At 36.6% G+C, this 275588-nt stretch overlaps 1 protein-coding gene across 15 annotated transcripts; it reads right to left on the reverse strand.

Moving 5' to 3' along the window:
• Nucleotides 1-82733: 82733 nt before the first annotated feature.
• On the reverse strand, nt 82734-223060 carry ZBBX (zinc finger B-box domain containing). Of its 15 annotated transcripts, XM_055110640.3 has the most exons (22): nt 222902-222952; nt 222293-222447; nt 216358-216439; nt 215485-215601; nt 211118-211231; nt 208563-208650; nt 203348-203396; nt 202543-202652; nt 193121-193216; nt 176565-176723; nt 170606-170780; nt 164772-164892; nt 160145-160254; nt 159662-159762; nt 158416-158495; nt 156617-156759; nt 149566-149873; nt 142246-142399; nt 132838-132954; nt 126204-126461; nt 85988-86126; nt 82734-84402 (listed from the first exon to the last, which is right to left on the reverse strand). In XM_055110640.3, exons 4-22 carry the CDS (start codon nt 215550-215552, stop codon nt 84276-84278), a joined length of 2517 nt encoding a protein of 838 aa, XP_054966615.1. In that variant the 5' UTR covers nt 215553-215601; nt 216358-216439; nt 222293-222447; nt 222902-222952; the 3' UTR covers nt 82734-84275. The 15 variants fall into 15 exon arrangements, with proteins under 15 accessions (XP_054966615.1, XP_057157937.1, XP_054966618.1 ...); XM_057301954.2 differs by lacking the exon at nt 132838-132954 and having other exon boundaries at nt 222902-223060; XM_055110643.2 differs by lacking the exon at nt 222293-222447 and having other exon boundaries at nt 83378-84402; nt 149566-149870; nt 222902-223029.
• Between the last annotated feature and the right edge of the window lie 52528 nt (nt 223061-275588).

Raw genomic sequence — 275588 nt, forward strand, 5'->3', positions numbered from 1 at the left:
TGCAGTTAGCAATACCAAACAGAGATGTTCTGAGACAAATAAAATGCATCCTCTGAAAAATAAAACTGAGCTGCACTATGGCTATGAGGATCCCAGGAGCCTTTCCAAGAAATATATTCTTATTGAAAAGACAAGAAAAAAAATCATTATTGAGGACTGAATATTTATGCAGTAAATCTAACATTCATGTGTATTTCAGACTAGGTTTGCCACAAGAATTTAGGAGAACATAAGTCAAGGTAAATGATTCCTCCAAACAACTCCCCTCTCTCTAAGGAAAACAGAACTCTGGTTACAACTGGTGACATTATTTTTAATTTTAGTTTTAGTTTTAGTTTTAGGTGACAAGTAATAATTGTATATATCTGCTATGGTTTGAATGTCCCCTCCAAAACTCATTTTGCAATTTAATTGCCATTGTATAGAGAGGTGGGAACTTTAAGAAGTGATTAAGTCATGGGGACATTGCCCTCATAAATGGATTAAGGCCATTACTGTGGGAGTAAGTTAGGTATTCCAATTGATTTAGTTATGAACAGGATAAGTTTGGCGCAAATTTTGTCTGTGTTTCACACACTCTCACCCTCTGTCACCCTTCCACATCCTGTCATGTTTTCCACCATGTTATGATGCGGGAAATAAAGGCCCTCACCAGATGTAGCCCCTAGATCTTGAACTTCCCATCCTTCAGAATCATGTGCCAAATGAAACTCTTTGCTTTATAATTTAGCCAGTCTGTTGTGTTCACTTATGACAAAAAGTAAGACAATATTTCTGGGGTATAATGTTTTGAAGTGTGTATACATTGTTGAAAGACTAAAGCTAAGCATACCATCACCTACAAAATTATCATTTTTTTTGTAATGAGATTATTTTTGCTTTATGATATAAGGCAAAGATAGGAAGAAAGTCAGTGCCTCTGATCTCTGTAACAAAAGAAAACAATATCCCACTTGATCTAGAAAGGGAGGGGCGTATTTATTTGGCAAAAAAATACGCTTTTCATCGAGTAAAAATGTATCTTATATGTATTGCACAATGGCATGTCTGAATCGTCATTTGTGCTTTAGATGTAATCATAAAATCGGAAATACAATTTCAACAAGACAGAACACCAAACATGAAGCATTTTCTGTTTCAACTATATGACACACTCTAGAAAGAAGATGAAAATGGACTATAAAATTGTCATTACACCTACAAGAAGCACTTGAAGGGAGAGAAGGTGGATTTTTTTCTTTCTTAAAGCAGGTGATGTGCCCTAACACTGTAGATTTAACTGACAAGTAAACAATTTACTTTCCTTTTCTGTGCTAATTAACTACACGTCAACTGAAAACTAGCTATTTATTTATTTATTTGTTTGTTTGTTTATTTTGGAGATGGAGTCTCGGTCTGTAGCCCAGTCTGAAGTGCAGTGGTGTGATCTCGGCTCACTGCAACCTCCGCCTCCTGGGTCCCGGTTCAAGCAATTCTCCTGACTCAGCCTCCCAAGTAGCTGGGATTAAAGGCATGCACCACCATGCCCAGCTAATTTTTGTACTTTTAGTAGAGAAGGGATTTCACCATGTTGGCCAGGCTGGTCTTTAACTCCTGACCTTGTGATCCGCCAGCCTCAGCCTCCCAAAGTGCTGGGATTACAGGTGTGAGCCACTGCACCCAGCCAAAAACTAGTTATTTTAATGAAGTTCTTCTAAATCTCATGCTTACTGAATCACCTATATAATGACTATTCTATGATCCCATTTGCATTTTTTCAAACATACCATACTACACATACTTCATTCATTCATTCTTCAACCAATATATTAGAATAGCATTCAGTAGGCAGTAGAGACACAGTTCTCATAGAGCTTAGAATCTAGAGTAGAATTTCAAAGAGAATTCTATCTAGAGATATCAAATTAATTAAGTAATCATGCAAATACATGTCAAATTGCATCTATGGCAAGCATTTCTAAGCATTAAAATGAAAGATTTTGAGAAAAGAGATTGGCTTTCTCAATGAGGCAAGGAGAAATCTTCAGCTTGTACAAGGGCAGAGGATGAAACATTTCTGGCAGAAGAAAACATCCAGTACAGACACCCGAAGAAGGGAAAACTAAGGGAAATTATGAAAGATGGATAAGTCAGAAAGGTTGAAAAGAAACGAGGCAAGGTGAGTTTAGTCACAGATGAGAATGGAGAAGATAGTAGGAGACCAAACTGTTTTGTAAGCCATGTTAACAGAATGAATTTACCCTATGAGAAGCAAGGAAATGATCAGATTTTCACTTTCAAAACTTATCTCCATATACACTATAAATTATATGTAGAACAGAATAGATGCAAGATGAACAACTGTGGCTTGGAGTAGTATGGTTCTTCCCATGATGGAAGAATGGAAACTTTAATGAAATTGTATTCTGGTGACTTAAAAAATTTCTGTATCATATTACTCTCAACTAGTAAACTGTGAACTTCTAGGAATTCTTGAAATTTTTCTGAGCCACCACCAGCTTCCCATCTCCATATCTGCATACGTTGGAACTCTCAGCCCAAACAGCTGGCTGCTTTGAGCAGAAATTTTTATCCTGCTGTTCCCCTTAGATAATCTCAGCTAAAATCATGTAATTCAAACTGGGGATTCTATGACTGCTTTTGTCCACTTTGTAATTTTGCTGTCAGACCTTTTTCATTAAGTGTCCTTAATTCTTCAAGTGAACTGAAATTAAATCATTCTTACATGAAAAGGTGTGGAAATGTGCTTGAAATAATCACCAAATCTGCTTTTACTAATTTCCAAATACTTACTGCTATACATACTAATATACATTCATTTAAAAGTTCTAACCAGTCAAAAGAAAAATGAGAAAAATAAGCATAATAGATAATGTGATAAAAGTGAAGTGATAGGCCAGGCATGGTGGCTCATGCCTATAATCCCAGCACTTTGGGAGGCCGAGGTGGGTGGATCACGAGGTCAGGAGTTTGAGACCATCCTGGCTAACATGATGAAACCCCGTCTCTAATAAAAATACAAAAATTAGCTGGGCGTGGTGGGGTGTGCCTGTAATCTCAGCTGCTTGGGAGTCTGAGGCAGGAGAACCACTTGAACCTGGGAGGCGGAGGTTGCAGTGATCTGAGAATGTGCCACTGCACTCCAGCCTGGCGACAGAGCTAGATGCTGTCTAAAAAAAAAAAAAGTAAAGTGATAAAAGTAGCGGTTGGTTTGCTGTGGGACACTTTAAAATATTCTTTTATAGCAAAATAAAACATAGTCAACTCTTTGTCAGTCCCCTATTACAGGGATTTTAATGTTTTCCTCCTAAGTTTAAATGCCTAGAAATCAGTGTTTTAGCCCAACTAGTTGTCTCATAAAGTTAGTCGGTAACTTAGGAATACACAACTTTAAAAATGTTGCTTAACCCAAATTTTGTTCTTAAACTGTTACTGGAAAATATAAAAAAGAAAGAGAGGTTGAGTTTCATTATTTGTTAAAATTAGCAAAATTTTATTTGTAGAGCTTCTTGGCCCTGAAATAACTGCACATTTCCAAAGTTAGTCTTCACTCTGTATCCCTATCTGGTTCTGTGGCCTTAGACAGGCAGAGATCCATGGTGTCCCCATGGGAATGCTGGCCCTTCTATATCAAAGAAGCATCATACAGAATAAAAGGTCCCTCAATGTGCCTCTCGGAAAGTCTGCATGTTGGTTGACTCTTAGGCAAAAACCATCTTGTAATGCATGCGATTTGAATTTCCAGCGTCACCAATTATTTTTCTCTAGTTCCATTTACTTGGCATTTCAATGTTTCCAGTGTAGGTATGAAAAAAATAAGAACAATTAATTTTCACTGTCCCATACTGATCGTAGACTTTTCTACTGGGGAACTGTGTTTGTTCTTGTCATCTGTGTGATATGTAAGTGCAAAATTTTCTTAAAGTGGTACCATGGAAAATAATAGGTTACCCTTTTCTATGAGATTTATTTGCTTATTTTCCTTGTTTAAAAATGTATATTTTAATTTTAATAATTTTAATAATTTATAGCACATAATTTATTAAATATTTAAGTATCATTATGTATTTATGTATATATTTATATCTATATTAACACATGCCAAATATACCCACAAAGGCAGATTCTAGCAGCACAAAATTACCCCCACCTTCTCCCAGCAAAAAGTGAATGCTAAACAATGTTCCTGACACTAGAGTACAACAAAAAAATTTATTATATTTCTATGAGTTACAATTGTCATTAAGATCAAACCATTAGCATGTAGAATTTACAAGCTGTATATGTTTTTATGTGAGATAAACTATCTCACCAGAATATTTCAAATGCATACACTCTTGAACAATGTTTTGTAATTCATTTACTGAGGAAATCACAGCTCAGATGCAGCATCTGGTTTTCAGTGAGTTCTGGCGTTTTCCCCATTTTTCCATCTGGATTGACTGAGGTACAAGTCAATCAAGTGTGGAGCCATAGGTCTCACAGCAAGATAGAATCTGGTCCAGGAATAAAGTCCAAGAGTTCTCCTTGCAAGCACTGTAGACATAAGTCTCCTTTATATAGAAATATTATTTTATTAATTCTATTTTTAAGGCATAGATGACTGCAATCCTGCTACTGTTAAAGTTGTGCGTTTGACTAAAGATTGCAGTCATAATAGCCATCATTTTAGAGCATCTGTTACACCACGCGTCCAAGTTAGCAGTTTTAATATTCAGCAGCATGGCTTTATTTGGTAAGCATACGTACTGTTTGGAAGAACTTGCTATGTAATCTAACACTAAAAAAGAGTGACCAGCAAAATATATTCTTCACAAATCAAAAAGCACAGGATTTTGAGAAAGATCGCTTAAACTTAAGACCCAATTTTGCCACTACCTTGCTCTGTGACCTGAGTAGGATCTTGAACCCCTCCAGGCTTGTTCAACATTGATAAAATCGGTAAAAATAATACTACATAAATACTGCATAAATCAAGTAGTGTTATGGGAGAATAAAATTTAGATGGTAGTGTGTTAATATGAAAATATTTTAAATATCATATGCAGATAATGACATTCATTAGACTGGATTAACTTTATGATGTTGCTGAAAATAGATTAGATAAAAAAATCATTGGCCAGTGATTGTAACAAGTTGTTACCTGGATGGTTACATGTGGGGTTAGTATTAGGCCAAGAATATATGCATTAAAAATTCAGTGTATACGGTGCTTTTTTTATGCATCTGTGGCAGAGAAAGCATTGCACACCAGACAGTTTACAGGTTTTCCTGCATGTCCTAGTCTTCTTGCATTTAGATGGGCCTTTGAGATGAGTTCTGCAAAAAGGGCTTTCAGTAGACATAGCCTTTGACATTTCCAGATGGAAGCATTTAAGATCTGGAACTTCATGTTTCAGGAATGTTTTCCCTTTCTATACTGGTTACCTATTGTTACATTAAAAATTACCCCAAAATTTAGCAACTTAAAATAACACACATTATCTCCCAGTTTCTGTAGGTGATTAATCGCCCTGAAACTGGGTCCTCTACTTCAGAGTCTTTCAAAAGGCTGCAATAAAGGTGTCAGATGGGGCTGGCATCTCATCTAAAAGTTTAACTGGTAGTGGATTTACTTCTTATACACTTACATTGTTGTTGGCTAGGTTCAGTTTCTTCAGGGTTGTTGCATAGAGAGTCTCAGATCCTTGTTGGCCATTAGCTAGAGGCCACCCTCAGTTTCTTGTTGCATCAAACTTTCAACATAACGGCTTCCTTCATCAAAACCAATAAGGGAGGAAGTGGGCCAATAAGACTGAAGCCACAGCATTTTGCAACCCAAGAACAAACATGGCCTTCAATGTTGTAGTCTGTAGGTTAGAGGCAAGTTAATTGAGGGAAGGGAATTGCTAAGGCCATGAGTACCAGGCAATGAATTTTCTAGTGGACTACCTTAGAAGCTGCCTGCAACATCCACCAAAAAGTTTGTCTAAAAGATGAAATAATCACTGTCAGCTTGACTCCTGAATGACCATGTGGAGCAGAGCCTCCACTCACCTGTGCTGGATACATAGCACAGAGATGTTAGAGCTATGTTGTCATCATGACTAATATAACATGTATTCAATTTGAACCTTACAGCAAGGATCATTAAATTAGGCAGGAAACTATTCCAAAATACAGCTAAGAGACTAAATTCATAGAGATGAGGTAATTTATTCCAAGGTAATAAATTAAGTTATAGCAAAATGCATATTCAGGATGTGAGCTTAAAACTAGCATCATTTTCTTTTTTACTTTTCTCTAATAACGTGTGTGTTTGAATTCCTCTCTCCCCACTATACTGCCACTATGGTTATTTTAAATAGTTTTTAAAAGACATATAGCATTTTTGTTATCTTTCAGAAAATTCCTCTCTTGGCTGTGCTTGCCTAAATAATGAAATGCAAATTTACATTACAAAGTAATTGTTTTGTAATTCTTTTTCTGATTTGCCCAAGAAAAGTTAGTTGGTGTATCCTCTCCATAGTCCGGAAGTCCATGGCCTATGGGCTTCCAACTTATATCTCTTAACCTTATATACCTCTTAGCACCTAATATTACTGAGATAGATCTTTGTTTATATCTTCTTTTCATCTGGATACTAAACCCCTTGTAATCAGAGGACCTAACTCCTCTTTGTATTCCCAGAAAAAAAAACATAATTCATAAAATGCTGTTTAATCAATACAATATATGGAATACTATAACTTGGATATTTTGGAAATTACATATCAAGTTCAAACATCAGAATGCACCTTTAACTAAATTTGAAAATAACAACCTGTGTTGTTAGATCAATCCATGGGGAAAGTAAAAGCTACTTGAGAAACTAGGAAAGATCAAAATAAGTTTTGTTCACTGAAATTTCCTATTGAAGTGCCCCAGTATTTAGTGGATTTCATATAAAGTGTTCAGATTTCTTTTCCTGTCAGATGAACCCCCCAATAAAATTGTATTGCTCCTGTAGGATTTAAAAATTTTTACTTGCTGATAGTAATAATGATAATGGCACCACAACCTGACATTTATTCAGCACCTACCATGTGCTAGGCATTGTTCTAAGACTATAAAATGTGTTATTTCATTTAATCCCTACTAAATATATGAAGTAACATTGTTTACTCCCCTTTATCTCTGGCTTAGAAAAATGAAGAAAATTGCTCAAGGTCAGACTGCTGGTAAAGGCTGAGCAGCACCCTGAGCCGACGGTGTTTGACAGTAAAATCAATGTTCTTAATCCCATTCTGTATGGTCACCACTGCAACATGCAGACCCACCTCCACCCATGCATGTTCCTTCTTTCTGATCCAACCTCTGCATTGAATCAGCAATTCTACCTAACCTAAATAGATTTTTCACGCTTAAACTTAAGCTACATATTCTAAAACAATGTAGTAAAGTATATAAAATTATGATTCTCCAGAATATTCCAAGATTAAAATTTTCATCCCTGATCTTTCTCTCAAGCCACTATCCTAAGCAAGCCCATGTCTTAGTCTGTCTGTGCTACTGTAACTTCACATACCCACAAACTATGTAATTTATAAAGAGCAGGAATTTATTTCTCATAGTTCTGAAGGCTAAGAAGTCCAAGATCAAGGTGCTGGCAACTGCCGAGGACTGTTCTCTGCTTCCAGGATGCTGCTTTGAAATTCTTCGTCCTCACATGGCAGAAAGTAGAATCTGCCAGAGCCTTGATCTTGGAGTTCCTGTCCTCCAGACCTGTGAGAAATAAATTTCTGTTATTTATAAGCTACCCAGTTTTTGGTATTTTGTTATAGCAGCCCAAATGGACTAAGACAGCTGTGTTAATAAATACAAGCACATTTCCTTCCTAACCATATTTTTTTTTCTCATGTATTCCTGTTGTGGCTAGGCAGAGGGCTAAATGAGTAAAACTGACCTATTGTGGCACTTGAGGGTTATTATTCACCCTCAGTGAGAAAGTAAATTTGCCTCGTAGGGCTAATCTGGTATGTTAATCTGTTTTCAAGCAGAATCAGAGCAGTAAGAATATTCAATGGCCACCAGCTGGCAGGTAAGAGTTTATCCTGCCCTTAAAACTTCCAGCTAAAGAAATCATTTGTGTCCTTCAATATCCTTTAAGGTAAAAATGCTACTTACATAACTGGCTAAATTTTGAACCCATGACTTCCTTTTCAATGTTAAGCATTTTAGCAAAAGTGTAATTTTATGTTCACAATTCCAATGTAACATTCTTTCATAAATGATATAAAAATGTAATAATAAAAGCAACAAGCAATAATAATGGCTAATATGTAATGAGTGTTTATTGTTTGCCAGGAACCATACAAAGGACTTTACATGTATTATCTAATTTACTCTTCATAATGTATTCTTACGATAGGCAACCTTACTAGCCCAGTTTTTCAGACAGAGGAATCCAAGCTGAGGGAAGTTAGATAACTTGCCCAAAACAAAAAAATACAGCTCATGGACAAAATTACGATCCAATCACTGGCTCTCAGATTCCAGTCCCCAGTACTAAGTTGCTGTGCACTACCCCTTTTCAAATAAAATATACACTTAAATTTCATGACATTTCCAAAAATATTAGAGCCAGACTAATTTTGTGAACTCAGAGATCTCATGTTAGAAAGAGACTAGAGATCTCCTAATTGGCCTCCTGCCTTCTCTGTTGCACATCTATAGTTATTGGCAACCAGAAGCCAGAATTATGCCTTCACACATAAGCCTGATCATGTCAGTCCTTTGGTTCAAATACTCTCACTTCTTCTTCAGAGTAAAAGTCAAAGTCCTTACAATGTCATACAAAGCTTTGTGCAGGCTGCTGCCCACCTCCTACACTCTAATCTCATCTTCTACCTCCCCTCTCCTTCACTCCACAGAGAAATACTGGCCTCTTTGTTGTCTAGAGAACATTGTCCTTCCTCAGGTTGAATTTACTGTTCCCTCCTTGTGATCACCTGATTTGATATTTCAACTTTTTGAGGCTTTTGCTCAAATATGACTTTCTCAATGAGACCTTCTCTGACCCTCTGTTTAAATTATAACCCACCTATGACTTTTCTTGGCACTCACCGTACCCTTTATTGGATTTCACTTATTATCTATCTCTCTCCACAATAACTAAGATCTGTGAGAGAAAAGATTTTGTGTATTTTGTTTGCTGTTAAATCTGTAGTGCCTTGAAAAGTGGCACATAGTAGGTGTTACATAAATACTTGAAGACATAGAGGAGAAAAGGTGAGCGAATGGTGCTAATAAGGCTAAAATGCACATCATAATACCACTACTGACTATATCCTATTAGCAAACTGAGAAACCGATATAAATTTGAACTGCAAATTGGAAATTTAATCTACAGATCTATGCAAAAATGAACAGAGACTAAGCTCAAAGTAATTTTAAATAAAAAGGGCAGGAAGATCTCACAAACCCACATTTTAAATTATTAACAGGACAAATTGAAAGTTTACACAAGAATAAAGATACAAGATGAGCCACACAGATACCTCAAATATGAAGTGCTGCAAAAAGAGTAACTAATAAAGTTACTAACACAAAATGTCATATTCAGAAAAATCAAGATTACAGTGTCCTGGCTTCATTGTTCCTGTCAACTGAGAAGTGTAGGAAATGAAGTAAAATGTAACCAGTGACACCAATGAACAGAGTGACAAGAAGACAGAGGAATAATAATAGCTCCACAGTAATGACTCATGCACATTTTAATTCATCTTTGCTTTTTACCAGTTTCACATTAAAACCTGATGGAGAAAAATAAGGCAGTAAAGTGAAGCCACACAAGACCTTTAGGAGCTTTTAATATGAACATCAGAGAAATCAAGTCAGAAAGAAAAGAGTGACCCTTAAAGAATTTTGAACAGTCATTAATTCCTCACAGTGCCAGAACTGGCAAGGAAGGCAAACAAAAAAAGTGACCTGAGGTTGTGAAAAGATTTTTGAAGGAGCTTCATTTTCCCAAACACTCATAGATTTGCTTTTGAACTATCTTTCCTTGGCATCCAAACTAGCCAAACTTTGTGAACTCAGCTCTCTCACCAGATGGAGTGTTCTTAAGTTCCTCTCTAATACTATCTTCTCCAAGTGTAGTTTAAAAAGGCAAATAAATAAATAAATAAAGCAAAAGCTCAGCAGAGGGAACCATTCTTTTTATTTTGGCAGTGATACGCAGCTCCTTGGCAGGCAGCACTGTTAGTTAACATTGTTAGCACTTTGGAATTGTCTGACTTTTGTCATGTGTTTAAGCTGATTAGCCCCCTGGGTGACTTTGGCTTCCAAGGCAGCATTTCTTTTGACAGCTTGCTGAGGGTACAGATGTCTGGACAACAGATAAAGTTCTTAACCCTTATTTCTCATTTGGTTTCCCCTCAACTATTTTAATAGTGCCTGCAGACTTACAAACAGAAGGCGGTGGTTTATAAGGTTTTAAGATGTTCACTTAGGGGCTAACTCACTATCGTCTATGGCAAATTTACATCAGGAGCAGCACTTGTGACTCCTCCTTCACTCTCTAACTCCTTTCACATGTTGAACTTTGTAGATTGTATCTTTGCAATCTTAAATTAGCTAGAGCCATTTCATTTTCATTGCGACTATCCTTTCCCCAGTTCTATTATTAATGCCTAAGAATGAAACTAGCTTTCTACCTCATTCCTCATAATAGGATCTCATTTTCAGCTTTATATTACATTATTTCCTTCGATATGGCCAGTGTTCCATCCAAACTAAAATACTTTTTACTTCCTGGTTATGCACATGAATTCCAAGCTCTGTGCCTTTGTTCATGATCTATCCTCCTGATATATTTTTACCTAATCCATTATTCAAAATCAATGTTCTAGCCGCTATTTTTTGAGAGACCATAGATAATTTGGGGTTCTAGTACCAGAGCAGCTAGCAATCCAAAAACGAAGGGGAGCTAGACATGGATGTTTTTGGTGTGCCTTTCACTGGATAGATACTCCATTTACCTGGCAGATAGCCTAATGCCCGATTAGTTGTCTGGCCTGTGATCCAGAGCCCCTCATACAGAAAACTTGTTTATACTGTCAGATGCCCTTGTAGCTCCTATCTGACCCATGTCCAGTTTACACATGCCTGACCATTTCTCTGGCATTGCAAGCCCAACCTGCTGTTCTCTCTGGCATCCTGGGTGAAAATCTTGCCCTGGGATAGCCCCTAGTCCCTGAGATGGAAGGCACAAATGCCATACAGTACCACAATAGTAAACAAGTTCAAAGATTTTTACCTATAGATCTGGGCAGGAAGAGTGAAATGAGCGCAGTTCTTTATCTCTGGGTCACATGAGGTCAGAATGAATAGTCAGGCAGAGAAAGAGAGACGAGCACGTGGCAATTAGCAGTACATATAAGGAAATATGGTGTGGGTCACTTCTAGTTCACAGGCAAATTCCTGAATTGTCCATTTAAAGGAAGCAGTGAGAAGGCCAAAAGCCTAGTCTGCCAGGCAGGAGAGATGCCTCTGAGGTTTTACCTCTGACCACTTGCATTAGCCATTTGCATGTGGTATAGAACTAGAAGCTGTGTCAAGGGTGACTGAGCCCTAAATCTGGTATGAGAAAGGTAAACTCGTATTCAAAGTGGATACTGAGGTAACATAAAATTATGAGAATTCACTGAGTACTACTAGTCACTGTGTTATATCTGATTTATCTTAATGATTCTACCATTTTTAACAAATAACGCTTAGGTGTGTTTTTCAAACACCTTAAATTATTTCCAAAATATAGTCTCCATAAAATCAACCTTATACTCTGCTAACAAAATTCATCTTCCTGGAAAACAAATGCTGATTGTCTATAAAATCATTCAAATAGGCTATATTAAACTCCTTTTTTCCATAATTCTCGTGGTGGCTTTGTTTTCCTGATTGAGCGATGGTTGATACAATATGCAAATTTAAAAGCACATGTTCTTTGACCCTATTATTTTTCTTCTTGTATTCCTTGTATCTATTATAAACAATATTAACCCACATACATGAAGAAAATGAATAGCATTGATCAATGTTTCATTGTAATAGGACAAACAAGATAACATTGAAATATCCATCAATGAGGTAGTACTATACAACAATAAAAAATACGTCTAATCTATCAGTGATATTGAAAGTCTATGGGTCTACATCAGTCAATGACATTGAAAGTTTGTCAATATATGTTGTAAGTGAGAAATAGCAAATTTCCAAAAATACATACAGTGTGTGAAACAACACATAATAAAAACAAATGCATTGAAAAAAGTCTAGAAGAACTTTCTGTAAATTGTTACTCCTTGAGAAGGATGTGTGTTTGAGTGATGGGATGAAATAACTCTTTCTTTTTACTCACTTTACCAATGTATTGTTTAACTTTTTTCAGAGAGAATGCATTCACATGCTATACACTTATTTTAAACAATATATAGAATGGCAAATATTGATCTCATAGTGGATTGCATAATGGTGACCTGATGTGTTACTGTTTATGTTTGTTTATCTTTAGCTTCATAACCACATCACAGCAAACAGCTTGAGGAGTCTGTTAGAATGCTAATGTAATTTTTAAAAGCACTGTCAAAAATAGAAAGGTCTTCTCAAGCAGTGTTGGTCAGAGTCCTGAACAGGATATAATCTTCAATTTAGGGTATCATATTTCATGAGAGAAATTAATAATGACTGTGGCTCTGGAGTATAATCAGGGTATAGAATCCATGTGATATTAAGCACTTTAAACACTGAGGATATTCACAATGAACCAGAAAAGAATATGTCATTTAGGAAGATGTTAGCTTGAAAGCAGCAGACTGCTTGCTTAAAAAAAAAACGTCTAATATAACAAGATAGCCCGTGGTAAGCACTTTCAGGGTAACTCAGCCAGCTTTCTATGATTATCTTATATTTTCCTCTCATAATTGCAAAATGACCTCGAGAATCATATGCTTTCATGGAAATACCAAAGGCTGAGATGAAGGGTGGGAAAGATCATTTATCCTGCATCACTAGTTAGGTGTCATCAAGCATAACTTCCACCTGTCTACATGTCAGTCGCTGTGGAGAGAAAATGGCCACACGGCGACACCATATGAACTAATAACCTCTAAAAGCCATTCCAACTCTAAGAGTATCTCCACAAATGAGCCTAATCCACACAAGAAGCAACAATCGAGCACCGTTAGAGAAGTAGAGTACAACCAAATTAAAAACAAAAATTAAAGTCCAAAACTTAAAGTCAGGTTATCTAGCTGGTTAAAAAAAAAAAAAAAAAAAAAGCACGTTGCGTACAGGTTGTGTACAGTCATGGAATCAAAATATTATAACTATTTACTAAGCCACCTGTAATACCAGTGGTGTTTTATTCAAGGTAGAGAAAACATCAGTCATTTCATATGGTTGCAAATGTCACTTGGAAAAAGAAAATTGCTGAGGACTTTCCATGTAAGTTTTTTGATATGCCAATCTAAATGTACTGTTATTACAACCTGAGATATAAAATATGTCCTCATAGGAAAAAAAATTTCTATGTGTTTTGTAAGAACACTTACCCTAAAAAATGGTAAATGTATAATGCAGTATTGCTAACTATTGTTACAATGCTGTACGGCAGAATGCTGGAACAAATTCATCTTGCTATTATTTTAAATTATAATCTTTAACATTCAGTACCATATTCTCAGATTCTGTTGTTTCTCTATGTGCTCAGTCAACTCCTTTCTGTCATCATTATCTAAGTTGCCTAACTATATGGAGCACTTCACTATTTTCAATTCATATCCACTGAGAAGATGGATTTAGGAGCCAGGTAGTGATTATACCAGAGTAATTTATAAAGGTCTTCTTAGAATTTGTCCATCTTGCATGTGCTAGTGACCAGCCCACTGAGTTCTACATTACTCACTATTATTAAACCTGCAGGGATGTTTCACAAGGCTTCAGCCTTAATAACAATAAAAAGGCAAATGGAGGCACCTATTTATTACACCTCAACATCTAGTTTATTTACTAAGCAGTAAGTACTGGCCATTACATTGACTCACTATCCTTCACCTTACCAAACCCCCAAGACTATCTAATCATTTCTTCATTATTTGCTTATTAATTTTAAATGTAATCATTAGATTTGTGCTGCACTATTACCACTACTTAAATCTAAAATGTTGTGTTTATTTATTTTCATTCTTTCTATTGACGTATGCATTATCTATCACCTGTAAATTAACATGCACTTTCTAACACAATCTTTATTAAGTGACCAGCTTTCTGATTTAATTTAAAAAACCACATCTGTCCCTCAGACATTAACAGTAATCAACAGCTAGCCTATGACAATTAGTTTGACTTAAATGAAGTGTCTGAGTGATATATGGAGGAGAATATGTCGTGATGAAAACCATTTCTTCTATAACTAATTTAAAGCCTGCTAACAAAGTATGTTTCATATTATAATTTTAATTATATTTTTAAATTAAATGGATTTTATTCATTTTTACAGCCTTTATCCAAAATGCTATATTGTTGAATATATCTTTATTCTTGAGTTTTCATTATGAAGTGAAGATTGGGTTCGTGGCGTGCAATAATTTCTGATACCAACCACCCAGAAACAGGTCAAACTCTACAGGTTAAGAGAACAATCTTCCACGTTGCCCTTATTTCAGACACCAGATGCAAGTTTTGGGGTCCCCAAGCCATTTTCACTTGTAATCTGTCAGCTACAAATTCAGGGGTTCCCACTACCCCCTTAGTTTCAATAATTCACTAGAACAACACAGAGAACTCAATAAAACATAATACTTAACTATTAAGGTTATACTATTGCAAAAGGATAGAAATCAGAACAAAGTACAGGGAGACATGCATAGAGTGAGGTCTTAGATGGTTTTAAACACAAAGCTTTTATTGTCTCCAGAGATGCATTAACCATTTGGCACATGAAGTGTGACAATATGCAGAGTATTGCCATCCAAGGAAGTTCACCTGAGCTTGGTGTTCAGATTTTTATTGGGATTTTATTACATAAGCATAATTGATTGAATCATTGGTCACCTGGTTGAATCAACCCCCTACCGCCCTAACTCTCCCCAGATGTTAGGCTGGTAGCATGTGGCTCAAAGTCTCAACTTTCTAATCACGAGGTTGGGCTTTCTAGGATGGACAGTTCTTATCCGACTTCTTCTCAATCGCATAAACTATCTAGGAGTCCACCCTGAGTTATCTAATTGCCTAAACTATTAGGTATTGTTCAGAAAGCACACCAGGAATAATAAAGACATTCCTATCACTAAGCAAATTCTAAGAATCTAGAAATTACTGCTCAACTGGGAACAAAATCCAGCAAAATTTTTTATTACAAGGGTTTGGAGGTTACTTCTCAGAAACCAGAGACAAAGTCCAGCCAAATTCTTGACAAGAAAGGGCAAAGAATTAAATACATATGTAGAGATTTTGTTATGCACATATTTCTCTATTTTACATGAAATTCAAAATTTCTTAGACTCATAGAGGAAAGTGTCCTCATAGTACACTAAATGTAGTAAAATAGACTTGATGTTCAACACTCATCACTTTTTCTTATATCACCCATTTCCCAGTAGTCAATAGCTCAGTTTGAAGTCATCCTCACTGGGTTAACAAAAATTCTGGACAGAAATATAGTTATACTTAACCATCATCAGGCTGCATTTTAACTCACTTCCTTGTTGCTGAAACTCACATAGAACCAGATGCTGATCATTTACATTCCCATTGTTTCTATAGATAGAATTTCTGAGGTTAGGGTCATAAGAATTTTGTTTAAGAATTGATTTGCATCCCCATTGTTCCTACAGATATATAGTATGTAACATTAGAATATTAAGGCTTTTGTTTAAGAATTACTTAAGATGTTTTTCAGATCCCAAATTTCAGCAAAATAGTTGACACCAGAAGAACCAAATCAGCATGAGAATACAGTTTATTTCCCTGTCTCATGACTTCACCCTGTACTCTTTGGCCAATCAATAACTTTATACTTTGACCCACTCCAAAACCCTTAAAAACACTAGCCCCATACTCTTCAGGGAGATGGAGTTGAGATTTCCTCTTGTCTCTTTGTTCAGCAGCTCTATGATTAAACTTCTTTTTCTGCTGCAACTTGGTGTCTCAGTGTATTGACCTGCTGCACATATCAAGCAACATATCTATTATGTTTGCAAGTTGGAAGAGGAGGGTAAAAATAAAGGAGGTTTGTGTATAACATGCATTCATTAGCAGAAAAGCAGCAGAGCAGGGCAAAATATTAGCCCAGCATACATACACCTGCAAAGAGTTCCTTTCTACTGACTTAGTCAAACCTAACTCTTCTCAGGACTTATGTTTTGATAAGCTATGCAGGTTTTCCTTACTGTAACAATAGACTATGTTTTAATCCTGATTATGGAACACACCTCTACCTTCTTTTTTTACTTTTGATTTTTATTCAATGTATTTTCTTCTGGCTTTATGTAAACATTTGAAACATGCCTATCCTAGACATAATAGCCCCTTTCTCCTGACAAAATACTCCCCCCAAAACACCATTAAATAACTACAAAAAATTGATCAAATACAAAATATATAGTTTATATAAAGTATATTTGTCTTTATTTTTTCAGAAACATTATAGAGCTATGGTTTTTCATGCAATGTATTGTTCCCTAAAAGTACACCCTACAATTTGGAGAGAGCTATCAATAATTTTATGATCTATATAATGAAAGCCATGGAGATTAGCTTATTTAGACAAATGCTCTTAATAGCTTAGCTGGGTGAACTAACAAGAGTGTTATTCTCTATAATTACAGGGATAGGAAAAACAAAGAGGCATCAAATAATTTATTTGCTGTTTCATTGAATATTCATATTTTGAAATAAACCAAAATACTTTAAGGTTTACACAACTCTAATATTAGACAACCTATAAAAAGTATTAAGAGTGAAGTAAGGCATATTAAGCGGACTTTTCTATTGAAATACAGTCACTTTAAGAGAAGTAACTCACAAATCTGCATAATTTTTCTTGAAAACTGAAACCCAACTTTTGAAAAAGTCAGCAAGATAAAGACTCTTATCTGAGTGACTATGAGACACATGATTCACACACACAGACACACACGCACACCTTTGTCAGGCAAATGGAAATGCATTAATGTAGGTCTTTAAGTTATACTTTATATTTGCTAGTCATCACCAATTTAGATGCCTAAGGCCATTTCATTTATTGAATTCTTTAAATAAATCCATTTTAAATAGTCATTTATGTTTGGGTCAAATCCCAAGCTGAAGTGTTCCTCTACACTCTCCTTTGAAAATGATGACTTTCATCTACTACAAACAGACTTGTTGGTGGCGTATACTGAGAATAAGAATATATTAAATTCAGAAATGTTTTTACTTCATGAGCTCTCTATTTCACGTTTTTTTTTTTTTGCTTTCTCATTCCAAAGTGAATCTTATGGCAATTTGTACATACAAATTAATAGAATACTGTGGTTCCTTAATAAATTATAGAATTTTGCTAAAGGAAGAAAATTATGTAAATATGGTCAACATAACTGAAATTATAGAACAAATATATTTCAGGAAGGGAAAACTCATCATCCAAAATACACAGTGGCTAAAGGAAATTATGACTTTCCAAAGAGACACATTTCAGTTAGCATATGAAATTTAAGTTGGTGATTCTTATCTAACACAGGAGAATTTTAATCCATATTCAAAAGTGAATTTCACTTGCAAACACCATTGTATATTCAACTCTTGCAAACTGTAACTGTCTTTTAAATAGTCAAAAATGTACTTCTTGAGAATTACCTGATGTAATATGCAACAATTGCCTTTATATTAGGTTTTAATTAGTTTATAGCATTTTCTTCAAAATTATCAGTTGTAAAGAAAAGCCTTCAGCAAAGATTAAACCTAAAAATGGTTGCATTCACATTTACTCAGAAATATGGAAAAATAATTCATTTATGTTTTCATTCATCTATATCCAGATGGTTTTCTTGACCTCATTTCCTATGTTGTCTCTAAAGCAATATATCTGAATATTTCCTGATGTTTTACTAAATTTTTACAACACAAACCTTTCAGTGGTGAACAAAGATAGGTAATTATCTAAAAGATATCATTGAATTTGCTTGCCAAAGTCATTTTTCAGAGGTGCTCTGTTGTTACAAATGATAGCCCATTGGAATACTATTCTCTTTTAATTAAAGGGCAGTCTGATTTCTGTGAGACTTCATGATAAGCTTAAGTTAAATAAGACCAGATTTCAAAACTTCACAGCTAAACTGGCAGAAAATATCTAAAATTCTAGAAGATTAAAAATTGTGCCCAGGGTTAAGGGACCAGTTTTGTGGACCCTAAAATTTATACAATTTGTGAGAGGTGGAGTTCTAAGAAAACACAATATAACAAATACATAATTAGGCCAAGGAAGGGGTCAATGAGGGTCCTTAAAACTATATTCTTTAGCTTTATGGTAAACTTACTCTGACTGCCCATTAAAAACATACCTAATATGTTTGCTTTGAAACAGGTAAAATCACCGAATCTATTAATATATTAAATCTTCTATCATATTTCAACAGATAGAAAATTAAGAATTACAACCATTTCTAAGATGAAAAATATGCTAAGTGCTGACAGAGGCCATGTTGAAAAATAAAACTTTATTACGAACCAAAAATCTCCAACTATCATCTCCTCCTTTCAAATCCTTAGGTAAGGGAAGACCAAATAGCAATTTTTCATTTTTGTTGTTGTTTTGTTTTAAATCTAGCCAAGGAAATTAAAATCCACTGGTCCTTTCAAGTGTCAGTAAGTCTATAATTGTACAGTAAAATCTGAGGTAGGCCGGGTGTGGTGGCTCACACCTGTAATCCCAGCATTTTGGGAGGCTGAGGTGGGTGGATCACAAGGTCAAGAGTTTTAGACCAGCCTGGCCAATATGGTGAAAACCTGTCTGTACTAAAAAATACAAAAATTAGCCAGGCACGGTGGCATGCACCTGTAGCCCCAGCTACTCAGGAGGCTGAGGCAGGAGAATCACCTGACCCAGGAAGCAGAGGTTGCAGTAAGCCAAGATCGCACCACTGCACTCCAGCCTGTGCGACAAAGTGAGACTCTGTCAAAAAAAAAAAAAAAAAAAAATCTGAGGTTACACAAATTTTGAAGTTGTAAGGAAAAAAAGGACTTGTCCTGGAGCTAATTAAACTTAGAGTCAAATTATGATTCTGCTTTTTATTACCTCTATTACGTGGGATATAATTTAATCTTTTTTGAATTCAGTTGTCTCATCTGTAGAGGGTGGAACCATAACCCCTACTTGAAAGTAGTGTTGTAAAAATTATAGATAATGTATGTACAATTTTCGACATGAGATTACGTAAATAGTAGTTTCTAACATGATAACTGCCTGTTGTAGTATCCTTTAACACTAACTGCCTATAGATAGTTTTACTTCAACTCTATATTTATGCACAAATGATCAAAGCAACTTCAAACACTACCTATGACTTGCTCTTATGAGTGTTTTAAGAATTTGGATACATTGTGTGTGGCTATGATTTTGTCCATGATTCAGATCAGTTTGGCTAAATGGGTTAATCTAAAAATCACATTCAAGTGAAAGTTAAAATTGTCCTTACATTCTTACATTTTCTAGAAGAAACCAGAGAGACTCGTGACTTCTGCTTAAGATACAGAAGGCTTAAAAAACATTACTTCTATTGTTACAACAACAGTAAATTCACCACTTTTCTGGTACCCATTATAGAGTTCAGGTCAGCACAAAAAACTAATCTGAAAATCTAAGGAGATAAATCCAAAGAGAAGAATGATAAGAGCACTCGCTTACTATAGAGAGAATCTACCTGAAGCCAAAGATATGAAGAGAAGAATTCAAGTACAATTAGTAACCCATTCCTGAAGTCCAGATGTGAGCAGGCGTGAGAATATAGAATTTCTGGAAGCCACGGATACTAGGTGAATTCACACCAACACAAGTACTCTCCTCCAAAGACCTAAATGATGCTCACAAGAAACACTGGATAGGGATCACTCATAGTTTGAAAAAGCTTCCCCCATAGTGTAAGTGCTCAGAAGGAAAACAGCAAAGTAGAAAAGGCACAAAGTTCTGCCTGAACTCTTCTCACCCATCTCCCCAGTGGAAAACTTAGGGCAAGATAGTGTTTAGTAGCTGGGGTTAGGGTAGCAAAATCTTGTTGCCTTCAGGGTACTGATGAATAACCATTGCAGATGAGGAAAGGATATTAAAAAATTAATTCTCTATTTCTGAGGCTATGTCATTGGGCCATACATCAGACATCTCAACAGGCTGAGAGCCATGAACAGAGTTTTACCCATGTATTTATAGACAGCAAGCCAGTGATAAGCACTGTTGCTACAGATTATAAATTAACTAAAATGGGAAACAAAGGGATGGGCTCTGGCTAGTAATCTGCAGCAGGAACATGTGCTTAAGGCACAGATCGCTCATGCTATTGTTTGTGGTTCAGGAACACCTTAAGCAGTTTTCTGCCCTGGGTGGCCCAGGTGTTCCTTGCCCTCATTCTGGTAAACCAAAAACCTTCAGCATGGGCATCATAGCCATCACGAGCATGTCACAGTGCTGCAGAGATTTTGTTTATGGCCAGATTTGGGGGCCTGTTTATGGCCAGATGTGGGGGCCTGGTCCTAACATGTCCCCCTTTTTGTTTTTGCAAGACGATAAAAGCAAAGGCAGCTTTATCACTGTGAACTATTCACAGGAGTTGGGATCCGCATCTGCAAACTATACAAAGACAAACAACACAGATTAATAGCCAACCATCATAGAAATCATAGAGGCTCCAAGTGTTTTTATCCATTTTAATGGGTTGATAGCTGCTAATCCATCTGCAGCTCCTTCAAGCACTCCAGTTCCTGGCATTAAGGTCAGGTGTCCCTGGGATACTTTAAATATTTGTTCTTTTAATTTCACAATATCCAAAGACAACTTTGTAGAGTGTCCTTCTAGATACTTTTCTATTCTTTCCCAAATTTTGATCTTATAGTTTCCACAAATCCTTATGTTTAGCTCCTAGAGTGGGCCATATCATTTGAGGTGCCACTATACTGCCATGTTTCCAGATAATAGGAACTCTTGCCATACTTCTTACTGTTTCTACCATCTGACCATTTTGTTCAGACCAGCTGAACATAGTGTGGCCATGGCACACAGAAAGAGAGGTGCAATTCAAGCTAAACATCCCCTTAGAGGACCAATCAATAACGATTCCATAGGAATCATTGTGCAGCACCTTTGCCTGTTCTGCAATGCAATCTTCTCAAACAAGTATGTTCATTTATTCTGACCAGGTCCAATCCTGTTTACAAATAGGTTTTTGAGGGTGGTATGCCTCAATTATAGGAGGAGATTCATTATGGTAAATACTGAGACCAGAAAGCACATGCAACTGTGTCATAAAGTGATTACATCCAAGCATTATTGCCAGGCAAGACTGATAGCAAGGGGGTAGTCAACTAGAGCCCTTTCCCAAACAGATAGGCGGATGTTCATATCCTAAAGAAATATTCATAACAGTTCCTTCCTCATGTGGGTGAGATTGGCCTCTATCATCTGTAGGACCTAGCATCCAAGAGCTATCATTAGTGTATACCTCCACTGTGGTGTCCAGCCAAGTTACAAGCTGTAGAAGTGGTGTAAAAGGTAAATATGCCCAATAAGTATAATTATTCTCTATGTCAGCCCTTGCTAAGGGAATACTCATGGCAATGGTGATCGCCGCTATCATAGCTATTATTAAATTACTCACTGTGACTGGTTGTCCTGCTTTCCTCAGGTTTTCTTCCGCCATCTGTGACAGCTTCATGATCTGTCCACAGGTAGGTGGCTGTGTTCGACGGGTGTTGCTCGTGACAGTTGGGGTCCTCCTCAGCATCAGTCTTGACATGGCTGCAACCGGGGGGTCCTCGGGTTCCTCCCAGAATCTCTTCTTTGGCATCTGGCTCATGATAAGGTTTCAGATGTCTCAATGGCACCCAAATTGGCTGCTGATAAGGTCCTGGAGAAACACAAGCATAACCTCTACCCCAAGTTATTATTTTACCTGTTTCCCAACTTTTTGTTATCGGATCTCTCCACCAAACCAGTTGTTCTGCTTCTTTCTTTGCATCTGGTTTCTGTAGATGCTGTTCAGCTGCTGATAGCAACTGGCCTTTAGGCAGGCTCAAAAAATTTAAAGTCAATAATGCTAGAGTCAATCGCATATGTGGTGTGCCTTAGTCCCTGTTTCCCCCCTTTTGCTTTTGCAACTGCTGTTCCAGGGAGAGATTCATTCTTTCCACTATGGCTTGTCCTTGAGAATTATATGGGATATCAGTAATGTGTTTAATATTCCATATAGAGAAAAACATAGAGAGAGCTTGGCTAGTATAGCCTGGGGCATTGTCCATTTTAAGAGAAGCTGGAATGCCCATCACCACAAAACACTGCAAAAGGTGACACTTAACACAGGCAGAAGACTCTCATGATTGGCATGTAGCCCAGACAAAGTGAGAAAAGGTGTCCACACATACATGTACATAAACTAGTCTCCCAAATGAGGGAACATGGGTGACACCCATTTGCCAAAGAGAATTAGGTTCCAATCCTTGAGGATTAACTCCTCCTCTAAAAGATGAGGAATGCCCCATTTGGCAAGTTGAGCATTGCTGGATAATAGCTTCAGCTTCTTTTCAGGTAATGCTGTATTTGCGTTTGAGACCAGAGGCATTAACATGGGCTAAACTGTCAAAGTGTCTGGCATTAGATATTGCAGTAGCAACTAGGCGATCAGCCATTTGATTCCCTGCAGTCAAAGGTCCTGGAAGAGGGGTATGAGCCCTAATGTGAGTGATGTAAAAAGGGTGCATTCTATTCCTAACTGCTGTTTGCAATTGGGTAAATAAAGTCATCAGTTGTTCATCTGTATGAAATCATAACTGAGTATTTTCAATTAATTGTGTGAAATGAACCACATATGAAGAATCAGAAATCACATTAATAGGCATATCAAAAGCAGTCAACACCTCAATTATAGCTACAAGCTCCTCTTTTTGAACTGAAGTATAGGGCATCTGGAAAACTTTACCTTTTGAGCCAGAATAAGAAGCTTTACCATTACTAGACCCATCTGTGAAGACATTTTCAGCACCTTCAATTGGTTTAAATTTAGTTATTTTAGGGAGAGTCCAATTAGTTAATTTCAAAAATTGAAACAGTTTCATTTTAGGAAATGGTTATTGAGAATACCCACAAAGTCAAATAAATGGGTTTGCCAAGTAAGACTATTTATAAAGGCTTGCTGTATTTTTGCCTGCGTGAGAAGGACAATAGTTTTTCCAGGATCACATCCATGTAATTTAACAATCCAAGTTTTCCCATTTCCTATCATAGTAGCAATTTGATCCAAATAAGAAGTCAAAGTGTGAATTCGTATGTGGAAGAAAAAGCCACTCTACAAGATCTTGCTCTTTAACAACAATACCAGTAGGTGAATGCTGGGTTGAAAAAAAGAGCAAATCTAGAGTCTTCTCTGGATCTATTCTATTTATTTGAGCATTATGCACTTGTTTCTCAATTAGCTGTAACTCTGCCTCAGCCTCCTTTGTTAATTGCTGAGGGCTAGTGAGACTAGGATCTCCTCTAAGGATAGAAAATAGACTACTCATGGCATAAGTAGGAATGCCTAGAGCAGGTCGTATCCAATTGATGTCCCATAGTAATTTTTGAAAGTCATTTAATGTTTTCAACTGATCCCTACGTATGGTTACTTTCTGTGGCACCATTGTAGTGTCATTTACTAACATTCCTAAGTAGGAGTAAGGAGTAGTAGTCTGAATTTTGTCAGGAGCTATAATTAAACCAGTGTGAAAAATCAAATTTTGCAAGTGATAATAACATTGGAGTAATATTTCTTGAGTGGGGGCAACACAAAGTATATCCTCCATATAATGAATAACATAACACTGTGAAAATTTTTTACGGGTAGATTCAACTGCTTGCCCTATATAAGTCTGGCAAATTGTTGAACTGTTTAACTTGCCTTGTGGCAACACTTTCCAATGAAAATGCTTAGCAGGCTGCAGGTTGTTTACCGCAGGAATTGTAAACGCAAACTGTTCACAGTCTTGCTCACCTAAGGGGATAGTAAAGAAACAGTCTTTTAAATCTATGACTATTAAAGGTCAATTTTTTGGAATCATAGCAGGAGAAGCCAATCCTGGCTGTAATGCCCCCATGGGTTGTATAACTGAATTAATGGCTCTAAGATCTGTCAATATTCCCCATTTACCTGATTTTTTTCTTAATAACAAAGACTGGAGAATTCCAGGGGGAATATGTTGGAACTATGTGTCCTTTTTCTAATTGTTCAGTAAATAAGTCCTCTAAAGCCTCCAGTTTCTCTTAAGTTAGTGGCTATTGTTCTATCCAAATTGGCTTATCTGTTAACCATTTTAAAGGTATAGGTTCTGGAGACTTAACAACTGCCACCATCAAAAATGATACCCTAAACCTTGGCTGGAACTTTGTCTTTCCACTTGAAGCAGTTCCTTCAAACCTTGCAAATTTTTTCCTAGTCTCATACCAGGGACATACCCCATTTCATCAATCATATGTTGACTTTGAGGGCTGTATAATTGCTCTGGAATTAGAACTTGTGCTCTCCATTGTTGTAATAAATCTCTCCCCCATAAATTTATAGGTACAGAAGCTACAATTGGTTGAATAGTCCCGGGTTGTCCATCAGACCCTTCACAATACAAAATGTAACTACTTTAATATACTTCAGGGGCTTTACCAACTCCAACTATGTTAAATTGAGCAGGTTGAATTGACCATGTGGAAGGCCAATGATGTAGAGAAATGATTGAAATGTTCACTCCTGTATCTAACAAACTTTTACATTTCTTTCCCTGAATAGTTATTTCACAGGCAGGATGTTTTTCAATCATTTGATTCACCCAATAAGCTGCTTTGCCTTATTTGTGCTTCCAAATCCTCCTGTTCGTTTAATTTCACTTTTCCCCATTTCCACATACAGCACAATCAGGAGCTGTGCTATACGCTCTCCTGGCTCTGCTTTCCAGGGAACAGAAGTAGATATAACAACTTGAATTTCCCCATTGTAATCTGAATCAATAACTCCTGTATGTACTTGCACTCCTTTTAAATTTAAACTAGACCTACCTAGAAGTAATCCCACCGTCCCCGCTGGCAAGGGTCTATAGACTCCTGTTGGCACTTTTTGTAGGGGTTCCCCAGGCAGAAGGCTGACATCTTTTGTGCAGCATAAATCTACTGTGGCACTACCAGCTGTGGTGGGGGGCAGGCCTGGGACGGGCCCCTCATGGTGTTTCCCGAAATTGGGGTCCCATCTTTATCAAACTTAGAGTGACACTGATTAGCCCAATGTTTTCCTTTTTTGCATTTTGGACATACTCCAGACTCAGCAGTTTTCTTTTTCCCCCAACTGGCAGCCTGACTCGCTGATTTTTTTTACAGTATTTTTTAGTGTGACCATGCTTCCCACAGTTAAAACAAGCTCCAGGAAATGGAGTATATCCTCTACCCACTTTCAATCCTGCTATGGCTTGTGCCAACAAAGTAGCATTATGCAGATTACCTCCAATACCATCACAGGCCTTGATATAATCAACTAAATGCACTTTCCCCCTAATAGGTGGCAGAGCAACCTGGCACTTGGGATTAGCATTGTCAAAAGCTAGTAACCGCAACACTATATCCTGAGCAGCCAAATCTGCAATCACCTTTTTAAGAGACTCCTATATCTGAGCTGTAAAATCTGCATACAGTTCTTTTGGTCCCTCCTTTACAGCACTAACGGAAGGGTATTGCTCTCCTCCTGAAGTGATTTTTTCCTAAGCTCTAATGCACACTCCTGTAAGCTCTTCTATGGCATCATCCTGCATGACCACTTTTTCATCTAAACCAGCCCAGTCACCAACCCCCAAAAGTTGGTCTGCAGTTATATTAATTTGAGGTTGGGCCTGGGCATTGCAAGCAGCCTGAATGGAAGCTTCATCTGCCCACCAAGTTTTAAATTTTAAGAACTGAGCAGGAGTCAGGCAAGCTCAAGTAAGAGTGTCCCAGTCAATAGGAATCATCCGACTGCAAACAGCAATATTCTTTAACAGTCCCATTACAAAAGGAGAACCTGGTCCATATTGATTAATAGCTAGTTTAAATTCTTTGAGTAATTTAAAAGGAAAAGGCTCAAATGTAGCTATATTATTTCCCTGTTGATCTGGGGGGTGTATCCTAACAGGGAACTGCTATGCCTCTATATCACCCTCTCATCTAGCTTGCTGAATTCCTGCCTGAATAGAACTGAGAGTGGTCGCTCTAGGTGCTGCCCAGTCACTGGGGCCACTATTTTTCAGCCAGTGTTCTCTGGAAAAGAAAGATCTAGAGGGTCAGCCACTCTTTTTCTTCAAAATAATGACAGAGAGCAGAAGGGTAGGGACAAACCTCTCCCTCCTTTGCCGCTTTAGCTTTAGCTGGCAAACAAACCTGCTCTGTCACCTCTTCTGTTACTTCATTATACTCTCCTTCCTCCTCATGATCAGTGTGAAAAGGTTCCAAGGTGGAACCAACCAGAGCCCACACTTGTCCCACTGTTACCCTGATGTTTCCAAGCTCCCCTTCTTACTCACCACAGGGATTGCTTAAGAGTACTCGGGTGTCCACCAGCATAGTTGCATGTTCTCCAACCATTGCTCTGGCGACCCTTTGACCCGGGTTCAAGCCCCACATATGGGCACCACTTGCCAAGACCAGCTCGATCAGGGAGACCCTAACCCAGTAGTGCTAGAGGAATTAAAGACACACACACAGAAATACAGAGTGCGGAGTGGGAATCAGGGGGCTGACAGCCTTCAGAGATGAGAGCCACGAACAGAGTTTTACCCACATATTTATTGACAGGAAGCCACCAGTGATAAGCATTGTTCCTGTAGATTATAATTTAACTAAAATGGGAAACTAAGGGATGGGCTCTGGCTAGTAATCCGCAGCAGGAACATGTCCGTAAGGCACAGATCACTCATGCTATTGTTTGTGGTTCAGGAACACCTTAAGCGGTTTTCCGCCCAGGGTGGGCCAGGTGTTCCTTTCCCTCATTCTGGTAAACCAACAACCTTCAGGATGGGCATCATAGCCATCATGAGCATGTCACAGTGCTGCAGAGATTATCTTTTATGGCCAGATTTGGGGACCTGTTTATGGCCAGATTTAGGGGCCTGTTCCCAACAAAAAAGGAAAAGTCTGAGGAATCATGAGAACTGATTCTTAGACTTATTTTTAATCTACAGTAAAGACGATTCTGTGTTGTAAAAAGGATACATCTATAGACTAATGAAAATGAATGATGAGTTCAGAAATAGACCATTTTTCTTGCAATTCTATGTTTAATTGATTATCAATAAACACGTGAAGAAATTCAGCAAAAGGGATTGTCTTTTCAACAAATGGTACTAAAAACAAATTGAATACCCATAGGAGAAACATAAATAACTTTCATTTATGCATATGTAAAAATAAAATAAAATTTCAGAATTTTTCAAATTCATTATGCCAAGAGAAAAAGTTAAGCCTTGAAAACTGATTCACATAACATGGCTGTTTTCCTTTGGTGCATGCCTGTTGCTTCTTGACCTTTGTGTTGAGATGTTATGCACTATCCAGGCTCCCTATTCTTTATTCAAACCTAGGCCAAATGATAGAGATAGTTGGCCAGGCTGGTGTCGAACTCCTTCAAGTGATCGCCCAAGCCACCCCACTCGGCCTTGGCAATTCTTTATAATACTAAATATGCCCTCATCATATGACCCAGAAATCTTACTCCTTGGTATCTACCCAAGTGAAATGAAAACTTAATTTTACATAAAAACCTATATATAATGGATGGGCTCAAGGAATAGTCAACAGGAAACCAGTTACATTAAGCAGCCAGGTCCAGGAGTCCTCATAATTCCAACAGGCCTGAGATCCATCTCTGCTACCCAGAGACACCCAGTGTCCTAGCCTGGGAATGTTCTTCCACCTCCAAAAGCAGTACCAGCAGGAACCAGTGGGAGCCGCAGTGGCAACAGGTAAACCAAGCAGAACAAAGTAACCAGGCAATTTAAATTTGGTAATACAGCCCATAAAAGTAGGCCAGAATGTGCATGCTACACCTAAACAGGCTGAGTGCCTGCCAAAATAAAGAATTTATATAAGAACCCAAATTATTGTCAGTATCATCAACATTATTGTCAACAATACTGTTTGTGGTATTATACTGTAGCTTCATAAAATGTTACAATTAGGGGACACTAGGTAAATTGTACACATGATCTCTCTGTATTATTTCTTACAAATGCATGTGAATCTAAATTTATCTCAATTAAAATGGAAAACAAATACCCTATACATTAATGTATATATAGAAACTTGGTTTGTAATTGTTCCAAACTGGAGCAAATTTGTTTCTCCACTGTAGAATGGATTAAAATAATGTGGTACATCTATACAATGAAAAACCAATTAGCAATAAAAAGAAAAAAGACTAATACATGCAACAGCATTTTAAAATCTCAAATCTATTATGCTGAGTGAAAGAAGCCAGACCCAAGAAGCTATGTATATAATTCCAGTTATATAACATCCTTTCAGAAGTAAAACTATAGGTCAATAAAAACCAAAGCTGAGGATGGGGACAGTGGTTGATTATTAGAGGCACAGTAAAACTTGGTGGAATAGGAATGGAACTTTTGTGATATTTCATTCCATATTTTGATTGTGGTTCCAGTTACATACATTTATACTTTTTCAACACTTTTATAATTATAAAATAAAAATTGTGGATTTTTCTATATATAAATTTTACCTTAAATAAAATGAAAATAGAAAAGAGGTTATATTATTTTGCTTGCTGAATACTTAAGTCCTATTATTATCATAAAAAGTAGATTATCTTTCAGCTTTTTGATAGCACGTAAAAACATTGAAACTGCAGTTCTAGCATTCTTTAATATCATTCACAACCTTGCCATTCCAGAATGTTACATTTTTTCATTTTTCCATGTACGGCCTATATATGTTATAATTCTATGACTGAATTCAACACATACTGCTTTTCCACCTACAAGTAAGTATTTTTAATAGAAACATATTCATAATGACCATTTTCCATCTGTACATTAATCTAGGTAGTTAAGATATAATTGGCTTAACCTTTCCTCATTGGTGGACATTTGGGATATATTAATTTTATTAGCATTATAAAGAAGACTCCATTGAATATCTTTATACACAGCCAAATTTTCTTTTTTTCCTCTTGGGGTAAATTTCAATATGCAGCATTATAGCAAAGGAGATAAATACTTTATTTTCCTTCATAAATACTATTCATGTTTTTCCAGAAAGATTTTTGCTTATGTTTCTGCTCACAATTGAAGCTTTAACAATTTTATTATATCTTATACTTACTGGTAGATAAAAATGGTATATATAATATTTTTAACTAATATATGAGTAATAGAGTATTTTGTTTTAATTTCCATTTTTCTTGCATATTACTGATTACTTTATTTCAAAAGGGGGCTTCCAATTTTATATCCATTTGAAGCATGGTCTATCCATGCCCTTTGTACATAGACAACTAAATAAAATGAAACTAGGGACCAAGAGTTGTTCATAAGCAGCTAACATACTGGCTGCCATAGTGCTATGTACTCAAATATTTGTAGGAAGGAAGGAAGGAAGGAAGGAAAGGAAGAGAGGGAAGAAGGGATGGAAAAAGCTAATTTCTCATTGGAAAAGCAGTTATAAACAAGGAGTAATAATTTTAAGAGGCAGATCTGAAAGAAGGCTTTCTGAGATAATGCTTAACTTTTGCCCTTCTTATTTCATTTTGGATCCCCTTGGTTTTACTCCCAAGGTACCTGCAACTACATTGCTTAATTCCTTTGCTTCAGAAGGACGTTACAAAGAGAAGCACAGATTCAAAATAAATGACAGACCTCAGTAAATTTACATTATAACAGTCAAATATATACATAAAGGGTTTCTGCAACCAACAAAATCAATAAAACGAGCAGAGAAGTTTAAGCTGAAGATTTAAAAAGAAATACTCATGTTCAAATATATTGCTGATACAGATAGAGGAATGAAGTCACATTGAATAGGTCGCCATAGTCACAAAGCTTCCATAGCTTGTCATATTTTGCTGATTTTTGTTGCAGGTATTAAAATGTGTGTCATATTTTTCTCATTTTAAATTTTACCTATTCATCTTTAAAATGTACTTTTATTTCCAAGGTGAGGATGAAGCATCACCTGCAATAGGAATACTATATTTCTATACAGGAAAAAGTGACAATCCTGAAGTATTTGGCTTTGGGGGCTTTGACCATTTATTTTGCAGAGTAAAAAATTCTAAAATAGGGAAGGTTTGCTACTATAGACCCAAGCTGATGAGCTTTATTTTGTTCCGTTTTGTTTAAATTCCCCTCTCCTATCATTATAATATATAAGATACCAGCCTTATTAAAATGAAGAATTCTTGTTTGCCAAGTGAAACGGCAAAAGTAACAAGTACTTATCTAGCAGAATAGTGGTAATAGTGAGAAATCCATCTTTGACAAGGAGTAGCAAAATCACAGATTGGTGGTTCTACGTGAGAATTTTACTATGCAAAATCTTCTCCCTTCACCCTACCCCAGAAAGAGTAGCTCATGGGATATTGGTAGCCCATCTGGAGTGCTCAGAGCCAATTCTGCTAATGCCAGATAATAGTGTGTGCATCAGAGCAAAGCTGGAATAATCCTGGCAAGTAGAGAAGTGGTAATTTGTGACTGACATTGAAGGTTTTCAGAGGATCTGGAATCAAACAACATATTTCTTTTTACTAGGAGTGACAGCACCTTCCATTGTCACACTAAATTCCCTTGTGCTATAGCTTAGTAAAATGAAAGCAAACATTATTTGGAACATTAGCTGTAAGTCATGCAAAATTCGGCAGCTCCAATTAGCATTTGAATAATAAATTGAAATGAGCCCAACAAATATGTCTGAAGCAGACTACTCGTGGAAAACATATACTTAAGTATATTACTATCCAAGGTGGCAAGGGATACAAAATGAATGTTGGAGTTGGACATAAAACTGCCCACCTTTTCATTAATCAATATTTAGGAAAACTTACATATGGTTTACGATTTTCATTTCCTAAACTGAATCACACAACAGGAACTTACCAAATAAAACAGTTAATATTTGCAATGCATTCTATTGTTATAATAATTGGTAGAATGGCTTAAACTAGCAAACCCTGGAATCCTAGGAATTTCCAGAATTACGTATTTTCCAAAGTCTACATTAAAGACAAACAGGAAAATTTGGGATTGTAAGAAAAAAATCACAATAGAGAAAAAATCTTACTCAGATTAAAGGCAATGTAATTAAACTCCATGGGATCAGTGGAATTACCACAAAAACAATTATTTGGAAGGAAAACATGGGGAAAGAAACCAGGCAATTTTTTAGCATAGTATTGGTGTTCAGGGAAGATTTTGTTTATTCATTCATTCATACTTTCAATTATCAAAACATTCATTGAGTATCTACTGCTTCTGACCTTTTAGTAAAATCTTCAGATAAAAAAGATAGATATAAAATATGTATTTTTAAAGAATCTCACCAATCAGTGGGAGAAGATGACACTTAGATTGTGTAAAACGATGTGAAAATTCTGTAATGGAATTATGTACAAGGGAAACATTTATAACACTTTAAGATGGGCACTAAAATTTTCTGATAGGCTATGATGTCTAAAATAAATCTTAAAGGATAAATAAATATTATAAATTTGATCAGTTTGTGATCAGCATAAGAAAAAAATCTACAATGTAATTTAAAATATTTATCACCATGATACTGAGAGTGAGACACACATCTAATATTTATGATAAGAGGTGTTAAGACCGCAAACAAACTTATTTCCTTTTCCTTTTGCTGACTTCAAGACCTGATAACTTTTATTTGTTATTTATCTACATAATAACTTTCCTTTATTCATTTACTGCCAGTTGTTTTAGTTAAAACACCTGAATAAGCAAGTCTGATTCTTGACCTTGTCCTAGGTGAGAGTGTCCCAGGTAAACAAAGCTGTGGTGGAAAAGGTAAAGGGTGTAGGTTTCTTCTGATCTGGCATATTACAACAAAGCTGGGGCTTTTTGGCAAAAAGCCTTAAAAAGAAGTTATTGAGGAAACCCTGAGATTTTAAAAGACACAATAAGAATCTTCTGGACAAAAGCTACAGGTGATTTTCATACTTTACCTATCTTATGAAGGTGAATTGTTGCATTTTGGGATTGAGAGATGTATAGACATGGGAGTGAACTTGGAAAATTCCTACAATTTGGGAGTTCATAAAATATTTGAGAATGCCTCTTTCTCAGAATTAAGTTTGGTCTAGAGTATCATCTGAAATGCAAATTATGTTAAATTGCCAAAAATTTAACATAACAGGACAAAGTACCTGTCCGCTATATCCTCAGATTACATGACTCTAGAAGACTGAAAGTCATACAAAGCCTTCAGATATTGGAGGAGAAAATAGATCCCTGTTATCTGAACAAAATATACCCACTTTTAGAAAATTTCTCTTCATATCGGCATCTGAAGACTCTTTCTTACACTCACCCCAGTTAATATGAAAATATGTGCCTTCCAAGTTGTGACGGATGTCAGCAAGCCCAGAACAAGTGTGTGGTGCTTCTCAGAAGTTTCAAAAATAATTCTAAAGTATGCTTAAGTGAATGCTAGACATGCACACACTCATGTGTACACAAACACACACATACACACACATCCACACACACCAGATTCCCATAAATTCCACATCCCAGAGTAATAACTATCAATAGTTAAGTACAATTCTTTTTCAGAATATTGTCTACTTCATACAGACGTATACATTTTTTAAAATAGACTTTCATTTTAGAACAGATTTATGTTCACAGCAAAATTTAGAGGAACATACAGATTTCCCATATAACCCCATCCCAAGGGAATAGCCTATGCCACAATCAACATCCCACACCAGAGTGATACATTTATTATGAGCTGTGAAACTGCACTGATATATTATTATCACCCAAAATTCATAGTTTACATTATGTTCACTCTTAATGCTCTACATTCAATGGGTTTTTGGATAAATATATAATGACATTTCCACCATTGCAGCAGATAGACAATTTGAACAGATTTTTCATATTTTACTTAGTTATTTGAAACCTCCTTTTTCACTAAACATCTTTCTGTCAGGGTCCAGGTAGAGCTACCTTACTTTTTCATAATGTCATAGAATCACATGGACACATGTATTTTAGTTAGAAATATGTTATTGATAGACATTTAGTTTTCTATTTTCCTTTTTATCACAAACAAGGCTGAAATTACATCCTTTTTCATAAATATTGTCATGTCTTGTATATGCATATGTTTTGGACATTATATGCATAATGTCTAGATAGTACAGAGGAAAGATCATTGTCTTCAGAATCATAAAAAAAAGTTTTGTTCAACTACAGTTACATTATTTGCAATTTTAAAAACTTTGACAAAGTGAAACCATAATTTCATCATCAATAAAATAATCTCTATGGAATTGTGAAGATGAAATAATATAAAATACATAACATTTCTCTTAGGAACTAAAACTTACGTCCTTTTTTTTTTTTTTTTTTGAGACGGAGTCTCTCTCTGTCGCCCAGGCTGGAGTGCAGTGGCACAATCTCGGCTCACTGCAAGCTCCGCCTCCCGGGTTCAGGCCATTCTCCCGCCTCATTCTCCCGAGTAGCTGGGACTACAGGTCCCCGCCACCATGCCCGGCTAATTTTTTGTATTTTTAGTAGGGTCAGGGTTTCACTGTGTTAGCCAGGATGGTCTCGATCTCCCGACCTCGTGATCTGCCCACCTCGGCCTCCCAAAGTGCTGGGATTACAGGCGTGAGCCACCGCACCCGGCCCATGTTTTTATCACTAGAGATTTTGTGTGGTCATGAGATTATCAACTTGGTCAGCTGTTATCACTCCTCTGATGCAGGACCATTCACTGAAATTCACACCAAAATGAGTTTAGGTGGGGGCACAGAGTGTTGACAAGAGGATGCCAGTGAGCTGAACAGCCTTTGAGGTGAACTTTGGAACATCTTGGCGCAAAAAGGCTACTAGGGCTCCTAAGCCAGGTACAGGAATTAGGGTCTATGCTTATCTTCACTAAGGCATGGCTCAGTCCTGGCCTGAAAGCTTTAGGACAGCTCCCAGCATTGTCCTGGAGGCAGTGAACACCAAGGGGAATATAGACCCTGCTGGTTCCATCCTGAAAGGGCAAGAGACTTGCAGAGACCTACCAACCTTTCTCTGTTTCAACCAAGTTACTAAAGTAGAAACCCCATTCTAGAGATCTAGGAGCATCCACCGTAAAAGTAAGAATTGGGGAAATCCCAAACAGGTTTTGTCACATCCAGTCTCTAAAGAATCAAGAGAAACAATCTGTCTCTGCTGACCAGGGCACAGGCAATGTGTGTGGCTAACTGTGGAGGCAACAGCAAATTTATAAATTAAGAGCCTCCATGAGCTTTGCCATTCTGGATGGAATCATCTTTCTCCATTGCCACATTTCTGGATCTTCCACCATCTCAGGAATTGATATTCTTTTCTCTGATACGGTTTGGCTGTGTCCCCACCCAAATCTCATCTTGAATTGTAACTCCCACAATTCCCACATGTTGTGGGAGGAACCCGGTGGGAGGTGATTAAATTATGAGAATGTTTCTTTCTGGTTCTGTTCTCCTGTTCTCCTGAGAGTGAATGAATCTCACGAGATCTGATGGTTTTAAAAATGGGAGTTTCTCTGCACAAGCTCTGTCTTTGCCTGCCCCCATCCACGTAAGATGTGACTTGCTCTTCCTTGGCTTCCACCATGAGTGTGAAGCCTCCCCAGCCACCTGGAACTGTGAGTCCAATTAAACCTCTTTCTTCTGCCCAGTCTCTGGTATGTCTTTATCAGCAGTGTGAAAACAGACTAATACAGAAGTATTAGTAGGGGATCTTGTGATCTTGTTGTGAAGGCCCTCATTTTTCTCTCCTCAAGAGTGATTTTCTCTAGTAGTACGCTTTACTTGTTCCTTTTCATTTTAGTGAATGTTTTTGCAATGTGGTTATCATGAAGCTTACAAAAATCATATATATATATATATAGCAAGTTATTTTAATCAAATGTCAGCTTATCTTAGATAACAAAAAAAAAATCTCTTCATTTTATCTCAATCTCCCCATAGTTAGGTTTTATCTTTTATCAACTTACATATTTTTATATTGCTTGTCTCTTGACAGGTTACTGTAGGTATTATTGATAGTTTTATATTTTGGGCTTCATACTTTTAGTTATGAGTGGATTGCACATATTTATAGTACTAGAATGTTCTGAGTTTGTTTGTGTAACTTAATTTTCCCAGTGGGTTTTATACTTTCAAATGTTTTATTTTCACATTGTTTATTTGTTTTCACATTGTTATTTACTTCTTTCAGATTGAAGAGTCGCCTTTAGCATTTCTTGTAAGATATCTGGTGGTAGTAAATGCTCTCAACTTTTGTTTGTCTAGGAAAGACTTTATTTCTCTTTTTCATGTTTCAGTGAGAACTTTGCTGGGTATAGTATTCTTGAATAAAAAGAATTTTCCTCTTTCAGGACTTTGAAAACGTCATTCTAATCCCTCCTGGCCTGTATAGTTTCTGTTGAAAAGTCTGTATGAATTTGAGCTTCTTTATATGTTATTTGCTTGTTTGCTCTTGTTGCTTTTAGGATGTTCTCTTTAATCGTATCCCTTCCTCCTGCTCAGCTCCTTTTTGAACACCAATAATTCTTAGATTTGCATTTTTGAGGTCATTTTCTATATCTTATAGGTAATATTCACTCCTTTTCATTCTTTTTTCCTTTTTTCTCTGACTATGCATTTTCAAATAGCCTGTTTTCAAGTTCACTGATTCTTTTCTCTGCCTGATCTTTTCTGCTGTTAAGAGCCTCTATCAAATTTTTTAGTTCAGCAAATGTATTTATCAGCTTTAAGATTTTTCTTTGATTTTTAAAATTATTTTAATCCCTTCATTACATTTCTTTGGAAAATGTTTGAATTACTTTTCTGTGTTATCTCAGAGATCACAGAGTTTACTTTAAACTGCTATTTTAGATTCTTGGTCAGATAATTCACATGTCACCATTTTTTCAGAGTCACTCACTGGTTCTTTGCTCTGACCCTTTGAGGAGGTCATGGTTTCCTGCTTGCTGTTCGTTTTTGTGGGTGTACACCTATGTCTTTGCATTGAAGTATTTATTATTTATTCCAGTCTTCTCTGCCTGGCTTGTTTTGGCTTTTGTTGTCTAGGTTGGCTCAGAGATTCTCTGTAATTTACCTGTTGGTTGTCTTTCTTTTTTCCCCACTAGGTTATTGCCTACATTTTGGAATTAGATGGCACCTTAAACCCAGATTTGCCTCAGTTCTAGTAAACAATCAAAGTATCACATGTCCTGAATGGGGGTGGTTCCAAAGGGGCTAACCTGGTAGTGTTGGAAGGCTGTCTGGTAGTTTGTGCCCAGGAAATCTGTGAAAACAAACCTTTCACCACATTCTGTTGCTGAACAGCCATTCTGATTTTTCTTCTTTTTGACAGAGTTACAGAGCAGAGATTTCAGGGTTAGAGATGTTCATCCTGCCTCCCCTCTTTGTCTCTGGCTATCCTCAGTGGTATTTGTCCATCTACGTACTCTTACTGCTTCTATTGAGAATGAGACAGGAACAATTGTAGTTCCCTACAATCTTGGGTTCCCTGGCAATGCATGTTTGTTTTTGGTTTTCTGTGGTGAGTAATATAGTCAGCTTGCTTCTCCACCACCATTTTGGTGGTTCTCCCATGTTCTCCCATGGGAGAATTCCAAAGTTGTCTCATGTTTATTGCAGCACTATTCACAATAGCCAAAATATGGAATTAACCTAAGTGTTCATCAACAAATGAATGGATAAAGAAAATGTGACCTATATAATCAGTGGAAAACTATTCAGCCATAAAAATGAATAAAATCTGGTCATTTGCAGCAACATGGGTGAAACTGCTGGTTATTTATTATGTTAAATGAAATAAGCCAGACACAGAAACACAAATATTGCATTTTCTCACTCATATGTGAGAGCTAAAATGGTTGGTCTCATGGAAGTAGAGAATAGATTAATGGTTGCCAGAAGCTAGAAAGTTTGGGGGAAGAGGAAGAGAGGTTGGTAATGGGTACAAACATAAAGTTAGATAGAAAGAATAAGTTTTAGTGTTCAATAACTGGTAGGGTGACTAGATTTTGTAATAATTTACTGTATATTTCAAAATAGCTAGATGAGAAGATTCAAAATGTTCACAACACAAAGAAATGGTGAATGTTTGAGGTAATGGCTATCCCAAATACCCTGATTTAATTATTACTATGTTTCAAAATATCACATGTCCCATAAATATGTACTAAATATATATATATGTATATTCATTTTTAAAACTGATTCATAGAGCACAGAACTGTAAAAGCTCAGTTTACTTGCATCTCCCCTTGGAATTCAGTCCTCCACACTAGACATAGCCTATGCAAGGTTAGAAGGGAAGATCTGCATTATCTAGCATCCTGTGTATGACTGGGTGAATGAATGAATTCATGGCAAAGGAAGCAGGATGTATTTCAATTTCAAGTCCAAGGTTAACTCCCCAAACTATTTCACAGAATGAAAGTAGTGTTTTAATCTTGGACTCCTGTGTGTATTTCAGAATTTGGAAGTGAGAAGTATGTAAAACTGAGCAAATATAAAAAATATGGCAATGATCAGCCAGAGAGCTGTCAATGACAAAATTCTGGGGGCTAAAGCAGAAGATAAACAATGACATTTTCATTAGACTTGTTTGGTTTCCACTGTCACCACTAGTCCTCATTTTCCTCAAATGGACATTTTTGACTATCCCAACAGCTGGCTTGGGCTCCTTAGAGCCACCAGGATTTATCCTTACCTTAGGTAGAAAGAATTTAAGGAACTGTAGTTTGACCTACAAGACTAGAGGCTGGTTCACCAAGAAGCTAATGAAGCTCAAGCTTCAGGCCTTTCCCTTGTATAGGAACTTCCCAAGGCTCAGTGTATTCTCTTTCAGGAGCACCAGGAGGAAGCAATGACCCTTGACAAGGACCAGAAGCATTGAGTGCTCCTGCCTTCCTGGAAATTACCCTTTAAGGTTTCAGGCCACGAGAAAGGTAAGCAAGCTTCCAGCACTATCTTCTACACAGTCTCCAGAAAAAACCTGTGCCATCATATCTCTCTTAGCAACCAGATTCCATGTTTTACCCCAAGGAGAAAAATTTGTATTAGATGCAACTTCCTTCCTAAAGAATGGTCCAAGGTGGGGAGAAGGTAGTCTTGGGAGGATAATCAGTGACAGCAAAGACCTGGCTGGGATGGAGCAAATGTAGCATCAAAGGTCTTCCCAAGGAACACTAAAGGCCTACAATTCTCTGATGGCTTTTTTCTCAGAGTTAATTTATCACTAACTCAGCTTAACCATTCAAATTTACTCTGGCAATAAGAAATTGGTGTAACTTTTGAGTAATTATAAACAGGAAGGCTTTCTTACTATAGAATAAAATAATATAAAGTATCCCAAAAATCAATATGAAATATACTTTAAGAACTGGTAATTTTAAACAAAAGTATGTGTCTTTATTTGTATTGGAAAATACTGTCTTTAAATTGTTTCTTGTTGACACTCCCCACAATGGAAAAATTACCGAATTAAACCTGTTTTATGGATGGCAGCTTGGAGCATAGCAAGAAGTTGGAGGATTTGAATTCCATTCCCAGTTCTCATTGTGTTTTGTTTCTTAAAACTATAATAATCGGTTACTGTTATAAAGTTTAAAAGGTGGTTTTAATGTGAATAGCAAATTCTGGTATATCGTGACTAACGCTTAAGAATGCCTGTCTTTGAGAGGAAGGTGTTATAATATTAATGAACAGTGCCAAATACACTGTGCATATCTACAATTTAATCTTTGATTGTATGTTACTGGATTAGCTCCCTCCTCCTGTGTGATGGTACCATGCATAGAGTCAATCAAATCCTTGTGATGTTTTGTATGGACTTTGACAACATGTAAATAATGTGTAAAGCCAGTTTTTATGATTAAGGAATCAAATTTATTGAATTTTATTATTGAAAGTTGAAACTTAACATGTATGAACAAAAACCAATAAAAGAATATACTCTTTTCATTGACTATAAAAAAAAAAAACCTAGAAACAAAACATATGCCAAACTAACCCTTTTCCAAACAATCTTTTACATATAAATTCAAGATGTGTAGCTGTGTTGAACTTACATTTAATCAGCATCAGTCTTTATCAGACTGAAATTAAACGAAACCATTTTTCTTCCTGGTAGGCACAGTAATTCTTGTATTGCAGAGTCACACCATCTGCTCTAACTTTAACATTTTGGGGATTTCTTTGAGAACAAACATATTTATAAAATCATTGTATATGCTGTTAAAGTTGAAGCCAACGGTAGCCTTTAAATGCATCAAATCTGACGTTTATAACGGCCTAAAGAAAGCCCCAAGCCATCTCTACCTGCCAGAATCTATAGCAGTGTTTCCTAGCATAAACTAATCAAAAACTGTCACAAGAGTTTACACCGTCTGGCATCACAGAAACCCAAGTCTTCACTTAATGTTGAAGTTCAAGAGTTTTATCTTCTCTGTGTTAAATCACTTTGGGATTTCATAGTCAATTCAAAGTAAAACAACATATACACACAGCAATATTTGGGGTATATCTGAAATCAGTGAAGCCATTCCCAGGTATCTTCTCATCCCATTAATTGTTAAAATTATTATGGCCACTATACATTCTTCTGCATGACATATATCACATAGCGATATCACTGAATACTCTAATGATGAGTTTTGCCTCCCCACAACCCATTTCTTTAGCTATTACAAAGGCCCCTTTGATACTGATGTATCAGTGTCTGTGTTATGATCAAGAGAACAGCCCTTTAGAACCAACTGAGGACTAGTTCACGAAGAGTCTTGATAAGAATCTATATGCTATCATGTGAAACCAATTCTATTTCATCAAGATTCAAACATCACACTGGTTGTGAAAGAAATAAATGCAATTTATGGAGCAAGAGGAAAATTTAAAATAAGTCTAATCACCTTACAAAAAGTATTTTACTACTTAAATAGTAAAACATACCAATCATTTTATTGGCATTAGAAAAGCTGCTTAGACATGAGTCCATCCCGGCTATATTTAAAATCATCTATAAAACATTCAATAAAATCAATGTGTGGGATTTATATCCCATATGATTCTTATTTAAGCAGATGATTCTTAAGTAAATACATAACTTAAGTGGACCTTTATCTGTAGCCCAGACTTATCAACTGTTAATAATTACTAAGGTAGCAATATTGTGGATGGTAAAATGACTCTCGTTTATTCAGTAATACTTCAATTTTAGCATCATTCATTTGCTAATACTATTGACAATAGAAGCTTCTAGGGTATTAGGATTTCAGGCATTTGCTAAAATATTTTAATCACTGGCTTAATAAAGGACAAACTTATTTAAAACTTATTTAAAGCATAAAGAAGTTGTGTTTGGGTACCTAAGTTTAAAAAAAAATGTATCCTTTTCCTATGCTAACACATAGATATTATCGAATTCATTCAACAAAAAGAATCTCTGGTGAAATAGTACCAAAATAAGAGTAGCTACTCCAAGCATCCTAAAGGTTATACGATTTCTACCATAATTTCTTTCTTCAAGGACAATGACAGCAAAGGGAGAAAATGCCAAATCATCAAGCAGATATTGACATACAATATATGAGCAGAAACTGCTGGTATATGGAAATGATTGCAATGCACTATTTCTTACCAGTGATGCCTTCCATTTGGTGACAAAGAGGCATTCAACCAAAAGCTGTCTTGGGAGGCACCAGTTGCAAACCACTCAAAAAATGATAATATCCACAGAATAGAATTATACAAAAATCTACTAGAGCTCTTCTCATTAAGGAGTTAAGAATTTAAAATGTAGGCCTGGCACGGTGGCTCACGCCTGTAATCCCAGCACTTTGGGAGGCTGAGGCGGGCAGATCACGAGGTCAGGAGATCGAGACCATCCTGGCTAACACGGTGAAACCCCATCACTACTAAAAATACAAAAAATTAGCCGGGTGTGGTGGTGGGCGCCTGTAGTCCCAGCTACTCAGGAGGCTGAGTCAGGAGAATGGTGTGAACCCAGGAGGTGGAGCTTGCAGTGAGCCAAGACTGCACCACCGCACTCCAGTCTGGGCAACAGAGTGAGACTCCTTCTCAAAAAAATTAAAAAATAAAAATAAGAATTTAAAATGTAACTTGTCACTTCAGCATATTAAATTATATAGTTAGCTGCATGAAAATCTAGATTGATAGATATCTTTGAGAGCATATACACTAAGAAAAATTCCAAAAAATACTGTGCTATTGACATGCTGTCAGAATGAGTCATATTCCGAAAGTTGGTTATTTTATTTAAAAAATTAAGTTGTTATTAAAGATAATAGTCATCAAATCTTGCTATTCTTGCTATGCTATATAGAAAAGTATATTACTTTCTAATGTTGTTTGCACAAAAATTGTATGAAATAATATTGACATATAAGAACTATAGTATGTGTCCAGATATTTGATCCAACAAGTTATATAGTCCCTATCTTATCATAGGAAATAGATAAGAAGCCTTGGTCTGAGCTGTAAGTACCATATAAGTACCAATGTGCTTACAGGCTATTTTACAAAAATATACTGATCAACAATGAAGAAATTATTTCCAGGATTCATTCCTTAACAAAAATCAGTTCATTTGTAGGATCTCTTTTAGAAGATTGACATTGATTTTTTAAATTATCATGTGAGAATTAGCAAGTACCCAAAATAGATGAAACCATAATAACCTTTCTCCAAGCATCTCGGTTACTTGAAGAGGTATGTTCTGATAGTGTTATATCTAGTGTGACAGAAACAGCTTCTCAGAATCATACCTATGCTTTCCTTTTTGGTTTACAATATTTTTATAAGCTTAAGTGAATTTGAGTAGAGTTGTTATAAGGGCTTTATTAAACTTAAGGGGCCCTCCTTTTCCTTGACTGTTTTATTGTCACAGACACATGGATATCCTAATATGATAATGTAAAAATATTATTTGTAAAATTCTTGAAACATAGTATGGCAGAGACAAGAAAATCAACAGTACTTTCACCTGTTAAATTTCTGGATGGTACATTTCTTTTAAAAGTCAATTAAAAATATATTAATATAGATCCTGTGGCTATTTCAAACAGAAAAATAAATTAAGTTTAAGCCATATAATAGTGATTGTGAAAGAGTCTTGTCTAAATGTTCCCATTTAAAATTGTGACAAATTTCCAGTCAAATAAAAGAGAAGAAAATACTTATCAGATATGAATGGAAACACAAAGCTTTAAAACCACTGAGTAAATACATAGCTGTTTTTTGAGTTAGGCATTTTGAACAACTCATTACAAGTAAGGCCACTGGATTTGTTAATAACAAACGCACCTTCAAAAGTGCTTTGTAACTATCAGGTATCCAAGGATTATCTTTGTCACACAGGATTCAGAAGTTTGGGTAGGTCTTTAATTCAGTTTAAAAATGAAAGTAAAGGTCATTTGGTAAGAGTGCATGTGGATTTAGCCTTTCTGGAAAGCAATTCAATGATATTTATTTTAAAACATAAAGTTTTAAAAATGTACATTTACTTTGTTTTTGTTTGTGTTCTCCCAAAAGTAACAGGAGAGAAAGAAAAACAAATCACTGAAATGAAGTTTTAGACAAAAATTGTTGGGTAGGTGATTTCAGGAAACACATAAGAGAATGGGGAAGTGAGATAGAGAAGCAGGAGAAGCATTAAAGGGTGAGTTGATGAACAGGTCACCTTTGTGGGCAACTGGGACTCAATCCTGTTGGGGACATGTGAGAGATTGTGAAATATGCCTTGTAATTGAATTGTACCACTGAGAGCTGATGAATTCACCAGCTCTCATCTTTTGTTGGTTGAGGGTCACTGCAAAGGCATGAACTTTCCAGTTCATCTGGCCCTATTTTGTAAAGTATATCAGCTGCAGCATCTGGGGAATACTTTAGGCAGTGAGACTCTCAGGCAAGTAATCATCAAGCCATATGGGAATTGTGGGCAGGAGACCTCCCTCCTGGGAATTATATACAGGTCCATAGAAATTAACATACATACGTGGAATTGTATGCACATGACTCAGGAAATAACACTTGAAAGCTTATTATTCCATCATGATTCTTACATTAAGTAGAGGAATACTACCAGGGAAATTTTTAAAAGGTCTTGTTACATGCACATGGTAATGCAAGAGACCAGTGGATTTTTGTTTAATGTAGGAGTCTCTCAAAAAGCCATCTCCTCCCACAATCAATTCAAATGTCTACTGAGATTATGGTCACAATACATTCTACGGCCATTAGATGTCTAGTAATATGGCTAAATACATATTTTTAGGAGATTGAAGATATCCTCCATAGGGTTTACAGATTTGGCATACAGAACACCCAGCACATACATTTTCAAGAGTTACCATTAAAAACTACCACAAACGGAGTGCTTAAAATAACATGAATTCATTTTCTCACAGTTCTGGAGATTTAAAATTTGAAATCAATGCGTCAGGAGGGCTGTGGTCTCTCCAAAGTTTCTACAGAAGGATCCTTCCTTGATTTTTCTAGCTTCTAGTGGTTGCAAGCAATCCTTTTTGTACCTTGGTTTACAGATACATCAATTTAATCTCTGCCACTGTCTTCATATGGCCCTGTGTGTCTGTCTGTCTATGTCTCTTCTTCTCGGGACATCAGTTATGAAATTTAAGTCCTACTCTTACCCAGCATAACCTCATTTCAACTTGATTACATCTGCAAAGACCCATTTCCAAATAAGGGTCACATTCTCGGGGTCTAGGTGGCATGAATTTGGCAGAGGAGAGGGGAGCATGATTCAACCCAGTACACCTAGTTAAATTTGAATATCAGATAAACAATGAATATTGCCCCAAATGTTACATGAGACATAATTACACTAAATATTTTTATTTGAAATTAAAATTTAACTAGGTGTCAGGTATTTTTGTCTTTAAAGCTTTCTGCTAGAGGGCATTTAGTCTTCAGCATCATCTCATTTATACATGCTTTTTGAAGACTCTCAGGTTTTGAAACTGGAGCCTGAAATTAAAGTAAAGTGTCAAAGACTCTCAGAGTGTCCTGAGGCTTGAATTCTAATCTACTTTCTCTAAGTAACTGCATACGCATCTGGATCAACCTTCTTTCTTCTTTATCCCATTCCTCAAGGAGTCTGAAGTCAGTATTTGAATTCCACTTGATAAGTATTTATTCAGTTATTCACAATATATGAGAATATGTGTGAATAATGAGTACAGGCACTTATGTAATAAAGAAAGAGAAGTAAATACGCTCTGTTTCCTCAAAGAGTCTACAGATTAGTTCTAGTAATGAGGATGACATCTCCCAAATAATTACTGTGAGGTAGACAAAGTATGTGCCATCAAAGTGTGCCACAAAAGTGGAAGGAATCTCAACTAATTGACATCCCACCCATTTGGAAGGCTCAGGTCAGATTTCATGGAGAGGTAGCTTTGGAATTGGGCCTTACAAGGTGGATAAGATGGAAATATGAAATTGCTGATAAAGAATATCCTAAGTAGAGAGAATAACTTGACCAATGATAGGCATCATAAGCCTGGGTAAGGATGAATGAATCACCTAATTCAGTTGTTCTCAAACTTCTTTATGCTTCAAAATCCCCTGTATGTTGAATTCCTATAGTTCATCCCAAAGAGTGCTGATTTGATAGGCCCAAGATAGTTAATGATTTGAAAAGTTTCCCAGGTATTACAAAGTAAAATATAGATCCAAATGTACAGTAGCTGAAAGACAAAGTTTATATTTTATTCATAGAGCAGTCCAAGGTTAATGTGTTAGACTAGGGTTGGGTTAGGTAGGAGTAGATTGAGAACAGAAATCTATCTGGTATTTCTACAATATATGTTATTTTAAATCTATTCAGTGATCTGAAAATTTTATAGCCAAGAAGTTTTTTTATTAACACAGACCCTTCTATCCTTCTTTCCACAATACGAAAATGTTTTTCCTGTTACTTATTCCTCATTGAACAGTTAAAAAGTCAAAGACTAATTCCCAAACTAATATGTGAATGCCCCATTACTGATGGTTTCCATTAGTCACCTAAAATGAATAATACTGAACTAATCTCCACTAATTGGTTATTTGTTTTAGGTTATGCTGATGTAAACAAATCAGAAACTCATCATGTAAATTGCATTAAAATAGAACTGGCTAACTTTTCATATAAATCACCAATTTCTAGAAATAATAGTTCAAATAACTAAAAATAACAGGGTGCGTCAAACTCCAGGAAATGCAGATTACTGCTTGTTGTGCCTCTGCATTTTAAATAATCTTAAAGAAAAAGCTATTCCTCAAAACAGTCAAAACAGAAATGTGAACGTATACAGATACATTGCCTGATGGGATGGAAAATGCTTAAGTTCTTTAAGAAATTTCTTGTTCTCTTTATTTTAGAAAAACCTCACAACAGTTTCATGCCATACACCATCTTCATCGAAACCGACCACCAATGTATGCATTATCTGTTTTAAATGATCAACATAGTTCTCACCTACATGCTAAGTAACAATAATTTCTACCACTTGCAGTTTATAAAGTGCATGTTCCTGCTCTGTTTCATTTGGTCCCTATGAGTTGTGGATGGGTAGAGTAGGGGCTACAGGTGGCATTACATTTACCATGTCAGTAGACAATCTGAGGCATAATAATGTTATTGGAGATATCCAAGGTCACACAGACTCTTAGTGAGAGAAGGGCTTGAACCTGAGGCTCTTGATTAAATATCCAGTGGTCTTCATATAATGGCATAAAGTTCCATTGTTTCAGGAAAAGTTTAGTTTTATTAAATAATGTACAAGGGCAGAGTACTGAGCCACTGTTCTCTTTGCCTCATATTTGTGAGAAGCATTATCAGAATGTGTGTTAAATCGCTGAGAAACAGCTATTGGAGATATGCAAACTTCATTAGAGTTTAATATCTCTGTGATTTTGTTTTAAAATAATTTAGCAAACTAAACTAATCAATATGATCAAGTAATGGTCTATGAAATTCTATTTTAAAGCAAAGCTATTAGATTTAAAGAATCTAAAGACAATATCTGAAACTAGTAAGTTTCTGCTAGTAATCTCCTTTATTGCTTGAATGAAATGCAAACCCAGTCACAAGTTCAGAAATAAAAGCTTTAAAAAGGAAAACTTGAAAATTGATTCTGCAGTTTTGTTTCAAATCAAGTCTTAATAGCTATGTTTTAAAACCCTGAAAATGGAAGTTTATAATGGACATGCCGTCATAGCAGTTATGAGGTACCACTGCAATGAGCAGCATGTTTCAGTGGAAAAGGTAAAACCTGGTAGAAATAAACTGTCAGCATAATTACACCCCCAGATTATCAACCAAATAGCTTCCTATTCAGACCATCTGAGGGACCCATTATTTCATTAATTCTCAACTTCGAAGGTTCTTCTAGCAAACAGGTACTAAAGCCGAATATCTTACAATAGGGAATAGTTCATTAAAGTGTGATGCTTCCCCATAGTGTCATATTACTTCATGAAGAATTTTTATTGACATGGCAAAATGATCATGATCTAATATAAAATGTGGGAAAAGCATGATGCCAATTATATTAGTTTACTAGAACTATCATAACAAAATACCACAAACTAGGTGACCTAAAAAAAATGTCTCATAATTTTGGAGGCTAGAAGTTCAAGATTAAAGTGTTGGCAGGCCTTGTTTCTCCTGAGGCCTTTGTCTTTGGTTTGCACGTGGCCACCTTCTCAATGTGTCCTTACATGACCTCTCGTCTGTGTGCATTCACTCTTGATGTCTCTTCTTCTGTTTATAGTGACACCAGTCATATTAAGATAGGGCCCCACCCTAACATGCGCATTTTAATCTTATCACCCCTTTAAAGACCTTATCCTTAAATATGCTTACATTTCAAAGTACTAGAGGTTGGGATTTCAACATATGAATTTTGAGGGGACATAATGTAGCCCATAACACCAATTATATGCAGAAAAAAATTTCTCTGTGTGTATGTGTACGTATGCTAAGACAAAATTAAAGGATACATACAGAAAAGTTAACAAACAAATAAGTAGGTTAAGTGAAGTTTTTCTCTCCTTATATTCTTCTTAATTTTAAGACAATGTATGTTTATTTAAAAAGAAATGAATAAAATTACTAGCCATAAAATATCAGGGCTGCTTAAGGAAGCATATAACGGTGAGCCAAAGAAATTCTACAATAACCTATCTTTATAAGCAATTATCTTCCTGTTGTATTTATTTTGTTTCTTTTTATTTTATTTTGTTAAAATTAGAAACTATTTCTTTAATAAAAATCTTAGACCATAGCCGAAATGTAATATTGGTAAGACCAGAACTACTCTAGTTGATGCAAGGTTATTTTCCTTGTAACCCGTAAAGTATTCAGTTGCCCACAATAAATTTTTAAGTACTCTGAGAACACAGACTAAGTCTTATTCATCTTTGAAACTTTTAATCTCTAGCATAATGCTGTCAACTGAACACATAATAAATATGTCAAAAGATAAGACACTAAAATATCTCATAGCTGTTCCTTAAATAAGAAGACAACAGACAATGTACTGAATTTAGTTCAAGGAATTCAATCTAAGTCCTTGTTCTATTGAATATCACATGGAAAATTTCCAATCATCCACAGAATTTCTCTTAAGTGCCTTGGTTTACTTGTAAGTTTATAATGCAGAAGAAAAATCAATTTTCTTAACAGCTGATCCAGATTCAGGGAAAGAATGTCTTTGTTTAGAAAAGGTCTGTGATAAATACTTGAGATAGAAGATAAGATATAGAGGACAGGAACTCAGACCAAAAAAAAAAAAAGTAAGTCTCAGTTTTCTTGCAGGAGAAAAAGAGATAAATTTGGTTCTTACTATTGATGGAGAGGATGAGAAGAGAAGGAAAAAAATGATGAAGAAATAGGAGGAGGCAGAGAGAGAAGACATGGTGACAATATGGGGGCACAACATGAGATAACTCAGGCATTAGAAATTTCTGTGGCAGGGCAGGAGAAAGATCTAAAATACAATTCAATTTTAAGTTGTTTGTTATGTAGGGTGCAATTTGACCCCTCATCAAAACCGTGAACTTTTCCATAGAAGGTCTACTACACTGAAGAGCTTTATAATGATGGTTGATGGTAAATAGTGGGAGATGCAGAGGGAGAAGGGATGACACTATGAGGAGGAAGGAGGAATTACTCAATGGGAAACAGCAAGTTCTCAGGATTGGGGTGAAGTAACTGAGGCCAGCATGAGAATGTAAGCCATGAAGAATTTGAAAAGAAAAAAAATAAAACCGTTAAGAAGAGCTTTAGTCTTCCATTATCCATGATCAATCCTATAAAGATCTTAAGTGGTTTTGTGATCTCAAGTGATATCTGGGTCATGTGTTAAATGGGATAATTATGTACTACTGCTGACTTTATAGAATTACTGAATCAATCAAATGAGATAATAACAGCTAACATTTATGCAGGACTTACTATATGCCAAGCACTTTTGGAAGCACTTTAGATAGTTTTACTCTTTCAGCCCTCACAAGAATGTCATGACGTTCCTATTGCATATTTTGTCTGCATTTTACAGGAGAAGAAATGAAGGCACAGAGAAATAACTTGCCCTTTTTCACAAACCTAATAAGTAATTAATTGGTGGAACCAGGATTCAAAACCTGTAATAACTACCCTATTACATCTCAGAATAAAATAGTAATTTATGTTAATTAATCTGTATTGTAAGCAAATGTAAAGTATTACTTTCTGGCAGTTAGATTGGGCAGTTAGAGTTAGAAAAAAATATATAGTAATTCTTCCACCTCTCCCTCTCTCTCTGCTATATATATAGCAAAATGAATACTTAATGATCAATCATCTATATCTTTGTGTGCATGTGTTTAAGAACACCTAAAATCTGCTCTCTTAGGAAATTTCCAGCATATAGTACAATATTATTATTTCTAGTCCTTATTTGGTTTATCAGATTTTTAGATATATTTATCTTATTTACTTGCAAATTTGTTCCCTTTGACCTACCTCTCCTCATTTCTTACTCTTCCCTCCAGTGGCCACCATTCTATTATCCATTTCTATGTATTTGACTTTTTTAGATTTTATACATAAGTTAGATCATGTAGTATTTTTCTTTCTGTGTCTGGATTATATCAGTTAGCAAAATATCCTCCAGTTTCATCCATGTTATCACAAACGGCAGTATCTCCTTTTTAAAGGCAGAATAATATTAATATATACATGCGCACATACATACTATAATTTATGTATTCATTCATCTGTTGATAGATGCTGAATTTTTCATATTGTGGCTATTGTGAATAATGCTACAATGAACATAAATGAACAGATGTCTCTACAAAATGCTGATTTCATTTCCTAAGAAAATTGAAGAAGATAAAAATAAATGAAAAAAATGTCATAATTTGGACTGGAAGTAATAATACTGTTAAAATCCCCACATTATACAAAGCAATATACAGATTGAATGTAATCCTTATCAAAATTTTAATGGCATTTTTCACTGCCAAAAAAAAAATCTAAAATTTGCATTAAATTATAAAAGACCCCTAATAGCAAAAACAGTCCAGAGAAAAAAAAGTTGGAGGCATCACATTTTCTGATTTCATATTATATCACAATGCTATAGTAAAATATTATGGTACTGGCATAAAATTAAACACATAGACAAATGGAACAGAATAGAGAGCTCATAAATGAATCCAACCATATATAGTTAACTAATTTTCAACAAGATCACCAAGGAGACGCAATGGAGAAAGGACAGCCTCTTCAATAAACAGTTTTGAGAAAACCGGATATCCACATATAAAAGAATGAAATGGATCCATCCTATACCACATAGAAAATCAACATAAAATGGATTAAAGACCTAAACATAACACTTAAACCAATAATACTTAATAGAAGAAACATAGGAAAAAAGCTTCCTGATATTTGCATTGGCAATACTTTTTTGGATATCACACTAAAAGTTCATGCAACAAAAACAGACATAAAGTAGGACTATATCAAAGTATCTGCACAGCAAAGGAGACAATCACTGAAATGAAAAGGCAGCCTATTTGTGAATATTTGCAAATCACATGTCTGATAAGGTTCTAATATCCAAAATATGTAAGGAATTCACACAGCTCAATAGCAAAGAAACAACCTGATTTAAAAATGGTTCAAGGTCCTGAACAGACATTTTTCTACCTTTCTTAAATTAATAATAACTCACAGATGTAAGATAATGTGTTTTTTCCTAGTGTGGTCCCCTCCACTTGAAATATTCTTCAGCTTATTCTATCCCAGATAGTGATTCAGACTGAAATCCAGTGCTGCCTCTATTATCCAAGCCATAGATCTATGTGGCTATATACCCAAAGAAGGCACCTTTTAAAATATCACACTTTTTAAAAATGTGGTGTATACATACACAATGGAGTTCTGTTCATCCACAAAAATGAATGAAATTATGTCATTTACAGCAACATGGATGGAACTGGAAGTCATTGTTAAATGAAATAAGCCAGGCACAGAAAGACAATTATTACATGTTCTCACACATAAGTAGGAGCTAAAAAATTTAATCTCATAGATGAAGACAATAGAATAATAGGAACCAGGGGAGAGTTGGGGGAGCAAGGTAGCCAAATAGAGGTCTTCACCAGTCACCCTCCCCACAGAACCGCAAGTTGAACAACAATCCACACCAAAAAGCATGTTCATAAGAACCAAAAATCAGTTGAGCAATCACAGTACCTGGATTAAGCTTTACATCACTGAAAGAGGGACAGAAGTGGGTAGGAAAGACACTCTTGAATTGCCTACACCACCCCTCTACCATCGTCAAAAGTGGCCTCATGGCACTGAGAATCTGCATTTGGGGGAGGGAGAGTACAGTGATTGTGATACTTAGCATTGGAACTCAGTGCTTCCCTGTCACAGTGGAAAGCAACATCACACAGAACTCAGCCAGTGCCCATGAAGGAAGCATTTATACCAGCCCTAGGCATGGGGGAGTCACCCATCCCAGTGGTTGAAACTTAAGTTCTAGCAAGCCAAGCCACTGTGTGTTAAAGTGCTCTGGGGTACAAAAGAAACTTGAAAGGCAGTCTAGGCCACAAGGACTGCAAATCCTGGGCCAGTCCTGGTGCTGTGTTGGGCTCACAGCCAGTGGACTTGGGGACATGTGACCCAGCGAGAAACCAGCTGAGGTGGCTAAGGAAGTGCTTGTGCTCCTTCTCCTCCAACAAATGTCAGTGCAGCTCAAAGTTCCAGAAGAGACTCCTTCCCTCTGCTTGAGGAGAAGAGAGAGGAGAGTACAGAGGGCTTTGTTTTGCAACTAGGATACCAGCACAGCTACTGTAGGATTGAGTACTGGGCTGAGTCTGCAGGCCCTCATTCCAGGCCTTAGCTCCTGGATAACATTTCTAGACACATCCTGGGATAGAAGTGAATCCATAGACTTGAAATGAAGGAATGAGTCCTGGCAGCATCACCTGCTGATTAAAGAGCCCTTGGGCTCTCAGTGATCAGCAGTCATAGCCACGGATTACTTCCCATAGGCTTAGATGAGAATCAGAGATATATTGGCTTCATATGTGACCCAGTGCATACCCAGCTGTGATAGCTGTGAGGAGAGTCTCCTTCTGCCTGGTAAAAGGATAGGGAAGAGTAAATGGGACTTTGTCTTGTAGCTTAGGCACCAGTTGGGACACAGTGGGGTAACACCAAGCAGGTACTTGAGATCCCTGATTCCAGGCCTTGGCTCTTGGACAACGTTTCTGGACCTGCCCTGGACCAGAAGAGAGGCCACTGCATTAACGGGAGAGTCCCAGGCCTGATAGGATTCACCACAAGCTGGCTGAAGAGCACTTGGGTCTTGAGTTAACATAGGTAGTAACCAAGCAGTACTTGCCATGGGCCTGGGATGGTGGTAGCTATGGGGACAGAATCCTCTGCTTGTAGAAAGAGAAGGGAGGAGTGGGAAGGACTTTTTCTTTTGACTTGGGCCAGTTCAGCCTTAGAAGAATAGAGCACCAGATAGATTCCTAAGGTTTCTGACTTCAGGCCTTGGCTCTCAGACAGCATCTCTGGACTCAACTGGGGATAGGAGAACTCACCATTCTGAAGGGAAGGACAAAGCCTTGCTGACATTGCCACCTGGTGACTGTAGAGCCCTACAGGCTTGAGTAAACTGAGGTGTTAGCCAGGCATTAGTTCTCATGGGTCTTGGGTGAGATGCAGTGCTGTGCTGGCTTCTGGCCTGATCCAGCACAGTCCCAGTGGTGGTGGCCACAGGGGTACTTGTGTCACCCCCCTCCTCAATTCCAGAAAGCTCAGCACAGAGAGACTCCATTTCTTTGAGAGAAAGTTAGGGAAGAAAATGAGAGGCTCTGTCTGGTAATCCAGAAAATTCTTCTGGATCTTATCCAAGACCACCAAGCCAGTACCTCTATGAGTCTGCAAGAAATAGTGTTACTAATGCAGATATAGTTGCAATGACTAAAAACTTAGATTATAAGACCCAAGTCCCTTTGAATACCTAGAAAGCCTTCCCAAGAGGGATAGGTACAAACAAGCCCAGATAGCAAAGACTACCATAAATACTTAACTCTTTAATGTCCAGACACTGACGAACATCCACAAGCATCAAGACCATCCAGGAAATCATGACATCAACAAACAAACTAAATAAGGCACCAGAGAACAATCATGGAAAAATAGAGATGTATGACCTTCCAGACACAGAATTCAAAATAGCTGGCTGGGAGTGATGGCTCACACCTGTAATCCCAGCACTTTGGGAGGCCAAGGCGGGTGGATCACTTGAGCCCAGGAGTTCAAGACCAGACTGGCCAACATGGCGAAAACCCATCTCTACTAAAAATACAAAAATCAGCTAGGCATGGTGGCATGTGCCTGTAGTCCCAACTACTCAGGAGGCTGAGGCATGAGAATTGCTTGAACCTAGGAAGTGGAGGTTGCAGTGAGCTAATGTCATGCCACTGCACTCCAGCCTAGGTGACAGAGTGAGACTTGGTCTTAAAATAAAATAAAATAAAATAAATAAAATTAGCTGTTTTAAGAAAACGTAATGGAATTCAAGATAACACAGAGAAGGAATTCAGAATACTATCAGATAAATTTAACAAAGAGATTGAAATAATTTAAAAGAATCAAGCAGAAATTATGGAGTTGAAAAATGCAATTGACATGCTAAAGAATGCATCAGCATCCCTCACCAGCAGAATTGATCAAAAAGAAGAAAAAAATAGTGAACTTGAAAACAGACTATTCAAAAAGACACCATCAGAGTAGACATAAGAAAAAAGAATAAAAAAGAATAAAGCATTCCTGTAAGACCTAGAAAACACTCTTAAAATGGCAAATCTAAGAATTATTTGACTTACAGGGGAGCTAGAGAAAGGAATCGGGGTAGAAAGCTTATTCAAAGGGATAATAACGAAGAACGTTCCAAATCTGGAGAAAGATCAATGTTCAAGTATGAGAAAGCTATAGAACACCAAGCATATTTAATCCAAGGAAGGCTACGTCAAAACATTTAATAATCAAACCCCCAAAGGTCAAGATTAAAGAAAGGATGTTAAAAGCAGCAAGAGAAAAAAAATACAATGGAGCTCCAATACATCTGGCAGAAGACTTTTCAGTGTAAACCTTATAGGCCAGGAGAGAATGAAATGATATATTTAAAGTGCTGAAGGAAATAAAAACTAAACCTAGAAAAGGCTGAATACTAGAATACTATATTCAATAAAAATAACCTTCAAATATGAAGGAGAAATACTTTCCCACTCAAACAAAAGCTGACAGATTTCACCAATTCCAGCTCTGTCCTACAAGAAATGCTAAAGGGAGTCATCAGTATGAAAAAAAGGGGTTAATAAGCAATAATAAATCATCTGGGGGGAGTGGCCAAGATGGCCAATTAGAAGCAGCTAGTGTGTGTGATTCTCACAGAAAGGAACAGAAGGGGTGAGTAAATAGAACACCTTCAACAGAAATATCCAGGTATATGCATTGGAATTAACCGAGGAAACAACTTGACCCACAAGACAAGACAATGGCCCATCTGGAGACATAATTGAGCCAGGAGATCTTTCCCAGCCCAGGAAAGTGGTAAGAGAATGAGTTCCTCCAGGAAACCACACCTCTCTTGCAGATCATTGCAACTTTCAGGTTAGGAGATCTCCTTGTGAACCCACTCGCTAGGGCCTTCAGTCTTCATTCAGCCTGACAGACAGAGCTACGTGGAGTTTCGCAGAGCAGCCACTCAGGCTTGTGCGGAGATTCTGGAGACAGATAATTGGGCTTTCTGGCAAAAGTAGCTGCAGCTCTGGCAAAGTGGGAGGTTAGATTCCTGTACATACCACTAGGCAAAAGCTGAATCCAGGGGCCTGAGCAGCAATAGCCTACAGGCCCCACTTCCATAGCCCCTCACAAGATAAGACCCACTGGCTTGGAATTCCAGCCAGCTAGCAGTAGCGGCATTGCACCTGCCTAAGAAGGAGTTCCCAGGGGGAGGGAAAGGCTGCCATCTTTGCTGTTTGGGTACCTGAACCATTCCAGCCTTCAGGCTTTGGAGAGTCTGAACTGACCCAGGGCAGAAGGGATCCCCCAGCACAGCACAGTTGTCTACAAAAACATGGCCAGACTGCTGCTTTAAGCAGGTGCCTGATCTGTTCCTCCTCACTGGGCAGGACCTCCAAACCAGGACCTCCAGCCACCCTCACCCAAACTCTCCAGCCAACAGAGATCTGAATTGCCCCCGGGATGGCTCTCCCAGAGGGAGGAGTGGGCCACCATCTTTGTTGTATGGGTGAGTTAGCCATTCCAGCCTTTGGGCTTTGGAGAGTCTGAGCCAACCGGAGGTGGAAGGGATCCCCTAGCACAGCACAGCTGCACTACAAAAATGTAGTCAGACTGCTTTTTTAAGTGGGTTCTGATCCCATTCCTCCTCACTGGGTGGGATCTACAAACCAGGGTATCCAGCCACTTCCTACAGGTGACTTTGGGCCAACAACAGGTCTGTCCCTCCCTGGGACAAAGCTCCCAGGGGAAGAAACAGGCTGCCATCTTTGCTGTTTTGCAGCCTTCACTGGTTACACCTTCAAGTTCTGGAAAATCCGATGTGACTAAGGTCTGGAGGTGGTCCCAAGCATACCACAGCAGCTCTACAGAAAAGTTGCCAGACTGTTACCTGAGTGTCCATTCCCATATCTTCTCACCGAGCAGTTCTTCCAGGCCTGGGCCTCCAGCCACCTCCCACCAGAGCCGTTGAGCCAGTACCAACTCAGCACCTCCCTGGACAAAGACTGTAGGAACAACTGAAAGCCTCTCTGCCACTGCCTCTGCAGTGGAACTGCCCTTGCCGTCCTGGGACTAATGAAGGAACAAAGACCCTAAGCCTTATCCACAGCTCCAACAAGCTGCAGTTGACCCAAGGAGAGGAGGCCAGTCCATCTCCCATGGGACCCACATACCCCCACAGCTTGTTACCAGACAAGGAACCCCTGGTGTGGACCCACAGCACGAACCCTTCATCTTGGGCTAACTGCACTGATGACCCTTGGCTACAACCACTACTAAGATCTCTTCCTCTGCTGCCTCTAATCTGGGGCAGGAACATAAACACTGAGATTGTTCTAGAGCTGCAGTGGGCAATCCAGAAGTGCCAAGTCATGAACTACAGCCAGCACTCAAAGGGAAGAGGAACCCACAATTTCAGAGCACTGACAGGGACCATGGCTACAATTGTGAGGAAATACAGAGGAGTCACAGAACTGAGCAAGAGTCTACCACCTGACCAATAAGCCTAAGTGTCACCTGCTGGATCACACCCCAAAGCTTCAACACCAAAAGTATCTCACCAACATACCATCCCTCTGAAACCAGAGATAAGAAGTCAGTTTCAAATAAAGACCCTACACAAAGCCTCAGCCAGGTGAAAACATCAAGATTATATGTCTATTGACTGGGCTCAATCTACACTGCAGTTAAAGGAAAACCCACACACAGGGATGAGAAAGAACCAATGCAAGAACTCCAGTAACTCAAATGGCCAGAGTGTCATATATCCTACAAATGATCACACAAGTTTTTCAACAAGGGTTCTTAACCAGGCCAAAGAGGCTAGAATGACAGAAATAGAATTCAGAATATGGATAAGAACAAAGATCACTGAGATTCAGGAAGATGGCAAAACCCAATCTGAGGAAAATAAGAATCACAATAAAGTGATACCAGAGCTGAAGGAGGAAATAGCCTGTAGAAAAAGAACCTAATGGGGGTGTGATAGAGATGAATAACACAATACAAGAATTTCACAATGCAATCACAAGTACTAACAGCAGAATAAACCAAGCTGAGGAAAGAATCTCAGAATTTGATGACTCGTTCTCTGAAATAAGAAGTCAGACAAAAATAAAGAAAAAATAATAAAAAGCAAGGAACAAAACCTCCAACAATTATGGGGTTTCATAAAGAGACCATATCTATGAATCACTGGCAGCCCTGAAAGGGAGGGGGAGAAAACAAACAACTTGAAAAACATATTTCAGGATATCATCCATGAAAACTTCCCCAACTTTGCTAGAGAGGCTAACAGTCAAATTCAGGAAGTACAGTGAACTCCTGCAAGATTCTACATCATCCCAAGACACATAATGAGATTTTCCAAGGTCGAAATGAAAGAATGTTATAAAGGCAGCTAGAAAGAAAAAGCAGGTCACCTACAAAGGGCTCCCTATCAGGCTAATAGCAGACCTCTCAGCTGAAACCTTACAAGCCAGAAGAGACTGAGGGTCTATAATCAATATTCTTAAAGAAAAAAAAATATTCAACCAAGAATCTTATATCCAGTCAAACTAAGTTTCCTAAGTGAAGAAGAAATAAGATCCTTTTCAGATAAGCACATTTTGAGGGACTTCATTACCAGAAGACCTGTTTCACAAGAGATCTTGAAAGAAGCACTAAATGTAGAAAGAAAAGATGGTTACCAGCTAATACAAAACCACACTTCAACACACAGACTAGTGTCACTGTAAAGCAACCACGCAAGTAAGCCAACATAATAACCAGCTAAGGGCACAATGACATATTAACTTTGAATGTAAATGCACTAAATGCCCCACTTAAAAGACACAGAGTGGCAAGCTGAATAAAAAAAGCAGCACCCAGACCCATCTTACACATAATGACACCCATAGGCTAAAAATAAAGTGTTGGAGAAAAATCAACCAAGCAAATGGAAAACAGAAAAAAGCAGGGGTTGCTATCCTAATTTCAGACAAAACAGACTTCAATCCAGCAAAGATAAAAAAAGACAAAGGACATCACATATTGGTAAAGGTCTCAATTCAACAAGACCTAACTAATTTAAATACATATGCTCTCAACACAGGAGCACCCAGATTCATTAAGCAAGTTCTTAGAGACCTACAAAGAGAAATAGACTCCCACATAAATAATAGTGTGAGACTTCAATATTTCACTGACAGTATTAGACAGATTATCAAGGCAGAAAATTAACAAAGATGTTCAGGACCTGAACTCAACATTAGAACAAATGGATCTGATAGACCTCTGCAGAACTCTCCACATGAAATAACAGAATGCACATTCTTCTCATTATCACATGGCACATACTCTAAAATCAAACACGTGCTTGGACATAAAAAAAATCCTCAGCAAATGTAAAAGGACCAAAATCATAGCAAACACAATCTCAGACCAGCGCAATAAAAATAGAAGTCAAGACTAAGAAAATTGCTCAAAATCATGCAATTATGTGGAAAGTAAAACAACATTTTCCTGAATGACTTTTGAGTAAACGACAAAATTAAAGCAGAAATAAAAAAGTTTTTCAAAAATAATGAGAACAAAAATACATTTCAAAATTTCTGGGACACAGTTGAGACAGTGTTGAGGAAAATTCATACCATTAAATGCCCACATCAAAAACTTAGAAAGATCTCAATTTAACAACCTAACTTCGCAACGGAAAAAATTAGAGATGCAATACCAAACCAATCCCAAAGCTAGCAGAAGACAAGAAATAACAAAAATCAGAGAAGAACTGAAGGAAACTGAGACATGAAAAGTAATTCAAAAGATCATCAAATCCAGGAACTGTTTTTTTTAAAAGATTAGTAAAATAGGCCACTAGCTAGATTAATTAAAAATAAAAGAGAGAAGATCCAAATAAACACAATTAGAAATAACAAAGGGTGTGTTACTACTGACCCCATAGAAATAAAAACAATCATCAGAAACTACTATGAACACCTCTATGTACACAAACTAGAAAACATAGAAGTTATGGATATATTCCTGGACACATACACCCTCCCAAGACTGAGCCAGGAAGAAATTAATTTCCTGAACCCATCAATAATGAGCTCCAAAACTGAAATAGTAATAAATAGCCTAACAACCAAAAAAATCCCAGGACCTGATGGATTCACACTCAAATTCTACCACATGTACAAAGAAGAACTGGTGCCACTCCTACTGAAAGTATTCCAATAAATTGAATAGGAGAGACTTCTCCCCAACTCTTTCTGTGAGGCCAGCATCATCTTGATACCAAACCCTGGCAGAGACCCAAGATAAAAAGAAAACTTCAGGCCAATATTCTTCATGAACATCGATGCAAAAATCCTCAACAAAATACTTGCAAACTGAATCCAGCAGCGCATCACAAAGCTAATTTACCATGATCAAGTAGGCTTCATCCCTGGGATGCAATGTTGTTTCAACATACAAAGATCAATAAGTGTGATTCACCACATAAACAGAACTAAGGGAAAAAACCATGTGATTTATCAGTACATGCAGAAAAGGGTTTTGACAAAATTCAACATTGATTCATGTTAAAAACTCTCAATAAACTAGGTATTGAAGAAACATACCTCAAAATAATCTGTCATCTATGACAAGCCCACAGCCAACATTATACTGAGTGGGGAAAAGCTAGAAGCATTTCCCTTGAAAACTGGTACAAGACAAAAATGCCCTCTTTCATCACTTCTATTCAACATAATACTGGAAGTTCTAGCCAGAGCAATCAGGCAAGAGAAAGAAAGGGCATCCAAACAAAAACAGAGGAAGTCAAACTATCTCTGTTTGCATATGACATGATTCTATATCTAGAAAACCCCATAGTCTTCATCTAAAAGCTCCTTCACCTGATAAACAACTTCAGCTAAGTTGCAAAATACAAAATCAATGTAAAAAATTCACAAGCATTCCTATACACCACTGACAACCAAACTGAGAGATAATTAAATAGGCAATCCCATTCACAATTACCACAAAAATAATATATCTAGAATACAGCTAGCCAGGGAAGTGAGAGATCTTTACAATGAGAATTACAAAACACTACTCAAAGAAATCAAAGAAGACACACACAAATGGAAAAACAACCATGCTCATTGATAGGAAGAATCAATGGTACTAAAATGGCTATCCTGCCCAAAGCATTTTACAGATGCAATGCTATTCCTCTCAAGCTACCAACAATATTCTTCACAGAACTAGAAAAAATTCTTTTAAAATTTATATGGAACAAAAAAAGAGCCTGAATAGCCGGGGCAATCCTAAGCAAAACAAATAGTTAGAGAAGTCATGTTACCTGACTTCAAACTATACTACAAGGCTACAGTGACCAAAATAGCATGGTACTGGTACAGAAACAGGGATATAGACCAACGGAACAGAATAAAGCACCCAGAAATAAGGCTGCACATCTATGATCATCTGATCTTTGACAAAGCTAACAAAAACAAGCAATGGGAAAAAGATTCCCTATTCAATAAATGGTGCTGGGATAACTGGTTAGCCATATGCAGAACATTGAAGCTGGACCCCTTCTTTATATCATGTACAAAACTCAACTCAAAATTTATTAAAGACTTAAATGTAAAATCAAAACCTATAAAAATCCTAAAAGACAACCTTGGTAACACAATCCTGGACCTAAGAACGGGCAAAGGTTTCACGACGAAGATGCCAAAAGCAATTGCAACAAAAGCAAAAACTGACAAGTGGGATCTAATTAAACCTAAGAACTTCTCCACAGCAAAATAAGCTATCAACAGAGTAAACAGACAACCTATAGAATAGGAGAAAATTTCTGAAAACTATGCATCTGATAGAGGTCTAATATTCAGCATCTATAAGGAACTTAAATTTAAAAGAATAAAACAACCCCATTAAAAACTGGGTAAAGAACATGAACAGACACTTCTCAAAGGAAGACATACATGAAAGCCAACAAGCATATGAAAAAAAGTTCAATATCACTGATCATTAGAGAAATGCAAATCAAAACCACAATGAGATACCATCTCACATCAGTCAGAATGTCTACTGCTAAAAAGTTAAAAAATAACAGATGCTGGTAAGGTTACAGAGGAAAGAGAACACTTATACACAGTGGGAATGTAAATTAGTTCAATCTTTGTGAAAAGAAGTATGGTGATTCCTGTAAGAGCAAAAAGCAGAACTACCATTCAACCCAGCAATCCCATTACTGGACACATACCCAGAGGAATATAAAGCATTATACCATAAAGACACATGCATGTGAATGTTCATTGCAGCACTATTCACAATAGCAAAGACATAAAATCAACCTAAATGCCCATCGATGTCACAGTGGATTTAAAAAATGTGGTAGATATACACCATGGAATATTATGTAGCCATAAAAAGAACGAGATCATGTCTTTGGTGAGAACATGGATGGAGCTGGAGCCTAACATCTTTAACAAACTAATGCAGGAACAGAAAACCAAATGTCGCATGTTCTCACTATTTTTTTTTTTTTTTTTGAGATAGAGTCTTGCTCTGTCGCCCAGGCTGGAGTGCAGTTAGCCAGGATGGTCTCAATCTCTTGACCTTGTGATCTGCCCACCTTGGCCTCCCAAAGTGCTGGGATTACAGGCACGAGCCACCACGCCCGGCCCCTTTCTCACTTTCAAGTGGGAGCTAGATGATAAGAACTTATGAACACAAAGGTGTCTTTTTGAAGTGAGAGGGTGGGAGGAGAGAAAGGAGCAGAAAATATAACTATTGAGTGCTGAGCTTAATACCTGGGTGATGTAATAATATGTACAACAAACCCCCATGACATGTGTTTATCTATGTAACAAACCTTCACATGAACTCCCAAACATAAAATAATAATTTAAAAAATCATCTGAAAGTGAAAACTCACTGGTAAGAGTAAGTACACAGAAAAACATAGAATATTATAACACTGTAATTGGGTTGTATAAATTAATCATATCTTCAGTAGAACGATTAAAAAATCAACTAATCAAAAATAATAAATACAACCTTTCAAGACATAGTACCATAAAAAATATTAATAGAAACAACAACAAGTTAAAATGCCAGGGAATTGCGTTAAAGTGTAAAGTTTTTACTGGTTTTCTTTTTGCTTGTTTGTTTATGCAATCATTCTTAAGTCACCATCAGTTTAAAATAATGGGTTATAAGATATTATTTGCAAGCCTCTTGGTAACCTCAAATAAAAAATACAACAGATACACAAAAAAATAAAAAGCAAGAAAGTAAAGCATATCACCAGAGAAAATCATCTTCACTAAAAAAAAGAGAGTGAGAGAAAAGAATAAAAAGAAGACCACAAAACAACCAGAACACAAATAACTAAATGGCAAGATTAAGTTCTCAATTACCACTGATAAGATTGCATATAAATGGACTAAGCTCTCCAATCAAAAGACATGGAATAGCTGAATGAATATAACAACAAAACTGAACAATCTTTTGCCTACAAGAAACACACTTCCTCTGTAAAGACACACATAGACTGAAAAATCAATGTATGGAGAAAGATATTACATACAAACAGAAACCAAAAAGAAAAGGAGTAGCTATACTTGTATCAAAAAAGAAATAGATTTCAAAACAAAAACTGTAAAAGAGAGACAGAGACAGAGGTGGTCATTATATAATGATGAAGGGTTCAATACAGCAAGAGGATATAACAAGTTTAATATGTTCACAACACTGGAGCACCTGGATATATAAAACAAATATTAGAGCTAAACAGAGAAACAGACCCCAATACAATAATACCTGGAGACTTCAACACCCCACTTTCAGCATTACACAGATAATCCACACAGGAAACCCACAAAAAAATGGACTTAATCTGCATTATACACCAAATGGATCTAATAGATATTTACGGAACACTTTATCCAAAGGTTACATAGAGAATACAGATTCTACTACCACATAAATTATTTTCAAGGATAGATCATAAGGTAGGTCACAAAACAAGTCTTTAAAAGTTCAAAAAAACTGAAATTATATCAAGTATCTTCTCTAACCATGATGGAATAAAACTATAAATCAATAACAAGAGGAATTTTGGAAACTACACAAACACATGGAAATTAAACGATATGTTCCTTAATTACTAGTAGGTCAATGAAGAAATAAAGAAATTTTAAAATGTCTTGAAACAAATTAAAATAGAAAGAAAACATACAAAAACATATTAGATACAGCAAAGGCAGTACTAAGAGGAAAGTTTATAGCTATAAGTGCCTACATCATAAAAGTAAAAACAACGTAATGATGCAACTTGAAGAACTAGAATAGCAAGCACAAACTAAACCCACAATTAGTAGAAGAAAATAAATAATAATGATTAGAGAGGAAATAAATGAAACTGGATTTAAAAAACTACAAAAGATCAATGAATGAAAAATTGTTTATTAAAAGGTAAACAAAATCAATAAACCTTTATCCAGACTAACTAAAAGAAAGACCCAAATAAATGAAATCAGAAATGAAAAAGTAACATTACAGCCGATACTGCAGAAATTCAAAGAATTATTAGAGGCTACTATGAGGAACAATGTGCCAATAAATTGAAAAACACCAGAAGAATTGGATAAATTTCTAGACACATTCAACCTACCAAGATTGAGCCATGAAAAAATCCAAAACCGGAACAGACCAATAATAAGAAATGAGTTCGAAGTTGTAATAAAAAGAAGAGCCCAGGACACAATGGCTTCAGTGCTGAATTTTACCAAACATTTAAATAAGAATGAATACCAATTCTGCTCAAACAATTCTGTAAAATAGAGAAGGAAGGAACACTTTCACACTTACTCTAGGAGGCCAGTTTTACCATAACACCAAAATCAGACGAAGACACATCAAAAAAAGAAAACTACAGGCCAGTTTCTCTGATGAACATCGATGCAAAAATCCTCAACAAAATACTAACAAACTAAACTTAACAACACATTAAAAAGATCATTTTTCAAGACTAAGTGGGATGTATTGCAGAAATGCAACAATGGTTCAACGTACACAAATTCATCAATGGGATACATCACATAAACAGAATGAAGGACAAAAACCATACGATCACTTCAACTGATGCTGAAAAAGCATTGGATAAAACTCAACATCCCATTATTATAAAAACCCTCAAAAAGTTAGGTATAGAGGGAGCATATCTCAACACAATAAAAGCCATCTACGACAGACTCACAGCTGGTATCTATACTGAATGAGGAAAACCTTTCCTCTAAGATCTGGAACATAACAAAAATGCCCACTTTCACCACTCTTAATAAACATAGTACTAGAAGTCCTAGCTAGAGCAATTAGAAAAGAGAAAGAAATAAAGGGCATTCAAATTGCAAAGGAAGAAGTCAAATTGCCCTTGTTTTCATATAATATCATCTTAAATTTGGAAAAGTCTAAAGACCACCAAAAAACTGTTAGAACTGATAAACACATTTAGAATACAAAGTCAACATACAAAAATCAATAGCATTTCTGTATGCCAACAATGAACAATCTGAAAAAGAAATCAAGAAAGTAATGCTATTTACAATAGCTATGAATAAAATACCTAGGAATTAACTTAACCAAAGAAGTGAAAGGTTTCCACAATGAAAACTATAAAATACTGATGAAAGAAATGGAAAAGAACACAAAAAAAATAGAAAGATATTTCATGTTCATGGATTAAAAGAATCAATATTGTTACTATGTTCATACTATGTAAAGCAATCTACAGATTAAATATAATTCTTATCAAAATACCAAGACATTTTTCACAGAAACAGAAAAATGATCCTAAAATTGTTAAAAGAACAAAACTGGAGGAATCACATTACTTGATTTCAAGTTATACTACAGAGCTGTAGTAACAAAAACAGCATGGTACTGGCATAGAAACAGACACAAAGACCAATGGAATGGAAAAGAGGACTCAGAAACAAATCTCTACATCTAGAATGAACTCATTTTTTGACAAAGGCATCAAGAACATACATGGGGAAAAGGGCAGTCTCTTCAATAAATGGTGCTGGGCAAACTGAATATCCATATACAGAAGAATGAAATTAGACTCCTATCTCTTGTTGACTATGAAAATCAAATCAAAATGAAATAAAGACTTAAATCTAAGACCTCAAAACATGAAACTACTACAATTAGAGATTTTGAAAACTCTCTAGGACATTGTACTGGCAAAGATTTCTTGAGTAACACCCCACAAGCACCAGCAATGAAAGGAAAAATTGACAAATGGGATCACATCAATTTAAAAAGCTTCGCACAGAAGAGGAAACAATCAATAAAGTAAAAAGGCAACCTAAAATTAAAAATGGGCAAAAGATCCGAACAGACATTTTTCAAAAGAAGACATACATATGGCAAAAAGTTATGTAAAAAGATGTTCAAAATCACTGATTATCAGAGAAATACAAATCAAAACTACAATGAAATACCATCTCACCCCAATTAAAATGGTTTTTATCCAAAAGACAGGCAATAACAAAGGCTGGTGGGGATGTGGAGAAAATGGAACCTTCATATGTTGTTGGTGAGGATGTAAATTAGTACAACCACTATGGAGAACAGTTTGGAGGTTCCTCAAAAAACTAAAAATATGATCCAGCAATCCCACTGCTGGGTATATACCTAAAAGAAAGGAAATCAGTATATTCAAGAGATAGCTGCACTTCTATGTTAATTGAAGCACTATTCACAATAGACAAGATTTGAAAGCAATCTAAGTGTCCATCAACAGATGAATAGATAAAGAAAATGTGGCACATATACATAATGGAGTACTATTTGGCCAAAAAAAAAAAATGAGATTCTATCATTTACAACAACATGGATGGAACTGGAGGTCATCATGTTAACTGGAATAAGCCAGGCACAGAAAGGCAAACTTCTTATGTTCATACTTATTTATGAGATCTAAAAATCAAAACAATTGAAATTAAGGAGATAGAGAGTAGAACAATGGTTACCAGAAGCCAGGAAGGGTAGTGGAGGGTAGGAGGTGGGGTGGAGGAAGACGATTAATGTGGACAAAAAAAACAGTTAGGTACATTACAATGAATAAGATCTAGTATTTGATAGCACAGCAGGGTGACTATGTCAACAATTTATTGTACATTTTAAAATACTAAAGGCATATAATTATATTGTTTGTAACATCGAGGAAGAAGAAATGATTTAGGTGATGAATACATTTACCCTGATGTATTATTCATTGTATGCCTGTATCAAAATATCTCATGCACCTCATAAATATATACACCTACTACATACCCTCAGAAATTTAAAATTTTAAAAATAATAAAAATGAAACATAAAAAATTTTAGAAAAGGAATTATAGACACCAGAGGCTGACAAGGGTGTGTTTTTGGTGGGCTAGTGGGATAGAGAGAGATTGGTAATGGATACCAACATATAGTTAGAATAAAGTCCAATGTTTTATAGCACTGTAGGATGACTATATTTAACAACGTGTCGTATATTTCAAAATAGCTACAAGACTTAGAATGTTGCCAACACATAGAAATGATAAATAGTTGAGGTGATGGACACCCAAATACACTGATTTGATCATTACTCACTCTATGCATGTCACGTAATATCATATGTACCCCATAAATATGTACAAATATTCATATCAATTTTAAAAAGTCTCATAGCCCAGCAGTAGATCCTGATTTCTATCTTCCTGACCTGTCAGTCACCTACTTATCATTAGAGACTCTACTTGACTTCCCTGACCACCCACCAGTCAGGCCTTCCCCTCAGAGTCCTCACCCCATACCGATTTCTGGCCTTTTGCTTGAGTTAATCATTATATTACCCACCCATCTTTTATCTAAGCCCCTTGAAGTGAAGGTCTTATTTCTTCTTAAATCTAAAATTACTGCATAGTGCTGCAAACACAGTAGGTCTTCAAGAAAATGTTTTTGTTTCTTTCAATAAAGGAATAAAAAGCCAATTAGACTTTTGTTGGGATAGATATTCTGGAAAACTATAAGTCAAACATCCTGGGAGGGATTTTGTGTCAGAGTCTTAAAGGCTGAAATTTAGTTTTAGCTCTGCCTCTAGCTCTATGACTTTGGGCAAATCACTTAACCTTCCTGGACCTCAGGTTTCCTTTATAAAATCATTGAGTTGGGTTAAACTGATCTTTCATGTCAATTCTAGCTTTTAACTTTCCATTAACACTGTTTCTCTGCTGTCGGAAGTATGATTAATGAACAAGAACTCCTTATAAATGATTAGTCAACTTGGAAATTCAGGCAAAATTTTCGCCTTAAAATCATTATTTTATGTTTTTTTCTAGTCCAGGTTCAAATATTTTTAGTCCTTAAGAATTCATAGCTTTTATGTTGTACTCTTATTAAAGGTGTTCTTAGTGAGCCCCAAGATTCAATTTTTATGTCCTTATTGCTCCACATATAAACTGTGCAGCATTAAAACAGAATGATTTCTCTACGGTAGTTAATTGTTCCTACTTTCTTTTTTAAATGTTAAAAAGACATTAGCAGTAGATGAGAGTGAAATGACTGGAGATTTTAATGCCTGAAGCACTTTAACCTTACCCAACAGCTCAGGTCGATCTGCTTGGCAGACATGCCAACAGGAGGGGACATAGCGGGTGGGAAACAAGATATTAACAGGCTCAACTGCATGCCAATTAGCAGTCCATTATTCCCATATCAGGGCTAGATTGGTTTCCCAGTAAGCCTCTGAATTAACCAGCCATCACATTCTAATACATATCAGTTAAAGACATTTTACTGTATTATTTTCAGACTTCTCATAAATAAATTGATTTATATGTGCTTACTTCCATGTATTTTTTTATAAACTGGCATACTAAAGGCTTTATTTTTCTATAAACATGATATATATCATTACAGAGATGCTGATCAAGGGATACAAAATTACGGTTAGATAAGAGGAATAAGTTTAGGAAATCTCTTTTTCCTGTTGTCACTATACGGTGACTATAGTTAATAATGATATATTCTTGAAGAATGCTAAGAGAACGGATTGTTCTCAAAACAGTATGATAACTATGTGAGGTAATAAACAGGTTAATTAGCCAAATTTAGTCCATCTACAAGGTATATTCAATACATTTTATGGTAGATAATAAATATGTACAATTTTATCTGTTAATAAGTAAATACGTTTGGAAAAAATGCCATAGTTAATAGTAAAATAAGTTAAAATCATCATTAAAATGGTGAGAGTGGGTAGTTTTAACTCTGGCAAAAGTATATTTGGAAAATAGTATGACATAAATTAAATATACAATCATGTGTAATATTTGTTTTGAAGTTTGTCCATTGTTATAAAAAATCTTGCAAATGGCAGTACTATCTCCCAATTTAACTTAAAACTTGAGTGCCATTTTCCACTGTTCTCTCTCTCATCCACCATATTCCAGCTCTTCCCAGTCTAGCCTAATATCCCCTTCTTTTTACCACCAGAGATAATGATATCCTCCACAGAATTTACATTTTATCACCTCCCCACAAAAATAGCTTCAACAAAATGGCACCCCTCACAATGTTTCTTGTTGCAGGAGGACTCTTTTTGGTTCTTCCAAAATTGCAACTTAGCAGGAGGAACTGAAGCAGTGTGTGTTGATATGGAATAGACACAAGGAAAGGACAAAGGCAGTAAATTCCAACAAGTTAGAGAAACTGTGGAATCTCATAAAGGTGAGGTTGGAGTTCAAGCCAAGTTTAGCCAAATATCAGAAAGAAAGAAGGCCCCAGCTCAAAACTGAGTTTCCACTAGACACGTGTTTACTGCTGCTGCCGTGAGTTATTTTCCTCTGCATCGCTCCTACCCTTATTTCTTAACTTTTAAAATACTTGCTATGTATTGAGCACTTTGCAAAACACTTAAGAAAATAGTGTATCTTGTCTTCACCATCATCACGAATGGTAGGAATAACAACTAGGTTCCTAAATTATACATGGGATAAATAGTTTAACAGAGAATAAGATGGCTCCAACACATTGCCTACTTTCAGCTCATACCCAGACCCTAAAAGCCCCTTGCTGATGGGCTCTCACTTGTTTTGCGATCATTGAAAACACAGTGACTAAGCCTCATTATGTGCTAAATAGATAGAAGAGTAATCTGACTTGGATCATAACTATCCCACTAGTCACCAAGACTGATTTGACTATCGGGGGCTCGGATTGTCTTTCTTTTCTCTATATACTATGCATCTTCCTACTCAAACTACTGCCTCAGTCAGGACCAGTATTATCAGGGAACGGGGTGCTCTGCAAGTCTTAAACTCATGCAAATTGAGTAACTTTCGATGCTACCACAGTACTCCATCACCTGGGATCTTCCTCTGATGGTTGAGGACCCAGAGAGCACACTGGAGATTTCATGGAACAGTGCAGTTTTTCAGGTGGTTTATTACTAAGATCAGTTGCTTTTCTTGTTGCCTGAATTGAGGTGCACAGGGTTCTAGTTATCCACAGGGTTCCTTTCAGTTATAAAAGGCTATTCAGGTGGATATAGATCCCTCATGAGGGCATGTAGCTTGTCAGAGTACAGGCTGGATTTTAGCCCATACTTATTCCCTTGGTCCAGCACAAACTGCACAACTATAAATAGTAGCCCTGGCAGTGACTGTGATTAAAAAAGAAAAGGAAAAAAAAACCTCAGAGAAATCAAGCCTTGTTAGATAATAATGATAAAAATAATAACATCGACAACAATAATAAAAGAGTTAGAGCCAGATTTTCAGACTTCCTAAATTTCCAATGTGTGATTCCTTTCTGCAAGACCAGTATGACTGGGCATGTTTCAATTAGACATATAGTTAACATACATTTATAGGTCTTTTGTAACCCCCACATAAATACCATTTTATTATATGGGCATGTAAAATGCCATGATAGCATTTTTCTAGACTCTCGGAAACAAATGAGTGATGACATGTTGTCCCTCCCCTTATTATTAAGCAAGGAGTAGTTAATCTGTAGAGTTGTGAGAAAGTTCTTCTCCAGAGACCCATATAACCCAAGGAAACCTGGAATGGAACATTGTTACCACTTCCTGGTGAAGAATATTGTGGCAGAACTAGCATTTACCACACAAATTTTCTATATAGAAAATCTGTTGGAAACAGATTTTAGATGACATCAATCTTCTTACGTTCCTAGAAAATTCCAAGCTCAATCTTGGCCATGAATGTTATCTCTGAATAGATGCTTTTTTCCTCCTCATCTGATTATCTTTTTCATGTAGTCTTTTCTCATGCTTCAGATCTCAACTGAAATACAACATCTTTAAGGAAAACTTTCTTTACTCCCTAATGACTACTTTAGTATCTCCCCAACCATCATGTATCTTTACTTAACCAAAGAAATATGAATGGAAGTGGCATGCCACTTCTTGTCAGAAGTTTAGAGAGTATGTACTTGCCTTATTCTCGTTCCCTATGCGTAATAACTAATAATGTTACAGGTGGAAGAGATTTCATCAGCCTGTATCTCTGTGTGATGCCAATGTGGAAGCCCCAATCAGGCAACAATGGATATATGATATGAGTTGTATCTATCCACAAATTTCAGGAAGATGTTTACAATTTTAACATCACCCAGTGTGTCCTAACTAATACAATCTCAGAAGCCAGTTTATTTCTTTAGTATCTCTAACTACAATCTATAAATACTTATTATATTCTTTATAGTCAGAAAATTTTACTAGAATGTATGTTTCATAAGAGCTAGAAACTACCATATTCCTACGCAGAGTCTAGTACAATGTAGGTGCTAAATAAGCATTTGATGAACATAGGAATGAATCCAAGTCCTAGACTATTATAGATGGTGTTTAGTGGAAAAGAAGCATCCAGATACCCCATTAGTAAGTCTGGGTGTAAAACTTCTTACAAATTTACCTAATTCTGAATAAGAGAAGCCTTTAGGAAGGACAAAGCATTACATTTTACCTGATTTCCTCTACCTGTCCCCAAAGCAGGAGCCAGCTAACTCTACTGGTAGGCTGATTCCTGCATACATTCTGGGTCTCTCTTATCCTTCCTTGGGAAGCAGAATTGCTATTCAGATATCTCAGCATCAAGTCCATCTTGGTCTTACTCAAATCTAACCTTTAGTTTCATAAAAAAAATTTTGAAACATTTTCATAGGTGGTCACCTTTAAAACTCTGAAGAAAGGCATGGCCTCTTTCCACAGTACAAAATTATGCAAGTTTACAATTTTACAGGATTCACAAACCCCCTGAAAGTTCTTCAGGGACCACTTTTCCCAATATTCCAAAGACCTCAAGCTAAGAAATGGATTTCTACCCAGTTCTCAGACCAAGCCTACATGTATCCCATTATTTCTGAGCCCTGTTTTGATGACTACATACCCCTGATCTTATCTTGCTGTAGTCCTGCCTTGATCTTACTTTATTTGCTGTCCTGAATATTAGGAACATGGCACGGGCTCACCATCATTTTCAGTGTGTTGTCTGTAAGGCTAGAACAATTTCCTTGTGTATAGCTGGATAATGACTCCTTCCCTGAGCCCCAGTGCCAGTTCCACTCAAGGGAATATATCTTAGGTCTAGATTCTGGGCCCTCTTGATCTCTACAGTTTCACCTCAAAAATACCTTCAAACATGATCTCTAAAACTAGAAAGAATCCTCTGATACTGAGTATTTTTAAATGAAAAGACTTAAAAATTCTTTTATTTGTTCAGCTTCCTATGAGTGGATAAAAAGAGGTTGTAGAGTCACTTTATATATTAAAGTGTTTCCTCTTAAATTTCTTTTCAGCAGAGGCCAAAGAGTTAAAGTGTTTCTTAAATTGATAAAAGTGCATCATCAGAACAATGAGTCAGCTTCTGAGTCAAGCTGAGTTTTTCCACCACAAAGTGCTCTGCAGTCCATTTTCTGCATTTGTGCATTATGCTGCACTAAACATGTGCACGGTAGTATTCCACTCAATTAAAATAGCAGTCTCAAGAAAGACTCATTTCTCATTATAGTGGACTTAGAACAGTGCTATTTAAACATTTCAGATGAAATATCTTTGATGGACAAAATCTCACACAAAAGAATGACAGGGAAGACATAGAAGTAGTTTCTGTGACCAAAACTTGAATAGTTGTGGTCCCACAATGCGTTTGCATTCCCTGATGCCCTCCACTCCTAGGGGGCTTCTTGGAACCACTAATCCTTTGTGTAGTTTGAAAAGCATTGACATAAAGTATTTATCTGTGTTGAATTCTAAGCTGCATTTGACAATACAGTAGTTAAATATTTCTGAAACAGTTTAGATAATCCTTCCTATCTTCCAAAATATCAAAAAGAAAGACAGCCCATGACCCCATCATTCATTTTGCTGTGAGTTCCTCGTGATTGTTTTTCCAGGAATTTGAGAAGGTGAAGAAGTTCATCATTGTTTGAACAACATGGGGCTGGCTTCAGCTTGCTCCCACGAATGAGTGGAACTCTCGCTTGCTCTTTTTCCACCCTGTTACCACTATCTAATGTACAACTTGAAAAAATAGACTATGTTGCTTCCTGCTCCTATAGAACAGAATGGTAAATCCCTAGAGGTTAGAAGGATCTGCTAATCCCTGATGGCAAACCTTAAGATAAACTTAGCAAGTGGATTGTGCATGAATTCAGTATCTTTCGTCTTCAGTTTACAAATTGCCTAATCAGAAAACTAAATGATCATCAATGAACTTATTAATGAGAAGCCCCCAAAGACAATGGATGCCCTCTTCATTTGAGCTATTTCTGCTACATAAGTTTTGTCAGGAGTGATTTTCATTCCCCACCCATCTCTCCCAATTGAGAGGACAAAATTTAACTCATTCTTAAGACCCGAATTAAACGTCACTTCTTCTGTGAAGCTTTCCTTAATACAAATCTCACAGAGATGAGGTCAATCTGCATTCATTAGTGCAATTATTTTTGTCTCTATTGTCTCTATCAGACCATAAATTGCTTGAGGCAGAATTCATATTTTATTCATTTATGCCCCAAAGTCTGCCTCAGGGCCTAACACATAATGAATTGTCGAAAATGTTTATTAGGTGGATGACACTGACTATTGATATAAATAAAGTATCTCATAGAATTATTTTGTGAGTAGGCATACTTCGGAAATATGATGATCCAAGTGCTACCTGAGCCTACAGTCAAGGACAGAAAGGCCCCATGCTGGTTTTAGCTTTCTTACTGCCACCTCCCATCCATCAACAAAATTACATCTTCTACCTCTGGAAGAAAAATGACCACTGTAATAATAAGAGTATAAAAATTACCTCATGCTTAGGTTTTGCTTTTGATATTTTATTCAATCAAGACTTATTGAATATCTACTGGGTTGAGGACAATGCAGGAGATGTATTTAAACAATGTTTTTCAAGGAAACATATTTTAAAGAATTAAACCATAACTCACCTGTAATAAGGCCATATTCAGAAATTTTACGAAGAAAACCCTAAGTTCAGTTCAAGCACCTAAAGTTTATATCTTTTCTACAAATCAATAGTAATCTATCTTTTAAACATTCATTGAAGTGGAAATTATTGCTTATGTTGGCAAGTATGAAATCTGGAATTTGAATGCCTATATTTGTAATGCAGCATCTCCACTTACTGCTCACTAACCTTGGGCATATTATTTAAGCATTTGGTGCCTCAGTTTTCTCATATGTAAAATGGGGACTAATAAACAGTATCTACCATATGAAATTATTGTGAGGCACATGAGAAATGCTTACAACATATTGTAGGTGCTCAACATATGATATGGAAGTTACTATAGAAAACCTTGTCTAGCAGCTGCCCTCTCTAAATCTTTGCAAAGAAAAACAACATTTCTTTATTAAGTTGATATTCAATAAATACCTTCTCTGTGCCAAACACCCACTAGTGACATAGTTATTAATGAGACAACATATGCCATCAGGAAACATATTCCAATAATGGAAGGCACTAGTAAAAAGGTGAACAAATACTTTCTGTAGTAATATTGTAAAAAAAGATGCAAGAAGAGAGAGTGAAACAGTGAATGTCTCTTTTATATACAGTGGCCAGTAAGGACTTCTTTGAGAAATATTTAAGATGAGACAAGAATAATATAAAGGGACATTCATTCAAGAATCTAGGGGGAGAGTGCTAAAGAAGGGAGTCAAGGTAAAGGTCCTGAAGCTAGAACCACCTTGAGTCCGACCAACAGCAAGCAGGCAATGGTGCTCACAGCAGGGTGAGCTCAAGAAAGAGGAGCAAGTTATGAGGCCCTAGAGTTAGGCAGTGACCTGATCAAGTGAGCTTTGGAAGCGATTGGGAAAAAGTAGGCATTAGTTCTAATTGTAATGCAAGGCCAGTGGAGGAGTTTGCACCATGGTGGAATATGATCTTATCTTCATTTTTAAAAGATAACTCTGTTTTATGAAGTGGAGATTTTGGATTAGTGTGAGAAGAATGAATCAGGTCAGGTGGGAGTGGTGGAGGCAGTTAGAAGAGTCAATATTTCGCATGTATTTCAAAAGAGTTAACGAGACTCACTGCAAAATGTATATGGGCCTGCGAAGAAAAAGAGGATTCAAAGGAAACTCCTAGAGTCTTTGGCCTGAGCAATTAGGTAAATAGTGTTGTCAATTATAAAATGGAGAAGACCAAAGGAAAAGCCAGTTTGCCAATGAAAATTTACGATTCTGTTTTGGGTATGTCAGTACACTAATCTGGAGCTAAGCATTAAGTGGTGATGTTTAAGGTGAAATTATGCATTAGAGGTTTGACAGAATCAGCTAGAGAGATTGTCAGTCTCTAAGAGGACAAAGACTTCCCTGAGCATAGCAATAGTCAGAGGCTGTAAAAAAGGAGAAGAAATTTCAGATAACACTGAAAAGGAGCAGTCAGTGAAATAAAAGCAAAATCATGAGAGCGTGGTGTCCTTAAGAATATTTGAAGCACAATTTTAAGGACAACAGACTGGTCGACCACTTTAAATAATGCTGAGACCCTGACTAAGATGACCTCTGAGAAATATGAAGGTAATTGTTGACAAGATCATTGCAATCAAACAGTGGGAACAAGAGCCTAATTTGAATGGGTCAAATAGAACACAGCCAGTGAAAAAAATCAAAGTGTGTATAGACTTTCTTTTGAGAAATTTTACTAATGAGGGGAGCAAAAATATTTGTGAGAGGAAAAGCTAAAGATATTATTCAAAGAAATCTATTGTGCAGTGGAAGACATGACAGTATGCTGTCCCTTTACTAAGAGGGACTTTTTGGGTTAAGCAAGAGATTGGAATTCTGCCTCCTTTTTAAACAAGTTTTCCCAAATCTGTGGTGGGTATTTTAAAAGGTATTCATTCCAAGAAATTAGATGTATAACCTGAATTTAAACTTTGTACAGTTGGGATTCCATAAAGAAAATGGAAATACACTTTCATTCTTCTGAGGTAGCATTTATATTGACCGGTATAGAATGAAATAGAATAATTTCTCTAAATCTAATCAGAAAGTGAAGCATTTTTACTTCTACTTTCCAGAGAAGAAAATACTATACAATGAAAAATTGGCCATTTGATATGATTGTAGCCTATCATTCTTGTTTGTAGAGAAAGAAAATAAAATTCCATTTACTCAAAGAAGTCTCTGAATCAGATACTTTAATTCATGAAAAGATGGGACATACTTTTTAGAAATATGAAAAATTAAATTGAGACTGCTTTTTTATTAACTTTATGTCAAAACTGTCTTTTACATAACAGCACAATGAACTGTGTTTCACTAATACCAAGTAAATGTGTTTTTAATGATGTTATAATAAACCTAAAATCTTAAGAGGAGAGCGATGCTGTCAAAGAATAATTGTTTCCAACTTGGAAAATAAACCATTTACTCCTAGTGCAATGTTTATTTGCAGATAAATGGCTCGTTTTCACCTTGGCATCTATCTGATAGCAGGAAGAGGCACATCCTTGGTAAAAGTTCTATTATCATTATCACTTATTTTAATCACAACCATCTGTTGGATTTAGTTCCTCCTCCATAAAGAAGAAAATGGGTCCATTTCAAGAGCCAATAAAGGGGAATTTGTGTGAGACAGACTTGAGCTCCCATCAGAATCATCTGGCCCTGGATGTCAGACAAGTTGAGAAAAAGCACCTGCCACATCTGTAATGCCACTTCTGGAAGTCTCTTAGGACTCTCATAGAATGCTTTGCCTAGAGGGGAATTAGGTGTAAAACTTCACTTCAGAGCTTGTTAAATAGACCAGTCCTTGGAAATTAAGAAGTGTTTATGATGATAACTTAGAGAACAAAATCAGAATAAAGCTCCAGGCTATTCATGTCCACCAATGGCTCTTTGAGGAGAAAGTGAGAATTACACTCAAATTACATGTGAAAGAATGGCCTTGAAGAGGTCTGGTGAGAACACCTCCCTGTTGGGTTGATGCTGGTTTGGGACTAGAGGTATGACCTGAATGGTTACCATACAGCCAGAGTGGTCCTGAATTGTCACCTTTCCCCTTTTATAAAATAAAAGCCTTTAATAATCTTTTTCCTTAATGTCCCTTTCCTCACATCCACCTTAAGGCTTAGCACTCTGCCCTATAAACCTCCCTTTGAGTCCCTTCCCTGAGAATCTTTCAGAGAAGCCTATGGCATACCAGACCCACTGCAATATTAAAAACTGCCTTAAGTCATAACCCTGGGCCTGCTGAGGCCATGTTTCAATAACACAAATTACCCATCCTTCTCTCTTCCCCTTTCCCTCTCCATGACCTGGCAACAATTGTTTGGAACTGAACCAACTCTGGGCCCTCCTTAGGCTACCATGTTGCCTGGCTCAAAAACATGAACTAGAACAATCCAGCTTCTAGAGTTAAATATACAATTAAAAAACAAACTCAAGGGACTTAAATATCTGTCAGAGTAAAGCTGAGAGGAAGGCTCTGAGATAGAGTTAGAGACCTGAATGAATCCAGATGAATGGCCCAGGAGTGAATAAAAGGTAGAAATGAGCATAAGAAGCCAGCTAGTAGAAATGAGCATAAGAAGCCAGCTAGTAGAAAAAGAAATAGAGCCAGTGAGCCAAGAAAAGCACCCATGATCATCAACGGCCATCCTTAAAAGCTGCCCCAGGTCCCAGAAACTGTTATTTCCCCTTGAGGCCAGCTCTTCCATGGTTCCTCTTCTGAGATTTCTACACAATTTTACTTCTCACTACCATAACCCCCCTTTAAGTATCTTGAGTGGGTATCTCTACTTGAAGAAACAAATATCTAAATAGAAGTCAGTTAGAAATATAGACAGCTATCTAAATTTGGGTTATTTCTTGGAATAGTTTCAATGAATTGTGAAAAGGTTATCTTCTCTGTGTGGCTCTCTGGAGTCTGGTTTTATAGCAAAAGGATGTATATCCAATCACATATCTCAACAATCCTGTGACAACATAAATTCCAGGATATCAGCCTGAGAAGGGGGTCCAGAGACTTCCTAGGGCTTTAGGCCACAGATCTCAAACTGTTATGGTAGAATTCTTTCTTCTGTCTTATAAAGAATCCCTTTGTATAAAATATATCCAGACATTCATGCTTTTGTTCAGCAATTCAGTCTTTCTTCATACTCCTTTCCCTAATCAGGAAACCCTAAGTGTCCCTAGAATTCAGTTGGAAAGCAATTAATCTCTCATTTTACACACGGAGTTTAAAAGATTAAAATACTGCTTTACAGGAACAGAATAGTGAGGCTTTATCTCTGAGACCATCTGTAATTCCTAGCTCTACTGTACTAATATTTAACATTCCTATAAAATGTATTATTTTATATTTGTTCTCTATGTATTTTTGTGAAAATTTCCATCACAGGTTACAAAATACCCTAATATTGGAACACTCATTTGAAATAAATATGTTGTGTCATACCATTTTTTTACACAGTGCATTGAAAGTCTTTGCAAAAGCAGATTAGATTTGGGCCTTAGCCCAAAGACTGAATTTTAAAGAGATGTGGAATGTGTTTTGAGAAATCCTAAGGTGAAAACTTGAAGCTGAATAATGAGGATGTCTCTGTTTGTATAACTAAAAGATGCTTTTGTGAAGACATAAAAAGACTAAAAAAGAGGAATTGATTATATAAGAAACTGGGTGATTTAAGTATAATAGCATCCCTTAAATGTGACTTATTTAAATCTCAAAAGAATTGGTTTTACCACATAATTCAAACCACATTAATGGAAAATTCTTGTATACTGGAAACAAGTAGCTATTGATCAGTAATAAAGATAACAGTAGAGACTGTGACAAAGATGCCAGTTGCCTTCAGTATCCACTTTCCTCATCTTCTCTAGGAATAAAACCTCAATTTTATTCTAAGAACCAATGTGTCCAGTTAATCAACCACATTTTCAAATTCCCTTGCATTTAGACATAGCTAAATTATGCCAATAAGATGCAAGAAGTGTTGTTTAAAGAAAGCTACCTCAGCTAGGAGACGTCCATTTTACTCTTCCCACTTCTTCCTTCCTGATGCCTGGAACTCATTGTGATGGCTAAAAAATAACCAACAAAACAAATTTACAGTGAGGTAATCTTGAAGGTTGAAATAACATAGTAAGATGTAGCTGCTGTAGTAGTCCATGACTGTCTACTACCAGACTTAACTTCCTTACCAGAGAAATATACTTTTTAAATTTCACTGCTCTTTAGTGTTTCTTGGAATACACAATTAAAACAAAACAAATCCTAACTTATCCAGTAGCCTAACCTACAAGGTATTCTTATAGGGCTATGACATAGAAAGTCAGAGGAGAAAGTAAACATGATAAATATCTTTAAAATAAAATGTGCATCTGCTCATTTCCTGCTTGCACCTCCAGAAGCTGCTTAAGAATATTTATCACTGGAATGAATAACAACAAAATGTTATCCTATAAAAATTTGACTATGTAAAAAAATGTGAAATTATGTAACAGTTTACTCTAAAAGACTTATTTCACATTTAAGTATATAAGGTTTAATTAATTATAAAATATGGATGAAGTCTATTTTCCCCCTGGAAATCTTTAAAAGCATTTGTAACTAGAATGTGTAGATATATATAATTTTTCTAGATAAAAATGTGAAAAAAATATATATATATATATTCTTCTGGATAGAAAGCAATACACATATTGATTCCTTCTGGCAGAAGTAAGAGCATATAGATAGCCTTTCAGAACTATGTTTTCATAACTGTTACTATACATTTGAAGAAATAAACCCCATCAATCAATTAATTCTTTTCATTTTAAACATAACTGTCACCTTATGGAGAACATTAAAAGTATCATCTCCTTTTGCTTAACTATAGTAGACATTTGCATTAAAATAGGAGGATCTTTATTTCTTTAGAGTTCATCTATGCCTGCTGGTTATTCCCCAGCTAAACTCATAATCCTGTTTGCAACATCATAATCATTTACCCAACAAACAATCATGGTGTCACTAACAAAGAATTATGTCTTTAGGTAGGGGATAAACTACAGGCACAGATGAACTCTGAGGAAATAAACATTGTTTTCATGCAAATGTGGCTAGTAATAAATAACTGGGGGTGAAAATTATGATGAAACAGAATATCCTATAATAACGTATTTTAGGAGGCATAAATAGTATATACGTTTTTAAAAGTTCTCCTGTCTGAAAGAATGATGCACGAGGTGTTCATAAAATGCTGGTAAAATTTTAGTATTTAAAACAGCTTTGAATTTACACAGAATAGAAGAAAGCTATAAACAGATGGGACAATGTTTCAGAAATATTTTTTAAAAATTAATTTATATATCTAGCTTTTAACATAAACACCAGCTTTTTACATCATTCAATCTAATTATCCATCTCACTGCAAGCATTCTGTACTTTCGATATTGAATGATTTTTGTGGATCACTTATGTCAACTTGCACCTAAATTCATTTATTTATCCAACATTAGTTTGTCTGTATATTCAAAGATTATAGCATAAGCTCATAAAAAGTGATGATAATAAGCATAGCAAAGCACTTTCCAGTTGCAAAAGTGTTTTTGAATTCATTACTTCATTTGATTTTCAACAACGTTCCTTTGAGCTAAGGAAAGTCAGTATCTTTTTCTCCATTTTATAATTAAGAAATACATTCATATTAGTCACTTTCCAGTTAGTAAGTAGTGTAATCTGATAATGTGAATATATACCCTGTTTTTCTCACTACATATATCATCTTCCTTTGGGAAAATGTAGGGACTGACAGGGCTTCTAAATTGGATCCTGCATGTTCACTTATTTATTCATTCCCCTACTAATGACCTCCCATTCTGAGCGAGGCATCTGCTGGAGGCTGAGTTCTGTGACAATCAATGTGAACATGATCTATACTCTGTTGAAATGTATAGTCTAGTTAAGAGGCATACCTTCAAAAATCACATTTGTACATTAATAATTATAAGTTTTATGAAGCAAAAGGCAGGATGCAACGAGAAAGAATGAAGAAAAAAGGGACAAAAGGAATTAATTTGGATAGAGATTAGATAAATGCTCTTTGAGAAGATACATTTTGAGACTTAAGAGATGAGAAATAGCATGTGCCAAAACAAGGATAAGATGAGCATTGCTCAAGATCTTTTCAAAAACTGAATAAAGGGACAGAGAGAATTGCTTTTTTCTGAATCAAGATATTATTTAAAATAGCTGAGAAGCCATTTCATAACATTTATTTTTTTCAAGAAATATTTTCTATGCACCTCACATATAATGCCCAGCATTAAGTGATCTTAAAGGTAACAGATACCACTGGCCTGTGTTATGTGACATACTCAGCGTACACTAGATATGAATTACTTCAATTGATATAAAAAATACTGAAACTATTAAATAAAATTTAATGTTAATTTGTCTGCAGCATGTGCATGTCCAGAGGCTGTAAAATTGTAGAATTTCATATGACTATTACAGCACTAGACAAGTCTGGGTATAAACTACAAATTTCAACAAGCATGTAAAATCAGGTGGTCATTTATCCAATAGTGGTTAAAGGTACACTGTACTGACTCCACTATTAGTAATATGGCTGAAGTTCTTGTGGAATATCTGTAACTCTCTCAGTTCCATAGTTAGAACCAGGCCCGTAGCTGCAATTTTAAGCATGAGCTTTAAAATGAGAGAACACATTGAAGCTGCTTCAGGCAAAGGCTCTAATTTTACTTAGTTTTTATTTCCTCATTAGACTAATGGCAATGGAATTAAAGAACTTTCTATATGAGTGGTTATTGGAAGCAAATAAAGGCAGAAGGGGGTCTAGTCTACGCTGCCACAGAGGAACCTCATGTTTAATTTCAATGTCATATTGGAAATCAAATGACAATTTTTTATCTCAGATTTGGCCAGAGATGTACTGATAACAATTAATTATCAGCTTAATATTTATTTCAAAATTCTTATATTGTAAAAGGTAGCAGCATCATATAAAATGATCTTCTGAGCTAGTTCACAAAAGACTCAAGCTATGGCTGAATACACAAGAGAAAACAGTAGTGGTCCAATCCTTCCCTAACAAGAATAGGACAACACCACATTCCTTTAATCTGAGAGAAGCACTGGTATAAATCAAACCCAGAGGAACAATTTGTTTCTTCATCACAAGGGAAAAGGAAGATGTCTTAGAGCAAAGGAGGGTAGAAAGAGTCATGAAACCTTAAACCTAAGCAGATATGCTAAAATATGTACATATATTTTTCTATGTTAAAAGACGAACAGTAATGCTCATTTTAACTATAGATACTAAAATTCAGAAAGCCAGTAGTGTCAGGACAAGATGCCAAAAGGGCTTTGGACACAAATGATGAAGATTCATTGGTGACTCACTGTTTTCTGTCTATGGGATTGTGACAGAGGACGTGTTAAGAGGGCAGTAAAAATTGTGGAGGAGTCATGCTCTTTTAAAAATTATATCTTTTGCAACATTTTATTCTGATAATATTACTTGCTTTCTTGATTGCTTATTGTCCACGTTTGTTAATCAGTTTCAATAGGATGCATTTTTATATTAAAAGACATGGAAATAGCTATAGGTCTCTTCTTCATAATTTTCTATTCTGTCAGTAGACGATGTGTGTGAATTTAGTACAGTTTATTAATGCCACAGAAAAAGTATCAAAGATAAATTTACACTAAACAACCATCAGTCTTGTATAAGACTCATAGAGAAGACAAAAGAGTTTGAGTCTGGAGTCATGGCTACATTGTTGTCAGAGCGTGGCCAACTTTCAGGGATATTTTTCTGTTAAGTCAACAAACTCCATAAGGGGAAACTGTCCTAAAATGTCACAAAGTGATGACCACAAAATTATCATCCCATGTTTTCTCCTCTTTCTTAAGCCTCGAGTTATAAGATTATAAATAACCATGGACTCCCACCAATATCAAAATCTACAACTACTCAACACCAGCAAAATACTTCCCTTTGTCTTCTTTCTTTTGACTATCACAACAGTCCTTCAAACTGGCTGTATTGGGTTCTCCAGAGAAATAGAACAAATAAGATATGTGTGTCTATACACATCTATATCTATATATCTATATCTATCTATATATCTATCTACCTATCTATCAATTGATCTATCTATAGAAAAACAGAGATTTTCAAGAATTGCCTCATGCAATTGTGGGATTAGCAAGTCCAAAATCCACAGGGCTGGCCTGCAGGCTAGAGACCCAGGGAAGATATGATACTGCAGCTCAAGCCTGAAGTCAGTCTGAAGAAAGAATTCCCTCTACCTTGGAGGACCTCAGCTATTTTATTTTCTTAAGGCCTTTAAACTGATTTCACGAGTCCCACCCACGTTATGTAAACTAATTTGCTTTACTCAATGTCTAGTTATTTAAATGTTAATCTAACCTAAAAAAATACTCTCACAGAAACATCTAGAATATAACTGACCCTTGAAAAACATAGGTTTGAACTGTGAGGGTCCACTTATACATGGATTTTCTTCTGCCTCTGTCACTCCTGAGACACAAAACTCATATCCTTTTTTTCTCGCCCTTCTCAGCCTGCTCAATATGAAGACAATGGTGAAGATTTTATAATAATCCATTTCTACATAATGAATATTAAATATATTTTCTCCTCCTTATGATTTTCTTAGTAACATTTTCTTTTCTCTGACTTACTTTACTGTAAGAATACAGTATATAATACATATAACATACAAAATATGTGTTGACTATTTATATTATAGGTAAGTCTTCCAGTCAACCATAGGCTATTAGTTACATTTGAGGGGAGTAAAAAGTAATACACAGATTTTTGGCTGTGCAAAGGGATGGTGCCCCAAGTCCCTGTATTATTTATGAATCAATTATAAGGTCTGACAAAGTATATGGTGTATTAGTCTGTTCTCACATTGCTAATAAAGACATATTCAAGACTGAGTAATTTATAAAGGAAAGAGGTTTAATTGACTCACAGTTCAGCATGGTCGGGGAGGCCTCAGGAAATCATGGTGAAAGGGGAAGCAAACACATTCTTCTTCAAGTGGAGCAGCAAAGAGAAGTCCTGAGCAAAAGGGGGGACAGCCCCTTATAAAACCATCAGATCACATGAGAACTCACTATCACGAGACCAGCAGCATAGGGGTAACTGCCCCCATGATTCAATTACTTCCCACCAGGTCCCTCCCAGGACACCTGGAGATTATAGAAACTACAATTCAAGATGAGATCTGGGTGGGGACACAGCCAACCCATATCATTTGGGTATTGTAGACCAGTCACATTTTCACATAAAGCTAATCACTACATTGACCTTCTTAAAAAAAGATGCTTAGAGATCTTTACTGTGTTTTGCTAGAGCAGAGTATGAAAAGTTTCACATCCATTTTATTTTTGGTCCTCTTTTTTTCTTTTATTGCAAATTTTTGAAGATACCAGAACTTCTATAAATGTCAAAAACCAGAAAATAAACAGTGTAATTATAGGTTCAATTGATGATACTAACTAGTGTGACTTGGCTGTCAAATGCACACTCTTGTTGATGACATAATTATTTAAAATATAATTGGACGATGAAATATTTCTTTAAGTAGAATCATGTTCTGCCCTGTAGTAGGTTTTATAGACACAGTTGTAACAGTTATTTCTTCAAATTCACCATATTTTACTAACATAATCTGCAATATAGATTAGTGGTTGACATATAATATATCATTGGAAGAATAAGCCCTTGAACTTATAATTTTACTTTTATTAGTTTGTAGCCTTGAAACATCAAAGACATTAATAATCAAAATCTCCAGCACTTGGATAGGTAATCACTTGGTTACTTTTCTCAGTTGTTTGCTTTACTCTGGGTACAAAATGGAAACAGTAATGAACAAATAATCTTTAAGTACTCTTTGACCACGGTAGTGTGATGACATGTTGCTTGTTGAGAAAATCTTCCTCCTCCTCATCTGTACTGCTCTCAGAAAGTGACAGCAAAGACTGAATTTTGGTATCTCTTCCAGAACAGCTGAAAATACATAGCAAGATCAATACACAATATACAGAACCAGGTTTCAACTCTTCATTTATCTTCTGATCAATACTACATACGTTGGAGTTGCTGGAGGCAAGCAGATGTGAGGGGGCTGTATCAGACTGGGGCCATAATTTTCAATGTGCCCAATATACCAAGCCTCCTTTTAATGAGAAATTCTCATCATTCTCCCTCTCCCAAGAAATACAGCCACAGTGGAATCAAGGAGAGACTTTATGGTCTCTGATTGTGTCTTTTGTTGATGATTCAGAGGCACTTTAGAAACCTGCAGAGCCTCAGGGTCATCATTAAGAACATTCATCATCACATTGGCTGTTTAATAGAATCCCAGTGAATAGACTGCCAGATAAATCACCTCTTTTGTGTACTGTAAATTAGGACTATGTAGATAGCCAGTCAAGATATGCTGAAGCAAAAATTAATGACGGCATTTGTTTGTTATTTTATTTTGTTGCATTTTATTGGTGGCAGCAGGGGGCACCTTATTCTGTTAGTAAGGTCCCCTTATATTTTTAGTATTGAATGTCATTTGTTTTATGAATGATGAGAATACTTGTAGGTGTAGTTTGTTTTTAATGATTTATCTAAGGGAAGAAAATATCAATCTTATATTGATCCTTTAAACAAATATAAATGATAATAGAAATGCAAAAATCCAGGCTGAGTGCAGTGGCCTGAGTAGTCCCAGCTGTTTAAGTGGCTGAAGCAGGATAGCCTGAGCCCAGGAGTTTCAGACCTACCTAGGCAACATGTTGATACCCTGTCTTAAAAAATTTTTTTAAAAGAGAAAGAAATGCAAAAACCAAGAACAACAACTCAATGATTTCCTCTTCCAGAAAGAATAAGAAACTCTTGATTCCCTTTTTACTGCAGTATCAGATTTCAATTAAATTTCAATCAAAGAAATTTACAATACAAATAACTTATTTTATACTTATTTTAGTCTCTCTAGAAGAAATCCTGCTCCTTCTTCAAGGAATTGCAGTGTGTCAATAATAGACTGAAACAATAGACTACTTTTCTGAAACATTTACTAGTATAACCTACATTCCTTGTAAGCTGATCTGACCATCGCTAAATGTATTTTATGTGAGGAAAGAATGATATCATACAAATTAAAATATGTTATTGTTAGTTTTCTAGACTTGATTTCAAGAAAGAAACTTACTATTTGATTCTAAAAACCTTATTCACATTGGGTAGGATTCTATTAATACAAAGTATTGACATTTATTAGGTTAATTAATTCAAGTAAGGCCATTGTTTTTCAATATAATAAGAAATGCTGAAGGATTATTATATTCCAAATATCTTTTCATTTTTATGATACATATTGTACAGTAGAGAATGATCTCTTCACATTAAAGTAACAACTTTATAAGCCTTTTACTAAATCTCGATAATAGATCAGCAAAGGACCCAAACATTCTATAAAGAATGATCATATAAAGTATACACATGAGGACAATCTTTCTATATATAATAAAGATAACTAGTTGGAGCTTGTCAAAATTTTACTACATACTATATTAATATATAAACTGCAGGCTTAACTTACCTCAATTCCTCAACTCCACAGGGACCCCTCACATGTGAGGTCTTAAGGAAATCTGTGGAAATCTGACTTATATTCAGTGATTGGCTGCTGAAATCTGGGAACTCTTCTGAGGTTAAGCTGTAAAGTTTTTCTGAAGTATCTGAAATATTTTATTTCATGCATTGTCAAAACATAAATTCAAGAAACAAATATACAGCATATGGTGCTGAATGTTTACCCAGAGTAAATTACAGGCAATACAAAGAAGGTCAGCATAGATTTTTAATTATTCCTCAATTTTCTAATGTTTGTGAGGTAAGTTTGATTTGAGATTCCAAATTGGGGCATGGGTAGCAAGTCATTTTTATCATATTGATTTGTAAATATACATTACATTTACAACATGTGTCAAATGTCCTGAGACCTCATAAAATTTCAAAAAAAAAATCAAATGACCCCCTTTAAAGCTAGAATATTTTGCAGCCACTCAACCTGTTGGACATTTTATCTTTTTTCTTATAAGAAATAAAAGCTTTACTCCCACACAGTCTAAGGGAAAGATTAGCCTTGGCAAAGTTGCTCTTTCTTTTTTGACTTCCTTGCTTTGTTTGAGTAGATAATAACTGTTCATATTTGAAAGCAGAGAAGCCTTAAATTTTTCTTTTCATGAAGCTGGCTTATGATTTAGCCTAGCTAAGGACAAATACTGCAAGTTAAACAAACAAAATCTTTAGGCAAATGTATCTTCATATAAACTACCAAAAATTCAAGTATGTAACTAAATATCATTGTATATTAGAAAGGCTACAATGCCTTCTTTTTTCACTGCTGAAATTATAATGAGCCATCTAATTTATACATAAAGTTATACTATGATGACTGTTAAAACTGTCAAAATTACTGGTTGCTATTCTTCCCTTTTTATTTATTTATTTATTTATTTATTTATTTATTTATTTATTTATTTTAATTATACTTTAAGTTTTAGGGTACACGTGCACATTGTGCAGGTTAGTTACATATGTATACATGTGCCATGCTGGTGCGCTGCACCCACTAACTCGTCATCTAGCATTAGGTATATCTCCCAATGCTATCCCTCCCCCCTCCCCCCTCCCCACCACGGTCCCCAGAGTGTGATATTCCCCTTCCTGCGTCCATGTGATCTCATTGTTCAATTCCCACCTATGAGTGAGAATATGCGGTGTTTGGTTTTTTGTTCTTGCGATAGTTTACTGAGAATGATGGTTTCCAATTTCATCCATGTCCCTACAAAGGACATGAACTCATCATTTTTTATGGCTGCATAGTATTCCATTCGGTCTTGTTGCCTGGGCTGGAGTGCAATGGTGTGATCTTGGCTCACCGCAACCTCCGCCTCCTGGGTTCAAATGATTCTCTTGCCTCAGCCTCCCAAGTAGCTGGGATTACAGGCATGTGCCACCACACCCGGCTAATTTTGTATTTTTAGTAGAGACGGGGTTTCTCCATGTTGGTCAGGCTGCTCTCGAACTCCTGACCTCATGATCTGCCCACCTCGGCCTTCCAAAGCCCTTTACTTTTATGAGAGGACCAAATAAACCTCCTCCTGGTCACAGGACCCAAACATCAACATACATGTATTCTACAGTGGACTTGACTTTTTTTTTTTCTTTTTTCTTTTTGGTGGTTAGTATCAACTTGACATTTTTGAGCAAATAGAGATTTCCCTACTGAAAGTAAATCAGATTATTCCCACTGAAAAATAGACCTCAATAAATTTACACATGGAAGTGTCCCTAAAATTGTTTAGCCCAGTGACTTTGAAATCGTGATGCATGGGTACATTCAATAAGCTTAGGATTTGGTTCCTGCTCCCACCATATCCTCAGCAATCAGGACTTTACCTGATCTAAATTTAGGGGCTCTATATAAGATTAATTTTGAAAAAGACAAAAGATTTTTTAGTTAAAATTTTTTAAAGCTCCTAATTACTTCCATCTTCACTTAGAGATCAGGGAATTATGGGCCCATGAAGAACTAATAACTTGCTGAAAGTCACACGGCCATATAGTGGAAGAACTGAAACTAGAACTAATCTCTGGTAGCTCACCAATATTGTAAATCACTCTGTTCCAGAATCTAATTCTTTAGCTTTAAGTTATTATCTTCTCTCCTATTTTTCTGTATGGTAAAAGAAGACCCAAGGCACCTTTACATGTCCTAATGAAAGGGAATGCTCCCACAAGAAAGTAGTACATTCAGGATTTGGAACTGGTAGAATTACAGTACTGAAACCCAACAGCAATGCTTTGATCTAAAGAATACCAGCAGGTGAGATATCCAAACTCTATTACGCATTTGAGCTAATTGAATGAGCATAAAGCTGTTCCGAGTTGTGTAAATAGAATGAGTCTATTTTTCTAGAACTATTTATTTTCAAAATTATATTTCAGAATACCTGTAAAGTTAACAGGAACAAAGGTAATACCACTTGATTTTAGGTAACAGAAAAATCAAGGCAGAGAAAAATAAAACTGCTCATAACAACCCTATTGTAGGTTAGTGTTAAACTCAAAAGGTCAATTGTACAAAAATCTGTCTGCTGATTTTTCTAATTCAGCACCAGGTAAGACAGGATTAACATTTATATTAGAAAATTTACAACTGGCAAGTCAGTTGATTGTTGAGAAATAAATTATAGTTAAACCTTTTCTATCCCTGGAGTAAGAGTACCTTCTCTGATCATTGAGGAATCTCTTTAAAAATAATAGCAATTAGACTAAAGAGAAAAAAATAGATAAAATATAGAGTTCTAAGGTGTATTTCTAAAACTGAAGTCATTTAAAACACATACATAAAACTATATTCGATAGATAAATAAGCACTTAAATGAAATAAAACACTAAAGAAAGAAATATAAAAACTTCAAAGAATGAGAACCAATCAGAGAGGCTATTTCCCAATAAGGAACAACAACAACAACTCTAAAGGACTATCTAGAATAGCTACATATCTACATCCTAATATTAAAGACGGTGTGGGCCGAGCGTGGTGGCTCACACCTGTAATCCCAGTACTTTGGGAGGCCGAGGCGGGCGGATCACGAGGTCAGGAGATCAAGACCATCCTGGCCCACACAGTGAAACCCCGTCTCTACTAAAAATACAAAAAATTAGCCGGGCATGGTAGCGGACCCGGGAGGCGGAGTTGCAGTGAGCCGAGATCGCACCACTGCACTCCAGCCTGGGCGACAAAGCCCTATTTCTAACCTATTTCTAACACTTTAGCCTTCTTTAATTTTTATTCTTTCCATCTGCTCTCCCCTCTGCACTATGTCTTGTTTATTTCTCCTTTTCCTATTCTCACCATGCTTGCATCCCTTTACCTTCACTCTGCCCACACCCTCCCCTTCTTAAGTGGTGATATGGTTTGGATTTGTGTCCCCACCCAAATCTCATGTCAAATTATCATCCCCAATGTTGGAGGAGGGGTCTAATGAATGGTGACATGATCGTGGGAGAAGATTTCCTCCTTGCTGTTCTCGTGATAGAGAGTTCTCATGAGATCTGGTTGTTTAAAAGTGTGTAGCACCTCTCATCCACCCCTTCCTCCTGCTCTGGCCATGTGAAGATGTGCCTGCTTCCCCTTCTGCCATGATTATAAGTTTCCTGAGGCCTCCACAGCCATGCTTCCCGTGCACTCTGCAAAACTGAGCCAATTAAACTTCTTTTTTTTTATAAGTTGTAAGTTTTTTTATAAGTTATTTCTTATAGCAGTGTGAGAATTAACTAATACAAGTGATTACAAAATTGATTTGAAGTAAAGGTTTCAAATTATTTATGTGGCATTGTTATACAGTGGCAAGACAAAGAAATGTGGGAGTAGCTTTGCCTGGGGTTGTGCCTTGCCTCTGCTATATATTTGGGGGAGACCATGGGCAATTACTGCATTGCCCAGAGCCTCAGTTATTGAATATGAAGAAAGGAAATTAAGAGTAGCATCTGCCCCATCTACTTCACCAAATAGCTGGTAAGATCAAATGGAGCAATATCACATATAAAAGCAACCAGTAATTATTATTACTGATTAAATGGTGTCATATTCCTTTTATTAACTTTTAAATATGTTTTCACTTCTATGTGCACCCAATTTGTTTTCTGCAATTCAAAGACACACTAAAGCAAAAAGACTGTCATTCTATCTCTTTGTAATTTGGCTGCCTTTTCAAGGGTTATCTAGTTAATTTGTGAACTATAAATCCTGATTAGATTAGCACTTTTACAGTTTAATACATTACTTAATGGTCAGCCTATGAACAGAGACTCCAGTTACTCAGAAAGCCACTGCCTCACTGTTTTATTTCACTGACAGTATGGCCTATTGTCTAGTATCTGGTGCATTTTTATTATTTCTTATGTAAGAAAAAGTGCTTTCATCTCTTTTACTTGGCTCAGTTAACTACCTGTGAAGTCATACAAACACAAGATTGTTGTGGGAACTTAAAGACCATGAAGATTCTTAAACCACAAATCAGATTGAGTTTGAAACAAATAAATCATTTTTAACTATTGAAGAAGTAAATGCTTTAAAGTGCATTATTACTAATACTTTTTCACAATGTGTATTTCCTAAATTTCTTCAGGCTACAGCAACATCCAAAAACTGACAAAGTGTCTTTATAAGTAAGTTATACCAATATGTTAAGCTCATTAAGGAAGTAGTTATAATGTTATTTATATAAAGCTATTTGTGGAAGGAATAGTAAGTGGCATGAACTACAGCTAACTATAATCCTCAAAGCAATACAGATGATAACTAGTTCTAGAATGGAAACAGCTTTTAGAGTTTATTAAAAATTGGGTTTACCAAGAACATCTTACTGTATGTAGGAAGTGATACAGAAGTACGGCAGGGAAGTGCTGGATAGAGAAAGGCAGGTCCCTGGCTAAGGCTCCACATCACAGACCGAGGTGAGGACAGGCACTCCTCCTTTTGTGCACAAATGTTGCATTTTCCAAGACCACCCTGGCCCACCACATCCCCATCCCGGGCCTATAAAAACCTGAGACACTAGCAGGCAGACACACAGGTGGCCAGATGTTGAGAGCAGCACATCAGCTGAAGAAGACACAAGTGGTTGGACGGCAAGAGGACGTCAAGCGATCATGCTGGCAAAAGAGCACACTGACAGACTCTGGCACACTGGCAGCCCATCAACCAGTGGGTTGAGGTGGAGTTTGGCTAGGGCAGTCAGAGGAGAGCTGGGGCCACCGAGCAGCCTAACTCTAGGGGAAAACCATCTCCCTTCTCGCTTCCCCATCAGCGGAGAGCTACTTCCACTCAATAAAACTTTGCACTCATTCTCAAAGACCATGTGTGATCCAATTCTTCTGGTACACCAAGGCAAGAACCCAGGATACAGAAAGTCCTCTGTCCTTGTGACAAGCTAGAGGGTCTAATTGAGCTGGTTAACACAAGCCACCTACAGAGGGCAAACTAAAAGATCACCCTGTAACACATGCCCACTGGGGTTTCAAGAGCTGTAAACATTCACCCCTAGACACTGTCGTAAGTTTAGAGCCCCACAGCCTGCCTATCTGTATGATCCCCGAGAGGTTAGAGCAGTGGGGCACTGAAGAAGCAAGCCACACCCTCATCACATGCCCTGCAAGGGGGACTAGGGAACCTTTCCCATTTCAAATGGGAGCTCTGCCAGGATCCCGGAAGATGAGTGTAAATGAATGTGAAACTGTCAGGTCTGCCTCTCTTCCAAAACCTCCCACTTCTCTCTTTCCTGCGGGTAAGAAGCTCTGTTTCCCTTCAAAACTCTGCCCTTACCAGCCAGTCAAAATCCCCAGACTTCGTATCTTTTCTCTCTCATATGGTTTGAAATGGCTTTTATCTCTTTCTTTATAATGTTAAGAGTTTTGCTACAGGCTATGGCAATGTTACTAAGTAAAACGAGCATTAGGTTCAGCCGTCAAAGGTGCAAATCAGACCAATTTTTCCTAGAGGTGCCATGTATGCCTCCACCTTAACAGCCACAGGCACACACGGCTCAGGGCACCTCTTCTTACCCTTTCCCCTCCCAGCTTGGGTGCCTAGGCATGCCAGCAGCAGGCAAAGGCCAAGCCCAACAGCCACGAGTGGGTATGGGACAAAGCTGCGATGGTAACCATGACCCCACAGGGTCAACGAATGGGTGCTTCTCACCCACCACGCTAATGGAACCTTTCTTTCCCTGGCCAAGGAATTCAGCCTAGTCTGAAATCGGGTAAAAATATAAGGATTAGAGGGGTCCAGTTGTACTAAGCAAGGGGTTCTTCCCCCAGAATCTTCCCCTTTTTCCTCTTAAACTGTTTTTCTTTTTTTTTTTTTTTTTTTTTCCTTTCCTAAGTGAGAGGTGTCCCCCACCACCAACTCTGTTTCTAATAGGGAAGTTAACAGAGTAATGTCCCCTGCTGACTGATAACTGCAAATTCGACAGGGCACATTTGAGACACTCTAAACAGATATAAACAGCCTCTAAAATACCTTTTCAGTCCCAAACTGGACTCCAAGCTTCAGGCTGAGGCCCTAGAAAGAAAAACAAGGTTTGAAGGATTCAAAGCCAGGCAACAGGTATAATGTAAACGGGCAGAACCAATTCCTACCAACTAAACCCCCCACCTCATGGAAGGAGGCCATGCTTCATGGCATAAACAGGCTCAGGAAACTCAAGGTTTGCTGAAAGCAGGGAGAAATGGGGGCAAAGGTGAGGGTGGTTAATTCCTATTCTCCAGGTTTTCCCTGCTTCGTGGGTACATACTGCATCAGTATCCATGGCCGGCACCTGCCAAGGTCATCGGGGCTCAGGGATAAGCAGTGGAGAGTGAAAGGAGGACATTCACTTTCTGAGTCTTTGTTGAAAGAAGAAAGGGAATGAGGGACACCTCTATTCACTGTCTTTCAGAATGGGCAACCAGTTATTTTCACCACCCTCAGCTTATACTCCTCTGGAGTGTATTCTGAACCACTGGGACTGCCTTGAGCCTCAGAATCTGGAGGAAAAGTGCCTCTTAGCCCTCTGCAAAAAGGTTTGGCCAAATTATGATTTACAGGAAAGAGTGGCTTGGCCTCAGGAAGGAACCATTCATTTCTATACCATCTGGCATTTGGAACTTTTCTATAGACGTGAGGACAGATGGTCTGAGGCCCCATAAGTGTAGGCTTTCTATAGCTTGCAAGGCAATCCAGACCTTTGCTGACAGAGTAGGATTGCCCTCCTGTTTGGCATCTCAGGGAAGGTTGCAAGGGGCAAGCTCAAGCAACTAAAAATATGAGTCCCAGGGGCAACCCCAGCAGAGGATCCAGCTACCTCTGACCCTGTTACTCGGGGTCCACCCAGACCACCCTATACAGCTTCAGCTTCCCACCTGCCTCCTCCTAAAAATCTTTGCTCTAGACAAACTCCAGTCTCACTCTTAACCCTCCAACAAATGCCCAGTAAATTTGGGCCTAGTAAGGTCCAGGTCCCCTTCTCCCTATAGGACTTAAAGCAAATTAAGGGGGATCTTGGCAAGTTTTCAGATGACCCTGATAGATAAATAGAGGCTTTCCAGAATTACACCCAAATATTTGAACTCTCCTGGAGAGACGTTATGTTACTTTTGAATCAAACCCCAATGGACACTCAGAAGCAGGCTGCTCTGTCAGCAGCGGAGAGATTTGGGGATAAGCTTTCTTTCATATATAGCGTCAGAGAAGGGGGTGAATATTATCCAACTGGAAGAGAAGCAATACCAGTAAATAATCCTAAATGGGTTCCCAGTGACGAGATGGAAGACTGGAAAAGGAGACACTTTCAGGTGTGCATAATGGAGGGCTTATGTAGGACTAAGACTAAGCCTCTCAATTATATTAAGTTGTCCATGATCGACTAAGGATTTGATGAAAATCCCACTGCCTTCCTGGAAAGGCTAAGAGCGGCCTTGACAAAGCACACCTCTATCTCCTGATTCAGTCAAGAACAGCTAATCCTAAAAGATAAATGTATTACCCAGGTAGCTCCTGACATCAGGAGGAAGTTGCAAAAATGGGCCCTGGGACCAGATAGTACATTAGAGGACCTCCTGAAAGTGGCCACCTTGGTCTTTTATAATAGAGACAGGAGGCCTAAAAAAGCGAGAGGAGATGCAGGAAACAGACAAAAGCTTTGATGACCACCATGTAAGTCCACAAACCCCAAAATTCCCAGGATGTGCCTGCTAACTGCTAAAAGATACGGCAAGAACAGTTATTTCTCTTCTAAAGTTTAACCGCTCCCATAAAACGTTTAATTTCTTTCACCAGGGTGAAACAGCTCAGGGTAGAATGTTGCTGTTAGTATATTTCACTTCTTATCTCTGTAATCTCTGGCACTAAATTCTTTCCTTGTATAATACACATATTTAACCCATGCATACTTAACCTTATAAAACTTTTTTTTTTTTTTTTTTTACTCTCAAGCCTAGAAGCCATCAAAATCCAAATGGTCAACCGGAGCCTCGAAAGATGGCTCCCCTTGTCTAGGAACCCTTAGACCTCTAGGAGTCTGACTGCCATTTTCCCCAGAACAATGCCCCCTGTCAGCAGGAAGCAGCTAAGACCGGTCATTGTCCATATTCTAAAGGTAGTTAGATGTACATCTTCAGAGGGGAGAATGATACCGGAGGGGTCGAGGAAGTGCTGAGTAGAGAAAGGCAGGTCCCTGGCTAGGGCTCCACTCCCTTGCACCTAGGTGACGACAGGCACTCCTGCTTTCATGCCCAAATGTTGCATTTTCCAAGACCACTCTGGCCCACCATGCTCTCATTCTGGGCCTATAAAAACCCGAGACCCGAGTGGAAAGACACACAGGCAGCCAGATGTCAAGAGGAGTACATCAGTGGAAAAAGACACAAGTAGCTGGATAGCGAGAGGACGTTGAGGCAGCACACTGGCAGAAGAGCACACTGACAGAAACCAGCACACCAGCAGACCACTGACCAGCAGGCCACTGACCAGCAGGATGGGGTGGAGTTTGGCCAGAGCAGTTGGAGGAGAGGTGGGGCTGCTGAGTGGCCCAACTCCAGGGGAATACCATCTCCCTTCTGGCTCCCCCAGTGGTGGTGAGCTACTTCTACTCAATAAAACTTTGCACTCATTCTCCAAGACCACGTGTGATCCGATTCTTCTGGTACCCCAAGGCAAGAACCTGGGATACAGAAAGCCCTCCATCCTTGTGACAAGGTAGAAGGTCTAATTGAGCTGGTTAACACAAGCCACCTATAGATGGCAAACTAAAATGGCATCCTGTAACACACACCCACTGGGGCCTTAGCATCTGTAAACATTCACCCCTAGACACTCTCGTGGAGTCGGAGCCCCACAGTCGGCCTGTCTGTATGCTCCCTAGAGGTTTGAGCAGTGGGGTACTGAAGAAGTGAGCCACACCCCCATCGCATGCCCTATGAGGGGGACGGGGGATCCTTTCCGGTATCAAAAGCACTACCTATTGGTTTCTTATATAACTTAACAGTTTTTTGAGGCCTTACTATGTGCTAGGCACTGTTACTTGTGTGTGTGGAGAGAGAGATAAGTTTTCATAAATATAATATCTCATATATATAATTTTAATTAATGATCAAATAATTTTATTAGATAGGTTCTATTATTATGCTCATCTTTCAATATGGAATCTGATGCAATGACAGATTAAGGAAGTAATTTGCCCAATATTATGAAGCTAGTAAGTGGTGGTTTCGTTTCAAACCACACGCCCTGACAGGGGAACCTGGTTATCAACCAATCTGCTTTCTGTCTCTTGTCTCTCGATTCATCATGATGTTGTGCCTGCAACACACACACACACACACGCACACCTCTGTCCATGCTAGGTACTTCTAGAATGGCACTCTGATATCAGCCACAGCAATCAGAATCCAAGGAGAAACTGTTTCCTTAAACACCTCTGCCCTTCTCAGGTACTTCTAGAATGGCAGTCTGATATCAGCCACAGCAATTTGAATCAAAGGAGAAACTGTTTACCTAATGTAGTTATTTTCTGTCTTATTCTCCCAGCTCCTTAACATGGTTGTTTTTCATAGAACTTAGAAAGAAGAAGTGGATGCATCCTAGAAATAGCAGAAAACAAGTCAGAGAGGTTGCTGTACACAATAATGCAGCTTTCACAGAGATTTGAACATATTTACATTTGTATAAGCATCCAGTGGTGTGGAGGTGTATGTCTGAGAGCAAACCTCATGAAGTTTTTCCAGACTGCACCATGAGTAGTGAAAGGTGAATGGAATTGTTCTGCTCATTGACGCAAAACAGGGTAAAAAGGCCTTGTGCAGAGTCAGTGACTTTTCTACAATGAAGCCTTATGTCACTGTAGCACTTGTCACCTCACTGACTGTTGGGTTGATTAGCCTGATATGTCATCTTCTTCCTTTCTCAGAGTGACCGTATTCACGAACAGTGCACTCATACAAAGCCAATCTTCCCAACAGAAAAAAAAAAAAAAATCCATGTCTGGGTTAAGTGTGAAAGTGGTTGCCTTCTGCTGTTGGACATCAGCAAAGCCCTGGCAGTTCACAGGCTACCAAGTGTGTGCTTGCTTTTGTATATAAAAAGTTATGTGTTCTAGTGAAAATACTGATGTTAGTGTATGAGAAAATAAGTGACATAGGAAAAAACTGAAGCACATAGGAACAAAGATAATTTTTAAAAATGGAAAAGCTGGAATGGCTGAAAAAAAGACTAGCGTTTGTACACTATTGCATTCCATTTGTAAATAATAAAATGTATCAATTTTTAAAATTACAAAGCTCTTTTTAAAATTAAAAACTGTATGGTTGTCCTTTTAGATCCAGTTCAGACTTCACATACTTTATTTCAGAATTGGCCTGTAATGTAATAATTATCTCTAGGAAGATTTATGTTTGATTTTTAATAATTCAAGCAAGGTAAATGAATGATGGGTAAATATGGATTATTGACTTTTTCCTCTAACCCCTATTAAATAAATAGAAAAAGCAGAATAATAAAAATAAAATCATAAAAGGAGCTAAACAAAGGGATACAATTGACATAATAACTTTGAGAAGAGTCAACCAAATAAAATTTATTGAGGTGTGGCTGGGTGTTATTCCAATACACAGTGTGTGCCCAACACACAGACACCAAATGAAGGATAGGAAAGAGACAGTCATAAAAAGAACAGGCTAGTCTCACCAATACCATGTCAATAGGGAGAAAAGTAGGTGAAAAGAAGTAAGGAGGAGACATCTGAAATCCTTATTAAAGCTAGCTAATCATCTATCTGAAAAATCTTAGCAGAGACAAGAAAATTGCAAATCTGAAGGTTTCCCCACAGAGACAGCACACAGGAAACCAGGTCGATAGAAATTTGGCATTTAATAAAATCCAGAAAAAGACAAGAAAGCCCAGATCTTTCAACAGAGAAAGCTGAGCTCCCCAGTCCTATCCTCCTCCCCATGCCTTGGAGCTAGCAGGATACAGAAGAGTACAATACAGAACCCGCAAACAGTAGCTCCCCAGAAAAGACTGAGAGAGCTCAGTAAGAGTGAAGAGAATTTCAGGAAGAATTTAGTTTCACTATATCAGAAAAGATGGAAGATAGGAACAAAGCCACTCACAATAAGCATAGGCAAGTGAAATCCAAAGAAATGACACAACTAGATATATAAACAAACTAGTATCTTTAGCATGTAACGGGTGAAAAAAATAAAAAACATAAAATTTGGTAGAAAACATAGATCAGGACCATAAGATTTTCCACAAGTCCTTTGGCTACAAAAGAAGTAATGAAAGCAAACTTTTTGAAAAGAGCAAAATTAACCTCAAAGATGGAGCAACAACATGACAGGCATCAAAGGAAAACTAATTAAATGGTCACCTGCTCCTGGATTGGATCCTATACCAGAAAAAAACAAGCTGTAACAAACATCAATGGGGTAGTTTTAAAAAATTAAATATGCCATGTGGATTAGAAAATCACATTGTATCTTGTAATGTGAGCTTCCTGATTTTGATCATTGTGCTATGGTTATATAAGAGAAAGCAGTTTTTCTGGGACACACACACTGACATATTTTTTTGTAAAGTGTTACAATGTTTTTAACTTCCTCTCACTGTTCAGAACAAAAGGAGGTACAAAAGGAGGGTGTGTATGTGCATGTGCGTGCACACGTGTGTGTATGCAAATAGGACAAAACATAGCTAGTGAACCGGGTACAGTGTATTTGGGGGAAGAGTTCTTTGTACTATACTTGTATTTTGCAAATTTTCTGTTTTAACTTATATCAAAATAGAAGACTACCAAAAAATGTCAAAGAAAAAGTTACAACATCTTTAGAGAATGACTTTTTAAAAAGTCAAGTGATAAAGAGTGCACTATAACTAGGTAAAAATTAAAATCCTGACATATAGACAAGCTTGAGATAATGATAGCAAATACAAAGGGAAATTAAAAACTAGCTAAAACAATTGAAGAAATATAAGTAATACTTTTTTAAAGAGACGCCAACATAAAGAAAATAGGTTTCTCAGCAGGAGAAAGCCTAATGGAACAGAAAAGCAATTCAAAGATATAAAAACAGAAAATTTCTTTGAAAATAACGGGTAATGTACTCTACAGACAGAGAGAGAACCCTGTGTTTAAAAAAAATGCTGAATTATTGACACTAAAACAAAATCCTGGACCAGTTACTGACTTTCAAGGATTAAGAAAAATTTCTCCAAGCATTCAGTCAGGAAAGAAGCCTGTCACGTGTGTGTGTGTGTGTGTGTGAGAGAGAGAGAGAAAGAGAGAGAGAGAGAGAAAGAGAGAGAGAGAGAGAGACAGAGAATCTAGGAGGCTTCAGATTACTTCACAGCATTCGGAGCCAGAAAATGGCAAATCATTATATACAAGGTTGAAGACAAAGGTGACCAAATGATATTATCCTCGGCCAATTTGCCATCTAAATAGAAATGTAGCAGGTATTCTCAAATATAAAGAAAACTCAGGTAATAAAACTTCTATAAATTCTACCTGCAGGGAAAAATTATTTGATAATTAAACTGAACCAAACAAAAGTTTAATGAAAAAAACTGTGATAAAGGGCTAACTAGCACCATATTCAGGGTCAGACGACAACAGGAAAATGTCTACTACATGCAGAGGAAAGGAAACTGTAACCTACTAAATACATCTAATGTGCCATTCGGCAATAAGACAAAAAACAGACATTATCATGAATGCTATAATAAAACCATCAAGAGATGAAATCAAGATAAAAGGCTCAGGATTGGGAAGTCACAGAAGAAAATGCTGGTACTAAACATTTAATCCATATTGATTTTCACTAAGAAAAAAATAAAAGGAAAACTTTACAAAACAAGAAACTGTAACTACAACAAGGGATATATTCAGTATGATCTAGATTAGCATGTGGTTTTAAAAAATAAACAAATGAGCCCTCATCTTTTATTATAGGGAATTATTACTATCTGAAACTAAAGCATATAGTTAGAAATGGCCTCCATTACTCTTTATTTTTACCTTTTCTCTCAATTTTTAAATTTATTTTTAATTTTTGTGAGTACAAAGTAGGTATATATATTTATGGGGTACATGAGATATTTTGGTACAGGCATGCAATGTGTGATAACTAAATCATGAAAAATTTGGAACACATCTCCCCAGGCATTACGCTTTTGTGTTTCAAACAATCCAATTATATTCTCTAGTTATTTTTAAATGTACAATTAAATTATAATTGACTATAGTCTCTGGGTTGTTCTATCTGACACTAAGTCTTATTCATTCTTTCTATTTTCAGTACCCATTAACCATTCCCACCACTCCACCCACACTCCCCACTATACTTCCTAGCCTCTGGTAACCATTCTTCTATTTTCTATCTCCATGAGTTTAATTGTTTTGATGTTTAGATCCCACAAATAAGTGATAACATGCAAAGTTCGTCTTGCTGTGCCTGGCTTATTTCACTTGACAAAACAATCTCCAGTGCCATCCATGTTGTTGCAAATGACAGAATCTTATCCTCTTTTATGATTGAATAGTACTTCATTATGTATATGTACCACATTTTCTTTATCCATTCATCTGTTAATGAATACTTAGGTTACATCCAAATCTTGGCCATTGTGAACAGTGCTGTAACAAACATAAGAGGGCAGATATCTCTTGGATATATAGGTTTCTTTTTTTACTTTTTAAATTTTTGTGGGCACACAGTAGGTGTATATATTTATGGGGTACATGAAATGTTTTGATATAGACATGCAATGTGAAATAAGCACATCATGGAGAATGGAGTATCCATCCCTTCAAACACTTATTATTTGAGTTACAAATAATCCAATAACATTCTTTAAGTTATTTTAAAATGTACAATTAAAGTTATTATTGACTATAGTAACCCTGTTGTGCTATCAAATAGCAGGTCTTATTTATTATTTCTAACTATTTTTTGGACCCATTAACCATCCCACCTCCACCCCACCCCACCCCACCCCACCCCACTACCCTTTCAAGCCTCTGGTAATTATCCTTCTATTTTCTATCTCAATGAGTTCAAGTGTTTTGATTTTTAGATCCCACAAATAAGCAAGAACGTGCTATAATTGTCTTTCTGTGCCTAGCATATTTAACTTAATGTAATGATCTCCAGCTCCATCCAAGTTGCTGCAAATGACTGGATCTCATTCTCTTTTATGGCTGAATGGTACTCCATTGTGTATATGTATCACATTTTATTTTCCATTCATCTGTTGATGGACCCTTAGGTTGCTTCTGAATCTTAGCTATTGTAAACAGTACTGCAACAAACATAAGAATGCAGATATCTCTTCAATATACTGATTTCCTTTCTTTTGGGTATACACCCAGCAGTGGGATTAATGGGTTGTATTGTAGCTCTATTTTTAATTTTTTAAGGAACCTCCAAACTGTTCTCCATAGTGTTTGAACTAACTTATATTCCCACCAACAGTGTACAAGGGTTCCCTTTTCTCCACATGCTTGCCAGCAGGCTTTATTGCCTGTCTTTTGTATAAAAATTTTATTTGTGGCTATTACAAATGGAATTAGTTTTTTATTTCTTTTTCAGATTGTTCACTGTTGGCATATAGTAATGCTAGTGATTTTTGTATGTTGATTTTGTATCCTGCAACTTACTGAATATGTTTATCAGTTCTAATAGTATTTTGGTGGTCTTCAGGTTTTTCTAAATTTAACATCATTTATCCACAAACAAGGATTATTTAATTTCTTCCTTTCCGATTTGGATGCCCTTTACTTCTTTATCTTTTTGAATTGCTCTAAAACATACAGTACTATGTTGATTAACAGTGGTGGAAGTGGGCATCCTTGTCATGTTCCAGGTTTAAGAGGGCAAGCTTTTAGGTTCTCCCTATTCAATTTAATACTAGCTGTGGGTCTGTCACAGATGGCTTTTATTATGTTAAGACCTTCTATACCCAGTTTTTTAAAGGTTTTCATCATGTAGGGATGTTAACTTTATCAAATGGTTTTTCAGCATCAATTGAAATGATCATATGGTTATTGTCCTTTATTCTGTTGATATGATGTATCACATTGATTATGGCCATTCTTTCAGGAGGTGGTATCACATTGTGGTTTTGATTTGCATTTACCTGATCATTAGTGATATTGAGCATTTTTTCATATGTTTGTTGGCCATTTGTGTATCTTCTTTTGAGCATTGTCTATTCATGTCCTTAGCACACTTTTTGAAGGGATTTTTTTTTTTTTTACTGATTTGTTTGAGTTCATTGTAGATTCTGGATATTAGTCCTTTGTCACATGTATAGATTGTGAAGATTTTCTCCCACTCTGTGGGATACCTGTTTGCTCTTCTGACTGTTCCTTCTGCTGTGCAAAAACTCTTTAGTTTAATTAGGTCTCAGCTATTTATCTTTGTTTTTATTGCATTTGCTTTTGGGTTCTTGGTCATGAAATGCTTGCCTAAGCCAATGTCTAGAAGGGTTTTTCCAATATCCCCAGTGGGTTTTGATTATGGCTATAATCATAAAACAGTAGATGTTGGCATGGATGCGTTGAACAGGGAACACTTCTACACTGCTGGTGGGAATGTAAACTAGTACAGCCACTATGGAAAACAGTGTGAAGATTCCTTTAAGAACCAAAAGTAGAACTACCATTTGATCCAGAAATCCCACTACTGGGTATCAATCTTCTAGGGTTTTTATAGTTTCCCATCCTAGATTTAAGTTCTTAATCCATTTTGATTTGATTTTTGTATAAGGTGAGAAATGAGGATCCAGTTTTATTCTCCAACATGTGGCTAGCCAATTATCCCAGCACCATTTGTTGAAAAGGGTGACAGTGATAGTTTGCCTTCGTCTTTACTGATTTGGATGCCCTTTGTTTCTTTCTGTTGTCTTATTACTCTGTCTAGGACTTCAGTACTATGTTGAAGAAGAGTGGTAAGAGTAGACATCCTTGTCTTGTTCCACTTCTCAGAGGAAATGCTTTCAACTTTTCCCCAGATGGCTTTTATTACATTAAGGTATGTCCCTTGTTTGCTGATTTTGCCGAGAGTTTTAATCATAAAGGGATGCTGGATTTTGTTGAATGCTTTTTCTGCATCTATTGAAATGATCATGTGATTTTTGTTTTAATTCTGTGTATGTGGTGCATCACATTTATTGACTTGATTATGGCAAACCATTCCTCCATCCCTGGTATAAAATCTATTTGATCAAGGTGGATTATCTTTCTGATATATTGTTGGATTTGATTAGCTAGTATTTTGTTAAGGATTTTAGCATCTATGTTCATCAAGGATATCAGTCTGTAGTTTTCTTTTTTGGTTATGTCCTTTCCTGGTTTTGGTATTAGGGTGATGCTGGCTTCATAGAATGAACTAGAGAGGGTTGCTTCTTTCTCTATCTTGTGGAAGAGTGGCAAAAGGATTGGTACCAATTCTTCAAATGTCTGGTAGAATTCTGCTGTGAATCCGTCTGGTCATGGACCCTTTTTTTGGATAATTTTTTAATTACCATTTCAATCTCACTGCTTGTTATTGATCTGTTCAGGGTATCTAATTCTTCCTGATTTAAGCTAAGAGGGTTATATTTTTCCAGGAATTTATCCATGTATTCTAGGTTTTCTAGTTTACGCGGGTAAAGCTGTTCTTAGTAGCCTTGAATGATCTTTTGTATTTCAGTGGTGTCAGTTGTAATATCTCCTGTTTCATTTCTTAGTGAGGTTATTTGGATTTTCTCTCTTCTTTTCTTGGTTAATGTTGTTAATGGTCTATCAATTTTATTTATCTTTTCGAAGAACCAGCTGTTTGTTTCATTTACCTTTTGTATTTTGTTCATTTGTATCAATTTCATTTAGTTCTGCTCTGATCTTGGTTATTTCCTTTCTTCTGCTGGGTTTGGGTTTGGTTTTCTCCTGTTTCCTTAGTTCCTTGAGGTGTGACCTTAGAATGTCAGTTTGTGCTCTTTCAGTCTTTTTGATATAGGCGTTCAGGGCTATGAACTTTCCTCTTAGCACCACCTTTGCCTTACCCCAGAGGTTTTGATACGTTGTGTCATTATTGTCATTCAGTTTGAAGAATTTTTAAATTTCTACCTTGATTTCATTTTTAACCAAGTGCTCACTCAGGAGCAGTTATTTAATTTCCATGTATTTGTATGGTTTTGAAGATTGCTTTTGGAGTTGATTTCCAGTTTTATTCCACTGTGGTCAGAGAGTGCTTGATATAATTTCAATTTTTAAAAAATTTATTGAGGCTCATTTTATGGCCTATTTTGCTTTTTAACTTGTATTTTTGTTTTATAAGTCCTGTGTGAATTAAGCTTTAAACAGGTTCTGTTTTGATGTGTTTCTAGGATTTGTTTCAAGATTTAGAGCTCTTTTTAGCAGTTCTTATAGTGGTGGCTTGGTAATGGTGAATTCTCTCAGCATTTGTTTGTCTGAAAAAGACTGTATCTTTCCTTCATATATGATGCTTAGTTTCACTGGATACAAAATTCTTGTCTGGTAATTGTTTTGTTTGAGAAGGCTGAAGATAGGGCCCCAATCCCTTCTAGCTTATAGGGTTTCTGCTGAGAAATCTGCTGTTAATCTGATAGGTGTTCCTTTATAGGTTACCTGGTGCTTCTGTCTTATAGCTCTTAAGATTCTTCCCTTTGTCTCAACTTTGGATAACCTCATGACAATGTACCTAGGTGAAGATCTTTTTGCAGTGAATTTCCCAGGTGTTCTTTCTGCTTCTTGTATTTGGATGTCTAGGTCTCTAGGAAGGCCAGGAAGTTTTCCTCGATTATTTCCCAAACACATTTTTCAAGCTCTTAGAATTCTCTTCTTCCTCAGGAACACCAATTATTCTTAGGTTTAGTTGTTTAACATAATCTCAGACTTCTTGGAGGCTTTGTTCATATTTTCTTATTCTTTTTGCTTTGTCTTTGTTGGATTGGGTTAATTTAAAGACCTTGTCTTTGAGCTTCAAATTTCTTCTACTTGTTCAACTCTATTGCTGAGATTTTCCAGAGGATTTTGCATTTCTAAAAGTGTGTCCAAAGTTTTCTGAGTTTTTTATTGTTTTGTCTTTAAGCTATCTATGTCCTTGAATATTTCTCCCTTCACTTCTTGTATCATATTTTGAATTTCCTTGCATTAGGCTTCGCATTTCTCTGGTTCCTCCCTGATTAGCTTAATAACTGATCCCCTGAATTCTTTTTCAGGTAAATCAGGGATTTCTTGGCTTGGATCAATTGCTGGTGAGCATGTGTGTTTTCTGGGGGGTGTTGAAGAGCCTTGTTTTCTCATATTACCAGGGAAGGTTTTCTGGTTCCTTCTCATTTGGGTAGGCTCTGTCAGAGGGAAGGTCTAGGGCTAAAGCCTGTTGTTCAGACTCTTTTGTCCCACAGGGTGTTCCCTTGATGTAGTACTCTCCCCCTATTCCTATGGATGTGGATTCCTCTGAGCTGAAATGCAGTGATTGTTGTCTCTCTTCCGGGTCTAGCCACCCAGCGAGTCTACCTGGCTCTGGACTGGTACTGGGTGTTGTCTGCCCAGCATCCTGTGATGTGAACCATCTATGGGTCTCTCAGCCATGGATACCAGCACCTGTTCCAGTGGAGGTGGTGGAGGGGTGCAATGGACTCTGTGAGGTTCTTAGCTTTGGTGGTTTAATGCTCTATTTTTGTACTGGTTGGCCTCCTGCCAGGAGGTGGTGCTTTCCAGAGATCATCAGGTGTGGTAGTATGGGGGAGGAATGGCGGTGGTCGGGGCCCTAGAACACCCAAGATTATATGCCATTTGTCTTCCACTACTAGGGTGGGTAGGAAAGGACCATCAGGTGGGGGTGGGGCTAGGCGTGTCTGAGCTCAGACTGTCCTTGGGCAGGTCTTGCTGCAAGCTGCTGTGGGGAATGGGAGTGAGGGTCTCAGTTCACTGGAGTTGTGTACCTAGAAGGATTATGGCTGCCTCTGCTGAGTCATGCAGGTTGTCAGGGAAGTGGGAGAAAGCCAGCAGTCACAAACCTCATCCAGCTCCCACACAAACTGAAGGGCCTGTCTCACTCCCACCATGGCCCACCACCCAACAGCCCTCACACCCAGATTATTTCCAGGTGTGGAGCTATATGGGCTTGAAAACTTGTCCCAGGCTACCCGCCTCCCAACTGCAAAAAAAAAAAAAAAAAAAGAAAAAGAAAAAAAAATGGGGGCGGGGGCTTGGTTCTTCCCCTACCTGTGGAGTCTGCACACCGGATTTGCACCCTCCCTCAAGTTCTGGACAGAAGGCTTCTCACCCCAATCAAATGGTTACAAAGTTCAGCTAGAGATTTGCTTATCCCTGTGTAGTTTTACCCCTTGCTCTTATGGATCCCTGTGGTACAGGCAGGAATGGTCTGGTAGGTGACCCAACAAGCTCCCAGAGCCTTTCTGCTTCTTCCTCCACCCCTGTATTTTGCTCGGCTCTCCAAATTAACTCAGCTCCAGGTAAAGTCGGAAACTTCTCGCGCAAACAGAACTTCAGCTTTCAGCTTCTCCAGTGGGGATGTATGTTTGGAAGAGGGGGTCTCTCTTTCCCACTTCCACAGTTGGGGCACTCAGTTTTTTTTTGGGGGGGGGGCATCTCCCAGGTCCTGCAGGAGCAGTCTGTTTTCTTCAGAGGGTCTGTGGGTCCTCTCAGGATTTCTGGTTTGCTCTTGCAGTCCATCTGGAACTAAAATTCACAATGTGAGCCAGCCACTGCCTGTTGCTGTTTCTGGAGCTGCAATCTAGTCCTGCCTCCAGTCTGCCATAATCTCCCGCATTCTCTAACCGTTTTTGTTGGAACACTTTGAATAGGATTGGTATAAGTTCTTCTTTAAATGTTTAGTAGAATTCATCAGTGAAACCATCAGGTTCTGGGCTTCTTTACATTGGGAGACATTTTTGGTTTGTTTGTTTGTTTTGAGATGGAGTTTCACTCTTGTTGCCCAGGCTGAAGTGGAAAGACACAGTTTCAGCTCACTGCAACCTCTCCCTAGGTGACATTTTTATTATGGCTTCAATCTCATTGTTATTGGTATGTTCAGGTTTTGGACTTCTTCGTGGTTCAATCTTGGCAGGTTGTATATGCCTAGGCATTTATCCATTTCTTCTAGATTTTCCAATTTATTGGCATATAATTGCCATAGTAGCCACTAATGATCCTCTGAATTTCTGAAGTATCAGTTGTAATGTCTTCTTTTTCATCACTGATTTTATCTATTTGGCTCTTCTCTCATTTTTCCTTAATCTGGTTAAAGGTTTGTCAATTTTCTTTATCTTTTCAAGAAACCAACTTTTTGTTTCATTGATCTTTTGTGTTGTTTTCTTCCATTCCAATTCATTTATTTCTGTTCTGATCATTAGTATTTCTTTTCTTCCACTAATTTGAGATTTGGTTTGTGCTTGCTTTTCTAGTTTTTTTTTTTTTTTTTTTTTTTTTTTTTGAGATGGAGTCTCGTTCTGTTGCCCAGGCTTGAGTGCAGTGATGTAATCTCAGCTCACTGCAACCTTCACCTCCTGGCTCAAGCAATTCTCCTGCCTCAGCCTCCCAAGTACCTGGGATTACAGGCACGCACCACTGCACCCAACTAATTTTTGTACTTTTAGTAGAGACAGGGTTTCACCCGCCTCAGCCTCCCAAAGTGCTGGGATTACAGGCATGAGCTATGGTGCCTGGCCTCTGGTTCTTTAAGATACAGGTTGTATTTATTTGAAGTTATTTTGTTTTTGTTTTTGTTTTTGTTTTATTTCATGTAGGCACATATTGCTACAATTTCTCTCCTACTGCTTTCATTGTATCCTATAGGTTTTGGTATATGGTATTTACATTATCATTTGTTTCAAGAAATTTTTCCATTTCCTTCTTAATTTATACATTGATACACTGGTCATTTGGGAGCATACTGTTTAATTTACATGTGTTTTCCAAAATTTCTCTTGTTACTGATTTATAGTTTTATTTCACTGTGGTCAGAGAATATTCTTGATATTATTTCCAATTTTTGGATATTTTATGACTTGTTTTGTTACCTAACACATTGTCTATCTTTGAGAATAATCCATGTGCAAAGGAGAAGAATATGTATTCTGCAGCTGTTGGATGAAATGTTCTGTAAATATCTATTAGGTCCATTTGTTCTATAGTGCCGATTAAGTCTGGTGTTTCTTCATTGATTTTCTGTCTTCAAGATCTGCCCAATGCAGAAAGTGGAGTGTTGAAGTCTCCAGCTATTATTGTATTGAGGTCTATCTCTCCCTTTAGTTCTAATAATATTTGCGTTATATATCTGGGTCCTCCAGTGTTGGTAAGTATATATTTATCACCATTATACCCTCTTGCTGAATTGACCCCTTTATCATTATATAATGACCTTCTTCTTACAGTTTTTGTTTTGAAATCTATTGTGTCTGATAAAGTATAGCTACTCCTGCTCTTTTTCGGTTTCCATTGTCATAGAATATCTTTTTTCCATTCCTTTATTTTCAGTTCATGTGTATCTTTCAGGTAAAGTAAGTGTCTCATAGGCAACACATCATTGGGCTTTATTTTTCCATCCATTCAGCCATTCTGTCTTTTGATTGGAGAGTTTAGTCCATTTACATTCAATGTTGTTATTGATAAGGACTTACTCCTGCCATTTCATTATTTGTTTTCTGGTTGTTTTGTAGTCTTCTCTTCTGTCTTTCCTTCCTTCCTCTCTTCCTTTTAGTGAAGGTGATTTTCTCTGCTGGTATGCTTTAATTTATGCTTTTTATTTTTTTATATCTTTTGTATGTTTTTCAATTTGATGTTCCCATGAGACTTGCAAGTAATATGTTATAACCCATCTTTTTAAACTGATGGCAACTTAACACTGATTACATAAACAAAGAAATGCACAACATGAAAACTAATAAAAACTACACTTTAAACTATGAACCTGCTTTTTAACTTTTTGTTGTTTCTCTTTATGTCTTACTGTACTGTCTGTGTCTTGAAAAGTTGTTATAGTTACTATTTTTGGTTGATTCATCATTTAGTCTTTCTACTTAAGTCAGGAAAAGTTTACACACCACCATTACAGTGTTATACTATTCTGTGCTTTTTTCTGTGTTTATACCAGTGAGCTTTATACTTTCACAGTCAACAATCTCAGCAGTTTACCTGAGGTTCTATTCTACTGCAGCTAAGTTGGCACTCAGACCACAAGACAAAGTCCTTCCCACTCTTCTCTTCCCTTTCTATAGGCAGAGGTCTCTGTGGCCTTGACCACCCCTAGTCCATGGGGATTTCTACTCGGCCACCACGAATGTTTGCTTAAAGCCCAAGGGTTCTTCCATCGGCTTATGATGAATGCTGTCAGGCCTGGGACTCACCCTTCAGGATACTGGGCTCCCATCTGGCCCATGCCAGGCCAAGTCTAGAAATACTGTTCAAGAATCTAGGTCTGGACTTGAGGTCCCCACGAACCTGCTTGTTACTCTATTCCACTGTGGCCAAGCTGGTAGCCAGTGTACAAGACAAAGTCCCCTTTACTTTTCCCTCTGCTTTGCAAAATGCAATTTTTCATTATTTTCACTGTAGTTGCCACAGCTGAGAATGTGCTGGATCTCCCCTGAAGCCAGCACATCTTAGAGCCCAAGGCCTGTGGTGTACTCCCTTGGTATCACTGGAGATTATTCAGGGTCTGAGGGCTCTTCAGTTAGCAGGTGATGAATCCTTCCAGGACTGGGTTCTCGTCCCTTCAAGGCAGCAGATTCACTTTTGGCTCAGGCTGTGTCAAGAAATATCATCTAGGAGCTAGGACCTGAAATGGGGGGCTCACAACTCTGTTCAGTGCCCTCTCCTACTGTGGCTGAGCTGGTAGCCAAGAAGCAACACAAAGCCCTCCTTACTCTTCACTGTCTTTCATTATGCAGAAGGAAAGAGTCACTTTTGTTGCTATGAGCTGCATAGCCTGGGGTTGGGGGAGGGATGGTGCAAGCTCTCCCTTAGCTGTGCCAGGTGGTGTCTCTCTAGGTCATGTGCCATGCTTGTTCACTGACTCTAAGCCCAGCCTAGCACTAGCTGCTGCCTACAAATTGTAGTCCTTGTGTCCTAGATTGCCTTTCAAGTTTACCTATGACCCCCAGGCACTTCAGCTCAATGTGGCATGGCCTCCCAAGGAAGTCAAGTTCTGACCCCTGGAATGGATGATTCCCCTCTGGAATGTGGCTGGTCCAAATGCTTCCTCCATGCATGGGCATTGGCTGAGCCCAGCACAGCTTTATTCTCTGCTGTGACCAGGTAGCACTGAGTTGAATGTGAAGTCCTCTAGTTGATGTGCTCTCCCTCCCCAGAGAGCACAGATTCTCTCTCCACACTCCAGGGTTGCTGCCAGGAGGTGGGGGAAGGGTGGCATTGGTAATTCAGTATGTCTCTCTTGCCCTTTTCAATACCTCTTTCCACAACATGAAGTTAAAACCAGGTCCTGTGATTACTCACCTGAGTTTTGGTTCCTGCCACGGTGCTTTCCTATGTGTAGACAGTTGTTAAAATTTGGTGTTCCAGTGTCGGGGAGGATGGGGAAATGAATGATGTAGGCTTCTGTTTTGCCATGTTTCTCCTCCCCTTTTTCTCAACTTTTGAAGGTATATTTGTAAAAAGAATGGATTAAACCATATAAAGTTGCCAATATTCTACTGTTTTTGGTCTACAAAAGGGTAATTTCGTACAGTTTGTAAGACACAATGAATCTTTGTGAGTCTCTCTTCAAAAGGTTTAGCCTGTTAACTTCCTTACCCTTTGTTCTCCAACTTAACTTTCTTGTTTCTCCTTGCCAATAGTTACTATAAACAGCTTACCCCCTTCCCGTCAGTTCTAATCAATAACTCACATCTGTTCCCTTGGTTACCTGTACCCATTTTTCCCTTGAAACTGCACGTCTCACAAGCTCCACCACTGTACCTCACATCCCCCTCCCTTCCATATTTAGAAAAATATTTACAAGTAGCCAATTGGATCAGCTCAGATTTTGCGGTCCAACCCCAGCCCATGGGGGAAGAACACAGAAATAGGGATCACGTTAAGGGTATAAAAAACTCCCGGTCCCCTTTGTTCAGTGTGCACTTGCAATCTTGATTGACGTGAGTGGCACCCTTTTGCAAAAGTAAATTGCCTTGATGAGGAAACTAAATTTATATTCGAGTGCTGTTTCTTTTGAGGCATCGGAAATTCATTTATAACAATTTGGTGGCTCGCATGGGGAGCCCATGCTTCTCTGGGGAGGGATTTCCGGTCCTTTCCCGTGAGAAGGCGCGCCCCGCCACCTCATTGCAGTGGCTTCAGGTTGAGGAATCGAGACCCACCCAGTGTGATGAATAAACCCGGCCTCTCAGCAACCCGGGAAAGGAACAAGCCGGCAGCTTGGGAAAACGGGGCTCACATACTGCAGCGACCAGGTAAACTCTGTGCACAAACCAAGGTAAGAAAAGTCACAGGGGCGACAAAGTATTTCCTTGGAAGTTGAAAGTGTGTGAATGGTAACAATTACTACTGCTGTGCGGAGTGAGTAAGTCCAATCTGCGGTTCCACGGTCACCTCATATGGCTTAGGGTGGCCCTTTGGGGGTCCCGTCAGGGGTTTATACTGGCCCACCATCCATGCTAAGAGGGACTTGAAATATTCCTGCAAGGGAAGCATCCATAGTGGACGAAGCTAAAGAAGGGTACAAGGAACCTTCAGCAGGTGGGGCTAAAGGATAGGCAAGAGATTCGTCATACAAGGGAATTGAGCCTTAATAAGCTGCCAGGGAAGGATAGGCAAGAGATTCCTCATACAAGGGAATTGAGCGTTAATAAGCCTCCAGGGAAGGATAGGCAAGAAATTTCTATTATGAGAAATTGAGCCTAACTAGGACCCAACATGGGAAATACCCCAAGTATTATGAGAAGTGAAAAGGATAAAGATAGCAATAAATATATTCCCCCAGATAGTCCCCTAGGTCTCATGTTAAAATATTGGAAAGGTATTGAGAGAACTAAACATAAGAAAAAGCAACAAATGATAAAATATTGCTGTTTTGTTTGGACCCAGAGTTCACTCCTCAAGCCCTCAATCTTCTGGCCACTTTGGGTCAAATGAGGATGTAATGTATCAACTCCTAATTCAACATGTAAATGATAAAAGTTCAGTGTTCTCAAGAGAAACTGGACTTTGTTAGAGACAGGGACCTGTTCTCCTCTATCCTTAAAAACAACTAGGGAAAAGCCTGATCTAGCATCTGACAATGAAGACTCAAAAAAGCTGGTTTCCATGGCTAAGGACTCCAGTGCATGGGATCCCCTAGACCACCTTCCCCAACTCATTGCCCCCAATCCTTCCTCTCAGGCAGCTGCTGCTGCCCTGGATCCTGCCCCAGATCCTTCTTCTCCTTACGTTATTCCTCCTCCTTATAATGCTGATTCTTGGGAATCATCACGCCACAAACCTGTTCCCTCTCAGCCTAAGTGCCCCTCCCTGAAGGAACTCCAACATGAAGTAGAACAATGTAAAAGAGATATCGAAAATTTCTCATTTCCCTCCACATCTGTGGAGTCAGCTCTGACTCTCTTCCGCTTGAGAGAGGTACCACAAGGAGGAGGTGCTATTGGCTTTGTAAGTGCTCCCTTAACTAGTTCACAAGTCTGGAATTTAAAGAAGGAACTTAAGCCATTATTAGATGACCCTTATGGGTTAGCAGATCAAGTTGATCAATCCCTGGGACCTCAGTTATACACCTGGGTTGAGTTAATGTCCATTTTAGGCATTCTCTTCTCGGGGGAAGAAAGAGGGATGATCAGTAGGGCTGCTATGGTAATTTGGGAGCGTGAACACCCTCCCAGTCAAGACGTTCCTACCGCAGATCAAAAGCTTCCTGGCCAAGACCCCTGGTAGGACAATAATAACCCAGCTCACCGGGAAAATATACACGACCTAAGGGAGATGATAATAAAGAGAACTAGGGAATCAGTACCCTGAACCCACAACCTCTCTAAAGCACTTGATATACAACAGGAAAAAGATGAGGGGGCTATGAAATTTCTAAACAGATTGAAGGACCAAACAAGACAATATTCAGGCCTAAACTTAGAAGACCCCCTTGGACAAGGAATGTTAAAACTCCACTTTGTCACTAAGAGTTGGCCAGATATTTCAAAGAAGATACAAAAATTAGAAAATTGGGAAGACCGACCTCTGAGTGAACTTCTCAGAGAAGATCAATAAGTATATGTTAGAAGAGATGAAGAGAAACAAAAACAAAGGGCAAAACTTGGTGGAACCAAATCCACATACTTCTAAACAAAGCTTCCAGGGGGCCGGAAACTATACAGGGTCCAGACCCCCGTTGAAAAGACCCCAGCCTCCATCTAGAGGACCCAGACCCTCGTCTACCAGACTCTCTAAAGAGTATGGGGGAACAACGTTGCAAAGTCCTGGAGCTGGGAGAGAAGAAGGACAAGAGAGGTGTTACAGATGTGGAAAGGCAGGCCACTTCAAAAGAGAATGTCCCAAATTACAAAGGGAGAGACAAGCCCTTTCCCTCATTACCTCTGAGGAGGAGTAGGGGGCTCAGGGGCTCTGTCTCTTTTACTTCAAGTCCCACCAGAAGCCCTTGATACATTTAGAAGTGGGACCCAATCATGAGCTTATCACCTTTCTAGTCGATTCAGGGGCCGCTCGCTCCTCTGTTTCCCTCTATCTGACATTGCCTGCTCTTCAGAAGACCTTTGAGTCTCTGGGATAAAAGTGGAAGGGTTTAAAGCAAAAGTCTTAGAAAGTACAGAAGTTAAATTCTAAGATTGATTGACTCATATCCAATTTTTATTGATCCCTGAGGCAGGAACTAACTTATTAGGAAGAGAATTAATGTTGAAGTTAGGCATAGTCTTATAAGTTAGTCCAAAAGGATTCCTTGCCTCATTAAATTTACTCACCACCACAGATGAGAAATGTATTCACTCGATGTGAAGGAAACCAAGGAAAACTTCAGATTCCCACAATCCACATCAAGCTAAAAACCCCGGAGGAAGTGGTGAGGAGGAAGTAATTCTCTATCCCTTTAGAAGGACAGATAGGGTTAAAGCCCATAATTGAAAGTGTCATGAAAGATGGGCTTCTTGAGCCTTGTATGTCTCTTTATAACACCCCAATACTGCCCGTCAAGAAATCAGATGGGTCATACCGGTTAGTACAAAATCTTAGAGCTATCAACCAAATAGTACCAACTATTCACTCTGTTGTCCCTAACCCTTACACTATTCTCAGTAAAATTCCATATAATCATCAATGGTTTACTGTAACAGACTCAAAGGATGCTTTCTGGGCATGTCCCCTAGCTGAAGATAGCTGAGGCACATTCACTTTTAAGTGGGAAGACACCCAGTCAGGGTAAAAACAACAGTATCGGTGGAGAGTTTTGTCCCAAGGGTTTGCAGACTTACCCAACCTCTTTAGTCAGATTTTAGAACAAGTGCTAGGAAAGGTTTCTGTTCCAAAGCACACATGCATGCTCCAATATGTTGATGAGATCCTCATATCAGGAGAGGATGTGGAAAAAGTAACCAGTTTTTCCATACATATCCTTGATCATCTACATTCTGAGGGGTTAGAAGTCTCAAAGAAAAAGCTTCAGTATGCAGAACCTGAGGTCAAATATTTAGGCCATTTTGTAAGTGCAGGCAAGTGGAGAATAGGGCCAGAGCAAGTTGAAGGCATCGTGTATTTACCCTTGCCTCAAACTAAGCATGAGCTCAGAAAATTTCTAGGATTAGTTGGATACTGCCGCTTATGGATTGACTCATATGCCTTACACAGTAAGCTGCTAACCAGAAAAACCTGAGCATCTCCTGTGGACTTCTGAGGAACTCAACCAAATTGAGGAATTAAAAGAAAGACTTATGACTGCCCTAGTTTTAGCTTCGCCTTCTCTAGAAAAGCCCTTTCACCTTTTTGTCAATGTAAATAATGGAGTGGCTATAGGAGTGCTTACCCAGGAGCACGGTGGCTGCCGGCAGCCTGTAGCCTTCTTATCAAAGGTTTTAGACCCAGTCACTTGTGGATGGCCTCAATGCATCCAATCTGTTGCTGCTATGGCAATATTAGTTGAAGAAAGCAGAAAGTTAACTTTTGGGGGAAAGTTGACTGCAAGCACACCCCACAAAGTTAGAGTAATACTAAATCAAAAAGCTGGGAGGTGGCTTACTGACTCCAGAATCCTGAAATATGAAGGTATTTTGCTAGAAAAAGATGATTTAACCTTAACTACTGACAATTCACTCAACCCAGCAGGTTTCTTAACAGGAGATCCAACTCTAAACAGGGAGCACCTATGTCTCAATTTAATTGACTACCAAAGGTCAGACCAGACCTAGGGGATACCACCTTCAAAACAAGATGACACTTATTCATAGATGGTTCCTCCTGGGTGATTGAGGGAAAAAGACACAATGGGTATTCAGTAATTGATGGGGAAACTCTTGAAGAAATAGAGTCAGGCAAATTGCCTAATAATTGGTCTGCCCAAACTTGTGAGTTGTTTGCACTCATCCAAGCTTTAAAGTAATTGCAGCAAGGAACCATCCATATTGATTCTAAATATGCCTTTGGGGTGGCCCATACATTTGGAAAAATTTGGACTAAACAAGGTCTTATTAATAGCAAAAGCCAAGACCTTGTTCACAAGGAGTTAATCACCCAAGTATTAGATAATCTTCAGTTTCCTGAAGAAATAGCTATTGTTCATGTTTCCAGACAACAGAAAAGCCTTTCTTTTGAAAGCCAGGGAAACAACTTAGCAGATCAGATAGCCAAGAAGGCTGCTGTTTCATCTGGAACACCTGTCTTTCACTTAACCCTTTGTCTTCCTCTACTGCAGTCCCTGTCTTCTCAGCCGTGGAAAAAGAAAAATTAATAAAAATAGGGGCCAAAGAAAACTCAGAAGGAAAATGGGTATTAACAGACCAAAGGGAAATGCTATCCAAACCTCTCCTGAGAGAAATCCTGTCTCACTTGCATCAAGGGACCCACTGGGGACCCAATGCCATGTGTGACGTAGTTCTCAGAGTTCATGGGTGTATAGGAATTTATACCTTGGCCAAACAAGTCACGGACAGTTGCTTAATATGTAAAAAAAAAACCAACAGACAAGTTATAAAGAAATCTCCCTTGGTGGGGAGGAATCCAGGGCTAAGACCATTCCAAAGTATTCAGAGTGACTACACTGAAATGCCCCCAGTTGCTCATCTAAAGTATTTGTTATTAATAGTAGATCACCTCACTCACTGGATTGAAGCTATTCCCTTTTCAAATGCAACGACCAATAATGTAGTAAAAGCACTAATTGAAAATATAGTGCCTAGATTGGGACTAACAGAGAACATTGACTCAGACAATGGAACCCATTTCACAGCACACATCATTAAAAAGTTGTCCCAAGACCTAGACATTAAATGGGAATATCATACACCTTGGCATCCATCTTCATCAGGGAGAGTAGAAAGGATGAATCAAACTTTAAAAAATCACTTAACCAAATTAGTTCTAGAGACTCAGTTACCACGGACCAAATGTCTTCCTATTTATTGCCCTGTTAAGAATCCAAACTGCACCTCAGAAGGATATAGGCCTTTCTCCTTATGAAATGCCCTATGGATTGCCCTATTTACACTCCACTACCTATATCCCTACATTTGAGACAAAAGATCAATTCCTCAGGAATTACATATTTGGTCTCTCCTTTACCTTCTCTTCTCTTAAAGCCAAAGGTCTCATGGTACAGGCACCACTCCTAGAGTTCCTGGTCCATTACCATCAGCCCAGGGATCATATCCTCATCAAAAGCTGGAAAGAATGAAAACTTGAACCAGCCTGGGAAGGACCCTATCTAGTGCTCCTGACCACTGAACTGCAGTCTGGACAGCAGAGAAAGGATGGACCCATCACACTCGAGTCAAGAAAGCACCGTCCACCCCGAAGTCATGGGCCATTATTCCAGGGGAAAACCCCCTCAAACTAAAGCTAAGAAAAATTTAACTCTCTTCCATTCTTCTTTTCACCTTCCAATGCTGACCACCTGTTATTAATTAACTAAATCAAACACACCCCAAGTTGTTACATTTGACGCTTGTCTAGTCATACCCTGTAGAGATCTCCAAAGTCAGAGGCAACTCTCAGCCTCAGAAAAGTATCTCTGCCCCTTTAAAGTGAAAGGCGCCCCCTACCAAGATTCTTGTTCCTTAACAAATATAGGAAAACGAGTCTGTCATAGCTGGAATGATGTCCTGTGGACAACCAAATATCAAGGCTGGACCTCATCAGCGAGTGGTTATATATCCTTAAAACCATATATTCGTTTCACTAAGGAGAGCACCTCCCCCAATTGCCAGTATAACCAATGTAATCCTATATAAATTTCTATTCTCATGCCCACCTCTACTGATCCTAAACCTACTTTAAGTCGCTTCTATAACATAGGAGCCAACTTGGCTGCACAGACCTCATAGGGTCTTTTGAAATGTGTTTTATTAATCCTTCATTCTCTTCACCCCCTTCCTTCTCTTCTCCTTCTGAGCTTTCTTCTAATCAGACTGCCATCTCTTCTATACCTAATGATAATACTAAAGTAGATATTGTAGCAGTAGATGATCTAAGGCAAACTTTAGCAATTGAAACAGGATATCAAGATGTAAACGCCTGGTTGGAATGGATCAAATATTCTGTCTCACATTAAATAAAAGCAATTGTTATGCTTGTGCACATGGCTGGCCAGAGGCCCAGATCATCCCCTTTCCACTCAGATGGTCTCCCAGTCAACTGGGCATGGGCTGCATGGTAGCTGTTTTCTAAGATTCCATGGCTTGGGGCAACAAATTGTGGCAAGCTCTCTCTCTGCTATATCCCAAAGTCCAACACCCTGCGGGTCAGCCCCCAAGGGCCATTCAGCTTTGGTCTTCTGCTCATTTCACCTTGTGTCTCTCATGACAGGGGGAGAACTTAGTGTTCCTTGGCAGCTTAGCAGGATGCAGTGAGCTTAAGCCTTTCCAGGAGCTTACCCATCAGTCTCCCCTTAGTCATCCTCAAGCAGATGTATGGTGGTGTTATGGTGGACCCTTACTGGACACTCTGCCAGGTAACTGGAGCGGTACTTGTGCTCTTGTCCAATTGGCTATCCCTTTCACCCTGGCAGTTCATCAACCAGAAAAAGAAAAAACACAACGCCGCAAAATAAAAGAAGCCCCTTATGGGTCTTTTGACTCTGAAGTTTATTTAGATGCAATTGGAGTCCCACAGGGGGTACCTGATAGATTCAAAGCCTGAGATCAAATAGCTGCAGGATTTGAATCATTATTTCCATGGGTAACTATTAATAAAAATGTAGATTGGATAAATTATATCTACTATAATCAGCAATGATTTATTAATTACACTAGAAATGCTGTCAAAGGAATAGTTGAGCAATTAGGACCTACTAGCCAAATGGCTTGGGAAAACAGAATGGCCCTAGACATGATGTTAGCTGAAAAAGGTGGAGCTTGTATTATGATCAAAACCCAATGTTGTACCTTTATCCCAAACAATACTGCCCCGACAGAAGCATAACAAAGGCCTTACAGAGACTGACTGCTTTGTCCAATGAACTAGCTAAAAATTCTGGAATTGATAGCCCTCTTTCAGGATGGCTACAAAGATGATTTGGTAAATGGAAAGGAGTCATGGCCCCAATCTTCACTTCTCTTGCAGTCATGATAGGTGTGCTTATTCTTGTTGGGCGTTGCATCATACCATGCATCCGTGGGCTAGTACAAAGGCTTATAAAGACAACACTCACTAAAACCTCCTTTAGTTCTCCTCCACCCTATTCAGATAAGCTTTTCCTTTTAGAAGACCAAGTTGAACAGCAAAGCCAGAACATGTTAAAAAGGTCTGAAGAGAAGAGATTATAAAAATTTAAAAGGGAGGAATTGTAAGATACAATGAATCTTTCTGAGTTTCTTTTCAAAAGGTTTAGCCTGTTAACTTCCTTACCCTTTGTTCTCCAACTTAACTTTCTTGTTTCTCCTTGCCAACAGTTACTGTAAACAGCCTACCCCCTTCCCGTCAGTTCTAATCAATAACTCACATCTGTTCCCTTGGTTACCTGTACCCATCGTTCCCTTGAAACTGCACGTCTCACAAGCTCCACCACTGTACCTCACGTCCCCCTCCTTTCCATATTTAGAAAAATATTTACAAGTAGCCAATCAGATGAGCTCAGATTTTGCAGTCTGACCCCAGCCCATGGGGGAAGGACACAGAGATAGGGATCGCATTAAGGATATAAAAACCCCCAGTGTCCTTTGTTCAGTGTGCACTTGTGACCTTGATTGACACAAGTGGCACCCTTTTGCAAAAGAAAATTGCCTTGATGAGGAAACTAAATTTATATTCGAGTGCTGTTTCTTTTGCGGCATCGGAAATTCATTTATAAGAAGTTCAACTTAATATTTTTGTGGTGGAAAAACATTTATCTGAAATGTACAATTAATTTTAATTTGATTTTGATTTTCCTTTTATTAAGTTGGCTAAATATATACTTAAAATATATATTATGGATTGCATAAACCTATTTTTGTACAATTTTTATCATGTTCCTTCAATCTGTTCATTCTACTAAATATATATTCTTCTATGCATACTTATGATATAAACAGTGATGCTTAAAATGATTCTCACTTGGGAGGAGCCAAGATGGCCGAATAGGAACAGCTCCGGTCTACAGCTCCCAGTGTGAGCGACGCAGAAGACGGGTGATTTCTGCATTTCCATCTGAGGTACCGGGTTCATCTCACTAGGGAGTGCCAGACAGTGGGCGCAGGTCAGTGGGTGCGCGCACCATGCGCGAGCCGAAGCAGGGCGAGGCATTGCCTCACTCGGGAAGCACAAGGGGTCGGGGAGTTCCCTTTCCTAGTCAAAGAAAGGGGTGACAGACAGCACCTGGAAAATGGGTCACTCCCACCCGAATACTGCGCTTTTCCGACGGGCTTAAAAAACGGTGCACCAGGAGATTATATCCCGCACATGGCTTGGAGGGTCCTACACCCACGGAGTCTCACTGATTGCTAGCACAGCAGTCTGAGATCAAACTGCAAGGCGGCAGCGAGGCTGGGGGAGGGGCGCCCGCCATTGCCCAGGCTTGCTTAGGTAAACAAAGCAGCCGGGAAGCTCGAACTGGGTGGAGCCCACCACGGCTCAAGAAGGCCTGCCTGCCTCTGTAGGCTCCACCTCTGGGGGCAGGGCACAGACAAACAAAAAGACAGCAGTAACCTCTGCAGACTTAAATGTCCCTGTGTGACAGCTTTGAAGAGAGCAGTGGTTCTCCCAGCACGCAGCTGGAGATCTGAGAACGGGCAGACTGCCTCCTCAAGTGGGTCCCTGACCCCTGACCCCCAAGCAGCCTAACTGGGAGGCACCCCCCAGCAGGGGCAGACTGACACCTCACACGGCCGGGTACTCCAACAGACCTGCAGCTGAGGGTCCTGTCTGTTAGAAGGAAAACTAACAAAACAGAAAGGACATCCACACCAAAAACCCATCTGTACATCACCATCATCAAACAAAGCAGAAAAATTGGAAACTCTAAAAAGCAGAGTGCCTCTCCTCCTCCAAAGGAATGCAGTTCCTCACCAGCAACGGAACAAAGCTGGATGGAGAATGACTTTGACGAGCTGAGAGAAGAAGGCTTCAGACAATCAAATTACTCCGAGCTACGGGAGAACATTCAAACCAAAGGCAAACAAGTTGAAAACTTTGAAAAAAATTTAGAAGAATGTATAACTAGAATAACCAATACAGAGAAGTGCTTAAAGGAGCTGATGGAGCTGAAAACCAAGGCTCGAGAACTACGTGAAGAATGCAGAAGCCTCAGGAGCCGATGCAATCAACTGGAAGAAAGGGTATCAGTGATGGAACATGAAATGAATGAAATGAAGTGAGAAGGGAAGTTTAGAGAAAAAAGAATAAAAAGAAACGAGCAAAGCCTCCAAGAAATATGGGACTATGTGAAAAGACCAAATCTACGTCTGACTGGTGTACCTGAAAGTGACGGGGAGAATGGAACCAAGTTGGAAAACACCCTGCAGGATATTATCCAGGAGAACTTCCCCAACCTAGCAAGGCAGGACAACATTCAGATTCAGGAAATATACAGAACGCCACAAAGATACTCCTCGAGAAGAGCAACTCCAAGACACATAATTGTCAGATTCACCAAAGTTGAAATGAAGGAAAAAATGTTAAGGGCAGCCAGAGAGAAAGGTCAGGTTACCCTCAAAGGGAAGCCCATCAGACTAACAGCGGATCTCTCGGTAGAAACTCTACAAGCCAGAAGAGAGTGTGGGCCAATATTCAACATTCTTAAAGAAAAGAATTTTCAACCCAGAATTTCATATCCAGCCAAACTAAGCTTCATAAGTGAAGGAGAAATAAAATACTTTACAGACAAGCAAATGCTGAGAAATTTTATCACCACCAGGCCTGCCCTAAAAGAGCTCCTGAAGGAAGAGCTAAACATGGAAAGGAACAACCGGTACCAGCTGCTGCACAATCATGCCAAAATGTAAAGACCATCGAGACTAGGAAGAAACTGCATCAACTAACGAGCAAAATAACCAGCCAACATCATAATGACAGGAACAAATTCACACATAACAATATTAACTTTAAATGTAAATGGACTAAATGCTCCAATTAAAAGACACACACAGACTGGCAAATTGGATCAAGAGTCAAGACCCATCAGTGTGCTGTATTCAGGAAACCCATCTCACGTGCAGAGACACACATAGGCTCAAAATAAAAGGATAGAGGAAGATCTACCAAGCAAATGGAAAACAAAAAAAGGCAGGGATTGCAATCCTAGTCTCTGATAAAACAGACTTTAAAACAACAAAGATCAAAAGAGACAAAGAAGGCCATTACATAATGGTAAAGGGATCAATTCAACAAGAAGAGCTAACTATCCTAAATATATATGCACCCAATACAGGAGCACCAAGATTCATAAAGCAAATCCTGAGTGACCTACAAAGAGACTTAGACTCCCACACATTAATAATGGGAGACTTTAACACCCCACTGTCAACATTAGACAGATCAACGAGACAGAAAGTCAACAAGGATACCCAGGAGTTGAACTCAGCTCTGCACTAAGCGGACCTAATAGACATCTACAGAACTCTCCACCCCAAATCAACAGAATATACATTTTTTTCAGCACCACACCACACCTATTCCGAAATTGACCACATACTTGGAAGTAAAGCTCTCTTCAGCAAATGTAAAAGAACAGAAATTATAACTAACTATCTCTCAGAATACAGTGCAATGAAACTAGAACTCAGGATTAAGAACCTCACTCAAAACCACTCAACTACATGGAAACTGAACAACCTGCTCCTGAATGACTACTGGGTACATAACGAAATGAAGGCAGAAATAAAGATGTTCTTTGAAACCAATGAGAACAAAGACACAATGTACCAGAATCTCTGGGACACATTCAAAGCAGTGTGTAGAGGGAAATTTATAGCACTAAATGCCCACAAGAGAAAGCAGGAAAGATCCAAAATTGACACCCTAACATCACAATTAAAATAACTAAAAAAGCAAGAGCAAACACATTCAAAAGCTAGCAGAAGGCAAGAAATAACTAAAATCAGAGCAGAACTGAAGGAAATAGAGACACAAAAAACCCTTCAAAAAATTAATGAATCCAGGAGCTGGTTTTTTGGAAGGATCAAAAAAATTGATAAACCACTAGCAAGACTAATAAAGAAAAAAAGAGAGAAGAATCAAATAGACACAATAAAAAATGATAAAGGGGATATCACCACCGATCCCACAGAAATACAAACTACCATCAGAGAATACTACAAACACCTCTACGCAAATAAACTAGAAAATCTAGAAGAAATGGATAAATTCTTGGACACATACACTCTCCCAAGACTAAACCAGGAAGAAGTTGAATCTCTGAATAGACCAATAACAGGATCTGAAATTGTGGCAATAATCAATAGCTTATCAACCAAAAAGAGTCCAGGACCAGATGGATTCAAAGCCGAATTCTACCAGAGATACAAGGAGGAACTGGTACCATTCCTTCTGAAACTACTCCAATCAATAGAAAAAGAGGGAATCCTCCCTAACTCATTTTATGAGGCCAGCATCATCCTGATACCAAAGCCGGGCAGAGACACAACCAAAAAAGAGAATTTTAGACCAATATCCTTGATGAACATTGATGCAAAAATCCTCAATAAAATACTGGCAAACCGAATCCAGCAGCACATCAAAAAGCTTATCCACCATGATCAAGTGGGCTTCATCCCTGGGATGCAAGGCTGGTTCAATATATGCAAATCAATAAATGTAATCCAGCATATAAACAGAACCAAAGAAAAAAACCACATGATTATCTCAATAGATGCAGAAAAAGCCTTTGACAAAATTCAAAAACCCTTCATGCTAAAAACTCTCAATAAATTAGGTATTGATGGGACATATTTCAAAATAATAAGAGCTATCTATGACAAACCCACAGCCAATATCATACTGAATGGGCAAAAACTGGAAGCATTCCCTTTGAAAACTGGCATAAGACAGGGATTCTGTCACCACTCCTGTTCAACATAGTGTTGGAAATCCTGGCCATGGCAATTAGGCAGGAGAAGGAAATAAAGGGTATTCAATTAGGAAAAGAGGAAGTCAAATTGTCCCTGTTTGCAGACGACATGATTGTTTATCTAGAAAACCCCATTGTCTCAGCCCAAAATCTCCTTAAGCTGATAAGCAACTTCAGCAAAGTCTCAGGATACAAAATCAATGTACAAAAATCACAAGCATTCTTATACACCAATAACAGACAAACAGAGAACCAAATCATGAGTGAACTCCCATTCACAATTGCTTCAAAGAGAATAAAATACCTAGGAATCCAACTTAGAAGGGATGTGAAGGACCTCTTCAAGGAGAACTACAAACCACTGCTCAATGAAATAAAAGAGGATACAAACAAATGGAAGAACATTCCATGCTCATGGGTAGGAAGAATCAATATCATGAAAATGGCCATACTGCCCAAGGTAATTTATAGATTCAATGCCATCCCCATCAAGCTACCAATGACTTTCTTCACAGAATTGGAAAAAACTACTTTAAAGTTCATATGGAACCAGAAAAGAGCCCGCATCGCCAAGTCAATCCTAAGCCAAAAGAACAAAGCTGGAGGCATCATACTACCTGACTTCATACTATACTACAAGGCTACAGTAACCAAAACAGCATGGTACTGGTACCAAAACAGAGATATATATCAATGGAACAGAACAGAACCCTCCCTCAGAAATAACGCCACATATCTACAACTATCTGATCTTTGACAAACCTGAGAAAAACAAGCAATGGTGAAAGGATTCCCTATTTAATAAATGGTGCTGGGAAAACTGGCTAGCCATATGTAGAAAGCTGAAACTGGATCCCTTCCTTACACCTTATACAAAAATCAATTCAAGATGGATTAAAGACTTAAACTTTAGACCTAAAACCATAAAAACCCTAGAAGAAAACCTAGGCATTACCATTGAGGACATAGGCATGGGCAAGGACTTCATGTCTAAAACACCAAAAGCAATGGCAACAGAAGCCAAAATTGACAAACGGGATCTAATTAAAGTAAACAGCTTCTGCACAGCAAAAAAAAAAAAAAAAACTACCATCAGAGTGAACAGGCAACCTATAAAATGGGAGAAAATTTTTGCAACCTACTCATCTGACAAAGGGCTAATATCCAGAATCTACAATGAACTCAAACAAATTTACAAGAAAAAAACAAACAACCCCATCAAAAAGTGGGTGAAGGACATGAACAGACACTTCTCAAAAGAAGACATTTATGCAGCCAAAAAACACATGAAAAAATGCTCACCATCACTGGCCATCAGAGAAATGCAAATCAAAACCACAATGAGATACCATCTAACACCAATTAGAATGGCAATCATTAAAAAGTCAGGAAACAACAGGTGCTGGAGAGGATGTGGAGAAATAGGAACACTTTTACACTGTTGGTGGGACTGTAAACTAGTTCAACCATTGTGGAAGTCAGTGTGGCGATTCCTCAGTGATCTAGAACTAGAAATACCATTTGACCCAGCCATCCCATTACTGGGTATATACCCAAAGGACTATAAATCATGCTGCTATAAAGACACATGCACACGTATGTTTATTGCGGCATTATTCACAATAGCAAAGACTTGGAACCAACCCAAATGTCCAACAATGATAGACTGGATTAAGAAAATGTGGCACATATACACCATGGAATACTATGCAGCCATAAAAAATGATGAGTTCATGTCCTTTGTAGGGACATGGATGAAATTGGAAATCATCATTCTCAGTAAACTATTGCAAGAACAAAAAACCAAACACCGCATATTCTCACTCATAGGTGGGAATTGAACAATGAGAACACATGGACACAGGAAGGGGAACATCACACTCTGCGGACTGTTGTGGGGTGGGGGTAGGGGTGGGATAGCATTGGGAGATATACCTAATGCTAGATGATGAGTTAGTGGGTGCAGCGCACCAGCATGGCACATGTATGCACAGGTACCAGCATGGCACATTGTGCACAGGTACCCTAAAACTTAAAGTATAATAATAAATAAATAAATAAATAAATAAAAAATGATTCTCACTAAATGTAAATAATGGTTATTTTAAGAGTAGTTAGAATTTGTGGTGGGTTTTTATTTCTTTTTTTGTAATTTTGTATTGCTTTAATTTTTCAAAACAAAGATGTATAATTTATAGAACAATAGCAAAGTCGTTACTCCAAGATCAATAAAGGAAGAGACCACTAACAGGAAAAACAACGGAAAAGCAAGTGTGGAATATATGGGACCAAAGAATTTTCTAGCCTGTCTCCTGTATCTGCAGCTGGCTTCTTTCAAACTGTGTGAGTGCCTTTATGATGCAAATAAAAGGATTAATTCCCCTGATGTTTTGCTACTGAGCCAAACCTTTACATGTTCAAGAATATGGTCACTATATTGCTGACTATGTCCACTGAAGTTGGAAATAAAATGCGCAAGTATAATTTTTCAAGATGTGGTTTGCCAACTAGCAGCACTGGCATCACCTGGGTATTTGTTAGATATGCAGAATCTTACCTTACCTGACATACTCAATCAGAATTTGCATGTGACAAGATCCCCTGAATGATCTGTATAAACATTTAAGCTTGAAAAGCACTGCTTTAAAAGATCTAATGGCTCAATTTTCCAATAAGGATATTGAACAGCGGCTTACATAAAGCTACAGAGATTAATCCTATAGTGGGTTTGCAGAAAGGAGAAAAAAAGATTTTTTCCGTGCACATGAAATTATTCATTCCACAATTTAGCTGTGTTTTATAGGCTATGGGGTCCATCTTTGGTGTGGCTGGGCATCCACACATTTTTAAACATATTCAGAGTGATATCAGGGGATTTCCAGGAAAACAGACACAACGGTTGATGGTTAAAGAAGAAAAAGGAAAGCTTTCTTGTTTGCTGGCTTGTTTTGTTAGCGCAAGATATGAAGAATCAGGCTGAGGGCAGAGTTAATTAGCATTATCTAAAGTGAAAAAAAAAATAGGATTACCTGCAAGAGATCTCAGCACTTGTAATTCTTTTTCCAAATTGTCTAAGGTATGTTGATCAGTAGTGTCATCTAAGGAAAGCTCATTCTGGTCAGTAATATCAACATATTCAATTTCTGAAATTTCAGAAGCAGCTCTAGATGATGATTGAGCAGCTGCACTTCTTGATCGAGGATGAGAGGATGAAAGGCAACTGGAGCTTTCTTTAACAGAGTTGGAAAGTGGAAAATTTGCTGTTGAAGGTCTCTGTGATTTCTGACCTAAAATTAAAAGTAAAAAGTTTTTAAATCAACTTTTAAAAATTTGAATGAGTACTTAAAGATACAAAATACCAGGTCCCTGCACACAGAGAAGTTAAGTTCATGTAACAGAGTTTATGAAAAGTTAACTTTAACTATCACCCTTTCTAGCTAACCACATTTTCTTAATCTCTAATTACTTTTCCAATGTCATAAAGAACACTTCTGTGTATTTTTTTCCTAATTTTCCTACATTCAGAGGAAAACAAACTAATTTTAATATTCACAAAGGAAAATATCTATAAACTAAGTCAACTTTATAGAGAAACAACACACAATTTTATAACGTATTCCAAAGCCAAGCACCACGACATGTGTCTTAAATTCCAGGACAATACCAAACTTAATACCTTGTAAGAAGAAAACCCTTAGAAAAAGCATCGTGCCACTTCCTAGTGAACCAATTTTACTTGATGATATGTAATTTATTCTTACATTTAAAAATATGGCAACAAAAGAGACTAATTTACAAAATCTATATGAATATTTGGAAAAACACAGGCTTTAAAGAAATTGAGATCACGTCTCTAATTTTCCTAAGGATGAGCTCACTCTCTTCTGGAAAAGTTCCAGAAGCACCGATCTAAATTAGGTTATTACATTGTTCCTCTAGGACAGTCGCTACTTTGTCTTCACCTGTTTTGAAAGTTGACTTAGTTGGTTTCTTCAACATGTTTGCTCCTTTAACAGTAGGAAAAAAAAAATCTCTTCAAATCTTATACTAACACAACATAACTAATTTCTAATTTGGTATTTCTCACAAAATATTACTTAATAAGGCCAAGACAGTTTCCAAGGTACATATTTAAAAATTCATAGGGCAGGTAAATGCTTTAATGTAATAAATTATTGTTCTGATTTAGGTAAATATATTTATAGTAAACATAATTATATTATAAGATAACTTTGCACTCCCTTAACACAAACTGGCTTTGTAAAACTATTAGGTGGGTGAAATTGTCATTATCATAAAAACCCTAATTTGATGGAACCTATGCCATATAACATTGTTCTCACTCTAGTGACTCAACAAAAAATATAAAATTCAAAAAAGTGATTACAGGCGGTAATCATGTATTAAATATTTAATGACTATTGAGTTGTTTTTGGGGGGTTTTGGGAGTTTTTTTGGAGAAGGAGTCTTGCTCTGTCACTAGGCTGGAGTGCAGTGGCACGATCTCGGCTCACTGCAACCTTTGCCTCCCAGGTTCAAGCGATTCTCCTGCCTCAGGCTCCCAAGCTGGGATTACAGGCGCGTGCCACCACACCCAGCTAATTTTTGTATTTTTAGTAGAGATGGGGTTTCACCATGTTGGCCAGGATGGTCTTGATCTCCAGACTTCATGATCCGCCTGCCTCAGCCTACCAAAGTGGAGTTTGTCTTTTTTTAACTTAAAAAAAATCTACTTCGAATGTGTCTAATACCTCAAGAAGACTCTCAATACAGTATGTAATTATTTAAGCAATTAAAATTGGCCAAGGTAAGTCTCAACGGGTACCAACTTTAGTGAAAATTTCAGAAATCAATTTTTAAAATAATTTTAATTGAAATAAAATTATGAGTCAGTTAAAATAAGACTGATCTTTTGTGTCTATTTGTGCTCAGATAAAAATAACGGGCTAAAATATGCCTAAGTGTTAAAAACATATATCTATCTATATATATATAATTATCCCTGAGAATTATTTTTTATTTTTATGACTATAAGTTAGAAATGATTTCCTCTTTTATCTATAATATGTAAAGAACCATATTTATAGCAATCAAGAACCAAACTCTCCAAGTCTACATAAGGAAGCAATAGTACAGGCAATAACAGTAGCTGCACAAGTCAGAGAGTGTAACAATAATTCGCAATATAAATCAAAAGTTCTACTCTATGGGTAAACCACACTTTAGTATCTGTACTATGATATGTCTCAATCAAGGTAAAATTTAAAGGAATTCACAACTCTTACTTTAAAAAAACAAACCAAAGGAAAATGCTGTGAGTAAGGACTGGACTTCTGCCAATTCACAGAAATGAAGAAAGAAAAATTTAATATAATGTAGATGCCCTTCAGAAAATCTAGAAGAATACGAACACTAATAAGAACATTTGATTGCCACAGTATTTAAAGGTAATTGATCCCCATTGAGAAAAAGTACACAAAGGACAGGTCAGACTTATGCTTAGCACACAGCAAAGAAACAGACCATCTTTCTTACTGGAAATATGCTCAAAGTGTAATTTAAAGTAACTAAAACACAGAAAGAGACAGAAGAGGCCCCAGTTTGATTCTCGATTTTGTTTATTGTTCTTTTAAGCCAATATATCATTCTTTCTAATGTTTAATATATAAGGGTACTAATGTTATGGTTAAGTTTAAGATATAACACAACATTAACACTGGCACTAGTTAAAAATGCCATTATTGAGGGGATCATTCCATATTTTTTTTTAAAAAATCTCAATTTGTAGATTAAAAGCATAAGAAGTTACTTTTGGAGTAACATGCGCCATCACTGTCAATGTAATCATAAGAAATTATTGGTTAACACTGATCAGTTATATTCTAAATGTAACAAAATAAATTTTCCTTGGTGTTAACTGAAGAATATATGCTCTATGATTACTAATAAAACTAAGCCAACTATTGGGAAGATAAAATTCAATAGTGCCTTTAAATCATATTAATGGATACAATACTACTGGTAAGGATATAAAAAATAGGAATAATTCACTGAATGATAATTGTTATTGCTATTCTAAATATAACAATAGAATTAGATGAAATGTAACTATAGCAACATGATTTTAGGTAGCGTTTTAATAACAAATAACATTCTTATCAAAGGACCCAGTATTTTGATCTTAAATAAAGTTTGCAAAACACTGTTGTCTATTGACATTCATGTTTCACTGTATCAACTGCTGAGAATTTATACATAAAAAGAATTCTTAGAAATGTATTTTCTAAGAATTCTTAAATTTATATACAAATTTTATTTAGCAGCATGGTTAAGTGGAAAGAATACTAAACTAGGTAACTAAGAATGTTATTGTGTTATCTTATAGAATTAGAAATCAGCTTATGACCTGTGAAATACAAAATTCAGGAACTGGATAGTAGAATGTCTTAAATTCCTTCCAACTCTGAGAGCTTGTGAATTAATACTCAATCAAATTCAATTATAAAATTATGTATCACCCTCTAAAACTGCCAGGCACTGTGTCAGGATTGGGGTATTCAAAAGGGAATAAGACATCGCCTCTACCCTCAAGTTGCACTCCAAACTAACACACAGTTCTACTAGCCTACTCTACTAATTGGAAAACACTTACTGAGCACTTACAATAGGCCAGGCCCTGTTCCATTACTGAAGATACCCCAATGAACAGGACAGACTAGTCCTTGATTTCTTTCCAACCAAGGGTAAGAGAAAGCAGGAAAAAAGCTAATAAGATGATGTTAAATAGTGATAGCTTTTACAAGAAAAATAAAAGAAGGTAAATGTGATAGAGAACTCAAGAGACCAGCACTAGATAGGGTGGTGCCAGAAGGTCTCTCTATGGAGGTAGCATCTGGACTGAGGCTGAATAATGGAAAAGAATCAGTCATATGAAGAGTGTGAGAATGGAGAGGGAAATTTCAGAGCATCCTGGAGAAGAGGTAAGATCTAATTCTAAGGCTAAGAAGTGAGTAAGAGAGTGGCTTAAGAACAGAAAGAAAGCAAATATGGCTACAGTGTAGGAGAAGATGCAGTTAGGAGAGACGGGTAGCCAACCAAGGTGTTGCTGTGTGATACATGGTAAGGCATACTTTTTTCTACTTTCTATAGGGATCCATAGAATGCTTTAGACAATAGAATGGCATGATACAATATATGGTTTACATTTATGGAAAGTATGATTCACTTCCTATAAACTATAAATATCAATACTGTTATGAGTAAAAACAATTCACTCACTGACTATAAATAGTAGAATATAATGGAAATGAATTATAGCAACATGATTTTGGGAGAAGTAAAAGTGAAAATGGGAGACAAATGAGAGATGAAGACAAATGGCTTGGACTAATCTTGAATAGTGAAGGTAAAAGTGTTTAGTGTTGGGCTTGATTTTAGAGCTGAAATCAGCAGAATCTAAAGATAAATAGGATACACTGAGTGAGAGGCAAGATGACTCCCAAATTTCAGACTTAATCAATGTTTGGATAGAGTTGCCATTTCCAGAGGCAGGAAGATGGGCTAGGGGAGGATTAAGTTGTGGCAGGGATGAGAAGAATGAATAAACTTGCTGCTAAACACACATAGCTACGATGTTTTTACATTCATGACTTTTTAATTTTTATGGAAATGGGAATTCCTCTATATACTGGCATCAGTGCAGAATACAAGATTTCTATAACTTGTGACAGAGCCAGGCAATTTTTAGTTTATTTTAGACCATTGTCTCTGTTGAGAAAGCCATTTCCTACCTTCTCTAACTGATAAATATTATAACTTTTTAAAGACTCAACTGAATGTTACCTAGTCTCTAATATCTTGCCAATCTACACTTTTCAATAGCAAAGTCATTATGTTATCATCCCTATTTCTAAAAAAAAACCTTGCTTATATATCTAACTATTATAGCTGATAGGACATATTATCATTAATTACCTATTAAGGTCCAAAAGTAAATTACTCATAGGTCTTTTTATAAAACTTATATGTGGTATAATTTACATATTCACACACACATTTTATATATATCAAAAAATTTATAGCACTTTTCTCAAAATATGGTATTCAGACTGTTTATATTAGCATAACATGGAGTTGTTGTTGTTCAAAAAATAAATGCAATTTCTTAGGCATTACCTCAGCCTTAATTAATCAGAATCCCTAAGAGTCAGATCCAGAAATCTGCATTGCAAGAGGTTTCCCAGGCGATTATGCCCACAGCGACTTTTGAGAAAATTTTATACTGGACTCTAAGCTCTTAAGCAATAGAGATAAGAGTTTGTTTTGTATAAACAGTGTCTGGCAGTAGTGCTTGAACAAATGTTTTTTATAGCAAATTATTGATTTTGACTGATCTGTCCAAATTGATACTTAAAAGCATTTGACTACGGATTTGTAGATTTGTCTTTGTAATAAATTTCTCATAGCACGTATATGAATTTGTTTTCATCAATATACAGTGACTTAAAGCAGTTCTTTCTGATTGCCTCAGAGGGAAGCAACCAGAATTTTTAAAGTTGCTGTCGACTTTGATGTAAAAATAGGCATCTAAGTATAGAGCCAAAAAAATCATAAATACATTGTTTTCTCCCTAAAAATTTTATATCTGACAGATTCTCAACATAAATGCACATGGAAAGGATCTAAGATAGCCAGAGAGTTTTAATCATAGATTTTAGGGCAAGAGAGACATATATATCTTATATACAGAGGCAAATCATATGCAATTAAATTTCTGCCTTGAAGATAGCCTTTAAACCAAGGCAAATAGCCCCCTTTCTCAGGTATTCCTCCTAAACTGTGAGCTCAATAAGATCAGGGAATATTACTTACATATCTCTTTTACCCTCGGGGCCAATCCAAGTGCTAATATCCTCAAAATATATGCTGAATTACCTGAATTCATTAGTTATCTACTACAACTTCCTACTTTGGCATAGAGCAAACCCACTATAGCTGGTATAATGGGATAACAGTAATGTCCTAATAATAGTAGTGATTTTAATGATGTTATATGCTCTGTATACACTCATTAGGAAAGTATTAAAATAGACATTCAGTATGTCAAAAGAATTATTCTATGGAAAATCTTATAATTACTTTGTTTAGAGAATAGAGGTAATGAACTGAAATGAAGATTCCAGGGTCAATGCATACAGAATTATATTTAGAACTAAGCTTTCTCAATCCCAGCAAGAAACAGCATCTTAACCTAAGTCAATCATTTCACATATGGCTCTGTCTGATCATAATATATATCAAGTGAAAGAGTATGCAAAATCTGGTATAAACATACTGCTTCCTGAGTGAGTAATGAAACTATGTATTTTATAAGGATTGTTCAAAATATGCCATATCCTTAACTACATTTTGCAAATATTATTTCCTAATACATTGTTATAGAAAATAACTAAGATGATAATTCATGCCTTTGGAAAAATGAGCTCACTTGTTTTTATGCTTTGGTTTTGGAAGAAAAGTCGAGGACATTTAGTTAAAATGAATGAATTTAAATTACAGAACTTCAAAAACTAAATTGCAGGTGCCTACTAAACTGCTAAAAAAGCAAACTACTAAAGGAAGTAAGCTGCCAACATGGCACTGCTGCCTTTGAGTCAATGTTACCCATCTTTTGCTGTTTTCTACTTGATGATGGACTCTGAGCACCCTGCAGAACACCCAAGACAATTGCATTATCAGCATATTCACTTAAGCTATGGTCTGGAATCCATTCTCTGTCTTCTGAAATTGAAAAACAGTAAGATAATATAAAGTTTGAAAAGAAGAAAATCCATTTTATTAGTTTTATATTTATGTCTTACTGGACAATATTTAACTGAATAAAGAATATTTACAACAGTGATATATATTATGAAATACAAAATCTTATTACAAAATAAAAATCATTAAATTATTTTAATTTTAAAAATTTAAAAAGTATAACAATGCAACATAAAGTATAATTGTTTCTACATGAATAAACACATTTGAATACATAAGATGCCTAAGGATATAGATGACACCAAGATCTAGCTTTCAAAATGGAAACCAAAAAATCATGAAGAGAAGATGGCCGAATAGGAACAGCTCCAGTCTGCAGCTCCCAGTGATATCGATGTAGAAGGCAGATGATTTCTGCATTTCCAACTGAGGTACATCTCATTGGGACTGGTTCATCTCATTGGGACTGGTTGTACAGTGGGTGCAGCCCAAGGAGGGCAAGCCAAAGCAGGGTGTGGTGTCACCTTACCCAGGAAGGAAAGGAACTCCCTCTCCTAGCCAAGGGAAGCCATTAGGGACTGTACCTTGCACTCTGGCTCGGATATTGTGCTTTTCCCATGGTCTTCGCAACCCTCAGACCAGGAGATCCCCTCTGGTGCCTACACCACCAGGGACCTTGGTTTCCAGCACGAAACTGGGTGGCCACTTGAGCAGACACCGAGCTAGCCACAGGAGTTTATTTCTCATACCCAAGTGGCACCTGGAACATGAGTGAGACAGAAGCCAGGGGGGTGAAGCCAGGGAGCCAAGTGGTCTGGCTCATCGGTTCCCACCCTCATGGAGTCCAGCAAGCTAAGATCCACTGGCTGGAAAGTCTCACTGCCAGCACAGCAGTCTGAGCTCAACCTGGGATGCTCGAGCTTGGTGAGGGGAGAGGTGTCTGCCATTACTGAGGCTTGAGAGGGTGGTTTTATCCTCACAGTGTAAACAAAGCCGCTGGGAAGTTCAAACTGGGCAGAGCCCACTACAGCTCAGCAAAGCCACCATGGCCAGATTGACTTCTCAAGAGTCCCTCCCTGAAAAAAAGGCAGAAGCCCCAGCCACAGACTTATAGATAAAACCCCTCCTCCCCGGGACAGAGCACCTGGGGGAAGGGGCGGTTGTAGGTGCAGCTTCAGCAGACTTCAACATCCCTGCCTGGCAGCTCTGAAGAGAACAGCAGATCTCCCAGCACAGCGTCTGAGCTCTGATAAGGATCAGACTGCCTCCTCAAGTGTATCCTGACTGGGAGACAACTCCCAGCAGAGGCCGACAGACACCTATTACAGGAGAGCTCTGGCTGGCATCTGGTGGGTGCCTCACTGGGACAAAGCTTCCAGAGGAAGGAACAGGCAGCAATCTTTGCTGTTCTGCAGCCTCCGCTGGTGATACCCAGGCAAACAGGGTCTAGAGTGGACCTCCAGCAAACACCAGCAGACATGCAGCAGAGAAGCTGGACTGTTAGAAGGAAAACTAACAAACAGAAAGGAATAGTAACAACATCAACAAAAAGAACATCCACTCAGAGACCCCATCTGAAGGTCATCGACTTCAAAGACCAAAGGTAGATAAATTCATGAAGATGGGGAGAAACCAGTGCAGAAGGGCTGAAAATTCCAAAAACCTGAATGCCTCCTCTCCTCCAAAGGATCACAACTCCTCACCACCAAGGGAACAAAACTGGACGGAGAATGAGTTTGACGAATTGACAGAAGTAGGCTTCAGAAGGTGGGTAATAACAAACTCCTCTGAGCTAAAGGACCAAGTTCTAACCCAACGCAAGGAAGCTAAGAACCTTGAGAAAAGGTTAGTCAAATTGCTAACTGGAATAAATAGTTTAGAGAAGAACATAAATGACCTGCTGGAGCAGAAAAACACAGCACAAGAACTTCATGAAGCATACACAAGTGTCAATAGCTGAATAGATCAAGCGGAAGAAAGTATATCAGAGATTAAAGATCAACTCAATGAAATAAAGCGGAAAGACAAGGTTAGAGAAAAAAGAGTGAAAGAAACGAACAAAGCCTCCAAGAAATATGGGACTATGTGAAAAGACCAAATCTACGTTTTATTGGTATACCTCAAAGTGACGGGGAGAATGGAAACAAGTTGGGAAACACTCTTCAGGATATTATCCAAGAGAACTTCCCCAACCTACCAAGACAGGCCAATATTCAAATTCAGGAAACACAGAGAACACCAAAAAGATATTCCTTTAGAAGAGCAACCCCATGACACATAATCATCAGATTCACCAAGGTTTAAATGAAGGAAAAAATGTTAAGGGCAGCCAGAGAAAAAGGTTGGGTTACCGACAAAGGGAGGCCCATCAGACTAACAGCAGATCTCTCAGCAGATACCCTACAAGCAGAAGAGAGTGGGGATCAATATTCACATACTTAAAGAAAAGAATTTTCAACCCAGAATTTTACATCCAGCCAAACTAAGCTTCATAAGCAAAAGAGAAATAAAATCATTTACAGACAAGCAAATGCCGAGAGATCTTGTCACCACCAGGCCTGCCTTACAAGAGCTTCTGAAGGAAGCACTAAACATGGAAAGGAACAAATGGTACCAGACACTGCAAAAACCTACCAAATTGTAAAGACCATTGACACTATGAAGAAACTGCATCCACTAACGGGCAAAATAAACAGCTAGCATCATAATGGCAGGATCACATTCACACATAACAATATTAACCTTAAATGTAAATGGGCTAAATGCCCCAATTAAAAGACACAGACTCACAAATTGGATAAAGATTCAAGACCCATCAGTGTGCTGTATTCAGGAGACCCATCTCACGTGCAAAGACACACATAGGCTCAAAATAAAAGAAAGCAGGAAATTTTACCAACCAAATGGAAAGCAGAAAAAAAGCAGGGGTTGCAATCCTAGTCTGTAATAAAACACACTTTAAACCAACAAAGATTAAAAGAGACGAAGAAGGCCATTACATAATGGTAAAGGGATCAATGCAACAAGAAGAGTTAACTATCCTAAATATGTATGCACCCAACACAGGAGCACCCAGATTCATAAAGCAAGTTCTTGGAGACTACAAAGAGATGTAGACTCCTATACAATAACAGTGGGAGACTTTAACACCCCACTATCAATATTAGACAGATCAATGAGACAGAAAATTAACAAGGATATCCAGGACTTGAACTCAGCTCTGGACCAAGTGGACTTAATAGACATCTACAGAACTCTCCACCCCAAATCAACAGGATATACATTCTTCTCAGCATCACATCACACTTATTCTAAAATTGACCACATAATTGGAAGTAAAACACTCCTCAGCAAATGCAAAAGAATGAAAAGCATAACAGTCTCTCAGACCACAGTGCAATCAAATTAGGAATCAGGATTAAGAAACTCACTCAAAACTGCACGACTACATGAAAACTGAACAACCTGCTCCTGAATGACTCTGGGTAAACAACAAAATGAAGGCAGTAATGAAGATTTCTTTGAAACCAATGAGAACAAAGACACAATGTACCAGAATCTCTGGGACACATTTAATGCAGTGTGTAGAGGGAAATATATAGTACTAAATGTCCTGAAGAGAAAGCTGGAAAGATCTAAAATTGACAAGCTAACATCACAATTAAAAGAATTAGAAAAGCAAGAGCAAACAAATGCAAAAGCTAGCAGAAGACAAGAAATAACTAAGATCAGAGCAGAACTGAAGGAAATAGAGACACAAAAAACCCTTCAAAAAACCAATGAATCCAGGAGCTGTTTATTTGAAAAGACCAACAAAGTAGATAGACCACTAGCCAGACTAATAAAGAAGAAAAGAGAGAAGAATCAAATAGATGCAATAAAAATGGCAAAGGGGATATCACCACCGATCCCACAGAAATACAAACTACCATCAGAGAATACTATAAACACCTCTCTGCAAATAAAGTAGAAAATCTAGAAGAAATGGATAAATTCCTGGACACATACACCCTCCCAAGATTAAACCAGGAAGAAATTGAATCCCTGAATAGACCAAAAACAAGTTCTGAAATTGAGGCAGCAATTAATAGCCTACCAACCAAAAAAAGTCCAGGACCAGATGTATTCATAACCGAATTCTACCAGAGGTACAAAGAGGAGCTGGTACCATTCCTTCTGAAACTATTCCAAACAATAGAAAAAGAGGGACACCTCCCTAACCTATTGTATGAGGCCAGCATCATCCTGATACCAAAACCTGGCAGAGACAAAACAAAAAAAGAAAATTTCAGGCCAATATCCCTGATGAATATCTATGCGAAAATCCTCAATAATACTGGCAAACCAAATCAAGTAGCACATCAAAAAGTTTATCCACAATCAAGTCGGCTTCATCCCTGGATGCAAGGCTGGTTCAACAAACGCAAATCAATAAATGTAATCCATCACATAAACAGAACAAATGACAAAAAACATATGATTATCTTAATAGATGCAGAAAAGGCCTTCAACAAAATTCAACAGCACTTCATGCTAAAATCTCTCAATAAAACTAGCTATTGATGAAACATATCTCAAAATAATAAGAGATATTTATGACAAACCCACAGCCAATATCATATGGAATGGGCAAAACCTGGAAACATTCCCTTTGAAAACCAGCAAAAGACAAGGATGCCCTCTGTCATCACTCCTATTCAACATAGTATTGGAAGTTCTGGCCAGGGCAATCAGGCAAGAGAAAGAAATTAAGAGTATTCAATTAGGAAAAGAGGAAGTCAAATTGTCTCTGTTTGCAGATGACATGATTGTATAATTAGAAAACCCCATTGTCTCAGCCCAAACCTCCTTAAGCTGATAAGCAACTTCAGCAAAGTCTCAGGATACAAAATCAATGTGCAAAAATCACAAGCATTCCTATACACCTATAACAGACAAACAGAGAGCCAAATAAAGAGTGAGCGCCCATTCACAATTACTACAAAGAGAATAAAATACCTAGGAATACAAGTCACAAGGGATGTGAAGAACCTCTTCAAGGAGAACTACAAACCACTGCTCAAGGAAATAAGAGAGGACACAAACAAATGGAAAAACATTTCATGCTCATGGATAGGAAGAATCAATATCATGAAAATTGTCATACTGCTGAAAGTAATTTATAGATTCAATCCTATCCCCATCAAGTTAACATTAACTTCTTCACAGGATTGGAAAAAAATTACTTTAAATTTCATATGGAAACAAAAAAGAGCCCGCATGGCCAAGACAACCCTAAGCAAAAAGAACAAAGCTGGAGGCATCACACTACCTCACTTTAAAGTATACTACAAGGCTACAGTAACCCAAAACAGCATTGTACTGGTACCAAAACAGATATATAGACCAATGGAACAGAACAGAGCCCTCAGAAATTATGCCACACATCTACAGCCATCTGATCTTTGACAGACATGGCAAAAACAACTAAAAGAAAAGGATTCCCTATTTAATAAATGGTGTTGGGAAAACTGGCTAGCCATAGGCATAAAACTGAAACTGGATCCCTTCCTTACACCTTATACAAAAATTAACTCAAGATAGGTTAAAGACTTAAATGTAAGAACGAAAACCATAAAAACCCTAGAAGAAAACCTGGCAATACCATTCAGGACATAGGCATGGGCAAAGGCTTCATGACTAAAACACGAAAAGCAATGGCAACAAAAGCCAAAATAGACAAATGGGATCTAATTAAACTAAAGGGCTTCTGCACAGCAAAAGAAACTATCATCAGAGTGAACAGACAACCTACAGAATGGAAGAAAATTTTGGCAAACCATCCATTGGACAAAGGGCTAATATTCAGAATCTAAAAGGAACTTAAATTTACAAGAAAAAAACAAACAACCCCATCCAAAAGTAGAAAAAGGATATGACAGACACTTCTCAAAAGCAGACATTTATGCAGCCAACAAACAAACAAACAAAAAGCTCATCATCACTGGTCATTAGAGAAATGCAAATCAAAACCACAATGAGATACCATCTTACGCCAGTTAGAATGGTGATCATTAAAAATTCAGGAAACAACAGATGCTGGAGAGGATGTGGAGAAAGAGGAATCCTTTTACACTGTTGGTGGGAGTGTAAATTAGTTCAACCATTGTGGAAAACAGTGTGGTAATTCCTCAAGGATCTAGAACTAGAAATACCATTTGACCCAGCAATCCCATTACTGGGTATATACCTAAAGGATTATAAATCATTATATTATAAAGACACATGCACACATATGTTTATTGCAGCACTGTTCACAATAGCAGACTTGGAAGCAACCCAAATGCCCATCAATGATAGACTGGATAAAGAAAGTGCGGTACATATACACCATGGAATATTATATAGCCATAAAAAAGGATGAGTTCATGTCCTTTGCAGAGACATGGATGACACTGGAAACCATCATTCTCAGCAAACTATCACAAGAACAGAAAGCCAAACACCACATGTTCCCACTCATAAGTGGGAGTTGAACAATGAGAACACATGGACACATCAAACACTGGGGCCTGTTGGGGGGTGGTGGGATAAGGGAGGGATAGCATTAGGGGAAATCCCTAATGTAGTGATGGGTTGATGGATGCAGCAAACCACCATGGCATGTGTATACCTATGTAACAAACCTGCATGTTCTGCATATGTACCCAGAACTTAAAGTGAAATTAAAAAAAAATCATGAAGAAACAAAAAATTGGAATATATATATATATATATATATATATATATATATATATAACTAGTAAGGAGATTAAATCTGTTAGCAAAAATTTGCCAATAATGAAAAGTCCTGGACCTAATTGCATTACTGGTGAGTTCTATCACACATTTGAAGAAATAACACCAGTCCTCAAACTTTTCCAAAAGATTGAAGAGGAGGGACATCAACTCGTTGATACTAAGGCCAAACAAAGACACTACAAGTAAAGAAAACATCAGAACAATATCATTTATAATCAGTGATGTAAAAATCTTCAAAGTACAAGCAAACCAAATTCGGCAGCATATTAAAAACGGTTATACATCATGATCAAATAAAATTTATTTCTGAAATGTAAGGATGGTTCGGCATATGAAAATCCATCAGTGTAATACACTACATTTATAGAATGAAAGAAAAAAACACATAATCATCTAAATTTATGCAGAAAAAGTATTTGACAAAATCCAACACACTTTTATGATAAGAACAACCAACAAACTAGGAATAAAAGGGAAATGCCTCTACATAATAAAAGTAATATGCCAATAACCCACAGCAAACATCAAACTCAATGGTGAAAAATAGAACAATTTCTAAGATCTAGAGCAAGGCAAGGATGCCTGCTTTTGCTACTTCTATTCAATATAAGTAGCCAGAACAGACAAGAAAAAGAAATAAAAGACATTTGAATTAGAAAGGAAGAAGTAAAATTATCTTTGTTCACAGATGGTGTGATCTTATATGTAGAAAACACTAAAGATTCCACAAAAATATGTTAGAATAAATGAAATCAGCAAAGTAGTAGGATACAAAGTCAATAGGCAAATACCAGTTGTATTTCTATATGCTAACAATGAAAAATCTGAAAAGGAAATTAAAGAAACAATTCCATTCACAATAGCATAAAAAAGAAACAAACTTAGAAATCAACATAACCAAGGAGGTGGAAGACTTATGCAATGAAAACTATAAAACATTGCTGAAAGAAATTAAAGAAGCCACACATAAAAAGAAACATATCTCATGTTCATGAACTGGAAGAGTTAATAGTGGTAAGGTGCCAATGTTACCCAAAGTGATCTACACATTCAATATAATCCCTATCAAAAGCTCAATGACATTTTTCGTAGAAATAAAAAAACCCATCATAAAATTCACATGCAATCACCAGGGACCCTGAATAGCCAAAACAATATTAAAAACAAGAACAAAGCTGGAAGACTCACACTTTCTGATTTCAAAACTTATTACAAAAATACTGTAATCAAAACAGTGTGATACCAGTACAAAGACAGACATACAGACCAATGAAATGGGATAAACAACCCAGAAATATATCCTCACATATACAATCAAATTATAATGATTTTTAAAAAGTATCCTTATGGTATAAAACTTATTTTGAAATATGTATATATTGTGGAATTGCTAAATCAAGTTAATTAACATATGTATTATCTCACCAATCATTTTTTTGTGTGTGTGGTGAGAACACTTAAAATTCACTCTCTTAGCCAAATAATTTTTGACAAGGGTGCCTAGACCATTCAATGGGGGAAAGAAAGGTCTTTTCAACAAATGGTGCTGGAAAACTTGATATCCATAGGCAAAATAATGAATCTGGACCTTTGATACCATGTACAAAAATAAACTCAAATCGATCAAAGACCTATATGTAAAACCTAAAACTACAAATACCTTAGAAGAAAGTATAGGCCCAGGACATTGGCTTTGGAAATGAATTCTTAAATATGACACTGAAGGAACAGGCAAGAGCAACCACAAAAGTAGACAAATTGGACTTAATAAAAACTGGAAAAAAACTGCATCCAAAGACACTATCAACAGAGTAAAAGGGCAATCCACAGAATGGGAGGAAATAGTTGCAAATAATATATCTTAAGAAGAAGCAGTATCCAGAATATAATAAGGAACTCCTATAACTCAACAATGAAAAAACAAATAACCCAATTAAAATAAGAGCTAAGGAATTGAATAGACATTTCTCCAAAGAGTATATACAAATTACTTATTAAGCACATGAAAAGATGCTTAACATTATTAATCATTAGGAAAATGCAAATCTAAGCTACAATATTGTACCACCTCAGACCCATGAGGATGACTATTCTCCCCCCGACCCCACCAAAAAAATAAAAGAACAAGTATTGTCAAGAATATGTAATAATCGGAACATTTGTGCCCTGTTGGCAGTAATGTAAAACACCAACCAGATGCTGGCACCATACTACTTATACAGCTTGCAGAACTCTAAGCCAAATAAACTTCTTTTATTTATAAATTATGTAGCCTTGGTTATTCCTTTACAGCAACACTAAAAGGTCTAAAATAACCACACTTCTAAATGCTAAAAAATCTTTCCTAGTTTCATTGTAAGTCATAGTTTCTCACATTCTGATAGTAACCTTAAATGTAAATATATGGCAACTAATACAAGGTTAATAATTTTAGGCTGGCAAGAAGAAAATGATTTTATCCATTGAACAGAATTGCTCAGTATTTCCTAAGATGAGAACAGACTGTTTTAGAAAAATGAGCTAGAAATTTACCTGCAAGTGTAATCCTAGTACTGGAATTGTTGCATTCTAAACGATGAGAAGGAAGTAAGTTGAGTCTTTCATTTGTATCAAAAATAAAGAATCTCTCAAGTCCTTGATATTGTTTTGTTATAGGCTTACTTCTGCAGGCTATTTCTTGTAACAACTAAGAAACAAAATATTTAACAATATTATTTTCTAACTCATTAACACAAACAAGCATATTCATTTATCAGATACCTACTTGGTATCTGATATACTTGGCACAAATTCTTCCCTCATCAAGTTTAGTTTCTAACAGTGGAGACAAATAATAAAACAACATTTATATATAGGAAGTTCTAACTACAGTTACAGTAATTCTCTGAAAGTTGATACTAATCCAAAGAGGACAGAAGTTCATGAAATAAAATAAACTTTTTTCTCTTTCTTCCTTTATTTTCATCCCTCAGTGTCTTTGCACATAAATTATCCTGGAATACAGAGTTACTTTCACACGCAGTGGCTTTGAACTAGTGTCTTTGTCTATATATAAAATAATTTCAAAACTGAAGGTGAAATACCAATGGGAAATATCTCCCCTGACAATGGTCATGGGAAAAAAAAATGTAAGTTAACAAAACACTCATCATGAAGCAAATATAAAGTAGGAAACTGTGGCAAGAGGAAGATAAGTAATTTATGAAGTTTATATAGCTAGAAACTAGCAGACCTAGGCTTTGAATATAGGTCTGCCTGATTTGAAACCTAGACTTATCCTGCCACCCTATTAATTCATTTTTACATGTTCTTATTCTAGGATTGAATATAACTGGGATTTTAAAAAATGTGAATCTAGTAGAAACAGATTAGGAATTCATTAGTAAGAGCTCTAGATGAGGTTATAGTATAATCAGAGTAGCTATCAGTTTTTAATAATTCCGTAATGAATCTAACTAATGCCCAAATATAGTCTGTTCCCATAAATCAATGTAAAGCAACTTGCTTTAATTTTTTATAAATTTATAAATTATATAAATGAGATCATATTAAAGAACAAAGCTAGTGACCAATAAAGCATGTCATTCAAAGACAAATCGAAATCCAAAATTCTCAGCACATATCCCCTGGCCCTCCCAGACACCAATAAACAATTACAGAATTCTTTCCACTCTACTGAAGCTTATATTTGAATTATGCAATCGCAAATCTGGAAGAGTTTTGAATGTCTTGGTTTACAGATAAAAATCCTAAAATAGTTATGTTTTGTTTACTTTTAGCACAAACTTACAAAGTTAACTATTGATAGTTTTAGAGCCAGAACAAAGGACCCCTAACTAGTCCATTGCTTTCCTAACTACTGCCCTACAAATTAGTACTTAATTCCGTAGGAAGTACCACCTTACACAGAAATCATTTTCTGAAAACTGAAGTACAAAATGAACAATTTTATACTCAATTTGGATGGAGCACAATAGATTTCTAAGTCATTTCTTCTGATGGAATGGCTTCTACTAGGACAGAAAAAGAGGGAAATAGGTTCAGGTATAGTTCTTAGGAATGAAAAGAAAGTAGATTCAACCACTTTATTCAGAAGCAGGAACTCAGTCTGCAAACTGTGAAGTACCAATTATGATGGCCACTTTAGAAAGCTCTATTTTACAGCTCCCCTCCACCTGCTTTTCACCTTTTGTTTTGCAACTCTTCAAATTCTCTTGTGATCCAACAACTTAATTCTTTATAGAGATTGGCCATCTCCTATAATAAGATGCTCAGGGAGAACCTTTGGCACTCAGCTTAAGTCCTGTCTTACCAGTGGTGGAAAATTTCTGTGAAACTATTTACACTTTTTTATTCCTCAGATATAATTACCTAGGAATGGATTAAAACATTATTTTATTTATAAAAGGGGCAATCCTGGAGTCAGAAACCCATTAGTTTGTTGAGAATTCTTTTAAAATCCATGACAGATTATTCCTGAAATAACTTCAAATCTCTCAATCCAATATCCCCCATGAGGAAAAGGCAAGCTTTACATAACACTATTTTATTACTGTCCAGGACTACCTTTAGTCTCACCTAATTGAAAAAAAACAATAACCATGTAAGCCATTTTACAACAGTCACTGGTTTTTGATTATGTCAGCAGCTTTGAGCTGCTGAGAACTTTATGGATCCTATGCACTTAAACACTCATTCAGATTGTTTCCTGAACTAGCTCTGTCAGAACATATTTTATACTGAGCAATATTTTATACTGAGCAATGGATAGTCTTAAATTGAATAAAACAAGAATGTATACCAGCCACACACACATTCCCATCTCCCCCCCAACCCTTTTCTTTTTTTTATGAGATAGAGTCTCACCCTGTCACCCAGGCTGGAGTGCAATGGCGCGATCTCAGCTCACTACAACCTCCGCCTCCCGGGTTCAATCGATTCTCCTGCCTCAGCCTCCTGAGTAGTTGGGTAGTTGGGATTACAGGCACCTGCCACCACGCCCAGCTAATTTTTGTATTTTTAATAGAGACAGGGTTTCACCATGTTGGCCAGGCTGGTCTTGAACTCCTGACCTTGTGATCCACCCACCTCAGCCTCCCAAAGTGCTGGGATTACAGGCGTGAGCCACTGTGCCTGGCCTTTTTTTTTTTTTTTTTTAACTTTTAAGTTCAGGAGTACTTGTGCAGGTCTGTTACATAGGTAAATTTGTGTCATGGAGATTTGTTGTACAGATTATTTCATCACCTAGGCATTAAGCCTAGTACCTACTAGTTATTTTTTCTAATTCTCTCTCTCCTCCCACTCATCACCCTCTGATAAGCCCCAGTGTATGCTGTTCCCCTCTATATGTTCATGTCACACACCTTCCTTTTAAGAAACATCTAAACTTAGTGACACACCTGTTACATTAATTGAATAGAGTAGTATGCATTAACATATAAAAGAAGGAAAGGAACCCTGCTGTAAATTATTGGTGCTATGTAAGTCACAGCTATCCTGACAGACTCTGATCAGTTGAGAGTAGACCAGGAATTCAATGGGATGCAAATCATCAGACTATCTAACTAAATGAAAGGTTCCCTGAGAAAGTGGATTGGATAAATAGGCAGGGCCTGAGGGCAATACATGTTTCCTTATCCTCTCCTATTGAATTGAAGAGAACGGCAGGAAAGAGTTTTCCCAGTGAATTCCTTTGAGTTTATTACTGCTTTATTACTTTTGAGTCAGATTCATAGTTCATTAATTTTTACTTTTTTCTTGCATTTGGGATTATAAATTTCCCAGTAAGTAGTATTTGAGTTTCATCCTATACATTATTTATCTGTGATGTTTTTGCTTACATTCAGTTCTAAATATTTCTACCTTCTATTTTAATTTTTTCATTAACCTGGACATATTTGGATGGGCGCAGTGGCTCATGCCTGTGATCCCAGCACTTTGGGAGGCCGAGGCGGGTGGATCACGAGGTCAGGAGATCGAGACCATCCTGGCTAACACGATGAAACCCCATCTCTACTAAAAATACAAAACGTTAGCCAGGCGTACTGGTGGGCGCCTGTAGTCCCAGCTACACGGGAGGCTGAGGCAGGAGAATGGCGGGAACCCGGGAGGCGGAGCTTGCTGTGAGCCACGACGGCACCACTGCACCCCAGCCTGGGCAACAGAGCAAGACTCCGTTTAAAAAAAAAAAAAAAAAAACCTAGACATATTTGAATTGTATTAATTTTGTTAGCATTTTGCTATCAATTTATAATTTATTGTATTATGGTTGGAAAACACTGTGTGTAATATGATTTCTTTAGCATTTGTTGAAACTTCCTTTGTGGATTTATTTTTGTAATGTGTTGTAACATGTATTTTGTAAATGTTCCATGTGTTCTTGCAAAGAACACACATTCTCTAATTATTGAGTATGTGGTTCAAAATATGTTCTTTAAACTTATTTGTATTGATCAAATCTTCTCTATCTTTACTAATAGAAATCTTATTGGATTGATGGATTTGTCAATAATACCATGTGGTTTTGTCCATTTTTGCTACAATATATCTGAGGCTATATTGATAGGTACATACAAATTCAGATTTCCTTTAATCTTTCTATTAAATAGTTGATTTTATCATGTACATAATGGTCCCCTTTACCTTGATAATGTTTTATTACCTTAAATTTTTTTTTTAAATTAGTGCTTGCCTTTACTCTGAAATTCCTCCCCTGACCCCATGTTTTAAGCAGGTTTCTGGTAAAATAACTAGACACACACACACACTATCCACATTTATTCTAATTACTTATATGATTGGGTTTATTCCCGTCAGCTTTACTCTTTCTACTTGCTGTCAAGAATTGTGAAGGTCTGAGATTTTATCCTATGTGCAAGCCTGTTATAGTTTCATGGATGCTGGACGAAGACACAAGACTCCTTGGTCAGAGACAAATGACTTTATCACTCACAACAATAGCAGTTGCCAGAGTATCATCATTTGCACCAATTCCCAGAATTGTCCCAGTTTTCACAGGACATCATGAAGAGAGCCACGTGACATCTGCACATACCCTGAGCTGTGTTACAGGAGAGAAATCCTGATCTTAGGAAATCCAATTATTTTATACTGGGCAGTAAGCCTGCCTGACCTTTGCCAGAGGAAAACATTATTTTTATTACACCAGACAGTAAACAAACCTAGTCTTTGCTCTGAAGAGGGACATAATCTCTATATTTCAAGGCTGTTATCTATACAAGCACCCTTGAAAATATACTTTGGAACAAATAGAGTCAGTGGTTTTGCTCAAAAGATGTGCAAAAAAACATGAGAGACCCAAGAGGAATTGTACACCCAGCACTTAACCATACTATTTTTCCTTTGATGCATTTATTTCCTGACTGTTTTAATTAATTGGATTTTCTATAGTCCCCTTTTCCTTTAGTATTTTGGATGACATACATTATGTCTGTAACATTTTAATTGTTACTCAAAGTATTTAACATGTATAACTAAAACACTAAGTCAACAATCCCTACAATGATCTCTACCTTCCTTTATAATACAGAATCTTAGTACTTTTAACTCTAATCATACATATCTAACAGTCTTACAAGTTATGGTACATATTATTCTCATTCAAATTTCTTCTTTTATAATTCTCAAATTGGGCATTCTAATAATTATTTTGTAATACGTCTAATATATTTGCCATTTTCCCCTCACACCATTATTTCTTGCATCCTACTTCTTCCTTCCAGGTTTAATTTCTTCCTTTTTGAAGTATATCATTCAGATGTTCATTTAAGAGGGGAAATAACTAAATTACCTGAACTTTTGTCTAAACTTGCCATTATTTTATTCTTGGTCTTGAATGAAAGTTTTGCAAGCCTTAGAATTCTAGATTGTTAGTCAGTTCTATTAGAAGTTTGAAGATAATGTTCCACTGTGTTACACTGTTGAGGCTATCTGTTGCTGTGCATGAGAATTTAATGTCAATCTGGTAATTGCTCTTTGGAGATAATTTTCTGTTGTCTTTTATTGCTTTTAAGATTTTCTATGAGGTATCTCAAAAATAAGTCATAGTGCGAATTTGTTTTTATTTATATTGTTCAGGAATTGTACTTTGTTATTTCACAATCTGTCGTATTACTAACTCTTCATATGTCTTTGCTGCAATACAAGCAATTTTTAAAACTTATCTTCCAGGGTAATATGTCTCTCCTTATTTGTATTTAATATGCTGTTTATATCCATTTTATTATAATTTGAATAAATATATTTTGAATGTTAGAAATTTTTATTGGCCTTCATAAATGGAGCAGTCCATACTGTCTTATTCTTAAGTTCTTTTTATTTCTTCCTTTCTATTTTTAAACATTTTAAATATAGTCTCACAGGATAGAGATTGAGTCTCTCTCTCTAGAGCAAACAGCAGGTTTGTTTACTGTCTAGTGTAATGAAGATAGTCTTCCTCTAGGACAAAGGCCTGGCAGGCTCACTGCCCAGTGTAAAAGATCGGGTTTCTTAAGGTCAGGATTCCTCACTTATTACACAGCTCACTGTATATATAGATGTCACCTGGTACTCTTCATGTTGCCCTGTGGAAATCTGGAAATTGAAGTTCTTGTTTTCTCTGCTGAAATGCATGCTTTGATCAATTGTTTTCTTCACTGGGGGGACGAGAAGATAAGCCCATCTGAAGTGGAGCTTTATTTTGTGGAATCTATTGTGGGATAAGGTGTAAGCATGTCCTTTTATAAAGTATTAGTACTTACTTCTGTCAGATACATCAGGATATTAATAGGCATGGATTAACAATAATGTTAATGTCTTGGCTTCAAGTTTCCAAGCAAGAAATACATATGCAAATGTATATTTGGGTATGTATATCCAAACCTATGCTAAATGAAAGCCCAAGATATCTATTTTCCAGGTGAAATGTTTTATTGGCCTAGCCCGGATCACTTGCAGAGATCAGTTTCCTTTCATCTTGTTGCACCTATGGGTATGTTCCTAGTGCACTCCTTTAATGACTGATCAGACATTTAGGGGTCTAAGTTTTTGCAGAGGACTCAGTTCCAATTTCTTATCTCACAAAGGTACAATATCTGCCACAAAGTGGGCACAGAAAGCCAATCCTCCAAGCAGAAGTAGCAGCAACTCAAGTATTCATCCTTCTGCTTTTTTGCTTCCCTCTTCAGGAACCATAGGAATTCATTTTAAATGACTTTTAAGCGTTGTTAAAAATGTTTGCCTCACTTAAATTTCCAAAGAATGTATTATTAATAATTACAATTAGTAAAGATTTGTAGTATATAGAATGAAATTCAAATATAGTTTTAAAACATGGTAACAATGCAATAATGAGCTACTTTACCTTTCCTATGAGAAGAAACAAAAACTACACCTCTATTTCTTTATTAGCCATCTTCCTGAAAGAATTACCTTCTTCATCTTATACTTATATTATACCACAGTAACTGGTTCTGTCTAGATATCTGCATTTATTTCATTTTGACCATTGACTATACTATCATAAAAAACTAGAAAGGATTTATTATACTGTATTATTCATAATGAATTTCATTTGGAAAAGTAACAGTGCTCTTACTATGCTGCATAAGGTGGGCCTTAAAGTATTATTTATCACAGAAAGCCACTTATTAAAATGGCATTCCTCATATTAGAATTTGTCCTAGAAGCCATTAATGTTCTCTCCCATATGAGTCACTCTTCAACTATCAATAATATAAGGCAGCACATTTTAACTTTAATAGGAAGTAACTTGAGAATGTATTGTGTCACTAAGACATTTTCTTATGAGGTTTCTTATAAAATTTTAATATAATAAACATAATAGAGATTTACCAGTGATGACTTTGTAGTTTTTGAGTCTTCAAAGCTTGGCCTCTTATGCAGATTGCTGAATTCCAAGGATTCTTTGATGTCTTGAGATAATTTCTCCTCAATGGGAGCTTTTTCTAAATCTATACCTAGCAAAGTGTCCTTGCTTTCAAGTGATACACAGGAATCATCAGACTTTTCATTACTTTCTAAACCTATATTTTTCTCCTTTAAATTTCTTTCAAAGGAAGCGCTTTCCTCAATTTTTTCAATGTCAGAAGAATACACATCAGGATCCACGATGTTGTCAAAATCTGTGTTTGACGTTTCTGCTGTTAAAAACACAGTTACAAAAGGTACATAAATAAATTTAAACAAATAATTAAACTGTTAATAAACCAAAAGTTCTGTGTTAAAAAACTTTATCAATAAACACTATTTCACAAATTCCTTTACTGATGTTTTAGTGTTAAAATATTTTTACTATGCTTATATTCATAAGTGGTAATCATAATTCACTTATAGAGCCAAACATTAATGAGCTAGACTAGTAAAAGAAGGTAATATTTTATTTTGCAATGAAATCTTAAAATTGATGCAAATTTTTATTTCAGCCTGTGGTTCAATTCTCACTTTCCCACCTCCTCCTCTCACTCAAATTTTACAACAGTAATTCATGAGAAGTAACACAGAGGGAACATTTTTTCATTTTGCCATTTTTCCTTAGCATGCCTAGCAATAAAGAGAGGGCACAGGGAAATGTGCCAGATGAAAGAAGAGCAGCAGTTGGGGGCACAGAAAATGTGTAGCAGGGACACCTGCTTCTAGAAAGCTACAAAGTGAACAAGATTGTATTAGTCATCTACCTCATTATGTCTGCTTTAAATAAATCATTTGGTTTACATCACCGGTTTTTAACCTGGTTGCACAGTAGAATCATCTGAAGGCACTCTTTAAAATTGTCAGTGTATGGGCCTGACCCCAAACCAATTAAATCAGATCCTGAGAGTGGAACTCAGGCATTGGTCTTTTGAACTTCCCCTTGCTAAGTTGTCCAAGTGATTATAGTGGGTAACACAGTAGTGAAACACTGGTCTAGATTTTCTGAAAAATAAAAATTCTTTGAATGTTTATACCATACTACTTTCATTTTAAATAAATGTACACCATTATCCAGACTGAATATAGCTTCTTGTGGTTATCCCTTACTCTGTTCCAAAGACAAATATCTCTATAAGTAGACTATGTAAAATAGTAGAAACTCTGAATAAAACTGTCTCCTGTGATGTAAATGCTTTACAGCTTTACAAAGGACTTGCTTGTTGCAATCAAATGTTTATATAACTCGACAATTTCAGATAGTATTTAGAACTTCTTTCAAATTCTGCTACCTCTTCGATAGTATATATATTGGGAAAAATAAAATAATCTCTGTTTCAGAGAAACATCTTTAGAAGAAAACCTTTATAAAGGCTATTCAATACAATAAAACTCCCACAATAATGTACTTCCCTCTTAAACCTGAATGGAAATTATCCAATTTGGGGGGGAGAAAAAAATGCCATTTCCTATATTAAAATGTCTACAACTGAAGTAGAAGGCAGGATTTGACTCTAGAGGCAGGGCCTGGGCTCCAGACCAGATTGAAGACTAGCACAGACAGGGAATCAACCCAAATGCTCATTAATGACAGACTGGATAAAGAAAATGTGGTACATATACACCATGGAATACTATGAAGAAAAACAAGATCATGTACTCTGCATGGACATGGATGGAGCTGGAGGCCATTATCCTTAGCAAACTAACAAAAGAACAGAAAACTAAGCACTAGTTTATAATTTATAAGAGGAAGCTAAATGTTGAGAACACATGGACACTTTAGAGGGGAACAACACACACTGGGGCCTATTGAAGCATGAGGGTGGTAGGAGGGAGAGGAGCAGGAAAAATCACTAATGGGTGCAAGGCTTAATAAATGGATGATGAAATAATATGTACAACAAACCCCCATGACATAAGTTTACCTATGTAACAAACCTACACGTGTGTCTCTGAACTTAAAAGTTAAAAAAAGGCATGCCTACCAGTGACATGTCAGTTTACCACTGCTATGGCAGCATCTGGAAGTTATCACCTGTTTCCCCAGCAACAACCTGATGACCCAGAAGTTGCCACCCCTTTTCCAGAAATTTCTGAGTAACTCATCTTTTAATTTGCATGTAATTAAAATTGGCTAAAAATATTACTGCAGAGCCACCTCTGAGATGCTACTCTGGGTACAGTGCTTATGGGGTAAACCTGTTCCAAAAGGAACACTGCCTTTGCCGCTGCTGTACACTGCTACCTTAATAAAACTTGCTGTCTAACACCACTGGCCTGCATGGTGCAAGCTGTCAGTGGATCTACCATTCTGTGGTCTGGAGGATGGTGGCTCTCTTTTCACAGCTGCACTAGGCAGTGCCCCAGTGGTTACTCTGTGTGGGGGCTCCTACCACATATTTCCCCTTTGCATCACTCTAGTAGAGGTTGTCCATGAGTGCTCTGCCTCTGCAACAGACTTCTACCTGGACATTTAGGCATTTCTGTACATCCTCTGATATCTAGACAGAGGTTTCCAAACCTCAAGTCTTATCTTCTGTGACTCGCAGGCCCAACACCACGTGGAAGCCACCAAGGCTTGGGGCTTGCACCCTCTGAATCCAAGGTTCAAGCTGTATCTTGGCCCCTTTTAACCCTGACTGCACTTGGAGCCACTGGGACAGAGTACCATGTCTTGAGGGTGAACAGAGCAGTGAGGCCCTGAGCCTGGCCCATGAAACCATTTTTTCCTTCTAGGCCTACAGGCCAGTAATGGGAGGGGATGCTGTGAGGATCTCAGGAATGCCCTAGAGACATTTTCCCCATTGTCTTGGCAATCAATAGTTGGTTCCTCTTTATTTATGCAAATTTCTGCAGCATGTGGCTCAAATTTCTCCCCAAAGAATGGGTGTTTCTTTTCTACCACATGGTCAGGCTGAAAATTTTCCAAACTTTTATGCTCTGCTTCCCTTTTAAACATAATTTCCAGTTTCATACCATTTCTTTGTGAATACATATGACTATATGCTTTTTGAAACAGCCAGGTCACATCCTGAACGCTTTGTTTTGCTGCTTAGAAATTCCTTCTGCCAGATGCTGTAAATCATCTCTCTGAAGTTCAAATTCCACAGATGTCTAGGTTGAGGAGGGGGCCAAAATGCTGCCAGTCTCTTTGCTAAAGCATAGCAAAAGTGACCGTTACTTCAGTTCCCAATAAGTTCCTCATTTCCATCTGAAACCATCTCAGCCTAGACTTCATTGTCCATTATCACTATCAGCATTTTGGTCAAAACCATTCAACAAGTCTCTAGGAAGTCCTAAGCTTTCCCACATCTTCTTTTCTTCTTCTGAGCCCTCCAAACTGTTCCAACCTCTGCCTGTTACCGAGTTCTAAAGTCACTTCCACATTTTCAGGTATCTTTACAGCAGTATTTCACTTTTCTGGTACCAATTTTCTCTATTAGTCCATTTTTAAACTGCTATAAAGAACTACCTAAGACTGGGTACTTTATTAAGGAAAGAGGCTTAACTGACTCACAGTTCCACATGGCTGGGAGGTCTCAGGAGTCTTATAATCATGGCAGAAGGTGAAGGGGAAGTAAGGCAGGTATTACATGTTGGCGAGGGCTAGGGATCTGCCACACACTTTTAAATCATCAGAGCTCATGAGGACTCACTCACTATCATGAGAACAACATGGGGGAAACCACTCCTATGATCCAATCACCTTCCCCTCCCTTGACACATGGGGATTACAATTTGAGATGAGATTTAGTTAGGAACACAGAGCCAAGCCATATTGTAGATAGAAATCTAAAAATTATATACAAGATCTATATGAGGAATTCTATAAATTCTGATTAAAGAAATCAAAATTCTAAATAAATAGAGAAATATTCTATGTTCATGGATGGGAAGATTTAATATTGTTAAGATATTTTTTCCCAACTTGATCTATAGATTCACTACAATCCCAGTCAAAATCCCTGCCTTTTTATAGAGAAACAAATGACCCAGGATAGTGAACACAATATCGAAGAAGAGCAAAGTCAGAAGACTTGATACTACCTTACATCAAGATTACTATAAATCTATAACAATCAAGAGATTGTGTGGTATTGGAATAAATGTAGACAAATAGATAAATGAAACAGAATAGAGAATCCTGAGTAGACCTATATAAATATAGTCAACTGATCTTTGACAGAGGAGCAAAGGCAATACAACAAAGAAAATATAATCTGTTAAGCAAATGATTCTGGAACAACTGGATATCCAGATGTGAAACAATACATATAGACACAGACCTTACACCTTCACAAAAATTAACTCAAAATAGATTACACACCTGAATATAAAATGCAAAGCTATGAATCTCTCAAAAGATAACATAGGATAAAACATAGATGACACTGGGTATGACAATAACTTTCTAGATACAACATCAAAGAAAAAATTGATAAGCTAAACTTTATTAAAATAAAAGCTTATACACTATGAAAAATAGTCCAGAGAATAAACAGGCAATCCATACACTGAAAGAAAATATTTGGAAAAGATATTTGATAAAAGAGTGTTATGCAAAACATACAAAAAACTCTTAAACCTCAACAATAACAAAATAAACAACCCAATCAAAACATTAGCTAAAAACCTGAACAGATATTTTAACAAAGATACACAGTTGGCAAATAAGCATATTAAAAGATTCTCGATATCATATGTCAACAGAGAATTGCAAATTTAAAAAAAATGAAATATCACTACACGATTGCTAGAATGGAAAAATTCTGAAACACTGACACCAGATGATGGTGAGGATATGGAGCAACAGGAACTTTCATTAATTGCTGGTGGGAATGTAAAATAGTACAGCTACTTTGGTAAGACAGTTTGGCAATTATTAAAACAAAACTAAACATACCTGTACCATATGATCCAATAGTTATGCTCCTTGGTATTTACCCAAATAAGTTGAAAACTTAAGTCCCAATAAAAACCCATACATGAATATTTATAGTAGTTTTGTTCATAATTGCTAAAGCTTGGAACAACCAAAATGTTCTTCAATAGGTGAATTGATAAATAAACTATTGTACATCCTACAATTGAATATTATTTAGCACTAAAAGAAATGAGAAATCAAGCCACAAAAAGACATGGAGAAACCTCAAATGCATATTACTAAGTTAAAGAATCCAATTATTAAAGGCTATGTACTGTATGATTCTAACTATATGACATTCTGGAAAGGCAAAACTATGAGGACAGTAAAAAAAATCAGTGGTTGCCAGGAGTTGGTCAGAGAGAGGGATAAACAGGTGGGGCATAGAGAATTTTTAGGACGAGAAGGTATTCTGTATGATACTATAAGTGGTGAATATGTATCACATTATACTTTTGTCAAAACTCATAGCATGTACAATATCAAGAGTGAACTCTAGTATAAACTATGGACACTGAGTTACAATAATGTATCAAAGTAGATTCATCCATTGTAGCAAATGTACCAGTCTGGTTGCAGAAGCTGATAATGGGGGAGGCTATATATGTGTATAGAGCAAAGGGTATATAGGAACTCTCTGTACTTTCTGCTCAGTTTTGCTGTGAACCTAAAACTGCTCTAAAAAGTAAACATTTCAAAAATGTGTCTTTAAAGTAACAATTACATGGGCATTTATTTGCATCATTTTCTTAGAGGCAACAGGAACATCATGCACTAGCTTGATCAAACTATACTCATCTTCAGGACAAGACTGGAATACTGTCCCTAAATTCCCATGTGGCTGTACTTTATATTTGGCCATAATAATTTAGTGGTTTAGTATTTAAAAATGTCAAGACCAGCAGGATTTACACAAATCTACCACTGCTTTCTATCTTCTGCTGCCCAATCAGAATGTAATCATCAGTTTTACAACTATTTATTTCAAATATGCCCTCCGATATCTCTCAAAAATCTAATCTTCACATAAGATATATTTATTAATTTTTCTTAAAATTCTAGGTAGATCAAATCTAATAGTTAAAAGGAGGCTTGAAAATTATCTAATTCCTACATTTTTGCTTAGGAAAATGAAGTCTAAGGAAGTAAGTGAGATGTTCAAGGTCAGACAGTGATTTAAACAAATGGAAACAAAATCTGACTCCTAGGCCAGGATACTTTGCTGTGACTGTCTTTAAATGATCTCACAATCTGGAAATTGAAACCACACATATGAACACAGCATTCTAATCTACAGGTACCTAGGGAACTACTAGTAATAGCAACATAGATATATAAGCAAGATGATTTGTTTTGTTTTGTTTTTTTGAGACAGAGTTTTGCTCTTGTCGCCTAGGCTGGAGTGCAATGGCGTGATCTCGGCTCACCGCAACCTCTGCTTCCTGGGCTCAAGCGATTCTCCTGCCTCAGCCTTCTGAGTAGCTGGGATTATAGGCACCTGCCACCATGCCAGGCTATTTTTTTTATTTTTATTTTTAGTAGAGATAGGGTTTTGCTATGTTGGCCAGGCTGGTCTCAAACTCCTGACTTCAGGTGATCCACCCACCTCGGCCTCCCAAAATGCTGGGATTACAAGCTTGAGCCACCAAGCCCGGCCAGTGATTTGTTTTATTTTGGTTCATCTCTCATGTGAAACTTTATATCAGATTTGAATATTTTTGAAAAATATTTAGTGCAAGTGAGAGCAAGAGGGTGCCAGTCCGACTTTTGTCACTGAAAGGCCTTCCATGTAATCTTTTAAATGCTAGCTGAGTCTATAATAACTTTTAGAGTGTCCTATATTGGCTGATTTTTCTTACACATACAAACACTGTTGTCCATTGACTAAATTGCATATTTACTAGAAAATTATATTTTCAACTAATTTTCATTTTAGTACCGAGGTTTTTTTGGTTTTAAAATGAACAGCATAACAAAGCTTTTATAGACTGCAATAGTAAATTACCAACATGCACTGTTAATAATATCCAGCAACAAGAAAAATGTTACCTTTTGAATTATCTTTATAATAAGTAGAGCTGTTTCTCAGACAAAGATTTAAGAAGTCTCTCTTTCCCTTATTGAAAACATGATGTTGATGGATGCCATTTTCATATGGAAAGCTATTCTTCTGATAATCATGAAAAGCACAACTTTCACATGTAGGAACAAACAAAATAATAGAGTTGAAAAAATGATTTTAAAAAGAAAATTTTAAAAGTCCCAAGTCATTAAAACAAATATAGTAAAACTTTAATAGGGTTATTTACATTAATTTAATATTTATTTTAACCTTACTGTGAACACATTCTCAACTATAAGTAACTAATAACACTGTGGATTTAAGATGAATAGGTAACTGGACCAAATCTAATTTAACTGCAAAATTTCAGTTGAAAGTTTGTTTCCAAAATACATTGAAATAAGTTTGATTTCTTACAGTTTCTTCTAAAAAGGAAGTGTTCTCTTTCAAGCTCATTAAAATCTGATGAAATCAAGGCTTTACTACTAGATAAACATATTGTTTGTTCATCAATAAGATATGAGTTTAAAAGCAGTATGTGATATTTAGGTTTCAAATTTTAATAATGATTACTATCTATATGCATAGTTACAATTTAAATAACATTCTTTATGAACTGAATAATATATTTAGTAATACCTGATATTTATATAAGCTCTACAGAGTACCATTATAAAACTTATGGATTATATTCAACCAAAAAGGCCCTCTTGTGTCACTCATGATCCCCAGGAGAGAGAGAAAATTAATGTAGTTCTATGGGCACCTCCAAACCAAAGCTGTAAAACTACTGCCAAATCATGATCAGTAACTTTCTCTGCCTTCTCTAACACCTTACATAGGAGTCAAAGCAAAGACATGTGATAAGATATATAAAAGAATCCGATTAGAGAACAGAAATGCTATTCATTTCCTTAGAGTGGTGCATATAAACCTCTTATCTGCTGAACAGAAAGCTGTCTCCTGCCAAAACCCCACTTCCAAAAGCACATTTGCTGCTAGAGAGCTGGTTCTGTGTGTCTAAACATGGGATTTTTTGGTCAGGGGAATCACTCAGGCCCATAGCTATTGAAAATGTGGACAGGGGCCTAAACTGATCTGAATCAAGAATTGGTAGAAGGGATACTTGACAGGAATTTCATTCCACTGTTTACAAATCCTAAAGTTTCAACAGCAAAAAGGACTGAATCCTAAAGTTTCAACAGCAGAAAGTAACTGTTTTAACATTACTAACAGATACAGTTAGATATTATTTTTCATTTGGAAATAAAAAAATTCTGCAACACAATTACAAAGTGAACCATTATACTTCATTTGTTTACTTTATTATACATTAAAATCTACCTAGGAAGTAATCTATAGTACAGGAGCTCTTTTAGTCTCTCAGCCTAATCATTTATAAAACTTTTTATTTAGGGTTCATAGAAAACTGAAGAAAATCCAGAGTATCTTTAGAGAGAAGAAGAAAGCTCATATGAAACATATCAAAGTTGATCAACCATTTCAGAGGATAACAACCTCTAAGTTCAGAAGAATTTATTAAATAATCCAAATATTAGGTAAGAGTACAAACCTATCACTATAGACAGTTTTCTAATTGCTGCATGTTATTAAATATTAGCAATATTGTATACAAATTTAAGCATGGGTTAAGTAAAATATACTCTAACATTAATGTCACATGTTTTTTCACACCACATATTTCACATTTAAAAAGACAGTTGATTTTGTGTGTGTGTCAGGAGGGGGCTCAATATGCACACAAAGTTAATTAGAAAGATTTTACCTTTGTTGACTGTCTGCATCAGCTAATTCAACTTTGTAAGGCACAATATTTTCTGCTTCTTCAAATTCCTCTTCATAAGTCTTATTAAATTAATGTTATATAATATTAGTAAGTTCATAAAAATTTATTACACATTAACCAACTTACTTATGGGTGATATTTGGAGTACATTTTTCCTACAAATGATGTTATGAGAGCTCTAATTATATTTTATAACACATAAGTTCTAGGAGAACTAAACAAATTCAACTGACATTGGTTGATATGTCAATTACTTTATCACTATTATAATACCCCAATCCAACAATAATAACTTATATTTAAGTATGTAACTACTACCTGCCAAGCAGATTAGTGACTAGGAAGTTGTCAGTTCTCTGACTGGCTCATCATAAACTTACTCTGTGTATCAACAATGTAATGAATGGCATGCCCACATGTATGTAGTGTGTGTGTTTTTGTCCAGTCTCTCAAATTTATCCAGAGGAGAAATAAAAATGTTAGCCAAAAAACACAAATAACAAAAATAGCAGAAGCTTTCAACCTAAAGAAGAAAGGAAGAAAGCAGTATTTAAAAGAGGTAAGTTCTCCATTCTAGTCATTTTCTTAACAACCACAGTAAGAGAAATATCTAGGACAAGTGGCACATTCAGCTACTATATTACTAGAAAGTCAGAAATGCACTGAGTGTATCACACCCTAAACCTTCAGTCCAGAGCTCTAGCTCTGACTGGGTCTGGCTCTAGTTGATGCTATTGGTGTCTTCTACATATGTTCAAGTTATGTTCAAGTTATTTGAGTGAACTTCTTAAGTCTTAAACACTATTTCTACCTTTAAACGGAAAATAATATTAAATGACATTCAAGAAACTAAATTTACACTTAAATTTTAATAGGTACCATGTAACGAGACTGATATTTGTTTAAAAACTTGATAACATAGAGAACTAAACTAATAAAATATCAAACTACATATCTATAAAATAGTGAAATGTCTTCTTATCTCCCATAATACATTCATCCAAAAAATTGACAATACCAGTTTAGCTCACAAATTTACTCTTTACCTTCAGAATAATATTGTTTTATTCTTACAAGCATATTTAAACCCAAACACTTGTAAATTTCCTATTAAACTATGTTAGTTATTTGAGAAATCTTATTGAAAATAATATGCAGATGTAAGTATACATTATGAATTCCCTGTTAAAAAGCATGAATGGTCATTATGCACTTATGCACTTACATCATCCAGTTCGACTATCTTTAGAGATGGTTCAGGTCTCTCTATGTTTAATGTTTCTACTGGCAATAAAAGAGCTGTGTGTTGTACTTTGGTCTCCTCACCTAGGAAATAAGATTCACAAATAATATCATCAAAGAATATATCTTACTTTATAATTTCTTCAAATAAGATAGCCACCAAAAAAGAAGAGTGTTCTCATGTGTATTTACACAAAAATACAAATACTGTCAATTTTCCCAGTTCAAGTGAAATACACATTTATCAGCATTCAATTTTTAAATGAAACTATCTAAATCAAGGCAAAGTATATCTAGGGAAAGGGAAAGAAGTGAGTGTACATGATTTTCATCTAAAGAGAAAAGATTACATGGTACAACTGAGAATAATATATTAAAGAAAACCAAAAGCAGATTCTGATTAATGCTTAGTGTATATAACTTGAGACAATACATTTTAAAAATATCTAATCAAGTATGAACTAACCATCACTATCTTCATCGTTTTCATTTTGAGAACACTGTGCATCACCAGTGGTTTCACGTGCATGTGGGAACGTATCTGGTAGCATTTTAAAAAGTTGCTCTTGTGGAGTTCTACAAAATAAGAAAGAAGCAATTAAGAGACTGAAATATATTACCTGAAACTTTCCCAGACAAGCTCTTGATTTATTTATTAAATGAGTGAGTATACAAAATTAATGATGAAACCATAACTGTACCTCTAATTCAAAGATAAGTACAATTGTGTAACAGAATCTTAATGTACTAAAAAAAACTGTGTAAATCAACTTGACATCACAGAAGATTTTTAAATTGCATATCCTACTGAGTTTTGTTTAAGCTAAAAATCAAAGTTATGCTACAAGTCAGTGTTCTCTCAAAAGCCACATGGAGTCCATTAAAAACACCATGCTACTTAAAAAGCTAATTTATGAATGTGAGTTTTAGTTCACAGTCTTGGCATTGTGTTGATGAGTTCTAAGGGAACCTGAGGGCATTTGTCTAAATTTCCATCATACCAGCAGGGTGGTAACATAGGCTCCTACAATAAAAATGTAAGGTGTTCAGGCTGTGGTATCTATTACTTAATTAACAATGAAGACTGCTGCAGCCCATTTCATATGGAAGGCAGTGAAGCCCAGGAATTCACAGAGGTCAAGAGTGTATATTTGGTTTCATAGTATATAACCAAACTATTGGAGAGAAGGGTCACTTTTTAGCCAAGAATATGAGTAGCTGCACAGCCTTTCCATACAATGCAAGCTCATAAAGTCCCCATGTAAAAGGCAGAGCCTTCTCAATGATATTTGTAGTTAATATGGATACAAAACCTAAAATATACCAGGCTCCATTCTAACTAATTTTGGTACATTAAATTTTATTAGATATTAAATAGGCACTAGTATGATCTTAACTTTACAGAGGATGAGACTGAGACACAAAGTGGTGTACCGACTTGTTGAGTCATTCAGGTAGTGAATGCAGAAGAGGAATTTGAACTCAAGCAGTCTGCCTCCCAAAAACCATGTTCTTAACCACGTACTTCCTTTATAATGCCGCTTCTGCGACTTTCAAAGGCATTAAAATTTTGATAAAATTGACAAGTGACTTTGGAATTACATTTATATGCCAATTGTTAATTAGAAAAAGGCAATTAACAGATACACACTACTGTTACACATATCCTCATTCACTTTTAAAATTTGACTAAATTTGTGGTGTACAGTTTTGTGGGTTTTTACCAACGCATAAAGTCATATGTACCACAGTACCCCCCCCCAAAAAATAGCCTGAAGAGCTATTATGGGCATCATACTTTAAAAAATATATACAGCCTGGACATTAGTTATAAATGAATTAGCTTAAACCTCTGCCATATAAGCTACTACAATGAGATACAACTACACACCTTATTAAAATGTCAAACAAAAGAAAAAAAAACTGAATACCAAGTGTTGGCAGGGATTTGGAGCAACCAGAACTCTCGTACCTTGCTGGAGCAAATGCAAAATGGTACAGTCAATTTAGAAAAGAGTTTGGCAGTTTCTTATAAAAATAAGCATGCACTTACCATATAGCCCACCTATCACAGTCCCAGGTATTTACCCAGGGAATTAAAAACCTATATTCAAGAAAAACCTGTTATGAAAATATTTTTAAAGGACCTAGTGATAATTGCCAAAAACTGGAAACCAGCCAGAACAAATATTGATTCATACAAGAACGTGGATGAATCTTAAATGCATTCTGCTAAATGAAGGACATGAAAGGACAGATACTGTATGATTTCATTTATATGACCCTCAAAAAAAGGCACATTTGTAAGGGTGGACAACAGATGAATAGTTGTTATGGACTAAGAAAGGGAAGAGGAGAAAGAGGAAGCTCAAGGGAATGTGGTTGTAAGACTGTTTTTTGTGGGGGCAGGGGTACTGTGGTAGACACATGACTTTATGCATTGGTAAAAACCCATAGAACTGTACACCACAAGTTTATTCAAATTTTAAAAATCAGTGAGGATTTGGGCTAAACCCAATGAAAGTCATACCAACCTTAAAGGAGGTAAGAAAGAAATGAGCACTATGGCCAAAGTAATGTTGGAAAACATGGTTTGGCCTAGATACCGTAGGCTACAGATAAAAGCATGACACACAAAGACTGTACTCTAGGTGGAAAATTTGTTTCCTTCAGTGATATTATTAACAGTAATTTTGAAATTAATTGTCCCTTGTTTCTCTCAGTGATATTTGTGATTCTGAAACTACTGTATGTATACATACATATATATTTTAGGGCTAATTAATAAATATATTATAGATAATGAAAGCCAAGTTTCTCACTGTAAGTGAAAGAAATTTGTCAAATAAGCAAAGGGAGAATGGAAATGAATCATGTGATGCTGGTCTGGATTCGGAATGCCTGAGTGTGAATGCATGTTACTTTAATAGATATCCAGATGGATAGATACAGAAAAAAATTTATATGTGTGTATGTGGATTTGTGTGTGTGTGTGTGCATGCACATGTGTGTGTGTGTACTTCCCAGTTTCTTCCTCTGAGAAGGCCTAGAATTGTGGCACCAGAATAGTAATGACCACACCTAGAGTCCAGATCTTTGTTTCTGAGCACCATTCTCCAATAAAGGGAATCAGTAATTTTTAGAAAAACAATTCCTTGGCTTGGGCAGGGAAAATGCATCTTGAGTTCCAGAAAAAAAAGAGATGTTCAATGCAAACTAACCAAAAAAAAAAAAAAATTGATGACAACAAATCAAAAGGATGGAAGAGTCAACCCAACAGAGTCCACAATGGCCAAGGCAGAAATAATTTGAGTTGCAAAATAAATAACAATAATATTAGATATCAATCCCCAAAATAAAATAAATATTCATGAGTTGACATAAAGAAAAAATAATAAAAGTGGGTGAAGGAACACTTCTTTTAAGAGGAATTCCAACTAATAAATTTAGAAGGAACAAAGGAAATAGAATATCTGCAATAGAGCAGAAGAGTACTAACTGCTGCAGGCAAAATTCACTCACAAATTCTAAAATTAGGAGGTGAAAGTTTAAGGGAAAACAGAGTTGATGTATCATCTCACTGTGTCTCCTCTAAAATATTTATCAATTATAAAGGGAAAGTAGTGATTTTACAGTGGAGAAACTTAGCACCACCTTAACTATGTGATCAAGGTTAACATCATCTGTAATAAGATATATTGACATCACGATCCCAGAATGTCACGCAGTGAGAAGGACATATACTCTCTGTGGTATTTTTCCTCACAGTGTATAACCTCAATCTAATTATGAAAAAACATCAGACAAGCCCAAATTGAGTACATTCTATGAAACACCTGGCAAGTACTCTTCAAAAGCGTTAAGGTCATGAAAGGCAGGGAAAGACTGAAGAACTGTAATGGATAAGGAAATATGACAAAAAATACAATGTGTAATCCTGGACTGGATCCTGGAATGGGGTAAGGATAATAGTGAAAACGCTGATGATAAAATTAAAGTAAAATGTACAGTTGTCAATAATATTGTCCCTATGTAAGTTTCCTGGTTTTGATATGCACTATGTTTATGTAAGATGTTACCATTAGAGAAAGCTGAGTGAATGTTATTTGGGAATTCTTTGTGTTATTTTGAAACCCATCTGTATATCTTCTTTTCAAAATAATCCAAAAGAAAAAAAATCTAGCACATTACAAACAGTTGAAGGTGAGTGGTGGTGCAGGTATTAACCTATCTAGCAGAGGCTTCACGGGAAACATGAGGGCTGATTTCAAAAATCTGAAGAGATACCATGGAGAAGAAAAATTAGATTTTATCTGTATGGGCTTAATAGGTAGAATTAGAACCAAGTTTAGAAATTAGCTGGAAACAGATTACAGTTCAATGAATATCTCTTCCACAGATGGAATGGGCCACCTCGGGAGATGGTTTTGCGTAACTGAAGGTGAAGCAAGGGTGTGATGACCACTTCTCAGGCAAATTCTAGAGAGCTCCTCCAACAATTTGCACCTCAAAAAAAGACCAGAGACCAGCCTCATCCAACCATTATCACCTGGGAGCTATTAGAAATTCAGAAATACAGAATCTCAGGCCTCACTTCAGATCTACGAAAAAATAACCCATATTTTGCCACAGTTTCTAGCTGATTGTATCTGGTGATATCTCTTTGAATAAAATACATTTAATTACTATTAATAAAATTAGAAAAATGTTTAATTAATTTAAAACTAGATTCTGAAAATTATAGTCTCAAATGTTAATGCTAACATAAAAAACTGGTGTCTTCTTAAAGTAATATTTCATTTATCACATTATTTTTATTATTATTCTTAAATTCGTTTCTGCATTTGTGCCTTTTCCTTATATACACATTTCCATTTCTCAAGGAAAACTCTAAATTAATGATGCATCATATACATAAATAGAATTAAAATTCTTATTGGAACAGCAACTTCACAGGGATTTAATCTTGCTTTAAAATTATGTATGCAAATATGAAATATACATATAAAATTGCTATAGGAAGGCATGTCATACAAGAAAGAAACATAAATAACTTTCATATTTCCTAATAGTATTATAATTTCAGAAAATACCTCCTGTGTTTTTTAAGCCATAATTTTTCCATATAGGATAGAATGTCTTCTTTAAGTTCAATATTAAGTGGTTCTCTCCAAATTTTCAGATTAGTCTGTACTTCGCATTCTTCCAATGAGTCTGTAAAAATAAACACAATGTGCATAATTAATATAAGCAAGTTTACAAATTACTATATCTCCTCTTAAGATGTAGAACTCATCATTTTTGGGGCATATATGCTTTAATATTTACTTATACAATCAATAGGTTAAGGTTTAAATAATGCAAAAGTATTAAATATTGGTAATTTATTAAGTGACTGGATAGACAGTTTTCTTCAACAATCTCTTGAAATGAAGGGATCTTATGATTCAGAAGGTTTGTTAAAGCAACTCATTCTTTTAAATAAAAATTATAAATACAAACATTCATTGTACATTGTATAAACACATACATAAAGGTATAATACACAGATGTATAAAGTGTTATAGCCACTGACAATAATATTTACACATTATGAGAAACAGGAAATAAATAATTCATAATGACATCTGGAGGAGACAATTTTCTTCACAAATTTATATCTACATGGTAATTTACTTCCAGATGTTTAAGATATTTCTGAAGCACTACTAAATTAAAATCACTATTCAGAGATATTTAAAACTGATGAAGATATCTAGGAAAGAAAGCAGTGTAAATCCAGGATTACTAGTCTCTCCACCCTCCCACGTATCGTTCCTGTCTCCAAACTGAACATCACAGGGGAAAAAACATGTACGAGAATCAAGGGAAATAGTAAAGATGGGAAAAACATTTTTTTATAAACTAAGGCTAGAGGGTGTCCCAGCCTCATATTGTAGACTTCAATGATTAACTGCCAGAAACAGCCACGGGCCAGCAATGGAAACAAATTAAAGTAAAAATAAAGTAAGGAATCCCACTTCTATTTTTCCCAAAGAGTAGAGCAGTGTTGAAGAAAGCAATTGGAAAAAGTTTAGGAAAACACTGATCAGAATCCCTCGAACTGAAAGAGCAGAGTTAAGGACATGAGCAAGTCATGAGAGAAAAGAAATGCCTCCACTATGAGTCCCCCTTTTCATTTTGAAACAAGATTTCTTGACAGGAGAGCTAAAAGGGGGGGGGGGAAAAGAACTCTTTTCTTTTTGCTGTCTAGATGTTAGAGAAGAGCCACTGTGCTTGAGATATAAACTCTAAACACAGAAGGGTGATGGAAGAGGAAGAAGATAAAGCAGCTGGCCCGTGATTCGCTTTTCTCCCTTACCAATGGCACATTCCCAAGAAATAAAGATGGGAGGTGACCTGGATTAATTTGTTTGTGAATATGTTGATAACTGGACCTACAGGCAAATGAATTAATAATATTTGCTGGGAGGAGACTCTTTAGCTATATGGTGTATTTAAAATGCTAGCTCTTGTTTAGAATTGCTTGTCATAAACAAACTTACGGATTTATGAGGCATGGCTCCCTGGGAAATGCCAAATAAGGTATGTAACTTATGTTTTCATTTGCTCCCTTCTTTCATGGTTCACTGGCTACATTGTATAAGAATGTGCATAAGATTCTCCATCCTCAAATTGATGGGATCATGGGTGTTTTCCTTAATAGATAGTGCAAAAGTCCTGATGGGAAAGTATGCCTAAAGTGTGTGAAGAACGGCTAGAAGTCAAGAGTGGCTGAAACTAAACCAGCCATGCCTGCAGGAGAGTAACAGGAGATGAGATGTCTGAGATAATGGACTTCAGATCACACACAACTTTCTAGGCCATTGAAAGTACCTGCCTTTCACGTAGAAGGAAATGAGATTTTAGAATACTAAAATAAAACCAAGTTAAAAATCAATAACAGAAATAACTAGAAAACTAGAAATTTAAAGCATACTACTAAGCTGAATGGTCAAGAAATATGTGAAAAGATGTTTCATGTCATTTCTAATAAGAGGTACACAAAATCATCTCTATTAGACAAGCAAAAATTTTTAAATCTCACAATATTAAATGTTAGTGATAATGGAAAGCAAACAAAATTCTTTTTTTTTCTTTGTGATAGGCTCTCACATTGTCACCCAGGGTGGAGTGCAGTGGTGTGATCATAGCTCACTGTAACTTTGAAATTCTGAGCTCAGGTAATTGTTGACCCTCAGCCTCCCACGTAGCTAGGACTATAGGTTCACATTATCATGTATGACTTTTCTGTAAATTTTGTGTAGAGATGAGGTCTCACTACATTGCCCAGGTTGGTCTTAACCTCCTGGCCTCCTAAAGTGCTGAAATTACAGACATAAGCCAGCAGACCCAGTCTCTTTCTTAATTAAGGGATTCCAGAGCTGTGACCTGGCTTAGGTCTGAGGACTTCATAAAAAACTGAATCCCCAATATGGTGGCCGAAGCCGGCTCTCTGCCCATTAAACAGAAATTTTCTTCTACTATAGGTAAAACAGTAGGCTGCATGACTTTTTCATTCCTAGGTACACCAATTATCATCAGAAATCTCTGTGAATTGAAACACTGATCACTACTCTTCCTTGACCCTTACTTCGGTAATTTTTTCACCATAATTTTGAAGATTGTGTGCCAACACCTGGCCTCTATCATTTCCATTCTTTGAAATCAAGATGCTTGGTCCCATTGAAGCATTCCCCTCCAGTCATCTTCAGCCTATAGAGGAAGGCCACAACAAACCTTTTTAAGTATTACGGTGCTTAATGCCTTGGTAATGACAGCTAAATAGGTTGCACATTATCGGTTCCAAAATTCCTATCTCCCAAAGCCTTCCAACTTCTTCTTCTACAAAATGGCAGGGAAATTACAGCATCTCAATCTCATAAACTTTCAAATCAAGTCCAGTTTTCAATTAACCAACCCGCCCAATTGTTACTGCCATTCCTGAAGTGCTTGAGACAAAATACTAAGATCCAAATCCTGTGCGAGTACATCTACATTGATAAAAACAATCTCATCTAATCTGATTTGTTTTTTATTTCTTAATCTAACACTGTTAAATGTCTTCTTCTACTTGCTTTCCAAACTCGTGTGATACAGTTGAAAAGAGGCAGTGCCTGCTTTTTTCACTTGGCATATTAATCTGTTCTCACGCTGCTAATGAAGACATACCCGAGACTGGGTCATTTATAAAGGAAAGAGGTTTAATTGATTCATAGTTCCACATGGCTGGGGAGGCCTCATAATCATGACAGAAGACAAAGGAAGAGCAAAGAGACTTCTTACATGGTGATGGGCAAGAGAGAGCTTGTGCAGGGAACTCCCATTTATAAAACCATCATATCTTGTAAGACGTATTCACTATCACGAGAACAGCACAGGAAAGACCCACTCCCATGATTCAATTACCTCTCACCAGGTCCCTCCCACAACACGTGGAAATTATGGGAGCTACAATTCAAGATAAGATTTTGATGGGGACACAGCCAAACCATAACACCTGGTATGGACGTGGGCATTGCACTTCTTCATCCAAATTATACTAATCATTTGATTTTTTTGACCTCCACTTAGGCTGTAAGTTCCAGACAAAGTTGCTACTGCTTTTGCACATCATTTGACCCCACCACATAGCGTGTACTCAATATTCGCTGATAGAATTATTATTGAGAGTAATGTTGTATACCTCTAATATGTAAAACATTACTTGTGCCCAAATATTAGCAAATAATAAAAACAAAAGGTAATGACAAAAATAGCCAATATTGTCTACTTCACAAATAACAGTAAAATGCCAGTTATAATGATAATAATTTATTGTCAACCAAACTGGCTAAAGTTAAAGAACCAGAAAATGCAGGAAAATAGTCATGTCACACTCTACCAGTGAGAGTACAACCAACACAGTAATCTTTTTGGAGGCCAGTTTGACAATATTCATTAAAATTTTATAAAACAAGTCACCACTGAGGCAACATTTCTATATTTAGAAATTTATTTTAAGGTAAATATGTAAGTGCACAAATAGCTAAGATGCCCATCATAATATCTTTTAAATACTGGGAATTAGAAATAAAATATCCATCGATAAATGTCTGATTAAATCATGCCATATAGAATACTCTACCAGAGTTACAAATGATTGTGTGTATCTCTATTTAGATGGCCAGTTGCCCATTACAGAATCTCAGTGAAAATGCAAGTTAACTAATAGTATTTAGTGTTACCTCATTTTTTTGTGTATGTGTGTGTACATAATAACTATGGTTATTGAAAAACATGTACCAAAATGTTAACATGGATTTTCTCTATATGATGAGGCTGAGGTATTTTCATTTTCTTCTTGGTAACTTTTTGTTATAACCAAGTCTTTCAAAATAAGCATTCATTATTTTATCATACGGTTATTTCCATTATGAAGAACAAATTTTAAAAGAGTTATACTTCTGATCTGGTGACTTTTCAACTCGGTACAGTATTATTTTAAATACTATGGCTTTCAAAGCAGACAAAGAAGCATTTCTATAGAATAATTAGTACTTTTCAGAGTTGACAAGTCAAAAAAAAAAATTGCATGAAGTAGCAAGCATAAAGCACATAAAATAACACAGCCAATGAGAAATGAGGTGTATACTGAGATATAAACTACTAAGAAGACAGCATCCAAATAATGTCTTGAAAATGTCAATGAAATTGATGTGTAATAAAGAAATGTAGAAAAATACTTGAAGAAAAGGTATTTAAAAGTTTAATTATAATTAGAAGACATTGTGTGATACTTTGAGATTAGAAATTACACTGTGTAATAAAAGTGTAATAATCAGAAGAGTTTCTCCAATGGAAAAAAAATGAAATAAAAATAGTAAAATTGGCAAGTAAGATACATGATTGAAATTTATTATCTAACATTTTATATTAAATGAAAAGCAATTGGAAGACACTACAAGATTCTGAGTAATAAAATTAATAAATTGAATACTTTTAAAACTTATGGTTTTCCTCAAGACATACTGGGAAACTTCAACATACTGTTCAGTCATCTGGATCATCAATGTCTAGAATGTAGGAGCGAAATTATTAAAAAGAAAAAGAACAAAAAGTAGTTCAAAAAGAAACAAAAACAATGAGAACGCAAATCAATTCTCCTCCTGAAGTTCATAGTGGTCCTTAAAATTGTATTTTTAAGTCAAATATTCTAAAAAAAAAAAATTCCTCTTTATCTCACAGACTCTCCCATTTTATGTGTTACAATTACTGCTCAAAAAAGCAATAGTTGTCCTGGCAAAAATTTCTACTAGAAGAAGAACTGAAAGAATCCAATTATCCATTCATTTGACAGTCTGAATTTACATAGAAAACAAATGCAAATCCCCCTAGTGCCCAATTCAGGGCCTATAAATATTAAACCACTCACCAATGATCACACAGTGCATACTCCTTTGAGGAGTTATAGCAAACTGCTGTCCCAGTGTTTATAGATTTTGAATATCACATTTATATTCACAGAGAATGGAGGTAAATAAACTAAAGTCAGCTTCATTTTAAAACATTCATGGTATAAAAATAGCCATACGGGCTGGGCACGGTGGCTCATGTCTGTAATCCCAGCACTTTAGGAGGGGAGGCAGGCGGGTCAGGAGGCCAGGAGTTTGAGACCAGCCTGCCCAACATGGCAAAACCCCGTCTCTACTAAAAATACAAAAATTAGCCAGGCATGGTGGCACGCACTTATAATCCCAGCTACTCAGAAGGCTGAGGCAGGAGAATTACTTCAACCTGGAAGGTGGAGGTTGCAGTAAGCCAAGATCACACCGCTGCACTCCAGCCTGGACAACAAAGTGAGACTCTGTCTCAAAAAAAAAAAAAAAAAAAAAAAAAAAGGCCATACCTTTTACTGCTGCATGTAAATTCTGTTTCTTGTTGTCATCATGATTTCCGGTTCTCCATTGACTTAACACTTCCTGAAAGGACTGTGCAGAAGCTTCTTCATCGAATGACCCTTCACACAACAGACTCTCTCTTGGTTTTGTACATTGTGCTCTTTTCATCATTGTAATTTCTACCTAATTAAAAGGATACATAGGCATGCTTTATTAAATTTTCTGTATTTACCCACAAAAATTGTTTTAATAAAAAAATTTCTGTGTTTGAAAATACAGGTAGAACTAATTATTAGTCATCACAAATCAGACTTTTTAAACTTAGAATATTTTTAAGTTGTGCTTATTTATATGCTTTACTCTGTTATTTAAAACTCTATTGGCAATTATAAATGGTCTCTTCAGAAATCATGAAGATGACAGCCTACAGAACTAATAACTTATCATTATGCTGTTCACCAGTGTTCTCTCTGTAAAGGTGCAATTGCCTTGTATCCATTCTCCCTATGCCTCCAATCTCCTACTCCCCGCAACCTTCTCATATCAAAAAAACAGGGTTTTTTTTAAATGTAAATCTGATCAGACATTCCCCTGCTCAAAACTCTCTGTTGACTGTCTGTGAAACCCCAAGTTCCTACCAGGACCTACACCGCCCTACACAACCTTGTATTTCCTTGCCTTTTACTTTACCTCCTTCCATTCTCCTTTCATTCACCCTGTACCAGCTAGTCTCACATTCTTGCAGTTCTGAGAACCCATCAAGCACATTGCCTCTTCAGGGCCTTGTATTAGCTATACCCAATGCCTGGAATGAGCCTTCTCCATATCTTTACATAGCCATTCCCTCATTTTGTTGACTCAATGAAATGCTCAAATATCACCTACTCAGAGAGTTCCTCACTACCAATTCTAAAACTAATAGGCCCCCTTTCCCCCATTTAATAATTCCTTAACTGTTTTATTCTTCTTCCCATTACTTACTCCCATGTGACTTTATTCTATATGTTTATTTATTGCCTGTCCTTCCCCATTAGTATATAATGAAGTTGTGGATTTTGTCTTTTTTCTTAGTGCCAAGAGCTGTGCCTGGCACAAAGTAGGTGTTCATTAAAAGTCAGTGGAATGAATAAGTTCATCGATGCATGTAATACAATGCATGCTCCTCAGATTAATGATGGTTGTGGAGAGATGAATTCAGTACAAAATATAAATCCAGTCCAAGCACACAAGAAAATGAAGGAAGTATTTGGAAGCTATGCAGTGAATCAGAGAGAACAGCCACATTAGGAAACCCAAGCAAAGTAAAACCCACACCAATGGCTGAATTATCAAATGTGGATTACCTACACTGGTCAAATTGCTAAATATCCATGTGCATCTTTTAAGACATGAGAGTATAAATCTCTATGTTCAGCCCACAATTGAAAAATAAACAGGCAGCTTGTTAGAGTACAATTCAGGGTATATTGTTAAAGATGTATATAAGAAATTTTAAATATGAGCAAAAAGTATCTGAGGACCTGTAAGACACTAGACACTATGCTAACCGTTGGCCACAGAAACACAGGTTAATAAGTCCACAACAGAAAAAGGTGCAAGAAGCAGGTAAAACTCAGGGGAAATGATGTCTGAATTGGATTTTGAAAGATAAAACAAGAATTCCATAAGCAAAAAGTGCCAAAGGCAGCATTCCAGAGAAAGGAAATGATATGTATGCTAGGACATGGGAGTCAAACAGCATTGGTGGCATGGAACTATAAGCAGTTTGCATTGATGTAGCAAAAAGTAAAGAATGAGAAAATATAAAGGGTAGAAAGGAAGCAGGGGAAGAATATAAAGGGCTCTGCCTGCTGCACAGAGGAGCTTAAACCCATTGGACATGTAAAACCATTGTAAAGTCCCATATACCAGTGTGGCAAAGAGAGGGAAATTATAAAATAGTGTGTTTGGCTGCAAGGAAACCAATTAAAATGTTACAGACATTTGCCCACATTGACCAACATTACAAATGCATAATTTTTTATCTAGGAGTTTCAGGATTTTATCATACTGATATACTTACATTTGTGCAAAACCACATTATTCAAAATTATACTTTATATTTTAGCATCTACTGGCAAAAGACTGAAATGGCATAAATGCTGATCAGTGGAAGATAGATTTTTAAAAGTCTTTTCACATCCAATAAATGGAGTATTTTACAGCCACTACATAGAATGAGAAGGTTGTAGGATGTACTTATATGAATATAAAAACTACAAAGTTAAGTGAAAAAAATGCAGAGCAAACATGTTTGTAGAGAAAACATATTAACATTTGTGTAAAAAATACATACAAAACCAGAAGGGTTGCCTGACTCCTAGAAGAGAATGAAATGCACTTTCCATTTATAAACCTTTTTTTTAAAGAAGAAATTTCAGTATCTAAAAGAGCAATAAGGATAGAATAAATGACCAAACATTCAAGAGTTTTTAGCTGGGAGCCTATATGGGACATGATAACTATTGTGGACTGAATTGCATCTCCCTGCACAAATTCATATGTTGAAGCCCTAACCCCCAATGTGACTACATTTTGAGATAGGGCCTATAAGGAGGTAATTGAGGTTAAATGAGATTATGAAGTTGAGGCCTTAATCTAATAGGACTGGTATCCTGTTAAGAAGAGGGAGATAGTTGGACGTGGTGGTATGCACTTGTGGTCCCAGTTACATAGGAGGCTGTGGTGGAAGGAATGTTTGAGCATGGGAGGAGGTTGCAGTGAGCTGAGTTCACACCACTGCACTCTAGTCTGGGCAACAGAGCAAGACACTGTCTCACATGAAGAAGAAGAAAAGAAGAAAAGGAGAAGAAGAAAGAAGAAGAAGAAGGAGCAGGAGGAGGAGAAGCAGAAGCAGAAGCAGAAGAGGAGGAAGAGGAGGAGGAGGAGGAGGAGGAGGAGGAGGAGAAGAAGAAGAAGAAGAAGAAGAAGAAGAAGAAGAAGAAGAAGAAGAAGAAGAAGAAGAAGAAGAAGAAGAAGAAGAAGAAAAGAAGAAGAGGAAGAAGAAGAGGCATCATATATCTCTTCTCTCTCCTCTCTTTCTTTCTCTCTCTCTCTCTCTCCCCCCCCTTCTGTATGCATGTGCATACAGAAGAAAGGCCATATAAGAACACAGCAAGAAGGCAGCCATCTAAAAGCCAGGAAGTAAAGCCTCACCAGAAACCAATACTGCCAGCACCTTTATCTGGGACTTCTAGACTACAGAACAGTAGAAAATAAATTTCTCTTGTTTAAATTGCTCAGTTGGAGGTATTTTGTTATGGCAGCCTGAGAAGACTAATACAGTAACCAACTGAATGTGCAGAGGAGGAAGTGAAAATACTACAGAAAATAACTGCCTTTGTTGGCTTGGAAAGCTAGGTAGGGCGCCTCCAACAATAACATTTATAGGTTTTGGAAAAGACAGGATAAATTTAGTTTAAAGATAGAGTCTTAGGAGTATTTGTGAGAAGGTACTTATTGGTATCCAGTAAGCAATATGTCAGTGTATGTATGTATACATGCTACACTAATGAACAAGCATTGAAAACTCAGTGGCTTAATACAAAATGATTTCAACATGCAGCAATTTCAGCAGCCCTCCAGGGAAGCTTCCTTCCAAGCAATGAATCAGAGATGTCAGACATTTGCATATTGGAGTTATGCCATTGGAATACCTGGCTTCCACATAGCTGTGGCAGGGTAGAAAAAGCTGGAGGGTTGTACATTAGCTCTTAAACGTTTCAGCTCAAAACTGTCATATATCACGTCCACTCAGAGTCCAATATGACCTTGCCCAATTCTAAAAGAAATTTGAAGACGCACATAGAAATTCAATGCTGTACATTCATTACCCTGTAAGCACATGATATCCCTGTAAGATGATGTGTTTTAATATCCCCACTTTCCAAAGGAGAAAACAGAAGAGCAAAAAAGCTAAGTAACTTGCCCAATATTACAATGCTATAAGAAAAACAGCATCATTATTTCAAACCCAGGTTTCGGCTTATAAGATGTAAGCTCTTTCGTGAACTGTACCTCTTTCCAAGGATGTGCCATTGGCTTTGATCCATTAAAAAGGCCATAAGAGAAGCATCAGGCATTGGTACCATTTGGCTCTTCTAGCCATTAAATTAAAAATAAGACTCTTGAGCCCTAACCCAGATGTAAATATTTTTAAAAATCCAAATTTGGTGGCAGACCCAGGAATGCAAGTTTTTAACAATCTCCAATTCTTATGATGCTTATTATGGTTTGAGGAGCACTGCTCTTTGGCACAGAGGAACACTAAGCCTATGAAGGGGTTATCTCTTCATTGTGTACTCTGTCATATATAGCAGTGACTCCCAACAAGAACACTCACCAGAATCACTGAGGAGTTAAACACACACCCACACACAAACACACACACACACACACACACACACACACGTCTGAACCCCACCCACGGAGATGCTGAACTCAATCATATGTATTTCTTTAATGTTTCTCTAGTTGATTTTAATATACACTCCTGGATGAAATCATTGAATTAATGGTTTTTAAGTTAAGACAATGAGGCAGACAATGTATACAGCATGCATAGTTACCTATGAAGACAAGAAGAAACATCTAGTGTAAAAATTAATAAATAACACAGAGGAGCCTACTCTATCACTTTCTAGTAAGGCTAGTTACTGAATCTCTCATCTTTCTCATCTGTTAAATTGGGGTAATAAAAGCACAAACCTTACATGGTTATTGTGATTATTGGATAAGGCAAGTAAAGCATTAAGCACAATGCCTAGAATAAGGTGTTCAATAAAAGTTAGCTGCTGATTTATTTTTGATAGGATAAATTAGATGAAAAGGGAGGCATGAAGAAGAAACTTTTAAAACCACAGTCTCTGCAGAATGGTTAAATGCAGGAAATTTGGAGTCAGAAGGTCTGAGCTGAAATCTAAGTTCCATTATCAATTCTACCTTTGGCAATTTATAAAAACTATTCCCTGCCACTATTCTCTCATTTGAAAAAGAGGAATAATTAAGAAAAGACAAAAGGAGATAATGTGTAAAATATTTAGGGCAGTGTCTGGTCTTCAATACATTATTATTATAATTAGGAGGCAGTGATTCTTCACAAAACATCCTTGACAGGTCTGTTAGAAAGCGAAATCCACACAAATATGCTGACACTCCTGAAAAATTCAAGCACACTCCCTCTGCTGAAAATAGGTCCTACTAGCATAGAACACATTTTCTTTTATGTCTATGAGCATGGGTTTGGAACACAACAGATTTAACTTCAACCCAGACTTGGTCAACATATAACAAGCAGAATGACTTCAGCTAAGTTAGTTTTTGAACTGCAGAGAAAAGGTGACAGGCATCTAAAAGAATGAGGATTATAACATAGATCAAAATTTGAAGTTCATTTCTTGCTAAAGAATCAATATGTCTATTATAAATATATAGACATGAGTTGATAAAAGCTTATCTAGCATGTTGTCAGATCAGCAGTCAATCTAAATAACTGCCAGAATTTGGTATAAATCTGGTTTTATATAACTGTGCAATTGCCTGTCACTTAAAACTCTGGGCAAGGTTTTGTATTTTTAGCTTCTCTGAATGAAGTCCTGACTAATATAAAATTGTTATATTGCATTGTGGTTTTTAAAAAAATGTTTTCCCCAAATACTCATCCAATTCCTGACATGGATGAAAATGTCCAGAAAGACATATGGTCAAAAGATCATTCACCAAAAAGAGTAGTGTTCAGTGGAATCAAAGCAGGCTTCTTGAAAATATTTTTATATTTAAGATGTATTTGGTTAATGAAGAACAAATCCATATGAAATAAAAATGTGATGAAATTATTGGTGAAATTCTATAGCTCAAGTTAAGTATATGAATGGCACCTGCCATAGTTACATATGTCAGAAAATGTCTACTATATTTTCCTCAGTTTACCTCAGAGCTGCTCTTCTGGAGAAGTACAGATTTGGGTTTATGTTGAATTTTACTGGTTTCCTTTGTAGAATTATTCTCCTCTTTGGGTTCATCTGGATTAACATCCTTTATAAACTGATGGGCAACATCCAATACATTGAATAATATTTGAGATTTTGCCTATTAAAAAAGTAACAATATAATTAAAGAGCCTCATATGTTAACCTAAATAATTTATATACACTAACTCATATTTGTGTTATTCTATGACTCCCAGAATTAAATAAATTCAATTTAATATTTAAAAAGATAAATTGGCATTTGTAACAACAAGTATAATAGTGACAGTTGCCATCTACTGAGGGAACTAGTTTGGGCTCATACAATTCAAACCATCTTAAAAACAATATATCACTTAATCATCAAGGCAATTCTAAAACACAACTATTTTTATCTGTTTTAGGAATTAAGAAAACTAAAGCTTCGGCCGGGCGTGGTGGCTCGCTCCTGTAATCTCAGCACCTTGGGAGGCTGAGGCTGGCAGATCATTTGGAGGTCAGGAGTTCCAGGACAGCCTGGCCAACATGGTGAAACCACATCTCTACTAAAAACACAGTAATTAGCCAGGCATGGTGGTGTGTGCCTGTAGTCTCCGCTACTCGGGAGGCTGAGACAGGAGGATCGCTTGAACCCAGGAGGCGGAGGTTGCAGCAAGCTGAGATCAAGCCACTGCACTCCAGCCTTGGTGACAGAGCGACATTCCATCTCGAAAAAAAGAAGAAAGAAAAGAAACTAAAGCTCAGAGAGTTTAAATAACTTGCCCTTGGTCACAGTGGTGAGTGGGTGCCAGAGGTAGGAAGTGACCTCAGGTGTGTATAAGTCTAATGACTCATAAACTTTCCACTATGCATACCCGCAAATAGATAGATGCGATATTTTGTGCACATCATAAATAAAGAACTAAATATAGCTAATCTAGTAGGAGACTGAATAAGCAGTAATGACTACTCCATGGTGATAAAACGTCTTTAGAAAGCATTCACTATTCAAAGGGGTACATCAGGAAGCACTTCTCTCTGTAGTTCCTTAATAAACTCCAAGTCATTTCTCATTTTGTGCCTTGCTCATGAGGCTCACTTACTAGGGAGGCTTTCTCTCCTCTACCATCATCTTTACCTGGCAGGCTTTTGCTTCTCCTTCTGCATTCACGCCATTACTCCTACAAGTCTAGGAACCCTTCCTTGTACACTGCACTCCCCCAACTGTACACGTTATTTACCCTCTTTACCCTCTTAATATCCTGCGTAGATCTCTACCAGCCCTAACTATATTGATTTCACATTTCCTCATATCACATAAGCTCACAAAAGGAAAAAACATATATATTTTAATGATTTTATGGCTACTACAGTTTCTGGAAAAATAGCATATGGTAAAAATAAGGTGTCAGGGAGGGAAAAGAGCTACAGAATTAAAATAAGTAATTTAGAAAAGGGATTTAAAGAAAAACTTTCCACATGCTGTCAGAGTGACTGACAAAGAACTGGCAAATTTGGGGAAGGCCCCATTCTCTGAAGGGTTTTCTATCAGAAACTACCAGAGTCTGCCTAGGGACTGCAGGATTTAGGATCCTATCTGAGTTTGAATTAAACTCCAGGGGTAAGATTCAGAATCGTCAGATGCTCTGTGAGAGCTTGGCATGAGGAAGACAGGAAGTAGCTCTTATTTCTTAGCAAATATCCTCCAAACAAGAAAAATTTAGCAGGGATCAGATATAATTATTTTGTACTCTGCCATGAAAATGCTCCTATTTTTAAATTTTCATCTAGTTGCCAATTTAGATAGCTAACATTACATTGAAACTTTTTCAGTTATGACATTTGTAAATCTATTAAGATTCATTGCAGTCTGATTCTGGAATATATCAATGAACATCAAATTAACTAGCGTTATTTCATACTGAATTAATAAAATACATATGAAAAATGACGAACGTGACCTATGCATATATATTGCTGTCTGTATGCAAATCTGTGGAATCTGCTCCAAATTTTCCCAATGATTCTCAGAAAACCTATATAGGCCTGTATAGTCCTTTTATTTTTAAAAGAAATTCAAGCCAATGGTAATGCTTCACTCTTTCAGAAACATCTGTAGTTTTACCAACATTTTTAAAACAGAATAATCCAACCTAAGCCTCATTTAAAATGTCCTAGAATAAAGGTCTGTAGATTTCAGAGGCAGTTAGTTCCATGTTTGGTTTTCATTTTATTTTTTTTTAAATATCAAAAGCTATAGGATTAATTTTATATAAAATTATCATTCAAATATGTTTATTTAAGTAACACAAAACAAAGATTATTTCTGTCCTAAAATGAATCCTGCTATGAATGTTACAATAATTGTTATAACATTTTTAGGTAGCATATTAAGAGAATCAGAAATAGTGAAAAACCCACATTTTTTATGCTAAAAAATAAGATAAACATCATAGGTAACTGATAAAATAGAATTCCATATTTGACTATCTTAAAGCTCTGCTAATTTAGTACATAAATGAAATCAATACAATGCAAATAAATGGAAATGTTCTTTTCTAGAACATCATACACTTAAACATTACTTTTCTCCATTGTAAGGCTGTATATGTATACCTTACTTTTCTTAATCTTAGAACAATCATACAAAGAAAGAGAGCAGATATTATGATTCCCATTACATAGACAAGGAATTTCAAGTTCAGAAAGCTTAGGCCAAAGTCAAATGGCTACAAAATGTCGTGACTTGAAATAGAGTCAAATTATCTATTCTAGCTTAATTAACCTTTTTCCCTACTAGATTTATGTTAGTCTTTGTGATACAGAAAATGTGTTTTACCTTTGATTTCCTGAAACTGAAAATACTAAATTTTGTCTCTAACAGATTTGAACATTGTTCTTTGCTTTAAAAACACACAAAACTTTAATTATGTATTCAATTGCATATGCAAGGATTAAGGGGTTTAGTTTTGTTTGTTTCTTTGCCTTTAACTTATTTTTGCCTGTTTATTTTTATATTTGACCAAGTATATAGAAATAAATCATAGTTATACCATATAAAAAATTTAAGAAATGGAGGTTCCTCCTATTTTCAAGCATACTTTCTCTGCTGAAAATAGGTCCTACTAGCACAGAGTATGTTTTATTCTATATCTATGAGTATGGGTTTGGAACTCAACAGACTTAATTTCAACCCAGACTTGGTCACCACATAACAAGCTGTGTGACTTCGGCTAACTTACAGTTTTTGAACTGCAGGGAAAAGGTGAGTGGTATCTAAAAGAATGAGGATTATAACATAGATTAAAATTCGAAGTTCATTTATTGCTAAAGAATCAATATAACTATAGTTTAATTATATTAACATGAGCTGATAAAAGCTTATTTAGGCTGGGCACGGTGGCTCATGCCTGTAATTCCAACTCTTTGTGAGGCCGAGGTGGGAGGATCACTTGAGGTTAGGAGTTCAAGACCAACCTGGCTAAAATTGTGAAACCCCATCCCTACTAAAAATACAAAAAATTAGCTGAACATGGTGTTGCATGCCTGTAGTCTCAGCTATTCGGGAGGATGAGGCAGGAGAGTTGCTTGAACTGGGGTGGCAGAGGTTGCAGTGAGCCGAGATTGTGCCACCGCACTCCATCCTGGGTGACAGAGTGAGACTCCATCTCAGAAAAAAAAAAAGTTTATCTAGGACATTGTCACACTCAGATCAGTAGTCAATCTAAATAACTGCCCGTATTTGGTACAAATCTGGTTTATAGCAAAATAGTACTCCCCAGAGTAACCACTGTTAACAGTTTTTATCCTATAACCTTTGTCTTTTCTTAAATGGGCATATCCTATAATCTTTGTCTTTTCTTAAAAGAGCATATCTAGATTTACAAAAGAAAACACACTGCCTTTCACTTAATAATATAACAATAATCATTTTGAGTAACAACAATGAATAAGAATATGAAGGTTATTTTTAGAAAATATTTAAAATAGATAACTATACATATTAAGTATCATAACACTGTACCATATATTAATAAAATATTTTCAAATGTTAAAACTCAACCTAAAGATAGTTTTATTTCCATTTTCTAAGTATAAAAATTTAAATGTGAAGTACTAATAGGTAACAATGGGAGCAGGAGGAGACTGAAAATGTATAAAATTACCTGTGCAACTGCTCTACATGCTAAAAATGTTTTAAAATCAAACCAAAACAGCCTTCAGGGCACATAGTAAATCATATATCTCACTGTAGGATAGAAACTAAACTAGAGCCAAAAGATGAGATTTACTGCCAGCATTTCCAGATTCCCCCACATCCTTCACTACACTGTATGATGGTAGGATTTCATCTGGTAACTGTTCTAAATTCTCACCTAAACTTTTTTTCTGCCTAGAATGATATTATCTTTCAAATTACACTCTAGAAGAATTCATCACTCTGACAATGTATCATTAATCAAAGTAAAGAGGGTTGATATTTTATAGCATTTTGGAATGGATGGCACCTTGTAGAAGTTAAAGCCCAAGAATAAAAGTTTTAGTTTAGTTAGAAAAATGATATACTTTATGGTATAGTCAGTGCTTCAAAACTCTAACTACCATCATCATCCAAAACTCTGGCTATCCAGCAATAAATATTAATAATCATGTTGACATAGCCATATCTCCTTAAGTGATCCAGAAGTTCCAGATCAAAAAAAAAAAAGTTCACACATAGTTTAGACCTATATTACTTTGCAAGTTTGAGGGGGAAAGGAATGAGAATGTCTCCTTTCCTAGTGTTAATTTGCATTGATTTTTTCAGTCACAAAATTTTAGAAGAGATTTATTGTAACCACAGCCTTGAATTAAAAACTGAAAACTCTAAACTCTGCAGAAGAGTTCTGTTATTTTATTTGAGTTTGTTAGACAAAGTGATATAGAGGGAGAGAGAGAGAGATACACACATATACACACAGAGAGAAAAAATTGTGTTATAGCAGAACTCAAGTAACATAAACTTATTGGTTTCAGTGATTGTTCGATATGATTGGAACTTGGAAGGCTTTATTTACAAAATCATTTCAGGATGATCAAGTTATGGACTAATGGGAATTTTAAAATTGTTATATATATTCTATAAATCTTTTTTTGGCCTGGCTTTTGAGAAAACACTTCCTTCTCATATCAAGAATATTTCAAAGTACAATCTGTTCTTATTTCTTTGATGTGAATTACCTCATATGCAGTTGGTAAATAGGGCAATGATGTCTGTATTAACTCCAGAGTGTTATTGATTCCTAAGGTTTTTTTTCCCAACATGTTATTGTTTTGAAGCAATCAGGGGCAAGCTTTCTTACAACTAAAGCCAAAATCTTAACAACATATGAAAACCATATGAAAAAAACCTGAAAAATATATAAAAATGCCTCCCCTTAGCTTAAGTTCTGACTGTTTTAGGGACTTCAACAACCCTGCATTTCACTAAGTTAAGCCATCTAGAAAAACTATGAGCACAAAGAAGCTGTAAAGACACCTCCTCTGACTTTAAAGCAACAGATAAATAAAGGAGGCTATATCTTGATTTAGATTTTTCATTTTGTAAAAATAATCTCTCTTAGAAGTGAGTTACTACTGGGAACTACATCACCAAGAAGTAAGAACAAGTCCTCAAGAAGTATGCATTAGTGTTTTAACTAGGATTTGTTAACTGTTTTTGTTTGGGTTTTGGTTACAAAGCACCATAGGATTTGAGTGGCCTTCTCCTAGCCCTAATCTTCCCTCAAGCCCTGTTAATTAGGTGGGCAATTTTCCAAATGAGAAATGGTTTGTTTGTTTTGTTTTTAATTTTAAGTTCCAGGATACATGTGCAGAATGTGCAGGTTTGTTACATAGGTGTACGTGTGCCATGGTGGTTTGCTGCACCTCTCAACCCATCATCTAGGTTTTAAGCCCTGCATGCATTAGGTATTTGTCCTAATGTTCTCCCTCTCCTTGCCTCTCACGTGTCGAAAGGCTCCGGTGTGTGTTGTTTCCCTCCCTGTGTCCATGTGTTCTCATTGTTCAACTCCCACTTATGAGTGAGAGTTGATTGGTTTTCTGTTCCTGTGTTAGTTTGCTGAGAATGATGGTTTCCGGCTTCTTCCATCAAGAATCATATACCGTGTTGTGGCAGCAACACATGTATACTGAAGAATTATGCTTTAATTTATGGTAAAACAAACTCTTTTATTAGAAGTCATCAAAACATTTGCTAAAGTTTATTTATCCAAAGAAACCTGTACAGATTAATTTGCCAGGATATTTCTATTTACACATTACATAGAATACATTGCACTATGAGTATGAGGATCCTATTATCTAAAATCGATAATAACAAATTAGACAAAATCTCTCTAAGTTTGGAGCTATAAGGAAATTACTACACCAAGTAGATAAATTATTCATATTATCATAGACCTAACTACATCAAGCAGGTACTAGTTACACCAAGCAAATAAATTCCTCAAAGTATCATGGACCTATGGCAGGATGCAATAAACCCATCAAATTTCCACTTAGTAAAACTATCTTTGCAAAATAAAAGTAATTTTCTTATAAAAAATACATAATTTTGAACATCTTAATCCATTAAACAAGAATGAAAAAGGTGAGCATTATCTCTCAATTTTTTTACATTATTGAAATACGTTTTCTATTCTTAAAGCAAACTATTATTTTACCTTTCTTATGGGTCCTTCTTTATAGATAGTCTTAGACCAAATTTATTCCCTAAAAATAGGCTTTATCATAGTCAAGTCTGAATTCTCGCTGAAAATTAAAGGAAGCTATCCATAAATGATTGGATGAAAGTTTTCATCTACTGTTAGAATCAAAAGAAAGGGTTGGGGGGTGCAGGGGAGTAAACTTTGGGCCAACTGGAAAAGGTAGAGAAGCAAAGGGAAGAAATTTCTATATAGAAGACAACTGGAAAAGAAAAAATAAAATTTGAGGAAAAGCCCCCATCTAAATACATAGAGAAACAAGAAGAAAATAAATATTTATTAGATGAAATAAAATTGCAATGGAAGAACTAACAGCAGAATCATGTTCTTAAATCCAGTTCTGCTCATCATATTTCTAAAAACAGATATGGTATTTGCAAGAGTAGTGGTACAGAAATATCAAGGGTATAAAAAACTACTTATTGCAAGCTAGATAGAAATCAAATCCTGCAAATGTGAAATTCATGTGGCTGAAATTTATTGCTTATTCCAACATCATGTAAGTATTACTTTAAGCAGTTCTTAAAAGACTCTTAGATTAACCTTTCCTCTAAAGGTCTGATTTCTATCTGGTTTTATTAATTAAAGATTTATGTATTATTATTCCTCCTTGACCCATAGAGTGGCAAAAAAAAGCAAAGACCTGGACACATGCTCCTGCTTATGAATGCACCTTATTATTTAATAGATAGATTAAATAAAACTGGACTCAATATATAGTACTTTATAAAATAACATGAAATCTGGACTCAATTTGGACTCAATATTTAGTACTTTATAAAATAACACGAAAATAATGAAACAAAACATATCAAATCCAGTTAAAATATTTTAAAATAAGACAACATATAAATGCAATAGCTGAAAAAGTAACATATTGTCAAAAAAGTTTAAAGCACCTGGTCTCAGGAAATATAACAACATTGGATTTTGGTTAAATAACTGTGCCTTTCAATTTTCATTACATTACAAAATTCTACTTAGAAAGCAATCTCAAAAGTGAGACAGAATAGCAAAAACAAAATAACATAAGAAACTCACACCTGTAATTTTGCTTTCTATTTGCAGTTTTGATGCCATATAATTATGCACTATATTAATTATCTTAGCAAGTACTTGCAATTGTTTTCAACTAATATTACAAGTATATTGCATCCAGATGAGTTAACTGCTTTCAGCAATTATTCATATTTGAGCTACAGAAGGAAGAAATTGTATATGCAATGAAATGAATAACATTTTTAGGCATAACAGAATAAACTTACTAACAAATAGCAACAAAATTTGTCATATTTGGTTTTTAAATATAGTATTGCTGTTACATCACAATTAGATAATTGGTATCCCATAAAGACCAATGAACATAACGTATATTATAGCAAGCAAAACTACTGTAAAATTTGTCAGATTCCGTGAAAAAAATCATGAGCTTTTTTGAGCTACATAAGGAAGACATTTTATATGAAATGAAATGAATAACATCTTTAGGTATAGAAGAATAAACTTACTAACAAGTAGCAATCAATAATTTGTTATATTTGGTTTTTAAATATAGTATTGCTGTTATATGACAATTAGATAATTGGTATCCCATAAAGACCAATGAACATAACGTATAGCAAACAAACTACTGTAAAAATTTGTCAGGTTCCATGAAAGAAATCATGAGATAACATAGGGAGCACCTGCAAATTACAAAAGTCCCTCAAATATTCTGTATCAACATGATTGACTAAAGGTTCAGACAGTGGGTTAGACTAATGATCTTTATGGTCCCCTCCAAAATTGAGATTCTATTATCCTCTAGGTGTGAATAAATTGGAAGACTATATTTTTATATATACTCTGATAAATTGAGCTCTAAAACTTTTACTGTATGGGTTTTTAAAATAAAAAACCATTCCAAAATATGTGTAACTATAATGCTTTTAAAAAAAACACCCCTACATGCATCCATCTGTATTATTAACTGTAGGTACCATGTTGTACAACAGGTACCTAGAACTCATTTATATTGCTAACTTTAACTTTGTACCCATTGAACAATATCTATTTTCCCTATCCACTAACTACCACTATTCTAATTTCTGCTTCTATAAATTTGACTGTTTAAAATATCCCATATAAGCAGAGTTATGTAGTATTTGTCCTTCTGTAACTTACTTATTTCAATTATCGTAATATCTTTCTGGTCCATGGTAAGTGTTATTACCACAAAAAACAACAACAACAAGGGACACAGGAAACTTTTGGAGGTGATGGATGGATGTATTACCATTATTCTGGTGATGATATAATGGGTATATGTACATGTCCAAATCCATCAAATTGTGTACATTAAAGATGTGTAGTTTTTGTCTATCAATTATACCTCAATAGAGCTGTAATAAAAAAGAAAACAGCCCTCAACACAAAATTAATCTTTTTGTTAATCCTTTGGACTCATCATTAATATTACATTGTTTTCTGGGCTTTAAATGTAGATAATATAGGAATGGGGTTGAATTTCTACTAATACTGTATCCTGACTGATAAAACCTAATGGATGGAGCACCTTCTATGAGCAGAATATTCTTATAATTGTTGGCATTTAATGTGATTTTCACAATAGCCCTGCAAGCTTCTGAGCTTGCATATATAAATATGATCTTTCAAAATTTCCTCAGCATAAACATCACAGAAATACTCACCTCTCCCTTTAAGGTTGATTCATGCCATCTCTGGGTTAAGCCCCTGTACTGCCACTACCCTCTCTACTGTGTCAGTTGCTCTGTCATTTGCTGCTGTAATATACTCACTAAGCCACTTACATTCTCCCCACTCTTCATTAACTCTACTTTCCATTCTCCCTACCCCTTTCAATTGTCTTTACTTCCCCTTCCCTAGCTTTTCTTAGAACTGGCATCTAAAAGTAATTAGCACAGATATAACTTCACTAAAGTGCAGGCTACTGAACTGTCCCACATCCAGGTCTTCCAAAAATTCTTGTCAAAATTTATCCCAGGAAGATATACAAATGGCCACCAAGTACATGAAAAGATGTTTGACATCATTAGTCATCAAAATGCAAACCAAACCACGATGTGCTACTGCTTCATATTACTAGGATGCTAGACCAAAAAGTCAGATAATAACAAGTGGTGGCTAGGAGGTAGAGAAATCAGAACTCTTGTACATGGCTGATTGGAATGCAATATACTGCAGCCACTTTGAAAAACAGTCTTGCAGTTCCTCAAACAATTAAAAATGGAGTTACCATATGACCCAGCAATTCCACCAGTAGGTGTCTAGCCAAGATAACTAAAAACATATGGCCACAAAAAAACTTGTATACAAATGTTCATGGCAGCATTATTTATAATAGCCAAAAGGTGGAAACAACCCAAATATCCATCAAATGATGAATGAATAAACAAAATGTGCTATATCAAACAATGGAATGTTATTCAACCATAAAAATAAATGAAATGCTGATAGATGGCACAACATGGATGAACATTGAAAACATTATGCAAGTAAAAGAAGCCACTCATAAATGGCCACATATGACATGATTCTATTTATATGAAATGTCCAGAATAGGCTAATCTACAGAGAGAGAAAGTAGTATTGGTCCCCAGAATATAGGGAGATAGGAGGAGGATGGAGCAAAAGGGTATGGGGTTTCTTTTTGAGGTGACAAAAATGTTCTAAAATCAATTATGCTAATAGTTGCACTTAGCTGTAACTATACTAAAATTCATTGAATTGTGCACTTCAAATGAATGAATTGTGTGGTATATGAATTATATCACAATAATGCTGTTCTTAAAAACTTTTTGTCAATGATTCCTGGACAAGTGTTTTTCATTTGTCTTTTGGCTATCCCAACATTCTACGTTTCAAATTCTGACTCATCAAGGACTTAAATGCCATGCTCACCAGAGTCTGCCTGTGTTAACTAAACCTTTAAAATCTCAAGACTGCTATCAAATCCTCTCGGCATCAGTCTATTCAGAAGGATGAGGACAGGAATAACAGTTTGCCAGCAGGACAGCATCAGCTGTTCCTTTTTGGTGGTATTCTTGCAAGAGTTCAAGCAGAAGTACAGTTCAGGTAGATAAGGAATACACCTGATTTAGAAACCTTACTTTCCACCAGAGCCAATCCCCACCTCATAGCTCCAGAGCTAGTTCCATAGTGGATGTTTCAGTTACAAAGCCCACTGCACTCAGGGAGCTATATCTTCCTTCAAGTATGTATAGTTCTCCTTGTTTAGATGTAATTTGCCAAGTAGAGGTTACACTTACCGTAAGTATGTTGCCTAGGAAGGTAGTTGACATGACTACCTTTATCTGTTTCCCAGGGAAAGGGCAAGAAAGTTAATTAAAGGTCAAATGCTCACATTTAGGAGGAAAAGCTTTTGTTAACCCTTCAATGATATAACAACTTAACATACCATAAATCCTTTTAATTATCCAATCCTTGGTTAAAAATTCCCTTGCTTTCAAAATTCAGAGAAAAATAAATTTTGCCCTAAAATACAGTTTTAAGCTATTTCAGGAGCTTAATCAAACCACTAAGGACTCATTCACATTTCTATTTGTTAAAAAATTGATTTATACAGGACAGGTACAATGTTAAGCACTGAGGATACAGTGATGAACAAGACAAAAAAAGAGTCCTTCTCACAAGGTCCTAAAATTTATCAGAAGATATGATAGTAGATAGCAACATAGTTTTTAAAATCTTTTGATAGAAGAAATGCCAGGTGATAACAATCATTGAAGGGAATGAACACGCACTTGTAGTATAAGGAATATATGCATTATTCATATTTAAGAGATAAGTTAAAAATATGACAATACTCAATTGTTCACATACATTTAAAATATTTTATTTTTCTTAAGTATAACATTAATACTTATAAATAGAAAATTCATATATTTTTTCAAAATATTTACATACCTGGACTCTAAAATCATGTGACTTTATGATAATTCCTTTTTGGGAGAACATTTACTTGTCATCCACATATTTCAATCTTATGGGTAACTCTGAGAGAAGGAACTGCGTTTCTCAACTCTGCCCCTTCTGTGGTCTCCCATCAAGCTACCATTGACTTTCTTCACAGAACTAGAAAAAACTACTTTAAATTTCATATGGAACCAAGAAAGAGCCCATATAACCAAGACAATCCTAAGCAAAAAGAACAAAGCTGGAGGCATCATGCTACCTGACTTCAAGCTACACTACAAGGCTACAGTAACCAAAACTGCATGGAAATTCTACCTCAATTATCTTTTCTTTCATTAATACCCCCCACCTTCCCAAGGTTTCTCCTTTTCAGTTAAGAAAATTTCCATTCCAATTAAGAAAACGTATTTACCATAATCTATTAATAATTTACTTAATCTAACCCCCCTTGTGCATGTCATACTTCACAAATAGATGCTTTTTGTTTGTTTTCCCTCATCTTCTATTCTTTGTAATTAACATTGTCTCTTCTGTCTGATCTTACGTTGCTAAAAGGAAATAGGAATGCCTGATATATTAAGACCTCATTTCTCATCTGAAAATAACTTTTGTTTCAACCCTTAGTGTTGACAATCTTTCTACATGTAGAAGTAAAATTTTAATCCTTAATAATTGCCTCTCATGCATTTATGCTTCATTTTTCAGTTAATTAAATATTTAACAGAGGTTGGAAAAGGCAAAGAAACGTGAAGTGTTTTGAATCACTGCCAAGTACAAATCAATCATAAATCAAAGGAAAGGCCCTTTGAAATTACAATACTAGTCAACATGTAAATATTTGCCTTCAATTTTTCAGAGATCTTAAGTAAAACAAGGTATGCTGATACAAAATGATCCCTACTGACTAAACTCACAGGACCTACTGGGCTGTTGGATAAAGGCTGAAACAGTTTACAACTATCAAATTTGGCTACACTTTATATTAACCACAAATGACAGCACAGGTTAAAGAATATAAAGTGTAATCACCGTCGCCTAGAATACTTGCTTTTTATATAGCAATGCTTAATATTCATCTGTTGGATGTCTTTCCTAACTTCTCAAATTAGGAATGGATTCAGCAGTCAACAAAGCCTTATGACTTTAATGGTTAACAAAACAATAAAAAACTAAAACCACTACAAGATTGGTTAGTGAGAGCTAAGAAAAAGAGATGTCTGACCAAATGGCCATCAAAGCCAAAGCACGACAACAACAACAACAAAAACTTTATGCACAGGAAAATGATAAAAACAATAAGACAAAAAAGCAAGTTGACTGAAAAAAGAAGTGAAAGGTTAAACAGAGACTAGAGATAGAAAGAAAATGGCAGAGAGCTACAAGACAATTGATTAAAATCAAGAAATGATGACAGAGAATGGGCAAGACCAGAATAAAGGAGAAAAATTAAGTACTAATCAGAATAGTGAATTTCTGAGGGGGAATATATCATCATAAACACTATATCAGCTATTTGAGGCCTCTTTCTTATCCTATTTCTTATAATAAAGGTGGTTATTATAACAGGCATGAGTCACTCACACATAGTGAAACTGTTCACTGTGCTCTATTTATAGGAGGGAGTACGTAGTACAATTTGAAATAGTTTCTTTCAAAAAACATCTATCTAATTTATTTATTATTGTATATATTTAAAGTATACAAACATGTACATGATGTTTTGGTATGCATGTACATGCACATGACATACATATACATGTAAAATGATAACTACCATTGAGCATATTAACATATCCATCACCTCACACAGTTGCTTTTTTTTAGTACTAAAAGCACCTATGTATAAAAAATGGAATATTATTCAGCCTTTAAAAAGAAGATATGTTTAACTATGACAGCATAGATAAACCTGGAGGACATTACAGTAAATGAAATAAGCCAGACACAGAAAGAAAAATACTACATGAAACCACATAAATGCAGAATCTAAATTTTTTTAAAAAACTTTTAATTTAAAATTTTTGTTTTATGAATAAAGGGACAAATTCACTTTAAGAATTAGCTGAACAAAAAGCTGTCTCCTTCAAAGTATTTTATTCCTTAGTAATTCCGTTAGGTGAAATAATGTTATAAAAAAGAGAATAACATCATTATAGGTTTAGCTCCCAGCACAGGAAGTCTGTGTATGCTCTTTGCTAAGTGCCAACCTCACAATTCCACTTCCCTAGTAGACAATACACTTCCTAGGACTCTCCCCAACAACAGCACCAAGTAGCAACTTTGGTCTCCACAGACGGTGTGGAAACATAAAGGAGTAACATGAACAAGGAAGAGACATAATTCTTTATTGTATTTAACTTTAAATTTATATACATAAAAGAATCCCAATATTTGAAGAAGCCTTTAAAAGAATCATGGTTCCTTGCCAAGCTCTTTGATTTGTGTACATATTATGCAATCCATGTATGCTAACTTTTAGAGATAAATGTATATTCTACAATGAGATTTATTAGGAACTTAAATACCATTTTACTATTTGTGGCTTACCAACCTTCCCTCCTCTGCAATTAAAACCAAAGAATGTGATGCTGGCAGTATCTTAAATGTTCTTGCCATGAAAGAAGGAAAGAGAGAAAGAGAGAAAAAGAAGGAAAGATGAAGGAAGGAAGGAAGGAAGGAAGGAAGCAAGGGAGGGAGGGAGGGAGGGAGGAAGGAAGGAAGGAAGGGAGAAAGAGAAAGAAAGAAAGAGAAAGAAAGAAAGAAAGAAAGAAAGAAAGAAAGAAAGAAAGAAAGAAAGAAAGAAAAGGAGGGAGGGAGAGGAGAGAGAAAGAGAAAGAAAAAGGAGAGAAAGAGAAGAGGGAGAGAGAAAGAGAGAGAAGGAGAGAAAGAGAGGAAAGAAAGAAAGAGAAGGAAAGAAAGAAAGAGGAAATTGTGATGTAATGTGAAGTGATAGAAACATTCATTATGATGAATTTGGAGATTATTTCAAAATGTGTATCTATATATATGTCAAAACATCAAATTATGCACCTTAATTGTACACATTTTTTATTTGTCAATTATGGCTCAATAAAGATAGAAAGGGAGTAGAGAGAGTCTGTAGATTGCCATAAATGTTCTGTGCAAAAGAACTATGTAACCCGAAGGAAGTTATACAAAAGAAACAGTGAACATACTATATATATATGAAGTGTATATTCGGTAGATATTTTATCACTAATTTAATCCAATCTACATTTGGAATTTTACAAATTTCCAACCTACAATGATCACTTTCTTCTGTTAAGATACAGGATACATACACTTTAATAATATTAACATAAAACAAAATAATGCTCAATGTTTAGAAAGCATACTGTATGTCATGTTGCTTTCAGTAATTATTATCTGCATCTGGATCACAATAAGCCATATCACAGCAAAGTCTATCTTTTGAAATTATGTGGGAGGGAGAGGAAAAGACAGGGAGGGAGAGAGAGCAAGAAGAAGAAAATCAAATTTGGATAAATCTTGAAGCTCAGATACTGAAGGAATGGAGCCATGTCTCATTGTTCTTTGTATCTCCTATATCAGCTAGCACAGGGCTTAACGTCACTGAGTGATAACTCAGAAAATGCGCTCAATAAATCATTGAATGAAAAATTCCTAATATGAACTCATCTGTGATAATTTTGTTACAGTATTTATCTACAAAGTAGAATGCCTTTTGTTAAATTCTATATTATTCATATATTAACAATTAGACTCATTTTGTATCAATTAATTTTCATTTCTTATGACTATCTGATTGTAATACCATGAGAGAGAGAAGTAGCAGGTTGGTTTTTGTTTTTTTCTCCCTGCGTCCTTTCTGCCCAGAAGCGCTAAACATTGAGTGGTCACTCAAAAGTCACTGACTTTGGTGAATATTAGTTAGGTATATTTTACATTTTGTGGTTATCATTATTTGGGTCATCAGCACCCTTGATGGCTACTGATATTTATTAGCATGTTCAGGTAAATGTAAAGATTGAAATCTACCAGTAATCTTTCTAAACACAGATCTGATTATCTCTATTCCTTTGCCTACAGATAATATTAAAGCCCTTAACTAATTAGGAGTAGGATCCTACCATTATTCATCTCTATAAGGTCACAGCCTAGCACATGCCCTGCCTTCTAGAAAGTACTCAATAAATATTTGTTGAATAAATTACTATAAAATGAATAAAATCTATGACAAAGCAATGCATCATTAACTGTAACTAGTGTAATGCCATGTCTATATCTAATTCTATTTATAGTTTAAGTATTAGAATCTTAAAGCCACTTGACAGGGTTTGAGTTTAGGCTTTTCCAAAATCAATGATTATATAAGGATAAACAAAAGGTCCTTATATGTACAGAAGGAAAAATAGAAACCTGAGAGATAAGCGTTCCTAAATAATAATGGGCAAAGATAAATAAGAACTAATTTTTAAATAAACTTGAAAACATAAGAGATTTATATCTAAAAACTATAGAAATAATATTTAAAATAACCTGTGTTCATTTGAAATCACAATAGATAAAATATTTTCTAATTTTTAAGTGTCAAGTTCACAGTCAGAATACATAATCTGAAGACTCTAAGCTGTTTCTGCAACTACGTTAAAACAGTTTAAATAGTAAAATAGAGTCTAGATTAGTATTCAATAAAATAATTTTAAAATATCCATCAGGATTGTCTGTATATAATAGAATTTTAGAAATTAGCGTAAATCATCCTGAGTTCTAGATAACTAAAGACATTTTAAATGTCTTTATGTGGAAACATTTTATAAACACACTACAAGTAAATCATTTTAGAAAGCCATACCTGCAAAAGAGTTGTTCTGTGGAGCTTTAGTGCCCCTTTCTGGTGAATTTTAGCAAAGCATCCTGAACAATAATCTTCTCCACATTCAAGGCATACCTAAAAAGATATTTTTTAAAAAATTATACAATCTTATGAAATAGTATGATTTTTAGAAAGTGTTTGCATAAAGATGTCTTGTTTTTTAATATTTATTTCTCTAATTAAATACCTATATCATCAGAATTGAGAAGCCTGTCCCAGGCTTCTCAACTAGTCCCTTAACTGGGACTAGTTGTCCCAGTTAAGACTTAAATCTTTGAAGAAAACTAATTCGAAAACACTAATTATTCTCATATCAAAATAAATGTAGTTTTAATGTAGGTTTAGGGTGTATATTTTAGATGCATGGATGTATGCATAGTTTCTGAATAAACTATAAAACAACCAGTAGCCTCAGGTCAAACTTCTTGACCTGGTAAAAACTAAACAGCATTATCTCTGGGTGAATACTCCTTCATTTGTATGAGTTATTTTATCTTTCTGTATGGATTTACATGACATAATTAGTTTCAAGTGATATGCATACTCTTTGCCCTCCAAAATCCCTATACACTTCCCTGGAAGGTACTCCTTTACTGGTGGTTCGCAAAGTATGGCTTTAAAATTTTTCTTACAAGCATCTCTAAAGGAAAAAAAAAAGTATAAGAAAAAAATACTAGATGGAACTACATTACCATGTCTGTGATGTTAATAACTGATAAAATGATTATGGGCAAGTTTATACTTAACTTCCAAATTATGATGTTTAAAAATGTAATTTTAAAATTGTTGGACAAGTTAAATAATGTAAAATACTTGTACCTATGATGGTGCCAAGCAAAACTGAAACTAAAGAGAAAAGGAAATGGAAATTGGATGTCAGGTTCAAGATGGATGATTAAATGCAGCTTGGGTGTGCCTTTCTATAGACAGGAGCCAAAGTATCAATTAGATATTCACATTTCAAATAGATTGCCTGAGAGAGAACACTGGAATTCAGAAGAGAGATGATGGGAGACACCAAGGGTGAAGAAAGAGAAACAGGGCTTCCTGCTTGGGGTCACTGGGACCTGGACCCAGGGAAGGAGTAAGTGAAGGATTTCCAATGCTCCTCATTCCTACCATGGACCTCTGCAATCCTAACTATGGAGAGATCTGGGAGCCCCATAGGCCTCCACACTGGCCTAGAGAGGTGCCTGGATATCACACAGAGGAATGGCTAGAATTCATGTGAAGTCCCATAGGCTTCCAAGTGCTGAGCAGCTGCACTAAGGTGCCATTCCTGGAGCCCATACCCCAAGGGTCTGAGTCCTGCCCAGAGACCACTGGTGCCCTTCCTGTCTGCAGGGCTGGGGAGCAAGAGGGGAGGCTGGGTGTTCTCATGCTCTGCCACTACTGATGCATGACCTGGTGCATTCAGATCAGGCACCCCATTCCTGTCAGTCTCTCCCAAAACTGTCTGCTGGCCCTTCCATTAGAGAATGTTCTGCCCTTCCTGGTGGCTGGCCCACAACATAGCCATCGCTGACCCACCAGTGTTCAGCTGGTGACCCGGGATCAGTCCACCCCTCCTTATCACAGCCAGCTAAGGGGAAGGTATATAGCGTCAAATGCCTACATCAAAAAGATAGAAAGATCTCAAGGAACATAAAAAAAGAGAACAAACCAAACCCAAAGCTAGCAGAAAAAGAGAAATAACAAAGATCAGAGAAGAAATAAATAAAATTGAGCTAAAAAATGTAAAAAATCAACAAAATGAAAAATTGGGTCTTTGAAAAAATTAATGAAATTGATTGACCGCTAGCTAGATTAAGAAAAATGAGAGAGGATTCAAATACGCACAATATGATAAAGGTGACATTAAAACTGATATCATAGAAATAAAAAAGATCATCAGAGACTACTATGAGCATCTCCACACACAAACTAGAAAACATATAGAAAATGGATAAATTCCTGGAAACGCATAGCCTCTCAAGATTGAAACAGGAAAAAATAGAAATCCCAAACAGACCAATATGAGTAGTGACGTTGTATCAGTAATAAAAATTTTCCCAACAACAAAAAGCCAAGATCAGACAGATTCACAGCAAATTCTACCAGTCATAAAAAGAAAAATTGATACCAATACCACTGAAACTATTTCAAAAAAATCAAGGAGGAAATACTCCCTACTCATTCTAAGAAGCCAGGGTAACCCTGCTACCAAAGCCAGGCAAGGACACAATAAAACTTAGAGTCCAATACCATTAATAAACATAGATACAAAAATTCTCAAAAAAAAAAAACTAGCAAATTGAATCCAACAACACATCAAAAAGATACTACTCCATAATCAAGTGGGTTTTATCCAGGGGATGGGGGATGTTTCAACATATGCAAACCAATAAATGTGATTTACCACATAAACAGAATAAAAACAAAACTATATGATATCTCATTAGATGCAGAAAAAGCATTTGATAACATTCAGCATCACTCCATGATAAAAACCCTCAACTACCTAGGCGCAAAAGAAACATTCACAAAATAATAAAAGTCATAAGACAACAAACCCCAGCCAACATCTTACTGAACTGGGAAGTGTCTAAAATGCTGCCCCTAACAACTAGAAAAAGACAAGGATGCCTACTTTTACCACTTCTATTCAACATAGTACTGGAATTCCTAGCCAGAACAATCAGGCAAAAGAAAGAAATAAAAGGCATCCAAATTGGAAAAGAGGAAGTCAAATTATTTATGTTTGCTAATGATGTTATCTTATGCCTAGAAAACCCTAATGGCTTCTCTGACACACTCATCAATTGATTGGATAAAGAAAATATTGTAAGATATATACCATGGAATACTACTCCACTATGAAAAAGAATGATTTTACATCTTTTACAGCAACATGAAAGGAACTAGATGGAGGCCATTATCCTAAGTGAAATAACTCATAAACAAGAAGTCAAATACTGCATGTATTACTTGTAAGTGGGAGAGCTAAACAATGGGTGTTAACTAAACACATGGACATACAGAGTAGAAAAATAGACATTGGACACTCCATACATTGGAAGGGTGGGAAAGGGGTAAAGACTGAAAAATTACATAGTGGCTATGATGTTCCCATTCAGATGGTGGGTACTAAAAGCCCAGACTTCATCACTACACAATATATCCAGATAACACAACTTCACTTGTACCAACTAAATCTATAAAAATAAAAATAATAATAAATTATAACAGAGCAGTGATATTATATGTTTTATCTCATTTAATCCTCACAACAACTCTATAAATTTACAATCACCATTGTATCTCCATAATGAAGAAGAGATAACAAAAGAACATAATGATGAAGAATTTGTCCAGAGTCATACAAGCTAATAGTGGTGGGGACAGAAATTCAATCCTACCATGTGGCTCAAAGCTTAAGCTCTTAACCACAACAAACATTACTAATCTTTAAATTAATCATTTACAATAAATTAAAATAGTAATCAGTTACAGACACTCTTCAACTTACAATGTGGCTACTGCCCAATAAACCCATCATAAATTGGAAACATTGTAAGTTGAAAATATATTTAGTACAAATAACCTACTAAGCATCATAGCTTAGCCTAGCTAACCTTAAATGTGCTCAAAACACTTACATTAGCCTACATTTGAGCAAAATCATCTAACACAAACCTATTTTATAATAAATTGTTGAATATCTTGTGTTTTTTTTAACCTTCACGATCACATGGCTGACTATGAGCTTCCTAGAATCGTATTACACCACATATCACTAGCCTGGGAAAATATCAGAATTCGAACTTTGAAGTATAGTTTCTACTGAATACACACTGTTTTTACACATCATAAAGTCAAAAAATTTTAAGTCAAAAATGGTAAGTCAGGGACCATTTATATTGAAAAACCTTGATAAAATCCACGATAAAATAAAATTCAGTATTTAAAAAGAATGCATGGTCTGGTATGTATCAAAATCCAAATATATGTTTTTCAAGTGTGATTAGCTACAAGATGATGGAATTTTTACTTCATCTGAAGAAAAACAAACACTATCCCTAGCATAGAAACTAGTCCCCTCTTCGCATTCTTGTTTCATGAGCTTCATTCTTCTAGAGAAATGATAAAAACATTATCTAAAATCCATAATTTTAAGTGTAAAATAAACTTTAAAACTATAATTTTATATAAATACATGGTTATATCATTATATTAATATGGATTTCAAAATATATTCTGCATAATTTTTATTTAATATAACTTGCTAATTTTAAGTGAATTTCTCCTAAACATTTGGCACTGTTTTTACACTATAATGCAGAAAACTGAAAATGAGTTTCAGCATATAATTCTAAGCCAAGTATCTGTTAACAACATACTTTTAGTAAAAGTAGCCAAACGAATATTTGTAGACTGGAAGATCAATGCTGGACTTGCAGAGTAAGCTTACATATTTTGTTATACAAGGATATTTGGATTAAAATTGAGTTAAAATTACCTCCAATTGGAAAATCCTTTTAGGCAGTTTGTACAACTGGCAGAAACATGCTAAAAATGTAAATAAGGACTCCTTTCCACCACAGATGCTTCCTCAGTGATGGAATATCCAACTGCAGTTTTAACAAATATCTTGTTAATTTGATGAATGCCAGATCAGTTGTGCTAAGCTTCAGAATCCATTGAGTTTAATTAAATTATTCACATTTGCCAAATTAATATATAAGAAAAGTGGAACTTTTGGGCTTCGTCTTTGCCATCAATATATGTAAATGGATAGGTCATTAAAAAATTTGCCAACAACAAAACACACTGTTTATTGTCTTCCGTCTGTGTGCTGGACACAATGCTAAATATTTTACATGTATTAACTCATTACGTGTGATAACTTTGAGGTACAGATTACTGTTATCCGTAGTAACCTATTTCACAAATGAGGAAACAGAGATAAAGAGGGATTAAGTCATTTGCTGAAGGTCACATAGCTAATAACAGGTAAAGTTGAGTTTCAAACTCCCAAAACACAAGCCCTTAACTCCTATCTCCCATACACAATTTTCCCTGGTGAAGGCCAAGGAAATATATATATATCTATATCTATATACATAGATATAGATATCCTTTATATATATATTCATATATACACATATGTGGCTTTCAAATATATATATTCACTCATTATCCAGTCAGCATAACCATATGCAATAACAGATGCTAAGAACACAAGATAACATCAGAGTTTAACAATACCATGGTCTACTTCACTAAATCTGCCTAATTTGAATTTTTAAATAGCTTATTATTATGTTTTGACAACTAACATGGGATATTCTTTTTATTCAAATAAAATAACACTCTTTCTCAAAATCATTTTAAAGAATGTTTAAATTCTTTATTCTAAATTCTGGCTTGTCTACACAGTGTTTTTCAGGTAAATCAGCTGTTTAATCACTGCATACAATGTCACTCTCCTGTGCTTTCCAGCCAAGGCACCTGCTGCTTATCTTGTCTGGGACATCCTTCTTCTTACTTTTCCTTCTTTCTTGAAAAACAGATCCTTTATTTTCGGGTCAAGCCCTATCTACTTGTGTCATACTGTTCAAGTTCCATGGCTCAAGCGCTTACCACAGAGTAGGAGTCACAAAAAATATTGACTCATAGCTCCTTTATAATTCCTTTTCAGATCATTAGAAGCAGATCCCAACAATTTAATTCAACCTGTAAGCGCCTTTTAGCTTTCATACTTTTAACTTAAGAAATATTAGCATTTGTTTATAATTCTTACAAATTTCTGGACAGCAATTTTTTTAAGATTCCTTAAATTATTGCCGAACATCATATCAAATAAGAAAATAATATAATGTAATAAGAAGAGTATTCTACTACCAAGAGCAGGGGTTTTACATTTAATATTGTTATTAGCTCTTTATTAGATGTGCAGCATTCGAACTCAGAGTCCAGTTAAAATTGCCATTAAATAAACCTAACAATATAGATTTAAGTCAGAAATGATTATGGCTAAGTTCTCTAAAACTGTAACATAATATACAAATATTAGTATACACAATCATTAAATTCTTTGAAGAGGAAACTGCTTTTTACCTATGTGTTATATTTAAAATTGCAAATGATGCTGCAGTACCTTCAATGATAACTGAAAGGAAAATATGTGTAAATTAAGAGAATGTCTATATTATGAAATAGTTTCAAAGAAATAATTCATTCGTTAAATATTTGTTGAGTGCCTACCACACTGCAGGCATAATTCTAGGTGGTAGGCACACAGCAGTGAACAAAACTATACTCCTACCCTCATGAAGTTTACATTGCAGATAAGTAGAAAATAAATAAACATATAATCAATGATGATCAATATTACATAGACAAATGAAGTAGCTTCACAAAACTGGAGAGTGCAACTCAGCTTTTACTATTTTACAAAGGGCTATCAATGTAAGTAACATTTGAATTGATATTTATTGATATGAGGAAACTGTGAGGGAAGACTATTTATTGGAAAAAGATTAAGGGCTTAATTTTGAACACATTAAAATAGTGATGCCTATTAGACATCCAATAAAGGTGTTGAGTAGGTAGATTGAGCCAAAACTTCAGGGGAGAGGTATAAGGTGGATGTGTAAATTAGGGGATGATCAATATAGATAGGGTCTTTAAAGCCAACAGAGGGGTTGAGATTGCTAAAGAGTAGGTATAGATGGACAAGATTAGAGCCCTGTGGCATTCCAACATTAAGAGGTCAATACAGAAAACCGGCAAAGAACAGAGAAGAAACAGATATCAATGTCAAATGAAATCAAGAAATCATAGTGTCCCAGAGGAAGCCAGCTGAAGAAAGTCATAGATAAGGAGAGGGATACTGTACCATAAAATATTCCTAATACATTAAGAACTGAGAATTGACCATTGTATATGAGAATGTGGAAGTCACTGGTTGACCTTGACAGAAACAGTTCCTGGATAGTAGTGGAGACCCAAGACTGAATGGAGAGAATTCAAGAGAGAATGGGAATCCAGTGATTCCAGTTCTAGGTATACACCCAAAAGAACTGAAAGCAGGGTCTTAAAGAGGTATTTGTACACTCATGTTCATAGCAGCATTACTCACAATAGCCAAAAGGGGGAAGCAACCCAAGTGTCCACCAACGGATGAATAGTTAAACAAAATGTGGCACATACATACAAAGGAATATTATTCAGCCTTAAAAAATAAAGAAATCCTATAAACCATGCTGCTATAAAGACACATGTACACGTATGTTTATTGAGGCACTATTCACAATAGCAAAGACTTGGAACCAACCCAAATGTCCAACAATGATAGACTGGATTAAGAAAATGTGGCACATATACACCATGGAATACTATGCAGCCATAAAAAATGATGAGTTCATGTCCTTTGCAGGGACATGGATAAAACTGGAAATCATCATTCTCAGTAAACTATCGTAAGAACAAAAAACCAAACACCGCATATTCTCACTCATAGGTGGGAATTGAACAATGAATACACATGGACACAAGAAGGGGAACATCACACTCTGGGGACTGTTGTTGAGGGGGGAGGGATAGCTTTAGGAGATATACCTAATGCTAAATGACGAGTTAATGGGTGCAGCACACCAGCATGGCACATGTATACATATGTAACTAACCTGCACATTGTGCACATGTACCCTAAAACTTAAAGTATAATAATAATAAAATAAAATAAAATAAAAAAATTAAAAAAATAAATCCTGTCATTCCACAATATGAATAAGCCTTGAGGATACTATGCTAAGTGAAATAAGCCAGTAACTAAAAGGCAAATAGTGTATGATTTTACTTATATGAGGTAGAGTAGTCAAATTCTCAGAGACGGAAAGTAAAATACTATTTACTAGGGGATGGGGGGAATGGGGATGGGGAAGTGATTGTTTAATGGATACAGAGTTTCAGTTTTGCAAGATGAAAACAGTTCTGTGAATGAAGCATAGCAATGTTAATATACTTAATGCTACTAAACTGTATACTTAAAATAGCTAAGTTGACACATTTTATGTTATATGTATTTCACTATAATGTTTTAAATGTTCATGAAATTGGTACCAATGAGAAGTTAAAGAGCAGTCAGAAGTCATAATTTTCTGTAATTTTTTCATTTCACATTATAGCTTTTAAGAGAAGGATATATAGTCTAGGCGTGGTGGCTCACACCTGTAATCCCAGCACTTTGGGAGGCAGAGGCAGGCGGATCATGAGGTCAGGAGATTGAGACCATCCTGGCTAACATGGTGAAACCCCATTTCTACTAAAAATACAAAAAATTAGCTGGGCGTGGTGATGCGTGCCTATAATCCCAGCTACTTGGGAGGCTGAGGCAGGAGAATTGCTTGAACTCTGGAGGCGGAGGTTGCAGTGAGCCAAGATTGCGCCACTGCACTCCAGCCTGGGCAACAGAGCGAGACTCCATCTCAGAAAAAAAAAAAAACAAAAAAGAGAGAATATGTGTCACTTGTGAGAAAAGAAAAAAAAGACATACACAAATGTCCATAGCAGCCTTAAACATAATAGCAAAAATATTGAAACAACCCAAATGTCATTCAATGTATGAATGGATAAACAAATTGTGTTATAACTGTACAATGGAATACTACTCCATAATACAAATGAACACATTACCAAAAATTTAACATGGATGAATCATGTGGAGCAAAAGAAGCCAAAAATATATACTATATTATTCCATTTACATAAAGTTCAAGAACAGATATCACTAAATCTATAGTGTTAAAAATCAGGACAGTAGTTGCCTTGGTGTTGGGGACTGATTGGAAAAGGCACTTGAGAACTTTCCAGGGTAAAGGTAATCTTCTAGGTCTTGATAGAGGTGGACACATTAATCAAAAGGCATCTGACTGTACATTTAAGTCCATCCATTTCATAGTAAATTATGCCTCAATATTAAAAAAATAGACAATGGGAGGATAGAATATGATGACAGCAAGTATATACAACTCTTCAGAAGAGTTTTACAATAATGGGGTGCAGACTTGGAGGTCAAAAAGAATTGTTGTTGTAGTTTTGGTTTGGTTTTGGTTTTGGATGGGATATACTGCAACATGTTTGTGTGCTAATAGGTATGACTCAAAGGAGCGGAGACAAGGTCTAAGTTGATGTCTTTAAACAAGAATGAGAAGATGAGACTCAGAGAATAAGTACATGTATTGGCTGTCCCCAGCAGCATGCATGCTCAACCCACAGTAACAGTAATGAAGAAAAAGTATATGGCTACCAAGCAAGTTAAGTTGGGAGAGGTGTATGAGGCCATGTGAAAGTTCTATTCTAACTGCTTAATATACCTACTATACAGTATATGTATATATACTATATAATGTACATACCAGTAGAGCAGCTTTGTTCTCACACTGTCCACAAACTTTCCCATTTATCTTGGGTTTTTCACATTCTGAAGAATTTGCCATTTTATAATTAACTGTTGGTTTCACTGGCTCTGCAAGATAAAAAATAATATTACTCCAATCATTTAAAAATATGTTAAATTTTCCAATTCATAAATTAATGAAACTATGCATACTTCCCATCTCTGTATCAAACTGAAGCCCACATAGAACAAATTCTAAACATTTATAGTTATATATATTCATAATAAATATATGTATATAAATATATATTATATATATTTCTGAATTTTTTCTACCAAACTATATTAATCATGCAACATTAAATGTGTTTACTATCCTCCAGAGAAACATCTTATTTCCTTGGGAATTATTATAAATTCAAATTATATTTTTGGTTTTGCTATTATTAAATAATTTATTAAAATATAAAGCAATTTTTCTATTTTTAAAAATCTAGAGTGAAATTTTAATTTATAATTTACACCACTAAATTATCTTCCTTATTAAAACATTACATCAATAAAATTTAAGGAACAGTGCTGTAAAAGTCCTCACTTTTGAAAAACACTATTACTATAATCATGTACTAAGTTTACATTTTTTGACACAAAAGCCCCCCTAACCACCCGAATAAAATTTATGTTGAAAATCAATGTGTCATGATTTGGGGGTTTAGAATCTTTATACTGCCCGGACAATTCTAAAACTTTAACTTTATTTGTAATTAAAATGTAAAAGAAAGGGATGTCTTTAGCATTTATTAACATGGTGATAAATTATTTACCTTGAATCTGTTCCTTCAGCAATTTTAATTTCACTTTTCCAGCAGAAAACTGTATTAATAAAATAGATACTATTTGTCAGGTATATATTATCTTATTCAATGAAAGTTGCTAACAAAAATATTAGAAAGCTGTAGCTTTGGTGCTTTTCGAACAAAAATTTATTTTTAAAGAATAATATAAAATTAATAGGAGACCATCATTAAAGCATATATGTACCTTTTAATTAATCTAATAGAAATTCATAAAAAAGAAAATAAATTTTAAAAATATATCTAAACCAGTTTTTGAAAACATAATTTGGCTTTTAAACAAAAACCATTATATCTCATCATGAAATTATTTGCTAGTATTCAAATATTGTAAAGGTTTAATACATCTTTTCTATTTCTGCTCTTTCTGAGACACATAGTCTAATATTTGTGTAAGCTGAATCTAAACTGAATTGTGACTAAGCTATTCTGCTTACACTACTATAGAAACCCATATTATTTTATTTGCCCAGTTTAGAGAACTGCATGTGTAAGCATCACAGACTTATCCTTCAAAAGTATTATTTGTGATCACTGACTTTCCTAAATATTAGCCAAAAAAAATGAATAAATAAGATTCACTGCTAGATATTTCAAATAAATCATCACTTAAAATTTTGGGATTTTAATATTTTAGGAAGTAAAATACACTTGCCAATTGAACATGCTTGCCTTGATCTTATTAAAACCAACATTTAAAGTACACAAACGAGAATGAAGGATGGTATGCATTTATATAGATACTGTCAATTCAGGCCTAGTTTTCAATTTGCAATTTGCATGCTCAATTGCTCAATTTGTACATGAGAATATGAGAACAATGACTGCCTCTATATCTATGGCTGTAGCAACTGCAGTCATCTGAAAATGTAGGCCTAATTATTCTCAGTGAATCTAGTGGTTTTGCTTCAAAGGGGCAGTTATTTTTCACATTCTTCAAAGTAACTGCTCAGATGCTATGTACTAAACACAGCAGAAAAGAAAATAAGATTGAAATCATCAATTTTTCTATGAACCACACTTTTATTTTTAAACTGCTACTGTTATACAAGTTACAGATAATCTAATCTCATTTTTCATAACCAAATTATCCAGTATGACTACCTTAATGATACATCTGAATTGAAACATGATCAGTGTGTTTGTAGGCTACCCTGGATGGAATGGATAGATATGCCCAAGCAAAATGAACCCATTATTAGGGAAATTGTATAATTTGTTTTTATTATTATGAATAATATTGTTCTGCTCTATGAATACAGCCATATTTATTTCAAGTGGTTCAAATTGCATAAAAATATTTCAGTGAACAAACCTCTAGCTGCTATTTTTAGACAAATAGAATTTCCTCATAGGTCTGATTTTTATCTGTTAGGGAAAGGGTTGGAGGTAGGGTTGAACCAAGGATACACATGCTTACACAAACACACAAATACACATATATGCACATGTACATATACATATATAATACATGCATATGTATATATACATATAGATAGAAAGATGGATATCTGCATATGTTTGTATATACAAATGTCAGGAACTTAATATACTAAAGCCTATGCCTTACTAACATGCAGACTCCTCCACCAGTAGGTATTGAAGGGGTGCTATCAGGGGCCAGGAAAGCTTAGTGGATTTACCACACAGACATATTATCTATGCCACTGGGGTCAGAATATGCTGTCATCATCAGCCTCCCTGGCATTCACAAATACCTCCGAACTCCCACCAATGCCTTCATCTGCCACACTGAGCCCAAACTTCTCCTACAGTCATCTTTCAGACGTTCTCACTGTCAACCCAGTTAGCTACTGAAACTTCGCAATTCTGTACTAATTGTCCTTCCTTCCAAGCCCCCACTGCCATTCCGTGGATCTTCTATTAAATAGTCATTTATGTATCTTATGCTTTAAACCTTTCCCAAAAATGTTTCATCAAAAGTTTACATCAACTGAAAGCCGCCTTTGCTTAGACACAATCTTCACCAAAGCGCTTCCCACAGGACCTAGCCCCTTTCCACTTCCTTTCACATACCGGGAGAGAGAAAATTTTTCTATTTGCTCTTCAGTGCTGCTTCCAGAATATTATTGTGCTATCATGACTCAGCAAAGGTGCCTCTACTGTAGGTCCCCACCATCCATTTATTGCTTGTGTCAATATCTAGGGTCTCTTCCACCTGAACTTCAGCAACCTGCTCGGTATTTCTCTCCATCACATTTCTGCTTGACAATCTTAGAGACTTCAATGTACATGTTCACCTGACATCCTGGTTTGAAGACCCTCCAACATGCTGGCTACTGTGAACATCTAAATGCCTCTTCAGCCACCTCACCATTATAACCACATCTGGCATGTAAGCAGCATTCTGAATAGCCACACCTTCAAAATCTCAGACTCTAAAGTTTTTCAGTGCCAACCTCAATCACCTTATCTCTTCTGTCTGATGCCTCCAATATCTATGTACCATTGTGATAAAAATAATACTGTAGAGCCTTCTACAAATCCATGCTGATCAACCTCAATGGGCTATATGGCTCTTTGGCAATCCATTTACTCATTTGCTGCTAATCCCCAACCACAATTCCCACAGTGGCTACTCCAAACCTCTTCATTCCCAAGAACTCAAATTCATCCCATTTCCCTTAATTCACCTGAGCAGACAATATTGTCTTCAACTGTCCTAAGGAAGTTGAGGTCTTCCCATTAAAATTTTTCAGCGTCCCACCTCACCACTTGTCAAAAACAATCTCTAAAATTTATTTTCATTGCCACCTGTTTTTTCTTCCACCTTTCTTGTCTCACACACACACAAAAAAATATGTCTTCCTTTCCTTGGTGAAGGCCTCTTTAATGGACTGCCTCTTCAAAGACCACACACCCAGCAACTGGCACCTCTTTCATCTACACTTTTACTCTTTCCTCTACTAGGATGTCCATCTTTCATTCTACAAACTGGCCCACATCATCTTGACAATTCTAGAAAAGAATATAATAAAGTCTTTCCTTGATTCTATCAAACCCTTGAAAGGTCACCAACTGCTTTCATGCTGGCTGCAACAATAGTCTTTACTCATTGCTTCCCACCATTTTCGTTTCAACCAATTGAAATCTACTCTCTTATTTAATATTGAAACAATCATCAAATTTAGGGCTTTAAAATATTTTCATTATCCAGAAATAGACATTTTAATGTAATGTTTAGGTATCATTACAAAGTGGTTTCACATGTTTCAAGAGTTTTTGACATTGCTCAAAAGCTCTTTGAAGTGATTAGTAGGTATTATTATGCAAGTTTACAAGTGTAGTAATAGAGGCTTGGAAAGGTTAAGTGAATGTTAATCTATATAACCTAATACAGAGTTTCTAGACCTCAGCATCACTGACATTTGGGGCCGAATAATTCTTTGTTGTGGGGATTGTCAAGTGCATTGTAGGATGTTTAGCAGCACCCCTGGCCCTTACTCACTATATATCTTTAGCAAAAAAAAAAAAAAAAAATACGCAAAAACAACAACAACAACAAAAATATACCTCTCAATGTTAACAACTGAAAATGTCTCCAGACTTTGTCAAATGTCTCCTGGGAAGCAAAATTGCCCCCTTCAGAAACACTAGTGTAAATATATACTCAAAACTTTTTCACTACACATATATTGGACATTATTGACTTCATATTTTCCAAAAATGTTCTCCTTTACTTTTGTCCTTATAACATTGAACTACTTCGATTTTATTTCGCCATTCTTTTTCTTCTCAATCTCTCTTCACTAGAGAGCTGGCAAATTATCTTAGACAAGCCTGAGAGCTTACATGTCAAATCTTGGCCCTGACTTTTGACCTTGAGTGAGTTATTTAGTTTTTTTTTATATTAAGTTATTTCATCTGTGAAACTGGAATAATAATAACATCCTCTTAGGAGTGATATAAGCACTTAATGAGATAAGAAAGGAAAAGAAGTGAAACTGTTGACTGGTATTAAAACTTATTGAGCTTATTGAGTGAATATTAAAGTTCTCTTTGCCAATATAGTTTACACACTGGCTTTCTTTAAGCTTTATTCTTTATACCTCTCTATGTTTTACAAATCCTACGGAGTACATTTACTCCCTTAACTTCAACTATCACTTGAAAATTCAAACAAAACTCTAAATGTATACCCTGTACTTTTCTAAGTCCTTTCTTTACGCTGTCTCTTAGTCAATCCAGCCTGTAATATCAATTATATGTTTGACTTCCTCCTCTCCTTTCTCACTGTTTTATGGTTCCATATTTTTCTTTATATATGTTTTCCTACCCTTTTAATTCAGCCTCCTTTCATCTGACCTCTAGATTATTTTAATAGTCTTACAAATAGCCTGTTTCTAGTGAGATAAGTTTTTTTAAACGTTGGGGTCAAAACTTTTATAATTGATTTTTCCCTAAGATAGGGAATGACACCAGAGAATAAAACACTTTCTCAAAGCCAAAAACTTTAGAAGTGCCAAGTAAGATCTTTGTAGATTCCAACTGACCCAATGAAAGTTTAATGATAGGTACATAAAAAATAAAAACTGTGTAAGCTAATACTTACAAAGTCACGAATCTTGCACTAAAGAATCCAGAAGCAAAATTGTTTTCTTTATGTAAAGACACTTATCTGATTTTCATCTTAAATATAATATTATATTTTATAGCACACAGTAAAGGAGCAGCAATTCTATAGCTGGGAAACTGAAAAGTATTTTTTTCTTGAGTATCTTTACACATGGAATCAACAGTATATGAATAATAAATTATTATTGAAGCAGAATATAAAACATTAAACAAATGTGATATAAAAGTAGGAATAAAGTCTCTCATTTGTTATATTAAATCACATTAGCTTTCACCTTAGTTTAGAAGTATTTAGTTCTATTTTATATACTTTAAACCAGATCCACACTGAATGGAAAAATTCAGTTTGGGATATGGGAGAATTCACTGCAAGGTAAAATTTTGAAATCAGTTTGTAGCTGAAAAACAAAAACATAATTCAATAATGAAAGTTGCATATTACCCTGCAAAATAAATCAACAAGTGAATAATATGCAAAGTTGTTAAAATAAGAAAACTATATTCCTGAGTATAGAAGAAAATGCAAGACCTAAAAAAGAATATCTTCTTGCTTAGCAAAATGCGTAAGAATCAAATAGTATCTTCTTACCTTAACATTTCCTTTATTTTGTGACATCATATATGATTGATTGACCAATTTGCCCACTTTTCCAGATTTCCAGTAATACTCGCTTGACCTTTAATATATATAAACAAGACAAAATGTAATCACTAAATACATTTCTCCCTTTAATGAAAAGAAATACAGTGTTCCTGTTTCAGAAAATGGAAATTCAGTTGTTAACATGCAATAAACAAGCAAAAAATGAAAAAGAAATATCAATAATGTCACAATATCCTCAGTAATTTCAAAATGTAGCTTTATCATATTTATGACTTTTGTGGAGAAATGAATAAAATGAAATGTCCAAACACAAATGAAGAATTCTATTTCCTTGATATTCACAATGACTAAAGATAGCTTTATTGATTTGTAGGAAACTTTACAGGTCTTTATGAAATTTTAAAAGCTAAATGTCCCCAAATGTAAAGAAGAAAAGCAAGCAAACCAATACCCCAAAATATTCAGGTGGATCTAGTAAGTGATGAATTCCTTGTTAAAACCTCTAATGATCTCCCACATTGAAACATAACAGAGATTACAAAGAAGGCATATTTTAGCTGTACAGTTTTTAAAGCACTTGAGCTTTGTTTACTTGAGCATAACAAAATATTTTTGAAGTTATCAAGGCAGAGAGTCCAATTATCATTAAAAAATAACAATAAGACAAAAAGTTGCCCAATATCACACAGAATAAATAATTAAGATTGGAGCACTAGACTTCTATTTTCCTGGCTAGTGAGTGGCAGGTTCTCATTCTGGCTATGACATTTAATATCTGTGTGACCTCAGAAAACAATGTAACTATTCTGAAAACTCAGTCAAGCTTTAGAATGTTAAGAATCATCTAGAAAAGCTTCCACAGCTACGAAAAACTCACTATCAGGGCTGATTCCAGCAACTCTGATTCTCAGATGAGTATCATGATCCATTTAGAAGTCCAAACTAAGTCCAAATCAGGGAAGGTAAAAGAATTGGCCACTGGGTCATTAAAAGCAGCAAGACACATAATAAACTTTGTCATCCTGGATGACATACAACATGAGATGCTCTGATTAAACCAATGCTCTATTAGAGGGGGTATGTATATGCGTTATGCATATTTTTCAAAGAAATGGACTCTAAAGATAAATACTACTGAAAGTATAATGAACACATTTGAATTGTCATTAAATGTTAAGAAGGTACTTCTAGGTATTTGATGGTCATCACTTTGAGGACTAAACAAAAGTTAATTTAATATACAAACAGTTTGGTGATATTTAGTACCAGCAAATGGACATGAAACATGCACTCTCATACACTGTAGGAAAAGATTATAAACTTTTGACACCTATTTGGAAGACAATTTCTCAATGTCTATCACAATATAAAATGCAAATAACACATTGACCTAAAATTACAGAGGTAGGAATTTATCCCACAAATAGCTTTGCATATGTAAGTGAAAATACATGAAGAAGCATGCTCATGGCAGCATTTATAATCATAAAATACTAAAAACATAAGATCTGAAAAATAAATGCTACTATATCCACACAAAAAATACTACGTAGCCACTAAGAAAATTAGGCTAATTTTCTTATCACATCAATGCATTCTGATGTGATAAGAGCATTAAGATATATTAAGTAAAATAGTAGGACATGAATTAATTCCCATATTTTTAGATGAACTCATTTGTAAAAAAAAAAAAAAGTTAACGATACAATATATGCAACAGATATACTCACTGAAAACAAAATACATTCACACACATGTATATATGTAGACTTACACAAAGATAAGACATTTGTGGAGAAAATTTTTAGTCATTAAAATGGGTGCTAGAAAATGGGCTGGGAGTTAGCCTAGAGCTAAGAAGAGAGAATTTCCATCACATAATTATTAGTTCTGTTTGTTATCATTTATATTATTTTATAACAAAACAACAAATTCAGTATAATTAGTACAAATATATAAGCATAATATTAGAAAGTTCTCATTAATAAAATTTCAGCTAACTAGCATTTGCTAAATATATTTTAAATATACATAAGGGTTTGAGCAATTCTGATTATATATATGTATATATATATATATGTAATAGCATTAATTTTTCAGATCTTCATTATGTATATATATGTGAACTCTTGCTCCCAAAAGCTTTTGAATACATAAAAATGGCTCTAAACATAAACTGGTGTTTATTTGTTATTGATGGCAATTTTCTGAGAGCAAAAGGTAAAGTGTGCACTGCTGTCATAAACATTCCAGACCATAAATCAATGAGAAGCCAAAAGTTAAATAAAAAGGAAATAAGAAAGGATAAGACCCAATAATGTTCAGAAGAAACAAAAGTAATGGTAATTTTAAAAAGCAACATGTCTCATCTAAGTGGCACAAAAACAAAAAATAGAAGGCCTTTGCTATTGCTCGTTCATCAGCAAAAGTCAGAAATTATCCATCCATTAAATGTTTTTATTGGAATGACAACAGTATATAAAATAGTTCTTTATATAATTTAGTTGATTCATCTAAAATTCTCTAAGAGTTTCACTCACTCTCTATCTTCCTTTTCTTTGTTTCTTGTGGATCGGAATTCTTGCAGTTTCTTCTCCATCTCTTGGTTCTCAAACTCTAACTGTACTTTCTCCATTCGCAGTTCTTGAGCATTTCTGAAGACATAAGATTTAAGTGGAGAAAGCAGAAAAACAAGCGAAGCCAAAATAATTTTATATAATCTTTTCTTGTTAAATTAGAATCATGAATAACAAATAAAATATTTTACCTATTTCTTTTGTACTTCTCCGAAATCTGGTTTTTAAAGTTAGCATTTGCCTTCCATCAAAATCCTGAAGCAAATTATCTCTTCAAATCTTAGACTTTTGTTTTAATTATTACATTGCTAGGGGTTCAAAATTATAATTAACTTCATATATAAGGCATGTTTTTATAGATGAACAAATATCTATGACATACAAACAGAAAACGAAATAAAAATATTGTCTAATTTTCATATTGTTTTGCCTCCAATGTAGTCAAGTAGTTTGAAGCACAGTATTTAAAACAATAGACAAAATATATATTTTTGCTGAACTGGTCACCTCCGAAATTTTAAATCTCTACCTTTATGTCATATATGTATGATGAGGAGGAAAAGGTAGTACCTGTTTGAGACCTATTAAGAATAAAGCCCCTATTAACAGTTTTGGTACGGGAGCTTCCTGTACAAGAGATTTTGATAACATCTGAAACTCACTAAGTTTTTGACAAAAGACATTTTCTTCATTTTACGAAGTCTGGTTATCAGTATTAGCCACCGACTCTTTCTTTCATAGATCTAACCCAAACTAATTCTCTAGCTTTTACTATTGTAAGTCCAAATCTCTTCCTTCAATATTACATTAGTGTTTTACTACAATCAAGCAGTGTGGGCACCCACGCATGCTATGGCATGGAACAAAATCAAGGCATAATAAAGTTCATAAAGGAGAAATCTTTCTAGAGGTAGCAAGCAATTACCAAAAAGCAAGCGGGCCAAGGATATGTCCTAAGCAGACACAATCCAGGAAGATATACAGAAAGTGATAGGAAGGGCTGTCCAGAGGGTTCAGAGAAGCTGGCTAAGATACAGAAAGAGAGGCATTTATTTGCATTGTATCTACTCCACAATGAGTAATGCAGCTACTACCTCAAACAAACACTGCTAGGTGATAGGATGTGAAATACAGTGGAGCTTCCAGTATTGAGAGGAATAGATGAGCATAAAGGTAATTGAAATATAGTGGAATAGTGCTGTCATTGGGGAAGTACAGGGGGCTACCTGGGCACAAAGAAACAGCACATACCCCAGCCCTGTGAATGCAGGAACAGTTCCTGGAGAAGGTGAAGTATGAGCTGAAACCTAAAGGATGAAAGGACTTAGCCAGTCAAAGGGAAGTGCTGAGTGCAGTGTTCCAGAAAGGAGTGTGGACATAGGTAGCAAAGAGCAATGGGTGGGTCAAGGAACTAGAAGTTCTCTGTGACCAGACATTAAGTGCAGAATAGGAAAAGTAGCAAAAAATCAAACTGCTGAAGTGGATAGGATCATGAAGAGCCTTGTAAGCCATGATGAGAAATTGGGATTTATATTGTATGAACAATGAGGATCATTAAAGGGTTTTAAGAGAATTGATCAGACTTACATTTAGAAAGATCACTCAGGCTGTATCAAAGGAAATCAATTAGAAGGTGCAAGGCTAGAAGCAAGACAACCAATTAGTAGACTATTCCAATAATCCAAATAATAGAGAATTTGGGCTAGTCTGACTGAGCAGGGGCAATGGAGAGAAAAATGGAGCTTTTGAGAAATTTAAGAAGATATAATTAACAAGTTGGAAACTGACCAGAAGTAGGTGACTGATTAGAGAGGGAACAAGGAAGAAATCTAAAATAATCCCATGTTTCTTATTTGAGCTGTCAGGAGGACAATGGTGTCTTTTCCTGAAACAGACCATTCTGAAATGGGCCACAGGTACAGTTCAGGATGATTAACAGTTTATCTCCATGCTTAAAGTCTTGAAAGCCTACCACACTTCACAAACTGCTTACAGGAGAAGAGTTAAAAAAACAAATATGATTGTGTCACTCATTTGCTTAGAAGACTTCTGACGTTTTTGAAGTCCCACTGTGGTAGAGGAAAAGGTTAAGGCTGTAGAAAAAGAGTGGCCTACTGACCAAGTGGTCAAGTTTATGTAAGGTTGGATTGTATGGATCTTACACAAAACAGAGGATTCCCCCTGGAGACAATGTTATACACAGAGCCATAAAGGGAAAGCAAGGCCACTGAGGAAAGCTAAGGTTGATCCTTAGCTTTATTTATTTAATTTATTGTTTAACAGATTTCTTTAAGATTTCCAAAATGATAAGTTCAGCAAAAATATGTATGTTGCCTATATAGAAAAAAAATTGTTATTTTAAATATTATGCATCAAACTACGTGATTAGAGGCAATACAGATGATATGAAAATTAGAAAATAATTTCTAATCAACAGAACAAATCCAAGGGCTAGAAATAAGATTGAAATGGTTTAGGGGCTGAGAAAGAGGTCAGGAGGACTGGAAGAACATCAGAATGTCAGACAATGTAAAGGCAATGTCCAAGGAGAACAGGCTTGGAACACGGAAAAAGTGAGAAAGAGAACTCTACGGTAATTACTGTGAGTGGGTATTCCTGTCCTGGTTTTTAATGGTTTGTGGATCAGGGAGACGTACAGGCCAGGGAATAGTGATTCCAACCTATTTCCAAACTCTTTACTATGACATACACATTAGTTATCATCTAGACCCTGCCTTTTTCTCCACCTTTCTTCTTAGACAATTGGATATGTCTGAGAAGTCCCCAAAATCATGTGGTCTCTGAGAAGTCCCCAAAATCATGTGGTCTCTGTGTCTTTGCATAAGTTTCACCCAATAACTACCCAACTAACTGCATCTCTCACTCAGAACTTGGGTACCTCCTCACTCCTGCTCTAGCAGTTTGAGCCATGTTCTCTCCTAGTACCTTGCCTGTACACATCACACCATGCTTCATTCTATATTGTCAGTGTAACTGTACTCATTCATATTCTCTCTAAGCTTTCGGAGTGCCAGGACTATGACTTCCTGCTTTTGTAGCCATCATTCCCTAGCACAGTGTATAGAAAATGCACACTTAATAAATGTTTGTTGGCTAAATGTTTATAGGTATGGACACGTGGCCCTGAAATATGTCACTAAAATCAAATAACACATGTCCCTTTTTCTTTTTCTATTAACAAAATTGGTAGTCCTAGCAATTAAATAGCTCCCCTCCCCACCAAAAACATGGTATACCTAAAAATGATAATGCCATATATTTTTATAACATTTCCAGTTTACACAATGCTTTTATACCCCATATCTCAAAGTGAAGAGAGCATTAGAATAGCTTTGAAGACACCAAATAACCACAAAACTATTGATCTGGATCAAAAAACTCAGAAACTCCAATTAAAAATGATAGTCTGGGCTGGGTGCACTGGCTCACACTTGTAATCCCAGCACTTTGGGAGGTAGAGGTGAGAGGATTACTTAAGGTCAGGAGTAAACCAACCTGGCCAACATGGCCAAGCACCATCTCTATTAAAAATACAAACATTAGCCAGGCATGGTGGCATGCGCCTGTAATCCCAGCTACTCCGGTGGCTGAGGCAGGAGAATCGCCTGAGGCCGGGAGGTGGAGGTTGCAGTGAGCCGAGACCGTGCCAGTGCACTCCAGCCTGGGTGAGGGAGCAAGACTTCGTCTAAAAAAAAAAGTCTGTCTTCATCCTATGCTGGCTGGCTCTTACTGATATTGAAGAGTAAAGCCCTAAGTATTTCCAGTGACTGTAGGTGACATCAAAGACAAACAGGGAGCTATACTCTCCCATACCCCTGCAAGGTCATAAAATTCCCAGGATGCCAGTAATTGTTTGGCTGTGGCTGAATGCATCTCCCAGTCATCTAGGACAGACCTCTCCTGGAAAAGGTCAATTCAACATAACATCCTTTATGTAAAGGGCTAAAGTATGTAGTGCTTTCTATTTCCTGGTTAGGGTCTCTTATCCTAATAGTCTCCCTAAATTTCAGGGTAATCCTTACTTAACTTTGAATAAGGGCCATGAAAAATATGTTTAACATTCTGTTGTATTACTTTAATAGGTAATGAACCAAACCTTTATAACTTGTCACATTGGTTCTTGTGGAATAAATATTTTTAATCCTCATTTTTAAACTATTATAGATTTATAGTATTTCAAAGCTATATTCTTATAGATAAAAATACAGGAATGTGAAAAATGAAGATAAGAATTCACAAAATAGTCAAAATTACAATATACAGAAGCTTTGCAACTATTCCTATTAAGAAATAAATATATATGAACTCACCTATATTTTAGCTTTACAGAATTTCCAGGTTTTCCCCATGGAAGAACAACAAAATCTTTTCTGTTCATGATTACCACCTTAATATTGTCTAAAAGTTATTCTGATTTGTAAACACTTCTGTAAAAGTAACAAAGACAAAAGAATTATGGCAGAGGTGAAGCAGTATAAGTTACAAATTCAAAACTCCATATAATTCAGGAATGTTTTTAAAACCTTATGAGCAAAAAGGCTGAATCAAAATTTAAACAGCAAAAATTATACACTGTTAGCCCTTTGTCCCCTTCAGCCACATATCAACCAGATAATCAAAAATATTAGAATAAAAAAATACAAAAAAAGTACAACTATTTACATAGCATTTATACTGTATTAAGTATTATAAGTAAGCAAGAGCTGATTTAAAGTATACAGTAGGTTATGTGTAGGCTATATGCAAATACTATGCCATTTTATATAAGGAACCTGAGCATCCTAGGATTTTGGTGTTTGCAGGGTGTGAGGGAGTTACTGGAACCAGTCTCCTGTGGAAACCTAGAAATGACTGTATTTTAAGTTATGTAACTATTTATGTGCTAATAAAGTTAGAAATGTAACATGTCTGATGGAATTAAAATTTCACCAATATTTATGTACAGCTGACCCTTCAACAACATAAGGGTTAGGGGCACCAATCCCCCAAAAATCTGTGTACAACTTCTAATTTCCCCCAAATTTTACTATTAACCTATTGTTCATCAGAAGCCTTACTGATAACATAATCAATGAATATATTATGTATGTTATATGTATGTACATACTATATTCTTTTAAAAAGTAAGCTAGATAACAGAAAATGTTATTGAGAAAATCATAAAGAAGAGAAAATATATTTACTATTTATTAAGTGGAAGTGAATCATGATCAGGGGCTTCACATTGAGCAGGCTGAGGAAGACGAAGATGAAGAGGAGTTGGTCCTGTCTCAGGAGTGGCAGAGATGGAAGTGGTAGACGACATGGAAGGGAAAGCAAGAGGGACAGGCACACAAGTGTAGCTATTATTTTTTAAAAAATTATTTATAAGTGGATCTGCACAGTTCAAACCTATGATGTTCAAGGGTAAACTGTATAGCAAAAGACTAGGGAAATAGTCAACTAAAAGTGAAGGATGCATTCATTAAAACAAACTAAAGCACATATTCTGGCTCTTTCTATTGCTAAGGCTATAAAAGTATACCAAGTATTTGTTCTATCTAAAAATAATATCCAAGGCCGTGCAGAGAGAAACGAAAAGAATCTTTGAGATACAATCTAAACCCAATATCCTTTTTATATATATATGGTCATATAAAATGAAAATTAAGGTATGTAATAATTACCCAAAGGCATTCTAATATCCTCATTTATCAAAGAAAATTTTAATGATGCTCTTTGGCTCAGATCAGAAATTAGCATATTTTAGAAAGAATTTTTCAACAAGAAATGAAACAAAAAGGATTTTCTGCTTAACTTTGAGTTAACCAGAAAATTAAATTATTCAGAACACCCTGTTTCCCAAGTATCCCAATTATTCATGGTTCTATAATAATTTACTCTGTAATGCTGAATTACTAAATCACATGAACAACTATTAGATTTTTATAGGAATAAAAATTTCCAAGTTCTAAGAGCTTTTAAAGAAATATGAGTCAATATTATAGTGACCATAGACTTAAATGCCCACACCATTTGATGCTGTCATTTATATATGTGTTCCTATGTGTGTGCTCATAACCACAATAAACATTTATTAAGGTTCTGCTATATACAAGGCAATGTGCTGAGAGGTATGGAGAGGAGTCAAGGCCGAGGGAGGTTTGTTTTCTGAGCTCAAATGGTTTAGAGTCAAATAGGGCAAATAGGACCCTAAATATAAAAGCCATAAAACAAGGTAAAAATTATAAGGGCTATAAAATTTATACATGTGATAATATAGGAAGTGAAAGAAAAGAGAGAATTCAGCTGGCTAGCATTTAAGTAAAGCTTTGAAGGAGAAAGGAGGCTTACAGATAAAGATATGGATTAGATGAACAATCCATACTGTTGGAAAGAATAGCTCTTGGATAAGGGACTAATGAATAGTTACACTTGCTTGGTGTGCAGGTTACGTGGAAGAAAAAAAATAAACATGAGTTTAGATATAGTGGCTGAGGCCCAATAATGAGTGGCTTTAAATGTCAAGTTTATAGCATTTGGAATTTATTCTGTAGCTAACGAGTCTAATGGGATTTAGCAGGGAAAACATAAGTCTAGAAGCTTTGCTCTAAGACTTAAGGAAGGACAGCACCAAAACTGGAGTTACCTAATAAAAGGCTATTGCGACATCAAAGTCTACACAACCAAATAAGTGGTTCTTCATCGTTGTTCCTTTGGGAGACTATCTTATATTTCAACGATGCAACCACTGATTGAAAACATTTTTAGGACGCCTCTTTTGAAACTGTCTAGAGAATCCATTTTACAGCTGGACGCGGTGGCTGACACCTGTAATCCCAGTACTTTGGGAGGCCAAGGTGGGCAGATGACTTGAGGTCAGGAGTTCGAGACCAGCCTGACTAACATGGTGAAACTCCCATCTCCACTAAAAATACAAAAATTAGCCAGGCGTGGTGGCATATACTTGTAATCCCAGCTACTTGGGAGGCTGAGGCACGAGAATCACTTGAACCCGGGAGGTCGAGATTGCAGTGAGCCAAGATCGCACCACTGCACTCCAGTCTGGGTGACAGAGTGAGACTCTGTCTCAAAAAAGAAAAAAAAAAGAATCCATTATACACCAACAAACACACAAATTCATCTTGTTGTGCCTCATTTGAAATTAAAAATGATTGTGCAATAGGAGCAACTATTTTTTTTTCACTCAAACCTACCTCCAAATTACTTGGACTATCTCCAAAAATTAAATCTAACCTGAAAGGGTAGATCTTCACCATTTCGGAGGAAATTCTCTAGGAATTTATTCTCTAAATATAATTGCAAAATGGAATTACACAAAATAATTACTACATTTTAAATAAGGTAGCAGTTGCCTTATGGGACTAGTTATGTTTGTACCTTCAATCCACAAACATGTATTTAACTGTTCTTTTGTGATCCCTATTAGTGGTCCCAGGTATTGAAGTCATAATGGCAAATAAGCCGTGGTGTCTTCCCTTGAGGCCCTCACAATCAAGGGGAAATCCACACAAGCAACCACAATATCATGGGGCATTTTGATAGAAGAATCTACAGCAGGCGTCTCACTCAGACTCAATTTTCAACCACCAAATCCTGTCTCTCAAAGCTAAATTAAGTGTCAACAAGAAATAAAGATACCACAGGAATGGCAAACTAAGATTTGGTTTGCTTTTTGGGAGGGAGGTGGTAGCATTTTCAAATGTAATTCTCTTTTTTCTCCCTCATTTTTGTAGGTAGTATATTTGTCCCATTTTCATCAAATAGCAGCTACCAAAGGCACGTTTCAAAAACCTCCAGGAATAATCCTGCTCCATAACATGGAATCTGTATTGCTTTCTGATCATATTCAGGGAATCCAAATACTGGCCTCTTGCCTACAATTGATAACTTTGTCACAAAAACTTCCATAATGTTATTATTATCATTAAAGAGATAAAATAATTTCCAAAATTAATCTGTCTGATTATTAAAATGATCTAAATAATCTAAATTGCTATAATTTTGCTTACACATTGAGATATACAATATAATTTTATGTGTATGTACATATATAAAGCTAAACTGATATATGATTGATTTTACTGATACAAAAAATGAACGAATGTCTGTAAATCTCATTACAATAAGATGACTCAGATTTATAGCTCTGCTGATAATGTTATTTAACCAATAAATGGTCTTATTCAAGGGGGATTTCACTTCACTGAATGCAATTAGTAAGGCTTCTTCTCAATTACATATTTTATCTAGTCACCTACATAAGCTAATTTCCTTGTATGAAGAAAAAGGGGAGATTATAATTCTGAGTCATATTATTCTGCCTGTTTCCTTTTGTAAAGCCAACAGAGAATTTAGTCACCTTTCTGGGGATAGCAAGGATATAACAATGTCAGCAGCAAGAATAGCAAAGCACAAAATTTTAGACACCTAATAAAACCAGAGGAATACAGATAAACTCCTTACTATGCAAAACTTATACTTCCTTGTGTCTTTTGGTCATTCAGTTTTTTTTATAACTAAATACCAAAAATTTAGTAGTGATTTGGAAAAATTTCTAGTTACCTGATTTATTAGACTACATTATTTTTCTGTCTACAACCCCATTTTTCCTCACACAAAATACCCAATATAACCCAAAATTGTCCATGATGGTTTGATGATCCTTCTACACATGTTCCTATTTTGAGAAAGCAACCCACACATCAAAACCTACTGCCACAGAATGGAAACAAGGAACGTGCAATGCTCTATACAGGTAGAAACTCAGAGCATTCGGCCAGAGGTGCAAGAGAACACCATTTGCAGAATGGGAGGTTTGGGAAACCACTGTTTACAAGATGGGCCACTTTTTGTAACTGAAAACTTATCTAAGTTTAGTTAACTCTTCTAATGACTCAGATCATGCTAGGCACAAGACTTAAAAACCATACCATAAATAGGGATTTTCCCTTACTGTAGCAATATTTTGAAAGGGTCTAATTAGCAAGCAACTTTGGGTGAATTAACATGTTTAGGCATTTAGTACCATAGTACTTAGAAATCAGAGACCCAAGAAAGAAATGTTAAATGAGAATTTAAAATAGTTGCTTTTAATAATTAAAAGAATTTTACTTTTCACATTTCTTCTATCTGTAATTATCCTTATTTTAAATATATATATATTTTAAAATATTTTAAAAATTATAAGGCAAGAACTGATAATACATGATTTCTAGAATAGTATCTTGTGCTGGAGTGTCCTACTAAATAAATGTGTGCCACATTCTCATAGCAAAAGCTCTAAAAGTAAAGCAGGTATTGATATAGTTTGGCTGTGTCTCCACCCAAATCTCATCTTGAATTGTAATCCCCATAATTCCCACATGTGGTGGGAGGGCCCTGGTAGGAGATAATTGAATCATGGGGACAGTTTCCCCCACGCTATTTTCGTGATAGTAAGTTCTCATGAGATCTGATGGTTTTATAAGGGCCATCCCCCTTCACTTAGCTGTCATCCTTCTCTTTCCTGCCACCATGTGAAGAAGGATGTGTTTGCTTTCCTTTCTGCCATGATTATAAGTTTCCTGAGGCCTCCCCAGCCCTGCAGAACTGTGAGTCAAACCTCTTTCCTTTGTAAATAACCCAGTCTTAGGTATTTCTTCATAGCAGTGTGAGAATGGACTAATATAGGTATTGACTTCAGGTTGCATTCAATCTTTCAGCCAAACAAGATATCTGATAGTAAAATACTGCTTCAAGGCGCTAAATGGTACCCAAGTTGCCCATTTTTTATGCTCTATAGGCAGGTTCTCTTGAGAACAACTGAGAAAGTTTGCCTTTAGATATCAAGGGACAAGATACCATTTTAAAATACTTTTGATTAAAAATAATAAACAATATTAAAAGGTACTGAATTTAAGGTCAGAAAACCTAGGTAGACTAAATTCACTGGATTTAAAGTCATAAGATCTTTGTGTGATAGAAATCTCTGAGCTTCAGCTTATCCATGTAGAAAATGGTAAGGATCCTCTCCCCCTCTAATTTGCAGGATATTAAACAAAAGGTGTCTGATTTGTGACTTGACTTGTCAAGCTGTGGGCTTCTATAAGACCTCCAGAGAGCTCACGGTTCAGGGAAAGGGGCAGCCTTAGAAACTACCTAGAGAAGGCACAGCCTTAGAAACTACCTAGAGAAGAAAATGGAGCATCAAGATTGTGCTTTACCCTTAGCATCTCTGCTTTCATCTTTTTTACATAATGAGCTTTAGTGTTTACCTCTCTGCTCACCAAGTTTTATTCTACTCAATGCTCAATTCGAAGGCTGCCTGTATCATGAAGATTCCCTCCATCGAAACCAAGCTTCTCCTCGTATAGAAAGACCATGTTTATTAAACTCATTTGCTATTGTATGTTACCTTGTGTTATTTTTTGCATCTTTGTTTATATAGATTTTGTTTCCCTAAGTAGCCCAAATATTTGAGAGTGGTCCTACCATTGACCTTTGAAACCCCAGCAATCAATACAGTCCCTATACATAATGTAGTGCCAATAATAATGTGCTAAGTATGTAATTTTTTTTCTACTGCTTTTAGTTTTTTGCACAACCTACACTACGGAAAAAATTAAACACGCCCTCTTTCCCACTTCAACTAAACTTTTTGTTTCCTTTTTTCCATGTTTCCTAACGATCTTGATGAGCAATCAACAAATATACATTGAACACTCTCTCCCTGCCAGGTGTCAGGTTAAGCACTGAGGATCAAGGTCAACCAGACAGGTATAATACCAGTCTTCACTGAACTTACACTCTGGTGAAGGAAGTAGGTAAAAATTAAAAAGCGAATAAAATAATTGCAAGAATTATTAAGTGTCTTGAAAGACATAAAGGAACTACTTTCAAACAATTCATTTGTAATACAATTGGTAAAATTATGACAGGTCAGGGCAGCCCTCTGTGTAGACTATAAGATAAACTAAATTGGAGAAAGGCAGAGGGAGTCATTACATTTGCATAAGCATACAGTTTGTATAATTTTAATCCTGTGTAGTTTCAACTTTACTATATTTTTTTAATGAGCCTTGTTAACTTTAGATTTTAAGTCAAGCTATAAAATATATATAACTGAACCTTATATACCTGAGTCCCTCTACTGCTGATTTTGGGAAGAAAAAATAAACTTCCACATCTTCAGATTTCTCAGGAATCGGGCACCCCGCACCATAGCCCTTACTTGTGAGGAGTAGACTTCAAGAAGTAAGTGGGTGCATGTGAACGCGCAGGCAGACTAAAGGCTACAAAAGGGGATGAAATATGGTTTCTCAGGGTGCCAAATTTTTCATAAGGTGCAAATGACTTCAAAGGATAAAAGGGGCTAGTATTTGAAAGGGTCGGGCTGCAGAAGGGGTACAACTGATGCAGTCCCCAATTTCACTGTCTGGGGTTCACTCTTGATTCATTTATCCATTAGCATTTTGGGCTGGGAAGTCTTTGGTGTATACCAAAGGCTTTCAACTCCTGAGGCCAGGGCCCCGTCCTGCTGCCTGCAGGCCTGGCACTATGTCAGCCTATGGCAGGAGCTCAGCAAACACTTGCTGGGCCGGTACCTCCAGCTCCACCCGAGCTGAGTCTGCTTCCCAGCCGCGCTGCCCGCTCTGCTCCCCGCACCAACTAGCCCGGGCTTGCTGCCCGCTAGGCGGACTCAGAGACCCTCCTCCCCTCTCATCCACCCGCAGCCAGACAACCCACCTGGAGACCCCAGCCTCTCGCGTCACCACCGCCGGATGGCCGCGGATAGCTGCCGGGAGTTTCCGTCTTGGTCTCCTTGGTTACCGCGTTACCTCGGTACCCATAGCAACCAGAAAGCTGGGTTCTGCCACTGTCCGCCGGCAGAGGGCGAAAAGGAGCCTGCGAAATGAGAGAGAAGGGTGATCACAGGAAGGAAAAGGGCGGAAAAACTCAACAGGCTCTGGAAGCTTTCCGCCAGAGAGGATCTTGGAGATTAGGTATGTGCTAAACCTGAGCATGTGTCATATTCCAAGCACAAGTGAGAGACTTATATGTCATAGTTGATTCTTCCTCATAGCAAGCCGGCTTAAATCTAAAAAAATTAAGGCACAAAAAACTTGACTATCTTAATCCAAAATTACAAAGCTAGCAAATGGCAGACCCACAAATTAATTCAAGGAGTTTAGTCTCAGAACTCCCACATTTATGCTATGTTTACATGATTTATCAAAGGCTACCATAGGCAAAGTCAATAGAGATTCCAGGTCTCTTCAAAAGTCCAGAACTCTCTTTTCTTTGTACCGAATACATGACCCGTGGAGTCTAATGCATATAAAACAAAAAGCAAAAGCAAATATATGCACACACACACACACACACACACACACACACAGTTAACCCACAATTCTCAACTCAAATCTTCTTTTCCGAACAAAGCTGCACCTGTAGTGAATTTATCTTTGGCTTCCTAAATATGCTGTTTTTTATCTCCCTTTTTAAATACTGCAAGTAGGATGTGTGGTTGGTACTGCACTGTATAGGCTTCTATGCTTAACCACATTGCATCTATCTCGGTACCAGACTAACAATCCTAACTATTACAGTTAATGTACTAATCTTTACACCATTACTTTTGACATTACTATGCCTGCCAATACCCATTATAAAAAAAAATAATGATTTCACTTGGCATATTCAATTATATAAGATTACAACCACTATGGATAAGAGAAGACAATGGTAGTCTTCTGGTTATAAGTCTGGATTTTGGAGTCAGGCAGATTCGAGATTGAGTGCCAGTACTGCCACAACTTACCTGCTGTGTGACCATGAGCAAGTAACAATGCTCAGTCTAACTGCTTAAATGAGATAACAGTACACTTAGTCCATACGTAATGTAGTATGGAAGAGTAAATGAAACAATAAATATTAAGTATTTAGCTGTAAGCCAGGCCCATAGTGAGTGCTTAATAAACAGTAAGAAACAGTGGTGCTGGTGTGGCTATGATGGTTGCTATTAACGTGTTCATGGTATAACTTTACCAAGTCCTTCCTTTAACTGTAATACAAGAACAAGTTTCAGGTGGATGTGCGATACTACTGGTTTTCTTGCGCAGACTATTTCCCATACAGGTGCGCTCTTCAAATTACCAAAGATATATTCAGCTTTCGTCCATTTACTGATCTATTCATTTATTTATTTATTTATTCCACAAATATTTATTGAAAGTCCATTTCCTAGATCCCAAAAATACTGGAGTGAAGAAATCGTCAAAGCCCCTCCTATTTTCAAATATATTTTAACAGGAGCAGAAAGGCAATAAACAAGTATAAACGCATGTCAGCTGCTATGAAGAAAACTAAAGCCAAATAAAGAAATAGAAACTAATTGAGTTCTGTTTTAGGGTAGATGGCCAGGGAAGTATCTGAATGCAAGGAAAGAGAAAGACATGGGCCATTAGAGGAAGAAAAGTCCAGAGAGAACAGTAAACACACGTCAATTATGTCCCAGTAAAGATTATTTTGCAAATAACCTCTCCTCACTTCTACAAAGGACTTTTACTTCAAAAAATGATTCTTACAATGCATTTACTTGCACAATAGTAAAATTAAACTCATAAAAATAATGTATAAAATATTCTTGCACTTTTTGAAAGCATTAAAAGAACATTATCTTATATTTAGAAAAATAGCTTATGCACAGTTATGAAAAGGCAAAGCAGAGACAAAAACTAAGCCTATGCTAAGTCACATAGTAAAATAAAAAGTATGAAGTGCTTGTCTTTCAGAATGATGATTAGTGACAAAATGAAATGAAACATGTCAAAACAATTACAGCTCTAGAGAGATGATATTCTCTCCACTGAAGCAAAATGCGTTTAACTGGCACACCAGCAATGCCGCACACAGTTCACCACAACTATATCAAGAGCACAGTATTCCTGAGGGTTTTTCCAAACTCATGCTTCGTTGTGCCACTGTGGAGACAAGGTTTGAATACAAGTTTTCTGAACTGGAGATATTCAATTTAAAGAGATAAAAATTACCGGCAATGCAGAAATTAAGAGCACAGATTTACATGACTCATTTTCCTAAGCTTGAAATAAGGGTCAGGGACTGTAAACAAGTATTATCCAAAACTTAGAAATAAGGTAAAGCCAAAAACAGCATGTCTTTTCAATGCCATACTAGAATACTGTTTAAGATAATCTGAGCATTACATGATTTTCTAAAAAAAAAGTGTTGCTTTTCTTATCATTAACTATTGATAAAGTCTCTGTGTAATGTTGTATGTTTATTTGAACATTTTTTCACCTGCATTTTTCATATCATTTGTATCTGGATATGTAAATAATGTCTTTCCTTTAAATAAAATAATTTCGAAGCTAATGGTTTTATTGCAGTACACAACTTTAACCAGTTTTGTATCTAACCTAGAAATCTCATACTAATATTTTATCTCAATTCCTATATACAGTCAGCTACCAAATTTTCTTTGAACCAGCTTTACCATTCTAATAATTCCATCCTTAATGAATTAAACTGTATCGCATGTATATTCTCTACTTAAAGAATATCTTGTTTTTAAGTATTGCAATTATATTTTGATAATACCAAATCTTTGGAAGAAAATGGGACAAATATCATATCTGCAGCTTTCCAGAAGTATTCTCTCAATTTCCATTTGCTCTTTGGCCCTTCGGATTCTTTTATAGGCAAAAGTTTGTGGGCATTTCAAGGTAGCAAAACCAAATTCCTACCATCTCCTTTTTTACAAGCCCTGAAATGTGGTTTTACTTTTACATGAAGCATCTACTTTCTTTATGCCTTGGTAAATGCTAAATATAACATCCTATTACATATGTATGGGGTTTTTCAACTTGTCAAGAAAACTGAGCTTTAGAGGCAACATAAAATTACAAAAAATCTTTAGCAAAAACTAAATTAGTATGATATAAATAAATTTAAATGCATCCGAATGGCTAAACTTGAGGAAGAATAAAAAGAAACTTAGAGTTAAGAGGTGACATTGGCCTTTTATAATTTTTCTCCACTTTGTAATTTCTGCCTATCATCCATGACACAGAATTTCTAAGCAAATAAATTTTCATAACACAAGGCAATTATTACTGATGCTTCACAAATGGAGGAGAATCATCAGGGCCTATGATAAATTTTCGATTCCTGCAATGTGCAGTGTCTTCCAAATTGAAAAATAAATGTATAGCCTTGTTGAATGAGCATAGTTAAATTTAATCAACATTTATTCAACACCTGTTCTATTCCAGGCATGGCCCTAAGATAGGTACAAAGGTGAACAAAGACACCATCTCTGTCCTTGAGTAATTCAAGTGAGAGTTTACAACTAATTAATATGTAAGGTATTAAGTACTACGTTCAAAAAGAATGGGAGCATTACATGTTTGTGGCATGGGCAGAATTTCGAGTTGGTTCAAACATAGTATATGTGGCAAAAAGATAAGAATGAAAAGTTGTGCTAGGAGCACATTAAAAAGCACTTTGAATGTTACCCTATTCACAATGGAAACTGTGAAATTTTCTTTTCTTCTCTCCTCTTAATACCCTCAAATAATTTTTAAAGCAGATCTTTAAGCATCTCAGTATGTGTATAGCCGCATCTTTCAAGGGTAATTCTGTTGGCAATGTAAAAATAGAGCAAATGGAAAAAAGGAAGACAAGAGACACTTTTAAAATATGGTTATATTAGTCCAAGATAGAAATAATAAGTCTTGAATAAATCAAGGCAGAGGGCAGAGGCCAAGTGAAACAGTTTCCAAGGATTTTGTAAACTCCCAATAGGGCTTGGAAAGCACAGATACATGGTTAGCTAGGAATATGGAACAGAGCTGCTTATCTCTACATTTGATAGCTTGGTAAATAAGTAGATGGTACTGATAACCAGCCATGGAAGAGCAAGAGAATAAATAAGCTCACAGAGAGTGGGGTCAAGAAGGCAGGGCAGACTGAGTTTTTACTTTTGCAATAGCAGTAGGGAGGAATACAAAAATATAACATAGCTCTAGTTACTTAGGAGACAACCATATATATTAGGTTACCATCAGCATGTAATCAGATAGTAACCAGAGCTGAAGGAAAAGTTTAAATTGTCCAAGGAGTCCTCGGAGAAACTACAGAAGACATAGTATTGAGAGAGGCATTCATTCAGCATTCCTAAAATAGACCAATATAAAACCCATACGTGACCTTCTTTATCCAGCAGTGTTTTTACTGCAGGGTCTCTGCAAATGAGGTTGGCAACCTGAATGAATTTATTCCTGTAATCATCTATTCTTCGCAGTGTTCTCGTGCATTTACTGCAGACAAGCATGCACTACATCAGCTGGTAGAAAAGAAGAACTAGCACTGGTCATCGAAGCTTGCATTGCCAATATCAACATTCCTAATACAAAACTTTTTAAATTGTTGGTGTATATATGGGTCCAGAGAAGGTGAAGACACAATTCACATGATGGAGTCTTTAGAAAGTCAGTTTCAAAAAACAGAACACTTTATTTGAACATAAATAACATTGTTTTCGCTATAACCTCAATTTAATACAATCATGTGTCTCTTAATGATGAGGATATGTTCTAAGAAATATGTGATTAGGTTATTTTGTCATTGTACAAACATCAAAGAGTGAACTGACACAAACCTAGATGTTATACACCTAGGCTATTTGGTATAGCCTATTGCTTCTAGACTGTAAGCCCTTACAGCATGCTACTGTACTGAATACTATACACAACTATAACACAATGGTCAGTATTTGTGTATCTAAGCATATGTAAACACAGAAAAAGGACTGCCAAAATGCGGTTTAAAAGACAAAAAAAAAATGGAATACCTATATAGGGCACTTACCGTAATTGGAGTTGGCAGAACTGGAAGTTGCTTTGGATGAGTGAGTAGGTACTATAGACTTTATAAACACTATAAACTTAGGCTACCCTAAATTTTTTTCTAAAATTCTTTTTTTAATATAAATTAGCCTTACCTTCCTTTAACTTTACTTTATAAACTTATAATTTTTTTAAACTTTTTGACCCTTTTGTAAAGACAACTCAAAACAAACACATCGTACAGATGTACACAAAATTTTTTTTCCTTGTATGCTTATCTATAAGCCTTTTTCTATTTATTCCTTCTAATTTTAAAACTGTTTTTGTTAAAAACTAAGACACAAACACATGTATTACCCAAGCCCTACACAGAGTCAGGATCATCAAGACATCCCCAGGCGATAAGTAATTTTTCAGCTCCATTATAATCACATGGGGCCACCATTGTGTATGTCGTCCTGTCATTGACTGAAACTTACGTGGTGCATAACTGTATAAGGTTAGTGTTTCTTAGTTCCACCTAAGGATTGATAAGCAGATATGGTGGACAACAATAATCTGCCACTCTTCCTTCTGCCTTTGCCTGACAACAATCTGTCAGTCTTGGCAGCCATGTTTCATTATGTGACCCAACCTACCCTTGTAATGGTTTATTGAACAGGAGTCCAAACTGAACCAGTCAGATACTCTCCTGTGAGAATAAGAGATTGAGATTGAGAGAGAAAATCATGGGGCAAAAATATTCTGTCATTTGGACAGAAGAAAGAAAGAAAGGATAAAAGGTAAAAAAAGAAAAAATAAAGGAGGGGAGTAGAGGCAGGGAGAGAAGGAAGCAAAGATGAGAGACAGATTTCAGATTTTCTGGAAATTTTCCCCTTCCTGAAGACTAGCTACATCCAAAAACGATACACTCCTGCATCTTTAAAATAAAATTCTCTTATTAATTACTTAAACTAGGATGGATTGTTTTGGTTGTGCAGAATAGAGAACCTTGACTTAAATGACTACCAGAAGAATCATAAAGTAAAACCAAAGTAACATTCTTTATAAGGAAACTCCAAAATATAGATTCCCAGAGAATTCTTTTAAACAGCAGTAGAGCATTGATCTGTAACTCTCATAATTGCAAATTAATATTCTTGCATAGGCATATATAAGGGAGTTGTTCTAGCATGCTTTTGAAGTCATCTCCTCAAAAAAAACTAAAATCTCTTGTTTATTTTTTAATCACTTAAGTTTCTTAGTTTATTTGCTTTAAGTTTAGCTGTGCCAGTTTTGCTAGCAAACAATTATTTATAATTGATATAGCTTTAGGGAAAAGCTAATCTTAAAAAGAAAAAAGCTGGCATTTCAGAGAAAAAGTCATTTGTTTCTGGTCCTTGCCAAGTTTCAATAAGTGTATCATACTGTCTTCTTGAGATTTATGCACTGTTTGCTGTACTTCATTTGGAAAATTTGCATTTTTCTCTTACGCACTCAAGCTAGGAAGCACAAAACAAGAGTTACAAGGTTTGTTTGACATGAGATGTCTAACAGTAATTTTCTTTCATCAACTTTATTCTCTTACAGTTCCAATCCCCAAGGGAAGATTTTTCATTAGATTTTGTAAAATATTTTATAATAACTGCCTTACCTTTGGGAAAGTTACTGCCACACTATTTCAAAAGATTTGTCACAACTTTGTCCATAAGAAAGGTATCATTCTTATGCCCATTGTGAGTTAATATTACCCGTGTACCCATTTTCACATTAATTCAGAAAATTACAATGCACCTAACATGGCTAGCTTTGGTGAAGGTAATGCTCATTCAGATATTCACCAAACACTTATTGAGGACCTACTATGCTTTAGGCATTCTTACAGATAATGGGCATAACTATGAACAAGAAAGATTTGTATTCTGTACTTGTGAAAAATATAGGCTAGATGAGGGACACAGACAAGAATTCAGAATAATAACTGCTAAAACTGTGAGAATATTATCAGAAAAAGGATACTTGCTCAATAGCTGGGGCTCAAGAAAGACTTCTTAGCATAATCTATAATGATGTTCAATGTAGCATAATGATTTTCAGTCACAATGATGTTCAATGTTGGCCTAGTCTGTTGCGTAGGAACATCATACTGGTATGGAGCGTGGGTGAAATTACTGTTCTGGATAGAAAAAAGAAAGCATATACAAATTTCCCTGCAGTGAGTTAGAATATAAGCACAGAGAATCTAAAAATTTCTAGCATTACTGAAACATACAAGGGACTCAAGAGACGTTGAGAAAGAGAGAAGAGGTGGAAGGAAGTCATACAATTCCGCGAAGGGAAGATTCATTAAGAGGTCTTCGCTGTTGTATAGGAGATACTAATGGACTAGGCCAAAGCAGAGGAAGCAAAGCTGAAGGGAAGTGAAAGGAGCTATTAGTTATCAAAATCTTATCAATGGACTTGGAATTAACTAGATGAGAGGCTGAGGAGTGAAGGATGACCCACGTGTATTTATGGGTCTGAAGATACAATTTAAAATGATTCAAACTACGCTGAATTAAGGAACATTCATTTATTAATTCAAACATGCCATTGGATACCTACCATATGCCAGGTATTGTTTTGGAAGCTGGCACCTTGAACACAAGTAACAACCTATTTGTTTTCATTAAGTTTCTATTTTATTGGAAAGAAAAATATACACCGGTTTTAGTTTATTTCATCAAGAGAATAAAACAGATCAAAAGACACCTTTCTAGGATGAGATCCTATTTTAGGTAGAATAGTCACAGAAAACCTCTCTGAGCGACATTTGCAAAGAGCCACGTTAAATGAGGAGAAAGCCACGCGAAAGTCTGGAATGTTTCTAGAAGAGGAACATCAATATCCTAGGGTGGAACAAATGAGAGTGTGGTTTAAATGTGGTGAAAATGTTAGGAGATAAGACTATATGGAGGGATAGGCAGTAAGATAGGAGATGAAGGCCAAAATAAGGGGTTTGCATCCCATGCCAACTAATATAGGGAGTTACGAACAAGCTTTAAACAGAGGAGTGACAACTGATTTATATTTTTATAAGATAACATGGGCAACCAGAGGACATTGGCTATAGAGAGTTAAAGACAGGGAGATCAGTGAGAATATTAATGCAATCTTCCAGAAAAGACAATCACTAAGTTATGGTATTAAGGACTCAATCACTGCATTAGAATGCAGGATGGCTACTATGACACGATCCGACATAGCAATAGATTAAACAAAATAAACATTGACCTCTCTCTCACTTAGCATGTAAGTGAACACAATCCAGAATTTAGTTGTGTCCAGAGGGTAAAAGGTACCTAGGCTCCTTCCATTGTGCTGTTCTGCCTTTCTCAACATGTCACTTTGTATTTACTGGTCTAAGATAAATGACCCAGCTCCTGCCATCAAGCTAGCGTTCAAGCCAATGAGACTCAAAGAAGAAAGACAGAAAATGAAAGCACACCCTTGTTTGTTTATTTAATAATTAATATGTGAAGATCATGTCTTAAATTTGCATTTCTTTTATAATAAGCTTCAACATTTTCTAATGACAGTTTGTATTTCTATTTTTGAGAATTGCCTCTTTTCTTTTCTTTTTTATTTTGCTTTATGTTCTGGAATACATGTGCAGAACATGCAGGTTTGTTACATAGGTATACATGTACCATGGTAGTTTGCTGCACCTTTCAACCCACCATCTAGGTTTTAAGCCCCACATGCCTTAGGTATTGGTCCTAATGTTCTCCCTCCCCTTGCCCCCGACCACCTGACAGGCCTCAGTGTGTGATGTTTCCCTCCCTGTGCCCATGTGTTCTCACTGTTCAACTCCCACTTATGAGTGAGAACATGCAGTGTTTGGTTTTCTGTTCCTATGTTACTTTGCTGAAAATGATGGTTTCCAGCTTCATCCATGTCCCTGCAAAGGACATGAACTCATTCTTTTTTATGGCTGCATATACTCCATGGTGTATATGTGCCACATTTTGTTTATCCAGTCTATCGCTGATGGGCATTTGTGTTGGTTCCAAATCTTTGCTATTGTAAATAGTGCTGCAATAAGCATATGTGTACATGTGTCTTTATAGTAGAATGATTTATAATCCTTTGGGTATATACTCAGTAATGGGATTGCTGGGTCAAATGGTATTTCTGATTCTAGATCCTTGAGGAGCTGCCACACTGTCTTCCACAATGGTTGAACTAACTTACACTCCCACAAACAGTGTAAAAGTGTTCCTATGTCTCCAAAGCCTTGCCAGAATCTGTCATTTCCTGACTTTTTAATAATTGCCATTCTAACTGGTGAGAGATGGTATCTCATTGTGGTTTTGATTTGCATTTCTCTAATGACTAGTGATGATGAGCTTATTTTCATGTTTTTGGCCACACAAATATCTTCTGTTGAGAAGTGTCTGTTCATATCCTTCACCCACTTTTTGGTGTTTTTTTTTTCTTGTAAATTTAAGTTCCTTGTAGATTCCGGATATTAGACCTTTGTTAGATGGATAGATTCCAAAAATTTTCTCACATTCTGTAGGTTGCCTATTCACTCTGATGATAGTTTCTTTTGCTGTGCAGAAGCTGTTTAGTTTAATTAAATCCCATTAGTCAATTTTGGCTTTTGTTGCTATTCCTTTTTGTGTTTTAGTCATGAAGTCTTTGCCCATGCCTATGTCGTGAATGGTACTGCCTAGGATTCTTCTAGGGTTTTTATGGTTTTGGATCTTATGTTTAAGTCTTTAATCCATCTTGAGTTAATTTTTGTATAAGGTGTAAGGAAAGAGTCCAGTTTCAGTTTCCTGCATATGGCTAGCCAGTTTTCCTAGCACCATTTATTAAATAGGGAATTCTTTCCCCATTGCTTGTTTTTGTCAGGTTTGTCAAAGATCTGGTGGTTGTAGATATGTGGCATTATTTCTGAGGCCTCTTTTTTGTTCCATTGGTCTATATATCTGTTTTGGTACCAGTGCCATGCTGTTTTGGTTACCATAGCCTTTGTAGTATACCATAGCCTTGTAGTATAGTTTGAAGTCAGGTAGTGTGATGTCTCCAGCTTTCTTCTTTTTGCTTAGGATTATCTTGGCTATACGGGCTCTTTTTTGGTTCCATATGAAATTTAAAGTAGTTGTTTTTTTTTTTTTTCTAATTCTGTGAAGAAAGCCAATGGTAGCTTGATGGGAATAACATTGAATCTATAAATTAATTTGGGCAGTATGGCCATTTTCATGATATTGATTCTTCCTATCCATGAGCATGGAATATTTTTCCATTTGTTGTGTCCTCTCTTATTTCCTTGAGCAGTGGTTTGTAGTTTGCATTGAAGAGGTCCTTCACATCCTCTGTAAGTTGTATTCCTAGGTATTTTATTTTCTTTGTAGCAGTTGTGAATGGGAGTTCACTCATGATTTGGCTCTCTGTCTGTTATTGGTTTATAGGAATGCTTGTGATTTTTGCACATTGATTTTGCATCCTGAGACTTTGCTGAAGTTGCTTATCAGCTTAAGCAGTTTTGGGGCTGAGACTATGGGGTTTTCTAAATGTACAATTATGTCATTTGCAAATGAAGATAATTTGACTTCCTCTCTTCCTATTTGAATACCTTTATTTCTTTCTCTTGCCTGATTGCCCTGGCCAGAACTTCCAATACTATGTTGAATACAAGTGGTGAGAGAGGGCATCCTTGTCTTGTGCCGGTTTTCAGAGGGAATGCTTCCAACTTGTGCCCATTCAGTATGATATTGTCTATGGGTTTGTCAACAATAGCTTTTATTATTTTGAGATATGTTCCATGAATACCTAGTTTATTGAGAGTCATTCGCATGAAAGGATGTTGAATTTTGTCGAAGGCCTTTTCTGCGTCTATTGACGTAATCATGTCGTTTTTGTTATTGGTTTTATGTGATGGATCACATTTATTGATTTATATATGTTGACCCAATCTTGCATCCCAGGGATGAAGCTGACTTGATCATCTTGGATAAAGTTTTTGATGTGCTGCTGGATTTGGTTTGCCAGTATTTTATTGAGGATTTTTGCATCAATGTTCATCAGGGATAATGGCCTGAAATTTTCTTTTTTTGTTGTGTTTCTGCCAGGTTTTGGTATCAGGATGATGCTAGTCTCATAAAATGAGCTAGGGATTAGCCCCTCTTTTTCTATTGTTTGGAATAATTTCAGAAGGAATGGTGCCAGCTCCTCTTTGTACCTCTGGTAGAATTTGGCTGGAAATCTGTTTGGTCTTGGGCTTTTTTTGGTTGGTAGGCTGAGAATTGCCTTTTTGGAACATGATTGACTTTTAATTGTTACCATTGGTCTGTACTATAAATAAAGTCATCTTTCTTTTCATCAAATTTATTCAGATATATATACTTTACATACAATAAATCACAAATATGTTAAATTTTACATTTCAATGACTTTGACAAATATATGCTGTATGTCTGTATAACTACTACTAGAATGAAGATATATTAGAATTTTATATATAGATAAATCAAGTAAACATATATATAAATCAAGATTTATCTATATCTAAAATCCTATAAAGTTTCTGTCTATCCCATCCACTTGAAATCAATACTCTCACCTACATGAAGCTCCAAGATAAATATAGATATATTTATCTATACATAAAATTCCCAAAATGTTTCTGCCTACCCTATGCACTTGCAATCAATACCCTCACCCACCTGAAGCTCCAAGAAACCACTGATCTGCTTTTAGCCACTAAGGAATAATTTTTCTGGTTTTAGAATTCATTATAAATGGAATCACACAATTTGTACTCTCCCATGTAAGTCTTCTTTAACTCAGCATAACATTTTTGTGATTTACCCATGTTAATATGTATATCACCAGTTTGTTCCCTGTCATTACTGAGGACTATTCTATTGGATAAATATAACATAATTTATTTATATAATTACTCTTTAATGAACATTTAATTGTATCCAGTTTGTGTCTATTATTAATAAATATGCTGTAAACATTTATGTGCAACTCTTTGTGTGGAAGCATTGTCATTTCCTTTGGATGAACTGTTAATTTCTCTTGAGTAAACATCTAGTAACAGAATTGCTGAGTAGTATGGTAAGTTTATATTTAACTTTATAAGAAACTGTCAAACTGTTTTCCAGAGCATTTCCACCAGCTATGTATAAAGTTCTAGTTGCTGCTCCACTTTTTTAATAAGCATGATCTGAAAGTTGCATGATGGCTTCAGCCTATATCCCACTGAAAAGAGATTAGTCATTGAACTCCATCTGCCTCCTACAAAAGGAGCTAGAGATATGGTCTGTAGATGAGATGCCAGGTGCTCATCTAAAACTCATGGTTTCTATTACACAGAAAGAAAGACAAAAAGAAAGTGTTGGTGATTGACTTCATTTGAAGCAGAGGAATTAAAACGGGCTTCCAGATTTTAGGTGGATGTTAATGCTGTTAACTGATTTGACATGTTGAATTTGAGATGTTAGACATCGAAGTGAATGGGTAAGTAAACTGTTTAGTGTACCAATCTGAAGTTCAAGGCAGAGATTAAAGCTGGAAATATAAACTTGGGAATAATCATCATACTAAAGGAACTTAAAGCCATGGGATGGAATGAGGAATAAATGTAGGATATTGTTTCCATCCAATGATGCAATGATTTCATGAACTATTTTCAGAGACCAAGATGTAAGTATAACTAGAAGAATGTTAGCTAGCCTAAAACAAAACAAAACCCCCTTTTGCCCCTCTTTCCCTGGGCAATGGAGTACACCACTTAAGGATTACATTTTTCAGCCTCCCTTGAAGCAAAGTCTAGCTATATGAATAAATTCTTACCAGTGAAATTTGAGTGACATAGTCCCCCTGCCAGTCTGGATGCTCATCTTCAGAGAAACCCTATGTAAAAGGAAAAATTAACTTCTATGTTATTTAAGCCACTATATTTAGATTTTGTTTGTTTAGCAGCTTAAGCTCCTTTTAGCATCTTAACCAATTCAAGAGGCATATCAAATAATTTCTTATGCTCAAGTAACAAATTTCCATTGCTACTTATTTTATTCATTTTTATTGATTTTATCACGATCTTGCTTATTTTTTACCAAAATTGCTTATTTGGGTTTATTTTTCAAAGAGTGGGTTAAGTTGCTCGTATTTATAAACTGCTCCAAGAAATAAAGTAATAATGTTACCTTGCAGAACGTTAATAAATATTTTCTTCACGTACTTGTGATTCTTTCCAGTCATTGCCTCAATTAGTTCTTGATGCTAGAGTGAAAATAAAAGTTAATGTAGTTGTTTGCACTTCACTGAAGAAGAAACTAGAGATATTAAATTATTTGTCCATAATAGCAAACCAAGTTAATGGAAAAGGTGGAAGTAAAATGCAATTATCTCACTTCTATTTTATTGAACTATTAGATTACAAGTCACAACTAATCAAAAACATGATACAAGAGCTAAAGCCGCGTAACCTTTTTATGGTGAAGACAGCCTAAAAATTGCCCTTCCACATGTTTCACATTTTATATCCATAAAATGTTTCTTGTAAAATTATGCTTATTGAACTTTTTCACTAAGTTTAAATAGATGTAAAATAGATACAGATAGATAAATGAAAATGAAGAAAGTATTTTAAAAGTAGAATATATATTTTATCCAGATTTTCCATACATACCAAAATCCGTTTATATCTGGATGTATTCTCTTCCAGTTCTTTCTCTATTTATATAACTAATACTTTACTTTTTACATAACTATAATTAATTAAGTATAAATTCAGATGGCATTTAGTATATACAGTGCTTCTCAACACAAGTGAAATTCAGCAGAAATCCATTGGGTGGAGTTGTACTATAACTAAACGTTTCAAAGGGTTTTTCAGTGTTCTCTTTTTAATTTTTTCCTCAATCTTTACATAGCTAATGGCTAAGCAATATTTGCTATTCGAAGACTTTAAAACTGTTTTATCCCCACTGGAAATAGTTGGAGATTGTTGGCTTAGGAGTTATTTTCTTTCTGATTGTATCAAGTAGAAGCCACATGCATATGGACACAATTTAGGATTTAATAGTCTTGACAAAGAATACAGTTGCTTATTTTCCCCAAAAATAAGCAGATTAGAGAGGTTAAGTAGAAAATAACAATTGACTTGATAAAAAATGCTGTTCTGTCCTTTCATCTCTCAAACTCATTTTTTTTTCTGCCATTGGGAAGAGAGGTAAGAATCTAATATTCCAAATCCTCTGAGACAAAAGGTTACACGGCCCAAAGAAGCAAGCCTTCATTAATGTTGATTCATTCTAATAGATGATACAGAAAGCTGCCAAAAACTTGACATATTGAGAAATTAGTTCCTCAGTAAAAGGTTTATTCCTGCATGCAGAATCAGGTTAATCTCTCTCTAGCAGTATTTCTGACTTAAGTGCTCATAAATATCAAGGGTCCAATCATGGAAATTCTGATTTAGTCGATCCGAGGTGGACCTCAAGAATCTGTTCATTTCAGGAACACCTGCGATGGTCCAATGATCATATATGGAAGCACCACCCTGATGGAAGGACAAATTAGATGAGTGAGTTAGCTCTGTCTTGTGAGCCATGAGTTAGCTCTGTCTTGAGAGCCATGGAAGGAAATAGAAGCATATTAAAACCAACCTCTGGTTCAAGCATCCCAATTAACTCTAATACACTTATCCTCTGAGAGGAGACCTAACATTTTCTCTTTTACTTTCTAAATCTTGTTCCCTAATCCTCTCAGAAATGCTCCAGTTATTTATGCAACTAGAAGAATGAAGGCCAAGATTGAGATGGAAAAAAATAATATGGAGATTTATAGATCAAACTAGATAGGTGTTTCCTTTGGCTTTTTAAGAATGAGTAAAGTTATTTTTTAGAAGGAAATAATGTTCTTGAATATCACATGCTTTAATTTCAAGTTTTATAAATAACAGTTGTAGGTTCTGGTACTAACTGGTTTTTCTTGCAATACTGGTCTTTTTATACAGAAATGAGGATGTGAATGCTCTTTTACTGGGTGTACAATAACAGGCAGGAGTGCCAGAGTTAGAAAAGCAGCCTAGTACCATGGAAAAATTATAGAGTAAATAATTCTGAGATCTGAAGTGGAATCCTGGCTCCTCATGCAGCAACAATGGACAGATTCTTAGCATTCATTTATAAAATATCAGCAATAGTGATTTCTAACCTTGTCAGGTTGTGATGAGGTTCACAAGAGTGCACATAATAAAAATACTTTGCAAACTGTAAAGTTTTGAAAATCACAATAACCTTGTTTCTAGTGATGCATTCTCACTTCCAAGTCACTATCAAAAGTACCACCCACCAAAAACTGTGCATATGGATTGAAGGCTGAGGGTTCCCTTCAATTTTAGCTTATTTTGCCTTTTTGTCTATGTATATCATAAATTGCAAATTTGGAAGAGCTATTGCAAGAATAGGGAATTAAGAGAGAAAGCCATGTAGCCTACTTTGGTTTGAGGAATTGGCTTACCTGGCATATAAGGAAACTTCTGCATGACATATATGGAACCTTCTCCCTCTAGCTTCCTGGAGTCTACTTTAAGGCTTGGGTACAAACCTCAGTGAAAGTATTTCTGTGTTTTATTTTGCCTCCATTGTACCTTACTCAAAAATCACTTGAGGAAGAAGACAGTTGTCATGGCATGATTGCGGAATTCATTGTTTTCCTGGCAAAATTTCTCCTTACTAGTGCTCAATCTAATCCATGCAAAAATACAGTTCCTGAATAGATCTAAGTTATGCTGACTGTATGTTTGTTTGCCCTCATAACCATCTTTAGTCTTTATCTGCCCTACAGTCTTGCAGTGGAGCTGACTGTTGCAGGATGCATTTCCCTGGCTCTGTGTCAGCTACTCCTACCTGGGTTCTGTTGTTGAATGTATACATGAATGACAATGGAAATCTCTTTGCATAGTTGTAAGCCTGAGTGATTGAGAGAATCAGGATTTCTATGCTGTGCAACTCCAAGGGGCAACATTGACCTTGAAGCACACTTGAGTGGCACATAGGATGGCACAGAATGTAGCTCCTGTAGCCATGTGTAGCAACAAGACATGAGGCAGAAGGCTGCCGGCATTAGATTGAGCACTAGCAGGGAGAAATTAGCAGTAAAAATGGTATTTTTTTTTACCCAGATTGGGCTTATTTTTAAGTAGTAGCACTTCATTTTGTATTGCTTTGTTTTGTTGAAACTAAGCACGAATGCTTTGGCATGTGAAAAACGTTTATGGTTTATGAATGAGAGTATGTAACTGATTAAGTAAAAATAAACTTCTAAAATAGACTTGATGATAATGATACCCTAATGTCTTTAAAGTTTTGTTAATGAACATTTGAATTGAACAAAGTTACTTTAGAAATTTTTCTTGCCCTTTGCTTCCTGAGAGCAAAAATATGAGGAAGACAGAGATAGGGAAAAATTACTTCAGGAATATTTTATTTAAGTCCTGTGAAAAGCAGAGACCATTTGTATCTCCTTTTAAAAATGCTGCTATATGTTTTTCCTTTTCACAGGTCTTATATTAAATAAAATATTGCCACAATGTCATATCTGGTTATTGTTATTGGAAAAGACCAGGGAGTAATGCCCAATGCTCTTGTCTGACATGGAAAGGATGGCATTGCTCATTTTTTTCCCTTTTTTAAATTGAAACCTTGAGTATTTAATTTATAAACATAAAGCATTCAACTACTCACCTTAAGAATTGCTAAGATATTAGTCATGAAGAAGAGGTTCTTGATGGTAAAAAAAAAAAAAAAATTCTGACTCCTTTCTACAAAATGCTTTCTCCTACATCTCATTTGTCTTCCCTGACTGCATTTTCTTTGCATTTTTCTGGGTTTTTCTTACAGCCATCAATTGACTTGCTAAGTTTTGTTTGAATGAAGAACCCCACCCTGAGTTTGTCAATGTTCACAAGTCACCTCACATACACTGTATGGATGGCCCATGAAGTTCTTTTAAAAATAAATAAAATTTTATTTCTATCCCATTCCAACATATGCACATGCACAAAAACACACTTTTTTCTTTTTCATGTCATGAAAAAAATTATCAGAATGGATTATTCCCTTACTTTATCTTATTTGAAAGATTGCCTGGTCTCATATATTAATATTTCATTCCCAAATGTAACATGTCAAAGTAGAGAGTTGTGTTGACCAGCAAGAAGTCAGAGGGTAAAAAATTTTTCTGCTTCCAGGAAAACTATTGTTAGTACAGTAGTCAATAAATAAGAGAGAAAGGCAGGAGAGAGCCTTTTATGCTGAGAGAAATGCAGACGATGACAAAACTTATAAGGCTAAGAAAAAACAAATCATCTTTAGGAGAACTTTCACTTGAAATGGCTTTGCCTTTCAAAAGGAAAAATGTCCTGCTGAATCAGCTTCATTTGGAGAAATAAAAAAAAAAACTCTTATATGATTTTCAAAATACTAAACAAACTCACTCGCAAAAAAAAAAAAAAATAGGTTACATGTGTTTGCTTGTAAAAATAAGTTTAAGCTCAGCAAATTGCAAATTAAGGAGACAACAATCAAGCAGAGAGGATGGGGGTAAAGAAACAAAGCATGTTTGGGCTGGCAGCATCCTGACATCTAAAAGAAAAATGCACAGAGTTGGTAGTGTGCCCATTTTGTTCTGGCACTTTGTTTCATGAATGTGCTACAAGAAGAGAAAAAAAAATGAACGAGCTTCAATTCTTGTTCAGTCATAGAGCTGTTCAGTCAAGCAAGATTACAGATAATGAATCTCTACAATGGAAAATTGATTTGTGGGCTCTCAAATTTTTCATTTTGTTTATGTTTCAGAAATGTGTAGCTGTGTCAGAACGTCTTACCCATTTTTAAGAATATTTTATCACAGCAAAAAAAGAGATAACTTGACTTTAACTGTGAAATGCAAATTCATTTTATCTTGAAGTGTCAGATATAGTATTGTTCAGTCTACAACAAATATAAAAAGGCATAACATTCTTTAAAGGGCCCAATAACATAGTCAATAATATGCTTTTATTATGGAAAATAAAATATCTTCACTGCTTCAGAAAATTATTCAGTCTGGATTTTTATGAACTTTAGAATTATAGGCCTTAAATTATGATATGTATGTCCTATTAGCTAGAAAATATTTTCTATACCTAGTGAATTGTATTATGTAATATATATAAACCTACTGTATAAATATTTAATGAGCATTTATTATCACTAACTGGTTGGATTTATTACCTAAAGAATTATGATAGCACATGAAAAAAATTCTTAGATATCTGATATTTGCAACCTCTTAGCAGAATTTTAGGACATGTGTTATACCAGAAGTAAATTGTTCTTAAGTAGTCAGGGCATTATCACAAGATGTTATGATTTGAATATTTGTCCCCTCCAAAACTCATGTTAAATATTAATCCCCTGTGTGACAGTATTGAGGGATGGGGCCAGATTTTTAAGAAGTGATTGGGTTATTAAGGTTCTTCCCTCATGAATGGGTTAATCTATTCATGGATTAATAGATTAATGAAATACTGGATTAATGGGTTATCATGAGAGTGGAACTGGTGGCTTTATAAGAAGAGTAAGAAAGAACTGAGCTAACAATTAGCGTGCTCAGCCCCCTCACCATGTGATGCCCTATGCTACCTTGAGACTCTTCGGAGTCCCCACCACCAAGAAAGCTCTCACCAGATGCAGACACTGGACCTTAAACTTCTCAGCCTCTATTTAGTAAGAAAAAAAAATTCTCACTTACTCACTCATGCACTCACTCATTCATTCACTAAACATTTTGTAAATACTTTGTAGCAATAAATTTCTAATACCACACAATAACAACTCCCATTTATAGAGTACCAATTGTATGTCAGGGATTGTACCTTTTCAGTTTCAGAAAATTTAATAAACTTGCTAAAGTTTTCAGAACTACTAAGTACAAGCCCAGTCCATTTAAATCCCAGTACATCTACAACTGAAACTAATGGTCTTTCAACCACTCTAAGCTGCTTCCCTTCTACTATTGTCTACTCTTGTCAGTAGCTTGCACTCTGGTGCTAGAGGTAGGGAACATAATTAAAATTAACATATACTGTTATGTGGCAGGTACTCTGAAAGAGCATCAAGAAAATCTGACTGAAAAAAGATTGACTGAGATGGGCGCTGGAGTATAAGCCAGAGTTTCACAGGTAAAGGAAGGATGGGAATTTTATGCCATAGGGGGAGACTTTAGCATGTGCAAGGTCATGGAGGTAAGAGAAAATATGGTATACTCAACAAGATTATTATGTATTCATAGTGACACAGAATCTACACCATTTTTTTAACTTTTATTTTAGACTCATGGATACACATGCTTGTTTGTTACAAGGGTATATTGCATGATGCTGAGGCTTGAGGTATGATTAAACCTATCACCCAGGTAGTGAACATAGTACCCAATAGGTAGTTTTTCTAGCCCTATTCCCCCTCCCTCCCTTTCTCCTCTAGTAGTCCTCAGCATCTACTGTTCCTGTGTGTCCATGTGTACTCAGTGTTGAGTTCTCACCTATAACTGTGAATATTCAGTATTTGGTTTTCTGTTTCTGCATTAATTCGTTTAGGATAACTCTCTCCAGCTACAACCATGTTGCTGCAGAGGAAATGATTTCATTCTTTATGGCCGCATAGTATTCTGTAGTGTATATGTACTACATTTTCTTTGTTCAATCCACCATTGATGGAACCCTAAGTTGATTCCGTGTCTTTTTTTATTGTGAATAATGCTGCAGTGAACATACACGTGCATGTGTCTTTTTGGTAAAATGATTTGTTTTCCTTTGGGTGTATACCCAGTAGTGGGATTTCTGGGTCAAATAGTAGTTATCTTTGTAGTTTTTTTAGAAATCTCCAAACTGCTTTCTAGAGTGGCTAAACTAATTTACATTTCCACCAACAGTATATAAGCATTCCCTTTTCTCCGCAGCCTCACTAACATCTGTAATTTTTTGACTTTTTAATAATAGGCATTTTTACTGATGTGAGATGATATCTTATTGTGGTTTTGATTTACATTTCCCTGATGATTGGTGATGATAAGCATTTTTTCATATGCTGGTTGGCCACTTGTATGTCTTGAATTGTCTGTTCATGTCCTTTGCTCACTTTTTAATGGAGTTATTTGATTTTTCTTGTTGATTTCTTGCTGTTTAAATTCCTTATAGTACCGTGAACTCCAAATATATAAGACAGGTATCAGTAAATTTAGAAAGTTTATTTTGCCAAGGTTGAGGGCCCATACCCGTGACACAGCCTCAGGAGGTCCTGACGACACATGCACCAGAGTACAGCTTGGTTTTATACATTTCAGAGAGATATGAGACATCAGTCAACATATGTAAGATGAACATTGATTGGTCCAGAAAAGCGGGCCAACTCCAAGCAGGGAAGGGGCTTCCAGGTGTAGGTAGGTAAGAGACAAATGGTTGCATTTTTTTGAGTTTCTGATTAGCCTCTCCAAAGAAGGCAATAACATATGCATTTATAAGTGCGCAGAGGGGTGACTTCGAATAGAATGGGAGGGAGGTTTGCCCTAAGCAGTTCCCAGCTTGACTTTTCCCTTTAGCTTAGTGATTTTGGGATCCCCAAAATTTATTTTCATTTCACAACACAATCTACCACTATTTATTGACACTAAATGAATGAATAAAATGTGGTCCTTGGACTCAAATATTGTATTGTCTTTTAGAAAATAAATCCAATAAACAACTAGTTATTTTAAACTAATATAGATAATAATCTAAGATTGTATATCAGGGCCACAACAGAAGAATTAGTTTCAAATGAGAATTTTAATAAAAAACTTCTAAGAAGTAACATTTGAAATGAGTATCAAAAAATGTTTAAAAGTTCACTAGGCACTTTCTGCTTCCAATTAGGACACAAAAGACCTTAGCTCTTATTGTTGCAGGAAAGGGGTGCAGACCCAGACCTCAAGAAAGGGCTCTTGGATCCCGTGTAAGAAGGAATTCAGGGCGAGTCCATAGAGTAAAGTGAAAGCAAGTTCATCAGGAAAGTAAAGGAACAAAAAATGGCTACCCTATAGACAGAGCAGCCCGGAGGGCTGCCGGTTGCTTATTTTTATGGCCATTTCTTGATTATATACTAAACAAGGGGTGGATTATTTATGCCTCCCCTTTTTAGACCATATAGGGCAACTTCCTGAGGTTGCCATGGCATTTGTACACTGTCATGGCACTGGTGGGACTGTAGCAGTGAGGACAACCAGAGGTCACTCGTCACCATCTTGGTTTTGGTGGGTTTTAGTTGGCTTCTTTGAAGTAAACTGTTTTATCAGCAAGGTCTTTATGACCTGTATCTTCTGCCAACCTCCTATACTTAGAATGCCTTAACTGTCTGGGAATGCAGCCCCATGGGTCGCAGCCTCATTTTACCCAGCTCCTGTTCTAGACGGAGTTGCTCTGGTTCACACACCTCTGACATTATGAGAACATCAAAAGATAAAATAAAAATCATATTTACATATGGGACTGTCAATGAACCATGAAAGGCTTGATGAACTGATTTCCAGAGAAAGGTGCCCATTATAAGTAAGCAGTGAGATCTGGCAGGTCTGGATGCAGGACAAGCAGAAGAATGCTCAAGACCCAGCACTTTACTGGGTGGAAACGAAGCCATCTGAGCTATTGGCAACGGTGGAGCTCATGGGCTGCATTACAGTCTGAAAGACTACCAAGCACAGTAATAATTTGCTCAACACAGTCATTCTCTCTACCTTATCCCGTTTGCTGAAAACAATGAAATTAAAGTAAGAACTGATAAGCACACAGAAATCATTCAATCTGCTGCATCTCCCATATTCTCCCCATACCTGAAATTTAAAAATTCAAAGATATTACAAGGAATCCCAAATAAAATCCTGATAAGCTCCATGAGACTAGACCTTCCTTGGAAAACTGAATGTTGGCTATTGGGTTAACAAGAGGGAAGCTTCATCTCAGTCCCAGATAAATAAACCCTTGGTGAAATCTGAACAATCAACTCCCACTTTAGCCAACAGATGAAAAAATAACTTGAAATTTCTTGGCAAAAAGAAAATAAAAACCCACTGTTAATCCTCTAACCCTACTTTTCTTCTATACTTAATTTCTACTATGCAATAACAAATTACAAGACCTATGTAGAGGCAGAAATAGGACTCACGCGCAAGGAAAAATATCACCAAAAGCAAACCACAGGTGATCCAGATACTGGAATTAGCAGAAAATAATTTAAAAGATCTATCTTCAATAGGAAAATATGAGAAGAATAGGTGGATAGGTGGGTAATCTCAGCAGAGAATAAAATAAAATAAGTAAGAAAAATTAGTTAAAAATTATATATCTGTAAACTACAATATGTAAAAAAAAAAAATAGATGAACTATACAGAAAAATCACAAAATAATCAAATGGTTAGTGACCTTGAAGACAGGTCAAGAGAACTTATCCAAAGTAAAGCATAGAAAAAAAAGGCATAAACAAACTGTTAAAGACATAACAAACTGTTAAATCAAGCAGTCAAATATACCTGTAATTGGAAGAACAGGAGGATAGGAGAGGGAATAAGTCAGGGGACAAAAGATCTTGGAGAAACAATGACTGAAAAGTTTCCTTATATGTTTGAAAATACATACATCTACAAATCCAGGAAGGTCACTGAATCTCCAATGGAGTAAATTTATACAAAATGCACATAAGCATATAATTGTCAAACTGAAATCCAAAGGGAAAGAAAAAAATTCTAACGGGTACCACAGTAAAGAATGCGTCACGTAAGAGGGAGTAACAGTCTCATTAACCCAACGCATTGACATTTTAAAGTGCTAAAAGAAAACAACTAAAAAATGATTATCAACTTAGAATCCTACATCCAGCAAAAATCGCCTTCAAAACTAAAGGTAAAATGCATACTTTTTCAGATAAATGAATAAATAATAAATCAAAGCTGAGAGAATTTGTTGCCATCATATCTGCACTATAAGAAATGTCAGAACTTCTTCAATCTGAAGAGAAATGATACCAGTAGGAAATTCAGATCTGCAAAAATAATTGAAGAATGCCAAAAATGGTAAATAATAAGGTGAATATGCAAGCATTTTTTCTCCTAATTTGTTTGAAAGACACTTCACTATTTAAAATGAAACATTTATATTGTGAGGTTAATAATATATGAAAAAGTAAAATGCTTAAGGGCATTAAAAAACATGAAATGGGAATAAATAGAATTATAATTTGATGAGTGTCCTCTATTATATGTGAGGTGGAGTATATTAATTCAGTATAGAATATGGTAGGTTAAATGTGCACACTTTAGTCCCTAAAGCAAAGCAACTGCTTAAAAATAAAATGAAGAAGTATAATAAAAATCTAACAGGTTATATAAAATAGAATGCTACCTTAATACTACTTTAAACTAATACTAGATTAAAAGGAGGCAGGAAAGTAAGATCAAGGAAACAAAAGAAGAACAAAAAATTAAAAATATAAATAAGATGTTAAACTTCAAGTAAATCATATCAATAATTGCATTAAATGTAAAATGACTACACATTCTGAAGAAAAAGCAATATTGTCAGAGGCAAAAAAAAGTCAGTATACTAACAGTATACAGTACACCCTCTACAGAAATTGCATTTTAAACGCAACACGGATAGGTTGAAAGCAAACCCCTAATCATAAGAGACCTGGTTCGGCTATATGAATAGCCAACAAAGTAAACTTCAAAACAAGTAGTACCAAAGATAAAGAGATATTTCATAATGATAAATGGAATTCGTTAAAAAAATACATAATATTTCTAAGTGTGCATGCTACTTATAATAGAGCTTAAAAGTAAGCAAAGCAAAACTTTACAGAAACAAAAAAAATAAGCGAATCTACAGAAGACATTAACATTTCTGCAAGTAGAAATAGACAAATTCATAGTTATAGTAGGAAATTGTATTACGAATAACCAGGGGTTTGCTCTAGGTCTCATTGCTCACCACACAGAAAACCAATCACTGAGACAATGAGTATTGTCAGAGAAGATTTTATTTGGGTGATGTCAGCTGGAGAGGTGGGAGACAAACCCTAAATCCACTCTTCACTCTCCCACTCTCCCCCTTTCTCCACTCCCATTCAAGGGTTTATATAGCTGGGAAGGACAACAGAAGGGACAAGGAAAAGAAGTTGGTCAACAGACAGCAGGTGCATTTCATTATACAAATGTAAGTTTCTCAAGCTTCAGTTCTATAGACACCTGGCTTGTTGGAAAATTGGACTGACTTCAATTTCAGCATGACTTCAATTTCAGCATTCCTCTGTCAATAATTAATAGAACAATCATTTAACATGGAAATAATATGACCAGATTTGCTTTTTTTCCCCCTCTGGTGGCATTGTCAAAAAGATATTGAAGAATGGAGAGAGACAGAGAAAAGGTTTACAAATTAGCAGCCATAACAATAATCTAGTGAAACAAGATGATGGCCTTAATTAATGCAGAAACTGGTGGGGGGGAGTAGAATGAAGCTAATAAACTGGAGATATATTTGGTGTTTGAAAATAATAGAAACTGGTCACTTAGATGATTGGTACAGGGGAGAGGTGGCAATAGGAAGACATCTAAAATTTTTAAGGGTTCTTGTTAGGAGACTGGATGGATGCTTTTTATTAAAAACATTGTGAAGAAGAAGAAGCACATCTGAGAGGAAAGGCAATGAGCTCTCTTTTGGACACTCTTGAAATGTCTGTGAGACATTGTTGAAAATGTCTACAGGGCAATTCAATATGTGAGTATGACATCAGGAAAGAGGTCAGGTTAGAGATAATTGCAGTGGTTGTAGTCACTGAAATGGTAGGAATACACTCCAGTGAGGATAGACAGAAGACCAAATGCAGAACCCTTGACCTCTGACATAAACAGTGCAGACAGCAGAAGAAGAAACTGCAATGAAGAAAAGAAGAAAAGGATGAGATAATGAGACAGGAACCAGAAAAAGTGTATCATAAAAACCAAAGAGAGATAGGAATTTAAGAAGATAATGTCGAAGCGAGATAAGTGGTACAGAAAAGTTGAAGACTGAAGCAGTCATTACATTTGGTGAAAAAAAAGTTACTCCTGACTCCAGTAGTTTTCATGAAGAAGTGTGATAGGAACATGGCTGCATTAAATTGAAAACAATAAAAATATGAAGGTGAAGAAAAACTTAGTATAGGTTATTCTTTCAGGGAGCTTGATATTTAAGCTAAATAGGAACTCTTAACCTGAAATTAGTAATTGAAGAAGGTATTCCTGGTAAGCTGGTATCACCAGTAATTTAAAAGCCTATTGCTTGAGTTGTAAGAAAGAAGCAATAGGTACTCTCTTCAGCTTAAGAAACCAACAGGCCAAGCATGGTGGTTGACGCCTGTAATCCCAGCACTTTGTGAGGCTGAGGGGGTGGATCACTTGAGGTCAGGAGTTCAAGGCCAGCCTGGTCAACATGGTGAAACCCCGTCTCTACTAAAAATACAAAACCCTGGGATGGTGGCAGGTGCCTGTAATCCCAGCTACTTGGGAGGCTAAGGCAGGAGAATCACTTGAACCCGGGGGGCAGAGGTTGCAGTGAGCCGAGATAGTGCCATTGCTCTCCAGCCTGGGTTGCAAGAGCAAGACTCAGTCTAAAAAAAAAATTAATAAATTCTTCCCAAATAGATTATTGTAGTTTCTTTCATTATTGTAGTTTGGTTGATTTTCAACCTAAGCTACATCTTCAGAGACAATAGTCTTCAATAACATTTTTTATAAGAAGTACTGTCTGTGTGAATGGTATAGGTAAAACGGAAATCTATAAAGAAGAATGTGATGAGCATTTAAAGGCAATTTGGACAAAAGCCTACTTATATTTTTCACCACCAACAGTGGTAAGATTTGGCACAGTGTTCTTAGTAATTTATATAATTGGAGACACTCCCCAGGGAACTTATGAGATTAAACAGTGTATGGAAAAAATGTAAATGGTAGAGAAATCTAAATCACAGTCTTGTAAGATATTTCCAGCTGGGTATAGTGGCTCATCCCTGTGATCCCAACACTTTGGGAGGCCAAGGCAGGTGGATCACTTGAGTCTGAGTTCAAGACCAGCCTCGGCAACATGGCGAAATCCCATCTCTACCCAAATTACAAAAGAATTAGCCAGTCACAAAACCCAGTATCAAATAAATAAATAGATAAAAGTTAAAAATAAAATAAATTTTAAAAACATTTTCTCCTTAGAATAATTCCCTGCTTGAACACCATGGACATAGCTAGGAAAGTAGTTTACAATTCAAATTTGATCGCAAATGAGTAAGCCCTCTCAGTTCTCTACCATGATCTCCAGAAATGTAGGTGAAGGGACTGGAAAGGATCAGGGAAGTTGCAAACAAAGAGCCAAATCCTAATTCTATTCTTGAAAATGGGGGAAGAAATGGAAATAGGGCAAATTGGGAAAATTTTTTAATTTGTATGTAGGATTTGGCATTTGAAAAAATAATCTAACTTGAAAGATCAGTTTTATCCAAGTAGTTCCTGAATAGCCTGACTGCCTCCTGACATAAGAACCAGGAGAACAGTCTGTTGTTTGGGAAGACTGACTCACCACTGTGAAAGCCACTGTCAGCCCTTGTTTTTCAAGTGGCCACAACGTTAATGCTTGCCCAGTCTGCTGGGTGGCGCCAGATCATCATATAACTAAAGAATCCCAGCTGCATCCAGCATTTCAAAAACCTCAAATGAATAAGTGTAAATATGTGCTTATCACCCTCACTATGCATTTTAAATTTATCTAACAAAATCCAAATAAGGACGTGAAAAATTAAACAGCATAAAATATCTCAAGTGTAAATACATTAACTTTAAATGATTTTTTGATATTAATGCTAAAATATTTTATAGGTAGAAATGTCCAATGCTAATGTCCATACCTCTATGCCGTTTCCAGTTGGAGAAACAAAAATAGGTACAATAATGTTTGCAAAAACTGAATATGTAAGTATAGTTGGCCCTTGAACAATGTGGGGATTAGGGCTGCCAATCCCTTGCACAGTCAAAAATTTTCATATAATTTTTGACTCCCCCAAAACTTAAGTACTAATAGCCTACTCTTGAATGGAAGCATTACTAATAACAAAATGTCAATTAACACGTTTTTTATTAATACAAAATACAGTATACACTGTATTCTTACCCACAAAAAAGTTAGGGAAAAGGAAATGTTATTAAGAAAATCATGAGGAAGAAAAAATATGTTTATTATTCATCAAGTAAAGTAGGTAATTATAAGGGTCTTCATTTTTGTCTTTACCTTGATTAGGCTGAGAAGGAAGAGGAAGAGGAGGGGTTGGTCTTGTTGACTCAGGGGTGGCAGAGGTGAAAGCAAATCTCACGCAGTCAACTCTGTGTTGCTCGAGGGTCAATTGTATTCTAATTACTGATGTGCTCACAGACAGCTCTGAGATGATTTTGACTTTGTTATATCACCAGCTCAGTATAATATCTCCACTGCGTTCCAAGATGATTCCTCATTGTGCCTTCGAGTTTATCTTTAGCTACCAAATTCTTCTCCAAGTTTATTTTAGGTGACTACTGTTTCCATTCTGCACCCAACTCACAATCAGGCCCAATTATCCTGCAGAGTGCCTACCGACTCTCACCCTTTTAAGAATATTCCGTTGTGTGTCTCATAACCTTGAAATTTTACTAGAACAATAGCTAATTTATTAAATGGACTATGCAGAAAATGCTGAAGTTTTGAGTGATTCTATAGTGGACACTGCTAGTTGGTTTTCTACCAAAATCCATACTGCTATTGTTTCAGAATACTAGAGTTCAAACAAGGTATGGGGCAGCCCAGCTAGAGACTCCATTTTCCAGACTCCTTTGCAGCTGTCTCTGGAATGTGACCTAGTTATCACCAAGGGAATATGAATGGAAATGATAAGCGCAATTTCTGCTTCATCGGTTTAAAAGCAAATTGCTTGCCCTCAACATCTGTTCTTTTCCCCTGCTGTAAGCCAGAACATGGACATGCTTGCAATTCAACTTTTGATCATGCAGATGAAAACATTTGCTAAGAAATTAAAGATCTTTTAAAACGACCATATTTGGGATCTACTTTTTTCTTAAATGGCAGCTTAACCTTTACCTAACTAATACAGATTTTAATAGACCAGTGAGTTTCACCTCCCACGTTTGCATTTTTAACACAGGCAGCATGGAGACCTAGTTACTTAATGACAAGGAGCTCCTCCACTATGAGAATTCTCCACACCATAGCAAGCCAGTCATGTCTGCCACTTTCATCGCTCTAATGACTTGGAAGGCCAACACTGTGTCTTTCTGGCAGTAGCATTTAGCACAGGTTTTAGTACAATGGTAGATGCAGAATAGATGTTTAAAAATATCAGGAATAGAAAAGGTTTGCAAGCTCTGAAATCAGGTCACAGAAGTAGCCACCTAACCTGCTTACACAGAGGGTGAGCCCCAGAAACATTAAGCTTTATGAGCACTAATGTTGCTGTGTAGCAAGATATAATATCAAGCTTGAAAGCAGACCACGTGGATAATGCTTAAACTTGGCTTCGACATTTTGGCCTGCCGGAAAATATGGCAGTTCATTAAAAGATCAGTAGTGAGTAATACTGACTTTGCTAACTTTATTGACATCTGAACTGTGCCTTAATATTGAGTGTCATAATATTGCAGAATGGTGAGATATCTCAAGGTTTAATTTTTAAAAAAAGACTGTGGAATTAATTTACCAGATGAGGGATAATAAGAAATTTGAATCTGTAGTATTTATGTTGCTGCTTGAATGCTGGGCAATAGCAAACCTAGCTCTCCCTGTGGCATCATCTCAGATTGTGTTTGTGTAAGTTAGGATGCATCTGGGTTGACACTGACTTCATTGAAGCATTATTTTGTAAAGGGCACTGCTTGAGAGCAGTTCTTGGCCTGCTCTACGCATAAGAATCTTAGCTGTAGTTGTATGTTTGTCTGCCAAGTGTAGCTACCCATGTAGAAGAAGAAACTCAACCTATAGCTTTGTTAACCAAATAAATACCCAAGATATACAAATAACACCTCAGTGACAATATTTAATGCCTCTTCACTAAGAAATCATAGTCAAGTGTAGACAGAGGAAATGTCTATCAGGAACCAGGGAGGTCTCAGACAAGAAATCCTAGAATAGTTGGGTATTATCTCCTGTTCTCTTAAGTCTTAAAGTGAACCTTTTCTCCACCATGCTTGTTTGGCAGTCGTTTCTTTAGATTTGCCTCCCCTTGCTTTTGAAGGTTGAATATAAAGGGATAAAATGTAGGTCTGGGCTTGAGAGAGACATAAACAAGCTGCTCTGCTTGATTTTGTTCCAATTTAGGCTGTCCTATCACAGGCTGGAAAATGTTTCTATCTCTTTCTATCCAGCTCACCCTATGACACAAATACTTTAGAGTCAGGGCAAAAGTTGTGTATTAATAAAGCATTTGAATTTTCCTGGAAACTCTTAAGAATCTGGGTGTGCTGACCATTTGTGGATTACTGGGCAAGAGTACAAATGGAGGCCCACATATCATATATCTAAGTATTTAAAAGTTATAAATCAAGCCAAAAATTTAAAAGAAATATGTCTATTCTTCTACTTCAATAAATAAATCTTTATAATACTTGGAAGGCCAAGTTTGAATTTAGAATTCTTGTATTTATTGGGTTTCTGAAAAAAAAAGTATCATAATAAGAACCAATTCTTAATCCTCAGTAAGGAGTAACTTACCTCCCTTGTCTTCCATCCCTACCTCCATCCCACACAGGAAAAGGCCTGGTTGCATGCCCACCCCAAACTGCAAGTCCAAGTTCTATCTCTGCCACTGTAAACATTAGCCCTTTGGCTATTTCTTGAATCTTGGGATGGGTCCTCTCATAGTACAGTATTTCCTAAAGAGGATGCCCTCTAGGAAATGCCTTAAACCTCGGAAGTTGGTTTGGTGCTGTTTGGGAAGCAAATTTTAGTGTTCCAGGTATCCAAAGAATGGTTAAAGAGAGAGAGTCCCAAATTCTGAATAGACACAATTCCCTTGACTTTGCAGACTTTTAACTCTTCAGAGAGAGGACATGGCTGGAGGAGGGCCTGCAGAGGTTTATAATATGGAACACAGACTCACTTGCTTTGGTCTGAGGGAGACACTGAATCCAGAGCAGCAGTAGGCAGCCAAAAGAAGATTTAAGAGATTTGAGTTCTTGTCCTATTTTCTATTACCACCACCTGATGTCAACATTTGAAATAGTATTCTTTTGGGAACACCACTTGTTAGCTGTGTTATACAATGGTATGGAGGTTTTTCCCATCAGATCAAGTCCCTAGATCTGTGAAAGACCAGAAAGATATGATTTCTGTGCACAGCTATGATAAGCATTGAGAATGGGGATTTTCAATGAATTTTTTATAAAAAGAACTATCACTGCAGCATATGTCATATTGCCCTAGTTACTAAGTTAGTCTGATTAAGATCAACTTTCCAGTTTCAAAAGTGGAGCTATAGAAATGATTATTCCCCTTTAAATAAGTGAGTATTCACATAGAGACACATATGCACAGATGTTGGCAAGACACAGGCAAGTTTTAATGCCACTTCCAATTTCTCCCATTAACTATAAGGACAAAAGACATGGTGCATGACCAAAAAAGAACAATTACATTTTCTCAGCATTTTCTAATCAGGATTGAAGGGGAGCAGACTGCATTTCCAAGAAAATAGGCCCATCTTTTGGCTGTTCCAGGAAAGTCCTGTTGTTGCATGTGAGAACTGGTGGTGTATGTCTCATGAACTCAGGCTGTCGGGAAGGGATAGCATTTAGGCCTTCCATTGTATGGATGCAGTTGGATATGGTTGTAACATACCGGTAGTGAACAGGTCTTCAAGGAACACTCCAGACACAGTACTTCAAAATTAATCTCAATGCTAAGCCAACTGCGAGATTCCATTACAGAACTCTGCATATCCACAGTTATTTTCTCAGGTCATATCAGCTCCCATTTATATATAGGTTAATTTAGGTGAGTCTATTGCCCAAAGAAATACAGCTCATTACAATGTAGCAATTGCTTTGGAGCCCAAGCTTCATAAAGAGAATTGTCCCAGGGTACTTCTATCAAGACAGTTACCTAGAGTTATATGTAAAGAGAGTGTTTACACCAATCACTAAAGCTGTGGTGATTACGTACTAAAATTAGATTGGCTGAGACATTGAGTAGGGTAACTAAATTATCTAGAGATAAGTAGAAATTTGTTGGGTATACTTACATATCTTTTATTGCTACTGAGATGCAATGTTTGTCTAGCTCACAAGTCACTTCTTTGAGAGCTAACACAGTCCTTCATGAGCTTCAGTGCCCAAACACTTCTAGGCAATAACTACCTTGATCAAGGTTGGACATATACCCTAAATTGGGCCAGTCCGACTATTCTAACCATTTGGAGTCAGAATTTAATGATGCTAGCCAACTTCTGCTGGTGGCTTGCCTTGTAAACATGAGGACTTACATGGGTCATATTCAGCCATACGCATGGAGTAGCAAAATAGGCAATCTACAGAAGCAAATGAATTCATCAGGATCCCAGAGAGAAACCAAGATGTTTTTTAAAATATAGTTTTCCAAAAAGAAGGACAATAACTTAATAACCTTCTGAGGACTTGATGTTGGTCACCTCCAGGTTCTGATCCCTCCTGAAGCTTGGTTGTACTTTCTCCCTTGGTAATCAAACACCCCTGTATCCTCAAATAAATTTTTCTTTCTTGTTTAGATGTGAGTGAGTTTCTGTAACCAAAAAGCCTTCACTAAACATTACTTGAACTTCTTATTTACTCTGTAAAGATTTTTGTAAACACTGGGAAAATGAAATATGTCTTGCTCTTCTCTTAATTTATGTTCTCTAAAAACAATTTCTATGATTGTATATTCCCTAAAGAAATTTTTTTTTCAAATTTGCATTGATTCTCTTTGGACCTTCCTATGGCTATATTCTGCTTTCACCCATCTGTCTGTAGTCATATGAAGAATTTTATAGTTATTCTGCCTTCTTTTATGGTGTGTGGAAAAAAAAAGGTTATGATGCTGTAGTATCTGATATAGTTATCCGCATTGCACAGATATCTTCTGTGATGTGCCTGTTTCAGTGTCATACACTCCCAGTTTCGCAGAAGCATGCTTCCACTTTTCCCCCCAGTTACTCATTAAGATTATTCTTTTAATGTTTAACTATTTAATGTCAATGTGGCAGATATATATGTATATGTATGTGTGTGTGTGTATACATATATATATATATATATATATATATATAAAATCAGGGTTTCACCAACTTTTGGTATCAGGATACCTTTCCACACTTAAAAATTACTGGGCATGCCAATGAGTTAAATATTTGTCATATTAGATAATAAAACTGAGCAATTAATATTTATATTAATCCATTTCAAAATAACAGTAATAAATTCAATGTATGTTAACATAAGTAATATATTTTTAAACTGTGTTTTTCAAACAAAAAATCACGAAGAGTAGCATTTCTTAATATTTTTCATATCTCTTTAATGTCATGTGTAGTAGAAAATAGCTATGGAGTCCTATCTGTCTCTGCATTCAGTCTGGTGTAATTTTACACATCTTGTAGCCCATGGAAACTGCACTGCACACTCATGAAAGACTGAAGGTGAAATAGGCAAAAATTTTTTAATAATATTATGTATATAGTTTGACCTCAGAGAGTCTCAGGCACCCCCTACAAATCTTCAAGCTATACTTCAACAAGTGCTGTACATTATACAATCACAACTTTAACCTAACAATTGAAAAGTAAAAAAGTATTTTTACCAAAATAAAACATTTTTTGTTGTGACATTTAACTGAACTGACCAAATTTAGATATTTTGGGCATCCTATGCCAAAAAAAAGTTTGAAGAGGAAATCACATTCCTATTTTAAGATTGCTAGTGTATAAAACACTGTGGTGAAATTTAAATTGAATCTGAAAGTACCTATGAACCATGTAGTAGACTGGTTTAATTTTTCATCATACTATATATCACTATATGTCTACCATATATCTACTTATAGTGTAGACATACTTAATAAATTAACAACTGACTTTACTTAAATGCCTTATGTTACTAACATTACATTTTCCTTTGAATGCCCACATATACAATTGGACTATTCTAGCATTTTTCAGTTTTAATATTTTTTATCCTAACTTACTGGTCTAATAAAATCTAGTCAAAATCAAATTACAGAATCCTGCATATCTATAAAAGAAAAAGAAGGTATGCCATAATTTGGTATATTTGAGATAGCTCAAATACTCCAACTTACAAATTATCTTTCTTCAATAATCTCTAGATGGTTTGATCAAGTAAAAATTTCTTTTTTATAATCTCTTGAAAATGCACCAGAGTAGCACTCATTTAATCATATTCTATCTGTTCTTAGATTATTAGTTCCATGTCAAATTCAATATTTCCCATGATATTTAAAGTTATCTCCTTGTTCTTTTCTCTACGATGGTCATTCACAAAGTTCTAAGGTAATATTAAAGGTAAGAAAAGCAACTCAAGAAAGAGTTTGCCTGAATTGCACAGGGTGCTGGGAGAGAATATGTAGCTACTTTTTCCTCGTTGGAGTCTAGATTTTTGCTGTTTTCCATCAAGGAATGATGCTAATATGAAGATATAATGAAAAAAATGTGTATGTAAAACCAAGTAAGTGACTATTTTTACTGACTTTAATAATCAGTGGGAAAAGAAATTGATCAGTAGTTCCCAGAAGTTCTCTCAAGACTTTACCCTTTTACATACAAATCATTTCCTTTCATTTCATGTTATCATTTTTTGTATATAGGTGAATTTTTTATCTTTGGCTTTGAAAAGATCAAGTTGATCCGGAAGTAATTTCTCTAGCTACTAAAGTAAAACTCAACTTTCTTTAAAGGCAATCAATAAAATTCAGAATCACAGCATAATAATAATAGTAATAATGTCCAGCATCCAGACAAAATTCCTACATCTACAGAGAAGTAAAATGTGTGATCCACAAATAAAAGAGAAATCAGTAAATAGGAAGACACACCTCAAAATGACATTGATAGTAGATTTAGCTGACAAGAACTTAAAATAGATATTGTAACTATATTCAAAAATTTAAAGGATAACCTTAAAAATTTTGAAGAAAAGTGAAATATATTTTTAAAATAAAACTTATAGAACTCAAAAATACAATATCTAAAGTGAAAATTTTACTGGATGAAATTAAACAGAAATTAGAACCGACTAACTTAAGATAAATGAACTTAAAGGCACTATGAAAGAAACTATACAAACTCATGTACAGAGAAAAACACAAACTACAGTGTTCTGTGGAGGAATGCAGTATAATTTATCACACAAGTAATTGAAGACCAGAGAGATGAAGAGAGAAGAAAAATATTTGGAAAAATAAAAATCAAAATACTCCAAATTTTATTTTAACTATTTACCCAAATTTTATTTTAACTATTTACTATTTATAAATCCAATAAAGACAACAAACCCCAAGCAAAGTAAACACAACGAAAATAACACTGCAGCACATTGTAATCAAATTGATGAAAAGCAGGTAGAAACTGAGCCACATTACCCAAAGGGGAATGAGGAATACCACCACGCAGAACATAGTGCAACAATGTCTTTAAAGTGCTAAATTATCAACCAAGAATTCCATATCCACAAAATAAAATTTCAAAAATTTAGGCAAAAAAAAGGTATTTTAAGACACAGAAGCTGAAAGAATCTGTCATCAGTAAACCTTCACTATAAGAAAAAATTTTTTTAAGTTTAGGTGGAAGAAATGTTATACCAAAATGTAAATACACATCTAAATAAAGAAAAGAGCCTTGGAAGTGGTAAATACATGGGTAAATATAAAATATTTTCTTATTATTTAATTCTTGACAAAGTTATTTGACAGCTTAAGGCAAACATTTAACTGTATATTATAGGATTTATATGATACGTGGAAGTAAATTGTGTTAGCACTATCCACAAATAATGGTGAAAGTGAATGGAAGTATACTGTTGTTGTTACATTATACATCAAGAAAGAATATTGGTAAGTGACAGATGAATGTTGTAAAGTAGAGTAACCACAGAAAAAATAAATTAAAGAGGTATAGCTAATTAATCTAGACAATAATGTCTGCACAGGCAGGCATGCACCTAACCAATATGCCATACCTGGTATTCTTTGCTCTTGCTATGTACTGGTCTGGATTCTTCTGGTCACAGGTAACAGAAAAAAAAAAAAGGAAACTTAAATAGAAAGAGAAATGACTGTCTCTTAACTAAAAAAATGATACTGGGTCCTTCACACAGCCAATATTTTTTCCCCAACAATCTCATATCTGTAGTTGGCTCTATTCTACAGAGGTGCCTTTAGCAGATAGAAATGGCCATTATGGAATCTCAGTCTCACATCCTCTCTATTTAGAAATCTCAGAAGAATGATATTATTTCTTCTTCAAGATCCATATAGCAATCCAAAGGAAGGAATTTGGTCCTGCCTGGAATTATTATTTCCCCTGAACCAATCTCTGTGTTTAGGAAACTATGACTGGCTGGGCCTTTTTTTAACTTCTGTTTTAGGTTTAGGGGTACATGTAAAGGTTTATTACATAGGTAAACACACGTCATGGGAGTTTGTTGTACATACTATTTCATCACTCAGGTAGTAAGCCCAGAGCCCAATAGTTATCTTTTCTGCTCCTCTGCCTCCTCCATCCTCCCACCCTCCCTCCTCAAGTAGACTTATTTTTAAAAGTCAAAAAAATAACAGATAGATGCTGGCAAGGGTGTGAAGAAAAGGGAACCAGTGTCTGTTGTTTCCTTCTTTGTGTCCACAAGTTCTTATCACTTAGCTCCTACTTATAAGTGACAACATGTGGCATTTGGTTTTCTGTTCCTGCATTAGTTTGCTAAGGAAAATAGCCTCCAGCTCCATCCATGTTCCCACGAAAGACATGATCTCATTCTTTTTTATGGCTGCATAGTATTCTGTGGTATATATGTACCACATTTTCTTTATCCAATCTGTCATTTTTGGGCATTTAGATTGATTCCATGTCCTTGCTATTGTGAATACTGCTGCAATGAACATTCACGTGCATGTGTCTTTACGGTAGAATGATTTATATTCCTCTGAGTATATAACCAGCAATGGGATTGATGGGTTGAATGGTAGTTCTGTTTTTAGCTCTTTAAGGAATTGCCATACTGCTTTCCACAATGTTTGAACTAATTTACATTCCTATCAACAGTATGTAAGTGTTCCCTTTTCTTCACAACCTCACCAGCATCTATTATTTTTTGACTTTTTAAGAATAGCCATTCTGACTGGTGTGAGATGGTATCTCATTGTGGTTTTGATTTTCATTTTTCTAATGATCAGCAATAATGAACTTATTTTCATATGTTTGCTGGCCACATGTATGTCTTATTTTGAGAAGTGTCTGTTTAGGTCCTTGGCCCACTTTCTAATGGTTTTTTTTTCTCATAAATTTGTTTAAGTTCCTTATAAATGCTGGATATGTCACCTTTGTCAGATGAATACTTTGCAAATATTTTCTCCCATTCTGTAGGTTGTCTGTTTACTCTTTTGATAGCTTCTTTTGCTGTGCAGAAGCTCTTAAGTTTGGTTAGATTACACTTACCAATTTTTGCTTTTGTTGTGATTGCTTTTGGTGTCTTTGTCATGAAATCTTTGCTCATTCCTATGTCCAGGACAGTATTATGTTTTGTCAGCTTTGTCAGTCAGATGGTTGTAGATGTGTAGTCTTATTTCTGGGCTCTTTATTCTGCATTTTAATAAGTACCTTCTAGCCTTATAACACTCACCAAATTTGAAGAGCATTGTCTTAAAGTAGTAAAACTCTTTAAGAAATATTGCTTTTCCCATTATTACAATTAAACTGTAAGAAAAAAGGTAGGAGAGATTGAGAATAAAAAGTCTTGATAAATTGTGCTATGCTAAAAATAGAAGATGGTTTTGTTGAAGAAAATTCAAATACATTAAATTGTGATTGTCTAAATATTCCCTAAATATTGACAAATAGGTAGAACATTAACTTTAAACCAAGGAAATATAGACCATGACTAGAATTGTGATGATATCATGGCATATTATACTCCAAGGTTGAAATACAAAAATCATTTTTATGGTTATATCTTGAAAAGAATGTTAGAAAATTCCTTCTATTCTTTACTTTGGTAAAGTATGGATTTGAATATTGTGTCAGAGATTATTTGGCATGTTGCCTATCAAATCCCCATTCCTGCATTCTCTCAAGTTAATTAAACCCCGATTATTTTCAGCTTTGTACATTGCCTAGCCACCCCCCCCACCCCACACCCCACCAAGTTTAGGAGTAATGATGTGACTAGGAACTGCCAATGTGTTGTAAGGGTAGGTTTTGTATGGGATGCTTTGAAATCTCCTAAAGGAAGGATATGAACCTTTCTCTTGTGCTTCCACCTTGCTTCTTAGAATATTGATTTGATGACTGGGGCTCCAAAGACCACCTCGGACCATGAGCATAAAAACAACACCATAGGGATAGTGTTACTAAAGGGGATTGAATCTCTGATAACTGCCAAACCACTGTACTGAGACTTCTTTTACCTGACAAAGTAAACTTTTGTCCTTTTAAAGTCATTTTGGGAATCACTTTTGAGTCACTGTTACAGTTGAAAGATGTCCTAACTTATACAATGATCTATAACTTTTGGGCCCCTATACAGACTAATAAGGCCAACATGTACCTGAATTGGTAAACAAAGTTTTTTATTTACTTTTTTTTAAAATTTTACTTTAAGTTCTGGGATACATGTGCTGAACATGGAGGTTACATAGATATACATGTGCCATGGTGGTTTGCTGCACCTATCAACCCGTCATCTAGGTTTTAAGCTCCACATGCATTAGGTATTTGTCCTAATACTCTCCCTCCCCCTGCTCCCCAACCCCAACAGGCCCCAGTGTGTGATATTTCCCTCCCTGTGTCCATGTGTTCTCATTTTTCAGCCCCCACTTATGAATGAGAACGTGCAGTGTTTGGTTTTCTGTTCCTGTGTTAGTTTGCTGAGGATGATGGTTTCCAGCTTCATCCATGTCCCTGCAGAGGATACGAACTCATTCTTTTTTATGGCTGCATAGTATTCCATGGTGTATATATGCCACATTTTCTTTATTTACTTTGTTAAAGAAAAATAAAAATGGAAGCCACAATTTAGACATACCCCAAGGTCAACTTCCTATAACCACGTAGCCAAAATTTAAGTCAATCTGATTCCCCAAAATGGTATCTTAAATTATAAACACAAAACATAAGCTTTGCATCCTTATCAGCATGATTCAGTGAAATTAAACAGCCCTGTTTGCCTTGAAAAGAATGTTAATGTATAAGTCTATCACAAAAAAAAAACAGTCAAAAATAGTTTTTCCTTTATGCTGTAAAAACTGTGCTGTAATTGCCGTAAGGCAAGCCTCTTATCAAGTCATTTGAAATCTCCCAGATCACGATGTATACTTTCTGTTTGACAATAAACTAAGTTTTTCCTAACTTGATCTGATTTTGTATTTGACAACTTCAATTTGATAACCCGCTGCTGAACAGTATTTCCAGGATGCATCAGAGTCCTAGATCTTATGGGAAATGTAAAGATGATAAGATCCCATTATGATGCAGTTAAAAAGAAGATATTATTCATTCTTGTCTCATTGTGGTATGAGCAGCTCAAAAAATAACTATTATGAAATAGAGGGAAATGTTAGAAGAAGTAAAGTTGACAACACCTTGGATGACTTATTTGGAAAGGAAATATTTAAGTTAGGTCTTGAACCCAAATTAGAGTTTTTTCAGACAAATTTTGCAGAACGGGAAAGAAAAGCATCCCAAGGCAGAGGAAGCAGCTTAAACAGTCATCCAACGTGGGAGATTGGGGGTGTGTTGTATACCAAGCACAGATGAGTGAAGATGAGGTCTAGAAATGTGGGATAAAATTATAGGAGGCTTTGAATATTGGCTAAAGAGTCTTGCTTTTATTCTTCATACAATAAGTAATCATCATCTTTATCATTTATTTACATTCTTTCATATGGATTTTTTTTTGAGACATGATGTCACTCTATTGCTCAGACTAGAGTGCAGTGGTACAAACACGGCTCATTGCAGCCTCAACTTACCAGGATCAAGCAATCCTCTCACCTCAGATTCCCAAACAGCTGGGACTATACATGTGAAACACCACACCTGCATAATTTTGGGGGTTTTTCTGGTAGAGACGAGGTCTCACTATGTTGTACAGGATGGTTTCAAATTCCCAGACTCAAGCAATCCTCTCGCCTAGGCCTCCCAAAATGCTGGGATTACAGGCGTGAGCAACCATGCCTGGCCTCATATAGATTTTTAATGCAATCTTTTCTAATTAAATTTGTTTTCATTAAATTTTGTACTCTGGTGGCTTTTTTTCTATCACTGATTATTAGATCATTTTGAGTATAGCAAATATATATATATATAGCAAAAATATCATATATATATACATATATGTATATATGTATATATATATGATAAGATGAGAGACGCAATATACCTCATTTCAGTTGTTCTCAAAGTGTGGTTCCCAAACCAGTAGCACAAGCATCTCCTAGAAACTTTTTAGAAATGCAGATTCTTAGGACACATCCCAGACATGCCAAATGAGAAATGTGGGGATTGGGGAATAGCAATCTGTTGGTTTTTTTTTTTTTTTTTTTTTGGATGGAGTCTTGTTCTGTGGCCCAGGCTGGAGTGCAGTGGTGCCATCTCCAGTCTCTGCAACCTCCGCCTCCCGGATTCAAGCAATTCTCCCTGCCTCAGCCTCCCGAGTAGCTGGGATTACAGGTGCCCACCACCACGCCTGGCTAAATTTTGTATTTTTTAGTAGAGACGGGGTTTTGCCATGTTGCAAGCCCTCCAAGTGACTCTGATACACAGCAAAGGGTGAGAATTACTGGCTTAGTGATTGGAGATGAGATCTTGAGACACAGAACCAGAATTCAATGACCAATTCTACCACTTGTCCTGAAGCAAAGTTCCTTAGCTTTGTGGAAAATCAATCTCCTCATTTTATAAAGGGTGACAGAGAGGTGAGGTTTATGTAAGACACTGTATATATTACTCAGAAATGGTAAGTCTCTCTAAATATTAGCTATTGTTAATTGCTAAAAAGGTAGCTTATTACAGAAAATTTGCTCTGTATGTTTTCATGGATACAAACCAATGCACATCAAATGATTCAAATCTAATATGTGAATATAATCTAACAGAAAATCTGTTTTGGTCTCCACAGATGCCAGTTGAGAACTTGCTCACATCAGCTTTTCTTCTGTAGTTTTCTGTGGAGCACTAAGCACATGATTTTAAATATCATTGGCAAAGCAATGTCTTCATTCCTTGCAAACTTTTTTATATTAGTCAAAAATTTGTTCAAGATAAATATTTTTAAAAGATGCCACTTCATTTCCACCACACACACACACACACACACACACACAGAGAGACAGACAGAGAGAGAGAGAGACAGAAATGAGAAGGTAAATGTTGCCTTTTTCTTATGGAAAGAATTTCAACCAAGAGACCTGTATGGGGGTAGACAGCAAAGCATCCCATTAGTGGGGCTTTCTATGTTCTGTTCTTTCTTCTCTTTGATGCAGATACATTATTATTATGGATCTGGGTGATTTTCATAGGCAAATACACTGAAATATCTTTCCTGATCTTCTTTCACAGAATTAGGCAAATTTAATAAGTATTCCAGAACTTTGTTTTACCATGTCCAGAACTAGGATAACATACACTACATGCTAATATATTTAAAACATGTATAAAGAATATAATTGTATTACTTATATGAATACTAGCTATCTAGTTCCTATAGCCTAACACCATATGGTTTATTTGTTGCTGGAATCCTTGGTCAGTGGTGCTCACACAGGGGACAGGATGGATGTCATCCATGCAAACATTCAGGGACCATGGCTAGTGCAGCCTCTGCCATCTTCCATACAGGGCTTCCATGATCACCCTTAAAATGCTGAAATCCAGCTAATGGAATGGACAAAAGAAAAAGAAGAGTAGGCAAATTCTCTTCCCAACTACTATAACCAGAAGTAACAAATATCATTTCTGTTTATACTTCATTGGTGAGAACTGGTCAAGCAGTCCACCAGGTTCAAGGGAGATGGGAAATGCAGTCTCTGGCTGGATACTGGGTCAGTATTCACATGGTGTGTTTCCAAATCACAGGCAAAAATTTTACCAAATAGCTCCACAACTAAATAAGATATCCTGCCTTCTAGCCTGCTATTTCTTTGTTTTTCTTCTTGTCATGGCTCTCCAACTTCAAATTATGCCACATATTTTGCATTTGTGTATAGAAGCCCCTATTTAAAATACCAAATTACCATCCACTACTGTCACCAAAACAGCCCCCAAAATAGCAATGAAAATATAACTTTCTCAGATTAAAGTCCAATGCAGGTATGACTGATTCGTTTTAGCCAAAGCTGCATAGGGGCTTTGTGACACACAAAACTAGTAAAATTCTGTCATCTTCTAACTATGGCTTACAGGGTCACCTTGAGCACTGGCATCAAGCTGGTACCAGAGAAGGGAACAATTAGGGAGGCACACTTGTTTCTTAATCATTTGGGCTCACAAGTGATACATTCATCTCTACTACATTTCATTGATGAGAACCAATTATAAGGTTCCACTTGCGTAAAGGCAAGTGTAGATGAATATAATTTCCTGATGAGCCCACCACTGCCCAGCAACAGCTCTACATTGCAAAACGGCAGTCAAAAAGCTTTACTAGATATAGGTATCTGACACAAAAGTAAAATTGTATATACATATATATATGTGTGTGTGTGTGCGTATACATATACACATATATGTCAGGCCTCTGAGCCCAAGCTAAGCCATCGTATCCCCTGTGACCTGCATGTATATATGTCCAGATGGCCTGAAGCAAGTGAAGATCACAAAAGGAGTGAAAATGGCCAGTTCCTGCCTTAACTAATAACATTCCACCACAAAAGAAGTGAAAATGGCTGGTTCCCTACCTTAACTGATGACATTACCTTGTGAAATTCCTTCTCCTGGCTCATCCTGGTTCAAAAGCTCCCCCGCTGAGCACCTTGTGATCCCCACCCCTGCCAGCCAGAGAATAACCCCCTTTGACTGTAATTTTCCACTACCTACACAAATCTTACAAAACAGCCCCACCCGTATCTCCCTTTGCTGACTCTGTTTTTGGACTTAGCCTGCCTGCACCCAGGAGATTAAAAAGCTTTATTGCTCACACAAAGCCTGTTTGGTGGTCTCTTCACATGGATGTGAGTGAAATTTGGTGCTGTGACTTGGATCGGGGGACCTCCCTTAGGAGATCAATCCCCTGTCCTCCTGCTCTTTGCTCTGTGAGAAAGATCCACCTATGACCTCAGGTCCTCAGACCAACCAGCTCAGGGAACATCTCACCAATTTTAAATTGGGTAAGCAGCTTCTTTTTACTCTCTTCTCCAACCTCTCTCATTATCCCTCAACCTCTTTCACCTTTCAATCTTGGCGCCATCCTTCAATCTCTCCCTTCTCTTAATTTTAGTTCCTTTCCTTTTGCAGTAGCATCAGAGGAGACACGTTTTATCCGTGAACCCAAAACTCTGGCACCGGTCACGGACTCGGGAAGACAGTCTTCCCTTGATGTTTAATCACTGTGGGGACACCTGCTTGATTATTCACCCACATTTCAGAGGTGTCTGATCACCACAGGGATGCCTGCCTTGGTCCTTTACCCTTAGTGGCAAGCACCACTTTTTTGGGGGGCAATCACCCCCCGCCCCTTCTCTCCGTGTCTCTACCCTCTCTTTTCTCCTCACTTTCCTGGGGGGCAAGAATCCCCCACCCCTTCTCTCCATGTCTCTACCCTCTCTTTTCTCAGGGCTTGCCTCCTTCACTATGGGCAAACTTCCACCCTCTATTCCTCCCTCTTCTCCCTTAGCCTGTGTTCTCAAAAACATAAAACCTCTTCAACTCACACCTGACCTAAAACCTAAATGCCTTATTTTCTTCTGCAATACTTCTTGGCCCCAATACAAACTTGACAATTGCTCTAAATGGCCAGAAAATGGCACTTTCAATTTCTCCATCCTAGAAGACCTAGCTAATTTTTGTTGAAAAATGGACAAATGGTCTGAGGTGCCTTACATCTAGGCATTTTTCACACTTTGTTCCCTCCGTAGTCCCTGTTCCCAGTGTGATTCCTCCCAAATCCTCTTGCTTTCCCTCCCACCTGTCACCTCAGTCCCAACCCCAAGTGTAGCTGAGTCTTTCCAATCTTCGTTTTCTACAGACCCATCTGACCTCTCCCCTCCTCCCCAGGCTGCTCATCGCCAGGCCGAGCCAAGTCCCAATTCTTCCTCAGTCTCCTCTCCTCCACCCTATACTCCTTCTATCACCTCCCCTCCTCACACCCAGTCCAGCTTACAGTTTGGTTCTGTGACTAGCTGTTCCCCACCTGCCCAACAATTTCCTTTTAGAGAGGTGGCTGGAACTGAAGGTATAGTCAGGATACATGTGCCTTTTTCTCTATCAGACCTCTCTCAGATCAGTTGGAGTTTAGGCTCTTTCTCATCAGGCCCCACTAAATATATACAGGAATTCCAACATCTAACTCTGTCCTACAATTTAACCTGGAGTGACTTAAATGTCATCCTAACTTCTACCCTCTCCCCAGATGAATGAGAAAGAGTTTTTTCCTGGCCCAATCTCACACTGACAACTGCCAGCTCCACGAGCCAGACCTCCAGGAAGGCATTAGAGCAGTTCCCCAAGAGGATCCCCAATGGAACTATTAGGCAGATTCCCCAGGTATAGCTAGGCGAGATTACATGATTTCCTGCCTAGTTGAAGGGCTTTAAAAGGCAGCTTACAAAGCTGTTAATTATGATAAGCTTAAAGAAACTACCCAAGGTAAAGATGAAAACCCAGCCCAGTTCATGGCTCATTTGGCAGCAACCCTGAGATGCTTTACAGCCCTAGACCCCGAAGTGTCAGAAGGCTGTCTCATTCCAAATATGAATTTTATCACCCAGTCATCTCCTGACATTAGAAAAAAGCTTCAAAAATTAGAATCCAGCCCTCAAACCCCACAACAGGAATTAATCAACCTCACCTTCAAGGTGTACAATAATAGAGAGGAGGCAGCCAGACAGCAACGCATTTCTGAGTTACAATTATTTGCCTCTGCTGTGAGAAAAAACCCAGCCACACGTCCAGCACACAAGAACTTCAAAATGCCTAAGCTGCACATGCCTAAGCTGCAGCAGTCAAGCATTCCTACAGGACTTCCTCCATTAGGATCTTGCTTCAAGTGTCAGAAATCTGGCCACTGGGCCAAGGAATGCCTGCAGCCCAGGATTCCTCCCAAGCTGTGTCCCATCTGTGCAGGGACCCACTCGAAATCAGACTGCCTAGCTCACCCAGCAGCCACTCCTAGAGCCCCTGAAACTCTAGCCCAAGGCTTTCTGACTGACTCCTTCCCAGATCTGCTTGGCTTAGTGGCTGAAGACTGACGCTGTCCCATCATCTTGGAAGCCCCCTGGACCATCACGGATGCCAAGCTTTGGGTAATTCTCACAGTGGAGGGTAAGTCCATCCCCTGTTTAATTGCTATGGGGGCTACCCACTCCACATTACCTTCTTTGCAAGGGCCTGTTTCCCTTGCCCCCATAACTGTTGTGGGTATCGATGGCCAAGCTTCAAAATCCCTTAAAACTCCCCTACTCTAGTGCCAACTTGGACAACATTCTTTTATGCACTCTTTTTTAGTTATCCCCACCTGCCCAGTTCCCTTATTAGGCCAAGATATTTTAACCAAATTATCTGCTTCACTGACTATTCCTGGACTACAGCCACATCTCATTGTCACCCTTCTTCCCAACCCAAAGTCTCCTTTGCGTCTTCCTCTCATATCCCCCCACCTTAACCCGCAAGTATGGGACATCTCTACTCCCTCCCTGGCAACCGATCACATGCCCATTACTATCCCATTAAAACCTAATCACTGTTACCCCACTCAACACCAATATCCCATCCACAGCACATTTTAAAAGGATTAAAGCCTGTTATCACTTGCCTGCTACAGCATGGGCTTCTAAAACCTATAAACTCTCCTTACAACTCCATTTTACCTGTCCAAAAACTGGACAAGTCTTATAGGTTAGTTCAGGATCTGCGCCTTATCAACCAAATTGTTTTGCCTATCCACCCTGTAGTGCCCAACCTGTACACTCTTTTGTCCTCAATACCTTCCTCCACAACTCACTATTCCGTTCTTGATCTTAAAGATGCTTTTTTCACTATTCCCCTGTACCCCTCATCCCAGCCACTCTTTGCTTTTACCTGGACTGATCCTGACACCCACCAGTCCCAGCAGCTTACCTGGGCTATGCTGCCGCAAGGCTTCAGGGACAGCTCTCATTACCTCAGCCAAGCTCTTTCTCATGATTTACTTTCTTTCCACCCCTCTGCTTCTCACCTTATTCAATATATTGATGACCTTCTACTTTGTAGCCCCTCCTTTCAATCTTCCCAACAAGACGCCCTCCTGCCCCTTCAATATTTATTCTCCAAAGCATATCGGGTATCCCCCTCTGAAGCTCAAATTTCTTCTCCATCCATTACATACTTTGGCATAATTCTTCATAAAAAACACACTGCTCTCCCTGCCAATCATGTCCTACTGATCTCTCAAATCCCAGCACCTTCTACAAAACAACAACTCCTTTCCTTCCTAGGCATGGTTGAATACTTTCGCCTTTGGATACCTGGTTTTGCCAACCTAACAAAACCATTATATAAACTCACAAAAGGAAACCTAGCTGACCCCATAGATCCTAAATCCTTTCCCCACTCCTCTTTCCATTCCTTGAAGACAGCTTTAGAGACTGCTGCCACACTAGCTCTCCCTGACTCATCCCAACCCTTTCCACTACACACAGCCAAAGTGCAGGGCTGTGGAGTTGGAATTCTTACACAAGGACCAGGACCATGCCCTATAGCATTTTTGTCCAAACAACTTGACCTTACTGTTTAGACTGGCCATGATGTCTCTGTGCAGTGACTGCTGCCACCCTAATACTTTTAGAGGCCCTCAAAATCACAAACTGTGCTCAACTCACTCTCCACAGCTCTCATAACTTCCAAAATCTATTTTCTTCCTCACACCTGACGCATATACTTTCTGCTCTGTGGCTCCTTCAGCTATATTCGCTCCTTGTTGAATCTCCCACAATTACCATTGTTCCTGGCCCGGACTTCAATCCGGCCTTCTACATTATTCTGGATACCACACCTGACCCCCATGACTGTATCTCTCTGATCCACCTGACATTCACCCCATTTCCCCATATTTCCTTCTTTCCTGTTCCTCACCCTGATCACATTTGGTTTATTGATGGCAGCTCCACCAGGCCTAATTGCCACTCACCAGCAAAGGCAGGCTATGCTATAGTATCTTCCACATCTATCATTGAGGCTACCACTCTGCCCCCCTCCACTACCTCTCAGCAAGCCAAACTCATTGCCTTAACTCAGCCCCTTAATCTTGCAAAGGGACTACACATCAATATTTATACTGACTCTAAACACGCCTTCCATATCCTGCACCACCATGCTGTTATATGGGCAGAAAGAGGTTTCCTCACTACACAATGGTCCTCCATCATTAATGCCTCTTTAATAAAAACTCATCTCAAAGCCGTTTTACTCCCAAAGGAAGCTGGAGTCATTCACTGCAAGGGCCATCAAAAAGCATCAGATCCCATTGCTATAGGAAATGCTTATGCTGATAAGGTAGCTAGCTAAAGAAGCAGCTAGCATTTCAACTTCTATCCCTTATGGCCAGTTTTTCTCCTTCTCATCAATCACTCCCACCTACTCCCCCACTGAAACTTCCACCTATCATTCTCTTCCCACAAAAGGCAAATGGTTCTTGGATCAAGGAAAATATCTCCTTCCAGCCTCACAGGCCCATTCTATTCTTTCATCATTTCATAACCTTTTCCATGTAGGTTACAAGCTGCTAGCCTGTCTCTTAGAACCTCTCACTTCCTTTCCATCATGGAAATCTATACTCAAGGAAATCACTTCTCAGTGTTCCATCTGCTATTCTACTACCCCTCAGGGATTGTTCAGGCCCCCTCCCATCCCTACACATCAAGCTCAGAGATTTGCCCCTGCCCAGGACTGGCAAATTGACTTTACTCACATGCCCCAAGTCAGGAAACTAAAATACCTCTTGGTCTGGGTAGACACCTTCACTGGATGGGTAGAGGCTTTTCCCACAGGGTCACCATGGTCATTTCTTCCCTTCTGTCAGACATAATTCCTTGGTTTGGCCTTCCCACCTCTAGGCAGTCTGATAATGGACTGGCCTTTACTAGTCAAATCACCCAAGCAGTTTCTCAGACTCTTGGTATTCAGTGGAATCTTCATATCCCTTACTGTCCTCAATCTTCAGGAAAGGTAGAGTGGACTAATGGTCTTTTAAAGACACACCTCACCATGCTCAGCCTCCAACTTAAAAAGGGCTGGACAGTACTTTTACCTCTTGCCCTTCTCAGAATTAGAGCTTGTCCTCGAGGTGCTACAGGGTGCAGTCCATTTGAACTTTTATATGGATGCACTTTCTTGCTCAGTCCCAACCACGTCCCAGACACCAGCCCTCTAGGAGACTATCTTCCAGTCCTCCAGCAGGCTAGACAGGAAATTCACCAGGCTGCTAATCTTCTCTTGCCTACTCCAGATTCTTAGCCATATGAAGACACTCTAGCTGGATGATCAGTTCTTGTTAAGAATCTGACCCCTCAAACTCTACAACCTTGATGGAACGGACCCTACTTAGTCATCTATAGTACCCCAACTGCCTTCCACCTGCAGGATCCTCCCCACTGGGTTTGCCATTCCCGAATGAAGCTGTGTCCATTGGACAGCCAGCCTAATTTCTCTTCTTCCTCCTGGAAGTCACTAGTACTCTCTTCTACTTCCCTTAAACTCACTCGCATTTCTGAAGAAAAGTAATAACACTTATGAGCCTAATACGTCCCTTCATTCTATTAGGTCTGTTTGTCCTTACCCTACGTTTTGCAACAGGGCTTTATCCAGTCACCCCTACTACTTGGACTGAGCCCCAAAATCTAGTCATCCCTACTATCTTCTGCCTAGTCATACTCCTATTCACCATTCTCAACTATTCATAAATGCGTACTCTTGTTTACACTGCCAGTTTATGCTGTTTCTCCAAGCCATCACAGCTGATATCTCCTGGTGCTATCCCCAACAGCCACTCTTAACTCCCTCTTAGAGTAGATAGATGATCTTTGCTGGCAGGGCACCCTCCAATACTTTCACCTTGATAAAGTTCTATTCTTTACTTTTATACTCACTCTTATTCTCATTCTCACGCCACCCTCTACCTCTCCCCAGCTATCTCTACCACACTATCAACCTTACTCACCCTCTCCTAGCTGTTTCTAATCCCTCCTTAGTGAACAATTGCTGGCTTTGCCTTTCCCTTTCTTCCAGCATCTACACAGCTGTCCCTGCCTTACATACAGACTGGGCAAATCTCCTGTCTCCTTATACCTCTGAACTTCCTTTAACAGCCCTTACCTTTACCCTCCTGAAGAACTTATTTACTTTCTAAACAGGTCCAGCAAGACATCCCCAGACATTTCACATCAGCAAGCTGCAGCCCTCCTCTGCACTTACTTAAAAAACCTTTCTCCTTATATCAACTCTACTCCCCCTATTTTTGGACCTCTCACAACACAAACTACTATTCCTGTGGCCACTCCTTTATGTATCTCTCAGCAAAGGCCCACTGGAATTTCCCTGGGTAACCTTTCACCTTCTTGATGTTCCTTCACTCTTCATCTCCAAAGCCCAACTACACACATCACTAAAACAATTGGAGCCTTCCAGCTCTGTATTACAGAAAAGCCCTCTATCAATACTGGCAAACTTAAAAACGTTAGCAGTAATTATTCCTTAGGAAGACACTTACCGGGTATTTCACTCCATCCTTGGCTACCTTCCCCTTGCTCATCAGACTCTCCTCCCAGGCCCGTTTCTTGTTTACTTATATCCAGCCCCATAAATAACAGTGAAAGGTTGCTCATAGACACTCAGCGTTTTCTCACACACCATGAAAATTGAACCTCACCTTCTATGCAGTTACCCCATCAGTCCCCGTTACAACCTCTGATGGCTGCCGCCCTAGCTGCATCCCTAAGAGTCTGGGTACAAGACGCCCCTTTCAGCACTCATTCTCATCTTTTTACTTTGCATTTCCAGTTTTGCCTTGCACAGGTCTCTTCTTCCTTTGTGGATCCTCTACCTACATATGTCTACCTGCTAATTGGACAGGCACATGCACACTAGTTTTCCATAATCCCCAAATTCAATTTGAAAATGGGACTGAAGAGCTCCCTGTTCCCCTCATGGACACTGACATGACAAAAAATGGTTATTCCACTAATTCCCTTGCTTGTCGGTTTGGACTTTCTGCCTCCACTATTGCTCTCTGTACCGGAATAGCAGGCATTTCAACCTCTGTCATGACCTTCCATAGCCTTTCTAATGACTTCTCTGTTAGCAGCACAGACATATCACAAACTTTTATCAGTCCTCCAGGCCCAAGTTGACTCTTTAGCTGCAGTTGTCCTCCAAAACTGCCGAGGCCTTGACTTACTCACTGCTGAAAAAGGAGGACGCTATATATTTTTAAATGGAGAGTGTTGTTTTTACCTACATAAATCTGGCCTGGTGTATGACAACATAAAAAAAACTCAAGGATAGAGCCCAAAAACTCACCAACCAAGCAAGTAATTACGCTGAACCCCCTTGGGCACTCTCTAATTGGATGTCTTGGGTCCTCCCAATTCTCAGTCCTTTAATACCTATTTTTCTCCTTCTATTATTCGGACCTTGTATCTTCTGTTTAGTTTCTCAATTCATCCAAAACCATATCCAGGCCATCACAAATCATTCTATACGACAAATCCTCCTTCAAACAACCCCACAATATCACACCTTACAAAAAAATCCTCCTTCAACTTGACCACTCCCACTGTAGGTTCCCACGCTGCCCCTAATCCCGCTTGAAGCAGCCCTGAGACACATCGTCCATTATCTCTCCATACCACCCCCCAAAAAAATTTTTTTTCGCTGCCCTAACACTTCAATACCATTTTATGTTATTTTTCTTATTAATATAAGAAGTCAGGAATGCAGGCCTCTGAGCCCAAGCTAAGCCATCGTATCCCCTGTGACCTGCACATATATGTCCAGATGCCCCAAAGCAAGTGAAGAATCACAAAAGAAGGGAAAATGGCTGGTTCCTGACTTAACTGATGACATTAACTTGTGAAATTCCTTCTCCTGGCTCTTCCTGGCTCAAAAAGTCCCCTGCTGAGCACCTTGTGACCCCCACCCCTTCCAGCCAGAGAACAACCCCTTTTGACTGTAATGTTCCACTACCAACCCAAATCTTAAAAAATGGCCCCACCCCTATCTCCCTTCACTGACTCTCTTTTCAGACTCAGCCTGCCTGCACCCAGGAGATTAAAAAGCTTTATTGCTCACACAAAGCCTGTTTGGTGGTCTGTACACATGGACATGAGTAAAAATATACATAGGCTGTTTTTAAATAAATCTCAAACCTATAAAGAGACAACTATTAATAAAGAATGTAAAAGATCAAGATCTTTGTGAGAAATACATCTGGAATGTGTCAGGCCTCTGAGCCCAAGCTAAGCCATCATATCCCCTGTGACCTGCACGTCCACATACAGATGGCCGGTTCCTGCCTTAACTGATGACATTCCACCACAAAACAAATGAAAATGGCCTGTTTCCTTCCTTAATTGATGGCATTATCTTGTGAAATTCCTTCTCCTGGCTCACCCTGGCTCAAAAGCTCCCCTACTGAGCACCTTGTGACCCCCACTCCTGCCTGCCAGACAACAACCCCCCTTTCCTTTACCTACCCAAATCCTATAGAACAGCCCCACCCCTATCTCCCTTCACTGACTCTCTTTTTGGACTCAGCCCACCTGCACCCAGGTGAAATAAACAGCTTTATTGCTCACACAAAGCCTGTTTAGGGGTCTCTTCACACTGAAGAGAGTGAAATTTGGTGCCATGACTCAGATTGGGGGACCTCCCTTGGGAGATCAATCCCCTGTCCTCCTGCTCTTTGCTCCGTGAGAAAGATCCACCTACGACCTCTGGTCCTCAGACCAACCAGCCCAAGGAACATCTTGCCAATTTTAAATCCAGTAAGCAGCCTCTTTTTACTCTCTTCTTCAACCTCTCTCACTATCCCTCAACCTCTTTCTCCTTTCAATCTTGGTGCCACACTTCAATCTCTCCCTTCTCTTAATTTCAATTCCTTTCATTTTCTGGTAGAGACAAAGGAGACATGTTTTTTCCCTGGACCCAAAACTCCGGTGCTGGTCATGGACTAGGGAAGGCAGCCTTCCCTTGGTGTTTAATCATTGTGGGACACCTCTCTGATTATTCACCCAGGTTTCAGAGGTGTCAGACCATGCAGGGATGCTTGCCTTTGTCCTTCACCCTTTGTGGCAAGTCCTGCTTTTCTGGAGCGGGGGGCAAGAACCTCTCAACCCCTTCTCCTTCACCCTTAGCGGCAAGTACCGCTTTTCTGGGGGAGAGGCAGGAACCCCAACCTCTTATCTCTGTGCCCTGATCCCTTATTTCTGGGCCCCAACCTCTTATCTCTGCACCCCAAACCCTTATTTCCATGCCCCAACCCCTTCTCTTCCTTTCTGGAGGGCAAGAACCCCCCATCCCTTCTCCATGTCTGTACTCTCTTTTCTCTGGGCTTGCCTCCTTCACTATGGACAAGCTTCCACCTTCCATTCCTCCTTCTTCTCCCTTAGCCTGTGTTCTTAAGAACTTAAAACCTCTTCAACTCTCACCTGACCTAAAATCTAAGCATCTTATTTTCTTCTGCAATGCCACTTGACCCCAATACAAACTCGACAGTAGTTCCAAATAGCCAGAAAATGGCACTTTCAATTTTTCCATCCTACAAGATCTAAATAATTCTTGTCATAAAATAGGCAAATGGTCTGAGGTGGCTGATGTCCAGGCATTCTTTTACACATCGGTCCCTCTCTAGTCTCTGTTCCCAATGCAACTCACCCCAAATCTTCCTTCTTCCCCTCCCACCTGTCCCCTCTGTCCCAACCCCAAGTGTGGCTGAGTCTTTCTAATAATCTTCCTTTTCTATAGACCCATCTGACCTCTCCCCTCCTCACCAGGCTGAGCTAGGTCCCAGTTCTTCCTCA

Source organism: Pan paniscus, chromosome 2 (assembly GCF_029289425.2).
Source record: "Pan paniscus chromosome 2, NHGRI_mPanPan1-v2.0_pri, whole genome shotgun sequence".
NCBI lineage: Eukaryota > Metazoa > Chordata > Mammalia > Primates > Hominidae > Pan > Pan paniscus.

Bases quoted from the DNA above. Each gene is read 5' to 3' on its own strand.
- ZBBX (XM_055110640.3), bottom strand. From the start codon at position 215,552: ATGAACAGAAAAGATTTTGTTGTTCTTCCATGGGGAAAACCTGGAAAT. The intron at 208,651-211,117 runs GTGAGTGAAACT...TATATATTAAAG, and splicing joins AAAGAAAAGGAAGATAGAGA to GTCAAGCGAGTATTACTGGA. The intron at 132,955-142,245 runs GTAAATTTCTAG...TTTCAATTTCAG, and splicing joins TACTAGGATTACACTTGCAG to AAGACAGAGAATGGATTCCA.